This window comes from Periophthalmus magnuspinnatus, chromosome 5 (genome assembly GCF_009829125.3).
Source record: "Periophthalmus magnuspinnatus isolate fPerMag1 chromosome 5, fPerMag1.2.pri, whole genome shotgun sequence".
Lineage (NCBI taxonomy): Eukaryota > Metazoa > Chordata > Actinopteri > Gobiiformes > Gobiidae > Periophthalmus > Periophthalmus magnuspinnatus.
Genome location: NC_047130.1, coordinates 21237370 through 21472439, shown reverse-complemented (window position 1 = coordinate 21472439; position 235070 = coordinate 21237370). Strand labels below are relative to the sequence as shown.

The 235070-nt window shown below is 38.9% G+C and overlaps 1 protein-coding gene across 1 annotated transcript; it reads left to right on the top strand.

Annotated features, from left to right (window-relative positions):
- Positions 1–63241: 63241 nt before the first annotated feature.
- Positions 63242–229577, top strand: col7a1 (collagen, type VII, alpha 1). The gene is made up of 127 exons (XM_055221855.1): positions 63242–63522; positions 78946–79008; positions 79655–79730; positions 79808–79988; positions 81531–81687; positions 83097–83190; positions 84753–84911; positions 85831–85988; positions 88234–88363; positions 89339–89458; positions 91417–91572; positions 92173–92292; positions 92783–92932; positions 99254–99370; positions 99621–99767; positions 100192–100317; positions 100628–100774; positions 101176–101298; positions 101980–102246; positions 103264–103407; positions 104013–104144; positions 104814–104960; positions 105649–105777; positions 105855–106004; positions 106427–106563; positions 107914–108040; positions 108570–108713; positions 109155–109324; positions 109400–109441; positions 109693–109719; positions 109795–109839; positions 110818–110937; positions 111020–111091; positions 112017–112052; positions 112209–112262; positions 112370–112444; positions 112734–112847; positions 114688–114714; positions 116718–116771; positions 117706–117777; positions 117870–117929; positions 119444–119479; positions 119566–119610; positions 122198–122233; positions 122347–122391; positions 122490–122525; positions 123579–123614; positions 123725–123757; positions 123982–124044; positions 124127–124186; positions 125101–125136; positions 125717–125797; positions 126063–126098; positions 126233–126277; positions 128240–128311; positions 128415–128459; positions 128540–128575; positions 129265–129306; positions 129434–129514; positions 129623–129658; positions 129759–129794; positions 129897–129977; positions 130540–130575; positions 132288–132359; positions 132437–132481; positions 132926–132961; positions 135019–135054; positions 137417–137521; positions 138680–138745; positions 139800–139835; positions 140541–140576; positions 140661–140708; positions 140791–140826; positions 142182–142307; positions 143654–143863; positions 144801–144836; positions 144915–144959; positions 147012–147128; positions 147196–147267; positions 147372–147416; positions 147980–148015; positions 152126–152161; positions 152735–152779; positions 152884–152916; positions 154058–154120; positions 156379–156414; positions 157215–157295; positions 157853–157921; positions 169511–169546; positions 169699–169758; positions 169831–169875; positions 171303–171338; positions 173493–173528; positions 173611–173670; positions 174128–174253; positions 174383–174454; positions 175685–175720; positions 175797–175856; positions 175932–175976; positions 176773–176808; positions 176958–176993; positions 179766–179822; positions 180138–180209; positions 180889–180960; positions 181062–181097; positions 182821–182901; positions 185285–185338; positions 186418–186471; positions 186545–186607; positions 187254–187316; positions 187915–188031; positions 190162–190239; positions 191227–191280; positions 192361–192409; positions 193543–193551; positions 196811–196873; positions 199403–199528; positions 200466–200609; positions 203297–203473; positions 225948–226073; positions 226259–226471; positions 226786–226887; positions 227365–227611; positions 227945–227963; positions 228552–228729; positions 228834–229013; positions 229480–229577. The coding sequence occupies exons 3-127, from the start codon at positions 79664–79666 to the stop codon at positions 229575–229577; spliced, it is 10332 nt and encodes a 3443-aa protein (XP_055077830.1). The 5' UTR covers positions 63242–63522; positions 78946–79008; positions 79655–79663.
- Positions 229578–235070: the final 5493 nt, after the last annotated feature.

Genomic DNA, 235070 nt, shown 5'->3' with positions numbered 1-235070 from the left:
AATAAAACTCCATTAAAAACAGCTTTATAAAGGGTTCAGGATACAGAACAGATATACACCTGAAAACCTCTATCTACAAGTACTATGCAAATTTTAAATAGATAATGGAGATAATGGAATAATAATAAAACACAGAATTACGTTATCACATTACTTACATTACTGACTGACTGCATATAGTCTGCGGTTTTTTCAGTTCTTGAGCTCTCATATTGTAAACACATTAAAATGGACACAAGTGCCAGTACAATATGTCCCAGAGGTTCCACAGTTTATGAGAAGTGTGTGATTTGTTAAAAGGGGCCCTCGCTGCCTCTGCACTTAAGGAAATGAATGTGGCTCCATTTGTTTTCATTTGAGAGCTCAAACTCTGCAGACATGATGGAATGTGCAGATGTAATTACGAATAGATAGTTTTGAACTCATGAGATCTCCAATGAGTGTGAATGCACTTAAGTAGACTTATTGTGCGAAACTGACTTTTTAGAGCTTTTATTCATGTTATAGTTGTTTCACTTCAATATTTGCTTACCTGAAGTTGTTTTTGGAGTGATTCATGCATGTTTGAACAATCCTTAATTGCTTATTTTGCTGATCAACCGCGGTTTTCAGCATCACCGGTACACGCCCACTGCTCTGTACTTATGTCATTCTCCAATTTTAGCTTCTTAATCCTTGTTACGTGCAGGATTCGGCAGTGCCGCGTAATCATTTTGGTACAATAAAAAAAAATCTGCGGCTTGTTAGAGTGATCTGCAGCGATCTATCAGAGGTGGCAACTCTTTGTTGTGATGACGTTTGCGGCGACGTCAGCTCCCATTGGGTACCGCAGTTTTCTAACGTGGATGTCAGTGGACTTGTTTCTTTTATTAAATCGTTTTAGATGAATAGTATGACTTAAAATTGGCTAATTATGACATAATTATCCACGGGTGTCATAAATTGCAGACACAAGCACAATAGGTCTTATTTAAGGGCTTTATATTCATATTTTAAATTCTCATCATCTCACCATTACATCAAGATTTTGAACAAACCAACAAGATTTCACACTAAGGCTGCGTTCACCTGGCTTGGTCCTGTTCCAGAGCTGGTTTAGTTCTGTTCTAGCCCAGGTTTAGTGCCAGTTCACTCTCAGATATCTGCTGCTTTCAGTAAACTATATGCTGTAATCAAAATATATCTATTAGGTTAATCTGCTCTATTCCTCATGATTTACACAGCGATGGTTGATTATGCTGCAAACTTGTCCACCAAGATCACAAAATCTGTGTTTCAGCTTCACTTTTCCCTGCTCCTCTCAATAAAGCATCACTGTCAAGCATGTTTTGATAGCATCAGCTCTGAGAAACTACATAGCCGTGGTATAAGAATGGTGCGTACCCCAGGGTTCACCCTGATGAGCTCATTCTGGAGGAAACAGAAGGTGAAGCAGCTGCTGGAGTCTGACTTCAGTTTGACTTTAGTTTGTCTTTAGTTTATGGAGTGTGGACTCGTCTCTGTAATGACCCCTCGCTTTATCTGACTCTCTCTGCTCTGCTCTGGTCTGAACACAGTGGACACATGGAGACGTTAGGTCACTGCAGTGGAACACGGTGATGTCATGATACTGAAATGTCAAACTTGATTTAGGTATTAAAGCCATAGTATGTAACATTTTAACCAACAAAAAACCCAAAACACTAAAATAAAAGCATGTTTTGTCATTTTGGTTGTGTTTATTGAACTGAAAAACATGCGTCCTTACTGTTAGTGAGCTTGCATCTCCACAAACTTGACTCTTATTGGGCTTCCTCCTGCTTACTTATATTAAAATGTTGTTCCTTTTGATATAATCTTCCACAGTATGACATAAAATAATGGAGAATGTTCCGAAGTATTTTTTTATTTTTACTTTCTGTTTCCACGGAATCATGCAGGTGACGTTCTAGAGCAGTGGTGTCAAACTTCACATCAGCAAAATGGTTCGTCTCAAATTTGCAAAGATATACAAAATATACCTGTGTAACTGCGTAACTCCTGATAAACTGACATTTTAAGACATACGCTTAAATTTATCTTGTCACGGGCCACATAAAATGACATGGCGGGCCGCATTTGGCCCCCGGGCCTTGAGTTTGACACATGTGTTCTAGAGTGTTACTAATGCACTTTAAGGAAAAAGCTCTATGTAGTACTTTCCCCAGTACTAACCCCCAGTACACCACACCACAATGACAGTAAAAATGCTCTTTTAGACTGTGATTTCCGACACAGAAAACTTAATATCATGTTGTACTTTTTCTGATTAGGCTCAATATCATATTCTAAAACTGTCCAGGAAAGTTCAGTGTTTTGTTTTGTACATCTATCCCCAGCTGTGGTGCTCACTGATCTTAATTTTAAAGTAAACATTTTATAGACCTACCCTGGTTTAGTCCTTGGCTTAGACCTGCTTTGGTAATAAACTTCAGCCTTTATCATGTCTTTAAAACTACGAGATGGTACTTTTTTTGTTTAATCATTAGTAAAACACACAAGATCCACCATAGCCCAATCATCACCTCTCATTTATTCTGATAAACTGAACCTACATTTGACATTGGAGGAGATAAATGTGTTTTCTACAGCCCCTTCCCATGGTCCTGCCTCACCAATCATGTCCCATACCAAGGACAGACCCTGTTTTTTTTTTATAGAGGGCTGCAGAGAGTTACGGGACGGGACGCTGTTTGTCTTTGCTGTTTATCTGCCCCAGAAGAATGTCACCGCTCAACTTCAGCTGCTAAAATATCACACTGCAGGACCTCATCAAAACGTTTACCCAGCAGCAGTGTGGTCATCAGGCTGAATGTGAAAGGAATGCAGAGAAATACAAAAAATGTAACTTTTAAATGTTTTACTTAAAAAAAAAATGACATGGAGTTCAAATAAGTTCAATAAGTCCAACGTTATGACAGTGATAATTGCAAAAAGTCAAAATTAAAATAATCATTGTGAGAATTTTAGAAGCAAAAATAAATTAGTTCAGTTCAATTTCCCCCTTTTTTTTTTTTTTTTTTTTTTTTTTTTTTTAATCTTGCTGTTTATCTCCAATTCACGTAACATGGTCATTCAGAAAGTTGGATTTTGTAAAGCTGGCCACAGTTAGAAATGATCAGACGATTTGAATTGAAAATGAAATTAAGAGTTTCACTGTTATTTGGTCATATCCATAGACTGTATATATAAATGGACATAGCTAACCCGCTAGCCGCCGCGTTACAAATAGGAATCAATCATGGCTGCGCTTCTGGCTCCATCGACTCTGGCTCCAATTGACTTTCTATTGAAAAACTAAAAACTGCCACCCCTCTCTCTGTAACTGCTGCGTTTAGACTCATCATTTTGGTCTTAAAATGCTCGTATTTACCTGCGCTACATGATCCTGGTGTTTGTATTTCACTATTGTGCCACTAAATCAAGATATGAACATTAACAACAGACAAGCTAAGCGCCCGCTCTCATTAACTTCAACAGCCTTGCTCTGGATTGGCTCTTTGGTTGCTATGATACTCGCAGTTGGAGTTCCAAATATGGCACTCGGGTCCAAATTTGCCCCTGTAACTGCTGACCCCCATGACGTACCTACTTGTTTCAACCCAGGACTGAAATCAGGACTAAACCAGATCTGATGATGATGATTTTTAAGTAGAACATTGCAAAAATATATTAAATAAATGTTGATTTCAAACTATTTTTATGCCTCTAGTGTGGCCAACCTTTGGAGATCTTCTGGGGCGGGGGCCTTATATACACTTTATACATAGATTATTAGATTATTAGATTATAAACTTGATTATCCCCTCAAATCCAACACTTAAACTGCTGATTACATTATGAGTGTATATTAACCCTATTGTCCTGCCTATAGTGATGACACACCTAAGCCTCATACTAACTCATCTACATTGCTAATGCACTCATCACCGCTCAATCCCAGGGCCATAGACGAAACAGTGTTACCGTTAGCTCTGTTGTTATGGTAATGAAAGTCAAACATCCCAGACTGGGCTTTAGACGGACGAGCGCCAGGTACTTTTAAATGTCTTCACTTTTCAAACTCTGCAGAACTAATGCAACCGCCACCCAGGTTCTGCTCAGCCATTATAACTGACATTCAATTGTAGTTATGGTAAACAGTGTAAGTGTTTTGGCACATGTGGTGATCTAGAGCAGATTAGCAGGGGTGAACGTGTGTGGTGGTCCAAGGTCCAAGTTAGGTCTTCATTAAAACGCTCGGGATACTGCTCAGTGAACCGCAAGTCTTCAGCTGTCAGCCATGTTGGAAAGGTTTTTAATGTCGGTAAAGAGAGACTGGCCATGTGCACATATCTGGCAACGTTTGGTGTTATTATTTATAATAGAAACATACCACAATTAGTGAAGCGGAGCGTGGAGCAGCTATGAAACCAAATACAATGAGGAACAGTCGTTAATCATGATTTTAGACGTCTATAAAACATGAAGGGCCCATGTTACGCTGTTTTCTGATCTGTGTTATAATGTTGTTTCCTTGTCACAAACAGACCTGGAGTTGTGTTTTGTTTCATTCACACATGTTTAACACACAAATCCTGCATATTTAGGCTGAGTTCTTCTCTTAAACAGAAAATACTAAGTTCCACCTTGTGATGTCATGCGGTGATACAGGAAGTGTTTTTAAATTCCAATCATTTAGATCATTTCAGCCCTAAAAACAAAAGATGAAAAGTAGATGTTAACTTCAAAACTGCTGCATCGTCACATCACAAGGTGGAACCAAGCATTTTGAGATTTGGAGATAATGTTGGAACAAATGTGAATAAAACAAAACACGACTCCAGGTCTGTTTTTGAGGCTTCTAACATGACGAAAAGCTCTGAAGAGTCAATTTTGTGTAATATAGGACCTTTAAAGTGGGATCATCAGTATTTAGCTATTTGATTTTTATTATTTTCAATTTGACTTTGACTTTTATTATGAATTAGTTTTTATATTTTGTTATTCTTGTAATTTAAATTTAGTCAAGAGATGATATAAGAACATTTAAGCATTTTCAGCTTCTGTAAAGTGTATATCATGGTATGGGCTCATGTGTTGTTTATTCATTCACAAAAACATAATTGTTTTATCAATTCTGAACACCTATAAACCAACCATATCAAACGTCTCAGCAAAGTGTTAAGAGAGCACTTTTCCTGAGAAGAATCTGTTTGTCTTTGCTCGCGTCAGTGTCAGGTTTAAGTCTTGTTTATATATAATTCAAAATCAAAACTGTGAATGTAAAAAACATCTTGTTACATTCCCTTTTTTCAGTTTAAATAAACAATTGGACAGACAAAATAATAATGATGAAATGTTTGTTGTATTGTATGTTTTGTATTTCCATGGTAATAGAACTAATGTGGACACAGAATATGAAAATCTGCACTGGATCAAAGTAAAAATCTGCTCTCAGTCAAACTAAAAACGTCCAATGCCACAATTCAGAATCATCACGTGAGTGAAAGTAAACATGTTCACTTTCTCTGTGTGTGATGTTTACTTTGAGCTTAATGTAAAAAAAATGTTTGAGGATAAACTAGAAGAAAAGCTTGTAAAAAACGGACAAAGGTTTTTCAGTTTGGTTCAAGGTGAGACTTATATCAGCGTGAGAAGAATAGGCTCTAGCTCACTCCAAATGTCAAACTCAAACCTTGTGATTTTAATTTCCTCTGTTTAAACAAAGCCTCCATGTGTTTTGTCTTCTGACTGTCCTTTCATTAGACCTACAATTGATTCTTCACATTCACTTTTGGATAGATCTGATACTGGTTTGTATCTGCTCATGTGGAGAGCATCATGTGACCTCAGCTGGAGTTAAGATCAAATTAATGATTAAAGTGAATTAGAAGAGTCTTTTTGGCTTCATTGGATATTTCTGGAACTAATTTATTGCCTGCAGCAGATTGTTAGATTCATTTGGAGGAGGGAAAGGCAATAACATTACAAGGACAAGCAAAATTGGATACGTTGGTGCCACAAATGCAATTTAATAATCTGCTAATCTGCTGTTTTATATGGACTTATATTCGTATTTGTTTTGTTTGTTTGTATAGTATGTATGTAGAGTCTAAGTGCTCTTATTGGGTTTCCCTGTATAAATTAAATGAGATTAAATAAAAATAAAAGTACAAATAAAAATAAATGAAATCAAATTAGATAAATAAATAAATAAATAAATAAATAAAAAAATAAAAAAATAAAAAAATAAATAAATAAAAAAATAAATAAATAAATAAATAAATAAATAAATAAATAAAATAAAGGAGCTCTATAGTGACCAGCTTCAATGCTTATTAAGACTGGGTTATTATACACATTTTGTCCCCTTTTAAATGATACATTTCTAACTGTCATTTGTTATTTTTTTATTTATATTTTGTTCTTCCTGCTTCTGTAACTGAGATTTTGCAGGGTTAGGTACATTTTTTATGTTTACATATGAGCAAAAACACATTTTCAGATTCCATTTTTCTCTATTAGTGATCAGAACTATCCAGAATAAAGAGAGAACCTTATCATTTCATGTTTTTAGTATTTAAAGGTCCTGTATTACACAAAATGGAATCTTGTGAGCTTTGAGCCATGTTGTTGTGTTGTGTTTTGTTTCATTCACACATATTTGAGTAATCCGTTATTATTAGTCTGTCTACATCTCCTAAGCTCAAAATGCTCTGTTCCACCTTGTGATGTCATGAAGCAATATTTTCCAAGTTAACAGCTACATTTTACCTTTAGTTCAGTAGAGATCAGCAATTCCAGGACAGCAGCTGATTCTAGTGAAGGTGTATGGAGTTTAAAAACACACTGGAGCACTTCCTGTATTACCACATGACATCACAAGGTGGAACTTAGTGTTTTCTGTTTAAGAGAAAAACTCAGCCTAAACATGTGTGAATGAAACAAAACACAACTCCAGGTCTGTTTGTGATGAGGAAACAACATTATAACATGTAATACAGGATCAGAAAAGAGCGTAATATGGGCCTTTTAAAGAAAGTGTCTGTGGGTTTTAACGGGATGAGGAATGTGACCTTCGTTACAGCAGTTCAAATGTAAATATTATAACTTTTTAATATACAAAAGTCTTCAAAACGCCTTGCAAAACAGAAAGAAGTCATGCTAAGAATTTTCAGTCTACAGTCCCTAAGCACTTACCGATCACTATTACCACATATATTACATATTTGTGCTCTAACTACTAAAACCAAAGCCAGAATTCCTTTGACATCACAAACTTGTACAGAGGTTAGTAGAAGTCAGCTGAAATCCGTCTATTTGTTGCAGGTTAAACAACAAATATATGTCCTGACAGTTGCTCTTTCAGTTACTTTTACTTGAGTATATGGATCAGACCTGGACGACTGAGGGATTACACAGACCTCTTACTTGAGCAGTACTTTTCCCAAATACTTTTTTTTTACTCTTAGTTGGGTTAATTTTAATTTCTTGGACAACCACTTTGTACTTCTACAACATTACTCTACCATCTCTAGTTGTGACACTTTGCCCAATCTGCTGCAAATATCCGATCGTTCAGGTTAAACAACACAATATCGTTAAATAAAATGGCAATATACTACAAAAAGTGAAGTTTCCCACACAACAGGGTTTCCATTACGCGCACATGTTAAGAGCTGCAGCCGTGTGAACTTGTTATGTGTTGGATCAGAGCCCAGAGGTAAGTTCCCATATCTGTCACCATCTGTCATTTACCAGACACTTTTTTCTCCAAGTTCTGTTTCATACTTTTATCGTGTTTCAATAAACCAAAACTGTTGTATCCATTAAAAAAAAAGTTCCCTCACTCCTCAGTGCCGACTTCAACCGTTCATTTCGGTTATAATCAAAACAAAAACACACTAACAAACCGTATTTAGAAGTCCCACAGCTGGAGCCCCTAAACAGCTGCTTATGGTCCATGGGAATCATAACAAGACTCTCCAAATATCCCAGAAGCCTTTGCACTTTCTCTCCAAACATGGCCCCTCAGGTCAAAGCCCACTTCCTGTGTCCTGCGTCTCAAACTAACCAGACTCCCATGATCGTAATATCATCAAAATGTTTACATAAGAAATGATTTTTATTTCATTATAGACCAATTCTCCACTGGCTTTTCGCCCGGTGCTGTTTTCCGCCTCATCTTGTGTCTGCGCTCGATGAGACTAATAATGTCACACTGGACGGATTAATTATTTACAACCTCATATGTTTTAAAACTGAATAAAAAACCCAACACAGGTGAAAACTGCACTGCACCTTTACATTTGAGAGATTTCAGCTGGATGTGCATTCGTCCTGTAAAATGAATTCTCGTGATATGTGTCAGTTCACAAACTCACGACACTTCATCTTGTGGCGCCAAACCAAACAAACCTGGCGCCCGATCGTTGGTGGTTTATTTGAGGAGAAATACACACATCTATTTCAGAAAAAGAGCAGAGGGAAGTATTACATTTGTAAATAGGAAACGTATCTGTGTTTTAGAAAGTTTGATTTATCAGCTGAATGGTGGGTAGTACTCAGTTTCATTTACTCAGTTACATTTACTCGAGTAACTTTTTAAAGAAATTGTAGTTTTCAGCAGTGGTGGATGAAGAACGCAGTTTTGTTACTCAAGTACAAGTACAGGTACAGAGGCAAAAAGTTACTCAAGTAAAAGTAAAAGTATCACATGAAAAAATCTACTTAAGTAAAAGGATTAAAGTACCTGTTTAAAAATGTACTTAAACACTAAAAAGTAAAGGTATTTCACACTGATTATAAAGTGTTGTTAATTTGTTAAAATTACAGATTAAATTAAATGATACATATTTTTGGTCAACAGGAAAAACACAAATCAATTTATTAATTTTTCTTGTGAATTTTGTGTATTTTTTTTTTTTTTTTTTTTTTTTGCTCAAAGGTGAAGCTTGAACTCAAAAACTTTAGTCAGGATCTTAACACAAACTTGGTAAAAATAACCACTCAAATCATATGAAAAGGACTTTTTACTTTTAAATCCAGTTAAAAAAAAAAAGTAATATAGTAGAAAGTACAGATACTGCTCTCAAATGTAGTGAAGTAAAAGTATCCGCAGGCAAATTTGCTTAAGTAAAGTACAGAGATCTGAAAATTCTACTTAAGTACAGTACACAGGTTTTCAGAGTGCTTTTCTAGTAGGATACTTTTACTCCTGCCTGAGTAACAGTACTTGAGTAAAAGTTGTGGTTCCTCTTCCCACTGCGAGTCCACAAGTGACAAAAGTTTCATGTCGACAATATGAAATCATGTGAACATTTGTGTTTCCTGCAGCGCTCCTTCAGTTATGAGATCATTTCGTCTCATTTCTGTCTCTATCCTTTGAAAATACCACTTTTGTTTGAGTATTTAATGTTTTGTCCTTCAATTTACATTCACTTCAAATTATAAATCTCACGTTACGTCCTGACAGTTACACTTTAAGTTACTGCAGTAATATTCCCAAATTTACTCTTTTTTACTCTTAGTTGAGGTGATTTGAATTTCTTGGATCACTACTTTGTACTTCCACTTATTTTCAAGTATGGCTACTCTATGGGTACTCTATGGCTACTCTACCACCTCCATTTGTAACACTTTGCCCAATCACCTTCAAATATCCAAGTAATATTCTACCTTTTTCTAGTCACTTTGAGCAAGAACCATCTCAACTTCAAAATGTTTCCAGTCAGTTTAGAATAATACCTGTTACAAGCACTGCTGATTTTTTGTCCTTGAGCAAGACACTTCACACCCACCCTGTCTGACGCCCTGGTATGTGTAATAAGGTCGTATGAAAGAATAGCTTTTGTTTGAAATGACAGATGTGGACCTAAGAGCCTCATATTGTGCTTCGGGGCAGTGTGTGCTGCAGCCTTGACCTGTCGGCTTTGTGCGTTTGGTTCAGTGGTTGTGGCTCTGAGTGGAGTGTGTGCAGTTAAACACAGAGGAAACACTGAGGAAACACAGGGGAAACACAGAGGAGACCGATGCCAGAGGTGCATTCAGGACAGGCTCATGGTCTGTGACGAGAATATAACAAAAATACATCTTTACTTTTGACTTTTTTCAAACAATATCCCGAGGTATTCTTGTTTAAATGTCCTGTATTACATGTTAGAATGTTGTTACCTCCTCGAAAACATACCTGGAGTTGTGTTTTTGTTTCATTCACACATGTTTATCATTAGCCTGTTTATTTCTCCAAAGCTCAAAATGCTCTGTTCCACCTTGTGATGTCATCAAGTGGTAGTTTTGAAGTTGTTATTATAGAAGTTGTTGGTGCAATTGGTCTGTAAGCATTTAAACTTTGCACGGTGGACGGTTTACCACTAGTTTGTCTCCATCGAGATGCCATCGCTTTGCTTGGAATGTTCCACAGTACAGCATTAAACGCATCTATCTGCATGGAGCCAAGCAGGTAACACCAAATAATCAAATCAAATAATCAAATAAATGCATGATAGACTTGTTTAACATTCCCGTAAACAGCTCCATGGAGAACAGACGCTTCCCTCCATATCTGAAAAGTGACACAGTGCACCTTTAAATTGTAAAACATTCTTTATGGAGCTGCATAACGTTGAAAATCCAAACCAACATCCCTTTAAATAGACTGGAGTTTGAGCCAGAGCCACATCTGGTGAAACATTCCTCTGGCTTTTTCTTTTGCGGGACAAAAATGTGCTCTGCGTTCTTTAGGTTTGGATGTGTTCACTGCGTCAGGGTCCAGGGAAAAAGACAGGAGTAGATACAACAGGGAAGTCAGACACACTTAAAACTATCTATGAAACTCACTATAACAACAAATATGCAGACGTCCTCCAGTTTGCCCTGATACAGGGATTGTGGGGGATTGTGTCAGTATGAACCTGTATGAAGCCCTGTGCACCAGCTCAGCAGACGACTGAAACCACAGAGGAATGTAGTGCAGGGTTTACATGTTGATTTGGTTAAGTTAAGGTTATGATAGTTTAGCCCCGACATCACCTTTGCCACCATTCACACTGGATGATAATGATACATATTTATTTTAGACAATCAAGTATACTGTTTCTTTTTTTTTCTTTTTCTTTCTTTCTTTCTTTCTTTCTTTCTTTCTTTCTTTCTTTCTTTCTTTCTTTCTGTCTGTCTGTCTTTTTATCTTTCTTTTAACAATAAAACATGTAATAGAACAATATAGATTAACAATATACAGCAGTGTGGACATTCCAACAGATATATAATTTTTATTTATCTTTATTTATACAGACACCTTAAAATACATAATAATGATAATAATAATAATGATAATAATAATAATAATAATAATGATGATGATAATAATAATAATAATAATAATAATAATAATAATAATAATAATAATAATAATAATAATAATAATAATAATAATAATAATAATAATAATAATAATAATAATAATAATAATAATAATAATAATAAGTCTATTTAAAACATTAAAAACAGGTGGAGGTGTGAGTATAAATGTTTATCACCAGATTATTAAAGTGCATTTGTGGCACCAAAGTATTCAGTTTTGCTTGTCCTTGAAATATATAACATTTTTGGGAAGCAACATAACCAAAAGTCCTTTTTCCCATCTTTTTCCTATTTCAGTTCCAGCGCAGACAGTTTTTAGACTTACACAATCATGAGCTCTTATATTAAAAGTTCCTGTGTCAAAGTTCCACAAACAAATGAGATATTCAGACAGTCTATCGTCGTAGTCCTTATAAATACATTTATACAGTGTAGTTCTCTTTTGACACATTGTGATGGACAAACTTCTTTTTCATAGAGTGACAGTGATGGGTTTTACTTTCACCTGTTATGAAACAAAGGGCTGAGTGAAAGAGTGTATCTAAAGATTCAAAGTATATATATGCAAAAATTATTACTACTTATCAGCAACAGTGGAGTAGTAAAAAGTATATTTAACCCTAATCTTGGCTCTGATTAAAAACACAGAACAATAAAACATATTTAGATTCTTTAAAGGTCTATATAACGCCAGAAAGGTACTCATTTCCATCTGTGAAAAGTACAAGTATTTACAGGATATTGTTAGTGATGTTACCATAAGAAACGTGCTATAATATTCAAATTTCAAACAAACAAACAAAAAATCTTATAATTAAAACAGAAGGAAAAGGACTGACCCCTGATTTAAGCGAACAGGAAGTACTTTAGACGTGAGGGATGTGGGAGAGACTGGACTGAGCACATCCACTGGAACTGCACCAAGACAAGAACAAACATAAATCTATCAAGAGAAGAAGAGGAGGTGGAGGAGGAGAGAGAACGAGAGGGAAGAGGAAGAAAGAAGGAAGAGGGAGAAAGAGGGAAGAGGGAGAGAAAGAGAGAAACTAGAAAACAGAGTAAGGAGGAGAGGGGGTTGAGAGTAAGGAAGAGAAAGAGACAGAGGAAGGAAGAGTGATAGCGAGAAAAAGGGGAGAAAGAAAAAGGGAGATAGAGAAACAGAGAAAGAAACTGAGGAAGGAAGCCTGAGAAAAGGGAGAAAGAAAGAACAAGGAGAAGAGATAGAGAGAAAGAGGAGCGAAAGAGAGGAGAGCAGAAAAGAGGGTAAGCAGGAGAAGGAGGCAAGGAGGAGAGGATAATGACGAGAGAAAGCGAGAGAGAGGACGGTGGAGTGATTGACGGGGGAGAGAGGGAGAAAGAGAGAGAGAAAGACAGGAAGGAGTGATAGAGAAAGAGAGAGGGGAAAGAGAGGGAGATAGAAAGAGAGAGAGAAGAAGGAGGAGTGATAGAGAAAGAGAGGGGAGAAAGAGAGAGAGACAAGACAGAAGAGAGAGAAAGGAGGGAGAAGAGGAAAAGAGAGGAGCAGAAAAGAGAGTAAGGAGGAGGTGGACAGACAGGAGAGAGAGAGCGGGAGAGAGCAGATGAGAGAGAAAGGAGGGAAAAGAGAGAAGACAGAGAGAGGAAGGAAATTGACAGACAGAAGGGAGATAAAGTGAGGAGGAGAAGGAGAGAGAACACAGAGAGGAGCAGAAGAGAGAGAGATGAGAGAGAGGAGGAGAGAGCGGAGGTCTGTGTGGGCGTGGGACGATGCAGTGGGAAAGTGATCAGGACTCTGAATGGACTCATTATAGAGATAGGAAACTGGGGTCAGAGAGTGAGTGATGGACGCTCCTCCTCCTGTGGAGCTCAGCGTGATGTAAAAAAGTGATTAAAAAGTGATATAGACTAACTACATCTGAACTAGTCAAAACACAAGATGATTATAAATAAATCAGGATTCAAGTCAGATCGAGTAGTTTTCAGTCTAATAAACAGTATTTGCAGATTTGAAGTACTGCCAAACTAATCCTAAAAAGTCATCTGAATATCATTTTCAGAAATATTTAGAGTATTTGGTGTGAGCAGGAAACACGGCTGATGACATTACCCTGTTGAACCGTCTTCACGTGATGCCACCACCACTGGCGCCTCATTCACAAATATGATCAGTTTAAACAATACCCGCCTTCATTAGCCTGGGACAGAGAGCAGACACTGTGTGGTCCCAGCGCTCCGACCTCCTCCATCTCCCTGGCATTTCACTTCCTGCCAGTGTCTCCGTTCCCTTGTCCGTCATGTTCACAGACTTTATTTGTATTTTAGAATGATGTCATAGGGTTTCCGGTGGTCAGCTTCAGATGTTTACCACACATTATTCATTCAAATTCACACTTCCTGTTTGGATTTTGATTGCACTCAAAATGGAAACTTTATGCATTAACCAGATCTATCAAAACATTATTACACATTTTTACTTAGTGCTACTTAAAGGGCCCATATTACACTATTCTCTGATCTATGTCATAATGTGTTTTCCTCATAAGAAACAGACCTGGAGTTGTGTTTTGTTTCATTCACACATGTTTCTGTTAGCGTTATGACATCACAAAGTGGAACAGAGCATTTGGAGATGTAGACAGACTAATAATAAAGTTACTCAAACATGTGTGACTGAAACAAAACACAACTCCAGGTATGTTTTTAAAGAGGTGACAACATTATAACATTATTTTATAGCTAACAAGACCATTTCACATTAAAATTACTTGTCTTTTATTAAATTATAGGCTGTTTTTGTTGAAAATACATTGAAAAACATACATTTGTACTGTGAGTGTGCTCCCCTCTCCACAGATCTGACCTGTAACTTGGGCCGGTGGCATCACTTGAGAAAGATCTGTTAAATGCCATAGTGTGGATCTTTCAAGGCAATGCAATAACTGCTCCATGGAGACGAGCAGGAAGCAGTAACCCCACCAGAAATGTTACACAGTTCACCTTTAAATATTATAAATGCTTTGTACTAGTTTGAACATGGCTGTACAATCTAAACTCAAACTCATATACTGAAGCCCTTTTAAGATTATTTCACTGACAGGATCTGGCACCCCACAGTGAGGAGCTATTACTGTAATTATGATAAAACATTATAATTGCTCTGTATAAAATCATTACTTTTAAACATGTTTATTTCATCTGCCTATACTGTAAACTCCAACTCCTAAACAATCATGAAAAACCCTGTGCTATCTTTAAACCATGACTTTCTGCTCTTGTTTGGGTAATCTTAAGTGATATTTGGAGCTTGTAAAATACTTCAAGTCCTGCCTCAGTCTTGATATTTCCCAGATCACTCGTAGTAACTGTCCCCAGACTCTGCAGCAGAGGCACAAATTACTCTTCCAATCACTCTTCACTGTGTTATGTTTATGTAGCAGAGATTTACGCTCAAAATGCTTATGTTAGAAAAGTCAATAAGTCATTAAGATGTAAGATCAGTCAAATGTGGCCACTGCACTAAAAGACAAATTACATTGTTTAACGTGAGACTTTTTTCTGCTAGTGTTGTGTAATCCAAAGACTAATGACATTTATAGGGTGTAGGGTCCTGCTTTGTAAAACTGAATCTAAGTTAAAGGTCCTATATTACACAAAATTGACTCTTGTGAGCTTTAAGCCATGTTAGAATGTTGTTACTTCATCATAAATGTACCTGGACTTGTGCTTTGTTTCTGTCTCCAAAGCTCAAAATGCTCTGTTCCACCTTGTGATGTCATGAAGTGGTAGTTTTCAAGTTAACAGCTATGTTTTACCTTTTACTCAGTAGAGACAGACAATTCCAGGGCTGAAATGATCTAAATGATTCTAGTGAAGGTGTAAAACAAAGGTGTGAAAACAGTTACTGCCCCAATCCGACACAAAAATGGTGTTACCTAAAAGAAATAAGTAAAAATTCTACTTTGAGTGATGCGCTTAATTAGAAAACATCAGTAAGTGATGTGGCTTAACTTCTGACAATCGTAATCCAATTTTCATAATCAAAATCTGGAATATACGCACTCTAAAACTCTAAAACTCAAGACGGTGGGACAAAGACAATATTACAGCCTCTATTAGGTACAACAAACCCTACAACCTCAAGTCTTAAGTCGACTTGTTTTGCTTGGCTCATCTGATCACATGTTACGTCTTTGTACTGAGATATTGGGTCAGTGGCCAGTGTTGCTATCCAGTTGGTTGCTATTCTGTTTTGAGGTGAGAGGGTCTTTGGTTAATGCAGCGTTCAGGAACATTTTGGCTCTGTGTTGTTTGTGCTCCATTAGTGTGAGCTGTGTCCTCAGTGTAAACACAGGGCAGATGTCCAGATCACTGTGTACTGTCTCCTAATGCTCTTTATTCACCCATGGAGTCACATATTAAACCAACAGCACAACTGGTACAACTTTCCTCCATTGACCCAAAACACCACGGTTCAATTCCCAGGTCCCATCAGTGCATATAACTGTTGTGTCCTTGAGCAAGAGACTTAGGGTGTGGTCAACTGAGCTCAACTGATGACTTATTCCCTATTTCCCCCCACATATTTGAGTAAAAGTCTTGCCCCAGTACAGATATATATTATAATATATTGTATAAACTTGAGGTCAAAATAAGTTTGTTGTGTGCTGTCTGCATCTAATTAGAAAGCATTTTATTGTCCGATAATCAGGAAGTGCATGTTAGCGTGATAGTTGCTTCACCGTCACAGTGAAACTCCACTCTGCTCAGCTGTGAAAAGCGCTTACAAACTCATTGTGGTGAATAATTAGGATACTCGTAATGCATAAGGTAAGAGACGGATAACTTTGGACCATCGCAAAAATGAATTAGCTTTGTTTTTCACATTTTTAAGATTGTATAAATTTGATACAGCGCCTTCAAGGACCAAACAATGACATGTGTGAACGTAACCTCCAGTGCATATGAATGATTCTTTGATGTAAAAGTTTGGGGCTTTGTATCCACCTGTGTGCATAGGTTTCAAGGCGATGAAAAATGAGCACTGTTGCCATAGCAATTAACAATTCAAAACAAAATGTTATATCTTTTAAATGGGCAAATGTCCTCGAATTGAAGCATGGTAAAAAAGCATTATGTAAATTGAGATCATTCAGCATTAAACCCAAGTTACATGTAGTTTTCCTTTCTGTTTTGGGGATTTTTTATTATATTTAACTTTCAGGTCAGACATTCAGCAAACTATATGAAATCTAGTGTTTGTTTTTTTTTGTTTCATTCACACGTGTTTAAGTAACCTTTTATTATTAATCTGTCTAAATCTCCAAAACTCAAAATGCTCAGTTCCACCTTGTGATGTCATGAAGTGGTAGTTTTCAAGCTACGTTTTACCTTTAGTTCAATACAGATTGGCAATTCCAGGACTGAAATGATCCAAATGATTCTAGTGAAGGTGTGTGGAGTTTAAATACACAGTGGAGCACTTCCTGTTTCATCACATGACATCACAAGGTGGAACAGATTGTTTTCCATTCGAGGGAAGAACTCAGCCTAAATATGCAGAGCTTGTGTGTTAAACATGTGTGAATGAAACAAAACACGACTTCTGGTATGTTTGTGATGACGAAACAACATTATAACATATATCAGAACGTAGCGTAATACGGGCCCTTTAAAAACTGTTAAAATATCGCAACTCTATTTCTATTTGCGTTAGGTATGTTATGTTATGTTATGTTATTTGGAAGATTTCACTCGTACCTGCATCTTTGTTCTTAGTCACATATTGAAGGCATTGTCCAAACCACCTCCCATGATCATGACAATGCTACATCTTTGAGCGCACAATGCATATTAAGCGGCGTAAACAGACAGATTACATAAGTTGTTCTGTGGTTGTTACAGACATAATACATCCACTTAATAGCAGTGATTAGTGACAGTATTAGACAGTCTTAGACAAAAGTAAACAACACCTTCATTTGACAGTTATAACCTGTATTTCCTGATTGTTTTTTAGCGGGAGTGAGTCAGCGGTGCATTCACGTTATACCAGTCCATCTGCTGCGGCCGTTACACTGTCCGAAAAATACAGCTGTTTACTGTAAATGTAGAAGTGGGTTAACTAATTACACATACACACGTCACTCTAATGGTAGCGGGTAATGGTACTTTTTAATTTGATTTTTAAACCTGTACTTGTACTTGTAAATGGGGACAATAATTCTGACAGTTCCAACATGCAATTCTAATGAGTTACATACTAGTTTGTGAGTACTGTACAAGTCTCACCATTGAGCTCCCTGCTATATGCAACATTTTTAAAGGCTTTCCCCATTCAAAAGATCAAATATTGTGTTTAAATGGTTAATTACTATGACAACGGTCCAAAAGTTGTCACTCTGAAACTCTCATGTAACAGCAATGCAACAATCCTCAGAGAATACAGTATGTGGATTATGATTGTACGAAATGGTTCAAAAATTGTGTTAATATTCATGATGTTTACTCTGCAGTATTGTGACTGAGTACATTATTAGCCATGTAACTATACTTTAACTCGAGTACAAATTTCGGCAATTCCAGCACTGGTCACACGTTGAGTCTGGATAACAGGATACAGTTAATTAGTGTCATCTGATGTTGGGTTGAGAAACTGCACCATCTTTGTGGTATAAATTAAATCACAGACACACACCGCTCCATGTGCTAATGCTCAGGCTAATTGGGTAATGTCATTTTACTGTTACAATGTATTAAGCCAGGTGTTTACAATTGAGCAAAAAGCAGAGTAAAGAGGCAAAGTAAAGAGGACAGTTTGTTCAAGATGTATTAAAATGTTTGTTTGGTATTGTCAGACTAACACAGTATTGCCCTATAGGACAAACAGCAGTCATCAATTCTTAATCAGGCATACATTTAAAGCTAGACTATGTAACTTTGTTAGTAGGAGATCTGTAAATGGTCATTTTTATACAGTGCTTTTCCACCTTCAAGGGACTCAAAGCGCTTTACATCAAGGAACCACTCACCCATTCATACAGCAGTGCACAAAGACACTGCGGGAGAGGTGGGTTAAGTGTCTTGCCCAAGGACACAACAACAGCGTTCATCTGTAGGAGCTGGAATCGCACCGTCAACCTGTGGGCCAGTGGATCTGACAGCTCAACCAATGCTGTTTATGTCAAGAGCGGGATTCGAACCACCAACCTTCGAATCAGTGGACAAACATTACACCAGCTGAGCTATTATCGCCTTCTTGTCTCCATGGAGATGTCATTACTTTCCCAAGATTGCTCCACAGTATTCCATTAAACTATCAATCACACAGACACAAGCAGCTCACACCATAATCCAAGCTACAGGTCAGATCTGTGGAGAGGCGACCCCACTCACAATAAGAACGTATGCAAGGTATATTTATGAACAATAAAAACACCTGTTATTCAACAAATGCTAGATCACAGGCTCCATTAGGCTACATTTTAACGTAGTATTAATTGTATTGTACAGAGCACTGGTGAGTTTTCAGTGTATTTCAGTTTAAATAAGCATCAATATTAGTTTCAGTTCTCGTCGTTTTATAAGGATCATATTGTCACATGCCAGTTTGATTGTAAACTTTCTCGACTTTTCTTAAAATAGCATAGTAGCCCCGCCCCTGTCCCGGAGGAGACTTGGCAGAATAACTGAACTGTAGTAGTGATGATGACTCAGGAAACGCAACCATCAGATGTGACCCAGGGCGCAGCCAGGTGGGAATCGAAAGTCGACTCTGGAGACCGGTCCGACCAGTAACGAGGAATCACGTGGGAAAATCGACCTGGAAACTCATCAAGGGGAAGATTTGCAGGAGAATCCGGTGTAGTATTGTGACAAAATGATTATGTTAATAAGTTCATGTAGAGCTGCAGGTAGAGGCATGTAAGATGTCACATATGGAAGTGTGTGCAAGATTTACATTTGTTGGTTGAATTTATTGACTTAGATGCAAACGTGAGAGTTAGCGATGAGGCTTTTTTGAACGGATCCTTAACGTGAACAGCTGGAACTGGGTCAAATTTGTATGCATTTTTACACAAACACAAAAATTAGCACAGAAGGCAACACGAGTTACAGTTTTCTGGCATCATCATAAGTTTAATTATTATTATTACAGTGCAAACATTTTATTTAAATTCTGCATAATTTGAAAAAGAAAACACACTCCCACTCTCAGTTTGAACCACTTTAAACAAATCTTAGCCTTGGTCATTTCTCTCTGTTATTAGTTTGTTGTTAAATGAGTTCTCACATTGGCTTCTGTCATATAAATACATATTAAAAGAGCCAGTGGTTTGAACGGCTCTTTGAAATGAACAGATCCAAAAGATTCAGGTCTCATAATGGAGCCAAAAGTCCCATCACTAAGAGTAAACAAAAATTGAAGATATGTGTGACTTTAAGCTGCATTCCTAAATCTATGGTAAAGGCAACTTATTTAAAGGAAACAGGGAAAAATGAGACCTACAGAGCATTTTCTCAGGTAATAACTAATACCGAAGCTGCTAATAGGTCGACTTTCTGTCCAATCAGGTACATGGTTACTAAGAATTATGGGAAGCTAATTACCTGTTACTATCCCAGACACTTTATTCTCTGTCATGGTGCATATTCATTTTCTCATAAAACAAATAATAAGGAAACAACGTGACACTATCCCAGACAGTTGGTGCTGTGTCATGGCGCAACATCACAGCGGCAGAAAGGACTAAGTGGGTGGGGCTAAAAGTTCAAACTAAAACAACTTTTCTGACTCAAATCAGGAAATAAGGTACAGGCCCTTTAACCTGTACTGTCCTCTCCCTTTTTGCACTGTACTGATGCAACACTTAAATTTCACATTAAGATAAATCGCTGATATTCGGATGAACGTGGATGAATATTCTATAGGCCAAGAATATTTAATGTACAGATAATATTATATGCAGAAGGAATGCAGCAAGAATTAATATTGTTAAAATGCAGAATTTGGTTGTCATATAGCAAACTCTAATAATAATAGCTTTGTTGCCCCATCTACATCATCAGAGGTATAATACTCCCTACAACACAAGCATAGATAGACATAGCCTGCTGGTTTCTGTACTCATGGTAAATACACTTTTCCTGCTTTAGAATATCAGCCATATGTATCTATTTTCAGCTCTTGGGCTAACTAACTTATACCACTGTGCACCTAAAAGGGAAAACTGGCTCTTTCCCGTTATCTGGGAGTATGACATCATCTTTCAAATAGTTAGCATACCGATATTTATTTTTCACAAAATTTCAAACCAATGTTGAAGCAATTGTCAAAAATCTTGTGTCTAAAAACTTCCTTGTGCTGTTTGTCTGTTTTGTCTCAGCTCTTTCAGGTCCAAACAACCGATTATGAATAAGAACAAATGAACCATTAAGTTAAAAGTTATTTACTCTATTTCATAATTTTACCATTTTTAATGTTTTTATTTTTGGATAGGACAAATACAAGCCTGAAAAGAATGGTGGAGTGAAGGGAGGCATGCACTCTGTCACATATAGAAGTGTGTGTGCAAGATTTACATTTGTTGGTTAAATGTATTGAATTTATTAATAATATAATATAAGAGAGACAGAAATCCATTTCCAATTGTAATTCCTGGCAAATCCCTTCATATATGTTTAAAAAGTTCCATTGGGTTTTTCTATTACAAAAGCAGCTACAAATGTGGGTTCATCGAGATTAAAGAAGGTCAGATAAATAGTCACATTTTTATATCGCGCTTTTCCACCTTTAACGCACTCAAAGCACTTTATATCAAGGAACCACTCACTCATTCACACAGTGTACACAGACACGGAGGTAGAGGTGGATTAAAAGTCTTGCCCAAGGACACAACGGCAGCACTCATCTGTGGGAACTAGAATGACAAGAGCGGGATTTGAACCACCGACCTTCAGCTCAGTGGACAAACACTCAACCAACTGAGCCACTGTCGCCCAAAAATGAATCAAAACTCTTTCTAATTTCCAACATCAAAATCCTTCATTTTTCAGATGTGGCTTTTCTTGTATAAAAGTAGCTACAAAACTGGGTTGCAGTCTCACGATTATAAAATTTCAGATCAAAAAACCCGTCAGAAATCTTTATAATTTCCGACATCAAAGTCCCAAACCACCAAACTGAAATCCGTCTCTCTCTGATTTGTACGTCTGATGTTTGTGACTGGGCTGGTGACCTGACACGGCCTCCTCGGGGTGTGATCTGTGGAGGAGTGACGCACACAGCATTGACACAAAACGGCTCATACACAGTGTAGACATAGATCACTCATAAACAGGAGTTTCTTGTGATGCTTTATGAGTGTGGAGGCCCCTGTGACCTGTGTGTTTGGCCCCGAGGCTCTGGGGCCCTCAGTCCAAATAGAGTGACCAGTGTGCTGCTAATCACCCTCACTGTATGCTCACTGACACCTCCTGCTGAGAGGGGGAGGCACGGGGAGAAGGAAGAAGACAATGAGAAGATGAGAGAAGGGAGAGAGACTTTGGGACATAAGGAGAGAGAAAGACAAAATGAAGAAGGGAGAGAGAGACAGAAAGGGAGAGACACATGGGGATAAAATGAAAGATGGAGGGAAAATGGGGGAAGAAAGAGCGTAACACCCACCCACAACACAACCCCCTGCTGGTGAAGAGAAGGTGATGCTGACACGGTACAATTCCAACAAAACAAAACAAAAACATGTCACTTTATTACCAAATATCAAGAGTCGTGTTTTCAAACTGTGGTTCTGGTACTAGTCGTGGTCATATGGTGCATAATCTACTTCAGATAGATTAGAAAAGAACTTTGTTTTGTTTGCTTCAAGATAAAACTGAAATTTATCAATAAAGCAACAAAACAGTATAGACTCACATGATCAGAATAAAACTACATCTCTGTCCTTGTTGCCTTGGTCTACGTCAACAGAGGTATAATACTCCCTACAATGGAAGCATAGATTGAATTTGACAAGACGGGAAAGGACAATACGATCACAATGTTTTATGTCTCCGGGTGCTGGGTTCTGTGCTGATGATAAATAATATAATAATAATAATAAATTTTATTCTAAAACACTCAAATAGTTAGAATAAAACAGAAAAAAACAATGCTACTTGGTGCTATTTGGGACAGTTATTATCAGAATTTGGATGAGCAGCGAAACATCTTCACACCTACAAATTTTAGTCTAGTTGACAGATTTAATTTTGGATTTTGCTGTGACAGTTATTGCAGTTATTACATTGGGGATGAATGACTTGTTATATATGCAACAGTTTATTAAGTCCATGTCTGGTCTGGGATCCAATTTTAACTGTAGTTGTGGTTTGGGCTTTGCACTTTGCCAACTCCTCTTAGCAATTCAGAGGTGTGAACCCAGGATGCAGTACCAGTGACATAACGCAGTTTATATTCCACGCAGGATGTTTCTTAATTCTATAACTAGCTAACTATAAACTAACTAGCACTAAAATACAACCCTATTACAGAAGAAATGAGAATAATTTAGTTTACCGTGCATGTTATTATTCTGTTCTCTCGTCAAAAACATGCCTGAAGATGTCATCCATGCATGTTTGAGTAATTTAGCGATCTCTCCTAGACACTATTCTAACCCTCCTCACGGTTAGCTGTAAGGTTCTGTCCAATGCTCCGCCCACATGCCTACGTCACCCATGCTCCTGTGCAGCAATTCTCCATCAATATACAAAAGCGTGATACAAAACAATACACTACAACTTCACAAACCTGATGCGATGTGCGGTAATTTATTTGTGGGATGTACGTCAATTGTAATGTGGTAGGACTCTGAAGGGAGAGTGACTTAGCACAGGGAGCAAATGGAGGGCGGACTCAGAGCATTGAAAATGAAAGTGAAAAACATATATTTATAAAAGATAAGGAATATAATACAATGTTTTCCGTGAATGTTGCATTTTCAAAACAGTAAAAGGAAACATGGTGATCTAAATATGTGATGTGTTAGCAGTTAATACCCCATAAAAGTAAAATACCCGCGCTTTAAGTTCAGACCTTGTTTCAGTACATATAGATACTAAAATACTGTATTCACTCAACATCTTACCAGGCCCTGATGACTGTTAGCTTCAGTCATGTGATCACTAATCAATACATGGACCTCCCTTCTTACTTTTCTTACCTTTTTGTTTTTTTTTTTGTTTTTTTTTTACTCTACTTCTCACTTTTTAACTCTTGTATATTGTACTAATGTGATGTATTTGTTGTACTTTTTACCTGCCTGGGGACTGCGGATGTAAATTAGCTCTGTAGCTATAATCCGGCATATTTACATTTGTTTACAACAGATGTTCATTAATGTGCATTGTCCCTATCAAATAAATAAATAAATAAAGCTTAAGCGCTACAACATTGGGATTGGGGAGTCCATTTCTCTTACATTTGTGTAGAGTCTTGTATTTAAGCAGAACCACATGAGTCGTACCTGAGTAAATAAAGCAGATAGAGCCGTGTTGACACAGACCGGTCCATGTCTGCTGCTCATCTGTCACTCTATAAGAACACTACTCTCATTTAGCGAACATCAAATGCACCGCTACAATTAGCATAGCATTCCTCTGAGCGCTAACACCCAGAGACTGTTGTATGTTTGAAGTGTGTACTCCACCTCGACTGAAATACCACAATTAAGGTTCTGGTTCAAGTTCTGCTGGGTGAAAAAATAAATAAATACAGAAAATAAACTAGCAGTTGATATTTAGTCTGCAGTTTTTCTTCTTAGTGGCAGATTATAGGTAGAGTTTATGCATTGGTTAACTGACAAAATCAAGATGGCCGTTCCAATAATGTGACTGTGTGTTTGAACATGTGATGGAAAGAGGGACAAAAGAGGAACATTTTTCACTTTCTTTTTTTTTACAAGAAGTTAAATCTTGTAGTACAGGTATCCAAACAGCAGATCTTCTAAAAATATAATTGATTTCAAGGCTCTGGCTACTGTTAAAGTCACATAAATAGACATGAAATCAGTGATGGAAGAAGTGCTCAATTTTGTTACTAGAGTAAAAGTACAGATACAGGAGCAAAAAAAATTTTAAAAAAATAATAATAATACTCATGTTAAAAAGTAAAAATTTTGAGTCCCAATAAAGCTTCAAATACAGTGATTTGTGCTGAACAGAAACAAATGATCAGCCAATGAATTGTTGTTTTTTTTTCTAGCAGTTTTTATTTGTATATTTTTGTTTGCTCAGATTATGAACATATTCAAAATAAACCCTCAGCCTTTTCTGCAGGTTTCAGACAATAATAAAAAATACTTTTCAGTCCTGTTAAAAAATGTAGTGCAGTAGAAAGTACAGATACCTGCTCACAAATGTAGTGAAGTAAAAGTAAAATGTATCCACTTTAAAATCTACTTAAGTAAAGTACAGATACCTAAAATTTCTACTTAAGTATCTGGGGATTGTTATATTTATCAAGACTGCCAAAGTAAGCATCACAATTACTTACATGTTTACTTCTAGTTCTAGGAAATCTTAAACTTTTCACATCAAATTCATTCAGTTATTCAATACTTGACTCTTTGAATAGGGTGAAATAAACCTAGATCTGGATTAACACTGTCAAACCAGGAAGTCATAAAAATTAACAAAAGGTAAAGAAGACAAGACAGCCTGACTAAACCAGTTCTTAGTCATACAACACTAAACCCAATGAAACCAGGTCTAACACTGGACTAATCGTGCAGTACAAGTAAAATCACAGACTGCAAATCCAATGGTCTAAATGAACAATTCAGACTTAAACTACAAAACTCTCATACACTTAAAGGCTGGCGTACCCCTCTTGGTTCCTACACCACAGTTTGAAAACCATGGCTGTACTTCACAGCATCAGTACAAACTCCATGGTGATGCTCTCATAATGCTTTGTTAATTAAGCTCCAGCTCCATCAGTGACACTCTGCTTGTGTGAAAAGCACTTTACTCAAAGGTGTTAATTGACATTTTCTGCACTATAATCAGCGTTGTATCTTGGGATTTGTCAGCTGTTTTTAAGGTGCAAATCACATGGTTTGTTTTGGGCTAGATCAAGTTTCCAAGTAGCCAAGTTCCTGCCCTGAGCAAACCCTGAGCGAGTGCAGATGTGGTGAAGTGCACACAACAGGTTAGACTACTAATTTAAACTCATAGATATATTAAAGATTGTACTAAAAAAGGCTTAGTTTTGTTTATTTTTTTAAATTGCATACAGTTATCATATACAATACATTGTCAGGGAACAGAGTCAAAAACATTTTTTTTTTCTCTTTTCTTTTAAAAATTGAAATAAGGCAGTACAATAACATAGAAAAGCAAGTTGGCAAATGTTTTTAAAAAGCCGAGGTTCTCTCTTTGGGTCACATGGGCCATGTTGGGCACATGTTTTGTGCACAGAGGCAAACACCCAGTGAATACATATTTAACCCTCACAGCAACTAACAATGTTTAATCAGGTAAAAATGTTACTTGGTTCTGCTTTAAATAACTTTTCAGAGCTTTTAACCACGCTATAGTTGCTTCTCCTTCTCATTTACCCTCTCAAAGTAGTAAGTAGTAGTAAGTCAGACCTGTTCCCGGTGCATGTTGGACTCCGCCAGGGCTGCCCTTTGTCACCGGTTCTGTTCTTTATACTTATGGACAGAATTTCTAGGCGCAGCCAGGGGCTGGAGGGGGTCTGGTTCGGGAACCACAGGATTTCATCTCTGCTGTTTGCAGATGATGTTGTCCTGATGGCTTCTTCGAGCCAGGACCTGCAGCAGGCACTGGGGCAGTTTGCAGTCGAGTGTGAAGCAGCTGGGATGAGAATCAGCTCCTCCAAATCCGAGGCCATGGTTGTCGACCAGAAAAAGGTGGTTTGCTCTCTCCGGGTGGGTGGAGAGTCTCTGCCTCAAGTGGAGGAGTTCAAGTATCTCGGGGTCTTGTTCACGAGTGAGGGAAGGATGGAGCGGGAGATTGACAGGCGGATCGGTGCAGCGTCTGCAGTGATGCGGTTGCTGTATCAGTCCGTTGTGGTAAAGAAGGAGCTGAGCCCAAAGGCAAAGCTCTCGATTTACCGGTCAATCTACGTTCCTACCCTCACCTATGGTCATGAGCTCTGGGTAATGACCGAAATGACAAGGTCACGGATACAAGCGGCTGAAATGGGTTTCCTCCGCAGAGTGGCCGGGCGCACCCTTAGGGATAGGGTGAGGAGCTCAGTCACGCAGGAGGAGCTCGGAGTAGAGCCGCTGCTCCTACACGTCGAGAGGAACCAGTTGAGGTGGCTCGGGCATCTGCTCAGGATGCCTCCTGGATGCCTCCCTAGGGAGGTGTTCTGGGCATGTCCCACCGGGAGGAGGCCTGGGGAAGACCCAGGACACACTGGAGGGACTATGTCTCTCGGCTGGCCTGGGAATGCCTTGCGGTCCCACCGGAGGAGCTGGAGGACGTGTCTGGGGTGAGGGAAGTCTGGGAGTCCCTGCTTAGACTGCTGCCCCCGCGACCCGGCCCCGGATAAACGGAAGAAAATGGATGGATGGATGGACGGATGGTGATACGAGTGAGATTTGGCAGCACTGCATAATCATTTTGGTACAAATGAAAAAAATAATAATTTTCTGCTTGCTAGTGTGATCTGCAGCTATCCATCAGAGGTACCGACTATGATGTTTACGGCGACATCAGCTCCCATTGGCCACTAGAGTTTTCTAACGTGGAAGTCAGCGGGGTTGTTTCTTTTATTAATTATTTTTAGATGAATATTGTGATTTAAAATGTGCAAATTCTAACATAGTGATCCACTGGTGTCATCGATTATAACGACATAGCAGACTTGAGCACAGTGTGTCTTCTTTAAGGTGAAAATCACACAGTTGTTTTAGTTCACATTTCCAAGTCAAACCCTGCCCTGACCAAATCCTGACCTGTTGAGTGTAAAGCTGGTCCTTTAATGTCATTATACAGCTGTGTGGAGTGGTATGTGTATGAGCAGAACAGTGGCTCTTTGTGCTCACTGACTGCACAGACCACATGCACTCTGCTAATCAGCCTGATCACATTAACCCAGTGACTTCCCACCTCTGCAACCCACAACCAAATCTGTGTATTAGATATGAGAAAGGACTGAAATCACAAATGCATCTGAAAATATTTGGATGTAAATATGTGGTTGATCCTGACACCATGACCAAACCAAACCAAACCATGACCAAACTTTCTGAATGATAAAAATGAACAGCCACACCAGCCACATTTATGTTCCATTAGCCAAAAGAAGGACTCAGATCTCCTTTTTATATTCAAAGCTGCACTATGCAACTTTTCTGTTCACCAGCTGCTTGTCTCCATGGAGATGTTAATGCTTTGTCTGGAATTTTCCACAGCCTGTCATTAAACATATCTACCTTTTGTTTATTCAGTTACAGGTGTTTTTAATGCTGTAAAGTATCTTGAAAAGAATGTTTTCTTATTGTGAGCGGACTTGCTTCTTCTCAGATCTGACCTGTAACTTGGCATAATGTGTCATGGCGATAAAGAACTTCAATGCCATAATGTGGAACATGTCAAAAGCAACATCTCAACAACATTAAGCAACATCTCACAACATTAAGACAAGCAGGTGATGAATTGTGAACTTTAAGCCATGATATAATGATGTTACCTCCTCAAAAACATATCTAGAGTTGTGTTTTGTTTCATTCACATGTTTGAGTAACCCTGTATTATTATTCTATCTACATCCCCAAAGCTCAAAATGCTCTGTTCCACCTTGTGATGTCATGCAGTGATTGTTTTCAGTTAACAGTTAACCACTATTTTTTACCTTTAATTCAGTAGCGATAAGAAATTCCAGGGCTGAAATCATTCAAATGATTCTAGTGAAGGTGTATGGAGTTTAAAAACACACTGGAGCACTTCCTGTATTGCCACATGATGACATCACAAGGTGGAACAGAGTGTTTTTTGTTTGAGAGAAGAACTCAGCCTAAATATGCAGGGTTTGTGTGAATGAAACAAAACACAACTCCAGGTCTGTTTGTAATGAGGAAACAACATTAGAACAGGTCAGAAAACAGCATAACATGGGCCCTTTAAGTGTTTCTATGCCTCTTGGATCATTGAAAAGCACCAAACCTGACCCACCAACAAACTCACCTTTCCCATTTGTGTCTTTATATTAAGCTTTACATTTTTGGGAGTATAGATGCTTCTAAATGTTTCAGTCATTTGTGTTAAAAAATAAACTAAAATGTGTGCAACAAAGCTGAAAAATCCCCAGAAAGTATAGCCCATTGTGAAATTCGAACAGAGAACATAGAAAAAACAACCAGCGAACTTGTGTGCTGGGATATTCTAGTCTCACAAAGTCTTGCATACAGATACTGAATTCAGACCAGAAGGATTTCCTCAGACCCCCACAGCCTCCCACCAGAACCACACTGACCTCAAATAACTGCTCCAAACTTCCACAGTGATGTCAGCAGAGCAGTGACGGCTAAATTGTAGGCCAACGCGGTGACACTATATCTGTCCTCTCCTGGGTGTTAGCTTCACGGGCTAACCCAAAAAACATTATCCACTTTGAACATGTTCATTCCAGTTCTCTTGTCTGACGTGTACATATACTGACTATAATAAGGTGGGCTGTATATCAAAATGAGGTAATAACATATCCCGACATTGTTGTTTTGCAGATATGGCAAATTGGAACATCACATTGGAAAAAAATCTGCAAAAGGGGCTGTTTAAGAGTTTAAATAAAACAAAATGTACAATGCAATCATTCATATAAAAGTATAGATAAATAAATTGACTTTTTGTGCCATATTTGTGCCAACTTCAGACATAATTAAAGGCACGTTTTAGAACATTTCTGATGGATAAAAGTAAAAAAGAAGATTGTTGTTACCAAGATAATCCTCCAAAAGTATTAAGATTCATTGTTGCCCATATTGCACACAAACCTTTGAAGAATGCATGTAATTTCACTGTAATTTTGTGAATAAATATTTTGATTGGTTTAATAGGACTGAGAAAATCAGAGGCACAACTCTTACTAAATGTTATTATTAAGCTTTGACAACTTGATCAGGTACTCTGATATTCGCCTGGTACATAAAATCTTGCATGACGCTGCCCCACCCCCACTAAAGACCTATGTACAGCCTCGCTCTCAACTAACAAGCAGAGTGTTAAGGTCCGTGTCTAGGGGTGACTGCAATGTTCCTACAAGAAAGTTCATTTTCTCTCAATCTGCCTTCTCTTTTAAAGCCATCAAGGAATGGAACGGGCTTCCAGAAAATCTTAAAAACATAGCAGATTATCACAGCTTTTCAGGGGCTGTCAAAAACTGGCTTCTTGACCATCAGTCCTGCCCACACTAACTATACCAGACAGGTATTCGGCCATCAGATGGTACCCTTGTGGGTACCATCTGATGGCCACTAGATGACCAAATCATGAGTGTTATTGTACTGTCTTAGTGTCATATGACTGTCTTGTTTATATTTTCTAATACCAATAAGGTACAGAGCTATTAGATGCTACCCTCGTGGGCATCATCTGATAGCGACTATACTGTATTTATTCTGATATCTGTTGCATATGTCTCGCACTTTAATAACTTGTAGTTTGCACTATGTATTGAAAATTTTGCACACTTGTATATTGCACTTTTTACATGTAAATTGTTTTTTAATGTTTGTGACATCAAGGACTACAGATGGAAATTAGCATTTTGCTAAATCTGGTGCAGCCATCTTTTTAATGTATCTGCACACTGTCCTTCAAATAAATAAATTAAATAAATAAAATGTTTTGGAGATTAATTTTCCAGATTGAGATGTATGGGGCGTGTATAAGCTATCAGGACGCCCAAAGATGAGATTTATGTAAGCAGTGAAAGAGGTCAGTTGACAGAAGAAGATGCAGAGGAGATGGGCAGATGGACACAGGTGCTTTTCAACTTCATAAAAAAGAACAATGTTATGTTAATCTACTAATGCACTTCAGTGGACAACAGACTGGAAGAATGCAGCTCTGAGGATTGAGCTGCCAGAGAAGGGACCACACAGATGTGCTCAAGTCCTGGGCTTTGTTCCTTTTCTCTGGGCAGTAGTTGTCACTAATTAAATCAATACCCGTCCAAAGTGGGGTGGACAGCTGAATGTCCCAATGGAGATTACAACAAAACTTCCAAAGGTTGAGGATAAAATATTGGTTTCTAATTCTAGTTCCCTTGCTGATATGAGAACATTAATAACTATGTTTAAGATGTTATTATTGTGTTGTCACTATACTAAAAGTTTAAATTCCAAGCTTGATTTTGAGGCAAATGAAAAAACTTAATATTTCATACCAATTTCAGCACCACAATGCCAAAAAAAAACCCAACAACTTTTTAATACAATGCAAAATAAAGTTCTGTTTCTGTTATAGTTCTATGTGGTCTTATTACACTAATTCAGCTATAGATCAAGACCATCTGGAAAAAGATCTTTTGACAACCTTATTTTAATATATGGTATATATTTTAATACTCTTACTACTGGCTACTCCTTCAAAATGAAAACTTACAAAATTGAACTTTGGGCTAAGTTGAAAAACATAGATACAGGAAAAACTGGACTATTTCAGTTTAGAGAAAATGTTACTAAATGTATTCAGTGAGTGTGATATGGATATTGCGTGAGCTGTTGCAGTATTTATGGTATATTGTATGAGTCTAATTCTGTTTACTCTCATGGATATAACCCCACACATGTCCAGACTCCATATCTGACAGATGTGGTTGAAACATCTGGTCTGGTGTGATGCTCTTTGGTCTTTCATGGCCTCAGCGAGAGTGCGGATGATAAATCTGACCACTGAAGAAGCCACGGGGGTCCGGTCCCAGAACTGCAGGAAGTGTGTCTCCTCTTGACCTCTGACCTCTGAGGTGACATGTTCCTGCACTCGGCTCTTTGTAGTGAGCCTTGGAGCCAGGGCACTTCATCGACCTGTCATAGCATCAAATAGTCTGGGTGTCAGTATTTTTAATCTTTGGGCAAAATGTCTAAACATGACATAAGCACAAATACTTTCAAAATGAATATGAACTAATGGGGGGGCAGCTAAAATTATTATCACTAAAATGCAGAGTTTTGTTGGAATACAGTGAGTTCTTGGGTCCAGTTAAAATATAAATGATCAGGTTCAACATTTGTGTATTTACCTTTTGGATATTTCATGGCAAAATACAATATAATCGATGGAGTAAACTGACTTTTGACCTCCATGTGAGAGTATAACATCATCACATTCTTGTATCCGAACATTTCTATTATCGTCAACATGAGATTTACTGTTATTAAAAGAAATAACCAAACCGATGATCCACAAATACTGAACGGTATCATTGTTTGAGATTCACAAATATGCCAAATTAATCTTATGACTTTAAGGCCAACTGACAACAATCAGGTCTTTGTGACTGAATAATGTCACCACTTTCTGAAACTATTCTGAAACATATCATTGCAGTTTATTTGTGCTGACAGAGACTTTGAACTTTGAGGCAGTTTTTGTTTCATGTGCATAAGGCCAGTAATTAAAGAGATATTAAGCCTGAACCAGGAGAAAACATGGCACCATAGAATTCTGACCAATTTAAATGTCGCAATATCATGTGAACACAACCTATTTTAGTGGCTCTACTTACTACAAAAGAAGAGTTAACTGAAATGTGTCTTATTGGAGAACAGTCACACAAGGTCTCACTGTGTAGACCCATAAAACAAAATTGTAACTTTCAATGGCTGTAGCTGTAGCTAATCAAAACGCTACAGTTATTTTAGTAATGCATGTGATCCTTGCATTAAGCTGCTACTTACTACAGGATGTTTCAGTCTTAAAAGATTTTTAAACATGTGACAAAAAGCGCAGATCACATACACGAGGAGAATCAGACAACATTTTAAATCTTAGTGGCATATGGCAGCGAAGAGACTGCACACCACAAGCTAAAAGTTGTGCTGTATCCGGTCTAGAGTAAAACAAATTACTTTGAGAGATCAGATCATTGCACTTCTAGTTTAGATGCAGGTCAAAACTGTGTTATTATTATTATTTGTGACACTTAGTGCAATAGTTAAATGCTTTTTAATGTATAGAAGGCTGGCGATAAACTACACAGAACTATAGCTAATCTAAATCGGGTGCTAAATCAGGCAAATTATTCTGTAGTGTGTGGCAGACTTTAGTTTATACTCTGTCCTATATTTTTAAAGCCAAAATGTAAGTGAAGAGTGACTGAATAAAGGGCTGAATTCAGGTCTTGTCATTGTTTGAACAGACAGAGAATCCAGCATATGACAAAGGTTGAATGTTCACCTTGCTCCTATGGTCACTGTGCAGTTCCTGGTTGTTTACTCTGACTGCTCTCTCCTTTGTTTCTGTCGTTTCTGTCTCAAACCTCCTTGTTAGCCACACTTAGACAAGTGCTTTTACAGCAGACCCAGTCACACTCCACACACTCCATTAAACAGACCAGATGCCCGCGCCGTTGCTCGGATCAATAAGGGTCATTTGTGGCAGACTGGCCATTAGCTGCATTTTTACAACAACCTCCGACCACAGCCACTGGGAGGAGTCTGCGAGTGACCACAAAACAAACCGTGTGACACTAAATTAGCAGGACATGACCAGAGACTAAAGAGCGTGTTAACATGGGGCGGAGAGCAGAGAGGGCGGGATCGGCAGTGATCAGAACTTGTAAGGAAAGGGTAAAAGGTTCACGTGTTTCGATTGATTTCTTTATGATAGGCCTGAAAAGCTACTATTTTCTTGGACCTGGGAAAACAATACTACTATAAAAGTGAGATTGAGTTATTTATGTCATACACAAGGGAAATAACTTGGATTTAAAGTGCAGTATGCAGTGGTGGAATGTAACAAAGTAAACATTTTAGGTATCTGTACTTTACTTAAGTACATTTTAAAGTGGATACTTTTTACTTTTACTTATGAGAGCCGGTACCTGCACTTTCTACTGTACTACATTGCTGAACTGGATGGAAAAGTAAAAGTATTGAGGCCTGTTGAAAAGGCAGAGGGGTTTATTTTTAACACGTTCATCATTTAAGCCAACAAAAATATACAAATACAATCAGTTTTAGAAAAAAATTGTTTCTGTTGAACAAAATTCAGCGCAAATCTTTATCAAAATCACTACATTTGAAGCTTTATAAGACCTAAAAATAGCTGTGAAATACTATAACTTTAAGTACATTTTTAAACAGGTACTTTAATACTTTTACTTCAAGTTGACTTTTTCATATGATACATTTAATTTTACTTGAGTATTTTTGCTTCAGTATCTGTACTTTTACTAAACTAACAAAATTAAGTACTTCTTCCACCATTGGCACTATGTAACCTTTCTGATGAGAAAAGATCTTATTGCTTTGCCTGGAATGTTTCACAGTATAGCAAATTTAAACATCTATCTCCACGGCAACAAGCAGGAGATGCCAGCAATCCAATTAAGTTACAGGTCAGATCTGTGGAGAGGTGAGCTTGCTGACAATAAGAATGCATGTTTTTCAAGGTATTTGTCAACAATAACAACACACCTGTAATGGAATAAGTGCAAAATAGACATGTTTAATACCATTCTGTGAAACATTCCCAGCAAAGTATAACATCTCCCCACCAGAAAAGTTACACAGTGCGCCTTTAGAGTTCGGTATCACAAAACCACACACCTTTTTTGTTCCAGCACTTCATTATAATTCTCAGTGGGTTTCTTTTGGCACTGACTGACCGACAAACTCCTTTCAGAAATGTATTTGGGGGTGTTTAAGTTACATTTGATCGTTATAATCTAAAAGTCACTATGCCCCTCGTCTTGGTTATTAAAAATCTGAACCAGCAGACCTGAGTAGACTGTTCACTGTCTGCTGCTCTGAGCCAAACACGTCAGGTCAGGCTAAAGTCTATATAAGGACACATGTGGTTAGCTACAGCGCGACTCCCTTTAGCCCAAACTTATCTAAACAAAAGCAGCACCCACGATATGGAGGAGCAGAGATGAATTTTGTGGGTCCCGTGAATTCAAGACCAAATTTGGGAAACCGGGACAGCTGTGGGTTATCACTTTCTGAGTCTGCAGCATCAACAAAAGAGCAAATGTTATTTTTAGCCACACACAGTTTAATTGGACATGGTTTAATAGTTATAATGTTGAATAAATAAGTATAAATCATATCTATTTCTTTTTAAACTGCTGTATGAGTCTAGAATGAAGTTAATAGCAGAGAAACCCAATGGCGGAAGGATCTTTATATGCAAACGAAGTAGCAAAAACAGTTCATCCAAGCAAAGAATTATACAAGTAAGACCTAACTAGAGCTAAAAATAATAATGATACGGTACATTTCCGAAAACATTTGAAAAGCCAGCTGACACTCCCCTGACCTGTGAGTGAAGTCAGGAGGATGAGTGTGTCAAAAGACGTGCTTTTATTGGGCCGTGTGATGCATTTACACTTTGTCATTGCATTTTTTAAACATATAGTCGAGTTACATTAAAGACCCAGTACAAAAAGTTTTAGCCAAGAAATAGACCAATATTAAATCATAATTTTCTTCATTTTGACAATCTTTTCCATCCATTTACAGTGACCAAATCTTGACCAAATCATTAGTTGTATGGTTAATTATTAGTAGCAGGTATATTGCCAATGTAATAACCTTTGGTGAGTATAAAGTCTGAATACTTTAAAAAAAAAAATTTACTATTGAGTCTGGATATACCACTGAAGACATTACAATAACCTTATTTCATGTGGAGCTCCTTCTGTGGTTAACTCCTGTTTTCTCACAGCCTCATTAACCAACATCCTTTTGTAATTAGCCTATTGGCCTATACCATTTTAGTTCATTTACTTTCCACAGGATTGCAGCAGACCTTGAAGACATTTACGTTTCAGCTTCTTTGCCTCTGTGTGGTATTTGCAGACATTTCTAATCATGAACCAACTAACTACAGGAAAGGAGGTATTTGTTATTGGCTGTCCACGTAAAGCCCAGTTTGGCCTCTGCTCTATTATGCTTTCTGTAGGTGAGTGTAACCTGATCTGATTCTGTTAGCGGTTAGCAGTTAGCATATGGTGGCCTGACTGATTGCACTGGAAAAGCTCCCATCTGCTCCACACTTTGGTGCTAATAGGACCAGGACTATAGGAGCGCCCCGGTCGCTCCTGTCTCCAGAGGTTTAGGTGTGAATGCAGACAAGGGGAAGCCAGAATGAACTAAATCAGATGAATGAAGTCAAGATGGGGAAATTGTATAGGATGATATTGGCAAAGAGACATATTTTGGCTAATTTTGAAAGTTAATGGTTGGATACTTGATACTACAACCTTCATTCAGGTTATCACACACCAGGTAAATAACTTTTTGTTGATAAAAATACCTTGAATAACATGCTTTCTTACTCTGAATAAATACACCTCTCCACAGATTTGACTTGAACTTGTCCTGGTAGCGTCCCCTGCTTGTCTCCATGGAGATAGATCAGTTTATTGCTATACTGTGGAACATTCGAGGAAAATAAATAACTTGTCTGTAACACATAACATATTTAGATCACTGTGTTACCTTTTACTGGTTTGAAAATGCTATTTTTGCCGGAAACATGTTTTATAACTTTCTTTTTTGATGCTTTGAGTCCTCCTTCCCTTTGCTCTCCATGTTAAGTCACACCCCCTTCAGAGCACTATCACAACACAATCAGCGTGCATCCTGCTAATGAAACTACTGCACATTACATCAGGTTTGTCAAGTTGCTGTGTACAGTTTTGTATCATGTTTTCTATATATTTATGGAGAGTTGTCGTGTGGGAGCGTGGATGACGTTGGCTTGTGAGCTGAGCACTGGAGAGAATCTGACAACTAACCATGAATAAGGCCCCGGAGAGATCACTAAATTACTCAAACATGCTTGGATGACATCTAAAACCTCTTCAGACATGTTTTTGATGAGGGAACGACATTCTAACATGGTATAGACCTAATAATACTGACTGTTGACTCACTGAAGCAACAGAGATGCTTTTACTGTCCACATTGCAGTGTGAGTAAATAGCTTCATCATGTGCCCACATTGGGGCAAGGAGGAGTTTGAAGTGACTGCAGAGATACAGAGCTGTGGTTTGTGTAATCACTGACTGCACTGGGCCCATTCAGGATACAGGTCTGAACTCTGCTCCCACAGCTCAGATTCTCCCAAGATCAAATATAGAAGCGACACTGGAGCATTCTTTCCCAGGAGCACACACCCTCAGGCCCGGGGCAGAGCTGCAGGCTGCTGCCACTGCTCCTCAATGAAACGAGACAAGGGACTGGAGAAATGCAAATCACACAACAGAAAGTGGCTCACGTGTAAGCTTTTTTTGTCTGATGAAACAAACAGACATACATACAGAATACAGCAGTGATTTTGCCCTCATAAATAAAAGCATCTAATGATTTTAAAGTACAATTTTGGTGGTGTGATGTTTTTATAGTAATGCTAATGGTATCGTTTTGTCCCAAGGCAGTGGCAAATCTGTAATTTTTTTGAGTCTTTAGTTAAAATTGCAGTAACTTTCAGGATGTGGCACGTCACCCGCACGATTCCATGGAAACACAAAGTTAAAACCATACTTTGGAACTTTCTCTATGGAGATTTTATGTCCCTACTGTGGACAATAATAGTCAAAGGAACAGCATTTCCATGGAAACAAGCAGCAGAAGGCTAAATAAAAGCCAGGTTTATAAAAGCCTGCTCAGAGTGGACATGTGTTTTTCCAAAGTTTATCAGTGCAATAAAAATAAGTAAGTAAATAAATAAATAAATAAATAAATAAATAAATACATTCTGACACAAGGGCCAAAAATTCCAAAAGTTTATCTTCATACTTTCTCACATAAAATAGCCTTTTTAAAATTTCAGTTACTTATTGAACTCATGCAACAACAAATGAAGGTCAAAAGCCAAATTCCCAGTTATTCCTCTGCAAATATTGGTGAATGGTATTTGCAAAGAAAATAGTGGTATTTTAGATGTGGAGGATGTACGATACAGGGCACCCACATGTTTGTCTCATCTCTCCACGTTACTATGGAAACCTGTGGCTGGTCCGAGACACCTGGAGGTAAGACGAGACCAGACCACCAGCACCAAACACAAAAGGTGAGTCGCTCCAAAACAGCAGGAGTTAAGAGAATGAGCCCAACAAAAATACCAGGATTTGATAAGGATTAGGCAAGAGGCCAGAAAAGTAACCCAAAACTGCAAAACAGGACTCACCTAAAAAGGCACTGTACAATGGGGGAATTAATTACAATGAAGCTACTGGTACAAGCAAATTGTGTTTACAATAAGTCCTGCAGTATTCTCCCTGTGTATGGGTGGAGTTCCTCTGGGCGCTTCAACCCCAAACATGCACAATAGGTAAAATCCTCCAGCTAAGACAGACCTGACCAAGCCAAGTTAATAAAGTGCACCTTAACCTTAACCTTAACCTTAACCTTAACCTTAACCCCAGTTTAGTGAAACATTAAGTTCATGTCTTATCAATTTTGGATAACTGTATACCAACCCCATCACAAACTAAATAGAATGTACTTTGAACATAAAGCAAGGTGTACATTGTCAAAACTGGGGCAACTAAAGGCAAAAGGGGGAAAAATCAAAAGATGAGAACACTTTCCAACAGTCTATGTTGTCTGCATCTACGTATGAGCACATAAGTCCTGCACTGGCTCCTGTGGCTCAGAGAATAGACTTTAAAGCAGCTCTGTTTGTGAACAAGTCTCTCCATGGACCAGCACCAAAGTACATCTCCCACATGTTAGAGCCACATGAACCATCTCACACTCTGAGGACTTCAGGGACCGGCCTCCTGGTGCTCAGAGCCAGGACTAAACATGGAGAATCAGTGTTTCAGTTTTGTGCAGCTAAAACCTGGAACAGTCTTCCTGAAGATGTGAGACAGGCCTCTACTTTGACAATGTTTAAATCCAGATTTGTTGTGATTTTAATGTCTTTCTTATTCAGTAAAGCACGTTGTGTACGAACTGTGCTGTACAAATAAACTCTCCTCGCCTTTTCTAGTGAGACTTAAATTTAAATACTTGCTTTTTTGTTTCTGTGCACATACAAAATCTGGCAACGTGAAGTTCCTGCTCTACACAGTGAAATAAAGCTGCAGCATACCACATAACAATTTGAAGTTATTGTTTAAAATGTGCAGTTTTTCCATTTGATTTCTGAAGTAAATCTGAGATGAGTAGTTCCCTTGTGAAATATTCCCTGTATATAATGTGTGACATGGTATATGAGCTGTTCTTGCACATCTCTGCCCCTGCATAAAAGACCTGGGGTAAACAAAAGCCCCAGGGTGGTAAAAGTGCCGTCTGCTGGGAGCGTGCTGGTGCACTGTGGGAGGTCCCGCCCCCGGCACACTTCCTCTGACCCAGGGGTTATCACCACGGTAACCTGGAAAACTGCCCCCATGAGGAAAGGGACGGGTGGCAGATCCAGACCTGGACATACTGTGAACAGCACCCAAAGGACCTACATCAATATATACATGAGCTGAAGTGTAGGCGCTGCATTAGAAGAGACATCAGGGAGGGCTCGATCGGACACAAAGAGGTTTTTAGCAGTGTTAAGTTTAAACTGTCAATACTGAGCTTTTTCTACCATCTGTTTGGCGTGGTTTGAATTATATTTTATTTTTTATTCATCTTTATTCATACAGGGTTAGTCCAATGAGAGTACTGGAGTCTCCTTTTCATGAGCGCATAAGTCCATTTAATGTGCTGCTGTGAGTATAAATGTTTATTAAAGTGCATTTGTAGCACCAAAGTGTACAGTTTTGCATGTCCTTGAAATATATTCAATTTTTGTGAATCAAAATAACCAAAAGCCCTTTTTCTCATCTCTGTTCTGGTGCTGCTAATCCTTAGACTTATACAATCATGTGACCTTGTGTTAAATCATGAAAAAACACTGCTTAGATTTTTCTGATTGTCCAGATGGAGTTACTCATTCTTTGCTACTTCAATGCAGGTCATTTCAGTTGAATTCATTCCTCTAAAATAGCAATACAGTGTCGACAATAGGTTTTCAAAGCACTTCAGATATGTATTTCCTCCTCAGTCATCCTCTGTGGGACTTGTATAGTCACAGATGTCCTGAGGCAGATTGATAAGAATGTGGCAGGCGTTTTCCAGCCAGTACTTGTTTAGCTCATCCACCTACGCGAAGGTTGGCGGTTTGAACCTCACTGTTGCTGTGTCTTTGGGCGCCTTGCCTATGAATGTGACATGTGAGAGAGTGGTTAGTGGCGGCCAATGGTACAGGTTGTTAGTTGGTCAGTCTACAAAAGTGCAGCACTGGCTATGTATCTTACCACCACAAACGAGTACGGGGAGTGAGTGTAAAGTTCTTTGAGTGTCTTTGAAAGGCGCTATATAAATCCATGGCCCGGTGGATGAAGTGTCTTGCCAAATAATACAGTTACAGTATGTCAGTAACTGTTGTATCCCATTGAATTACAGAAAAAGAAATTGTTCAAGTAACATTTCTTTTTGTACTGGATTATGGAAATATAATCTACATGCAGACTTCAGCCTCTACTTTGAAACGTTTGGATGCACTTTTTCACTCAGCCCTTCGTTTTGTAACAGGTGATGAATTTAAAACCCATCACTAAAAAAATAAAAAAAGTTAAATCAGTAAAATTATATACTTTGGTGCCACAAATGCACTTTAATAATCTGGTGATAAACACTTATATTCACACCTGCTCCTGTTTTTAATGTTTTAAATGGACTTATACATTTATTTTGTATGTTTTTGTTTGTATTTTTATGTATTTGAATGAAGGAGAAGTGCTCACATTAGGCTCTTCCTATATAAATAAAGATAAATTTAAAAAAATTAACCAATAACCGTGGCTATTTAAAAACTTGAACCGAGACATCTACTTATAAAAAATCCAATGCTTATCTCACTAAAGCAATGCTCCCATTTTCTCTCAGTACTACACCTCTGCTCTGTCTGTCTGCTCACTGTTTGGGTTGAGCTTTGGGTCAGTTAGTTTACTCCTGACACTTTTATTAAACCAGTCCAAGTCTGCCTCTCGCTCCACGACACAACTCAGATGGGACTTCCTGTCTTAAAGTGGGCAGCCCTGTCGCCTCACTTGCACTATTTACTTTCAATCCTAACTTTGCTTTTGGGTTTCTCTTTGGGTGGTTAGAAGCTCCACCCTTCTCCTGAATGTTGACGTTTGAAAGACCCATACCACCACTCAGCAATGAAATCCAAGCTCCCTGGCAAAAACAGCAAAGACAGCGAGTATGTGGTGATGAAAAAAAAGAAAAATAATGAAAAAGCTTCGCCAGATGAGAAGTTTCAAAGACCCCCAAACGGTTTAAGCGGGGCATCTGAAAGTGGTTTGGTTCAAATCATCTGTCACGACCGAAATCTGTTTCCAATATGGGGCTGTTTCCTGTGTCCTGGGACAAAGCAGGACTGTGAGTAAGTGAGGAGGGCTACTGTACACCCCCATGCTCCATCCAGTCTGCAGGGACCAGCGGGACACCGGTCTGGGGATGAAATCTACATTTGAAATGAAATATTTAGGAGTTGATGGGAATTTTCTCAAAGGACATGTTCAGATGATTTTGACATGCGTGTGCAGAAGAGGGATAGGGGGTTAAGGTAGAAGGATGGTAGTTTGGGATGCCTACGAAGGACAAAGAAGAGGCTCTGGACTATGTTTGTGTGTTGATTTTTGTCATTTAAAAAAGAAAATAGAGAAATAGAAAAAATAATAGAGCATGTTTGAAAAGAAAAGTTATAATCTGAGGATATTTATTTACTGGCTAACTCAATACTATCCATTTTGTGTTCTTGATTATAGTATTTTAAAGTCAAGTCATTTACAGATTTATGCTCAACAGTGTTCATAAAAGGCAAAATGTTTGTTTGGACAAAAATGAATGTGTTGTAATATGTATCATTTTGTAGAGCCCAAAATCACCATCAGTCACCTCGCTGGGGTTTACAAAAAAGTTGATTTGACCAACAGAAAGTTAGAAAATCAAACCATGAAACCAGATTCCAACCAGATTAACCAAAATAAAACTATAAACTAGATGGCAGCCTAATATGACCATAACCCAGTGTTCCTGACCACATCCGGTTCCTCTGGTCCACAGATCCTCCTGGTCCTGAGTCTAATGATGAAACCAGAAGAAAGAAAAAAACAGGAGACTTCCACTGGACAAACCACAGGAGGACAGGAGCGGTCAGCCTCAGACAGATGTGAAGGGAATCACAATCATCTCATTCATAAATGTGAATTGCAGAGAATGGCAAAACGAGTTTTAGCGAAAAAAACACTTTCAAGATTGTTTATATTCTTAAAAACCTTCCCGCAGCTCCTCTTTCACCACTAACATCAGCAGGCTTATTTACTTCAACATCAACTTAATGCAACAAAGCATGACTCAGCTTCAAAGTCACTTCACAGAGGCAAATAGACAGACCGTATCATTTCAAAGAAAGTAAGTTCATGATTTATAGTTGTGGTACAATGATGCTCAATGTGCAATGTGCCTTTAAAAAGTCATGTAGTGGTAGTTTTCAAGTTGACAGCTCCTTTTACATTTTGTTAAGTAGATATTGAAAATTCCAGGGCTGAAATTTTTCAGATGATTCTCGTAAAGGTGTACAGAGTTTACAAACACAGTGGAGCACTTCTTACATTACCTCATGACATCACAAGGTGGAACAGAGTGTTTTCCATCTGAGAGAAGAAATCAGCCTAAATATGCAGTTTTGTGTGTTAAAAATGTGTGAATGAAACAAAACACAATTTCAGGCATGTTTTTGATGAGGAAACATTGTAACTCATTAGAAAATAGTGCAATATAGGCACTTTAAGGTGTGGTACAAAGGAATATTAACTGTAAGATAAATTACTTATTGGTTTTGATTCACATTATTGATCAACGTTTTCCTTGATTTTACTTACATGTTATTATATTGCATCAAACAAATCAAACTAAATATTATACTTCAACTTTTTGATTGTGAAATACATAATTAGATGTAGTTGAAGATGCTTAATTAAACAAGAGGAGAACGATAAAAGTCTTTACTATGTTTTTGAAAATGTATAAACTCACCTAACCTGAGCAGAGTGTGTTCTTTTTGACTGTGGCATTCGTGTGGAAACTGGTGTTTTCCTTCTCACACCATTAAACCTCACGGAGACCAGACCTGGACTGGACCAAGCACTAAAAGACCTGCTTTGGAATAACTTTAACTCTGATACCAGGAGCTTAAAGTCCAAGTTTACATTCACATCACTCCCCAGTAAACTGACATGGACATTATACACTGCAAAAAACCAAAAAAAAACAAAAAAAGTTAAAGGGCTAATATTACGGTATTTCCTGATCTATGTTATGATGTTAGAGTTAAAGTTAGGGTTCGTCTCTCAAACAGAAAACACTCTGATCCACCTTGTAATGTCATAAACTCCATACACCTTCACTAGAATTATTTGGATAATTTGAGCCCTGAAATAGCTAATATCTACTGAACTAAAGGTAAAAGGTCACTGTTAACTCAGGTATGTCTTTGGATTTTGCAGTGTAGGACCTGCATAAGTCTCCCATGGAAAAAGTGTTCCCGGGACACTGGCCTGGGTCGTGTTTGTGAACATGTTTGTGGCTAATAAGGATGCACAGGTCCGTTCATGCGTGTTCGGCCCCATCTGGACCCTGTTTGGACACATGCTACAGACTGTGTAACTGAATACACAGACAGATGAGGGCCGTTACATATAGAGCTAAAATAACATGGACCGAAATGGCACGACATCATCTGGATCAGGTTACACAGAGCCAAAGGTAAAAGGGAAAGTTCATGTTTAAAGTTTTCATTTTTAAATCACACTTTAAAGATGCATGTCACTGTTTTTGTGGAGGGTCTGCCACCAACTTGTCTCCAAGGAGATGTCATTATTTTGTATAGCACAGTATAGCATTAAATTTATCTATTCTTTTTATTTTATTTTTGCATACAGACACCTCTATTTGGATATGCAAGATGGGTGTTTACAACCTGAAAAGTTACATAGAGCATAGTGTAATCAGGCACAATTATAAGGTCACTCATGTTCAAAGATGTATATATAAATGAACATAGCTAACCTGTTAACTATTGCAAACAGAAAGTGAGCATGGACGCGCTTCCAACTCCATCGAATCTGGCTCCAATTCACTTTCTATTGAAAAACTGTCGTTCCTCTCTCTGTAACTGCTGCTGTCAGACTCGTCATTTTGGTCTTAAATGTTCGTTTTAATCCACTATACATGATCCTAAGGTTTTTATTTTGTTATTGTGTCCGTAAATCAACATATGAACATTAATAACAGACAAATCAGGTGCCTTATTTCCTCCAGGTTGCTCCTGCTAGTGTTAGCAACAGGTTTGATTGCCAGCATTGCTAAGCTCCCCTGCTAAACCAAATTCTTCCCTATAACTGCTCTAGCCTCGATGAGCTTCATTTGACTGGAGCTGAACACGAGGGATGATGTCACGCTCACTTAGTCCACTTCTTTATACAGTCTAGGGTCCTGTTCAATGAAACTGAAAATAATCTAACATTTTTTTTGTAATTAGTGAGTTTGTACCAGTGCTTGACGGAACTGGAATGAGTGGTATTAGTAGTAGATGACGCCATTGTATTACCTGTAAGTAAAAAGTAATGGTAGCAGACAGTTGTAATTGCAATCAAGAGTCTCTGTCACAATTTTAATTCTAAATTCTTGTACACTGAAAGCTTTACGTCGCCTTTAAGATAAGAACTAAAATAATCTTACCCACACTTTGCTCTCAGTGGTCGAATACACTTGTCACTGTCAGAGCATTAAAAAGAAAAAGTTGTTGCAAATTGGCAAATCAGAATTCATTTTTCTATTATTATATCGCCCATCGCTAATAAACATTGTATGAGCAATGCCAACAGAGTCACTGAGAAGACATTTTCTTTTATTTCTGCATATGTCACTCAACAGCCCGTATGGTTTAACATTACCTGCTGTTATGTCTGAAAAGCATACGTGTCTTCGTGTGTGATTTATAGATTAACGTGACCAAGGTGAGTATCAGTCTGGGCACAGAGGTCACGAAAGATCAAGGGTCAGGGGTCGTCCACCTCAGAGGGTATGCAACTACAGGAGTCCGTTTTCAATTAGGCTGCTGCTCCCTCCACGTATCCCTCCACTTCTTAGACCAATCCATCTTTCCGTTACAGCTCCAAAGACTCAAAGAAAACTCATATCTTTATTGAAAACGAGTGCTGACATCTGAAACACTTTGTCATTGGGAGCCATGTGGTTTGTGTCTATAGTTCTCCCTGTTCAATTTGTCAGTCTGTTGTTTTATATGAGATTTTACAACTATGTGTCAGGAATATATGGACGTCTCACTGACTCGTTCTTGAACTTGGAGGAAAACTGTTGAATGGCATATTTGTATAGGTTATAATTGGAAGCGTCTGTGGAAACAAAATGGCCGCTTCAATGATTTTAAAGAAGTCACGCAAAATGAAGGGCAATATATAAACTGTACGTAGAAGAACAATAAAAAGAAAGACAGTATGATTTTTGTTTGTTTGAGAAAATCAAAAGAAAGATTATTAAATGTGTGTTATGTGACTTTTCTGGTGGGGGGCCTGTCACTTTCTTGTCTCCATGGAAATGTTATTGCTTTACCTAGAATGTTCCATGGCAAGAGGCTTATCCATCTTGTATTCACTGAATTCCAGGTATTTTTACTGCTAAAAAAATACCCTCAAGAATGTTCTGTTCATTTTGTGAGCGGGCTTGCCTCTACAGTGGTCCCTCATGTATTGTGGGGGTTACAATCTAAAAATAACCCGCAATAGGCGAAATCTGCAACGTAGTCAGCTTTATTTTTATTTTTTACAATTATTCTATATGTTTTGCAACTGTAAAACCCCTCACCACACATTTTATACACTTTTCTCACACAGACATGAACATTTTCTCACATTTCTCTCTTGTTTAAACACTCTCAAGGTTCAAACCTTCGTAGATAAAAAAAAAAAAGTACAGTATTATAGAATGAAACCAAAGATCAAGTCCTGTTTTTAGGCCCAAACATTTGTTAGAGAAATAAAAATATAAATGTTTTCCTATACTGTCAATAAAAATAATAGCTTTTAGAAATACTGTCGGAGCAGAACGTTTCATTGACATGTGTGTTTTGTCGGGGAGAAAACTTGCAAACATACAGCACTTCAGAGTCACACTGCGATCCAATATTTATGTAAATTTGTCTGAACACATTCTGTACTGGACAGGAGACACGGCACAGAGGAGACTGATGGACAGTGGTCTACAGTCCAACAGCCAATCAGGACGCAGAACACAATGCACGTTCATACACTGTAAAAAACAAAACAAAAAAAAAAAAAAACATGCAAAATTGCAGTAAAATAATCGGTGAAACAGCGAGGCTGCGAAAGGTGAACTGCGATATAGTGAGAGACAACTCTACACAGATGTCACCTGTAACTTGGCTTGGTGGCATCACCAGCTTGTCTCCAACATCTCTATGTGGAGACATCACGTGGCTGATCTGACCTTGCGATATTTTTCAGATGTTTACTTCCAGATTTTCTCTTCCAGCTTCAATCATTTAAAAAAAAGGTCAAACTAAAGATTTTACTCTTTTACTTACTGGTTTCCCTTCTTGCTCATAAAGCTGGGAAGGCTTTCCCAAGGATGTAGCAGGGTCAGAGTGGGAATCAAACCTTCAACCCTTCTGTTAGTGGGTGACATGCTTAACCTCTTGAGCCACTGTTGCCCCTAAAAGCAGTAGTTCTTATAAACATGATGAAGTGGGATTATCTTGATTTACTGGAGCAGATCTGGTCTTTGCATCTGGACAGAGGCTCTCCCATATGCAGCACACACAGGGGTCCTCGCTGAGGGAGAGGAGGAGTATTTGAGCTCTGTTTCCTGCTCCACGTCCCCTGTGTTTAATGTGGGGCCCGGGGCCAGAGGCTGTTTCCTGTGTGTGATGTGTCCCAGAGCAGAGCAGCCCGACTTGGAGAAAACCAGACCAGAGACTGACCCCTGAAGAAAGGACAACATGAAACAATCAGGCTCAGCATCTGAACACAGGTCGATGTGTCTGTGTTTGCATTTACACACACGCTCGGCTACAACTGATGATTATTACTGTCAATTAGTCTAGTAATTAGTCTATTATTATGATTATTATGATGATGATTATTATTATTATTAATTAATTAATCTTTTATTATATGTCTAGTCACACAGAGCTTTTACATACATTTGGTTAAGAATACAACAAATATGGTGACTCAGTGTTTCTTGATAAAGAATATAAGATGAAAATCTAAAATGATCTCTTCTTTTTTGGCATTTTGATATAATAATGCCACTGTCTTTTTTTATAGAAGCCTTTACCCATATGTTTTAGAATCAAGTTAACACTTTGATTATCAAAGTACAATTACACTATTTTAATAGTCAAATAGTAATGATTATTCTGATTAATTGTTACAACCCTTTTTTCAAAATTTTTATACAGCACTTTTCTACCTTCAAGTCACTCAAAGCGCTTTACATCAAAGAACCACTGACCCAGTCACACACACACTAATACACCAGTGTACACAGACACTGGGGGCGAGGTGGGTTAAGTGTCTTGCCCAAGGACACAATGACAGCGTTCATCTGTGGGAGCTGGAATTGCAACTGACTAGATGTGGTAGATGTGGCTGCTCAGCCAATGATGTTTACGTCGAGAGTGGGATTCGAACTGCCAACCTTCGGATGAGTGAACAAACACAAGTGAGCTATTGTCGCCCTAACAGACACCACATCACCACGAATTTGAACCATACTAGAACTGAGCCAGGAACTAAATCTGGACTTAAATAAACCAGGACTAGAACAGAATCAAACCAAGTCTACATCAGGCCTAAACTGAGCTCAAGATAAATTAAAAAAAAAAATTAAAAAATCAAAAATTGAAAACATTTTTGGTTCATTTTGATTCATTGAAAAAAAAACACAATACATTTTTGTATTGTTTTGCATGTGAATTAGCTGTGAGGTATTCAACACTAGGATTTAACAGTAATAACATTAATCCACAGTTTACAACAGTGCTGGTATTGTCTGATCATATATAAAAGGCAGCCTCTTCACTGTCTGACTATTTTATGTTTCTAAGTTCTAGCTGTGGACCCCCCACAGTGAGGACAGACCCTCAGCTGGAGCCCACATCAGTGCACACTACTCTCCCAAACTGTTTACAACATGTTTGCTCCGGAGAGGAAGAGTCTGTCTGCGCTGTGTATCTGCAGGGACTGGTGTTTCACTTAAAGACACAAAACTACTAGTGTGGAAGCATGAAGTTTGAACCATGTTTTGACATAATAATGTACTATACAGAAAAATGTACTATGTAGAAAATTGAAATCGGACCAACACAACTATTTAATGTTTAATTAGTCGATTAGTCAACAGTCATAGTTCTGTATATTATATTATGGATCCTTCAACTTTTTGCACCAAATACCACCAAAGAAAAGATCTGGCTTTCTGAGTACCACCAGATCTAAACCAAGTCTATAACAGGACTATCCCAGGTCTAATCTAGGGCTGAACCAGGTCTAAAAGTGGACTACATCATTTACACTGTAGTTTTAAACGAGCAGTTTGAGAAACACTGAACTAGGCCAGGCCGTTTGTGAATTAAATGATTAAATTATAATAATAAATACATTTACATTATGGCTCTGGTTTAGTCTGTAGTGTTTTTCCTCATACACAGTTACTTTCCTAACCATCGAAGTGAGTTTTGAAAGTTGTTTTGTAGTAAATGGGCTAGAACAGGCTCAGTCATGTGTGAAGTACAAATTGAACAAATGTAGCACCATCTTGAAGACATGTCAAATTCCTCACAGTGCGGTAAAAGTCCTTGTTTGAGTTTGTATCAAGTGTTTGGACATGTGCCGCTGGTCACAGGGTCAGATCTGAACCTCCTCTGAAAGGCAACAGAGAACTGCACCAAACAACTGCAGACCAGACCAGAGGAGTGTATTTAAACAGAGGAGAGGGGCATGCAAACACACACAGATACTAGATAGATAGATAGAGACGTAGAGCGAGCAGGGTGCACAAGTATAGAGTAAGTCATGGATTATATATGCCCATACAATTACATTTATTTGACCCAGAAAATTTGTCCTCTACATTTGACCAATCCTCCAGATCTTCCTCATTTTGAGCTAGGATTGGTCAGGACTACTTTAGATGGAGGATATTACCTATAATGTGCCAGAGTGCCTGAAAGAAACCCACTCAGACACACAGAAAGGTGCTGGGAGTCGAACCTGGAACCTTTTTGCTATGAGGCGTGAGAGCTTGCCACCCTGTCACTGTACCACCATGTGTAGTTTTGTCACATTATACATTTTAGTGGTACTTCTAGAGTATGGGGGCAGTGATGGTGAACACTCAGTCCTCTTAAATCCAGAGCTTAGATTTGCCTGTGGGAGGGAAGGTGTTTGAGTCTGCTCAGGATTACTTTCTATACTAGTAATTTTGCTTGAGCAATATTATTTTGAAATAATTAATTCTACTATTAGTTGAGTACTATTTTTAGACCCTTTCCATGTCTGCTGTGGAGAAACAGAGGAGCAGGCCTGGATCTGCTGCTGCGATTCAGACAAGTCCAGACACTTACACTGAAACTGTGACACACACAACTCGCACCGACTGAGCATGCTCACACAGGAGCACTGGAATGATAGAGTTTAATAGAAGAAATAAAATGACAATCACACATAGAACGTAGGCTGTGTATATAAAAAGTACTGTTCAAATATTTTTTGAGCATACTTGTAGTGAATATTTCAAGCATTTCAAAAGCATCCTTATATGAATCTCTTGTCTTGTATGAACCTACAATAATGAGAGTTGCACCTGCTTTTTTCCAGAAAAGTTAAATTAAATCCCTTGCTACAGTATCAAAGTTTTATCTTGGTATTAATAATATTTGAATTTATCCATAATACATGCAGTACAATATCCGTGGATCATAATGGTATAATTTGGACAGTTTAAATCGCAATATCCATCTAAAATGACTTAACAGAAGAAATAAGGTCACTGACTTCCATGATAAAAAACTGTGGTGCCCAGTGGGAGCTGACGTCACGGTAAATGTCATCACAATAAAAAGCTGTGAAGTTGTCGTCCCATGGATAGCTGGAGATCACACTAGTGAGCCGTGAATTTTTTTCATTTGTACCAAAATGACAACGTGAATCCTACATGTATCATCGATAAAGTAAATAAAATTGGACAACAAAGTTACTAAGCAGTGGGTGTATGCTGGTGGAGGTGAAAACGGGAGTTGATCTGCAAAATGGTGCCTTCAAAATAAGCGATTAAAGGTTGCTCAAACATGCACGAATCACTCCAAATACAACTTCCAGAGAGTAAATGAGAAAGGGAAACAACTATAACTTGGGTAAAAGCTCTGAAAAGTTGATTTCGCAGAATAGGCGTGCTTTAAACATACTCTCATGTTATGCCTTTTGTTTATATAATAAGTCAGCATGGACCACTTTGATATTCAGTATTGTCACGTCCATTTAAATCTACTGAAAAAATCTCCCTGTATTCATCCAAATACACTCTGAATTAATTTGTATAATAACAGCAGCACATCATCATCAAGATTCTCCTCATCACCTGCAAAGCCCTCCATAACCAGACCCCTCCATGCCTCTTTGACCTCCTCCACCCCCACCCCACGTTCAGCTGACTCAAACCCCACAGTCAAACCAAAGAACCAGACTTTGGGAGACCGAGCCTTTACCATAGCTGCCCCAACCGTCTAGACTCACTACAATCTCTCAAAAAACCCCACCTGTTCCACACCACATATAATCTCCAATAATATCTGTTGTTTTTAGTCTATTTTGTCTAGTATCTTTTTCTTGCCTCTGTAAAGCGTCTTTGAGTTCTCTATATAATGTATGTATGTATTATATGGTGATGATGATGATGATGATTGCTATGTATTCCTTTCTATATTCATTTGTTTTGAAAATGCCTCTTTGCTCGTTATTGGCTACAGCTTTCCTTGAAACAAAACTCCACAGGGCAGAGCAAATGGTCCATTGACAGAGCAGCCAAACAGTGTCGTAGTGTCAAATACGGTCACTCATTCTCCAGCCTCAAGCTCTTCACATGCTCCAACCTACGTCATGAGCTCAGAGCGCAGACACTCTTCCTCTGAATTATATTATAAAACAAAATGGATTACACAGTTGTACAGATCAGGATTCACAAAGTTTTTCATTGATACTTTCCTCATGATGAACTTTAAATCTATGCCACATCTGCCCTGGGGCTTACAGACACAAGTGTGGCGGCACTTCTGTGTCTACGGCCTCTCAGATCACCACCATTCACACGGTCACTTAACATGTCTGCAAGTTAATTTTTTACTCATTCAGGTAGGAAAAAAATATATTATTAAAGCAAATGGATTTCAGGTTAGGTCAGTGACATGTCTCGCCAAGGAACACAACATTCTACTATGAAAACAGGATTCAACTGCCAACCTTTGAGCAAGTGGCTAAACGTCATAATATTAACTGAGCTAATGCTTCTCAAATATTATGCGGAAGGGTTCAGAAGTTGTTGGGAATTTTATCTAACATTTTTGCTTGTCCAGGCCAAAAACACAATGACAACAATTCACATTAAAATAAGACTGATATAAGACTTTTGTTTTGTCTTAAAGGTCCCGGGTTAATAAAAAAAATCTTATAGAACAGAAGGCTTATGGAAGTGGGCAGACCAATATTAATGTGTTTATTAGCCAGACATTTTGTACATGTCTCCAACTTAAAATGTAATAACTAAGGATGCACCGATCCAGCGTTTTCAATTTCAATACCAAAAATAAGTATCTGTCAATACCTGACCTCAACTAATACCACTGCACTGAAAAAGCATTTTTATAAAGACAAAACTGACTCAAATGTGTTCTGTAGCTGTTATATGTCTCTCAAGTAACTACCGAACAGCTTTGTATAGCTAAAAATTTAAACATAATGAGACTTTCAGAGCCAGCTACAACCAGGAAATAGTCTAGTTACTCACATCAATTTATATGTTCAACCAGGATATCAGCTGGACCAATATTTAGAAGCCAATATCCAGTGCAGTATCAGCTTGGTGTATTCCCAACTACTTTTCCTTTACACAAATTGAGTTGAAAAAGCCTTTGCCAATTTCCAATGCCTCAATACACTCACTGTCATAACCCAATAAACCAGCTATAAATATCTTGGTATATTCTAAAAAGACTCCTATACAATAAAATATCACAGACTAATTTCTCTTTTGCCCTCAGTCCATTTTTCTTCCACGCACGAAAAGACGTTCCCTGATAGATAACTGCGTGTGTGCCTATGTCCGAGTGGGCTCCGTCCCTTTAAATAGCAAATCATGTGACTGAAAATAAAGCCCTCACTGGAGTCCATTGAATCTGACAAAAAAGACCTTTCAACTACAACAAGGAATCCCCCAAGCCCTTTTTATTATGTCCGTCTGCTTTTTACTGCAAGAGTCATTTATCACGGCAACATAAAACCTGCTATTGAATGCACGGGTGAAAAACAGCGTATAGTGTTATTATGTGGCCTAACATGTATGAACGTTGAAAGCTCAGCAGTGGCTTAAGTGACCAGCTGGGCCCTATGCATCATATTTGTCAGACATAGGGCTGGGTACCTTTCAAATCTGTACCTGGTGTACAGTTTGTGTACCTGAATTATACTTCTTGTTTTTTGATATAGTGTAAAAACCAAAAGGAGCCATGTTTGCTTTGATACACATGGGCCACCCGTTTCTCCACCTGTCAAGCACAACCATATGAACTTCTATATGAAAATACTAGACCAGCACCCAGACTACATGCTCTTGTGTAGTAGAAAATAATGCATTACATTTAAATAGAGCCTTTTAAAGTGTTTTACTTTGCATTATTAGTTACATTACATACTCAGTACTAGTCACTGATAGCAAAGCAGCCAATCTACGTCAACGGCCTCTCCAAACACCGTGAACGGATCACTCACACACCACATTCAGTGTCTTGCCTAAGGACACAATGACAATATATGTACTACTAGACTAGAGCTAACATGCTAATATGAACCATTATCTCTCTTCAATTACATGCATAGAATACATAATTTCTATAAAACTGTAAATAACTTTGAGCAAACTTTTGTACGCTCAAACTAAAATATACCAACTTTTTTTTTTCTTCTGGTATCGGTAGTATCTGGACCACAGAGAGTCATTATAGACAATATTACAAAACCATTAAGGCGAAGCGTAGACTAATACGCCCTTCGGCCTTGCCTTTCATTACTCCACCTTTGACAGTGTCACCATTCAACAGGTCTCAGCACGAAGTTGGGAAAAACCAAATATCAACACAAGCCAAATAGAAACCAGGCCAAACACGAAGCAAGCTATTTGCATATAGCTGAAAATGCACTGTAAACTGAGATTACAGATTTAAAATAGCAACCCAAATGAATTAAATACTTCAATCATTAATAGATTATTTGTGTAAAAACCGTCAAGTCACTGGAAAGGTCACATATATCGTTATCGGTTGCATCATATCGGTTCAGGAGATATCCTAGTTGGGCCTTTAGTTGGATATTATGACTGTTTCATAATGCACTTTTATTCATACAAAGCTGTTCACTTACACAACACAACCTGATTCATTTTGTAATAAGTTATCTGGGTTTTGAAGAGGGAATAAGGCTATCATCTGTCACAGTTATTAGTTTATTATTATTATTTTTACATACCTGGTCCTAATACCCTTAAAATATCCTAATCTTGCAGTAGTGAGGTAAAGATTAGTTACTAGATAAAAGCATCACCACATTCAGCACTGACAAACTGACAAAAAGAAGAAGTCAGCCATCTTGCGTTATAATTCTGAAACACGCTGACTCACTGACTCACAATTAGGCCCATAACATAAACTGGAAATCTGAGGTGTTAAAACATATCCAAATCTTCCGCACTGCAGGGTTTACTTTCATTTTAAGCCCCAAACTATTTCAGTTATTCATGCAAGCTTGACTTACTGTACTGGACTGCTGCCATGTGCTTATCAGCCCAAATGCACAACAGGTAAAATGCTTCAAGCTGCGAGATGGTCATAAGCAGAAGACAGTCCTACATAGGGCGACAAAAAAAACAATGTAAACTTATACTGAAGCTAGACTAGGCCATGATAATATGATAAAAGTAAAGTATTTAAGGAAATTACTACTCAGGTAAGAGTCACATTTGAAGTGATGCAACGTAAAGCTTTTGTCATGTATAGACTTGGGTGGAACCACAACTTTTACTTAAGTATGAGTACTGTTACAGTGTCAGATATATTACTTAAAGGTCCTATATCAAACTAAAACAGACCTGGAGTTGTGTTTTGTTTCATTCACACATGTTTGACTAGCCCTAACTTATTGCTCTGTCTGCATCTTTAAAATCTCAAAGTGCTCTGCTCCACCTTGTGATATCATGAAGTGGTAGTTTTCAAGTTAACAGCTACATTTTACCTTTACTTTAGTATAGATTGGCAATCTCAGGGCTGAAATTAAGATTCTAGTGAAGGTGTATGGAGTTAAAAAACACAGTGGAGCACTTCCTGTATTAATATGGGCCCTTTAAATCAGACTAAATGATGTTTGATAACTTTTTCAGACGTAACATTTTATTGAAAAGTTGAAAAGTAACTGAGTACTATCTATCTCTGCTGAAGACTACATGTAGTAGTTGTGCACCTGTGTGTGATCTTTATATATTAGTGGTTTACAATGCAGTGCAGCCTATAGATAAAGATATTAAAAGGGCCATATTATACTCAAACATGTGTGAATGGAACAAAACACAACTGCAGATATATTTTTGAACAGGTAACAACATTATAACACGGCTTTAAACTTGCAAGAGTCAATTTCGTGTCACATAGGACCTTTAATCATATGACACACAAACAGTGAACCTCCCCATCTTGACTCAGAGATGACATTAATTCTAAGGCTATGTCCAAATGAAAAGTGTCAGATGAGAAAACACTTGCTCCGCTGGATGGGACACTGAGTTTGTCAAAGGCCTTGCACACTGAAGTCATCGGGATTAAACTGTTTTTGTTTTGCTTTGGGAACAAAAGACTTTAGCTAATCCGCTCTGAGTCAAGTCAACTTTGACATTTCCAGTGACATTTACACACACGCAGGCGTCATACTTAGACTAATGGTAAATATATAGGCTAATATTACATTGATTGACTAAGCCTATACAAGTAAGCTTTTTCATATTGCTTAGAAGTCAATGGTGAATCTCTACCGCCCTCTTGAGGCAGGCTACCCTCCCTGGATGAAGCCTACTATACAGGGAATTGCATTAGGCCTAATATTGAACAGAGGCACCGGCAGAAATAAGCTACATTTACATTTTAATAAACATTTTGCACTTTTCTGAGAGGTTTTATAACACTGTAAGATACTGTTTGACATAATTAGAGCCATACAAGGAGATCAGAAAGTCTGTGGTTGTCCTATGGCTCCCTCTGCTGGTGATTGCAGTGTATAGCCTGAACTGGAATATCTAAATTCAGTGTACTCAAATAAAATGGTCTTTTGTATTTGTTATGCAAAAATATATGAAGGTCTACTACACTAGTGGTTGAAAAATTGTTTAGTCTGGGTTTGGGCATATTTTCAGGTTTAGTTTTTGATTCAGTCACGATTCAACCAAGGTGTAAACAAGATTTTCTAGATTATCTACTCTTCTCAACTCATGTGAACACTCTCACAAAGAAGCACACATTTATAACACACGTATTAAGATAAAAATACTACTTTTTTCTCAACTTTACCCCACTAGTTGGCACTTTAGAGTCAATGAAAAAGTCTACTGGCTGCAAACCAAGTTCAGATCAAACACAAGCTTTAGTGACTCAGCGTGTGATTGTTCTAAAATAAGACACTGAACGTTTCCTGACAATATTACTTTCCTGCATGCAACTGTTTGAAGTTAAATGCCTTAGTTCTGTTCTGTTTAACCTCCCAGAGTGTCTTCAGGAAGAGTTATAAATCAAAAGAGACATTGACTTCAAGTTTTACTCACACCTATGATAAAGTTTGACCTGAAAGCTGTCTTTAAGGTCCACTAAATGTTGTTATTATCAAGGTATTTGCGAGATAAGAGCCACTGAAAATCCCTGTTATTTCAGTAAGTTATGGGGCAGGTTAAATTGTAAATAGCATATCCCATTACTTAACTAAAAAAGCCACCATGACAGCTCCCCCCCACCATAAACATGCTTTACTTACTTATTTCAGGGCATATTTTATATAAACTGAGTACTTTAAATGCATCACTTGATTTTTTTTTTTTAACTACAACTTTTTACTCCATTGGGATCAGCCTTAAATGCCCTATATTACACAGAACTGACTCTCGCTTTAAACCATGTTATAATGTTTAATGATATTAATAAAAAAACACCATAATACTAATTTCAAACTAAATTTTGATACTAAGGAATAGGCTTGATATTCAATAGCGATTCCAATACCATGATGATAATAAAACAACAGTCTTTATTTAGACAAGAAAATGTTTCTTTTATATTCCCATGTGGTGTTTTCTCTGTGTAATTCCTCAGTCGTCCTGTTACGTTCCATAGTGGTCCAGGGGTGTCCTCTAGTCTACGTGTCTTATACTTGTTCTGACACAGCTCAAGATTATTCTAAAGATATTCAGGAAAGGTTCATTTTTGCCCTGTGAATGTGACCTTTTTTGTATCAATACTTGCTGAAATGAGTATCTAGTTTTAATACTTGATTAGTATCTGATTTTCATTACTTTTGACAGCCCCAATACAACCAAATAAATCCTTTTTGTGTGTGCATTTGGTTCCACCTTTTCTGCAGACACACCTCATATGTTTCTCTCAGATCTTTGAAGTCTTCAGATGTCTGAGCCAAAATGGCCACACAGATGAGCAGTTATACCTCCACCCTGCACCACCTGAGTCATCAGAGACACTGGGTTAGTACTGTTGGGTTGGTTTGGACTTGTTTCTATGTCTTTGTTAATAACTCTGTATTAACATCAGCTGTTTCTCCTCCTATTTTGTGCCTGTATTTACGGCATGAATGGAAATACATGAGTCAGATGAGCCTGGTGGATTCTGGTGGGGCCTAAACATAGACTGTGGTTGGTTATTGAGTTAAAGAGTATAATATACAGGATTGTTGTGGGATTAATCCAAAGGGGAAATCCTTTTTAATTCCACACAAGACACAACAGAGTGGATATGAGAGGAATAATGGACAAAAAGAAAAGAAGACGTGTCGGTTCAAATCTGTGAATCTAGGAATGAACTTTGGTCACAAAACTCCCTAATTTACATACACTGTTAATGATTTAGTTATTTATTTATTTTTGCATGCCCCTAGTGGTAGGAGTTATATTTTTTAGCAAGAATATACAGTAACTACAACAAAAAGATGTCTTTGGTTTATCCAAGAGGAACTAGGTGCTTGTCAAACTGTGGTACAGACACTACTGGTGGTGAGCGAGGTCCTTCTGGTGGTATGCAGACCTTTTAATTTTTTCAGTTTGCCTAATCTAGTCTATTTCATCTGTATTTAAACACTGAGACAGAGCATCAACACTCAACACATTCTGGTATTGTCCACTCTTGTCGGACCATGCTTGAATTGTAGGGAGTATTACTGGTATAACCTTTGATGGCCTGTGTCAAATAGAGCAAAGAAATATCCACAAGGACTGAGATGGAGATGTCCCCGGTACAGTAGTGTACAGATTGGTAAAAATTCAATGTACTAGAATTCTTTACCAATACTACTACTACTAAGCTACTACAAGACTATCAATGTAAAAATACCTCATAGGTCCAGAATGAACAGTGAAGGCATCATAATGCACTAGTTTTTAATTCAGAAATTATATTTGCATAAACTCAAATGTAGTACAAAGTTCAAAACACAGAATCCTGCGTTACATCATGTCTGTTTTATCTCACTGACCATCACATTCAGCTGCACACAGCAGTTGAACAGGGAGGTCACGGTGCAGTTTATCACTTGGACAGGTAGTATTTAAGGCTGTGCTCACACTTGCACTCTCTCACACCACATCACCACCATCCAAGTCGAGACTAAAACCATAACTGAACCTGGACTTGACCAAGACTAAACCAGGACTAGAACAGGACCAAACCAAGTCTACAACAGGACTAAACCGGTGTGAAACCAGAACCAAACCTGGACAAGTGTGAACTGAACCAGAGTGCTTTAGGCTGTTGGTATTTAAATGTGGAATCCTGTGGAGCATCCTGGACTCAAACCAGCTAATACTTTTCCAAGGACATAATGTTTGACACACTTCTGTCAGTGAGAGCACTTATGGATCTGTGGCAACTAGTCAAACAAAAACAGGTCCTTTTAAGGGAGAAGAAAAATGTTAATCTTTGGTAATCCTCACTTCAGGAAAGAGTCCTTGGTTAGTCTACTGCCAAAATAACTAGGGCGGCGTTCACACTTGTCCTGGTTTGATCCCAGTTTAGTCCTGTTCAAGTTATGGTTCATTTCTGATCTAGTCCAGGTTTAGCGGTGGTTTAATCCAAATTTTGATGTATAGTGTAGGCATGGGATGACACACACATTTTCTATCATTCTCATGGCCAAAATAATTACGATTAACGGTAATATTACTGATCTAGAAGAAACAAGTAGCTTTTTCGGCACATTCTGGTGGTATAAAGGCGATTATCAGGATTATACAAAATGTACCACAAACGATTATTGTCTATCTTTTTATATTGAGATAAACTATATTACTGTTTACTGTCCCATCCCTCTGTAGTTGTATAAAGCTGCTAACTACTGTCTGTTTAAACCTTTTCTAACATGTTCTGAAATGCATGGGATTTTTTGTGTAGCAGTATCAGCCTTCTCTCAAATTTTCAACTTCCTGGATTCGCTTTAAATATAAACTTGAATAGAAATTTACAACTGAAACAAACTCTAAATCTAACTGCAATGCTTCTCGGAAAAAACAATTACATATTTTACAGCCCCATGTGCGAGTGTGAACGCAGCCGAAATGACACCCATAAATCAGGTCCTCCCTCATCATTCACAATTCTAACTGACAAGAGCAAAGAGTTCACTTCATGTTACACAAAGCATTTCATATCCACGCATCATATTTGCTTTGTCTAAAATAAAAGCTTTAATAACCTTCGCAAAAATGCTGTTAATGCTACGGTCCAGAGCCTAAAACTCTCCTTCATAAAGACGTGCCCACACCTGAGGATTGGCATTAGTTTGGTTCAAGTATTTTTTCTCTTCTGGGTAACTATTCTGCGTGAAGTAAGTAAGTAAAAGTACAAAAACAAGACTTAGGGTTAAAAATGCCAAATATCTGATCATTATTACTTTGAAGCGTTCCAGTTCTGAGTTATGATGGAGTTTTGAAATACAAAGAAACAAGCTGTCCTTTTTAAATCTCTGTGGGAACAATAAATATGAAAAAGGCAATTGGAAAAGGAGAGATTCAAGGACAGGCTGCAGATGGAGGTTTAGTCCTAACCATTCAGTAATCCAATTTAAGTGGAGCAGCTCTCTTATCCTGGTGATTATAATATAGTGTTATCTTTTATAACAATATTTATCATCTCTTCAACAGCACCGCATAGTCATTGAAAAAAATAATGGGTGAGTAATAACATGTCCAGCTGAAACAGGTGAAGAGAAAAAAGTGATAGAAAAGCAAACTGAATGGACCTGTTGACTGCAGTGCTGCTCTTTGGACAAGATATCTAGCCTTAAAGAAGATGTATTACCGTATGTGATTTTATATTAATTGACCAAGTTATAACCATGTTTCTTCCTTATGAGTTGACTAAAATTTGCATTTCAAATGACTCATGTCTGTCTGAGTAATCCTCTATTGTCCTGCATTTGAGGCTTGAATGCTCGGAAAATTCCTGTCTGTGTGTAATTGTAAAACTTTTTACGACTCAGCGACAGACTCAGCGCCCAAAATATCGTGCATTTGAATACTAACTATAAGACAAAGGGTTTGTGAAAACTAGGAACAAGTTAGATATTTATAAAGACCTACTTCCTCCTTGCGCTGTTTGAAAGTGAACTATCCCACCACTGTTAATTCTATGCACTTAAACCAATATCCATGTTTCTTGTTTTGTTAAGCCGCTTGTCTGGGTCTGAGAAGGCTCTATTGTGGAAATGTGTTTTTGATCACTGAGTTTGGTCATGGTTTCATTTGCATTGGCCCCTGCCTAACACATCTGCTGCACACTGCTCCTCTCAGTACACTGTTGGCCCATGTTTGACTTTAGACAAAAGACAAAATAAAGGTGAACAGTATCTACAAAGTACCTGTACATGCTCCAACCAGTGAGGGAAATTTGTTGTGAGGATACAGTTGAGTTTTAGTTTTTGAATCAGATAAACCAATGCCCGTAAGGGAGATTTCTACGAGATCTGAAGGAATTTTAGCCAAAGCATTCTGTCATTATTATAGATCGATCATTGAAACAGGAATGTGTCTATAGGTCCTGAGCAATGAAGGGACTGCTTTATCTCATGAGTAATATTACTTTAGCAACTCCAACTTCATTTTAAAAAGAAATTTGTAGAAATTTGTAGATTGAACTCAGGGGTCTGTGACATGCACCTGGTGCCTAATTCAACCTCTGTGTGCCCGTGTTTCATTCCCAGTGTGTTATCAGAGCAATAAATCTCAAAGTCTTTTTAAAGGGCCCATATTACGCTTATTTCTGATCTATGTTATAATGTTGTTGCTGCATCAAAAACATACCCGGAAATGTGTTTTGTTTCATTCATACCTGTTGAGTACACATACATATTTAGGCTGTGTTCCTCCCTTAAAGAGAAAACACTCTGTTCCAGCTTGTGATGACATGAGGTAATACAGGAAGTGCCCCACTGTGTTTTTAAACTCCATACACTTTCACTAGAATCATTTGGATGATTTCAGCCCTGGAATTGACAGTCTCTACAAAATGCAAAAGGTAGCTGTTAACATGAGTACCACTTCATCACGTCACAAGGTGGAACAGAGCGTTTGGAGCCAGGTATGTTTTTGATACAGTAACAGCAGTATAACATGGCTTAAAGAAAAGAAGAATATTATCCATAATATAGGACCTTTAAACTGACCCATGAAGCTAAAGAGGTGGCTGTAATTGCATTACATTATACCTTACCATACCATTTATATATATATATATATATATATATATATATATATATATATATATATATATATATATATATATATATATATATATATATATATATATATATATATATATATATATATTTAAAACTTACTTGCATGTTCCATTTGAATATTTGAATATTAAACACATTTACGTTAAGAAACTGTAGTTATTCTGTATATATTATACTTCTATTATGTGCCTTGTTGGGATGCAATTATAAATGTGAAGTTATTAAGTCTTGTCTAAAGTTTAATGTGATAAAGAAAGAAAACACCTTCACGCAAAATCCTCAATTTCAATTCATCATGCATTGTTAAAAGGGAAAGGGTTGTGTTGAATGTAATGTGCTTGATTCTCACCTGCTGCGCAGTCCACACCACTCATGGGCCCCATCTGACAAACTGGGGCTGACAGCTTTATGTGCCTGACCTGGCCGAAGGGCAACAATAAAGAGCGACAAAGAATGTGCACATCATTCATATTCAATACAATTCATAAAAAACTACATTCCAAAAATAAAAGTACAAAATCGCAAATTAGTTTAATATATTTATAGTAGAAATGTGTACTATATAACTTGTAGTAGGCTATGTCACCTGCTTGCATTGCCTGTGATGTTCCACAAATTTAAAATTAAACACATCTATCTTCATAGAGACATGCAGGGGAGCCATCAGGCCAAGTTACATATCACTGCATTTGTCTCCAGTAGGTTAGACTACTGTAACGTCTTGCTCACTGGCCTCTCCAAACGAGCTTTAAAACAGCTGCAGTACATCCAGAACACTGCTGTTCGGGTCCTGACTAGAACCAGGAAGTACAAGCACATGCGTCCTGTGCTCAGGTCTCTGGCTCCTGTAGCTCAGAGAATAGACTTTAAAGCAGCTCTGTGTGAACAAGTCTCTCCATGGACCAGCACCAAAGAACATCTCCCACATGTTAAAGCCACATGAACCATCTCACACTCTGAGAACTTCAGGGACCGACCTCCTGCTGGTGCCCAGAGTCAGAACTAAACATGGAGAATGAGCGTTTCAGTTTTATGCAGCTAAAATCTGAAACAGTCTTCCTGAAGATGTGAGACAGGCCTCTACTTTGACAATGTTTAAATCCAGGCTCAAAACGGTTCTGTTTATCTGTGCATACGACTGAAAGGTTTTTATTCAGCACTCTTCTCTTTAATGTTAATTTTATGATGATTTTTATGTCTGGATTTGTTTGCATTGTGATTTCTCTCTTATTCCGCAAAAGCACTTTGAATTACTTTGTGTACAAATAGTGCTATACACATAAACTTGCCTTACATGTCACATCTGTGGAGAGGTGACCCCACTTACACTAAGAATGTTTTTCAGTGTATTTTTGAGCAATAAAAACACCACAACTGAATACAAGGCTGCCATATGCTGTGACAAAGCAATAAGGTCTCCAAGTAGACAGAATAAGCATCAGAAATGTTACATAATGTGGCTTTAAACCATTGGTTGGTTAGACATGGATTAGAAAATGCAAAATCTACCAGCATTTAACAAGTGGAATCTAGTATCAATATCAAATCCTGATCATTCTCATAGAGGGACAATTGCTTTAGATTTCCAGCAATTAGCCTATACCAAAGGTGCCCAAACTTTTTTTTTATCGAGGGCCACATCTCAAAATATATTTGAAGCGGAGGGCCACAGACCAGTGATCAATGCAGCACGGTGCTTTAAACGCAGCTTTGATGGAGCCACTGTGTGTTAATAAGGCTTGAAACACATTCATTTTAGGTTTCTATCACAATGCAATGTGATGTTTGAGGTTATAGTGGTAGAAATAGTTTAATTTGCGGTTAAAAGTACTGCTTATGATCAATTGGGCCAGTTCAGCAGGAGGCTTGAGGGCCGATAAAAATTGGTCTGAGGGCCGCATTTGGCCCCCGGGCCTTAGTTTGGACACCCCTGGCCTATACCAACATAAGACACAGTGCGCCTTTAAGTCCTATGGTTAGCTAAGGCTTAGTAACAGACAAAATATGGCAACATTTAGCTAATTGTCTAAAGGTTAACAACTTGATATCATGCCCTGATCACTCTCATAAACTTAATCTCTTTTCTTAACACTTAACTAGACCAATTTAACCCAGTTTTTGTGCCTGTACACGCCCACATGAAGTATTATTAGCCTAAAGCTAGCATGAACCTGATGCTACCTGAGGACGTTTACGCGCCGCACACATGTCTTCTTGCAGCGGGCAGGGCAGGAGCGGTGCACAGGGAGGGACAAGGCGAAAGAGAAGGAAAAAAATGAGAGAGGGAAAGTTTAGGACTCCCCTTTAGGCATCCGAGCAAGTCTGGACTGCTCACAGCTTGTGCCAAACCAACGCGCAACGCAGCCACGGGTAGAAAGTTTCATTTGTCTGCAGCTCTCCGAGGACTCAACTTGACGCACGGGGATTTTAGCTGAACAACGCGGCTGTTTAGGGAACTTTGGACACCTGCGAGTTGGGGATTTGGGGTGGGAAACAGGCAAAAGAAACACATCTACAACCTGCAGGTGGAGAGCGGAATGGATACGTTAGTTTAGGACCCCGGCCGTGCCAAGACAAGTGCCCAGGTAAGAGCGCACATCCTCGGACACAAGAGACACCGGGAGGTCGGTCTGGATTAGCTGATTTAGGATGAATTTAAAATGAACCGAGAATGTACCCACTGGATGCAAGCTGCGTGCATGAAACAAGACTGGACATAATGGTTGTAAAGTTTTATTGCAGCATGGTAACGCATAGGGGTTATTGCATATGGATCGATTATAAAAATGCGTAAAATCTAAAGTTTAGAGCCAAATATGAAACCGCTCCTAACACTATGCCTGCAGCCTTTGAGCAAGACTAAACATAACCACTAAAACCACTTAATTTTCTCACTTAGGGCAATGACTTCTTTCTGCACAAGATCAGACATTCCTTGCAGCTATTAAAAATCATATAAAGATGCTATAAGGGCTGCATCTTGTTCTCAGAATCTACCTTTTTGGAAAACATGGGGTGCAAAGGATGATTAGGGAAGGGTGACCTTAAATTAACTCCTTGTAAGCACTTATTACGCCTGTATCATGATGCTGCACGCCTCCGCTTTGTGTCTGCACTGTTTTCAATTGTCTGTTCTGTAGGCATCTGGGAGTCTGCTGCTGTGGTTTTTGAACCCCACTAAATCAAAAAGGCCTTCATGAATATGTGCATTCTTCTCTAAAAGGTTGGTTTTAAGTCACGATAACACAGTTTGAAGTGCGATATATTGTTGTTGTAAATGTGCATTGTCAAAAATATGAGCTGCAATAAATACATAACAGACTGCAACATTTAAGTAGTTAGTTTGTGTCTATAATGAGTCTTAGAAGTTATTTATTCAGCCTTCTACAGCTCAAATCGTATTATAGTACAGAAAAATATTACAATTTTTCCCACTAGTAGAAAGAAAAAGTACCCACGATAAATATTGACCCCCGAAAATGATTGTTCCATCTCACATGTATTGAAAGATAAGTCGATATAATAATTTTTGTGACAGGCCTTGGTTGGTTCATTATTGTTTTTCCCATTGGATTTCGCCCATTCATTTTTGTCTATGGAATATAACTGTTGCAATCAGGAAATTAATGGGATATTTAGCACATTGACTGCTGTTAACCATGTGTTTTTTTCATTCACTGGATATTTCACATAGTTAGGAAAAACAAAAAACAAATCTGACACTATTTCATCTTGATTCATTTGAGTATGATCTGAAGGTCTGAAATCACCACCTGGACAGTAACTAAAGTAAATCAATTATTTCTAAATTAAACATGCACTATAAAGCTTTTGTGGTGAAGGGTCCGCCACCTTATTTTTGCCTAGAATGTTTCACAGTATGCCATTAAACTAATCTATCTCCATCGAGACAAGCAAATGACACCAGTCCGAGTTACATTTCCGCTCAAAGTAAGAATGTGTGTGTTTCAAGGTATTTTTTAGCAATTAAAACATCTATAGGATAAATGTGAAATGTATGAGTTTAATGCATACTGTGGAACATTCCAGGTAAAGCAGTAACATCTACATGGAGACAATCCCTTATAAGAAAAGGTATAGTGCATCTTTAAGTCACATTTTTCTTTGAACTCAGCACAACACAATTGGGATTTGGCTTGTCTCCCATGTCTGTCTCACCGTCTAAAAGTGCTGCACACAGACTCACTATATGCATTTAACTACAGATAGACTGATATATCGAATGGCCAATATATGAGGCAGATATTTGGACTTTTTAGCATATCAGCACAGGCTAACATTTTGTTTTGGTCAATCTAGTGCCTAAAAAAACACACAAAACTTTATATTAACACTTTAATACGAAGCAATAACTGCACAAAATGTGACTACACAGCTCTGTTAAAGGTTAGAGGTAAAAAAAAGGACTTGGGGGGAGTTTGTTGTTAATTAAATGTATATAATTTGGTGGTTCAAATGTGAACTTCGAACCAAATCCTATTATTAAAACAATAATCGCAAATCTAATTGCAATGCTTTTCAGAAAAATTGCAATTAGATGTTTTTCCTGCAGCCCTAAATACTGAAATGGTATCGTACTGAAAAAGTCACATAAAAATGACAGAACTGAATCTCCTCTGAATTGGGCTGAAACAAGTTAATCAATTAATCACAGCTAATCAATTAGTCAGCTCATTTAGTAATCAATGACTCATTTTCTGAGGTGTTCACAGATTATAAAAATGCCATGAGCTTAGAGAAGAGGTTTTATATCTCACACAGAGCAGTATACTTACCCCAGAATTAGGCCTGTCACTATAATTACTATATCGACTTATCTCTCAATACATGAAAGCTGGAACAATATTTTTTTGGGCTCAATGTTTAAAGTGTGTATTTTATTTTTTATTTTTTGCACTACTGGGGAGTTTTTGGTTATTTTCTGGCTATATGATAAGATTTAAGCCCTAAAAGATTGAATGAATAACTTCTATGACTCATTACAAATGCAAACTAAAGTATGAAAGTGTTTCATTTTGCTGTTTATTTATTGCAGATCATGATTTTGTAACAATATTGTACATTTAGAATAGTTTTTGTGGTTTAAATTAGCTCTGGGGTTATTATGTCAGAAGCATAAATTAGTTTCAATATTATTGTTTAGTGTCTATATTGACTTCAGGGATATGTTGAACTTCAAAACTTGTTATCATGACAGGCCTGCCCAAAATGACACAGTTATGTGTATAATCTGTGTAAACCACATTGTCAACGTACTTTAGGTCCAGGAAGATGTTTTCTAGCGGCATCACTTTATCTTCATCTTGATAAAATGTATTAAAGCTAGCATATTAACAGGCCTTTTTTGCCAAATTAATCAACTGCCAAAATAATCGTTAGTTGCAACTTCTGCATAGTTCAAGACTTAAGGTTTTGACTTGATAAGGCCTATGATGCTAAAGGAACTAATGTTATTTGTGTTGAAAATTACAGTCCATTGTATAAAAATAGTGCTTTTTTAATATGGTTGCGGTATCAAATATATATTAAGACATTTCCTCATTGAAATCAAGTTTGAATTTTAGACTTAATAATTATAAATTAACAAAAAATTCAATAAGAAGTTAGAATAAGTTACAACAAAGGCTTATCCATTTCTTAGGAAAAAACTATAGATTGTATATATAAATGTATATAGCTAACATGCTAGCCGCTGCGTTCCAAATAGGAAGTCTGTGTAATCCCTCAGTCGTCCAGGTCTGATCCATAGTAAAAGCTAAAAGTTATATCTGTCAACTGGACGAGAGTGAAGACTGCTCATCTGCTGCTTCTTCAGTTCCCTTACAACTTTTTGTTTGGTTGACAGATTTAACTTTTAGCTGATCATTGGCACACTTCTGGCTTCATCAAGTCTGGCTCCAATTCACTTTGCATTGAAAAATTGTTACCTGTCCATCTGTAATTGCTGCATTGAGCCTCATCATTTTGGTCTTAAAATGTTTGTGTTAATATGATCCTTGTGTTTTTATTTAGCTATTTTATCTGTGATTTAAGACATGAACATTAATAACAGACAAATCAGGCACCTTCTTTCCCGGTGGTTGCTCCCGCTTGTCTTAGCAGGTTTGATTGACAGCGTTGTTAAGTGCCCGTGCTTCAAATTCACCCTATAACTGTTAGCCTCGATAAGCTTCATTTGACTGGAGCTGAACAGGTCACACTCACTTAGTCCACTTCTTTATAGTCTATAGATAAAACCTAAACTCAAAGTGGACATGCAGACTGCAGATACTCCAGGTTGGCTTTAGCACAGAAAAACTAAACTGCGCATTTGCAGGTATAGCTCTTCCCATACTGTGTTCTTATCTAAATCTGATACACTGTTAAAAATAGCTCCTGCATTGTGTAGACATCCCATCTTTTTCTAATACTCGTTTTTTTATTGTGTTTCACTTGCATATCCTCCTCATTCATGTATTTGATTAAACCCTGACTCATAAAGCTGTACTTTCCTGTTACTGTAAATGGGAAGATGAGTTTGAACTGGTTCAACTCAAACCAAAGCACTCAAGTTTGAAACTGTTTGTGTTTGTTGTCCTATTAAGTATCAGCACAGATGGGAGATGTTAGGACTTGACCTTAGGCTGGAATTCAAAGGTCACAGCATCACTCTTGTCTTGTTTTGACTGAAGTTATTTTGAAAGCCAACATTTATAATACCTCAACATCTGACTGATTAAGTTAGGTCTTGCAGTATATTTTTCTGTCCTCTGTTATACTTACTTGAGAAATTCTGTCTTGTGGAGTAGTGTGTAAGTGTTCAGGACCACTAGTGTATCCTCCAGATCCTGAACCAGGTCAAGTGTAGCTGTAGGATTGAACTCCAGACAGTCCAGAGTCATGGATTTTTAAGAGAGGTCAAGGTTGTTTTTGCAAAGGCATCATCTGGATCCAACAAATTTTACATAGTTCAGCACATTTGTGAAATCGCTGCAACTTGACCTGTCATAACAACACATTTTGAGGGGTGATATATTGCTCTAAAATATCACAATAAATTATAATATTGAAGCTACTTCATGCCATGTTGTCACAATTATAAAATACAAATATTTAAAGCTCAATTTTGACTCCAAAGAATAGGCTTAGTACTTGATGTGTATACCAATATGACAACACAAGCTGTTTTTTTAGACAATAGAATGTGATTTTCCATGTGCTTCAGATAAAGATTATATTAAAGATCATTTAAAACTATATATTGTACTGTTTATGCAATTCTTTTTCAGTATCAATACTCGCAAATGAGTGTCTAGTTTTATTTATAGTTTAAATGTCCTATGTTACACACAATTGAGTCTTGTGAACTTTAAGCCATGTTATAATGTTGTTCGCTTATCAGAATGTAGTCTGTCTACATCTCCTTCCACCTTGTGATGTCATGTAGTGGTAGCTTTCAAGTTAACAGCTATCTTTTACTATTTCCTCATCAAAAACATACCTGGAGTTGTGTTTTGTTTCATTCACACACACAAACCCTGCATATTTAGACTGAGTTCTTCTCTCAAACGGAAAACACTCTGTTCCACCTTGTGATGTCATTTGGTAATACAGGAAGTGTTCCACTGTGTTTTTAAACTCCATACACCTTCACTAGAATCATGTGGATAATTTCAGTCCTAGAATTGCTCTTTACTGGTTAAAGTTAACTTGAAAACTACCCCTTCATGACATCACAAAGTGGAACAGAGCATTTTGAACTTTGGAGATGTAGACAGACTAATAATATCGGGTTACTGAAACATGTGTAAATGAAACAAAACACAACTTCAGGTATGTTTTTGAGGAGGTACTACATTCTAACATGACTTAAATCTCACAAGAGCCCATTTTATGTAATATAGGATCTTTAAGGTTTCACCACTTTCCCACAGTGCGGCTTTAGACCATGATCCAGTGTGTGAGAATCATTAGCTGACGCTGCTCTTCTGACCTGCAGTTGTCCTCAGATTTGTCCCATTACAGTGGCCCAGCTCCCGTTGCCCCCCTGGGAGAAAGGCATTTGAACACAGCAAAACAGCCCTCACCATCCTCTTTCTGTCAACTTTTATTTTGCACCAAAGAACTGTTTTTATTGTTGTTTTAGTGATGTACTTTCCATTTCTTTCACTCTTATTGTCCAGTGGATTGGCTGCAGTTTTGTAAGGATACTCTGGTTGTCATAGTTACACTGTTTAAGTAGTTTAGCCTCTCTGGTGATTAGGATTAGACTGTACACACTGTATATTCATGGGATCCAGCTTCTTGTTATATCTTGACATTTTAGGGCAGATGAACATTCAAAAGATATAATATAGTATAGTTTTGAATTGTATTGGAGTAGTGTATATTCTCAATCTCAGGCAATAGTGCATTTGTAAGCTGGTGTAATATTGTGATGAAAATATAAGTCTATCATATGTTATTATACCTTATTCGGCCCCGCCCACTTTTTCCTCTAAATACTTCTCTCTGGTGGCTCTTCCAGTTAATAGGGAATCCCATTCTTTTCAATGGCAAATTCGGGAAAAGATCGGACTCAAAAATATTATATAAAATTGTGCTGATTTTTGTAAAATGCTTTATGTTCATTTGCACCAACAAGTCAACACCTCACTGATTCTCTGGCTCGGTAGTCCGAATTGAACTTATTTGCTGTCATATTTGCAGCCCCATACAAAATAATACAACCTAAATGACAATGGCGTCGCTCACGGCAACCTCCAGAATAAGATGAATAAAGCTTTGTCCTTAGTAACGAGGTTGAAATTGAGGTTGAAATTTTTGTACGGACAGAACGGGAACACACCTCTGGGAGTCGAGCCCAACTTTCTTGCTGTGGTTTGCAACTCTGTATCTCCAAAGCCATCACAACCCCCAGGCTGATCAACAGTCAATATTTATGTATCTATTGGGGAAATCCTACTGTACTTAAGATAAGGTAACTGGAACGGTTCAATTACAGCGTTGTGCCTTGCGTAAATGCAAAAAATCCCTGTTACCATTTCAAATATTTAAGCCCTACATGTGTAACTAATTAGTCTGTTCTCAGGAGCTTCTAGTTTTAGCTTCAGCTGGCTTTTTAAATGTCTCTAATCAGCAGTTACTCTAATTATCATGTGTGAAATTAGTTTAACGAGTGTGGCTGCAGGCTGAGGCTGTACACCTGCCCAAACCGGGAATATACAACTCGAGTACAGTGCAAAACAAAAATATCTTCAACAGTTGTGTGCTAATGCGGCTCTTTGGGAGTTAAAATGCACGTCACGTCCTTATATGGTGGTGGAAGTCTTAAAGGGAAAGTCTTTTTACATTTGGGACGCATTAAAAGTTGGAGTTGCCTGTTTTGTGGTTTCTTTTCATGTGGGGTTAAAATATGATCCATTTTAATCACTTATTACCAAACAGCAGTGTGAAAAGAGGGCTACATGTTAAGAAACCAAAACTCAACTCAAACACGGACGACTATTTTTAATTGTACTGCTATTATTATTACTGTTGCTGTTTCTATTACAGTGCAGTTCAAGAGATTCTTTAAAACATGGATTGAAGCATATGAGTAGTTGTATTTAATTATTAAACTTGTGTGGTGGCTCTTCAGTATAAATCTCATATCATGTGTCCTATGCTTATATATTGAAAACATATTTCTTTATTTTCTTTCTAAGTTGCCGTAAAGTTGTCTCTATCCAGGTAAAGTGGAGCTCTTTGATGATAGATATCTTTCATGTCTTGACCAATTAGGCGTAACGACTTCCTTGATGGTTTCTGCGTTCTTTTACAGACCAATGAAAATCACTTCCAACTTCCTCTAATCATTCCAAACAGTTTGTCCTGACTTTCCCAGTTTTCCTTTTGCTCTACATCTGTGAGTTGTTTGCAAGAGGAGCTTCTGTGTGCACTCCTGTCCACAGTAATATGAATACATGTGGATCAACATGGTGTAATCAAGGTAAGCGCACATGTTCATAGTGATTTTGAAAAACATTTTCCAGTAGTTGGAAATTCTGCATTACTTGGTACAACAGTCCATGGCACAGTAAACATGTCCTGACTTCCTCAGGATGTTCTCAAGTGGCATTACTTTAGCGTCATCTGAGTCAAATATAGCAAAAATCTTTTATTCTTAATGTTGTGGACAATATACAGATGTAATACATTACGTACTTTCTTACAAAGGGGTAAAATGTTCTGTTTTTCATGCAGTAGTGTCCATACATCACACTAAGGAACGATAACAGCTATGTTCTGGTCATTTTGGTTAAGTCCACATTTCTTATCTGTTGCCCCTCTGGTCTCAGGGATGTGTGACCCTCACTCTGGGAGTGTTATAAAACACTCATCTTGTTCGACTTTTCTTTAAATTTCTTATAATGTGTAACCCCCATTCTTTGAGGGGTATATAACACTGGTGCAATCTCACCCTGTTAGACTCTGCTTCAGACAACGCTTTAGACACTACTCACTTGACCCTGCTTTGAATTTCCCTGGACACTGCTTTTAAACCGACTGTATTGCTGTAGCCGAATAAAGATCCACAGAATGATTCCCATTCCTCTGCAACTGTTCTTGATGCAGCAAAACAGAAACTGACAATGTCGTTCTTATTCTGTAAGGCACTTCGAATTGTGCTATACGAATATACTTGCCTGGCATTGCCTTCATGGGTCTTTTGCAACCAAAACAACCAATCGATTAAGAAAATAATCTCTGGTATGAGCCCTATGTTGGTCTATGTTAACTTGGTAGTCAACGCAATTTAGGATCTTTCAGACTTATGAGGGGCAGGTATATTTATTTCAAAAAAGCTCAAATTCACAAAGAAATGACTCTTTGGTGCAGTACTATTGCCATATGCAGAATGTTTCATTGAGTTATTGTCGTAACGGTGCGGATAGGACCAAAGGATGCAGACCAGAGCAGTTTTAACAGTGTTTATTTACAGCGGTGAAAATGCAGTCTTTAAACAGGTCACAAGAGCAGGTACAGGAACCGGGGAGCGGGAGACGGGTCAGGCGGGTGCGGTGCAGGTAGAGGCGGGCAGGACAGGACCAGGACGGGGATAGAAGCAGGTGCGGTACCAGGGCGGGCGGAGCAGACGAAGACCAGAGCGGGGAGCGGGCGACAAACCAGAGACCAGGACCGGACAGGAGACGAGACGAGCAGGAGACGAGACGAGCAGGAGACGAGACGAGCAGGAGACGAGACGAGCCGGAGACGAGACGAGCAGGAGGCGATACCGGGACTGGAACGTGACGGCAGGAGCTGGGCGAGTGGAGGCAGGAATCTGGAGGGTGCATAAATCCAAATGAGCATTTGCAGGAAAGTACCAGATAACAAAGCTTAGCTAGAAACATTCACGTTTTACACGCGGACGGTCTGGCACCGAGTGTAGACTGCCAAGCCTTCTTGTACTCAGCAGCAGGTGGTGGTGATTAGGCTGATGCACCCCAGGTGTGCACGGGAGGAGTCAGGCACTCCACCCAGCTCCAGACACACAGGTAGGGGAGGGGGAGAGAGCACGGGAGGACAGGGAAAACTGACATCATGACAGTACCCCCCCCCTAAGGTCCACCTCCTGGTGGACCCCCAGGCTTGTCAGGATGAGCGCGGTGGAAGTCTCTCACCATGTCGGGGTCCAGAATGCGTGCCCTGGGCACCCAGGATCGCTCCTCCGGACCGTAACCCTCCCAATCGACGAGGTACTGGAGGCCCCTACCACGGCGACGAACGTCAATCAGGCGGCGGACGGTGAACGCCGGGTGGCCGTCAATGACTCGGGCGGGCGGTGGGGGATCGGCCGGAGGGCACAGGTCGCTGGTCCGGACTGGTTTAACCTGGGAGACGTGAAAGGTCGGATGAATCCGGAGAGACGGGGGTAACTGGAGGCGCACCGCCGATGGATTTATGATCCTCATGATCTTAAACGGTCCCAGGAATCGGGGGGACAGCTTACGGGAGTCCGTCTTCAGCGGGACCGTCTTGGCGGAGAGCCAAACCATCTGGCCAGGTTGGTATACGGGCGCCGGGACACGGTGGCGATCGGCCGTCGCCTTAGTGCGCGCTCCAGCCCGAAGAAGGGCCGCCCTGGCCTTCTTCCAGATCCGGCGACAGCGCTGGAGATGGCGCTGAACAGACGGGACGGCGAGGTCCCTCTCCTCCGTGGGAAAGAGAGGGGGTTGATATCCTAGCGATGCCTCGAAGGGAGACATACCAGTGGCGGAACTCACGAGGGAGTTGTGAGCGTACTCTATCCAGGGTAGGTGAGTACTCCAGGTCGCGGGGTTGGCGGAGGCTGTGCACCGTAGGGCCGACTCCAGGTCTTGGTTGGCCCGCTCCGTCTGCCCATTAGATTGTGGATGGAACCCGGACGTGAGGCTAACCGTGGCCCCCAAACTGTCGCAGAAAGACCGCCATACCTGAGAGGTGAATTGGGTCCCTCTGTCGGACACGATGTCCACCGGGATGCCGTGGAGTCGGAAGACATGACTGGTCAGCTGGTCGGCAGTTTCTTTGGCTGTGGGGAGCTTAGGCAGGGCAACGAAATGGGCGGCCTTGGAGAAGCGGTCCACAATGGTGAGAACCACCGTGTTCCCCTGGGAAGGGGGAAGGCCCGTCACGAAGTCCAAGGCGATGTGGGACCAAGGGCGACGAGGAACTGGGAGAGGATGCAAGAGACCAGAAGGGGGTGAGTGGGAGGCCTTGGCCCGAGCACATACCTGGCAGGCGGCGACATAAGCCCGGGTGTCTGTGTCCATCGTGGGCCACCAGAAGCGTCTCCTGAGGAGGGAGAGAGAGCGACCGGCACCAGGATGGCAGGCGAAACGGGAGGCATGGACCCACTGGAGCACCTGAGACCGGACAGAATCGGGAACAAACAGTTTATCTGGAGGGCCGTTACCTGGGTCGGGGTCGTTGGTCTGGGCCTCTCGGACGGTGTCCTCGATATCCCAATGGACCGCGGCCACCACACACGAGGAGGGGATAATTGTTTCTGCGGTGACCGGGCTATCCTCCAGGGCGAACTGGCGGGAGAGGGCATCTGGTTTGACGTTCCGAGATCCGGGGCGGTAGGTGAGGAGAAAGTTGAAGCGGCTGAAGAAGAGGGACCAACGAGCTTGACGGGGATTGAGGCGCCTGGCGGACTGGATGTACTCCAAGTTTTTATGGTCGGTCCAGACGATGAATGGTTGCTCCGCCCCTTCGAGCCAGTGGCGCCACTCCTCCAAGGCCAGCTTTACGGCAAGGAGCTCCCGATCCCCCACATCATAATTGACCTCGGCCGAGGACAATCGCCGGGAAAAGAAGGCGCAGGGACAGAGGCGGTTGTGGGGGTCGAACCTCTGCGAAAGCACGGCCCCCACTCCCGAGTCGGAGGCGTCGACCTCCACGATGAATTGCCGTGAAGGGTCGGGCTGGTGCAGGATGGGAGCGGAGGTAAATAGTCTCTTAAGCTTCTCGAAGGCTGTCTGCGCCTCAGGAGACCAGGCAAACGGCAAAGCAGGAGAGGTGAGTTTAGTTAAGGGCGAGATAACCCTACTAAAATCCCGGATGAAACGTCTATAAAAATTGGCAAAGCCGATAAATCTCTGGAGCTGTCTCCGGCTGGTAGGAACGGGCCACTCAGTGACAGCCTGGATCTTTTCAGGGTCAGCTCTTACTTGGCCCCGCCCCACAATGAAGCCCAAAAAGCTGACCTCCTCTGCGTGAAACTCGCATTTCTCAGCTTTCACGAACAGTTTATTCTCGAGGAGGCGCTGGAGAACCTGGCGAACGTGCTGATGATGCTCCTGGGGGGACCGCGAGAAAATCAAGATGTCATCCAAGTAAACAAAGACGAATCGGTTAAGGAAATCACGGAGCACATCGTTGATGAGGGCTTGGAATACGGCAGGGGCGTTGGTGAGACCGAAGGGCATAACCAAGTATTCGAAATGTCCCAGGGGTGTCTTGAAGGCCGTCTTCCATTCGTCTCCCTCCCTGATGCGCACCAGGTGGTACGCATTCCGCAAATCCAACTTTGAGAAGATGGTCGCACCGTGGAGGGGCGTAAATGCCGAGTCCAGTAAGGGAAGCGGGTATTTATTCTTTACGGTTATATTGTTCAGACCCCGGTAATCAATGCAAGGCCGCAGGGATTTGTCCTTCTTAGCCACAAAGAAGAACCCCGCTCCCACGGGTGAAGTGGACGGGCGGATGATTCCGGCAGCCAGGGACCCACGGATATAGTCCTCCATTGACTCGCGTTCAGGTTTAGACAGGTTATATAGCCTGCTAGATGGTAGTGGGGCACCCGGCAGGAGGTCAATGGCGCAGTCATATGGACGGTGGGGCGGTAAAGAGAGGGCCTTGCTCTTGCTAAAAACCTCCCCCAGGTCGTGATATTCAGCAGGCACCGAGGACAGATTGGGGGTGTCTGGGGACGGATCAGCGACAGGAACGGACCTCCCGGCCGGAGGGAGGGCGGACCGAAGGCACTTGGCGTGGCAATCGGGACTCCAGCCCGAAACTCCGCCCCTGGCCCAATCGAAAACAGGGTTGTGGGCGCGTAGCCAGGGGTAACCAAGGACCAGAGGAGAAGCGGAGGAGGACAGGACATGAAACTGACGGTTCTCTTGGTGGTTGCCGGACAGAATCACGGTGACAGGTTCTGTGATGTGAGTGATGTGCCCCAGAAAACGTCCATTGAGCCCCTGGGCATTTAAGGGGCGTTCGAGGGGCTCCAGGTAGACCCCGAGCTGCTCCGCGACTTGGGCATCAATAAAGTCCCTCTCAGCCCCGGAGTCGATAAGGGCGGAAACGCATAAGGTCTCTGTGCGAACGCACAGGGTGGCGCTGAGCCGCAGTCTATTAGAAGAGTCCAGGATGTGTTGCTCGCCCACCAGTACTCCCAGTGCTACTGGTGGGCCCCCCCTTTTGGCCGAACTGGGCAAGTGACCACATAATGTCCGCGCTCACCGCAGTAGAGGCAAGCCCCGGCCAGACGACGCCTCCGTTGACGCTCCTCGGCCGACACAAGGGTCCTGTCGAGTTGCATGGGCTCATCCGGCGGGGGCGGGGCAGCGCGTGGCTCCGGCGGGACCGGTGACCGGCGTCTCTCTCGGCGACGAGCCCGTAGGCGGTTGTCTATACGGTGAGTGAGGGAGATGAGGGTCCGCAGGTCGGGGGGTTCGTCCCGGGAAACCAATTCATCTTTCAAAGTCTCGTTCAGGCCCCGCACAAACACAGCCCGCAGCGCGCTGTCCGTCCAGTCCAGCTCCGCCGCATGTGTCCAGAATTCAATGGAATAATCCGCTACCGTCCTGGAGCCCTGGCTGAGAGTCAATAACCGGGAGGCAGCATTGTCCTGGTAGTGCGGGTGGTCAAACACCAGCTTAAACGTGGACACAAATTCATTAAAATCCAGGCTATCCACAGACGTCTTCATTAGGCGCGCCTCTGCCCACTGGAGAGCTCTGCCCCGGAGTAATCCACATATATATCGGATCTTGGTGGCCCCCGAGCTGAAACGAGAAGGGCATTGCTGGAACATGAACTCGCACTGGAACAGGAATCCGCGACAGAGGTGAGGTTGTCCAGCATACGGCTCCGGATCCGTGCCTCTCGGCTCCGGGAGGCGTGGCGGCGCTCCAGCTGCAGCAGGCGGGGTGACGAGGAGCGCGGCCACCTGGTGGTTAAGCTGTGCCACCTGCTGGGACAATGTCTGATTTAGCTCCAATAGAGTTCGAATGGATTGTTCATGCTGACCCAGCACCGCCTCGGGGTGAGAGTGCGTCAGGCGGCGCGTCTGGTCCGGATCTGAGCCTGCTTGGTCCATAGTGGCCAGACCGTTCTGTCGTAACGGTGCGGATAGGACCAAAGGATGCAGACCAGAGCAGTTTTAACAGTGTTTATTTACAGCGGTGAAAATGCAGTCTTTAAACAGGTCACAAGAGCAGGTACAGGAACCGGGGAGCGGGAGACGGGTCAGGCGGGTGCGGTGCAGGTAGAGGCGGGCAGGACAGGACCAGGACGGGGATAGAAGCAGGTGCGGTACCAGGGCGGGCGGAGCAGACGAAGACCAGAGCGGGGAGCGGGCGACAAACCAGAGACCAGGACCGGACAGGAGACGAGACGAGCAGGAGACGAGACGAGCAGGAGACGAGACGAGCAGGAGACGAGACGAGCCGGAGACGAGACGAGCAGGAGGCGATACCGGGACTGGAACGTGACGGCAGGAGCTGGGCGAGTGGAGGCAGGAATCTGGAGGGTGCATAAATCCAAATGAGCATTTGCAGGAAAGTACCAGATAACAAAGCTTAGCTAGAAACATTCACGTTTTACACGCGGACGGTCTGGCACCGAGTGTAGACTGCCAAGCCTTCTTGTACTCAGCAGCAGGTGGTGGTGATTAGGCTGATGCACCCCAGGTGTGCACGGGAGGAGTCAGGCACTCCACCCAGCTCCAGACACACAGGTAGGGGAGGGGGAGAGAGCACGGGAGGACAGGGAAAACTGACATCATGACAGTTATACACTGTTTAAGTTGCTAGTAAGATTTTTTTAAAGAGCATTATGCTGTAAGTTTACTATATTATGTTATATTATGCTGTTTTCTGATCTATGTTATAATATTTTATCCTCCTCACAAACAGACCTGGACTTGTGTTTTGTTTCATTCACACATGTTTAATACACACTGAAAACACTGTCTGACCTTGTGATGTCATGTGGTGATACAGGAAGTGCTTCACTGTGTTTTTAAAGTCCACACACCTTCTCTACAATCATTTGGATAATTTCCCTGGAATCACCCATCTCTGCTGAACTAAAGGTAAAAACAGCTGTTAACTTGGAAACAACCACCAGACAACATCACAAGGTGGAACAGAGCATTTTGAGCTTTTGAGATGTAGACAGACTAATAATAAAGGTTTACTGAAACATGTGAATGAAACGAAACACAACTCCAGGTCTGTTTATGAGGAGGTAACAGCATTATAACATGGTTTAAAGTTAAAAAAGTTAATTTTGTGTAATATAGGAGGTTTATTGTTTTAGATGAATGTGTTAACATTTTTGTGATTGGTAAAGTAGTTCAGAGATCAGGGTATATTCTTTAAAGGTCCTATATTATACAAAACTGACTCTTGTGAGGTTTAAGCCATGTTATAATGCTGTTACCTCATCAACAAAATACCTGGAGTTGTGTTTTATTTAATTGATGCATGTTTGAGTAATCCTTATACATTATTATTATTATTATTATTATTATTATTATTATTATTATTATTATTTATTTCACCTTGTGATGTCATGAAGTGGTAGTTAGCAACTCTTTTTACCTTTAGTTCACCAGTGATTAGCAATTCCAGGGCTGAAATTATCCAAATGATTCAAATGAAAATACAGTGAAGCACTTCCTGTATTACCACATGACATCACAAGGTGGAACAGAGTGTTTTCTGTTTGACAAAAAACCTCAGCCTACATGTGAAGGGTCTGTGTGTTAAACATGTGTGAATGAAACAAAACACAACTCAGTTATGTTTGTGATGAGGAAACAATATTATTACATAGATCCGAAAATCGTGTAATATGTGCTCTGTAATCAATTTATGGTAAAATAAATTGATCGTGCTTTCTGACATTTGTGAGTTTTGATCTTTAAATGCAAACGCCAAAGGCACATTTTATTAAAGATGAGAACATGCAGTTTTGCCCATAAGGTTTCCATACGAGCGTCGCATACCTCTCATAAGCAGAGACAGGCTCACACTACACAAGTCATGTTCAAGGGTTTCTACACAGTCTGCTTGTTGTTATGAAAAGTGTGAGCCAAACATTGATAAAATAAACGTGTGAGTATTCTCGAAATATCTTTGAAAATATTGGAGCATTGTGAAAATGTGATAACCTTGCTTGACATCGGTTGATTTCCCTTTACTCGCTTCAGCTGATCGTTTTTTTGTTTTTTTTTCCTGCTGCAGAATGAAGTAATGAGGCATCGGTCGTTTCAATAGAAGACATCGGGACTGTAGGACCATAAACACGTAAGTATTTTATCAGCTAAATTTTAAAAGGTTTATTCTCATATGGATCGTGGTAAAACTACACAACGAAATCAAAGTGAAGACTCCAGATGGGAAGTGATCATCTCAATAAATATTCCCATACCACAGACAGTTTAATGTATTGCTTTAAAGGTTCACTATCTGACATTTTTAGTGAGGGCTCTACCATCTGTTTGTCTCCATGGAGATGCCTGGAACATTCCATAGTATACAATTTAACTTATCTAACAAACATTTATTCAGTTAAACGTGTGAGTAGTGAATGTGTAATGTGACGGGGCTTATTTCTCCACAGATTGTACTGCCATCTGCTTTTCTCTGTGAGATATATAAGTTTAATGCCATACAAGGGAACATTCCAGGCAAAGAAATAACATCTCCATGGAAACAAGTGTAATGGTTATAAGAAAAGCTCTGCTAATGGTTAAAATATTAAGAATTGATAAGACAATAGTACTGTGATATTTTCTGGTATCATGAAAGGACAGTAGGGGGAGCTTTGGTTGAACTACTGACAAAATTTCATCAAGTTATTCCCATTTTCAGGGTCCGTGGTCGTAACGCAAACACGTAAAGAAACACGAAAAGTTACGTATTGCACTTTTAACTATTGTTTTTCTTTTAGATTGCAAAGATGTGGGGCTGCCTCGTCACAGTCGTACTTCTGCTCCTGTTTGGTGTGGAGCATTCTGAAGCTCAGGGTAAAAACTAAATCTTAAATGATTCTTACCATTGTATTCTATATTTTTCTGTCTTTAATCTTAATTTTCGATTACAGGAAGGTGCAATAATGTCCAAGCTGCAGATATAGTATTTTTAGTGGATGGCTCGTCGAGTATCGGTCGAGCAAACTTTCTTCAAGTGAAAAGTTTTATGGCTGGGATTGTGAAACCCTTCGTCAGTTCAGTGGGTGCTTCTGGGATACGGTTTGGAGCAGTGCAATACAGTGACACTTCAAGGTGAATGTCCACGTAATATGGAGGTCTGAGGATCAAAAGAGTTTTTTTTTTATTCAATTAAAGCCTAAAATGTGAAAAATCTAGTTTTATGAGCTTACAACAGTGTTCAACCGTCATAAACTCACTCAAAGCTGCATTTTGATTGATTCATGTATGTTTGAATAATTCTGTATTGTCCTCAGAAAATGTCTGTTTCACTTACCCCTTATCTCTGCCCACTTTTCTGTACTTAATTCTGACTCCGGTTCCGGTTCTCTTTTTAACAGGAAGTCAGTGGACCCATTTCTAAAGCCAAGCCATTTTAGGTCAATGTAGCGATTTATAACTAACAAAAATCTAAATAAATGATCTGCATATGTAAGTCTAATTCTAAATACGCAGAAAAAACATTGTATAACTATTTTAATGCTTCTGTTCTATTATATATGTTATTTATTTAAAACATATTCTGTTTAAATTCATGTCAAAAAGTACTATAGATCTACTATGGATTGTTTTGTTAAACTCCAACAGATTCCCAGTTGTCCTAATAGTAAACCAGTACATTTTTCATATTGCCTCATGTAGGTTACTGTGCTTCTGATGGTAATAATCAGACCCTATGTTTGGTTTATCAGAAAGGTGCCAAAACATGCCTGTAAATATCTTGGCTGGTGTTCAGGCTTTGCACAAATTTAAATGAAAAATTATATTCAAACAAAAAAGAGCAAAAATATAAATGTATGTCCTTTTTGAAAGATTGAACTATTGATTTTACTTTAGCATATCTTCAAATTAACTTAGGACCACCTCTATTTCTGATACTACTAGTGTTATAAATGCCTCTACCGTTAGTGACTGAGACATTATTTGGGTTTGTTTTAGAGATGTGTTTTTTGTCATGGTCGATGCCGATTGTTTAGGATCCAAAGTAACCGATGGCAGATCAGCTCTACCGATATTTTTGGGCCGATATGTAGGGCCGATTTTGGTCATTTTACCCAAATAATCTCATTTGAATTTAGTACAAAACCATCCCTGTCTCTCTTATCCAGTTACTACAAACTGGGTAAGAGCGCAGTGTGGTCACATTTTTGCTGCACCCTCTCTTTACCATAAAATTTATAAATAAAGCTTTATGTATATACTCTTTATGCATAGTGGGACAGCGGGTTGGCCAAACTAAATATCGGCATCTGTTGGAGATTTAAGGCCGATAACCGATACGCTACAAAGTATAAATATCGGCCTATTTCTACCTTGTTCCATGGCTCTTGTTTTCATTTTTTATGGTGTAATAATATTTTATCACTACGTTGCTCGCTTGATTTTTGATTTATTAGATGTTAGTGCATGATCCTGCTGTGTAAGAATTCAAGTAGTTGTGAAATCGCGAATTGGCTTGCAAAGTTTGAAGCGGTAACAGAACCAAGATAAACACCAAATATTTAAAGGAGTTGAATTGTGGGATTTATAAAGGAGTCTTTTGGATTGCCAGCCTCCGGTATCACATTATATTGGCTCATTACATTCATAAATCTAATCCTTTTCCCTCTCCCTCAGGGTTGAGTTCACCTTTACCTCATACCTGAACGGCACAGAGCTGGTCAACGCTGTGGAGAATCTGAATTATAAAGGAGGAAATACTCGAACAGGGGCGGGGCTAAAGTTTGTGTCTGATAACTTCTTTAACCCTGCCTCCAGCCGGGACGTCCCAAAGGTAAAAGACTTTGTAAATACATATGGTTGTTATCACAGTAGGGATGTCACAATATCAAAAGTTATTCACCATTATTGACACCACGACCAAAACATGGAGGAATCTGTCTTTCATCCCCAAAGTAAAAAAGAACTTAAAATCAGTCAGCTGGACAAAAAGAAGCGGCTTGGATGAGCTGCCAAACGTCCTCACTCCACCCACTTTTTGTCCAGTTAACAGATTTGCATTTCTCTTTTACTCTGGATCATACCTGGACGACTGAGGGATTACACAGACATCTTTTCATTCCCATTGTCTAAAAGTAAGTAAGATTAATATGACATAAACAGCTATTTAAAAGGCACATGTTTTTTTGTACATTGAAATTAAATTATTTTATTTTGCTTCTAAAAGTCTAGTTGGACCTGGACTTTGATCTGGACACCTTCTCACCCTTGGTATCAGATTATATAATGACACTTAAGTTGGAAAGGAGACATTATTTCAGTTGTTTTTATTATGTAGTATTTCTAGAATCCAAATGAAAAATCCACCAATGTTGAACGTTTATTTATTTATTTATTTGAATCCCAATCAGCTGGAAGCAGTGCAGTTAGCTAGTCTTCCTGGCTCTACAGAAATATAATTGTATTCTTTGATTTAAAGTGAACCATGACAGAGTGGAATACATATGTTCTCTGCTGGTTTTAATTGAGCAGCCGAGTACAAGTCTTGCTGCTTTATTTTGAGCAACTTGTATTCTTGCTAGATCTTTTTGAGACACAGAGGACCACACTCCAGAACAACATGACAAGATCCATAATATTGATAATATAAGACTTTGACAATACATGTTGCAACCACAATAACATTGGTCTTAATATAATGGTGGAGGGTGCTTGTCTCCATGGAGTTGTTATTGTTTTGACAATAATGTTCCACAGTATGACAAACAGGTATGGCCACCAGTAAGGATGTGATAAAAAGGGTAGACGGTAATCTGTGGGACATTTTTTATAATCATGAGGATTAGCAACAAAGATTATTGCCATTATATCACCAGAATGTGCAGAATAAAGCTACTTCTCCATAATGTTCTCTACTAGGTCTTAGTTGTTTTGATAAAGTACAATTCTACAACAGCTGTTTATATATAGAACTTATTTGTAATATTAAAACTATAATTATTCATACTCTAACATTTTAATTGTTAATCACATTTATTTTGGCCTGGATAATCATGACACCAAATTTCAACATGTCTTTCTGCCAGTACCAACTTACAGTTCTGTGCAGAAGTGGATCTCATTGTAAGAATTCATGTTTTTCAAAGTTTTTAAATCCACCTCTGATTCAAAAATGCAAGTTATATATGTTTAATGCCATAGTGTGTAATAATGTAATAAGTGGTTGTTTGTCTAAATACACAGATCACCATCCTGATCACTGATGGGAAGTCCCAGGACAATGTACAGGACCCGGCGCAGAGGCTGAGGAGTCAAGGAGTGCACGTCTTTGCAGTTGGTACGATTTACATTATTTATGCACATATGGCACGACTGTTTAGACGGAATACGAGAGAGAAAAAAGGGCCTGTGTTTCCATGTTTGCCCCATGTCCTGAAATCTCTGTAGTGGTGAAAGAGGGCATGTCAAATATGTTTAAACTGAAATCATCCTGAGGGGTAATTCCACTTTGACTTTTTGGTGTTCTTGTCCACATGTTTATCTCTAATGCACAAGTCAATGATGGTAACAGACAACAGAATGTATTGTGTGTTATCATGTGGTCTTAGTAGGTAGTTAGTAGTCACGCATAGTTATGATAAAGACCAAGACCATTCTAAACTATTTAGGAAATGTCCAGCGTTTCTCCAGTATTGATACAAATGACTATCTAGTTTTGATACTAATTTAGTATCTGGCTATGGGTATGAGCTCTAGTCGACATTCATCCATCCATTGTCTTCTGTTTATCCGGGGCTGGGTCACAGGGGCACGCTCCATCCGTCATCCACTCGTGAACAAGAAATTATGTCCACTAGAACACGGGTCTAGTTCTTGTTCTAGCTGACATAGTAAAAGCCGATATTAAATCTGCATTAGACTTGGACGACTGAGGGATTACAAAGACATCTAGTAGACATAATTTATTTTTCTATCTTGTATATGCTCATTAACTTACTAAAACAACATGCATTAAAACTGTCAGCAACTTTAATAATTATCCTGATTTGATTTAACCATCTTACTAAAAAAAAAAACATGTATTATCTTTAAATAGGAAAAAACACAATTGTGAAATTATGGTGAAAAGAGATGGGGAGGCTGAGGAGGCTGAGGAGGCTGAGGAGGCTGAGGAGGCTGAGGAGGCTGATAGTTCTGCTGCTGCAGTGGGTATGGGGAAGAAAAGAGTTAAAACTGAAATGGCAGAATGATGATTATTTAGAGCAGACTTAAATATGAAAACTGACAATCTTGTACAAGAGGCACATGCATTTCAGAACATGTTTGTAGATGTTTAATCTACAGGGAGATCAGGTTTTTGCATAATATGATGGATATTTGATGCACAGAGAGGTTATTGCTTTAAACAATTCCAGACTTGGGCAAGTCATGCAGATGATATCTTATGATTGTACTTTAAACTATAACTAAAGCAATCTGCTGCTTCTGAGAGGCCACACTTCACTGTGATTGGTTAAATTCTCCTGTCACTCACCCAGAGCATGACAGATGCTGACCATAGACTGTATAAAGAAGTGGACTAAGGGAGAAACTCATTGAGGCTAGCAGGTTTGCCATGTCTATTTACATATACAATCTATGAGTCTGACCATTAAGAGGAGAAGGGGGGCTGTCTTTTTTTTTACAAAAAGCTACATCCAACAAAAAAATAAGTGAATTATGATGTGACGATATCATCAAAATAGCATATTAGGGATTAGATCACAATTTGATTTTTACTGCCATATCGCCCAGCCCCACTGTGACCATTCAAATTGTGGTTTTGGTTTGATTGTGTTGAATCTTTCAGTCCTCCTAGAGCTAGTGACATACTAAATAAATGACTGTGTTTTATTCCAGGTATCAAGAGCGCTGACAGAAATGAATTGGCTCTGGTTTCGTCCGAGCCCAGTGCAGACTTCACCTCTTTTGTGGGAGAGTTTAAATTACTGAGCACCCTCCTTCCCATCGTCAGCCCCAGAGTCTGTTCAAGAGCAGGAGGAGTCTATGCCAGTGATGGTATGTGTGGGAAATAAACACCCACAACCTGACAGGACTGTACCAAAGTCACAAAAACATGTCAACTATTAAATCTATCTCTGCATTTGCCTGAGGAGGGGGACGTAGTGCAGTGACAGCATTGCCACTTTGTATTATCACGAGCTATAAAGTAAAGGTAGAAAATTGTCATCCATATACATACTCAAGTAAAAGTTTGTGAAAAATATTATACCAAAGCACAAAGTATATTTTTGGACATAGCATTTTATTCCAATGTTTGTTAAGTGGACTGAACATGAATAAATATACTAGCCATTCAAACATCTATATTGAAGATATAGGATGTATAGGACATAGAAATGAATGGATTGGAGGGGTTAAATATATCAGTAACAATTATTTCCAAAATAACTCCATTATACACCAACTGAATGTACAGGTATACCATTGCTCAGCTTGAAACACAATGTACAAACAATGTAAATGGTAAAATAGTTTCTATATAGGACTTTTCCACCTTCAAGGCACTCAAAACGCTTTACATCAAGGAACCACTCACCCATTCACACACTCATTCATACACCAGTGTACACAGACACTGGGGGTGAGGTAGGTTAAGTGTCCTGCCTCAGGACCCAATGACAGCATTCATCTGGAATCACACCGCCAACCTGTGCCTCTGCCAGTGATGTTTATGTCAAGAGTGGAATTTGAACCACCAACCTTTGGATCACTGGATCTGACTATTGTCATGAGCTACTGTAAGATTTGTATTCCAATGCTGATTAGCATAACATAATATTCCTTCAAAGTTTAAACTTGCTTTTACTGTCATGGAAAGTGGTATTAATGTTCTGCTTAAACTAGTTTATGCACTGGTCCTTTAAATGTTTTACAGTATGTGGATAACAAAACTTTTTTCTGTTTGTTTCCTCAGAGGCCTTTTCAGGCCCATCCAACCTGCAGTTCACAGGACAGAGCTCGGACTCACTCAGGTTCAGGTGGAACGCTGCCTCTGGTCCGGTCAGTGGGTACCTGGTCCAGTACGCCCCTCTGTCAGGACTGGGACAGCCCATCAACTCTGAACTCAGACAGGTAATACAAAAAAATGCTGTGAATTTTTGCTTTCCCAGTATATCTCTCTAAAGTCACAAATCTGGCTAAATTCTTATTAGATAAGGCAAAATCTTTGGACAGATTATTTTCTCCAATTTATATAATTTACTGCCTGGCCAAAAAAAAAATCGCCACCAAAAAAAAAAGGTCACACTAATATTTGGTTGTTCCGCCTTTAGCTTTGATTACAGCACACATTTGCTGTGGCATTGTTTTGATTTGGCTTCTGCAATGTCACAAGATTTATTTCCATCCAGTGTTGCATACATTTTTCACCAAGATGTTGCATTGATGATGGTAGATTCTGACTGCTGCACAAAGCCTTCTCCAGCACATCCCAAAGATTCTCAATGGGGTTAAGGTCTGGACTCTGTGGTGGACAATCCATGTGTGAAAATGATGTCTCATGCTCCTGAACCACTCTTTAACAATTTGAGCCCGATGAATCCCGGCATTGTTATCTTGGAATATGCCCGTACCATCAGAGAAGAAAAAATCCATTGATGGAATAACCTGGTCATTCAGTATATTCAGGTGTCAGCTGACCTCATTCTTTGAGCACAGACTGTTGCTGAACCTAGACCTGACCAACTGCAGGAGAAGAGGACCTATTTGCTTAGTTAAATCCAGGTGGAGACTTTTTTTTTGGCCAGGCAGTGTAGTAAAGTGTTGACATAAAGCTCCATGTATATTCTTTAGGCCGCTGGTTGGTCCAAACAAAATATTGGACTATGCTGGATATTTAAAGCTGATTCTCTAAAACGTGTAAATATCGGCCCTATATATCAGTCAACTGTCTCTAATTGTTATTTAACGTTGGGTATTATTTCTTAAAATAGCTCAGGCGAGTGACCAATTTGGCTCAAATATAGATGATGTCAACTCACTTTTGATTAATGCATAAGCCTTGCCTCACCTGTGGCCATGTATTTAAAAACATACCTACTTATTGCATTGGGGAAATATCGTTCTGCTTGAATGAGATGAAAGTGCAAATTGGTTTTGCTGGGACATGTTTTATGTTTCAGTGGGTTCATATACCAGCATGATGCTGATGAATATAGAGAAGCGTGAACCTTGGCAGACATATTTCAGTTTTACTGTTTTCAGAAAAGTTTACATTTAAATTTCAAATTTAACTGTCATACCAAGAATTGATACCTGATCCAGTTTAGATACCACAATGAAAAAACCCAAAACACTTAATTTAACCTCCTAGGACACATTTTGGGTTGTCTAGGCCACAATGCAAACTTTTAGAAGAAGAATAACAACATACAAGAACAGCAACAATGTAAATATATTTAATTTAGAAAAAAATTAAGAGTTTAGAATGTTTAGAATATTTAAAAAAATGTTTTTCTGTAAAGGCACATGTCTTCCTGCTTCTGTCAGCAGCACTTCACACGAGACACATTGTTCCAAGAGGCACAATTGTTTCTCATTTTGTTTTTACATTCAGGACAAATGTTGCTGTGTCTCAGGCACTTAGTAAATTGTTTTTGCAAATCATTATTCAAATGTTTTATCAAAATGATTAAAATGTCCACATATGAGGACGTTCATTTTACATCACTTTTCTCAGAAACTACATAATGTAAAAAGATAATTATTTGTATTTACACTCATCAGGTCCCAATCAGCCTAAATAACAAAGAGAATTTAACAAAACATGTCATGCAAGAGCTCGGGTCTTAGGAGGTTAATGACTTCATAAAATATAGTGAACTCCTCACTTTTATAATCTCCATTTTATAATCCATATTCTTTACAAAGTATTTTAATCAACACAGAATAATAAAAGTGTCTTTTATTATACTTTGTTCTTTATTTTAATAGCGCAAATGAGTATCTAGTTATATATCATTTGTAGTATTAAATTAATTATATTCTAGGCATTTTTTTTTTACTTTTCCCAATTATGGTGTTGTGTGTTTACGTGTTTTTAATATTGTTATTGACCTTCACGTGAAACACTGTGGTCAGCCTGTTGTAAATGTGCTATATAAATAAACTTTTAGAATTTTGACAACCCTATTTGTAATGCATCTTTACCATATCACCAGTGAGTTCAGTTGTCCTTAAATTTGTCCAAACCTATTGTTGGTGACTTGTTGTTTGTCCTATCTCTGTTGTGAATCTGCATCTGTGTGTACCAGTTATGTGTTGGTTATTAACAGTAAAATGTTGTCTTGGTTTGTATCTTTTGTATCTATCTCTACAGGAGACAGTGTCGGCCTCTCAGCGCTCCTTCACAGCCCGAGAGCTGCGGTCGGGCACAGATTACCTGGTCACTGTCATCGCTCAGTACCCCAACAATGTGGGAGAGTCCACCTCGGCTAAACAGAGGACCCGTGAGTGACAAAGTGTTAATACTAGACATGCACCAATACCAACACCTGGATCACCTGTAGCATTGTAGTATTTGTAGAAAAGGGAGGTGTAGGGTCAGAGAGTGTTGGGCCAGTATCTTGTCTGGATGAGAGTGTGAATGTTTTGTTGTGTTCGTTGTGTTTATTGATTTGTTGGAGTGTTGTTCTGTGATGAGCGGGAAGGGTCTGGAAATGTCAACCATCCCCTTTTTAAACCATGCATGTGTGTATTTACGTCTGTACTGTTATTATGTGAATTATGTAAATTATATGTGGTTTGAAATAAATATTCTAACTAACTACCTAACTATGTATAAATTAGAGTTGAATATACAAATATGTTTTTTTCTGTCAAGCATTGCAGTTGTTATCAGGGTTAACTTTTTTACATTTTAAATATTTATTCAAATTTTCCACTTTATTAAAACCCAAACAGAATAGAAACAAATACATAAAAATAGTCAGGGGTAAAATGTATAGATAACACATAAAAACACTTAAACTATTTAGAGAGTTGTAGACATGACAAAGATACAAAAACTATCCACTGCTCCAATCGCTGTTTCCATTCACTCGTCCCAACTGTTTTTCAAAGTTCAAATTTTAAATGCGTCCAGGAGCATTAGCATTTGAGAAAAACATGTACTGCATTTTTTAACATGCTTGTAGGGATCCAAACTTCAGGGTTAGGTCAGGTTATTTTGTTGATTACATAGGAGGATTTCTTACTTAAATAGTTGCAGCTTGTTGCTAATTGTGACCATTCAAATTGCAGTTAAGATTATAACCTTGTAACTTTTCTAACTGTGACATAACATATTTCGATCAGATTAAGAACACATTTTGTTTTGAAATCAGTAGTTATTACAACAATAATAATCTTCGCACTGATCTTTTGGCTAATGCTGGTATTAAGTATCTGATCCTCTGTAACAATCTGGGCCTCTCTCTCCTTAGGGTCCATACCAGGAGTGTCCAACCTGCGTCTGATCCAGGCCGGCTTCTTCTCTCTGTCTGTGGGCTGGGACCAACCCTCCACTCCAGTGCAGGGATACAGACTCACCTATGGACCCAGAGGTAGGTCTCCTGATAAAAATATCTTCTTATGTTTTACATAAAAGGGACATGTCATGCAGAGTTGACTTTTTGACCATTTAACACAATACATTTACTCTGTTGTTCTCTCATCTAAAACATACTTAGAGGGAGAAGAGCACAGGGTTACTGAAATAAGGAAAAAAGCAACTCCGAGTGCTCAGAAATCACTTCAATTTTCTCACATAGTTGCATAAGATAAAATAAATATAATATATCTCCTGCGCAGTTTATAGATTTACCAAATTTAACTGGACTCTCTCTGAGTATTTCTGTGTTAGTATGTTGATCACATTGCTAAGTGGTTACTTTGGTTTTCTTTTGTTATGCCTTTTGCTGTCAGCAGAGGGAGCTAACATAAATCTGGTAACTTGAATATAGTCCTCTTGCATTTTAAAGCTACCATCTGTAAGTTTATTAGATGTTTTTGTTACCAGTAGATGGCAGATGTGAAAATTGCCCCCCGCTCTTCCCTCACCTCACCTGGGTTCAGACTCCCCTGTGCTCTTCTCTCCTGTTGGGTCAAAGCTGGCACACTGTCACAGCTGGAATGTAGAAAGCATCTAGTGTTGATATGTACAGTATAACAGTAGCTTTATGTGTACTTTTCCAGTATATTCTGTACATGCAGTATATTATGTTTTGAAACTTAAAATACAAATGCCAATGAGACCAAAATATTTTTATTTTACAATATATTGTGTAGATGCTACATTATACTTATTTTTCTTTACTTTGTGTTTGGAATCATAGATTTGTTTTGCTCTGCATGATTAGGACTACACAAAATACTGAAGAAACACTCCACTCAAACGTTCTCCCAGTAAAAACGGTTAACCTTTCAGTCTCAGGTCTCAGACATGTCGAGAATGGAAAGCAGCCATGGTTTGGTGAGATTTTGTCCCTCGGGCACAAAGTATCAGTGAGAAGTTTTATTACCAACCATTAACTAAAAAAATCAAAAACATTTAGTCATCACCAGAGTTAAATCAACATCTCACTTATAGATGTGGATTTAAAGTGCTGTTTTTACAGTTTTAGAGACGCTTGGGTGTGTCTCTGATCATAGCTGTGTGTCTGTGAGTGTCTGATTCAGAAAATGGCCCCTGGGGGTCTCAATAAACTGCTTCTGTATAGAGGCGTGTGGCTGGAGTGCCAGGGCTGCATGGGACTGCTTTGGTTCTATTTTTACTCTAGTTCACGTACAGTTTTAGTGGCATTGATCATGTGAGTCTTATTGGGTGTACATTGTATTTCATTTGTTTATTGTCTCATCATTCATAATAGCTTGCCTTAAATAAAAATAACTATCCAAATGTCCTAGTATATTAATTCTGTAGCTTGATGAGCCAGCCGCTCCTACTTCCTGTTTGAATGCAGGAGGTCTTGGATCAGGTTCACAGCAAATGTCGATCCAATCAGTGCTGCTTATTTGTAGTGTGTGTTCGATTGCAGTTTGATTTGTGGTATATGTTTAAATAGAAGGATTCTGTTCCAAGGACACAAAGCAAACAACATTAGAGAGAAGACTGATATATGAACTGATAAACTAACACAAGAATTCCATGCATTTCAGAACATGTTTGTAGAGGTCGAAACTACAGATTTTTCATTCTAGTTCATTCTATTATCTAAATAACTGCAGTCTTTGACATTGATACTGCAGAAATCCATGCTGTGTTTAGTTCTCTGTGTAATTTATTTTATTCCTAATTACTTGTAAGCCGTTAATCATGCCCATTGGAAGTAAGTGAGAGAAAACCTGGTTCCAAACTCCTCGTCTTTCTATAGTACTGGCTCTTGTAGACTTGGGTGGCTATGAAAATAATAGTGTGGATATAGAATTGGGATCTTGTAAGAAAAAAATAATCTATTCATTCTTAAAATTCAGATCTATTTCCTCATTTCTGTTTTATTTAATTTTTTCATTCTTTTTCCAGGCCAGCCGGCTACAGAGCTCCTGGAGCAGTCCTTGTCTGCAGACAGCACCTCCATCACACTAGAGTCTCTTCAGCCTGGGACGGAGTATGTAATCAGCCTATACCCTCTGGTCCCACGAAGCTCCGCCTCCCCCTCCGTGCTCAACGCCAACACATGTGAGAACAGCCATATTCAATTCAACTTGTTTTTGTGTAGCCCCAAATCACAACAGCAGTCGCCTCATAGGGCTTAACAGAACTAACAAAAATCAGGCAGTGAAACATTGTAATTGGGCAAACAAAAACAAGCTGATTAACTATCGTGATATACATTGGTTTACATTAACTGAGATCTAAAATTTGGCTATAAACACAGTTATGTGTGCATTATACATTTAATTTGAGTTTAGTCCTATTTTATGCTCCAGCTGATGTTTTGAATGCGTAGTGACTCATTGTTATAGACAAATGTTATTGATCCACAAGGGAAAATACTTTGACACAGTAGCTCACACATTACAATATAATATCAAAGATCAGGTACATATGGTAAGAAAATTCAAATTACAAAATAATGAAAGTAGCAAAAATAGCAAAAGACTTATGTCGATTAATATAAACATACAGATTTGTTTATGAATCAAATGCAACAAAATAACTAAAGCAGGAAAAGATGACTTACAAAGTGAACCTCGAATGTAAAAGGCAGTGAAATAAACGCCTCCATGGCACTTTTTGCAAATATGAATGTTTACGTATATGTTTTTGTTCCCTCAGTGTCTCTGGAGGCGGTGCAGCAGCTGTCTGTGGAGACTGAGTCGGAGGGCAGTGTGAGGGTGCAGTGGGGAGCAGTGAGTGGAGCTCAGGGTTATCGACTGGTCTGGGGCCCGTTCACAGGTCACACACGGCTCTCTCTCTTCTGTTGTATTATGTGGAGTTTGTTTAAACTTTTCTAGAGTTTGATTTCTAGATAGTTTTACATTTTGTGCTTATGATCAAAACACTTAGTAACTTTTATATAGAAATAACTAATCAGTTGTTTTATTTCAGCCAGTTCTTACTTGAAAATGTACTATGTCACTTTTCTGGTGAGGACCCGCAACCTGCTTGTCTCCATGGAGATATATGTAATGTTATTGCTTTTGGAATGCTCCACAGTATGACATTAAGTGGCAGCCCAAGTTACAGGTCCTTTCTATTTAGAAGTGTAATTGAATAAATGCATACTGTGGAACATTTCTGGCAAAGCAATAACATCTCCATAGTGGCTTGCTCCCTACCAGAAAAGTTACATAGTGTATTTATTATAATGATTATAAATGTGATTATGACTATAATTATGGTTATGGTTATGATTATGATTACATTGCATTGTTTTTTTTTTCAGGTCAGTCAGTGGAGACAGCAGAGGTGGTGGCCGACACAACCTACTACGTTTTGTCTCGACTGGAGCCGGACACAGAGTACATCATCACCATCATCCCTCTGTACCAGGGCGGCACCGAGGGACCCGTGGCCACTGCACGCTTTAAACTAGGTCTGTCACAAACTTCAGTGATATTATTCCTCTGTTAAAGGCGATGTACCTGACTCTTGAAAACATGAAAAACACAACTAGTTCATTGTAAACAGCTTGCAATGGTCCAATTGTTCACCATGTTGAGCTTCTAAGGGTGTTTCTCAACTTTCAGAGGTCAGAGGTGAGTTTTGGTATCACCTGCATGGTAACGGTGTATTCCCTGATTCACTGACACTTTATAATCAGATGCAGACAGCACAAAGCGGTCTTATTTTGACCCTAGGAGCTGCTTTTACTATATATCTGTACTGAGACAAGGCAAATTTTACGTTATTACATGAAAAATTAGGTACTGTCCCTTTAACTCCATTGACTGTAATACAGATCCTCCAGTTCTAGCTTGTTATTGCACTGACACTGAAGGAGGGATCAAAAGTAGATAATTATAAACTGTCCAAGCTTCACCCTAACTTTTGACACCTAAATGAAGTATTGGGTTGGTGACATCTGCTTATGGTAAGTATAGTAATTAGTCAGTGTGATTTGTCAGTTTAAATTGCCATTTCCTACAGCTTGGTTTGGTGATGAGTCATGATCCAACCAAGTCAATTTCATTTTCAACACTTTACTCTTTCTGTCAGTGAACTGAATTGAAACAACATGGAAAACATTCATTATTAACTGCATAGTAAAGGGTTGTCTTTTGCTATAGTTCTAATAATCTGAAAAATATGTGAGAAATAAAGTTGGAGATGATTACCATGTGGAAACTGGTGCACAAAGAGCATTAAAAATAACATCTGCTGTAACAGTGAGAGGTGTCCAGGTCCAGCTCGTTATCTTAGGACATGTATTTGATTGTATGGTTCACTACCATTCTTTGATTTGGACTTGGGTCTTGACTATAATCTTTTTAGGGCCCTGGTTTGATCCTGGTTTGTGTCCAGTTTAGCCTGATATAGACTTGGTTTGGTTCTGTTCTAGTCCAGGTTTAGTCCCAAGTAATGTGTGTGAAGTGTGACCTAAGGATGTCAAGATTGTTTGATTAATCAATAATCCTGAAAAGTCAGTTCACATAACTGCGAAAATAATAATTGTAAGAATTTTAGAAGCAAAAATCAGCTATTTCAATCTTTCTCAATCTTTCTTCAAAAAAAAGTAAACCCATTTTTTTCAGTTTTATATATTTTTATTGATGTGTTAAGAAATATAAGACTGTCATTTAGACAACAAATGTGTACATACCTTTTTATTTTTATGCAACAATAAACAAAAAACAAACAAACACACAAACCTTAAGAATAAACGAATATGAAGAGCATCATATAATACAAATGCATAAATAACTCAAAGAAATATGTAAAAACAAAACAAAATAATTTAAAAATGTATATATATATATAAATAAAATAAAATCAATCAGGCAATAAATAGTTACCTAGTCTTCTCTACTTTGAAAACGAGATAACCTCATTAATCCCCTGAGTGCTCCATGGGGCATTTGTTGATTTCCATTGTAAGAGGGGATTAGAATCTTGCAACAAGAGAAAACCTAAACCTAAACAAAAGAAAGCTAAAACCTGTGTCTGTAAGTTGAATATTAAGAGAAGTCTTCTGGAAGACCAAAGATAGGCACATACAAAGAAATATCAATCATTTTTGAAAGCACTTTAGACATGGCATCAAAATGAACCCGCCAGTAGCTCTTAAGGGATGGGCAGGAAAAAAATATGTGTGAGATTAGAAGGTGATTCACCACACCTGTCCCAAACATCCCCCACAGAGGGGAAAAAACTGTGCTCGTCTTGTTTTTGAGCAATAACACCTACACAGAACTTTAAAGGGCCCATACTACGTTATTTTCTGATCTATGTTATAATGTTGTTTCCTCATCTCAAACAGACCTGGAGTTGTGTTTTGTTTCATTCACACATGTTTAACACACAAATCCTGCATATTTAGGTTAGGTTAGGTTAGGAGTTCTTCAGAACAGAAAACACTCTGTTTCACCTTGTGGTGTCATGTGTTAATACAGGAAGTGCTCCAGTGTGTTTTTAAACTTCACACACCTTCACTAGAATAAGTTGGATAATTTCACCCCTGGAATTGCCAATCTCTTCTGACCTAAATGTAAAAGGAGCTGTTAACTTGAAAACTACCATTGCATGACATCACAAGGTGGAACAGAGCATTTTGAGTTTTGGAAATGTAGACAAACTAATAATAAAGTGATACTCAAACATGTGTGAATGAAACACAACACAACTCTAGTCATGTTTTTGAGGAGGTAACAACATTATGACATTGCTTAAAGCTCACAAGAGTCAATTTTGCATAATATAGGACCTTTAAACTGTATCAAAGTCAAACGGGCACAAATGGTACTCTTATGAATAAGTTGCGATGCAGAGTCTCACCAGCATTTGCCAAAAACTACTCCCAACTCACACTCCCAGGCCCCTTCTGTTTTAGGGGTCAAATAACCATCATATAATTGAATAGTGTCATATTTTTTTAAATAAGTGACTTTTGTGAGGAGTTCAATTGGAAAAGCTCAGGAAAACTAGGAAATAAGGATTTAGCACAGTTCCTCACCTCGAAGTATTTAAAAAGATGGGAAGGTGGGAGGTTGAACTCATAAGCCAAACCTGTAAATTGATAGATAAACCCCATCTTTATAGATATGCTTAAAGGTTCTATGTTACACAAAATGGACTCTTATGAGCTTTTAGCCATGTTATGTGTGAATGAAACAAAACAAAACTCCACAACATGTATGTTTTTGATGAAGAAACAACATTACAACATAGATCAGATATAGGCAATATAGACCTTTTAAAACACTTCAGTCCTTTATCATTGCAAATGGTAATAGACAGGATTTCAGATATGAATTTCACAGTTGTTTGGTCATGAGTCAATAATCATGAAGTATTGTAAAATTCAATTGTAATCACACAATTATGCTAACACTAAAATTTGATCTGGTGACATCCCTAGCTTGAATGCACCCTTTGTGTAGTGTTTTTGTGTTTATACGATATCAAATGAACATCCTTTAGTTTATTTCTGTTTAGTCTCATCCTGGTGGGAAAACGTGAGTTGATCCTCAGAGCCACAGACAGTCCCTGTAGTGTCTGGAGTCTGGAAATGTTCCGGTTTGTTGTAGGAACATTTCCAATCTTCCTCCTCCTCCACGTTTTTACACACTTGTCTTTTTAGCATCTGCTGTGAGTCAGATCCACTGCTGCTATTTAAACCTGAGTCAGACGAACACACACGAACAGCATGTGATTTCAAAGCCTTTTCACATACACATCTGTCCATATAATACACCACAACCAGTCTGCTCCATAATCTGTTTATTCCTGTTTAAACCAGTTCCACGTCACTTGTTTCGTCTGGACGGAGGTTGTCACGATATGAAATTTTAGTGTGATTATTGTGAAAAAAAAAAGTATTATATGATTATTTACAATTATTGACACCAAGGACACTGCAAGCTTAGTGTAGGGATGAATGCTTTGTGAACATTTATGTCACAAGATTTGCAATTTTTGTTTTAAAGGCCTCATATTACACTATTTTTTGATCTATGTTAGAATGTTTTCTTATCACAAACATACTTGGAGTTGTGTTTTGTTTTTATTCATATTTAAAATATGCATATTTAGAAGTTCTTTTTTCAAACAGACACTGCGATTATTATTAAATAATTAAGTTTTTTTTATTTTTTTATTTTATCCTTATTTGAACTTTACATATTGTTGTAACAGCTGATTGAACCATTTGATACTGAAAAAATAAAATATAACGAAATTGAATTAAATATTTAATAAAAAAAATTAAAACTAAATAAACATCAAATGAATACATTAAAATTTAATAAATATCAAATTAAAACAAGCAATTTAGCAATTTGGTACGCCACCTTATATGATGCTAACAGTGCTTGCTGATTTAAGTGACATTCACAAAGCGGGATGATTGTTGGTAATATTTGGCACGTTTACGCTGAAAAAACTCCAGCGTCTTATCAGCGTGACTGAGGTGTAATGAGGTGGCGCCTTAACTTATTTGGCTTCATGCTGTCCGCTGCCACAGCAGACACCGGTCTGTCCATGTGTCCCACCGGAGTCACGGTGAAGCCAAGTGCTAAATGCGCTTCATCAGACTTCCTCGTCTTACTTTTCAGGTGACTTTCGTGCGTCTCATTACCTCCGTCTATCTCTGCCTTTGTTTTCATCCCTGTTAAAATGTTTTCCATAGTGACTCTTTAGCAAAAGTGTCTCTTGTTCACTGTCCTGTGTCACGATCTGTTCGCTCTCTCCTGTTCTTTGCTGTGTGCGACCTGCGTACGCCCTGTCTACAGCATCTACAGTGTCATACGCGGAGTCATACGCCCCCCAGGGGAGCACGCCCCACTATTTGAGAAGCACTGGTTTAGTGTAATATAGGACTTGTGTCCAAAAGAATTGACAAAAAGACTGACATATGAACTGACAAACTAATGCAAGAATCACATTTCAGAACAATATTTGTACAGATCTAAACTACAGGGTTAATGCAGAACAAAATGAAATATGTAGTTGTTTGGAAGTTGTGGTACTCCCTACAATTAATATTAATAAAGTATTTAATAAGGGGACCCAGAATAAGGAATAATGAATAGTCAGATTTGAATGGAAAATCAGTATCAAGTCTCCGGGCCTCATACTGATTGTAAATAAACTCCAGCATTAGACCTCCAGTTTCATGCCTGTTTTTATGTGTTTTTTTCCATTCACATTATCAAATCGATCACCATTCCCCTCGTATTTGACTTTATCAAATGAAACTACATGGAGTATAGATTTCACTGACCTGACTAAATTTTACTTCTTAAACGTACACTCTCTGGTGTAGGGTCCAGCACACTCTTGTCTCATACAGATGGTATTGCTTTGCCAGGAATGTTCCACAGTATGGCATTAACCTGATCTTGCTTTTTTTTCAATTGCGGGTGTTTATAATATCTTGAAAATAAGCTTTATTTATGTATGTATGTAGTATGTATCATCATATCTTCGTAGATCTGATTTGTAATGTGCCATGCCGGTATCATAACTAAATAACAGATTAATCACTAATGTTATCGGGGTCAAAGTGTACGCTGGTGAAATGTACGTTCAAGCACCATATCAACATAGTGTCTACATGTCTCATGTAGTCTGCTGATTTACACACAGGCCCCTCCATATATGTCCTTCAATATGGGACACTACAGAACTACAACTATTACTTTTTCTCCTTTCAATATTTTGTACCCTGGATAAACATGATTCTCAATTGACCTAAAAATCTTGACATGCCTAGTCTGCACTGTAGGCTATTTATTTGTTACACGAAAAAATGTTGGCTTCATTAACTAGAACCACATTAGAGGAATTAGTTATTTAGTTTAATCAGTTTAAATGATGCAAAGGGATATTTTGAGTGTGGCTGTACAAAGATGTGAACATGTTGCAAGGATTAGCCGGTGCTTATTTCTATGCATCCGTTTGTTTGGACAGGATCAGAGTCTGAGAAAACGAGTCATCTTTCATGTGGTAATTTGTGACATCTGAGCTGCTCTTGATTCAAAAGGGGCTTTTGAGTTTGACTTGTCCCCCCTGCGAGGCTCAAATAAAGGCGAACAGACTGGACTAAGATGAATGTGTTTGTATCCAACTGCACTGAATAGAAGAGAGGAGGAACATAAATATTAAAGGGTTATAGAGCAGACTTTACTGTTTCTGTCTTTATTCCGCGACATTATTTTCAAGTAACAAATTGTTATGAAAGTCCTTAACTAAAGTATTGTCTATTATTACTATACACTACTGCACATGATTTTAATAGTTTGATAATTGTATTTGTTTGGTTCTCACAATCTTTTATGTTTTACGACATTCGAGGTATGTCATTTAACAGGTCAAGTCAAATGTATTTATAAAACACACTTAAAAACAACCGCAGCTGCCCAAAGTTCTGTACAAAGGCAATCTTATAAAACAAAACATGCAAAAACAAGCTAAAACAATACAAATACAATTCAATACAAGAGTCCCGCTCAGCTTGTGTTAAAAGCCAGTGCCAACAAATGAGTTTTCAATAAAGATGTAAAAATATTTAAAGATCCGGCTATTCTAATACATTTAACAGCTGAAAGAAACATATTTTGTCATGTTCTAGTCCAAGGGTCAGTTCTGGTCTAATCTGTTCTAGTTCCAGTTTTGTGTGCTTAGTGAAAAAAAACCCAAACAACAAAAACGTAAACAACAACATTGCATTGACTGAATAAATACTTTTTCTGTCCAGAGCGTCAGGAGCAGCAGCAGCTCCGAGCGCTCACCACAGGCCCCTCCACCATCAGACTCATCTGGAGGTTCATCCAGTCGTCCAGAGGGTATCGACTCGAGTGGAGGGCTGGCGAGGGTGAGATGTTCTGCTAGAAGTTGTGTATTTCATTGTCCATTACATCAATAAAAAGGGCACAGTATATAAAAAAAACAGGTGCAGGAAGAGGCAAAAAACCCAAGAGGGCTTATAATAAAGCTTCCACCAATTAATTTTTTGTATCCATTTTAAAAAAGGCTACTGATTTACTCCTGCTAAATGCCCACATAAAATGTAACCAGCTGTTTGTGTTATTAGAATTAATTAAAGTGTTCATTTGACTCTGCAGGAGGCCGTGTGCAGAGCCTGTCCTTTCCCAGAGGCACCACAAACTTTGACCTGACAGGACTCCAGCCGAACACAGAGTACATCATCACTCTGTACACTCTGTATGAGGGACGAGAGGAGGCTACACCCGTGTCCACTGCAGGCAGAGGTCAGACAGTTATTTGAAATATACAAGGTATCCATGTAGCCTCAGCAAAGTCTTCTTGCCATGTAGCATCCCCTCATCAGTGTTTGCAATCACATCTTATCTTTTGCTTTAGTTCAGTGATGTCCCGTATCATTGTTCGATACACGATATCTATAACGTAGCCCCATAGAAACTAATAAAGTGTGCCTTCTCTTGATAATAGATCAACTTTGGCACACATCATCCTGTTTAAATAAAGGCCTAAGTGAAAAAATATACACTCTATACAAGGATATACTGTATATAATCAATATATCCATTCACTAAACCTATAAATAAAATGTGAGACTTGTTTGGTGTTGCAATAATACAATATACAAAACTGAGCATAATAATCCAGCCACAATAAAATCAGAAGAGTATTTACCATCTGTTCTTGTTGCAGAGGAGCAGCCGGTGGGCAGAGTGTCAAACCTGCGTGTGGTGGAGTCTCTGGGCAGCACCGTGAGACTGGGCTGGACTGGGGTCGCCGGGGCAACGCAGTACAGGATCATCATTCAAAACACAGAGGGTACGGGAATTTAGACTGATTTATTAGTGTCATAGTCATGTTTGCAGTACATTCTTCACACTTACATGTTCAAAGCACACTTAAAAAAGCTTCTTGTATTTTCTTAATCAGGTGGGTAATATCTGAAAAAAATGTAATATCAGTCCAATAAATATGCCAACCAAAATATCAATCTATCTCTAGTTCTCAGCTATTAGTGGTACTCAGAGTAGTTGCCAGTTTGGTATATTATTAATATCAGTTTTGCATTTTTGGTTCTATTCATATCCCTATTTTTGCGGATTAATATGTTTTTAAAAATTTTTATTAGATGGCAGTGATGAAGTTCGCACTATCCCTGGAAACCAGACGACCTTTGACCTGCGTGACCTCATAGTGGGCGTGTCTTATGCGGTCAGTGTCACGGCGATGGTGGGAGGCAACGAAGGAGATCCAGTGACTGTGTACATCAAACCAGGTGAGATCAGCTTTTGAACATTCAGAAAAGCAATTAAACAAAGGAATTTTGTTTGTCCCAAACACTAAACACTTAAATGAGAAGTAACACATCTTTATGTTGTTTTTGTTTTCATGTTTTCTCTTTTAATGACCATCTAACAGCATGCTTTATAGATCACATCTGCACTAAGTTTGAGGACATGTAGATTTTATTATGAAACTTTATTAGATGTTTGTTAAAGGCAAGCTTTGAATGATTTTTTTATTTCACTGATAAAGAGTTCAAATGCAGCCAATGCTCAAAGGCTTGTTCACAGATAATCAATCTAGAACATTAAAAATGAACTTATGAAATCATTCTACATTTCAACAATTGGATATAAAAATGAATTTGAAAGTTTGGTGGTTTCTTTGTTTCAGAACAAGTGGTGGGCCGAGTTGGCAACCTGAGAGTGACCAACTCCAACAGCAGGAGGATACGGATCAGCTGGATCGGAGTCAGTGGAGCCACAGGCTACAGAGTCACCTGGAGACAGGGCAACGGTGAGGGGTGGGGGTCAGGAAACAAAACAGACATTATAGGTAAAATCCTCCAGCTCAGGTTGTCCTCACCAAGCCTAGTTCATGATCTAGGAATGAATTGCGTGATTTGCACTCACCTCTCCTGACAGGTTGTGCAGTGGCATTGAAGGATGGGTGAAATGCAGAGCACAAATTTCCCTATGGGGACAATAAATACATTTTAACCTTATGTTTTGATGTACCAATCAAGACTATAGAGAACCACTTTAGGACCACATCCATTGAAATAACAGTAAATTGGTATAAAGATACAGTGAACTATATACTAAACTACTTCCTAAGAAGGCCTCAGTAACCAACTAGAGAGACCTACCTGGATGACTGAGGGATAACATAGACATGAGAGAAAAAGAAGAAACTCTCTGAACATAAACATTTTCAGTGGGCTAAGTGTTGCAACTGCCATAGAGGCTACAGTATAAGTGCACTTAATTAATTTCAATTTTAAATGTTTTAGAAAATGTTTTTTTTTGCCTCTGCTGTAAAATTATAATAATGCAATATTGGGAAAAATAATAATCTCACTCAGACACATCTGCGTCCAAGAGATTCAAGAATTGTCCCTAAAACATTACAGGTCTCTCTTCCAGGCCGTATATTACTAGTTTATAGTTTGTAAATTGCATCCTTCTTGTGCCCCAGGTCCAGAGCAGTCCCGCACAGTGGGCTTAGAGAGCACCTCCTTCACCATAGACGGGCTGTCCCCTGACGTTGCCGTGGTGATAGGTGTGTCCGCTCTGATTGGTGACCGGGCTGGGGAGGTGGTCACCCTTTCAACCCGGACAACCCCAAATGCGGGCTCAGTGTCCGGGCTGCGCATCGTCGACGTAACCACACAGAGGATCAGGATCAGCTGGGCCCCCTCGTCCAGAGCCACGGGATACAAGATCACATGGAGGAGGGATGATGGTCAGATGTTTTGAATGATTTACTATTATTATAAAAGTTCATTGCATTTATTGCAACTTTATAACGCTTCAAACCACTTTACAGTAGTTTACAATAGTGCACATGGATGGTTTTCAGAATCTAGAAACTAGATGTTTCCCTCATTGATTAGATAACATTTTATTAAGAAATATCCTAAGGGAAAAAAATCACACAATCTTATCATGAATATGGAAACCAGGCCCCAGAGCTGTTTATAATAAAAAAATGTAAATAATATTAACAATATTAATTTTATCTGTTCCATATCTCCATTAAATTACATTTGTAGACCACTGTCATGTGAAACAAGCAATTCTCCAAATAAATCAGATTTTCAGAGTTATGTACTATCTTGGAACAGTTCTCCAAGACATGTCTGTTTATGTATCTTTTGTAAGATTTATAGATTCACAAACTTTCAATGTAAAATAAAATACAATGTTATTTTTTGAGAGTCTTTTTTAAATTAAATTGAAATAAGTTTCACAATTTTCTCTTATCTAAAACCTCTGCCAAATGCTCAAATAAATTTTGTTATAGAAATAGTGTTTTAGTTGTGCAAAACTCTGCTGCCAGGCTTTTAACAGAAGCCCCCAGAGAGTCCCACATCACTCCAGTTTTATCATCCCTCCACAGTAAAGTTCAAGATTGGTTTTAAAATTTGATTTGTTACTTTTAGAGCACCCCACAGTACATCCTGGACCTTTTAACCCCTTACCCCTCTGGACGCACCCTCCTGTTCTCCAGTTAAAACCTGCTTGTGCTCCCTAAAAAACAAATTTAGAACTCGGGGGGACCTGTTCTTTCAGGCTACAGCCCCAATATTTCTCTCCAAGAAAACAACTCTGTATTCTTTTAAAAAGCAGCTGAAAACACTCACATTATTGTTGTGCTATTATTGTTGCTTATTTGGTGTACCTACTCTCTGTAAACCATTTAGCAATTTTATCTGTGAAAAGCTCTATACAAATAAAATGTACTTACTTTTATTTCTAGGTTTTGAGGCATCTCGTACAGTGGCAACTAATGTCTCCTCCTTCACCATCGATGGGCTGCAGGCGGACTCGGCCTACAGTGTGTTAGTGTCTGCTCTGAGCGGGTCCAGAGAGGGGAATCCTGCCACTATCACTGTCAGGACAGGTACGGTCCAGTCAAACGCATAGGACTGGTTTATAGATCATTTTTAAATTGAAATTGGAGATATGGGAAATAAGAGTATGTTGTATGATAGGACAATTTAAAGACTGTCAATAGATCTGATAAAAAGAAACATAAACTCAGTGTGTAATCTTCTCAAAAGGGGTAAGCCGACCATTTTGTATCACATTTTACTTTTTTTCACTTTGATGTTTTGTGCAATACTTGAACTTCATTCAAGACATTTTCAGGCATGTTTTAGCACAGTGCTTCTCAAACTTTTCACACCAACTACCATGTAAGATTATAAGAGTACTGCCAGATCTAAACACACACTATATCAGGTCTAATTTAGTTTTTGATTTAGGTATTTAAATTAAACTAAACTATGTCTAAAATGAGAATAAATCATAAACTGATAAGGTAGTTCTAAATGAAGATTCACATAAACACATTCATAGATTTGTCTTGAAGTAAAACAAATACTCAGTGGATCACCAGTCGAACACGCACCACAGTTTGAGAAACTACTGTTTTTGCACATTTGAAAAATTTATAAAATAACATTATAATGATGGTCCAAACACTTTTCCTAATCTTGATTCCAGAGTCGGATCAGTCCGTGGTGGGAACAGTGACTTCTCTCCAGGTTCAGGAGGCCCGAGGACAGGTGGTCCGGGTCACGTGGGTAGGAGTCCAGGGGGCAACGTCCTACAGAGTGTCCTGGAGGAGAACAGATGGTTTGTTAGTCGTGTTATTATTATTTCTGGCTTATTGTTCTTAGAGCACGTTCACTCTTGGGACTTTACTGGGGCTAAACTTGTAACTAAACCTGGAACTACACGAGACTAAACCGGACTAGAACTGCACCAAAACAAGGGAACATCAGGACTAAATATCACTCAAACCAGGACCAAACCAGGACAGTGTTACACTATTAAAATTGATACTCTACCTAGGTTTATTATGTGTTTTGATAGTATTGAACGTACCTCAATCAGCAGACACGACACATCATAGCAAGGATTTCTGAAATTAAAGCTGCATTCTATATTTTTTCTGGTGGAGAATCGGTATGGCAATCTATCTCGCACGTGTCACCACCAGGCCAAGTTACAGTTCAGATTTGAATCTAATAAATGCATGATTTAATCCCATACGATGAAACATCTCCATGGAAACAAGCAGGTGACAGACTCTCCATCAGAAAAGTTACATATTGCACCTTTAATATGGGGGGTTCTTAGTGTGGCATTTCTGGTCAGCTGAATAAGGGATGCCACAAACATAATCTATATTAAAGATTGAATTATGATACGTATGATATTATTATTATGATATTGTACACAACTTAAGTTGCACTCAAAATGTTGTTTATTTTGATGCCTGTTGCTTCCTCTGGCCTGTAGGGGGAGAGGTGCGCAGTCGTGAGGTGAGTGGGGACCAGACTGCAGTGGACTTGGATCAGCTGGACCCCGGGGCTCAGTACGAGGTCCAAGTCATGGCTCTGGTCCAGAACAGAGAGGGGACCCCAGTGTCTGTGAGAGTCACCACACGTGAGTCTAAACTTTACCAATGTTAACATGGGGATATTAGCATAGAAAGATGACATATTATGCTTTATTTCTGGTATTTTCTTCTACATTATTACATAAGTCAATTATTATTAGACCTTTCCTTTTAAATTGTACTGTATTGAGCCAAAGTTCAAGCATTGTTTCACATATTACATATTTTAAACTTGAGGTGTCCCCAGTGTCTATTGATCTGTCATATGTTTGTACTGGTCTTTCCTCCTAATTGGTTTGATCTGCATACATCCAGTTGCTTGTCACTAAAACAAATTTTGAAACACAATATATTGCTACACGATAAACGATAATGTTGAAACTACTTTATGCCACTGATACAATAAAAATAAAGCAGGCTAATCCCAGTAAACCACTTTTAAAGAGACAATATCATTAAAAGGCATGAGCGACTGAAAAAATAATTAGCTATGTAAGTTATTTATTCAAATGTCTACAGCTCAAATCGCATCATAGTACAACTAAAATAACAAAAAACTCCCCATTATTGCAAAGAAAATGTACACACAATTAAAATGACCCCAAAAATATATTGTTCCAACCATCATATACATACCACAAACTTTACTTGGGTTGCTTCTGGCCAATATTGTTAATCTCAGTGTGTCTTCTGTGTTTTAATCATCACATATAAAGCATACTTCACATGTTTCAGCTGGCACCTCCACCCCTCTGCCCACCACCAGGCTCCAGGTCTCAGAAGTGACCCAGAACTCTGTGCGTTTGGCCTGGGCTCCTGTCTCTGGGGTCACTGGGTATATTCTACGTTGGAGAGATGAGACAGGTGAAAACAACTGTAATGGGAATTTTAAGGGATTTATTATTACCATTCTAGTTAACATGTTTTTGTAACTCCATTAGACTCAGAGGCAGGTCTCACCATCACGCTCCCCTCTTCCTCAAACTCTTATCTCGTGACTGGACTGCGTTTGGGACGGAGGTATCGCTTCAGTCTTCAGCCTACTTTTGAGAGTGGACTGGGCTCTGAGACCTATGTAGATGAACACCCAGGTACCTTCACTAGTAGTTCTTTCATTCACTAGTACTACTACTACTATTACTACTACAATTGCTACTTCTGCTCATCATACTACTACTGTTACTACAATACATACAGCTACATCATAGTGTTTATTTAGCTTTCTTCATACAGTCGAAAACTCAATGAAAGAGTAACCCCTTCTTTTATTACTGCTCTGTCCTCTATAAAAGTATACAAAAAAGTTTACAAAACACACACACATGCACACACTGATATTTATAAAAACATGACTGGTGATAATGACATGCTATTTCACAAAAACTTTAAAATGTTTACTGTACTTTAAAAACTTTAGTTCTAAATGAGTCTTGTACTGAATATGTAATTATAGGCTTTCTTATGTAGTTTATTTTCCATAATCACATAATCCTCATATTCTCATCTCCTTCAGTGTGTGCGGGCGGTCGGTTGGATGTGGTGTTCCTGGTGCCTGCGTCCACAGACAGACTGAACCTGGCAAGACCCATGAGAGCTCTGCTGACCAGTGCAGCTCGTTCTCTCAACACCTTTGGGGAGAGAGATTCACAGGTCAATTTCCGTCTTCTCGTCCTTTTATTATGAATTAAAGCTGTTCACCTAATTTTCAAGCCATGAAAGTAGTAGATATTTATATCTAACTAGTTTATACTTCTCACAAACTGTATTTCCGGGCACATGCACATCTTTAGAACAGCTTTTTTAGATGAGGAAGTTAAGCAGGGTAAGGGAAGGGAAGGCAAGGCAAGGCAAGTTTATTTGTATAGCACCATTTGTACACAAAGGAATTCAAAGTGCTTTACAGAATAAGAAAGACATTAAAATCACAATACAACAAATCAAAACATAAATAATCATCATAAAAAAGAGCACAGAATACAAACCTTTCAGTCATATGCACAGCTTGATCCTGGATTTAAACATTGTCAAAGTAGAGGCCTGTCTCACATCTTCAGGAAGACTGTAGACCAGAGTGTCATACTGCATAGCACACACTGATTTTGTCTTTGCTGTTTTAACAATATACTTGGTAATGTAGCTTAACTCAGATCTATTCTATCAGACCTATTCAGAGTGATTTTTGCATGTTTGAACAGTCTTTAATCGCTTATTTTCAAGACGCTGTACTGCTGATCAATCCCCATTTTCACCACCACCGGTACACGCCCACTGCTCTGGACTAACTTTATTCTCCAATGTTATTTTTTTAATCAGTGATACGTGTAGGATTCGGCTACGCTGTATAGTGACTTTGATACAAAAAAAAATGAAATGAATGCTTACTAGCATCATCTGCAGTTATTCATAGGAGGGGACAACAGCTCCACGACTCTTTGTTGTAAGGACATTTTGGTTGTTTATTAAGTAATTTTAGATGAGTATTTCAATTTAAAATATCCACATTATAACATAATGATACATGGGTGTCACAGATTATATTCAGCAGACACAAACACAATAGGTCTTCTTTAAATGAATGTGGTTGTTCATATTGGGAAAAAAACAACAACCGTAAGACAATGATTGCAACCATAAAGGACTGGGCTGAAGCTTGGCCTAAACTAAACCTCATATCACATTATGTCAGGTTTTAAGATTGTTAATGCAAACACGTAACTGAAGTAATCTAACCAAGATTTAGGATTTGCAGACATTTATTTTGATACGTAAACAAAACAATACACATATCCTATTAGTAAGTATTAATTTGAGGGAATGAATATCCAAAAGCAGATTTAAAGTGCCAACAGTTTCACTTACCGTAGAGTGACACAAAATGTGTTCCCACCTTGCTCCAAACACTGGTCTTAAGTTGTTCTTATTTCTTTACGTGTGCCACTGATGAGTTGGACTTAGGAGTTGGACATGTAACATTGTGTGGATGTTTTCTCTGTGTTTCAGATGGGAGTTGTAGTTTACGGGTACAGACCTAAAATCTGGTTTCTGCTAAACCGCCACAGCCGATCTGACTCTCTGCTCCAGGAGATCCAGTCCACGCCCTTCGATGAGGGCCCGGGAAATAACATAGGTCTGTAAAACTCTATAGACACTTAGCAAAGCACACAGATCGTTGTGCTACAATACTAATTAATCTGTGTGATCCCTCAGTCGTCAAGGTAGGTTATATCGTAAAAGAAAATTTAATTCCGTCAACTTGACAAGTTCACACCTCAGAGTAGTTCAGTGGACTTAACTGATAACAGATACTCTTCACTGTAAACAACTAAGGTATGTGAGTTTCAGTGTAGCTAACTCCTGCCTTCTGACTATATAAGACACTGACTTACCAGAACCTTGTAAGAACTAAACCAAGGATGTGTGGCGAAACATATTAATTGATTTAAAAACTGTTGTCCAGAAGTCAATCTTCTCGTGAATACAATGTGATGAATTCAGTTTTTAAACCAACCAACAAAATAGTGAGAGTATTGTCCATCAGAACTTTGTTAAGGCAGTTGACCCTTTTTTATTGTTTTTTTGTGCACATAAGGAAATGGTATTTGATATTTTCTCTGTATGCATGTTGGTCAGTAGTATGTGTTTGTCTCTCTCTGCAGGCCAGGCAGTGAACTTCACCACTCAGTACCTCCTGACACCATCGGCTGGTCGCAGGCCTCGGGTTCCTGGGACAGTGGTGATCATCGCAGACCGCCGATCCCAAGACAATCTCACCCTGGCCGCCAACTACCTCAGAGCTACAGGTACAATAGACATACACATTAAATATATGTATGTGTTAAATGACATGTGTAATTACATAATAACATGGCACGCTATTGAGTCTGGACAAAATAGTCAAAACCTTTTGAAGCTCTGACGGAGGACCTTTAGGATAACTAATGTAGTATTGTGTAAAATAAATAAAATATCAGTATAATCATCCATCCATTTTCGGATTATGGAGACAGCAGGCACCAGCTGGTTTTGGGAGACTGTGAGGTCAGCAGAGAAACATAGTCCCTCTAGCTTGTCCTGGGTCTTCCCTGGGCTCCTTTCAACATGGAGGAGCAGTGGCTCTACTCTGAGCTCCTCTCTTGTGACTAAGCTCCTCACCTTATTTCTACAGGGATCCACCTTACAAGGGAAACAAATTTTGAAATGAAATAAGTTTAATATCAACTGTTTAAATATAATGTTTTCAGGGGTGACTGTGCTGGGCGTGGGAGTGGGCCAGGCAGACACAGAGGAGCTGCGCAGAGCTGTGACCGACAGCAGCCCTCAGAACATCCTGTACGCCACAGACGCTTCACAGCTCGACTCCCTTCACACCGAACTGTCCGACCTGCTCTGTGGCATCGCTCGCATACCTGAAGTAAGATCACAAAATGTCTCACATGATCAGTATAATGTACAATGATAGAGTTTTCATTTATACTTTTGTTCCTAGGTGTTTCCAGGCACCGATCAGTGTGCTATCCACTGTCCAAGGGTGAGACACTAACAAATAGAGTAATAAGTATGAAGTTGTATACTACTATCTATTCAACGCCATCCCCAATATTTTAATTTATAAAATTAATAGATACATTTTGTTGTTGCTGTTTCATGCTGATGTTTAAATCTGTTAATGGTACAAATTACAATGCTTAAAAAAACCCCAAAAAAACAAGTGTCTAAAAGTACTTTGATAATACTTGAATATTACTTCTATATGTAATAAATGTTTGTAACTACCCTTAGGGAGACAAGGGAGACCGTGGAGAGAAGGTACAGTATTTTAATTTACTATATTTAAAAAAAATAAATAAATAAATTTAAAATGTATTTATTTGGTCTTTTTAGGGTGAAAGAGGCAGAGATGGTGTGGATGGACGCAAGGGGGAGCCGGTGAGTCACTCTGCATCACCAAGTATCTCTTCAACAGTGACCACACAGACTAGAACAAATGTATAGTGGTTCTCAAACTTTTCACACCAAGCACTACCCAAGAAAATTTTGGCTCTCTGAGTTCTAAAAGACCTAAACTAGTTTTAAAACAGAACTTTACAAGGTTTTAACTAGGTTTAACCCAGAAGGACAGAAGCACAATTTTAATAGTTCTAAACTAAAAACTAAAAAAGACCTATCACAGTTTGAGAAACACTGACAGTCTATTGGTGTAGAGGTGTGATTTTGCCACTAGAGGGCAGAACAATCATTTGCTGTACCTTTTTGAACTGCATAGAACATATTTCATACTAAACTACATACGGCAAAGATGGTACAGCTGCAGTTACATTTGATATTGCTAATCCTGCTCATGTACAAAATAAATGAGAAATTATAAGGATGATAATCACACCACAAAACTGTAAATTATATATTGTAGCGTTCTGGTGCAAAAAAAACCACACCAAACTTCTTCTGGTTTAACACAAGGGCTACTGTAGAACATAGCCCTCGCCAAAACTCACTAGAGCCAGTCTCTAAAAAAGACCAGTAACTGACCAATAGAAACTTCATATCAACTTGTCGGCATAGCAACCAAGTGTCACACACAAAAGCATTTACATGAACAACAACAACAACACAAAAACAGTTACACAACAGTACACAACAAAAGCTGTCAACTCTGAACTAAACACAAAATATCAGATCATTACAATATACTAAATAAATTAAAAAATCGCACAAACAACAACACAGTTCAAAGCCATAGATTAAAGGTGGGTCTTAAGACGAGACTTAAAACCCAAACCCAAACTCCACTGTGGGGACTTTTCTAACAACATAACAAACAAGTTAATTAGAAGTTAATGATTTCTTGTAGTTGTTATTGACTGAACAACATGATAATTAAATTGAAGTGTGTGTTTTATGTTTCAGGGTCGCGATGGTCTCCCCGGGAGAGATGGGATAAGGGGTCCTGAGGGTCGCCCTGGTCCGCCTGGTCCCAGCGTGCCCATTGACCCCTCGGCTGGACTCAAAGGGGAGAAGGGGGAGAGGGTGAGTGTGCACGTAATGATGATGGTGGTTTAATTTGAACATATGTACAAAGGATTAAAAGTCAACGTGTTTGTCCTTTTAGGGATTTCCTGGAATCGATGGAAGCTCAGGGTTACCAGGGCGACCAGGTTCTCCAGGAAATGCAGGCATTCCAGTGAGCTATAAAAATATATATATATGGGGCTATTGAACCATTATATCAACACATTTGTCATTATTGCTTTATTTGTACTATATATACACAATTATATATAATACTACTATAAGACGTGAGTACAGTATCCAAAAATTTTACTTGTACAATGTCGTGAAACAAGAAAACGCAAGAAATAATTAAAAAAAAAACTTGAATCTACAACTCAAGCAAAGATTTGCAGAAGCTACTTGTATTAGTGGCAAAATGTATTCACTCTTTCAAGCTTTTGTCCAGTTGTCAGAGCTCAATTTTCTTTACTCATGTATAACTTTGATAAATATTTGCCACTTCCAGGTACTATAAAACCAAATGAGTAATTATTATAAAAGCTTCAAACCTGTTATGTATGTTTTAAGTTTAATGCTCATCATATAGTTTGAATGAAACACTATTGCAATCAAATACAAAATCAAATAACTAGAACAATCTCATAACCAATAGTTAGATCTGCTTTTTGGCCTCTGTTTACATGCAGAAATGAAATCGGGTTCATCAACTGGGGACTGGATTTTAGAGTAACAGTATTTGGAAAACAAAGATGGCCGACAATGAATTTTAAATAACTCTTTCAACCTGATTAGTTGCAAATTTCTTTTTCAAAGTTGTGCAGGTGTGAATGCTCAGAAAGAACATCAGATCTGTCTAACTCTACAGATCACATCCAATTTAATATACATGTAAATATAGTATATATATAAAAAACAACAAAAACGTAACATAAGGTGATCTATCTGCATGGGAATATGTAGCAAACTAGCAAAGGTCAGAAGAGGTACAATTTGGATTTTCAAGTTGTGGCATTTAAAACGTGCTTTGGAAAATGTGCCTCTAGAAATGTATATCATTATGTCAGTCAAATATCAAAGTGTTGTTTTTGTTTCAGGGTTCACAGGGTCTTCCAGGCATCAGAGGGACTCCAGTGAGTATAACTTAATACTTATGACAAAGAAAAATGGGTTGACACCACTATGTTAGCTCCCAATGCTTATTTATTTGCATACACCAAGCTATTGTATTTTTTGAGATTCAGGAATGTGCGTGAATATACATAGATTGTGATTTTCTTGTTGTTTAGGGTGAATCTGGTTTGCCTGGAGCTGTCGGGCCAAAGGGAGACAAGGGAGAAAGGGTAATACAGTATTTATGTAATGTGTTGTGAATATTTGGTTTATGTACTTTCTAAACATTTGACTTTTTTGACTTATTTACATTTGATATTGTTCATTGTTGTTTTAGGGTGAACCAGGGTCTGCAGTGTCTGGAGGAGGTTTGCCTGGAAGAAAAGGTGAACCAGGCCTCCCAGGAATACCAGTAAGGAAGGACTAATATTTAAATTAATATTTCACAATTAAATGTTGTATTATAATTCTATTCACTTTAGATATTGCACATTTAATAATCATGACCGTTTCTAACATGGGTAACGGTGAGGTAGTAAAGGGGTGACAGTGGCTCAGTGGTTATTCAAAAAAATGTAAGTGCAAACTATTAATATGTCAGAACTGAATTACCAAAAAGCACAGAAATTCTAAACATAAATGTGGGGCATGATTACTTTAGTTAATTTTGTCTGTATAATTAAACTGTGTCCTGTATAAAGGGAACTCCAGGACGTCCAGGGACTGATGGGGCCAAAGGAACGTCTGGATCCCAAGGGTCTCCAGGACAGGATGGTCGCCCCGGGTTACCAGGCACACCCGGACTCTCCATTAAGGTAGGGCATCATCGTCACATTTACACAATATTAGAAAATTACAAGAGGCATTATTCAGATCGATGTAATAAGATTTTAGCCATGTTAATGGTATTTTGATTACCGTATTTTGTGGACTTTACGTCACTCCGGAGTATTAAGTCGCACAAGCGAAAAGATCTGTAATAATGAAGAAAAAAACATATATAAGTTGCACTGGACTATAAGCCTTTTTGGGGAAATTTATTTTACAAAATCCGAGACCAAGAACAGACATTTTATTTTTAAAGGCAAGTTGTAATAATAACAATATCTATTTTATTGTTATTATTACATCTTGAACAACAGGCTGAATAGCAGTACAGCACGCTAACAGACAACAAACTGAATACGTGCCTGTTGTGTTAACATAAGATATTAACAGTTTATCAGATAACTAAAGCATAAAAAACAAGCTAACAAGTTTACTCTCGATCTCACTCCAAATCACTAAATCCATTGAATTCTTCATCCTCGGTTTCGCTTCTGAACGACTCCACCAACTCCGGAGGAAGATTAAGTGCCACTTACTGCCTTACTGGTAAACAAGCCTAGAGTGCCCTCGCACAGTGTGACAATAACAAAATTATGTATTTTAATAATTTCTCATATAAGTCCCATCTGAGTATAAGTTGCACCTCCGGACAAACTATGAAAAAAGTGTGACTTACAGTCCCAAAAATACGGTAATTCATAAATGTTTGAGTAATCCTGTTTTACCTGCCTCCTTATCTCCACACACTTGTCAGTACTTACTTGTGATCAGTTAAAAAATTCTGATTCTTGGTCATACATAGATGGTAAAAAATGTCACTTGGCAACTTTTCAACAAAAACATGTAAATTAAAATCTGTTGTTTTTTCATGATGAAATGAAGTTTATCAGTTGTGCAGTTTTGAACAGGAGTCAGTGAACATGTTTCTATTAAGACATTTTAAATCAATATTGCAGTTTACAATGAACACAATGTAAAATAAGGATCTATCTGTGTTATATGTATTTTTTAAGTACATTTCTTTATACCTGGGTTATTACATCTATAAATGCTTAAATAGTCTTGAATCTGTTACTACATTAATTTAGATGAATACATCGTCTGCCTTAATCATGTAATTAAGCCACTTTGATTTGATTAAGTTGAGGAGTGAAAACTATTATGATTATTTTATGTTCATGCATTTTATATTGGAATGACCTTGGCATTGATGGCTGACTACATTTTGGAGTAGACTGTAATTCATAGCACCATTTGTGTTTTCCACCGTGAAACACAAGGTGGCAGTATTCCACCATTTAGATTCTAGCATAGTTGCTCCGTACAGCTAAACCTGTCCCAAGACATTTCCGTAATCATTTCACAATATATTACTGAGATGATATCATTATCCAGTAATATTATTCCAGTTTTATTAGTTTTTAGCTGAAAGAAAATTCGTTTTTATTTTTTATTTTTCTGGGACATGTCTTTGAAGTTGGTTTCTATGGTTACTCCTGAATCACTCTTGATGTTGGGTAATTATTAATCAGCATCAGTTGTTCTTCTCTGGAGATTAGCATCTGCCTGCCATTTCTAATCACACACACAAGCTATCATATCCTTCCTGGAGACGTATTTATTGTTATTTATAGTCATATACTTTGCCTTTGAAGCACCAGTCCATTTATATTTATATGATGGACAGGGAAGAGACAGGAAGTGAGCTATTTGCATATAGATACAGAGCAGATCGGACACAATAGGAGGCAATCATGAATCATTTTGTGTGAGGTATCAACACTTAACTTTTTTTCCCCATCTTTTCATGTATTTCTGTCTGTGCAGGGGGACAAGGGCAGCCCCGGAGAAAGGGTGAGTCACACATCTCTTCAGAAAAGCCCTGACAGCATGTGGGAATAATGATACTAAGCTCTTATCTCTCTCCATCAATCTCTCTTTCTCTCTCTACCCCTCTCTTTCTATTTACTCTGTGTGCCCCCCTCTCTCCTTCACTCTCCCCTCTCTCTCTGTTTCTTTGTTTCTCTCCTTTCCCTCGCTCTCCTTTCTCTCTCATGTCCTTTCTCTATCTCATCTCCCCACTCCTTCTGCCCCCCTCCACCTTCAATCACTCTACATCTCTCCTTATCTTTCTCTATGTATATCCTCCTCTCTCCCCCTCTCTCTCTTTTCCTCGACCTTGGTCTCTCCCTCCATCTCTCTCCCCATCTCCTTAATCCCCCTCTTCTTTCAATCCCAACTCTCTACCCCCCTCCTCTGTCTCTCTCTACCCCCTCTTCCTCTCATGCTCCCACCATCTCTTTCTCCCCCGCTCTCTATTCTCCCTCCCTGTCTCTTTCTCTCTCTATCACCCCTCTTTCTCACCATCTCCTTTCTCTCTCTTGTCCTCCCTATATATCTCATCTCCTCCCAGTTTCTCCTCACTCCGTCTTCTCTCCTTCTTCCTTTCTTCACTCTCCATCTCTCTCTCCCAACTCTCTACCCCACTCTCTCCTCTGTCTTTTTCTTCCCCTTCTTCCTCTCTCTCCCCTCCATATCTTTTCTCTCTCTCTTTCCTCTGCTTTCTCTGCCTAACTCTGCCACTCTCTCTTCCTCCCCTTGTGCTCTCCCTCCATCTTTTTCCCCCTCTCTCTATTCTCCCTCCCTTACCTTCTCTCTCTCCTTTCTCTCTCTCAATCACCCCTCTCTCCTCACCCCTCTCCTCTTTCAGCCCCTCCGCCCTCTCACCCACCTCTTTCTCACCTTCTCCTTTCTCTTTCATGTCTTCCCTTTATATCTCATCTCCTCCCTGTTTCTCTCCATTCCCTCTACCCTCCTATCGCTTTAACTCACTCTACACCTCTATTTTTCTGGCTAGATCCTCCTCCCTTTCTCTCCTCATCTCCCTCTCTCCTTCCTCCTCTATCCATCTCTCTCTCTCCCAACTCTTTACCCCCATCTCTCCTCTGTCTTTCTTCTTCCCCTCTCTCACCTTCCATATCTGTCTCTCTTTCCTCTGCTTTCTCTGCCCAACCTGTCTCCTCCTCCCACTCTCTCTCTTCCTCACTTTGCTCTCTCCCTCCATTTCTCTCCCCTTCTCTCTCTCTATTCTCCCTCACGCTCCCCTCTCTCTCTATCACCCCCCGTTTCATCCCGTCCCCTCTCTCACCCTCCTCTTACTCACTTTCCTTCTTTCTCTCCTTTCTCTCTCATGCCCTCCCTATATATCTCATCTCCTCCCTGTTGCTCCCCATTCCCTCTACCCCCCTTCTTCCTTCCCTCACTCTACATCTCTCTCTGTCTCTCTCTGTCTATATCCTCCGCTCTCTCTCCCCCCTCTCTCTCATCTCCCTTCTCTCTCCATCTCTCTCTGTCCTCTGCTTTCTCTGCCCAACCTGTCTCCCCCTCCCACTCTCTCGCTCTTCCTCACTTTGCTCTCTCCCTCCATTTCTCTCCCCTTCTCTCTATTCTCCCTCCCTCACCCTCCCCCCTCTCTCTCTATCACCCCCCTCCTGTTTCACCCCCCTCCCCTCTCTCACTCTCCTCTTACTCACTTTCCTTCTTTCTCTTTCTCTCCTTTCTCTGTCATGTCCTCCCTCTATATCTCATCTCCTCCCTGTTTCTCCCCATTCCCTCTATCCCCCTTCTGCCTTCCCTTACTCTCTATCTCTCTCTCTGTTTATATCTTCCGCGCTCTCTCCCCCTTTCTCTCATCTCCCTTCTTTCTCCATCTCTCTCTGTCGTCTGCTTTCTCTGCCTAACCTGTCTCCCCCTCCCACTGTCTCTCTCCTCTCTCTTCTCTCTCTCCGTCACCCCCCTCATCCCCCTCCCCCCGCTCACACCCCTCTTTCTCACCATCTTTTCTCTCTTTCTGACAGGGACCTCCAGGAGTGGGCAGCGGTTCGGCCATCAAGGGCGACAAGGGCTCCCCAGTAAGAGCTCTGTCAATCAGGGACAATGTGCTGACACCTCGGCTCTGTGCTTCAGCAGAGAGAGGAGAGTGGACGGGGGAGATAGCACCAAGGGCACATTTAGAATAATGAACCGAAACCATGACATTATGTTAGAACAATACACACACACACAGATTCTTGCCAGTTTAGACAACATAAACTATGAAATTAAGATCGTTAGCATAGCAATTAACAATTTAAAACCAAATATCCTTCGTGAAATCGTGAAAAGTCCTCAAAACGGTGTACGTTACAGGATGATAAAACCCATAAATTGCATTCAAAAACACTCTTTGTTTTAATATAATCAGACAGAATTACGTACACATCTGTGATTATTACTGGATTTTATTTGTGTCATCTTCTTCAGTTGTGTTTTGTTGTTGAAAAGGAAATGTTTGGATTTTACATTAATCTTAAAATGCACAAAAATACGCATACAATATTTATTTAAAGGTTCACTATGTAACTTCTCTGGTCACTGATCCATCACCTGCTACCCTCCATTGGGATTGCTTTGTCTGGAATGTTCCCCTGTATGGCATTAAACTTATCTCCATGCTAGTGATGCCAACAGGTCAGGTCTACGGAGAGGCGGCTCGCTCACAGTAAAAATGCATAGCCACTTTTCCTCTTTTCCATGATATGAAGCAGATTGTTAAGGTCTAAAAGTGTTTCAGTTATTCAAAGTGACTCGTAATGGGCTGTTTGACAAAAGTTACATAGTGCAGCTTTAAAGTTGACGGATTTTTCCTAGAGCGATTAACCGTGAAATATTACGCCTTTTACTTGAGCGGTGCCAAAACTTTGTCCTTCGTTGTCCATTTATTTTATTTTATTTACCTCCCTAAATTATATGTTCACTGCATGTCAGCTTTATGTTTCATTTCCCTAATTACACTTTTATTATCAGGGCAGTGCAGGACTCCCAGGGGCCCCAGGTGCCAAGGGGCAGGCGGGATCACCAGGCTCCAAGGGTGACAAGGTATGGATAGATTTGTCATAGCACTTAGTGGCAGCAGCATATACACCATTTCTTATCTCTGTAAAACTGCTGTGTATATGTTTTTTTTTTAGGGGGAGGGGGGACCGGGACTGCCAGGACCTCCAGGCAGACAAGGAGAGCCAGGGGACAGAGTAAGTGTCATATATGCACAGAAATACTTCCATCATGTTATAGGGACCAGAAACAGATATAAGCTGCTTTAGTGTAATGTACTGTGGGAAATATATGGTCCAAATTGAAAGCATTTAAAGGTCATATATTACACAAAATGGACTCTTGTGAGGTTTAAACCATGTTATAATGTTGTTACCTCCTCTAAAACAGACCTAGAGTTGTGTTTTGTTTTATTCACACCCTTTATTATTAGTCTGTAACATCTCCACAGCTCAAAATGCTCTGTTCCACCTTGTGATGTCACGTAGTGGTAGTTTTCTGGTAAACAGCTACCTTTTACCTTTTGTTCAGTAGAGATGGGCAGTTTCAGAGCTGAAATGATCCAAATGATTCTACTGTAAGTGTATGGAGTTTACCACCACCTATATTACCACATGACATCACAAGGTGGACCGTGTGTGAGTGAAACAAAACACAACTCCGGGTCTGTTTGTAATGAGGAAAAAACATTATAACATAGATCTGAAAATATAGTATGGGACCTTTAACCTTGATCAGGAATTAGTAACAGACAGCCCTGCTAATAGTTTTTTCCAGACACTTTACATACAAGCAGAGTCTGTTTTCTCTCTTATAGTGTCTTGAAAAAATGGAAATGTTTTATATTGAGAGGTAGCAGTCACAACTAGGTTTAACTATAAATATTGTTCATACTGTAGTTTTAGTATGTGCCACCAGAAATATTTTGGGTCTAACTCATCTCAAAACTGTCTATGCTCTGGCATTGCTTTTGAAGTGAATATTTAAGTAGGCTCTTGAATATTCAGGCCTATTCAAGAGCCTAGTGTTTAATAGTAGCAAATCTGATATAACCTGTCCCAAACACATTGTAGTGTTTTGATGAAAGGAAACATGCCAAATTTCTTCTGGTTGTTGTTTGTTTATTACCGTAGGCTATAACCCACGCTAAAACAAGAGCAAAACAACAGCAGGCTCCACTCACTAGTGCCAGTCTCCAAAACTGTAACTGACCAATAGAAACTACTCATCAGCTCATTGACATAGCAACCGAGTGTCACAAACAAAAGCATTTACATAAACAACACATAAACACTTACACGAACAACAAAAAGTGTCAACTCTTGAGTAAACACAAAATGCAGTGTTTCCTTCTCTGTATATGTCAATGTTTGGTTTTTTTTACTAAATGATTTCAATAAGTTCAATTTGCATAGTACTTCTCTTGGATATTTTAAGATTAAATGGCATAATTCCTTTATTATTATCTCAATTGAATTTAGACTAAACCAGGTTTGCGGCTATTTTTTGTGTGAGTTTAGTACCGAGACTTAAGCCTGTTATCCTTCCTGGACAAGTAGTTTTGTTGTATTTTATTGTTCTTGAATTGTGAGGTAAATTATAGATACACAGGTCAACACAAACTCATATATCTTATTTTTGTCCAAACACTGACAAACAGAAACTTTGAAGTAGAAGGGCTATAAATTTTGATGTTTCTTTTATCTTCCAGGGTCCCCGCGGTCCACCAGGGGAGATTGGCAGCAAGGTAAAAATGATTGGCTATGCTCAGAGTACGCACTTGTTGTAGATGTATTTTGATGGAAGTCTGACCCATGTGTCCTCTGATCATAGGGAGACCGTGGACAGCCTGGAGAGCCTGGTTCAGAGGGGGACAGGGTGAGTGATTTGCAGGGGACGAAAGACAATCAACAAATACCGATCGGTTTTGGAAAGACATTTTTGTTGTTTTTCAAAAGGCATCGGAACATTCTGTAACGCTAACTCTATAATCTACTTCACATGAGGGCTCATAAAAGGATTATTCGATTTTTTGAGGTTTAAAGAGCACTAATGGACAGAACTAGTATATATGATCAGGCCATTTGTAGATTTCCTTATGATAATACTCCCTAATGCATTATAAGACAGAAATCAGGTCATTCTATCTATGTATTTTTAGAATGATGGAAAATTTGGACCGTTGCCATAGCGAGTAACAAACCCAGGAATGATTTGAAGACATACATTTCCTCCAACAGATGCTGCATTTGTGAGAATTCAAACTGGGGTACACATATGCATTTAGAGCACCGGTATATTTTTAAAACGGCTCTTTGTGGCAAAATGATACACCTGTGTGTAAAACATTTCATGGATCCCAAACCTGGAAGTAAAAGCCGTAAGAGTTGTGCCGCAATATTACTCTTTGGGAAGAGAGCATTGACCTCTGTCTAATTTTCTGTCTGGAAAAGCTGTTTTAAAAGCACATGCCAGAAAATACATGCACGTGAATACTAGCAATGTTACAAAGTGTTTTCATGAGTGAAGAACGAGTTAGATAGATTTATATACCTACCTTCTCCAGGCACAGTTTGAAAATTGAGAAAGTTACACTCGAGAGAAAGTTAAGTTCAGTTTTATTAATAACTAAACCAACAGAAGATGGTTTTGAATTGCATTTTGAATCTTTAGGTCTAAACTAGAGAGATTGTATGGTTTTTTTTTATCAAGACCCTATAGCGACAGTGTACTTCATTGACTGCAGGGGCCACATCTTTAGTAATATATTGATTTGGTTCAGCCCTGCACTGGACCAAAATATCAGGGAACATATTGTCCATAGATTCAGGGTCACAGCAGCAGATGCATTGAGCTATAATAGACGTCTTTAAATATGAATGTAAGACTCCTGAGCAATACTCCACCTATTCAAGCCCCTGGATTAGAAATGATGGTTTGTTAGACACTAGTAAGCAAGTGAATGAGTTTATACTGTCATTGTCTTGTATGTTGCACAAATAATTCAAGTAACCAGAGCATTGTCTAAGTGCAGGACTCAGGAGACACTGTAGTATTGTCCATAGTCTAAATATGATTCTATGGATTATTATGGTGTTGGATAGAGAGAGAGAGAGCAAGAGAAATAGATGGATAGTTAGATAGCAAGAGAGAGGAGGATAAAGAGAAAGACATAGATAGATGAGAGCAAGAGAGCAAGAAAGAGAGATAGATAGCTAGAAAGCGTGAGAGAGAAATAGATAGAGAGAGCTAGAGAGTGAGCAAGAGATAGATAGCTAGACAGAGAGATAAAAAGCAAGAGAGAGAAATAGAGATAGATAGATAGAGAACGAGAGATAGAGAGAGTGAGAGAGATAGATTGATAAATAGATCGAGAGCGAGATGCTAGATAGAGGGGGAGTGAGAGATAGAGAGGGATAGATAGAGAGAGAATGAGAGAGAGAGAGAGATAGCTAGAAACGGCACGCATGAGAGAGAAAGAAATAGAGGGAGATAGATAGAAATTGAGGGAGAGAAATAGACAGAGAGAGCTAGAGAGTGAGATAGATAGATAGCTAGACAGAGAGCTAAAGAGCAAGAGAGAGAAATAGAGATAGATAGATAGACAGACAGACATGTGGCTATGTTCTTAGTTCCTACATCCACGTTGTCTTTCATTGTTTCACACATGTGGTTTGTTCATTGTAGTACATGTTGTATATTGCCTGGATAGAGAGAATTGTGTCAGGTAGGGCATCTGGCTTAAATATTGACTGATAAAGTGGATGCGGTGGAGGGTACATAAGGGTCTTTCAAGGCCGACTTTAATCCAGCCTCACATTTAGTTTGATCATATATTAATCTTAGTTTAATCAATTTTTGTGTGTCCTTGTTTGTTACAGTTTGGCCAGGGTATAGCACTGTTCCAGCTAAACACATTATCTTTGTCTTAAACGTCCTATGTTACACAAATGGCCATGTTATAATAATGTTACCTATGTTATAATGTTAATAATAATAGTAATACAATTTATCTTGGCTAGTTTGTGTTTGCTAAAACTGTGAAAAATATAGATTTTTTTCCCAGTAATCTGCAGTGACCTTTCCTGACCTCTATGTATGTGACATTCTCCGGCTCCATGGCATAACTTCCCAAAATGTTTACTTTCCAAATGCTGAGAAATACACTATTACTGCAGCTTTTCAGAGGGCCATCACGTATTACTGTTATTAAACTAACTTCAATAATTTTAAATCAAACGTTACCTTCATTTGTCTTTCGCACAATATTTTAATGTAATAATCAGACAGTACTATTTACAGCCTGAAAACATCTGTACACAATCCAATTAACACAATAAAAACAAAATGAAATAAATGAAAATACACCACATTAATGTTTTATACTTAGTCACATCTAACTGCATTCCAATACAAGTTAAACCGTTTTTATTTCCTCTTTCAACCATTTCTTTTGCTCTTTCAGGGTGAGCGAGGACCAGCTGGAGAGACCGGTGAGAGAGTGAGTACAGCCATTTTTCTCCCACACAGCGGAATATGTATATAATATGTGCAGAAATATATTGCTTTTCCTATGGCTTTTGTGGACATGTTTTAACAATGCTGCAATTCTAGGGGCCCCCAGGGAAACCAGGGCCAGCTGGAGCTCAGGGGTTAAGAGTGAGTGAATAATATAAATTGAATAATACATTTCCTACTGTTGTATTTGATTCAGAACATCATATGACTTATAAAGGAATCTACCTGTTTGTCACCAGGGTTTACCAGGACCCGGCGGACCACCTGGGGAAAAGGTAAGACGCGGTAAAGGAATTGTACCTGAGTTCTAGGGATGGGACAAGATAGCGTGAGTTAAAATTGCTTCAAGAATGTGCACACCTGTGGGAAATAATCACGTATCATTATATTCTCCATGTGGTTACATTTGGTTTGGACAGAAAAGGGTTGACAACATAGACTGGATATAGAACGGACTGAGGGAGTGTGACGTCACCCTTAGCTACCAAAATAATGAGCCTGACAGCAGCAGTTACAGAGAGAGGGATGGTTTTACAGTAGAAAGTGAATTGGAGTTGATGGAGCTAGTTTAAAAAAAGCTGTGCTACTATTCATTTATAATAATGTATCGTAAAATATTCTCTTTCTTGTGTTGTGTTTTGTCTTGTCTGGTGGAAATTGCATGTTGTTCCATCCCTACTGACATCCCTCTTCTAATTCAGGAAAAAAAATAAACCCCTATAATGATGCTAAAGAAAAGGCTTGTCACTCAATACAGTGATAATAATGAGAGAAAAAAAACAAACAAAACACACAGCAGAATGTAAATTTCAATTAAAAAAAAAGGGGGGGGGGATTTAATATTACATTAAATTGAACAACTATTTAGGAAATGCCCAGTTCTGTGTATTTATGTCATTTCTTTCTGCATTGATACTCTTGGTACTAGTTTAAGTATAGATCAATATCTTAGTATAACCCTACTCCGTATAGTGTATTATGGAAACTAGCTATTTGTGAAACAAGATGAGACTGAATGATATTGTCTCATAAGTATTTTAGTACCATAAGGAAGCAACTACCAGGGACAGACAATGTTATCCAGCCAGAGACGTTATTGGATAAGCCCCATGTAGATGCTACATGTGACTATACTAGACAGTTGTTTCTCTGTTATTGTTCAATTGAGAGGAGAGACTAAATGGGCGGAGCTAACAGTTTATTCTCAAACATGCTCATCACTCATGATTCAAAATTGGTTACTTAAAGTCCGTTAATTTTACATAAGCTTTGTAACCAGTCTTTGAGCTAAAATAAAAAACAAAAAACACGTGTCTTTGTGCTTTTAGGGAAATGATGGTACGCCGGGGGAGCCAGGCCGAAGCGTAAGTCAATAAAAGCAGGAAATAGATTTTAAATGTTTCACATGCGCTGCCTTCATTTTTTATAATTGAGTGTTCCTGTGATCTTTTGCTTTTTTATTTCAAATTTGTAGATTCCAGGTTTGCCAGGAAAGAAAGGAGAACAGGTAAGCTCAAGCAATAAGGTGGAAATTTACTCAACTTATAGTAGTAGTAGAGTTTATTTTTGGACATGTACATTAACCTCACAGGCTTAGTCACACTGGTAGTTGGAAATAGTAACAGTTGCAAGTTATTTGTAGTAGCAATATGTTAATAATAACTGTATGGTTTGGAGGGTTTTTTCCTTTAATATTATACATTTCTTAACAAATTTCTCATTTTATCACAGGGGACTCGGGGGCTTCCTGGTGTGGACGGGATAAAGGGAGAGCAAGGAGAACCAGGACAGAAAGTGTGTATTGCTGTTTTATAAATACATGATGACAGTATTTTTTATTGAATTTTAAAACTACTAAAATGGCTGCCTCTTTTAGGGTGAGCCTGGCTCAGGAGGAGCAGGAGGAGGAGGAACTAAAGGAGAACCAGGAGCTCGGGTAAGTTCAATAAATAATGCACTTCACAAAGATAAGTTGACTTGGGTGCTAGAGTTTGCAGCAGATTTGATTGACAGCCATCGCTCCTTGTTCATAAGCCCAGAGCCCGCCCCACCACACCGACAATGCCAGGCGTCAACAATCTTGCTCCTGATTTGCTCTTTGGTTTTGCGCTTGGATTTCCAAATATATAAATTAGCTCCAAATTAGTTACTATAGCTGTTAGCCTTGAGTGACTCCATCTGGCTGCAACCGAACACCGTGAATGACATCACACTCGCTCAGTTCACCTTGATATACAGTCTATGTGGGGATCCATGTAAATAAACAAATGGGACTCACCTCTTAAAACTAGTGTCTAAAAACATGCAGCCTGAAGTTGCTATTCATTATTTAATACCTTGTTTACTTCCACTGTAGTTCTGGTTTGTATCTCATAATTAGATCCAGTTTCAGTGATTTAAATAAAGACATACTTTTTTATTCCTTCTGCAAAATAAGAGACAAATGAATGAATTAAGTTTATCGGGCATGTACAATTTTATTCTCCATCATTATACCTGTATTTTTAACCAATGTTCCCAGTTTCTAAATAATTATATAATTCATTTATTGCATATTACTTCTGTTTCTACATCAACATGACTGTTTTAATAGCCTGAAGGACAATGTGTGATATTGCTTAAGGTCATTATTTATCAGTCCATATGTAGAAATAAACTTGACTTTTTACTATTTTTGTCGTGTCATCTCCACTTTTTAAACAGTAGTCTCTCAGCTGCAGAATCATCCAACTGACAGTAGCAACACTATCTTTTATTCATGCAACATTTTCTTGTGCCACCTGTCTGCAAAACCCAGTCCAAGCCTAAGAACCTGCTATGCACATACATTAAACATTACTGTGTTTTTAGGGCCCTCCTGGACTCAGTGGAAAACCAGGAGAAAAGGTAAGCATATCTTTATACACTATGGGCTTTGGTTTTCTGAATAACCAAGAATGGGTCATTGATAATTGCATACAATATAAGTGAGCCTATAGTCTGCAAGCAAGATGACATCTTAAAAGTCACTGTAACTTATTGCTGATTATTTGAAACGATTGGATCTCGATTCAGTTAATAGCACAACTCTTCTAACCTGGCTAATGCACTCTGAATTGAGTGCTACACATCAGTCTGGAACGGTTCTCGCTGAAATTGATCGGGAAGTGCAGAACAAGCCGACAAATCAAACTTTTGCTAGATACACTCGAGAGAAAAGCAGACATGTTTCCCATCCACAAAAAGCGTTTTTTCTGTGTACATTTTACAAAACAAAATAGTTCCTAAATCATTCTGCTAAAAAAGGCTGAAGTACATCCATTGAGGTCACCAATGCTGCGCTGTGATTGGTCCAGTCTCCGGCCCCCTAGTGGCCAGGTTCAATCACAACAGAGAACGCAAAGTATTATGACAATTCATCTTGCAGTGCAGTGTTACATCCCAGAGAAAAAATATAAAAAGTTTGTTAATGATGATTTATTTTCAGGGTGAACCAGGGGACGCTGGAGAAAAGGGTGATGGCGGCAAACCTGGAATCCCAGGAAAACCAGGACTTCCAGGAAAACCAGTTAGTCAAATACGGGGAATACTTTTCTTGTTAAAACATATATTGTTCCTATAACATAATTTCTATAGACTTTCCCCCTGCTTCTCTACATGCTTCTCATTCTAGAGGCTAGTGAAAGGTAAAATAGGGTCTTCTGTCTTCTGCCTTTGTCCTGCTTGTATTCTTGTCTTGGCTGCTGGGTTGATGTAGTAATGTTGACATTTCATACACCTCTATGATTGTCTCCATTGGACCGAGTAAATCATTTATATTGTGTGTGTTTCAGGGGGAAAAAGGAGAAAAAGGCGACGACGGCATCCCTGTTAGTATAATGCGCTTTCTTATATTGTTCCTCGATGTGGCCGATTGGATTTTTGTTGAAACACTGATTGCTGTTCTTTGTTGACATTGAAAAATACATACAATGATGAATCTGACTTGATTTGTCTGGAACAGGGGGAGTCTGGGCTGCCGGGGAAAAATGGAGAGAGAGGACTGAGGGTAAGTGCATTATACAAATTTCTGTTGATTTTAGACATGTCCAGAAAGTATCCAAAATGCAGTAGTTGTAGCAGTGATGATACAGTTGAAACTAGAAGTTTACATACACTATATAAAAAGGCACTTATGCTTTTTTTTTTTCTCACTGTCTGACATGAAATCAGACTAAACTTTGGCTAATTAGGATTACCAGAATTATTTGCTAAATGCTAGAATAATGAGAAATTTTTTAGACAATTTTTCATTACTTTCTTCAAAGTCAGATGTTTCCATACATTTCATTAGTATTTGGTATCATTGCCTTTAAACTGTGTGACTTGGGTCAAACATTTTGGATTTCCTACCGCAAGTTTCTCACAATATTTGGCAGGAATTTTGGCCCAATCCTCCTGACAAAACTGGTGTGAGAACTGAGCCAAGTTTGTGTGCCGTCTTGCTCACACATGCCTTTTCAGGTCTGCCCATAAATTTTCAATGGGACTGATATCCGTGCTTTGTGATGTCCACTTCAAAACATTGACGTTATCCTTAAGCCACTGTGTAACCAGTTTTGCAGTATGCTTTGGGTCATTGTCCGTTTGGAAGACCCATTTGTGCCCAAACTTTAACTTCCTGGCTGATGTCTTGAGATGTTGCTTCAGTATTTCCACATAATGTTCTTTCCTCATGATGCCATCTATTTTGTGAAGTGCACCAGTCCCTCCTGCAGCAAAACAACCCCACAACATGATGCACCGCTGGGATGATGTTCTCAGACTTGCAAGCTTCCCCCTTTTTTCCTTCAAATGTAATGATGCCCATTATGGCCAAACAGTTCAATTTTAGTTTCGTCAGACCACAGAACATGTCTACAAAAATGAAGGTCTTTGTCCGTGTGTGCATTTGAAAACTGTAATCTGATAATGACACACTCTTACTTTTTCATGTTTCTTTTGGAGTAATGGCTTCTTCCTGCAGTGTCCTTTCAGCCCATGTCGATACAGTACTCGTTTCACTGTGGATAATGACACACTCTCACCAGCTTCAGCAGCATCTTCAGAAGGTCTTTTACTTTTGTTCTTGGGTTGATATGCACATATTGGACCAATGCACATTCATCTCTGGGACACAGAACCTGTCTTCTTCCTGAGCAATATGATGGCTGGACATTCCCATATTGTTTATACTTTCGTATTTAAACAGATGAACATGGCACTTTCAGGCATCTGGAAATTGCACCAAGGATGTTGTCGCAAGTCCATAATTCTGTTCCTGATATTTTGGCTGATTTCGTTTGACTTTCCCATGATGTTACACAAAGAAGCATTGTGTGTTTCAAATACATTAGCCAAAGAATAGAGATGATTTGAGAGGGGAGTTGAAATTTTCTTTTGCTATAGATCATACCTAGACGACTGAGGGATTACACAGACAACTCAAGTATCAAGTATTAAATGCAATTTTTAAAACAATTTTGCTATAAGCTTATAAATCAATATTTTATATTATCAAAGGAGAACTAAAGAAGTTTTAGCCATCACTGTAGCCTTAGGGTCCCCCCTGTATCGACACTCTTGAAAGAAATCTAATTTGAACAGTCTACATTAAAATTAATTGTGAGCTTCACATTTAAAATGTTTAGACCAGCCTGGGAAATCAAACTTTTAAAAATAAAATTGTATAAAAAATAATACAGCAATTTTCTATAAGTCATTCTCCATACCCCCCTGGGTACCTGTACCACACTGTATAATATACCTACTAACTTGTGAAGTAAAACGTAAAAACAAGTAAATGTACCCTACACTTGACCTTAATAAAGGTAATTATAACACTGGTACAACAAAATAAAGGGTTGATCCAAACATTTTCATGTAAACATCGAACTTGTGAAGAAGACGTTACATACTATAAAGTACTGTAAAGACATTTTAAAACATTTATTATCATTTCACTTACTTGTTCCATACTGTTGGTCTTTAGGGTCTCGCTGGACAGCCAGGACGTCCAGGAGAGAAGGGCGATGCTGGGGAGCCAGGGGAGCAGGGTCGAAATGTAATACACTTTCATGTTTCATCGCTCAGACAGAATTTCAATATTGTGGTGCAGTTTTTCACTGAAGCGGCTGAGCATCTTATTGATCTGTGTTCGATCTCAGGGCAGTCCTGGATCCGCGGGGCCCAGAGGAGAGAAGGGAGAGCAGGTCAGTGCCTCTGCAACGTCCCCCTTTGTAGATATTGGTGGTCTAAAATGATTTACAGTATTTATGTTTTATCCTTCAAGGGACCTATAGGACCTGCCGGACCACCAGGAAAAGTGGTATGTTTCAATTTACAGGGTTGCATTGGTGAATATAAGCAATACATACCATGTACTGCTGCTATGAATGGAAAAAGGTGAATAGGCAAACTGGGGTGTAGTGGGTTAAACATTCACCCACCAACCGGAGGACCAGGACTATCTCATTGGACCATATTTTGTAGCTGTCCCTCGGCAAGACATTACATCCACAGTAAAACTAAAAAAAAACAAGAGGCAAAGGTTTCATAGGTAGTTATCTAGACATGGTTTCAAGTTCCTCCCATTAAGGCGGTATACAACCAGCTCTGGAGACCGGTGGCTCCAGTCCACTAATAAATCATATGCAATTGTGACTAGCCAGGCTAAGGGATAAACACAATGAAAAAAAAATCTATATTATTACATTCTATTACATCAAATAATATGATGAAATATTGCAAAAAAATATAAATATCAAGTTTAATTCTACAAAAAATATATCATATGTATTTGTAAAAATCTGTATTTATCTAAACCCTAGTGGTCACTTCTTTGTTAAAATAATAGTGGTTCTACGGGTTATTCATCTAAAGGCAAGACTATATAGGCAGTGGATTGTTTCTCTCAGTTCCAGGTCTGGAATTATTATTGATGACAGAGCAAAAATTACATAATGTTTTGTTAAAAATCTCTATAAGTTATAGAAAAGTTCATTTTTTTCATTACAGGCTGATATCCAGGGCACTCTAAAAGGAGAAAGAGGAGAGAAGGTACTTATGCTACTCCAATAGATATCAAATTACAGTGCTCAATATTGTATCTAAATATGTTTTGTATATGAGTATTAAAAATGTACATATTTATTTGACAGAAATTGTTTTTGTTTTTATTGATTAGGGTGATGCAGGAGACCCAGGGGAGCATGGAGGTAAAGGCCAGAAAGGAGAGGTTGGTGCTCCGGGTCCTGCTGGTCTGAGAGTGAGTGGAGTTTAATTATAAAATACATTCAACTATAAAATAGATATAATACAAGTCAAATATTATACTATAATATCAGATTTTAAATGTGAATGTTTCTGCGTAAAGGGGCCTGAGGGACAGCGGGGGCTGCCTGGAGCAAGAGTGAGTCTGCGTTGTCACTTTCACGTTTATAATTTCTCAAAGATTTTGATTCTTTTTAAGTTTTTTTTTTTATTTTAATTTGCATTTATAATATTTCTAGGGTGATGCCGGAGAAAGGGGGTCCCCGGGAGACAAGGTTTGGAATAAAGTCACACTCCCCTTTCAAAATAACTATATTTTTAAACATTTTAAACATTTATAACTTAACAATCTTACTTTGTTTATTCTTGATCCTCAGGGAGACAGGGGTGCATCTGGGTTGGATGGTCGGCCTGGTCTGGATGGTAAACCAGGAGCTCCAGGAGCTCCAGGGCTTAGGGTAAGTTTTAAATTTTAATTAATTTATATACATATATGTGTTGTATCAAATATACTAAGCACACAGGAACACCCAGGCACTCACATGTTTGGTTTTCCTTTTTGGGGATATTATATTGACTTGCATTCATTTCCTGGAGTCTGATCATCAGTTCGGGCTCTGGGACCTGGAGACATGAACCCTCAAGACATTGTGATAATATTTTCCATTCCAGTCTAGTGCAGTCCAGCCTGGCTATGCTTCTGTTGTAAGGAGTATTATACTGATAATGACATAGGCCAAGATAACAAAGACCGAGCTGGCAGTGACTGCCCTTAGTACAGCACAGAAATGCAATTTCACTAATATTAACAATATTTACTATTTACCTAACCTTAACTTAAACCCCAGTCTTAACTTATTTCAGTCCATCTCTGAACTTTAAATCATGTGGAGCTAATAATAAAGGAGTTATGTGCGGGGCCATAAGGTACACAGGTCCTGGTGATGCTAGCCTGTTCAAAATATGTATAAAATGTTACAGAAGATATTGTTCGCTTCAGCAGTACTTTTTGTCTTTCAGGGAGATCCGGGGAAACAAGGAGATCCTGGCAGAGACGTGAGATTTCATTAATATTTTATGTTCTCCTTTTAGAGTTTGACAATGTCTTAAAGGGACATTGTGTAACTTTTCTTGTAGTATGCCCTTCCCCTTGCTTTTCCACATTATGGCAACTCATCTATCCTACATTTGTTCAGTTTTATTTTGTTTATTGCTAAAAACATAGAACAAACCTATGACTATGAACGGACTTACCACTCCACAGATATAACCTGTAACTCATGTCAATCAATTAATATGTTTAATGTCATACAGGAAAACAGGAAAACCAATAACATCCATATTGAGGCAAGCAGGAAGCGAACCTGCAACCTACACCAGAAAAGTTACATAGTGTACCTTTAAATACCTTAATTCTTACAGGGATTGGGCCAAAATAAATTCCACCAGGTTAAGATCCTACACTTTGTGCTAATATAATATTTTTTTCCATAGCGATTCAATTAGTGAATGGCGATGTGTGTTATTCAGCATTATTATACAGCGACACTCTACCGTAAATGTGTTTGCTTCTCCCCATTTCAATCTGTCGCCTTAAGCCTTTTAGTCATAGCATCATCTTTAACATTTTATATAGAAATACTCTCCTCACTTTGTAGCTGGCGTTGCGTGAGTCACCATGACGCGTTTTTAGCTCTGAGCAGCAGGGGGCAGTGTGGAAGTGTTAGAGGTGTGAATGATTGGAGACATAGACTTACTTTATTATGTGTAGTAATAATAGCACACCACACTGGTCAGAGCAGTGGAGACGGTGAGCAAACTGCATCTTCCTACTGAAGGTCAGATGCGTCATAAAAGACTTGGTTCATATTTAACATCCAACTCCTACCTCTGTATGTCTAATCTATGTACGTATGTATATGCACCGTTTAAGAAGAAATCGCTATATAGGACTGTAGTGTTACGCTGAGATGGGGGAGTATGCAAAAAGATGCTAAAAACAATAGAGGACGACCAAGTTAGCAAGAAGTTAGTTTGTGTTAAGAAAATTAATACAGGACTGAGATGGGGGTATGTAAAAATATCACTGTTACTTTGAAGGTCATTACGCAAAAACTGACAAAACGTTTTCTCATTTTGTGTTTACTGTCAGTGGAACTAAGTTGGATTTGATTAAGAAGCTCTGAGCTAATATCTTTACAGTTTTTGATCGAAAACATGCAACGAAAAGATGAAATGACCAGTCTCATCTGATAAACTTTTAAATAGCAGTTGGTAGTAAAGTTTAACATTTGTGAATATTCCTTTTGGATATTCTCTTCATCTGATAGGACATGAGCGCACGACTAATAGGTTTAAAACAGTTCATGTGTGTGTGTGTGTGTGTGTGTGTGTATATGTTAGAGACAGGCCGCTTTTTGCGCTTTTTAGCAAATCAACTATCAGCCCTAAATTTCCAGCAGTGGCCGATATTTTGTTTTGACCCACCTGCTGCCTGAAGAATCCACATAAAGCTTTATTTGAACACTTTAGTGCAAAGATATAACTGTTCAAAATGTGATTACACCGCTTTTTTAAAGGCTTATGGTGAAACAGGGCTGTGGGCGAGTTTGTAGTACATTTAAATCACAGAATTTGGGGAAAATAATCAAAATTGGCCTTACATATCAGCCCAAAAATATCAGCAGATCTTATTGGTTCCTATGGATTCTAAACAACTGTGAAAAACACATATTGGTCGATGTGTAGTATTTGTGTTTGTATTACAGGGTTTATCAGGACTGCGAGGAGAGCAGGGACCCTCAGGCCCCGCTGGTCCACCTGGTGTGGCTGGGACACCTGTAAGCACTCATTTATATTTATTTATTCTGAGTTTTAAAAATGTTATGGGCTTCATTTGTGTCCTTGTTTATTTCAGGGTAAAGCAGGTGAAGATGGTAAACCAGGCCTTCCAGGAAAAGCGGTACGTTTATTAATAGAGCACTTTTTAGACCGTGGAGCTAAGAGTCTAAGGTTATTTGCAAAATCTTTGTTAGTTATCTGGTTTAGAGTTAATATAGGCCAAAACAATTTTAAAATTAAATAAAAGACTGTGTGAACTCCAGTACTTTGCATTTATTTATGAGTAAAATCTTCCTGTTTATATGCAACATTTTGAGGACTTTTCACCATTCCAAAGATATATGATTTTGTTTTGAATAGTTAATTGTTACGGCAACATTCCTAATTTCACATCACTCTGAAACCCATGGATACCAACATAAGTACAAGCCCTACATTCGCTGAGGTGTGACAACCCAATTCTAAACTCTATTTTCAAAGTATTACCATCTGAATACATGCAATATAAAATGTACGATGTGCCTGCCCTGATGTTAGTCTGTAATGCTTTAATCTCTACTTTCAGGGTGAAGACGGTGAGCCTGGGGAAGATGGAAGAAAGGTATGTATCAAACTAATTAAAATCATGATTATTTTTAGTAGGTTTGAAGGGACTGAGGTACAAATAGGGGACAGATATGGTAGAGCCAGAGCTTCAAGTATTGAGATTCCTCTTTTTAATTACGAGTGTATATTAAAAAAAAAAAAAGAAAATAAATGAACTAAAGATAGGTCAAATTGAGATGGTTTGGGCGTGTGCAGAGGAGAGATCATGAATATATGGATATGTTAAGGTTAGAGATGCCAGGAGGGTTAGTGGTCGATGAAAAAGTACATTTATAGTTAAAATTTATCCAGCTCTTGAGTTTGGTTTAGGTTTGGTCAGGCCAACCTTAAAGAAGACCTATTATGTTTGTGTCTGCTGTATAGTTGTAATTTATGACACCCGTGGATCATTATGTTATAATTAGCACATTTTAAATCACAGTTCATCCAAAACGAAACAAGTCCGCTGTCTTCCACGTTAGAAAACTGTGGCGCCCAATGGGAGCTAACGTCGTAAATGTCATCGTAACAAAGAGCCATGGAGCTGTCGCCCATACTTTGGATAGCTGTAGATCACACTAGCGAGTCGCGAATTGTTTTTTCATTTGCACCAAAATGACAACACAATGCTGCCAAATTCTACGCGTATCATTGAAGAGGAAATGACTATAACATGGTTAAAAGCTCTGAAAAGTCGATTTTGCATAATAGGTCTGGAAGATTTGACCTATTGTGCATGTTTTCAGATTGTTGGATGTAGTCAAAGTACATGAAGTTAGTTTTGTGTTAAAGAAAAAAAGTATGGGGTTGAAGAAAGAGCCTGTTTTTATTTGTATTATTTAGCTATTCATACATTTCTGAAAAAAAAAATATTCCAAGTGGAGCAATTAAAGTTTAAGGTAACATTTTATTTATTATTTAAAAAAAAATACATATTACATTTTTTTTTTTTTTTTATCACTGTTATAATGTTGTTTCCTCATCAAAAACAGACCTAGAGTTGTGTTTTGTTTAATTTACACACATTAAACTCACAAACCCTGCATATTTAGAATTCTTCTCTTTCTTCTTCTTCTTCTTCTCAAATGAAAAATGCTCTGTTCCACCTTGTGATGTCATGTGGTAATACAGGAAGTACTCCAGTGTCTTTTTAAACTCCATACACCTTCACTAGAATCATTTGACTAATTTCAACCCTAGAATCGCCAATATTAACTGAACTAAAGGTAAAAGCGTTAGCGTAAAAACTACCACGTCATGACATCACAAGGTGGAACAGAGCATTTTGAGCTTTGGAGATGTAGACAGACTAATAATAAAGTGTTACTCAAACATGTGTGAATGAAACAAAACACAACTCCAGGTCTGTTTTGGATGAGGTAACAACATTTTAGCATTGTTTAAAACAAGGACCTTTAATTATCCGTAATAAAGCATGAGCAAAGACTTAAATCATACTGAACAAATAGTTTATTAAGACTGATTGAGGCTCAGTACAACTTAATGAATACCCTAACTTCTAACCCCTTGATTACATATGTTACTAAGCCTGAATCATTCTTAATTCCTCATGACATTTTATTTTTATTAAGTCTTTGTCAAAATGGAGAATGTTAAGCCCATAAGATGACAAAGGACTACAGATGGAAATGAGCATTTTGCTAAATCTGGTGCAGCCATCTTTTTAATGCATCTGCACACTGTCCTTCAAATAAATAAATAAATAAATAAATAAACAAGATCTGACTTTACTTAAGGTTCAGTTCTATAAGCAAATGTAGAAAATGATTTTAAGTGAGTGTAGCAAGCTTCCCTCTTATGTTTTATTGTAACTGAAAATTATAATATGCTTCATTAAGTGTAATTAAAGTGCAGTTATTATAAATTGGTACCAAATATCCATAGCCAACATAGCTAGCTTTCCACACAGTTTTGCCAATATCCAGCTGCTGTCCTAAAATGAAAGTGCTATCCAAATATTGATAGTATTATTGCCTTGTCCTCCTATCCCATGTATTATTCTGACTCATTGTTTACTCACTCACCTTGTTTTTGTGTGTGTTTTTTTTACAGGGTGACAAAGGAGACTCAGGAGCGGCTGGCCGAGATGTTAGTTCTTTCATTTTTTCGTAATATCTTTGAGCTGCTGCTGTCAGTGTCTGTGTCCTGGGCTCATCCAAGTTTAACCTCCTGTTCCTGCATCGATCCTGTGTTCATTGCTTCATTTTAATTACACGTCAGTTTGGTGTCTGTTTCTCCTGTCCAATTCTATCTCCTCTCAAGTGAGTGTTTTAAGGTGTAGTCACAATTGTCCTGGTTTAGTTCTGTCTTAAGACTCCTGGTATAGACTTGCTTTGGTCCTTTTCTAGTCCTGGTTTAATCCTACGTTAGTCCAGATTTAATCACAATTTTGATGTGGTGTGTGCGTGAGTGAGTGCAGTGTTCAATACAGGTAAGTAGATGCCAAAAAATATACTCATGTCAGAATTTCTTCAAGTGATTAACAAATTAGATGTTAGTAGTAATAATTAAATTGGTTAGTAGTTTTTTTGAATGTTCACCAGTTCAATGTAATGCCAACGCTGTGTTTCGCCGTCAATATAATGAAATAGACAAGAGAAGTTTGGTGTAGCAGCCGAAAACTTTATTGCAGAGTTGTCATTACTCATCAGAATTGTCGTCCAAACAGCAGGGGTGGGATGAGACATTAGTTCCAGGAGATGATACAAGACTGAATCTAGACATAATACATCTACATTTTGTTCATATTTTTTGCTATGAATTGCACTTTTTGCATAATGTACTTGTTTTGCATTATTTCAGTAGCACATCGCTTCCATGGCAAATTGTTATTGTTAAGGATGCACTGATCCGATACTTATATCAGGTATCAGCGACGATACTATGAGCTTCTAAATATAGGTTCAGCTGATATCCAAGTTGGACATAAAATTGTTGTAACAAGTAGTCATAGTTGGCCTAGAAATTCTGAAAATGTTAAACATTTTTGTTATACGAAGCTGTTCAGTTACTTAACAACAGCTACATAACACATTTGTATCAGTTTCTCATTTTATTTTCAGTCTCCATACTGGTATCTGTTTATATCTGGTATTGGCAGATAAAGCTTTAGTGTCAGAAACGGTATCGGAACTGAAAAAGATGGATCCCTACTTATTATCATTATTGAATTCTTCAGTTGTCTGTGTGTAACTTTAACCTACAATAACTGCAGATTGGTGATACATTTTAAAAAAAGAGTTCTTCATTCTCCAGAGAGATGATAATCTTGTGGTATTTGTGATAAGTAGTCAAGTATTAGGCATGAATACTACTAACTAATGTAATTTCTGTTCTAATTGGATAATGTAATAATGATTGTACTTCCTGAGATAAGGCACAAGAAAAACTGACTTTCAAATCACATCTTTTTCTCAACAACATAAAATCAGTAGTTGGTACAGTTTTTACGCCTAATGTTATTAAAGGTCCTATATTACGCAGCATTGACTCTTGTGAAGTTTTATCCATGGTATAATACATACAGAACTACATATAGAAGTGGAATACAAGTCTGTGTAGTTGTTTAAATTCTTGGCGTTACTACACACCTCTGGCGGTGGGGGTTTACGCTTGCGCATTGACAATACACTCATTCACTGCAGATCAATAGCCTCCTCGACAAGACGCCATATAAATTTCGTAGGCGCTAATGAGGTAGCTTAGACTTTAAAGGCAGAGGCACTTCTGAAGGGAATCCAGAGGTGCACCAAATGTCACCGAGCTGTTTTCATGTGGAAATTCATATTAATTATCAGTGAGGAGGAGTCACCACCTGCTTTCATCTGCAGTGTTCAGACTCTGCATAGCCCTCAGTGCAGGAGGAGGTCACCTTATGCAGAGGAAGGGGCGCCCACATAATGTACGCATTTATTTGGACTTACAGTTAAAGACCCGGAACTTTTTTTTTTTTTTTTATGTATTTGAGCAAAATGTATCTTGCCCCAGTATGGTATGTAAATTGGTATGTAAATTGTAAATAATTGGTTAGTAATGTTTGGAAAGAATTGTCATAGTGGCCAGTGAACAAACACGTTATTGTATTGCTCTGGTTGTATGGTGTTAAAAAAAAAGAAGAAAAAAAACATCTTTACTAGAATCTGGAATCTTACTTTATCTGTAAATAATAAAAGCCAAAAGTAAAATCTGTCAACCTTTACTATGAATCAGACCTGGACGACTGAGGGATTACACAGACATCTTCTCAAGTGAATCTGGACATTTATTATATCACTGGTTATAAGGTTTAGCATCTGCATTTGATGAAAAAATTTAGCCATGTTTTGAATACAATATATGTAGATACTGTACCAATCACACTAAATACTGTTTTTTTAAAAAGAGAAAATCAAGTTAGTTACTCAAGTTGTTATTTCTGCTGTAGTGTTCATTCATCTGTGTTTTTGTCCAGGGGAGAGATGGACTGAAGGGAGATCGAGGCCTGCCTGGACCCGCAGGCCCTGCAGGACCCCCGGGACCAGCAGGACCCTCTGGAGCTGTGGGTCCTCCAGGACAGGTACGACTGAAGAGCACTGCTGTGACATTTTATTTACAAACGTGGAGCCGAAGTTAGTGCTTTGAGTGCACTGTTTAATAATGATAAATCACACATTTTGGACTAAACTAGTGAGCATTATTTTTGTTTAACTTTTTAAATAGTCCAGAGTAGTTTTTTTTATACTTTCCTTTGTATTCAAGTACTTTTACAACAGTAGGACAAGTAAATGTGTCAAATAAACAAAAACAAAAGCAAACATTATATTAAATACAGGGTCATTTGTTGCCTCTTATCAAAATGGAAAGAGGAAAGATAATAATTGATTATGCTGGTATTGCTTTTTGCAAGACATCAAATAAATTGTATTTCATAAAAAATGGTCGTTTAAAAATATAAAAAAGATAAATACTTCTCCTTCATCCAGTCTGCTAATATGTACCCTTTACGTGATTCCAACTGAGTAACAAGGACACAGTGCATCATAAGGACTTGTATAACTGACCCATCTGCATTCTTTAATGTGACTACAACTCTACGCTCTATAAGTGCATTAAGGATTATATATAAATTGTGCTTTTGTGCATGTCTGTCTCTCTCTCTCTTACTCACTCTCTCTCTTTGTCTCTCACTGTTGTTCTCTGTCCCTCTCTCTCCCTCTCTCTCCCTGTTGCTCTCTTTCTCCCACTGTTGCTCTCTGTTTCTCTCTGTCTCTCTGTCCCTCTTTCTGCCTCTCACTGTTTTTCTCTGTCTCTCTCTCTCTGTTGCTCTCTTTCTCCCACTGTTGCTCTCTGTTTCTCTCTGTCTCTCACTGTTTTTCTGTCTCTCTCTCTGTTTCTCTCTGTCCCTCTTTCTGTCTCTCACTGTTTTTCTCTGTCTCTCTCTCTCTCTCTGTTTCTCTGTCTCTCACTGTTGGTCTTTGTCTTTCACTGTTGCTCTCTGTCTCTCTCTATCACTGTCTCTCTATGTTTTTGTCTGTCTCTCTCTCTCTGCCTGTCTCTCTCTGTTTCTCTGTCTCTTTCTTTCCTTCTCTCTGTCTGTCTCTCACTCTCCATCTCTCTCTTTCCCTCTCTCTGTCTCTTTCTTTTTTCTGTCTCTATCTTTCTCTTTCCCTCTATCTCCCTGGCTCTCTTTCCCTCTCTCTGTCTCCGTCTCTCTCTCTCTCTCTATCTGTCTTAGGTGGTCTATGTCAAAGGAGTTGAAGCTGCTCCCATACCAGGTCCTCAGGGGCCTCCAGGAACTCCAGTAAGTGACACCTCATTTATGTACAGTATGGTTGTCCTTATACCTTCAACGTGACTCTCATTTCATTTTTTTTAAAGTAATTACGGTAATTACCTGAACTTTCCTTATGGAGAGTCTGCCACCTGCTCGTCTCCATGGAGATGTTGACCCAGATTATTTCCCAGTATGGCATTAAACATAACTATTTATACCAGGCCAAGATGCAGGTCAGATTTGTAAAAAGGTCCAGGATAAAAACATTTTGCAGCCACTTTTCCATAGGATTACCAAGAAAATGCTATTGATGTTTTCTGGGAATAACAGTGTTCATACTGGGATACGGCCTTGGCTCAGGATCAGTCATAGTTCCTTGGCGACAGTGGTGCAGTGGTTGGAGCCCATTTTCATAAACCCCGCTAGGATCAGTGCATACATTGTTGTGTCCTTGGGCAAGACACCCTTACCTCCACTGTTGAAGTACATGTAGAAGAATGAGAGTGTGTTTGAGAGTGAAAGATAATGAATAACAGATGGATGCATACGTCTGTATGTTCATTAAAGGTTCTATATTAAATAAATAAAATAAAATAAATATGAATTAAACGTGTTCTTTTTTCATGAGTAATAACCATGAAATGTCTATAATTAAACATTTAGTTACTATGCTACTTATGTCCATTTATTACTGTGCTATAAAGTAAAGCTCTGCCCAAGAATGATAATATCTATGGTCATGTCTCAGAATAGAAAATCTCTCCCGTCTCATGAGGAGAAAAAGCTCTTAATCTGATTAATCTTTGATAATGATATTCCAGTGTCACCTTCAAGTTCATTTTAACATGACAAAAACACAGTTTGTTCCACTGTCACAAACCACTATCCTGCCTCATGTTTCCCTGTGTATAATATAGATGTAATGTTAGTCTATAGTCTGTTGTGTCTCTTGTTATCTGGAAGAGCTCCTGTGCATCAGCAGTGACATGTGTTTTATCTACCTCTCTCGGGCCGTCCCGCTGGGCCCCTCCCCTCTCTGTTATCGCTCACGTTTTATCACTGTCCTTGTTCTGTCCTTCAGGGGGTACCAGGGATCCCAGGAGCAGCGGGGCAGCGTGTGAGTCCGCCTCTTCTTTTCATCGATCCAACTCGGCTTTAAAAGATCAGGAACCGGTCTATCTATAGACTGGATGTTCAGGCCCATCTACTTCATGGACAAATGGGTCTCATATCACCTCCTCCTATTAGTTTATCTGCAGTGAATCTAATGTAAAATAAGTTGCGCTGTTTTTCTATGATTGTTGATCAATCAAAAAAATAATAATCCACCAAACCTACCTCTAATCTAATAATCTTCATTCTGTTTACAAATACCGGAATTTTGATCAATGATCAATATTCATGATTGATGAAACAACCAATTAGCCTTTGGATCGTCAGTGTCAGGGTGAAACATGCTGCATGTAGAGCATGCTTTTTCTTGTAAAAAAACAAGGGATTCAGATTGTTGAGCTGAACAAGTTTTCAAGTAGTCAGACACAATCAGTGTGTGCTTAAATTTAATGAGTTAATTACCACAAAGCTTATGCAAAAATTCATATCATCCATAGTAGCATGTGTGTGTTTTTGTTCCTCATAATTGTTACAATGAGACAAGAAAAACTGTATTTGTCTCATACAAATGCCATAGGGAATGGCAGCAATAGAATAACATATATTAGAATGTAAATGCGTAAAATGACTTTAAAAATACAATGTTGCTAGAACAGAAAAATATACAGCCACAAAGACAACTGTGTTCTGACGAGTGTGTTTCTAACAGGGGGAGAGAGGAGCCCCTGGCCCAAAAGGTGACGCTGTAAGTCCGCTTCATTTACAGGAGATTCATTCTGATTTGAATTCTGATTTGAATTCTGACAAACTGACTGTTTTTGATGGACAGGGAGACCCGGGAGAGGACGGAGCACCAGGGAAACCGGGGACTGCAGTGGTATGATGTCACTACATCACATTATGAACTACAGAGTCTCATCTGCATATTAATATTTGCATGTTGATGTTTCTTCCAACAGGATTTACAGAAGGCTCTGGCTGGCTTTGGGATCCTGGTATGTAATGTACTATAAAAACATTTATTCAGTGTATAACTTCAGTTTGTCTTTAACCAGCCAATATTCTTTCTCTACTGAGTTACTTACAAGGTTATATTTGACATAAATTACTATACTTAAATTGTAACTAAACACTAAATCCACTTTTTTCGGTACTAAATACATTTACAGCTTTCTGGTAAAAAAAAAAAAAAAAAAGTGTGTGCTGCCTTCAGTAGCCTCTGCAATTTCTAGTAGTTGGTGAGATCACGATGTTTGTGATTACAAACGGGTGAGGTTTGAAGCATGCGTTAGACCAATCACACTGTCCCTTATGCCCCCAGACCTCGCCCCTCCTCCTCCTCACTCTTTTCTTTATTCCTCCCAGTACTGCCCAGTTTAGCAGCTCTATTTGAAATGTGGTTGTGGGTGGAGTTTAAGTATTTAATCCTACTTTATAGAAAGAACGTAGCAACCTTTCATATGACTTTGGAGAAGTTCCTGTTGGCTGGTGGTCGACTTTACTCAACTTAAAACGGCTGACAGTAGCTCAGTTGGTAGAGTGTTTGTCCACTGATCCAGAGGTTGACAATTCAAATCCTGCTGTTGACATAAGCATCATTGGTTGAGCGAGTCAGATCCACTCACCTACAGGCGGTGTGATTCCTGCTCCTACAGATGAATACTGTCATTGTATCCTTGGGCAAGACACCCCACCTCGCTCTCAGTGTCTGTGTACACTATTGTATGAATGGGTGAGTGGTTCCTTGATGTAAAGTGCTTTGACTGCCTTGAAGGTGGAAAAGCGTTATATAAAATGTGACCATTTACGATATAAAACTTAAAGTAATGTCTCGACAGTTCAGCAGTAGCCACTTAATAGACAAAGGCAAAGTAAAATGCAATAACAGACTTTATGACCAGAATAATGCTCTATTATTCATGAACTTTAAAACTCCATAGGTAAACTACAAAGTTGTCTGCCTCTATATTTTATTCACTGTTTATTATTAACTAATGAGCATTGGCCTTTTGTGGGATTTATACAATAGTCTGTGCGTCACTCATGCCTTTTTTAAATGCTGTGTAATTCAGCTAATGTCAAGCTGTCCTCTCTGTGCGTACATTATGTTTTTGGCTGACTTATTTGCCGTAATTAATGAGAATACCAATGTTATGGGAGCCATTAGAAGTGATTGTCCAGCCTAAATGACAAGCAAACATGTTTATTTAAAAAAAAAAAAAAAAGTATTTTTATGCAGATTTTTAAGGTCTGTCCATTTTTTTCACACAGTATAACTCTATTTATTTTCCAAGTCAATTGTTTTGATAAACCATGTAAATTCTGTAAAATGTTTTCACTATTTTTGCAGGTATCTGATCTGAAAGTTGTGGTGGACAAGAAGGATATCCAAGCTGCTCGTCCTGAAGTGAAGCCCCAGAAAGGAGACAAAGGAGACAGAGGAGACCCAGGACTGAGGGGGCCAGGCGGGGAAGACGTAAGAGACACAAGCTGTAACTAAAAAGGCCCACAGAGCAGTGAATATATAACGACTGTATCGACTGGTGGATCAAAAAAAGTGCAAGTGCAACAAGTGAACTCCAAAATTAGGCAACGCAAGTTTATTTGTATACCGGTAATACAATTTGTATACAGTGTCATTCAAGTGCTTTACAGAATAAGAAATACATTAAAATTTACAATAAAACAAATCAAAACGTAAATAATCATAAATAATCGTCATAAAATTTACATAAAACTGAAACGGTGATTCTCCATGTTTACTCCTGAGTCTGGGCACCAGCAGGAGGCCAGTCCTCAAAATGCGAGATGGTTCATATGGCTCTAACATGTGGGAGGTATTGGGATAATTGCCAGGTCATGGACAGATTTGGACACAAGCAGAGCTGCTTTAAAGTCTATTCTTTTATGTGCTTGTACTTCCTAGTTCTAGGCAGGACCAGTGCAGCAGCGTTCTGGATGTACTGCAGCTGTTGAAACAGCTGGGGTCATTAACAGGGTTTATTAACAATAAGAACGGTGCTGGGAGCTGGGTCGGAGGCTGAGGTGGTTTGCGGGTGTGGGTCTAGTTCAAAACCAGGGTCACGATGGATAAACTGACCATCTGGAAGCATGTGGAAGAATGAGCCGTGTCTTTGTACTGCAGAGGTTGTAGCGTGATTGGCGATGGGCTGCAAGTGAGTACTAGGGGTAAACCATTGGTGAGGGTGGTGCAGGCCCTCAGACACAGAAGGGAGAAAGGCGACAGAACACAAGGGAAAAACAGTCTGACAGTCTTTATAGGTTATGTGCTAACTGGTATATTCTTTTATCTGTAAACTTTTCACCCACCAATGTTGTTGAGGGTTTCTGCATATTTAGGCTTTCATCCTCTCTGGAGCCTGAAATGCTCTGATCTAATTGTTGACATCATCAGGTGGTAAGAGCTCCATAGCCACAAAAGACTCATTATGATCAGTTCTTCACACATATTTGTGTCACTTACATTGAGGCTAGTAGCAATTATTTTTAGCCCTATTTAAACCACTTAAACCACTCCTCAGTGCACCAGCAGAGGGCAGTAGTGCTTACATCCTCAGTAGCAATTCAGATGTTTTGTTTGCTTTCACTTCAAATTGATTATTTGAAGCATTACAGTACAGTATTTCAAAATGTCTGAATAACGTTGTCTAGACTTTATTAGTTTTAACTATAGTTTGTATACGAAGAAAGAAGAAGAGTAGGTATTGCGGTAATTATAAATGTTATAGAATGAAGAAATGCCATAAAAATAGTAGACAAACATGGTGAGATGTCGTCATATGTTCCTGTTTTGTGTACCAGGGTGCTCGAGGTTCCCCTGGAGACAGAGGACCTAAAGGAGAGCAGGGTGAGCGAGGACCAGCCGGAGCCACGGGACCCCCAGGTAGAGCCATCGGAGAGAGGGGACCAGAGGGACCCGCGGGACCTGCTGGAGAGCCTGGAAAACCCGGTATTCCTGGGGTCCCGGGACGAGCAGGAGAACTGGGAGAGGCTGGGAGACCTGGAGAAAAGGTGAGCACAAAATATTCCAATTTTATTCAACAATTTGCTGTTTGCTGTCAGCCTGGTGGAGATGTTAGTGCACTGGCTTCCAATCAAGACAGCTGTGGGTTTGCTATCCTTGAAAACTTTTTTCCTTGACCTTTTTGCGCTTGATTTTAGATATTTTTTACTACTTGGAGTCTTGCTGCATCCAATCAGTCAGAAAGTTCAGACCAGTAGAAATGACTTGCTTCCTGTTGTCCTATTTGAAGTTTTGCCAAGAGATGTAGTCCATATAGTTTTCCTTATCGGTAATGGTTAAGAAATACAAGACTAAATCTAGCTTACATTGATGATGGCTGCGCTTATTTCCCACCTTTTAACTGATCAGTGTCCAGAATGAACTTCATCTAACTGAGGTAAACACTATCACCATGATGAGTCCATAAATTGGATAGATTTTTAACCAAGATTTCTGTGATAAAATTTGAATTAATTAATAGTCAGCATATAGAGCTAACTGAATATGATAACTTGCTGTCTATGGTTTTCAGACTGATGAAATACTAGCACTGTTGCCGTGGGGATATTCTATCTATTGGATGGTGAAACTCAAAATGGCATCTGTTAATGGGCTTCAGATTCCTGTTATATGCAAAATTTTGAGAGCTTTTCCCCCATTTAAAATATATAATAATTAGTTTTGAATTGTAAATGGTTATGGGAATGGTCCTAATTTTTCATCATTTTGTCACCCTTGGATACTCAGCTGAAATGTACAAATGCTGACTTCAAATGCTGGTTAATAAGAGCAATCGTTTATTTATAGTATTGTTTTAATCCTTTGTCATCAACATCTGATTCAAATGCAAATTTAATGTCTTAAACCATCTTAAACCAATTGTTGTGAGCTATTTTGTATGCTCGTGTCATGTTTTTATTTACCCACTGGCTGTTTTCTATGCAGGGAGACAGAGGCGAGAAAGGGGACAAAGGTGAAATGGTAAGTGCCTCATGAACTACATCCATAAATTCATCGTCTTTAATTAAGTGTGGAGTGAACCTTTCTTGTGTTAAACAGGGCAAAGTCGGGGTAACAGGACCAGCTGGCCCTCCAGGTCAGAAGGTGAGGCTCTCTCCTCCATAGTAATAACACAGAGAATCCATAATAAGAGGCTTAACACTGGACACACAACCACTGAAGTCTGTGGATATGGTTTGGGTAGTAGAGAGGTTTGTGTACTCAAGCAATTACTGTAAATTTCAGACTATTGAACGCATTTGAATATAGACTGCACCAGCTAAATTTGAAAAGAAAATAGATTTTGTACATATAGGCCGCACTTGAATATAAGCCGCTTGTTACAAATATGTTGTAACATGAGATATTTACACAGAAAGACGGAGTTTTTTTAAATTTTTTATTTAAGACACGCTTTTTTCAAACTGTGCCTTAAAATCGGCAGTACGGCACCAACATGCCATCAACACGGGATGAACATAGCTGCATATTTAGAAAATAAAACTGCACCAACATGGGTCATCTGCTTTTATTTCCTCTGAAAGCTTTTTACTTTGACTAACCTCTTCCTGCTGTCTGAATAATGTTGTCCAGACTTTATTTATTCACACCATTGGTTCATTAATGCCAAACTTACGTGCAGTGGCTCTATTTCCTTCTGTGATGCCAGATCCATTGCCTTTATATTAAAAGCTGCATCATTTGCATTTCTTTGTGTTTTTCATGTATAGGGCGTGTGCATGAGGTGCAAAATGACAGTTCAAAATCAAAACTAGTGTATTCTTCAGTGCATAATCTTTCCCCACGTCTGTCTCACTTTTGCGTTTACGGCTAGAGAGTGCACCCCAGTGGCCATAAACCAGTAAAAATCTATAAAATAGCCACACCGTTGTATAGGCCTCAGGGTTCAAAGCGTCAGAAAAAAGTAGAGGCTTATAGTCCGAAATTTACAATAAAATGTGTTTTGGTTGGAATGTCCCTAACCTTTATATTTATTTATTTACGGGTGTTTTTAGTTCCCAAAATTACCTTAAAAAACATGCATTCTTACAGTGAGCAGGGTAGTCTCTCCATAGATGTGACCTGTAACTTAGCAAGGTGGCATTGTCTAAATAGAGATACATAAATATATTGAGTGCCAAACTGTGGAACACTCCAAGCCAAGTAATAACAAAGCCATAGGGACAAGCAGGTGGTGTGCCCTCCATGCAAAAAGTTGCGTAGTGTATTTTTAAGTACTGAATACATTTACTTGTACTTGAGTAAATGTTCAGTACTGTCCAGTTCAGATTGCACCATTAAAGGGACTGATGCTTCTACTTATACACACTTACTGTTAGACCTGCAATTAATTATTTATGCCTTTATTTATACAGGGAGACCCAATGAGCACTTAAGACTCTTTTTAATGCCCTGTTCAAAATACAGTACAAGCAAAAGCAGACAAAACAATGTATATAGGTCCATATAAAACAGGTGCAGGTGTGTGTAGAAAAGTTTGTTACGAGATTATTACACTGCGATTATGTCCATCTATTTTGCTTAACCTTGAAATATATTCCATTTTTGTGACGCAAAACACCCAAAAGCCTCTTCTCTCATCTCAGCTAATCCTTGTTCTCATATCAATTGAATCTCAATCTGGATAAAAATTTGATTAGACATTTCAAATCATCAATGATCAACTTGGGACTTTTTAATGGAAAGATCAATAGCCAATCGTGTAAAGTAAAAGCATGTGGTTTGGAGTAGAGTTCCAACTTTGGAAGGAAAAAAAGCCCTACTTGTATCATGTCAACACTTAAAAAAAAAAAGTGTTTTAATAAAAAAAATTTAATCAGGATTAATCAATATGATGAAAAAATAAATGTGATACTTTTGTTATCATATAGCCCAGCATATGTACTATTTTTAGTTAAGTACAGCTTCTAATACTCCGTTTGAAACTACTTTATGTGACTGACCCAAAACCCTATTTCAGGACATTTCCATTGATTTTAAACTAATAATATGAAAAAAGCAAAAAGTAGTTAGTGTCATAAATGAGTCCCAGATGTAATTATCCAAATATTGTCTAACCATTTTATTTAAGTTAGTGGTTTTAGTCTGGACACTGCATATTCTAAACATTAAAGTCCTTGTATGTGTATCTTGCAGGGAGCTTCTGCTGATTCAGTGGTGGCTGGGACTCCAGGTGTCAGAGGCCCTCCCGGAGTCATGGGACAGAAAGGAGAGCCAGGTGCCGCAGGAGTCCCAGGACCTAAAGGAGACAGGGTACAGGGACTTTGTCATATTTTTGTCAGGTTTTCAGCTGTAACCATCTGGCGTTATAAATCTTCAGGGTTTTGCGGGACCTCAAGGTAACAAAGGGGACAGAGGAGAAGCAGGAGAGAGAGGACGGGATGGTTCACAGGTGAGTCCACACACAGACATAATGACATACTGTATGTCTGAATGGGTGGTTTATAATGTACCATATGTAGGTTACATTGAAGAGGTTATTTTTGGCTTTTTTAGGGTATTCCCGGGGAGCCAGGTAAACCCGGTCAGGATGGGAAACCGGTAAGTCTGCCTGGAGTATTTTTATAACGATACAGTTTTAGATTTTGAGATTTTGCTTTAATTCATTTGCGTTGTCAGATACTTTCTTAAGCACTAATGAATGCTAATAACATTACATTTTTAATTATGTTTGAGACTATGAAATGGCTTGTGAAACTTTGAAATAATCTTAGTTACAGTTATCCTATGTCTAACTAAATGTTTTGGCTTCACAGTAAGTCCTAGTATATATTTTAACTTCAGTAAATGATATAAAAGAGGGAGGATAACTGTTTATTTGTGTTTTTTTGTCCCTGTGTCTACTCTGGAGCAGGGCCTCAAAGGGCCCCCGGGTCCTCAAGGCCAAATAGTGAGTAACCTGTAGCAAAGGTCACACAGAGGTCACTCAGAGGTCACACTGTACCTGCCCTCTACCTGTGGAGCTCTGTCCTTCACCTCTGCGGCCAAAGCTTCATTCATCGTGAACTACAGCTAACTCTGTCTCTTATGTCCATTTCCTTTTCTATGTTGTTCCTCACTTCTCCTCTGTCCCTTCCTCTGTCCTCCTCTCTCCTTTTCTGTAGGGGCTGCCTGGGTTCCCTGGAGTGCTGGGCAGACCGGTAGGTTGGCTGGGGCTTCTGCTGTGGAGGGATGGGCGGGTGCCAGGGAGATGTTGTGATATGGTTTGGGACAGAATAAAAACTGGATGTTTAGGGAGGCTTTTATTCAACAAAGACATGCTGTTCTAATGATAAATGTCAGTTGGCCCAGCTTGTAAGTGATTGTCATGAGATGAATGGACCACACAGAAAACCCATAGCTGCCGCGTAACCTTTCTAGTGCAGCGTACATTTCCTGCTTATCTCCATGAACATGTATTTTTTTTGCTTACATTGCTCCGCAGTATGGCATTTATCTTCGTGGAGACAAGCAGGCCAAGTTAAGATCAGATCTGTGTAGAGGCATCACCGCTCAGTAAGGCACTTTTTTCAAGATATTACTAAGCTATAAAAACACCTACAATTAAACAAATCCGACACAGATTCATGTAATTCCATACTGTGGAACATGAAGGCGAAGCAATATCATCTTCTTACCAGTCGTTACATAGTGCACCTTTAACTCATTCATAAAAACTATAACAGCTTCTACTACAGCAGCCATAACTGTCACTACTATTACGTTTGCACAGTGGCAGAGTTGTTAGCCCTCTTTCCTCACAGCAAAAATATACAAAGGTTTGATTCCCAGTGTGTGCTTGGTCTTTCCTTGAGGAGTTGTTCTCCCAGTAGCTGCTGGGTAGAAATTAGAGACTTGGGCTGACTCCAGTGAACCACAACAGACAATTCGTCATATGGATTTGCACAGTGTCATGTAGCTTCAGTCCCGCTCTCCTCTTTAATCTTAATTCATTTGTATTGGGAACATTCTCACAGGCTTCTCAGATTTACGCCAGATCATCTCCCCCTCATGAAATATTAATGAAGACCACCTGTCCTCCAACCGTCAAACTCGGAAACTTGAATAAATAAAATAAAATCCTGGTTCTGGGGCAAGAGTAGCCCAGCTGGTGGAGTGTGTATCCACTGATTGGAAGGTTGGCGGTTTGAATCTCGCTTTCGACACAAATTGGTTGAGCGGGCAGATCCACTCACCCACAGGTTGGGAGTGCAATTCCAGCTCCCACAAATTAATACTGTCATTGTGTCCTTGGGCAAGACACTTAACCTGCGTACACTGGTGTATGAATGTGTGTGTGAATGGGTGAGTAGTTCCTTGATGTAAAGTGCTTTGAGTGTCTTGAGGGTGTGACCATGTGACCTGGTTAAAAAGTTCACCATGTAATTTTTGTAAAGGGACCCGCTACCTACTTATTCATGAAGATGTTATTTCCTTGCCTTGAATGTTCCACTGTGAATGTATTAATCTCCAAGGAAACAAGCTGTTGTAGGTCAGATGTATTCATGGGTTTATATGTGACATTTTGAGGACCTCACCATTCAAGAGATATTATTGATTGCTATGGCAACAGTCCAAATTTTTCATCATTCTGAAATCCATGGATAGAGCAACCACTCTCACAGTAAGAATACATGTATTTAAGGTATTTTTGAGTAATAATACCTGTTGTAATGAATTAAATGCAAGAATTCATGTAAGATTACTGCCATAGTATGGGAAATTCCAAGCAAAGTGATAACATCCCATGGAGCCAAGTAGGTGGCACCAGAAAAGTTACACAGTGCCCCTTTAAATGTGTAAAAATAAATCTGCAGTTATCAGATCAGAGAAATGTCATGTAAACAGTTCTATCTGATCTGATGTGTCCAAATACAACAGTTACTCTAAAAATTCACCGATTGACTGACACCAAAAGGCAAGGAAGCATCTAGAATTTTCAGATGGAGTTATGACTATCCAGCTAACTTACTCAATTTATTTATTTTTTATTTATTTTATCATTATTTAGGGAGAGCCCAATGAGAGCGCTTCCTTATGATGAGCCCCCTGTTCAAATAGAGACAAGTACAAACTAAAATAAGTCCATTTAAAACATTAAAAACAGGTGTGAGTGGAGCAGGTGTGAGTGTGAACGTTTGTCACCAGATTATTAAAGTGCATTTGTGGCACCAGTGTACGCAGCTGTGCATGTCCTTGAAATATGTTTTATTTTTGTGAAGCAAAATAACCAATTTATTTTTATTTTTTTCATTTGTGGTGCGGTTAATCCTTAGACTTACACAGTTATGAGATCTCGTATTAAATGTTCCTGTATCAAAGTTCAACATGTGACATATTGAGGCAGTCTATCGTCGTAGTCCCTATAAATACATTTCATACAGTGTTGTTCTCTTCTGACACATAGCGATGACCAACCTTTTTTCATAGTGACAGTGATGGGCTTTGAATTCATCACCTGTTATGAAACGAAGGGCAGTGTGAAAGAGTGTATCTGAAGGTGTCAAAGTAAAGGCTGAAATCTGCATGTAGATTATATCTCCATAATCCAGTACAGAAAGAAAGATTGCTTGAACAATTTCTTTTATGTAATTCAATGGGATACAAGATTTGTTTTTGTAATAAACTGATCATTTTAACTTTAAACTGTCACATCATTCTGAGATATGTATTATAATGCACTCTCCTTTCTGCTGTGGTCCATATAAACCTGTATAGTAAAAATTTGGTAGACTAACACCATCGACTGATTAATTCACTAAAGTTGATGTACCAAGCCCTATCTGTTGGTGTGTTTTAGTGTAAAACAGTTGGAGAATAGCCTAATACTTTGGGTTTAGTTGTAGCGAGTAGTTGCGTCTCTTATCACGCATGCAGCTGCCTCCTGTCGTGTGTTTACTGTGTCGCTCCCACATCGATTCTGCAGCTTAACTGTGTGAGCCTGTCTGTGCTGTGTCATTATTTACATGTGTTGTGCGTCTGTGTGGAGTATGTTATGTTGTGTCTGTGTTTTTATGGGTAAACTTGTCCTTCTACTATGAAGCTGGTTAAATCTACCCCATACTCCTCCGTTTATCTATACTTTATTCAAAACTTTGGACTGACCAAAGCAGCTTGTTAAAACCACAGCTGTTGTGGAGAGATGACATTATATTTTCAACACTTTTCAGTTAATCACTATTTAGAACTATCAATCATTATTAAGTCTTGGTTAGGCCTGATAAAGTCTGAGTTTAGATCAGACTGTATATATTAAAGGACAAAGCAAATCTGCTAGCCGTCACCTTTCAAATATGAAGTGAGCATGGGCACACTTCAGGCTCCATCGACTCCACTTCACTTTACATTGAAAAACTGTTGCTCCGCTCTCTGTAACTGCTGTTGTCAGCCTCGTCATTTTGGTCTTAAAATGTTGGTATTAGTCTGCACTACATGATCCTGGTGTTTTTAGTTGGCTATTGGCTAAAACAAGATATAAACATTAATAACAGACCAATGAGGCGCTGCCTTTCCTCGAGGTCGCTCCCGCTAGTGTTGGCAACAGATTTGATTGATAGCGTTGCTAAGTGCACGCCCCCTTCTAAACTAGCGGGCTGGAATGGACATTACCTTCAACAGCCTTGCTCCAGATTGGCTCTTTCTGTGATACTCATTGTCTGAATTCCAAATATGGAAATTGGCTCCAAGTTCGCCCCGTAGCTACTAGCATCAATGAGCTTCATTTGACTGGAGCTGAACGCTGTGGGTGACGTCACGCTCCCTCAGTCCACTTCCTTATACAGGCTATGGCTTAGATATAGTGATACTTGGAAAGCCAAATATTATCCTCGGTGATACTTGACATAAAAAGTTTCAAAAACCGTTCAACTAGATACATGACTTAATATAATGTGATTTTTCATTTCCTGAAATATAATTTTACAAAAGCTCAGTTGCACAATTAAACATTGTAGAAATGGGAAAAGGTAATGGGAAAAATTATCTATATTAATTTTTTAAAACACATCCACAGAATAAAAATGTGAATTTGAGTACAATATATTATACACTAAATACAAAGAACTTCAGAACAAAAATATAATATGGGGGATTTGAAGTAAACTGATCCTGCTTCTTAGTACAGGGCCTTTTATATGTTGCCTCTGTCTGCATTCATGTGTTTACATGTTTTACACATATGTACACATATGTTAAATAAATATTTTATATATATATATTTTTACACCATGTATTAAGTGTAAGTTTTTTTCTAATTTTTGTCTGTATTGTAGGGAAACCCCGGAGAACCAGGCATCAGAGGACCAACTGTAAGTGCTTAAAGGAGACACATTATGATATTTATAGGATATTTATTAAACCATAACATATGTAATAATCATTTTACATTTTGCTCATTTTAAACTGTAAAATAATGCTAAAGCAGCTGAAAACAGGTGCATTGAGTTTCCTTACAAAACTGTAGAACTGACAGGTCCAGATTTCATAATGACATTTCACTGTAGCAACCAGTAGATTCTTATTTATATGTTTTTTATTGTTAAGTTGTACATATTGTTATTGTACATGTAAGACACACATCTGAATTTTTGAAATAATCCCAGGTTAATACAAAGCACTGGGTGACGATAAGGAGCAGGTGAAACAGATTTTTTATTAGCAGTCGAATGCAGGACAATACAAGATCACTCAAACCTGCATGTACCAATTGAAATACAACTCTGAGTAAGTTAACGATGAGGAAACACTGTTATAACATCTGTATCATGGCTAACAGCTCATAAAAGTTAATTTCATACGCAAGATGTTCCCCTTACAAACAGTGAATCATGTAGTTATTGCTCTGCTCATTAAACAGTTTATGGTTTGTGTGTTTAAACCAGGGTCCTATGGGTCCCAACGGCCCCCCCGGAGCTCCAGGTGTGAAGGTGAGCTCTTCTGATGGGGGATGATAATGATGATAATGTTGATTTTCTATTTTTATTGAACTAAATTATCTGTTGTTGATTCATGAAATGTTTTGTTTTTTCAGGGAACTCAGGGAGAGCCAGGCGTTGGAGTACCGGTAAAACAACTATACCTCAAAATAAAAACAACATCATACAAATTCTCATTACTATATCCACAGTTGCTACTAGTACTACTATGACTGCTTCTGCTGCTACCAGTGCTATAATATTTGCAATTCTATATTTGCTCTTGCTATTAACTATTACAAAAAAAAACTACACAGGTGTGGGTAGAGTCGCCAAGTAAGTGTACCATTATTTTACTTTATATTACTCAAGTACCAAGCTGTTACTACAGTACTACCACCACTAACAAAGACACTAACTAACACTCCCTTAGTCCTTTTTACACAGTCTATGTTTTTACGTATATATTGTTTGTTTTTGTTTTTTAACTCAATGGCGAGGCTTCCTACTGTAAGAAAGAAAGAATTTTAGTAATACTATGCTACAAAGCCGGTTAAATCTAATGCATAATATACGACTCCTTGTTTAAACTTTTGATTGACCAAAACAGATTGTCAATACCATGGCCTTTTTCTGCACAGATGATGATACATTTTTATAATAAGCTTGTACAAAAATAAAGCTTTATATAAAAGATAAATGAGTTAATATAATGTAATTTTATAACAGCTCAATTTGGAAATGGAATGAAAAAAGAAATGGTAAAATGGTAAAAATGTGATTTATTAAAAAAATAAATAGATACAAGTAAGATGTTGGATTTTACCAAGAATGTTTTATTTGAAGTTCAATCCCGATCTCTATTGCTGCTATTTCTTATAATGATTTTCTTGCAAAACTGCTGCTACCCCCTCTGCTAGGGGTGGGGCAAGAGACAGTTTCCACGACAACAAGACAAGATTTTTACATAATTTATAATAAAGAAATTGTGCGGTTAGTCCACAATTTTGGCCTTATTTTATGTTTCTGTCATTGTACAACTGCTTTTTGGAACTGTGACTTTGTAAGAGATATATCACACTCGTAATCTTAAAACTTTCCTCGTGTGTGCAGGATCTTGGGGCAGTTTTATTTTGTGAGATCTTGTGGCATGAGACCTTGTCCCATCCATAGCTGCCACTATCGGTGCTTGGGGTGGACCATTGTTATTCCAGCTGTGTTGTCGGTTGATGTGTGTACAGACATGTAATAGACCTAATGTTCCTCTTTTTTTCATTCCTCTTTGTGCAGGGTCCCCCAGGTGCCCAAGGGAGCACAGGTCTGCCGGGACCCCCAGGACCTCCCGGGGCTGTGGTAAATGTCCTCATAAATCACTGCTTTTCTCTCTGCTCAAACATTTCTTTTCATGGAATTCATTATGATTCTCTTCCTCCCTCTCTCTCGCTCTCTCTCACTCACTCACTCACTCTCTGTCTCTCCCTCTCTCTATCCCTATCTCGTTTCCTTACTTCTCCTCTGTCTATCTCTTTCTCTGTCTCTCTCTGCCTTTCTGCCTCTACCAACTTTCTTGTCTTTCACTCTTTCTCGCTCTTCCTCTCACTACCTGTCTCTTTCCCCTCTCTTTGTCTTTCTATCTTTCTTGCATCTTAACATTTCTCTTTTTATCTCTCTTCCTGTCTCTCTCTGTCTTTCTATCTATCAACCCCCTTCTTTCTATTTCTTTCACATTCTGTCTTTTCACTTCCTCCCTCACTTTCTCTCCCTCCTCCTCTTTCACTCCCCTCTTCCTTCTCATTCTCTCTATCTGCTTCTCCGTATTTCACTCTTTATGACTGTCTTGTATTTTTTTATATTTTTTCTCTCTCTCGCCCTCACTCTGTCTTTCAATACCTTTCTTTCTTGCTTCTTTTTATCTTCATCTGTCCCTCTCTCTCTCTTTCTATCTATCCCCTTTCATTCATGCACTTCTTTCACATTCTTTCTGTCTTTCTCTTCCTCTCACTTTCTCAATCTTCCCTTCTTTCACCCCCCACTCTCTCCATCTCTGTCCCTCTCTCTCTCTTTCTATCTATCCCCTTTCATTCATGCACTTCTTTCACATTCTTTCTGTCTTTCTCTTCCTCTCACTTTCTCAATCTTCCCTTCTTTCACCCCCCACTCTCTCCATCTCTGTCCCTCTTTATCTCTTTCTGACTCTCTCTTCCCCCCTTCTCTTTCTCGCTCTTGCGCTTTCACTCCGCCTCTCTCCCTCTCTCATCTTTCCCTTTCTCTCTCTGTATGTCCCCCTTCATTCTATTTCTTTCATCCCCTTCTTCCAATTGTCTGTCTTTCTCTTCCTCTCTCACTTTCTCTCTCTCCTCTTCTTCCACCCCCACTCTCTGTCCATCTCCCTCTTTATCTCTCTCTCTTTCACTCTTTCTCTCTCTGTCCCTCCCTCCCCTTCTCTTTCCCTCTCTCTCTTGCTTTTTCACCCCCCACCTTCTATCCCCCTCACCCTTCTCTCTCCCTCTCTTTCACTCTCTCTTTCTCCTCCTCTCCCTTTTCACTCCCTCTACCTCTATTTCCCTCTCTCACTTCCCCCTCTCTCCCCCCTTCTCTCCCTTCTCACTCCCTGTCCCTTGCTCTTTCACCCCCCCATCTCCTCTACCTCTTTTTCCTCCCTCACTTCCCCTTCCCCCTATCTTTCACTCCCTCTCTCCCTCCCCCTTCCTCTCTCCCTTCTCACTCCCTCTCTCTTGCTCTTTCACTCCCTGTCTCTCTCTCTCTCTCTCCCTCTATTTCTCTCTCACTTCTGCTCTCTCTCCCTATCTTTCACTCCCTCTCTCTCTCCCCCCTTCTCTCCCTTCTCACTCCCTCTGTCTCTTGCTCTTTCCCTCTTCGCCCCCCCCCTCTCACTCTCTATTTCCCTCTTCCACTCCCGCTCTCTTTCTCTCTCTTTTACTCACCCCCTCCCTTTCCCTTCTCACTCCCCCTCTCTTGGTCTTTCGCTCCCTCTTTGCTCCCATCTCTCTCCCTCTATTTAACTCTTTCTCTCCCCCCTCTCTCTCTCCCACTCTGTCCCTCTTTCTCTCTCTTCCTCCCCCTCTCTCCCACTCTGTCCCTGTTTCTCTCTCTTCCTCCCCCTCTCTCCCACTCTGTCCCTCTTTCTCCCTCTTCCTCCCCCTCTCTCCCACTCTGTCCCTCTTTCTCTCTCTTCCTCCCCCTCTCTCCCACCCTGTCCCTGTTTCTCTCTTCCTCCCCCTCTCCCCCACTCTGTCCCTCTTTCTCCCTCTTCCTCCCCCTCTCTCCCACTCTGTCCCTCTTTCTCCCTCTTCCTCCCACTCTGTCCCTGTTTCTCTCTTCCTCCCCCTCTCTCCCACTCTGTCCCTGTTTCTCTCTTCCTCCTCCTCTCTCCCACTCTGTCCCTCTTCCTCCCTCTTCCTCCCCCTCTCTCCCACTCTGTCCCTGTTTCTCTCTCTTCCTCCTCTCTCCCACCCTGTCCCTGTTTCTCTCTTCCTCCTCTCTCCCACTCTGTCCCTGTTTCTCTCTTCCTCCCCCTCTCTCCCACTCTGTACCTGTTTCTCTCTCTTCCTCCTCTCTCCCACTCTGTCCCTGTTTCTCTGTCTGTGTAGGGTCCACAAGGCCCTCCAGGACTCTCCGGGCAGGTGGTGAGTACTGCACAAACCAAACACCAAATCGGAAAAATAAAATGATTTGGAGCTCGGCCATTTTTGAAACAAAGTAATTAAGGGTCTGAAAATGTGTTTAGAGAAATGAGTGGTGCTTTTATCGCCTCGTAATGCGGAAAATTATGAGGCTGGTTGGTGATTGGTCAAGCCTTTTTCTAGTGAGTGGTTACCCATTAGAATGAATAAATGTCATTTCTATTTTCCTGCACTGCCTCTGGCCTCGAGCAAACCCTGTATTGAAAATCAAAATCAGTTCGTTTGAGTAACATGTATTTGATATACGCTGTGACTAATGCACTGTATTATGTTATTACTTGGTATATGATGACATGTAATCAACGGGATTATAGAAAAGAAAAAAAATCTAACCATAAGCCCACAGTAATGGTGTAGCTGCATACTGAGCACTGTTTGTATGGTTTAAGCTAATTTACAACGTCAGCTGACCAAGATGCTTCGCAAAAAAAGTAAAAAAAAACAAAAAAACAAACATAAACGAATATACAGATAACACAGTACATAAGAAAATACAATAAAACACCAAGATATTCTGTCTAGTATTAAATGCCAGGGAGAAGAGGTGGGTTTTCAGTCTACTCTTAAACTGCAATAAAAACTGAGGATCTGACAGGCAGAGGGCGCTGTTCTATAATCTGGGTGCTGGGTCTACTGAACATACATGTTAAATGCTACAAAACAATAGAAATACATGAAAAGGATGTTTTTTTGCAACCCATGAACTATAATCTCTGGTTTATATTGTAATGCGTCTGTTACAGGGTGAAGCAGGTAAACCAGGGGTCCCAGGTCGAGATGGGGTCCCAGGTAAAGAGGGCATCCCAGGACTCCCCGGAAAACAGGTACATTTACATTTAAAAACATAAATTATGCATTCTCGTGGCTTTAATTCACTTTTACCACCTTGGGATAACTATTTCACATTTTCTGTCTTAAATTAATGTCTTAAAATAATGTCTGCATATGTTAAATGTACTTTACCTCCGTTTCCCATGAGGCATTTAGGCACTGGAGTTATGTTACTACAGCCGTACATTTGTTGTGAACACAGTTTGACCACAGAATGAGTCCGATGATGATTTATGGGCTTAAAAAGTGCGTAGGAGAACTTTCATCTACGGCAGAATTACAGACCATATGCCAGTGGATCATTTTGAGCGCTCAGACTGTTTTGGAGTAGTAGATCAATTAAACAAGAGTGAATGAAACAAAATACAACTGCAGCTATGTTTTTGACAGGAGGGCACAATAACATGATTAAAAGTTCAAAAAAGTTTATTTTGCTTCGTATGCACACTTTAAAAAATAAATGAGTGTCAGAATAAACCTGCTTTTGTCCACTGTGAGTTTGCTTCTACGTACAGTCTTTGTGTGTCCTTACTTTGTTATTCCTCTCCAGGGCATCGCAGGCCCCCCGGGACTGGCTGGTCTGAAGGGAGAGCAGGGAGACAGTGGTCCTCCTGGGAAGGTGAGGGCAGCAACACTCTATGGACAGTGAAATTACTTTGTGACATTGACATTTTATCAGTAAATACATGCAACTTGCTTTATTTCACCTTCCTTATTAGTTTCAAGGGCTTTTCTGGGCCTATAGCAGTGGTATGATGAGTTGGCCGTGTAAATCTATCATTAAAATATTACAATTTGCTTTTATTAGAGGACAATTTTGGTGAAATGATGCCATAAAATAGCAAAATAGTCCATGTTTATAGCCATGTCATGAAGGATTTTTAATAGAATTCCTTATTGCCATTAATTTGGTTGGGTTTGTTTTTCCATGTGATAAAGTAAAATTTGCATAGATATACTGTATAAAAGCAGCTCTTAGGGTCAAAATGAGACTGCTGTGTGCTGTCTACATCTAATTAAATTTTACACTCACACCTGCATCTGTTTTTAATGTTTTGACTTACTTATTTGATTTATTAGTTTTTTGTTTGTATTTTTTCTGTATTTTGATCAGGGCACCCATGAAAAAAGAGTCTAAGGGCTTTGATCGGGTCTTCCTGTATAAAAAGCGATGAAAAAATAAATAAAATTACAAGCATTTTTATCGCCAGTGAACCAGGAAGTACAGCCAGTGAAGCAGGGGAGTAGACGGGACAGAATTGGACCTTCGTCCTGTTAATTTATATTAGAGGGGGCCCATGTGAGGCTTCTTGCCCCAAACTTTGTCGATGGGCCTGGCTGCAGGGCTGTTAGCATGCTAGTTGTTGTTAGCAATGGCGTGACAGAAAAACTCTGCTCTGGCTTTTTAAAGTTGTGAAGCGCACTTATAAATTGAATTAAATAAATGAATCACTGTGAATAATTATTATCGTTGGAATACATTTGGAAAGTGAGGATTAATTATGAACTACTGCAAATAATCTAGTTCTGTTTTCAAATTTTAAGAAAGTAAAAATTAAGTATTAATCATCTGGTCTTTCTTTAATTTATTTGAATAGATTCTTTTTTCAGAGCAAGGATTAGTTTATTTTCATACCTGATAGAGTGGTCATGTGATGTTTCTGTGTCGGTCCGTTCAGCTGATTAAAACAGATTTTGACACTATCTTACTACTGGTGGAGGCAGACGACAGCGCCATCTACAGTCCTACTTCTTCAGGACAGTATCCCAGGTGTGTGAGAATTTAAAAAACAGCATTTTTACTCATGTGGCCACTCTGAGGAAGACCCCTAGTGAGCAGTCGAAACTGTCAGGTATGAAAACAAACTAAACCTTGGTTTGAAAAAAAGAAACTATGAAAATAACACCATAGAAATTTGACATTTAAACTCTACATTTTATACTGCTGTCAAAAAACATGAGTTACAAAGTCATTTCAGTGAGTCTTGTAAATCTCAGTTGGATTGAAGTCACATGAAAAAGCATAGTCAGGGTTTAAAGAAAAGAAAGAGTCACTTTTCAAAGTCAGTAAGGACATTTTTGTGATGTGAATTTGATGGTTTGTCTTTCAGCCGACTTGTGTGAGATGAGGCTCTGAGGCCTTTGTAGCCGCTGCCAGCTTAGTTTTGCTATTGTAATGCCTCATGTCTCACCAAATGTTGTTTCTATGGTTCTGCCAGTTCAAAAGCTTCACCAACTATTCTGGCTTGAGATTTTGGCCACTCCAGACTCGAGCAGGACAAAACGAGGAAAATATTAACAGTCACTTTACTAATTATTGGAAATTGTTGAAATCCTCAGCCACTAATTGGATATAATTTTAGCCAAAGTAGTGTTTGTTTACTAATTAGACTATTGGTGGGTTCACACTAGACTATATCAAAACTGAAACTAAACTGTGAGCAAACCCAGAACTAAACATGGACTAGACCAAGACTAAACCAAGACTAAACCAAGACTAGAAAAGGACCAAACCAAGTCTACATCAGGACTAAACTGGGCTCAAATGCAGATCAAGATCCTTTTGTGAACGCTGATTCACGATCTAAACTAAAAAAGAGCAGAAATGACCTTTATCTGGACATTTCTATTGTTTACATGTTACAGAACTTTAAGGATATATATAACAGGGTCAGTCCTACACACTAATTCGGGCCTTCTCTGTATAAATGCTGATAAAATGAAAATGCAATTAAAGTACTAATACAAAATGACTAGAGCAACGTAGGTTCATATTAAATGTATCATACCGTTACACTAAATATTACGCTTTGCATATAAAGTATAAGATTGGAACATTTTGCCACTAGGTAATTCCAATTTTAATCCCAGTTGCAAAAGCTTTGTAGAAATGTCAACTAATCTCAAGGTTTATGGTTCAATTCCTGTTATTAGCTTTCCATACCGCTGCGTCCTTAGGAAAAACACTCCCCCACCCTGCTTGTATTGCTGCATTAGTGTGTCAGTGTGAGGATTGGATAATTAGTACGTGGGCATGTTGACTGGTATTACTGTTATGTCAGGTTTACTCAACATTGCAAAACCACAGACGCACATTAAATATCTCTCTCACCGTACGTATATTACACAGGGCTGTTGTATTTAGCCAGAGCCCAGGGGCAGAGCTTCATTCTCAAACTCATCACTGGACTAAACGAGGGCCTGATGTGAAGCGTCCCACAGGGTCCTGGTCATTCAAATGGACCTCGGGCAGTTTTATGTCCGAATGCTGCGGTTGGATATTGCTCTGTGACTATGTGCCCAAAGCTATATATTTGTAAGGCATTCTGGTAACACTGATGGAAAAGTATTCTGAAGGGAGTGGAATAGTAATGACAAGTAGAGATTGATATACTAAAAATGACTGCTATGGCAACAACATAAATAATCTTGTTTTCCCTCTTATATTGATCGATCTCAATCTCAATTGTGTTTATTCTTTTCAAAACCAAAATAACATTGGCTTTAAATATTGATTGGTAGAATATAAAAAAGACAGATCGGTGCCATGAAACAGAACATAAATAAAACACACACTCATAGGAAAATTGCATGTCTATTTTGTTTTATTTCAAACCCTCAAACATTTCAAATGCTCCGTTCAGGACGGCAGCGGCTTCAGTTCTGTTGTGTCGTTAATATTATTTAGTAACTTTGTTGTGACCTTCTCCTGTAGAAGAACAAAGACGAGACGTATGGATGTGGTGGAGAAGTACATGAAGTTAACTGTTACGAGGTGCAGAGGATGCAGAGGCTCGACTTAGAAAAGGTGCAGAGGATAGATTTAGAGGAGGTGCAGAGGACAGCCTTGGAGGAGGGGCAGACGATGGACTTTGAGGAGGTGCAGAGGATGAACTTAGAGAAGGTGCAGAGGATAGATTTAGAGGAGGAAGGTGCAGAGGATAGATTTAGAGGAGGTGCAGAGGATAGCCTTAGAGGAGGTGCAGAGGATAGACTAACAGAGGATAGACTTTGAGGAGGTACAGAGGATAAACTGAGAGGAGGTGCAGAGGATAAACTTAAAGGAGGTGCAGAGGATAAACTGAGAGGAGGTGCAGAAGATAAACTGAGAGGAGGTGCAGAGGATTAACTTAAAGGAGGTGCAGAGGATAAACTGAGGAGGTCCAGAGGATAAACTGAGAGGAGGTGCAGAGGATAAACTGACAGGACAGAGGATAAACCGAGAGGAGGTGCAGAGGATAAACCAAGAGGAGGTGCAGAGGATAAACCGAGGAGGTGCAGAGGATAAACCGAGAGGAGGTGCAGAGGAGGTGCAGAGGATAAACCGAGAGGAGGCGCAGAGGATTAACCGAGAGGAGGTGCAGAGGATGTCCTGTGGCGTGTCTTGGAGGAAACAGTCGAGAGGAAAAGGAGGCTTTGCTAAATGAGTGTTGAACGTCGCGGTGCTGATTATGAAAACATCCTCTAGTGTTTTGTGAATATTTGGAGGAGGGATTAGGCAGTTATTTAAAAACTTCAGCTGTCTCAAGTGTTTATCGCAGTTTATTAAGAACTGACTGCTCCAAACGCTCCAGGGAATGAGAGTTTTTTTTATAGTTTGCTACTAGTTATTTTTGTCCAGCCAACCATTTTGTGTGTACAATATCTGGTGCAGTTCAGATTTAGTCTTACATAAAACCTTAATAGTTGTGTATTAAGGTTTGAGTCTTCCGTGAATTGATTTAAACAGGTTTTGGCGCTGTCTTTCTCACAGTGGAGGCAGAACGACAGCGCCATCTGTAGCCCGACTTCTTCAGGACAGTATCCCAGGTGTGCGAGAGTAAAAAGGCCCCCTCGTCCCGATTTAAAGTCCCGTGGGCGCGTTTCTGTATTTCCACTGCGTCTTTAATCCAGAGACGATGTTTGTTGTCCTCTGTCCCCATGATCTTTGCTCCGTCCCAGTCCATAAAGTGTTTTTTTTCTTTTGCAGTGATCCAAAATGGCTGATTTGAGTTGTTCCTGTGTTGTTTTTTTGTGTGTTCTGTTGCTCGTGTGCGCACCTTCACTGTTTCCTTCTCACATTCTGTCCTATATTCCTTTTTCCGTGCACTGAAAGCCCTCCCTGTTTCCTCCATGCATGTTTTACTGCGAGACATGCAAGGTATTTCGTACATGACTTTACATTTGTGCTCCGGTTCTATTTTATCATAGAAAAAAAAATGCTTCCAAATATGTTACAGGTTTGTCTCTACAATCCCATATGAAACAGTTTTCTCAGATTCTTGCATTTAGGACAAAGCATTTGTGCATTTAATTTAGTAAAGCTGCAACAATATGCATTTACAACCACAATGAAAAAGCCATTTGAATGAGAGCAATCAGCGATTTGTGAAGGTAACAATAATATGGGTAAATTAATGTTGAAATATCTGGAAACGCATCTGATTTTTGTATCGGTTTTGCAGTTATACTTCAGTCTGCGTACATTGTTTCCAAAAATACGTGTTATTAAGTACAGAAAACATAAGCTGTTTCTTAATGAGCTCATTGTTAACACTGGAGAAGAAAGATTGTTCCACTAGTTCAAATAGAGCATAACTGATAGAAACCGAGCCCCAGAATATTACATTCCTTCATTATTATTTACTGAAGGATGAGTCAGTGTATCATTTTGACAGGCCTAACTGCAATACTTTGAAAAAGAGTTTAATGAAACATAAATCTTTCCAACTTCAATAGTGTCATGATACTGAAATTTCAAGCTCAATTTCAGTACTAAGGATTACCCTCGATACCTGTTTCAATACCACAGAGATCATAAAACATGCAGGACATTTTCAACACAGAATAATAGTACTTTCTTTTTTATACCATGATGTCTAATAAAGTTTAAGATCTTTCTGAAAATATTAAGGGAAGTTGATATTATGTCCTGCTCAACTTATCAACTTACAGCTCGACTTATCATTTTATTACTTTTGTGGTATTTATTTATATATAAAAAGGTAGATTAAACAAGTCTGTCTTTAGATACGTACCTTGTTACCTAGTTTTTTTTTTCTGCATAAATACTTGTTTTTGCATGAATCCCAGCGCGTTTAGTCTCATGAATGCCGTTTGGGTCAGAGATATAGAGATACATAGAGATGCGTAATATCTTTTAGAGCTTTTGCCACGCCCCCTTTCGAGTTGATTAACAATTTCTTCCGTCGACTACAGCCCTAGATTTCATCCCCTTGACGACCCCAGTGTTGATTGTCTCTTCCCACGCCTCACATCAGACGTTATAACCCCAGCCCCTTAAGTCTAACCTCCGCCCTCCCCTCATTCCCACGGACCACCTTGTTTTTGACACCCAAAGGTGACCGCATGCTGACAACATGTGTTAATAGACACTGGCTTGGATTGACGACGCTCGTGCCAATTTCTGTCAATGAGAATCGTATTTTAGTCTAATTTTAGAGAGGTGAAGGTAAAGTGACAGACGAGGTCATACATATTTATAGCTATATCAATGGAGACAAATTACTGCTGTGTTTTGAACCAGGGTTAATGTAGGGAACTATAAAAAGAGCTCTGTTTGTGTTTGATTTGAAAGGTTTAGAAGGTTACTATTTCTTATCATTTTAATTCGTTTAGAGGTCCTGTATTACACAAAATGGGATTCTTTTGAGCTTTAAGTCATGTTATAATGTTGTTACCTCCTCAAAAACAGACCTGGAGTTGTGTTTTGTTTCATTCACACATGTTTGAGTAATCCTGGTTTATCACTCTGTCTGCATTTCCAAAGCTTTGCAGGGTTTGTGTGTTAAACAGCGTGAATGAAACAAAAACACAACTCCAGGTCTGTTTATGATGAGGAAACAACATAACGTAGATCAGAAAACAGTGTAATATGTGTAATGTTTAAAAATGTATGTATCAGTCACTCTTCAGATGTGCTGTCTAACCTTTGTTTAAATGTTACTTCATTGAGGCCTCATTATAAGACAAAACAAAATGCAATTCAAAAATAAACAATACAAGGTGATAAAACGTGTCATAAACCGCTTCATTAAAATCACCAGTGTATCTGCTTTCACTCCTTATTTCATAACCTTATAATCTTAAATGTTTTTAGCTGGAATAACCCTTTCAAATAAGAGGAACAATGAGTAAAATGGTTGTGTTGTCTTCAAAGTACAATGTGCCCCCAGTGCCTCCAGTCTAACAAAGCCTTTTTCAAACAATGTATTAAACTGTTTCACTTTTGCGTTCACGAGTGGCACTTTGGGGCTACTTCAGCGTGTTTACTTTACACGTTTCAAATACTGAATTGTACAGGACAACACAGCGCTTTTCCTGCTGAGAACATATAAAATAACTAATACTATTTTATCTGTGTAATCCCTCAGGTGTGATCCATAGTAAAAAGAAAAAAATCAGACCTGTTTGTTTACAGTTTCTGTTTGTTGGCGAGGTCTGCTGAGCTACATTAAGTGTGAACTGTGCCTGAGTCATATTTCACATAATCATTCAGGCCCTTAATGGATGCTCTCACACCTTTTAGCATACTGGCTAGCACTATTGTTTTCCTTGTTTAGGTTTAGGTCTCACGTCAGTTTTGGTACTTTCTCTTATGGAGTGGCTGCTTTGTTTCTCCACTATAACGCGCACTGCAATCCTCACGACACTGAATGGAGCAAACCACACTGCTTTGTTTGTGGCTCGGGGTTTTGTCCTTTGGGTGAACCAGTTTCTGTCTGAAAGTTTAAGACAGAAACAGGTTGAAGATACCAACATACAACTCTTAGCCAAAGAAAAGAAATAGTTTGAGAGGAGAGTTAAAGAAGCTTTTTTTTTTTTTAGGAGAGACAATCCTTCTTTGAACAGGAACAGGGGCCTTAGACATCATCTATCTCCTATTTATAACTCCATCCTCAGACCTAAATCTAAACAAGGAAAACAATAGGACTAGCCTTAGTGTAGATCATCAAACCTAGCCAACAAACAGAAACAAACAGGTGTGTAAGTTTCAGAGTAGTTAGCTCCTCTGTTCAGACAGAGTCCCGCAGGAATCTGACCAGAACTGAAGAAGTGGCTTTTTTTTTACTATTACTACTATTATCAAAGTCATAACCTGCCCCTCCTTGTTTCTGTTTGATTCATTCATTTATTTCTCTCACATATATATTTAATCTTCCATAACAGTAACATTTGTCATGCAGGAGACTGAAGAGGCTTAGGCTAAAGCTTATTATCAGGCCTGACCTTTTGTACCTTGCTGTGATAGTAGAAATAATGAAAAAAACAGGAAAAAGGAAACTTTATAATAACAGTTTCAAAGTCTAATGTAGCAGATAATGGTCAGAATTCATGTATGTACACATTCATAATTCCAGTTCATTTGTCTCTCTCGTAGATTGATATGAGTAGCTCTCTGAATAGAAAGCACAGATGTGTTACCCATCCCCAAAAGCTCTTCCCTCTGCACGTTTTTCACAAACAAAATAGTCTTTCCACTAGATAGACTGAAGTTCGTCGGTATTACCGTGTTAGTTTTGGTTTGTTCATCACTGGCTTTTCCCTAAACCACAATACTGCCCTGTGATTGGTCAGTCTCACTGGTACAGGACCTATCACGTGCAAAAGGCGTATTCTGGAGTTTGTGAATAATAATAATAATAATACACACAATAATCACAGTAATTCATTGTACTATCAAAGCTATAACTGTTCCTGAAATCTACCCTTTAAATTTCATGTTTGTTCTGATTTTCTTACATATTTATTACAGGCAAAGTTAATAATTCAGGCGTCTGTATTGACTGGCCAGACTAGAACATTTCCTTTCATTTTTATTTTATTACAGAACGCGATTAGCAACCTGCTCATGCGTAACCCATGCAACCGTCCTTGTCTTTTAAAATATCCTGTATGTAATGTGTCGAGCGTGTTTCGTCGTGGCTTAAAACATCAAATCATTGTCGTCTTGCGTGTATTGCATTCTACACCTGTACCTCCAGCTAATACCACGGGGACAAAACACTGCTTTGAGGTCTGATTATTATGGGCTGCCTACCTACCTCACAGCGTTGAATTGAAATAACAGCAGCCTTTGTTTGTTGATAGTACCAGCCATGAATTATGTATTGTGGGCTTGCAGTTATAAAAAAACATTGACACAAATTGCGATGCGTGTTGGACAGGATGCCTTGGACGGGGTAACACTGTCAGGGGGTGGAGGGGGGTGATTCATAACAGGGTCTGGGTTTTCTCTCACACACACATACACACACACACACACACATTAATAGGTGACAGCAGCAGTTGATAGGTCCACAACTGTTGTAATATTTCACACGGAGGAGCAGGAAAAGAGGGTGTTTGTCACAAAAACGGAAAAGAAATGGCTGAAATGTGAATGTGGCGTTGTACAGTGGAGGAGACAGAGACAGATAGCGTCTTCTACTACAGTTGGGTGTATATATATATATGAGGAGACAGTAGCTCAGTTGGTAGAGTGTTCGTCTGGCGTTTGGCGGTGTGAATCCCACTCCCGACGTCAATTTCCCACAGGTGAATGCTGCCGTGTCCTTGGGCAAGACACTTAACCCACCTCACCCACTACACTGGTGTGTGAGTGAATGTGTGTGTGAATGGATAAATGGGTGAGTGGTTCCTTGATGTAAAGTGCTTTGAGTGCTTTTGAAGGTGGAAAAGTGCTATATAAAAGTGTGACCATTTACCATTTGAACTAGTGGCCTGCAGTGTTGGGAGGAGTACTGTAAAACACTGTATTAATTATAGAATACTGAATACCTCATGGACCAATTAAAGTACTGTAGAATATTTTCACATTGAGTTGCATTAATTAATAATACTTGTAAAAGTGTATAAACATGGCAAAATGTTTTAAAGGATAAAACTGTACTGTCTGTTATGTATTTAGATGACTTTATGTGGGTACTTTTTCTTCGTGTAATATTTGGTTATTTTTCTGTACTACAATGAGATTTGAGCTGTAGATGGTTGAATCGTTAACTTCTATGGCTCATTATAGAAACAAACAAACTACTTAAGTGTTGTATTTTGCAGCTCATGTTTTTTTTTTTTAACTATATCATATATTTAGAATACTTTTTGGGGGATAATTCTGCTTTGTGGTTTGGTTTTATTATGGTTGGTTTCAGTGTGGGCGACAGTGGCTCAGTGGTTAGAGCAGTGGTTCCCCAACCCGAAGGTCGGAGAATCACTTCCCGCTCAGATCAAGTTCTGTCGTTGTGTCCATAGGCAAGACACTTCATCCATATTGCCGAGTATGAAGGTGGTTGCACAGATTGGCAGTCTCGTTTCTGTCAGGGCAAGTGTAAGGCATTATTATCTTATCTTTTATCATATATATTTACTTCAGCAATATATCATACTTCAAATTTTGCTGCAGGCCTATGTTTATCAAAAATATAAGAAGTTTTTTCTCAATATCATGCAGTTTGATGACAAAATTTTGTGAATAAGTATCACAACGCTTTGAATATTACTAAATGAAAGAGGAACTGTATTGGAATACTCAAAAAAAAGTGTATTCTGAACATAGACTGTATAAATGGGCTGCGCTTCTGGCTCCATCCACCCAATTCACTTTACATTAGGAAACTGTGGCTCCTCTCTCTGTAACTGCTGGCTCATCATTCTGGTTGTAAAATGTTCGTATTAACCAACTCTACATGATCCTGGTCCACATGATTGACAGCGCTGCTAAGCCGTACCAAACCAGTGGTGCGGGCAACATCTTCGCTCCAGATTGGTTCTTTGGTTGCTATGATACTCGCAGGCGAAATTCCAAATGTGTAACTCTGCTGCACATTCACCCGTATAACTGTCGGCCTTGTATTGACTGGAGCCAAACGCTGTGGGTGACATCACACTCGCTTAGTCCACTTCTTTATACAGTCTGTGAATCTGAATAGTGTTATTTCCCATCTTTGTGACCCTGGGGAATGAATAAGGCAGTAAAAGTCTGTGTATATTTAACAGTTAACTCATGATCTACTGCAGCTAAATGCTCTTCTAGCTCTTTATAGTAACTGGATTGTCTCAATTAACCTTGTTCGGGAACTTGGCTGGAGATAAAAATCTAATCTTGTTATCCTCCTATGACGACATACCATTTAATTAATTTTCTCTTGAATATAAAAAGACACTTCTTCATGCTCTGAGTGAGTCAGGTGGATGTAATCAGTTTCAATGAAGTGTGAACTTTCAGAAGAAGCAGATGATGATCCTAATGACGTTAATGAATGAACCATGAAAAAATAGGAGAAATAGACAATTTAGCTCCAAGAAAATTGAGATATTTATTAAGGATACATTTTTTATATATATATTTTTTCTATTTTTGAGTCAATAACAATATCAGATATTTGGCCTACTGCTGTGGACGGTAACTGATATTTGCAGATGCCGATATAGCAAGACACAGAAATGTATCTTAAGTTGAGGCAAAGATCACATTCACTTTTCACGTTTCTAAAAATAATAACAAAATGTATTTATCTGACATATAAACAATTTGCTAGGTGTTTGTGTAAACCTACAGCCATATCTCTCCATTATGACGATATTCAATATTGAATATATATATATATATATATATATATATATATATATATATATATATATTCAATATCTATCCATCCATCCATCTATTTAATCTCATCTTTGGCCGTTTCCCAGTTTTAAGACATTTACAGTAGTATTCTCACATATGTGTCCTTTTTAATATGAAGCATCTGTGGTAGAAGTGGAAATACTGAATTCAGTTTAAGTAAAAATACAGATGCCAGAGTAATTAAATACACAAGAAAAAATGACTTATTAAAGTACTAAAAGACAAAAAAGTAAGTGTTTTGCAAACTCCTCAGACTTTTCAGCACGTCTCATTTCAAAAATGTAGTGGAACAGAAAGTACAGATACCTGCTCTCACATGTAGTAAAGTAAAAGTAAAAAGTATCCACTTTAAAATGTACTTAAGTAAAGTACAGATGCCTAAAATGTTTACTTAAATACAGTATTTTATTACTTTTACATTGTTATTTTCCACCACTGTGAAGCCTACATGTGCCACAAATATATATAGATTTTTAGCACTTTGGTCTGACTTGTTGTAATACTTCATCGTAGTAGAAACTCAATAGACCTCCATTTATAGATCGAGCAGCTAATTTTCATTTCATTTCTGTTTCACAGGCTGTAGCCGGACCCCCGGGACCCAAGGGAGAGCGGGTGAGTCACTCCGAAATACATTAACATTCAGCCAGAAACTTCCTCCTCAGCTTCAATTAAACACTATTTAAACCCATTTACCTCTCTGCTAATCTGATAGAGCAGGTTATTTAAAAATGACTGCACTTTATATGGGATTTATTTTAATTCAGGGTCCCGCTGGTCAGACTCTGGCTGGACCAAGAGGGGACGCAGGTCCACCTGGAGAAAAGGTGAGTCGATTTGAACATAAGCAAAATGTATGGTAACGTAATGATTTAACGTGATAGTTGATGTTGTTTTAGGGGGACAGAGGAGACAGAGGATCTCCTGGTGCTAAAGGAGAACGAGTAAGTTCATAATGTGACTGATTAAAGATAAGGTCAAGGTTTACTGTCTCATTTTATTCAACAAGAATTCATTTCACAATATGATATCTACTTTAAAAAATTGGAAGCTTGAAGGCGTTGTTACACTTTAGTTAGAGGTGGGAGATACTTTATAAAATAGATCATTGCAGTTGTCGTTTTGGAGACATGCAAAATTTGAATTGGAATTAGTATAAAGTACAGTCTTTGCAGTATCGTGCAGTACTCGAACTTCCACAAAGACATTTACAGACACGTTTTATCCCATTTCTGATTGATATATAATATAATATATAACCCAAAAATATTATATTTGTCAATATGCCTTACTCCTACTTTGGGTTGTGTGTTACATTCTGTTTCTCAAACTATGGCACGGGTTGACAGGTTACCTCTTGTGTTTTTTTTTGTCTTAGTGTAGGTGTAGTTAGTCTAGTTATAGACATAGTTTAGATCTGGGGTATGCAAAGAGCCAAGCATTTTGTAAATGTCTCTTGATGTGAAAAGTTTAAGAACCACTTTTAGTGCGCCAATATAATTCCAAACTCCACAAATGTAGTTAAGGAATCACTCCCATTTTAATCTTGTGGATAAAGGTATATAAGTACCTTAAGTATATAAGTGAATATAGAGAAAAAATAATAATTTCACTTTATATGTGCTGACTGAGAAGATGTTGAGCTTTGTAGATTTTGATGAGCATAGGCGACAGTAGCTCAGTTTTTAGAGTGTTTGTCCACTGATCCGAACGTTGGCAATTTGAAACCCTCTCTCAACATAAACACCACTGGTCAAGCAGTGAGATCTACTGACCCACAGCTTGGTGGTGCGATTCCAGCTCCCACAAATGAACGCTGCCGTTGTGTCCTTGGGCAAGACATTTAACCCTCCTTGCCCCCAGTGTCTGTGTACACTGGTGTGTGAATATGTGCATGAATGGCTGCCTTGAAGATGGAAAAGCTCCAGTTTCCACCCGGTATTAACTATAATCTACCTATTTATGAATTTTCCACAGACCCATTATAATTCTACTATGTCATTCCAATATGGCATTCCCATAATTCTAATATGGTATTCCCATTCCCTCAGATATGAAATAATACATTTATTCATGCTTTGTTTTCTTGATTTGAGAAAACTTTGCACATTCCTGTGTTATGTTCCATTGAAATAGGATTTAATAATGCAGGGCACTTCGGCGCGTGTTATCTTTGAGTAGTCGTGCTCCCCCAATATCTCTTGTAATAATAAATAACCCCAGATAGATATAGGGTGGAATGGCTCCTATAGAGGATCATGCAAATGAAGGGAAAATCTAATATTAATATGTCTTTTAAAATGGCACATGTATGCTTTGAATGGACCTTATTTTGTGAATGTCTTTTTGCTCTCATGATTATTATTCTTAGGGTTTGGTGGGAGAACCTGGAGAGGCTGGAGAAGATGTAAGTCATTTATCTTATACAATAATAATAGTAATAATAGTAATAATAATATATAATAATATGTTTTTCAATTATTCATAAGAAATGTTATGTGATTAACTCCTTGGCATTTTCCTTGTATTATCCCCAAATGAACTTTGATTTTCCAACAGCTTAATTTGCTTCACTGTATTTATTCAAGCTATAGTGATACGTGTGACATCAAATCAGCTATCAAGTTTAGCACTGGCTCACTGGTAGTTCATGCATTAACAATGATTTTTAGACTGAGGCTGTGTTCAAATGTCCACTCCAGCCCCTAACACCTCATTCACTACACAGCCCTGCACTCTTTAGCAGACTATATAGTGCAAAAAGTCTGCTAAATTCTGATAAAACTTGATTTCTGTAATAAATAATGATCAGATCCTACTGGCACTGTCATAGTTTTACTTAGGAGCCATAAGTAGTTCAACTGTTTATTGTCCAGGCTGGTCCAGAGGTGCAGATAGGTATTGGGCTGGCTAGCAAGCAGACCGGTAGGGGACAGGAATGCAGGTAGACAGGCAAGCAGCTTCCAAAAATAATAACCGAGGCACCTGGACACGGGACAAAGCATTGTAGTACAACTTGTCTTTTGTTGGCAAAGGCATCTACTAACTGGAGTAGTAGCAACGACGAACTGACTTCTTATACTGCAGGTAGTAGCTGATGTCCAGGTGGGAGGAGAGACAGACAACACAGAAAGAAGGGAGAGACAACAGGGAAAACAGTAGAAGCGAGGATCCCGACGGGCACACAAATATTTATGGACTAATATTAACCATACAAATGTTTGACAAGCTGGAGCTAAAGTTAATGAATTTTTTATCTGACGTGTGGAGATTATCACTCCGTTAACAGATCAAGCTAAGACTAGCACCTTTACACCATAACGATTTATTTAAGTGTGTTTTATTCATAATCTTTGATCAATCGTGCGATAAACCAGCACTTCTGTCTGTTCACATTCAGTCGTGTTGTGTCCAGTTAAAGACATGTCGCCATGCTGTGTTTTTTTCCTTTTGTATTGCATTGTGGTCTACATTGACCGGTTTAGTGACCACTGATGCCCACTACTTTTCAAGGTGCATTGTGGGAAATTTCAAGTGCACTCATTTCTCACCAACTGGATATTCGGACACTGCCGCCTCTAAATATCACCCTAACAAGGGAATAGTGTGGACATTCGGACACAGTTAGAGACAAATATGAAGTTGTGTATTTGTTTGTATTAAAAATAAATACATTTAAAAAGAAGAAGAAACCTAAATATATAGCTTATCATTTCTGCTGTGGTCTGAATATGTATAGCCTAAATTTTATCACATTGTCTGACTATTAATAATTTATGTTGATATTGACCAATTAGCCAAACTTTATAATAGCATCATAATAGTCTAAATTACAATATAAATTCACCTTTGACTTTGGATATAATTTGTAGTTAGACATATTAATAGTATTATATAGAAAAATTAACATGTTTTTTCCAAGTAAAATAATCATAGTCATAATTTAAACTACCATTTTGTATTCTCTTTTCATTTTTATCATACAGCCTTGAAATGCAATAAGCTTACAATCTGGTCAATAAACCACACGATAGCAAATATATTCTATCCAGTAAATTAAACATGCTGTGTCTAATAACCTGCCTTTACTTTGATTACATTAAAAAAAATAAATAAATAAATCACTCCCCTAATTACCTGCACTTAACAATGCGTTTTTACTCAATCAATCAAACTTCATCTGTACAGCTCTTTACAACAGCAGCAGCTGAACCAAAGTCTCGTGCAATTAAGATGTTAAAACATGATCAGCTTGTCGTTATGTGATTAATGTGTTTGTTGTGTCTAAAGCCATCCATCTATATTCAAATTGTCAGCTCCAGTTAGACAGTTTTTTTCATTGTATTTGAGGCCAATCTTGAGAGATAATGGGGCTCTGATTGTGTGTTATACTGAAGGTTAATGACAGATTTACATGTAATGACAACAACACTAGGACGCTAAGCAGGACGGATGAGAGAGGCTCCAGCTGAATTATGATGATAGTGCCGTTGTCCTTTTGCAAATCTGAAGAACCAAATCATTTCGTCTGATTTTGTGATGATTTTGTTGGGTCTTACAGGGAGCACAAGGATCTCCAGGGCCCAAAGGAGATAAGGTACAATGTCATATTAAAATGATGAAAGTTATTAAACTGTATATTTGTGATTTGTAATGCATATATTTGTTATTTTATACAGGGAGAGAAAGGCATAGGACTAGCCGGTCCAGCTGGACGCATTGGACCTCCAGGTTTAAAAGTGAGTATTAAAAAAAATGTATGGGATTAATTTTCCATATTTGTTTTTCTACAGTTAACAGTATTGACCTTATTTCGCTCTGTTCGCTTTTTTCGTAAATGCAACTAAACCGCATTTTCTTTGTAGTAGCACTTCCGGTTAAGTGGAAATTCCAGTCCTTTCGATGGAGAATTTGGGAAAGTTTCAGCATTAAAATATTATATAAAGTAGGTTGATTTGAGTCTAATGTTCAGCGGTTAAATGCAACAACAAGTCAACACTGCACCAACTATAAGGACACACTGTCAAAAATGTCTTATCTCATTCATTCTTGTCTTGGTTGGGTTTGGTTTGGCCCCAGTTTAGTCATGATGTGAACCTAATTTGGCCCTTTTCAAGTCCTGTTTTAGTGCTTGTTTAGTTCTAATGATGCACTCTGGTGTAGATTGGCCTTTATTCATCTTTCCTTCATTTTTAGGGAGATCCAGGTCTTCCAGGCCCAGCTGGTCCTCCAGGTCTTCAGGGAAAGTCCGGAGACAACGGCGTCCCAGGAGTCAGAGGAGAGAACGGAGCCCCGGGACCCCCAGGACCCCCAGGAGAACGGGTCTGTCAGCATGATTTTACCCACAATGGTTCATTACACTATTAAAGTAACGATTGTATTGCATAAAGATGTAAATATATACGTAAAATGTGATATGAGTTTTAATGTGTGAAATTATACTTTTTAAAGGGTCTTCAAGGTTTTCCTGGTCGAGCAGGAAACCCAGGAGGTCCAGGTCCCGCTGGTCCTGCCGGAGAAGCAGTGAGTCCTCTACATTTAATATGTATTTATTTATTGAATATGGACATAGTAGTTGCATTTATAAACCAGACATATTTGAAGTGTAGAAGTACAGAAAAGTGTAAAATAAATCTCAAACAAGGGCTTCCTAGGGCTGGGAAAATTAACTCATTAACTAACTATTTGTGCCATTTTTTTCGTTTAATCTTGTTTAAATTAATTGACACACCGATTAATTTGACCCTCCCCTCTGTGTGCGCACCATGAAGACAGTCGTATTATGTGCGCCCGAGCTTTGGTGTCTGTCTGCTCCCATTCCTCCGTACGCCTCCTCTTCTCCCGTGTGTGTGTGTGTGTGCGCGGGTGTGTGTGCATGTATGCGAGGGGGTGTGCATGTGTGTGTGATGAGCGCACACGGCATTGTAAAACTTTGACAGTCCGCTCCGCTGTTTGGATTTTGACTCGTGCTTTGTTTTTTATGACAAACGATCTCCCGTTCTCATTAAACGGGTCGTTCTGAGTCCATCAAATGCAACATGGAGGTTAGACGAGCATCTCTATTAAAGGCAGAGCTCCACTGGGATTTTTATGATTGACAGGCTGAACACCACCTGCTCCTGGACATGAAGAACAGGCCTAAATGTTAAATGGACTACAGTGTATTCCAGTAACATATGTGTTGGCCTTTCTGTTAATCATGTGGTATAGTATAAAATAACAGGCTAGTATTGTTCATTCATAGGCCCATGGCAAGCGATGGACAAAACACACAGGCTGTTTATAGCTTTGTCAAAACATTAACTTGCAAGGACCACGCCACAACCATGATATACGATAGAGATATTTATTGATGATGTGAATAGATGTGGCGGTTTCAGGACCGATTCAGGACCCTCGCTAGATGGTGAGGTCCTTAGGCTGAAAGTTTAACAAGAGACACATGGTGGGAGGGCGGGGTCGAGGGAGCGTAGACAGACGGTGTTGCCGGGTTGTGGTTCACCGGAGAGGAGCAGGAGGAAGTTGGTGGAGGTGTGGTTCTGCTCCTGAATCTCTTTAATTTTATCAACTCCATGTTAATCAATCGTGGTTAACTATAATGAATTTGAGCGTGTTTTTAATCACAATTTATCAATCAATAAATCAATTTATTACCAAATAATTCTTTTTTTTTTTTAATTGATTCCCACCTTATGACCTAATAATGGACCTGTACATAACAAACAAATCTGAGTTGTTTCTTGTTTCTTGAAGGGCGCGCCTGGTACAAATGGGTCGAAAGGAGACAAGGTAAGAAGAGAAACATTTGTTGATCTATTTTTACATATAAACAATATCATTTTCATATATTTTCTTCTGCATCCAGGGAGAGGTGGGGGTGGGTACACCAGGCGCCAGAGGAGAGAGAGGCGACACAGGACCAAGGGTAAGACTTGCCCTTCATCTGCTAATGATTACCAATTAGTGTAATATTATGACTTTTTTTCTGAAATGTTCTTAGGGTGAAGACGGTCGTCCCGGTGCAGATGGAGAGAGAGGAGCAACAGTAAGTGTATTAAAAATTGGATTTTGTTAACTTATTTTTCTTTTAAAACCCTCAAAATTGTAACTAATGATTTGATGAACTGAAAATGTAATATTTTGACATGTTCTGTAAAAGTATACTTGTATTAGTTTAACAGTTTATATCAGACACATTTGAAATAGAGCTACTAAACTGTTCTGTGCCTGAGGAGCAATGAAGAGAGAGAGGGGAAGGGGGTATAAAGATGTTTGTAATCAGAAACACCTGGTTGTAATCATGGCAGCCATGTGTAATGTCACCAACTTGAAGTTGCATTGGCCACTGAAGGCTAATGCTGTTAAAACACCATATACACAGTTTAGTAGCAAAAAAATGTGGATTTAATCAGTGTTTAGTTCCCCTTTATGAACACGACAAATTTATTGATCCAAGAGGGAAATTACTTGGCCGCAGTAGCTCAAAAGTACAATAAAAATGTCAAACTAGTTATAACTTATTATATCTCTTTAAAAAATATGAATTATATAAGTAGAATAAATCACAAAAATATATTCAGTTCATCCAGTTCTGATAAACCAATTTGTCATTTCCCCATAAACAACAGTGACACATCCTGTTCTTGTGCTCAAAACATGGCCATTTCTGAGTCACCCTACTCTCTCTGTTTAATCAACACTACAGCCCCGGGAGAAATCTTTGAATTATTATTTATTTCTGTTGTGGCTGACCAAGCACAAAGCCCCTCAGGGATTTCAAAACTGAATGGTCATTTTTCCTACCGCTCCTAAACATAACACTGCTTTTATTCATCCAACAGGGTGCTCCGGGTCTCCGTGGTACTCGAGGTGACAAGGTGAACCGCCCAAAGCATTTTTCTGTTCATATTTTAATACTGTCATGTTATCTGCATGGCCCAAAGCGGTTTGCCCATGTAAATTACTGAATTAAATTGACACGCCTGAATGAGGAGTTGAAGTGCGCTGGTATTTTTTCTTTCCTCAGGGTGACATCGGGCCACAAGGTGACAAAGGAGAAAAGGTTTGTGCATCTTAATATCCAATCAGCCTTCTTCAGCTCAGGGTTACACAGACTGTTCTGTGGTCAGCTTTAAAACTGCACTGTAAAACAAATACTGCAGAAATACACTAATGTTCAACAGTACTTAAGCGATATATTTGAATTTACGGTATAGTACAATATTTATTCTCTTGGAGCGCTGGGTCTTTGCTTCATGACAGAGAAGTCTGAGTTCAGCTCAGATTTCACCAAACCTGCATCTTCACTGGATTTATGTTGAGAAAAACAAGGAAGGAGGTCACTGAGTCATCAAATGTACTCATGGCTCGGGCTTTGTTTCTCCATTTGTAAAGAGGTAAGTGTAATCCTTTATATTAGGGGCAAATGTTTTATTTTTAGTCAGTGTGCAGCGAGCTTAGGATGGGTCTGCAAATATATTAGTAACAGGCTGGTAAAACTAGAGCTAATAATCTACTTACCCAATATCTGTGTCCACCAGTAATCTGACCAGAACTGAAGAAGCAGCTAGAATGAGCAGCCAAACGTCTCACAATGTTTTGTCCAGTTGACAGATTTTATATTTTTCTTTCGCTACCTACCCAATATAACTTGTCAGACATGTTTTCTCAGAGGAAACACCTGCATGTTGTATTAGTACTGATTTGTTGCAAACCTGTCATCATATTTATTCAAAGGTGCAAATTATTGATTGCGTGGTGGATTTGCAGATATCTGTGTCTGTGGCCTGAAGTGTAGTGGCCAGATGGATTTAACCCTCCACTGCACCCTGAGACGTTCTGGTAAGTAGCACCTTAAAACATAACTACATTACATTTGTTTGTGCTTCAAACTAAAGACACATGTCCTCTTTATCCTCTTAGCCATTTTAACCCATGATTATATTTAACATCACTGGTCACACATGACTGAGAAACAGGCAGTATAACCTGTGTTTGCAGGTTGCACATGTGGGAGAGGAAGGAGGAGCCTGGGGTTTATGTAAAAGGTAAATATTTGAAATGAAATACATCTGACATTTTTGGTAATGTGTATTTTTAAATTAGAAACAATTGGATTTGATGTTGATGTTTGTGCTTTTTGTTTTCAGGTGTCGAGAGGCTCTTAGGTGCTCCACAGAGGTAAAATATTGCCCATTTCTCTTGTTAACTCTTGCACTGTGCTGAGTTTGGAGTGATTAGAACATTTTAGATGTAGGTCCATAGTCTATAATGCATTGTTTCAAATCTACGATGAACATAACAATACTAAATCTGTAAATGCCATAGTTGAGATTTACACAAGTGAAACAATACACTGTATGTGACCTGTACAATAAGATGCCAGAGGATTAGATTTACACATATTTTAAACATATTCCAGTGTGTGTTCAAATATGCACATGTTCCTGCAATTAAATGGATTCATTATGGTGAAATGTGTGATAACTGTTGCATGGATTCATGTTTTAATAAAAAGTAATTGTTTCTAAGTTTCTGTGTGTAAAGGAGTTTTATTTTGAAAAGCCTTTAACTGTAAAGAAGCTGTAAAATAACCAACAGTAGCAGGTTGTAAAAATAAAAATATGAATGATAAAATACTCTACACCTGTATAGGTGAGGCAAGTTTATTTGTATAGCACAGTTTGTACAGAAAGTAATTCGCAGTGCTTTACAGAATAAGAAATACCTTAAAATCACAATACAGACAAATCACAACATACATAATCATAAATAATCATCATAAAATGAACATTAAAACAGAGGAGTGCAGAATAAATAATATTATATATATATATATATATATTATATAATATTATAAATACACAGCTTTGTACAGGCACATTTTGCTGTCCGCTCTGTACGACTCATTAATGCTCACTTTTCTCACAGTGTGGGATTCATTTGTAAGTATAGAGCTGGATGATATAACAAAAAACAGGATTCCTTTTCCCTGTATGGATTGATTCAGATTTTAGATTTGAGTGTATTTTGTCTCATTAAAAGCAAGCAAAATATAAAATTACTTTCAGTATTAATTTCCTGAACATAAACGAGACATTTTAATCAGAGCCATTTATCACTGAAAATAGTCAAATTTATTCCAAAGTCTGAACTCTGCTCCAAACCACTTGCTTTTACTGATAGAGGACTGGCTGTGGACCTCTCCATTAAAAAGATCCAAGCTATTGATAATTTGACATGACTGAATCTCAGTATCAGTTAAAATTTGATTAACTACACCGTCCTATGTAGTTTTTTTCAATGGGCAAAGAAATAATAAATTCAACATTAGCCTGAACAACTGACCACTTTTTCATAATTCCTGGTGACGTAAGTTAAACCTAATTAAATGTGTTGGGAACGCGTGGCTAACACTGTACTGGGAATTGTGACATATTTCTATTTGAACCAGCTAATCAGGGGTGAAGAACTGCACATGTCTCATCTGTCCCCCCACTGTTCTCTCCTGGAGCGCAACACGAGAGCTGAAAGTTAGGAGATATTAGCCATTTAGTCATCACAAAATCAATGTGTAATACTGCGCAATTTGAAGAGATGTTTTAGATTTAAAGGTCCTATATTACGCAAAATTTAGCTTTTAGCCATGTTATAATGTTGTTACTTCCTCAAAAACAGACCTGGAGTTTTTGTTTTGTAACTCCAGGTTTGTTTGTGATGAGGAAAAACCATTATAAGATAGATCAGAGAATAGTGTAATATGGGCTATTTAAGAGATATTTATTTACTTAGACTGCAGTAAACTGACTGTTTAAAATGTATGTTGCTTTCACAGGGCGACACTGTGCTGGTGGGAGGACCTCAGGGAGAAAAGGGAAACAAAGGAGAACAAGTGAGTTGATCTCTCCTAAACATTTTGTATTGTCTGTTTCATAACTGTGTTTTATGTGAAGTGTTTTGTCCATGGGTGATGCTGTTGATGCCTTTTGGCCAGAACTCAGAGATCTCAGAATCTCACTGGCACTTTCCTGGTTAAGTAAAGATTTAATTATAAAAAGATTATCTAATTCAATAAAACTGAAATCACCTACTGAAACAAGACTGTGGAACAATGCCATTTTTCCAGTGTACTGGGTAACATCCTGTAGTTTTTTAAAATATATATTTTGGAAAAGTTACATGCATTATGTATGTCTCTGTGTTTTAGGGTGACCGAGGACCGAAAGGGATCCAGGGAGAAAAGGGTCTGAAAGGCCAAGATGGTCCTGCAGGAGAACAGGTATTTTAAAATAAACAATGAAATATTGATTTTATTTTACTGCGGCTCGACTCATTCCCCATAGAAAATGAATGTGACGGTAAGTGAAGATCTGCACTTTTACACTTTTACACACTGGACACAACTTGTACTGCGCGAGGAAAACATGGGTTAATAATAGACTTGTGCTTTAAATACATTTTTATTTACAGTGCTTTTCTCATTTTGTATTTCTAAATGAAAAAAATACTTGCACACTTACAGTCTATCAGTCTCTCATACCACAACTTTTTAAAATATAATCTTTTTTTTTTTTATTATTATTATACTGATTTGAGGATAAAATTAGAGCCTGATTATTATTTGCAGCATGAAACATGTCTCTGCTCCATATAAAAAAAAAAAAAATCAGCATTAGCAGCATGAATGTTGCAGTGACAAGTGGCAGAGTACAAGTGTGTACTGCAAATTAGCAAATGCTCAAGCTTACTACAGCTGTTTTAACGCTCGTTTGGAGAGGCCAGTGAGCAGACTGTTACTGTAGTCTAACCTACTAGAGACAAATGCATGGATAAGTCTCTCCCAGTCTGGAGTCATATTAATTTAAATTTATTTCATTTTAGATTTGTTTTATTTGATTTTTCCTCTGCAATAAGTTGTTATAGTTATTGTACAATGCTTCCCCCTTGTTGTGCCATAGGGCCTGAGAGGGGAGCCAGGAGAGGGAGGCTCACCTGGTTTCCCCGGAGCTCGAGGCCCAGGCGGTCAGAAGGTAAGTGCTGAGATGTCTATCATTAAACCCAAAGAGAGTCTAGAGCAGAAAAGAGCCATTTTTACCATTATAATTACTGTCATTGTGTGTTCTCACTACAGGGAGAAGCAGGCCAGCCGGGAGTACCTGGAGAATCGGTCAGTCTGTATCATTACTTCTTATATATTTGATTGGCTTGAATGTTGATGGGAGAATGTCAAGAATATGAATTTCAAATATTCCCTTAGGGAGGTAATTATTTGAAGAAGGCTGAAATATCTTTTAATAAGAGGAGGTAAATAAATGGGTAATTGTCAGTGGTGGAAGAAGAGCTCAATTTTGTTACTTAAGTAAAAGTACAGATACAGAGGTAAAAAGTTACTCAAGTAAAATAAAAGTATCACATGAAAAAATCAACAAAAGTAAAAATGTACTTCAAGAGTAAAAAGTAGTATTTCACACAAGTCTTGTTAATTTGTTAGTCTTAAATGTAGTGATATTGATTTAAAATAATACATATTTTGATCAATACAAATCAATTTCTTAACTTTTCTTATGAATTTTGTGTATTTATTTTTGTTTGCTCAAAGCAGAAGCTCAAAATCAAAATCTTCTTACTGTGAACATGATAAAAATAAACCCTGAAAATGATATGAAAAGTACTTTTTACTTTTCAGTCCAGTTAAAAAATGCAGTGGAGTAGAAAGTACTGAAAGTGCAGATGCTCTTAAATGTAATGAAGTAAAAGTAAAAAGTAAAATGTACTTATGTAAAGTACAGATACTTAAAAATTCTACTTAAGTACAGTACCAGTACTTTACTATTTGTACTTAGTTACCTTCCACCACTGGTAATTGTCTATTGACTATCGTCCTTGTTTTTAGCTTACTCCAAATCTGATCATTATCTGATTTCTGGAGTTGTCAGATTAATGAAAGGTCATGTAAACAGTAAACCTGTGCAGGTTTAGAAAACACAGTTTGAACACAGACAACAGCATAAAGCTCCACTGATTAAAGGGCCCATATTACACTATTTTTTTATTCATGTTATGATGTTGTTTTCTCTATCAAAAAGGACTTGTGTTTTGTTTCATTCACACATGTTTAACACATTAATGCAGCATTTTTCGACTGAGTTCTTCTCTCAAACTGAAAACACTCTGTTCCACCTTGTGATGTCATGTGGTAACACAGGAAGTGCTCCAATCCACACACCTTCAACACTCATGCCTCACAGCAAGAGGGTTTGGTTCGATCCCGGGTCGCCAGGCCTTTCTGTGTGGAGTTTTTCATGTTTCTCCCCGTGTCTGGATGGGTTTCCTCCGGTTACTCCGGTTTCCCCCATCAACCAAAACATGAACGCCCTTCGAGACAACCGTTGTTGTGATTTTGGGCGTTACAAAAATAAATGAATTGAATTGAAATTGAACCTTCACTAGAATCATTTGGATAATTTTAGCCCTGGATTTGCCAAACTTTACTGAACTAAAGGTAAAATGTAGCCATTGACTTGAAAATTACCTTTACCTTCATGACATCACAAGGGGGAAACAGACCATTTTGAATTTTGGAGATGTAGACAGACTAATAATAAAGGATTACTTAATGTGTAAATGAAACAAAAAACAATTATGGTTTTGATGAAAGAACAACATTATAACATGGCTTACAGCTCAAAAGAGTCCATTTTGTGTAATACAAGGACCTTTAACTGTCACTTGGTGTGTTTGATTATCAGATTTCTCTTATATTTCTCATATAAACACACACCAAAACTCAAATCTAATTACTGAGTTTTTGATGATTTTATCTGATTTTTACTGGCTATGTAAAAGCACCCACCGATTAGCATATGACCTATTTCTAATATCTATTTTAGGGTTTACCAGGAAAAGACGGACTTCCCGGACGTAAAGGCGACAAGGGCGAGCTTGGCATCACTGGGCTACGAGGCATCAAGGTATTTTCATTTTACTGTGTGTTTTTCCATCTATAGATTTAGTGCCCAGACCAACCTTGACACATCTTTCAAGCATGAGTGATGGCGCCCACAGCTCAATAATGCCATGAATTTGATATGATTTTCAAAGGATTAAAAAGCAAAACAAAGGAGAGGAGGAGGAGAGGGCCTTCTGCAGCCCTGTAATGTTTAGCTTAAAGGCAAGTGTAGGTGTTTTTGGATAGCAGTCGTTCATTTATTTGAATTGCTGAACAAAATTGAGTGGTGGTTTGGCTAGTGGAGGTGTGGCGCGATATGATGGATGCAGTGGAGGAACAGACAGGCTGTAATTCACTTCAAACATAGCCCCCGGGTCCAGTTGGGTCTTACAGCTATGATACGATACTAGCAATTTTGCCAAACATGTCCAAAATGTATTTGAAGTTACAGGCTTGTAGAAAAATAATAAGAGTGTATTGTAGGTCATTATCAAATACATGGACTTTATATTGAGATTTTTCTTGCAATATAAACACAAAGCCTGTAGGAGTATAAAGTCCTTTCTTACTGCTTCATCCTCATCCTTCAAATTTTAGCCTTTAAAGTAGGGCTGGGTGAGATGGTGAAAAAAAATCCAATTGTGATCTCGTTCTTAGATGTGAGCACTGCCGCTGTTGATGTCTGCGGCTAATGCTACCGCCAACGCTCAGAGCAGCTTAAATGCAGGCTGTGGAGGCTCTGCAAACACTTAAAACACGCAAATAATGACAGAAAAGACATTTGTGTTACCTCTTTGATACGCTCATTTAGCGTTTGATGTGGACACTGAACTTGGTAAAATAATGACATAAAGTGAAGCTGTTAATGAATTAGCTATGTTCTCCGAGGATGAGCGTCTTTTTACAAGTCCTGATGGCTGTTTTTATCCATGATCAGTGCTAAAAAGTAGAAAAATAGAAGGGCTTACATTAGTACTACTCATGATGAAGACCATTATACATTTGACCCAAACCCTTTAGTCCTCAAAATATCATTTATTCTTGTAGATTTTAATTAGAGTTACTTTTTGCACTTGTACTGTAACAAAACCGAACAGCCTTAATCACTTCTTCACATAATCGGACTGGTATCGGCGAGTACATTCAGGCCAAGTATCGGTATTGGATTAGATTTTTTTTTTAAAAACAATAACAACAATTGGAATCAGAACAACACTAGTCGCTACCCCCTCTGCCATCCCACGGGTCTGGCTCAAACATGATCGTCCAATCAAATTTGTTTATTTTAGTTACACATGTGAAAAAATAGCCTCATTGGTCACCTCAGATTAAAAGTTTAGTGCTTCGCTCATTGATTCGGCAGAAATCTGGAGTGTTTTTCAGTCCCCTGTGATATTTTTTTCCTGTCTTTATTTCTCGTAAGCAGTCATATTTGATTTGATATGGACATGTCCCTGATTGGCTGATCCACCTGTCAGTCACACTCATCTGAACTCGAGGAGATTCACCGGTGACCAGCCTCACATTTCCACCTCACGTTTCCCACCCACTCCTCCTATTGGTCAGCCTCTGTCATGCTCCGTGTGAGTGACAGGTGATTTGTCTAATTGCAATGAAGTGTGAACAGTCAGAAGAAGCAGATGATACTTTTTATATTTACTTTAGTTATTATTTGGGTCACTCTCAAGCAGCTCTGTCCTTGTTATCTTTGCCTATGTCATCTGAAGTATAATACTCCCTACAACAGAAGCGTAGCCTGACTGGACTGTGACGAAACTAAAATGGACAATACTATTACAGTGTCTTAAGGGTCCATGTCTCTGGGTCCTGTACTGATGGTAAACCCAACTCTTCTTCCAGCTCTCGGACTATTTCAGTTTATTCTACTAAGTAATACTATTTTTAAGTAAAGTTACTCGTACTAAACTACAAATTTTGGCTATTCAACCCAACTCTGCTCATTATTTTAAACTAACACATTATCCACCGCTTCACCAAATACACATACTGTTCTCTGTCAAACATTTATTCACAAAGCCTCTGTCTGTGATTATCGTGAAGCACATGTACAGTCCTCTTTACATAGACCTCTTCAAATGAACTTTTATGGATGAGCTATCAAACTCTTAGCTGGAAAAACTACTTCAGACTTTCTTATTTGCGTCATTTGCCATTATATATCACAAAGAAAGGATAAATGTGCTCAACCCCCTTCTGCGTGTCCTTTTCAGACTGTATTTGGTCCTACTTCTTCATTATACTAAGAACCTATAATCAGAACAGTACTTCCTCTCTCCTGCGTCATTGCCACTTGTGCCACTATGTATCTGTCCCATGTGACCTGCTGCGCACATGTTTGTTTGTTTTTTTATTTTAGATTTTTATTTTTTTATTTCTTTTTCCAGGGAGACAGAGGACCTAAAGGTGTCTGTGGAGGGGAGGGACCCAAAGGAGACAAGGTATGAATTCAAAATTTAAAAAAAGAAAAAAAGACTTGATTTATCCCCAAGGTGAAATTCAGAATTCAGAATTCATTAGGGGATGCAATATAAAATTTTTGTGTGTGAAGAAATATCGCAGTTTCACATTTATTCATGTTTATTAGCTCCATGGCCAAACAACAGTGACCAATCTTAATTTTGTATGATGAAGTGAGGGCTACACATTTATCAATCTGGAACGGCTCTCACTGAAAGCGATCAGGAAACGCAGCACGTCATGAAGAATATTTGAATCTGATTGGTCAAAGCATCCCAACAGCAGAACAAGATGAAAAAATCTAACTTTTGTTGAGAGAAAAGCACAGATATCTTCCCTGTCCACTAATGTACAAAACACTTATCTCCTGCACATTTTCACAAACAAAATAGTCCATATTTTTGCTAAAATAGGCTGAAGAAAGTCTGTCGGTGTGACCATGTTTGTTTTGGTTCACTTGGACTCTTGTGACTCCTTTGGCTTCTACACACATCAGTGCTGCTCTGTGATTGGTCCGCCCACTCGCTGAACCTTCCAGCGGGAGTCTCTCAAGATGAATTTTTGATTTTTTCCACTATAAATTGTAGTGTACCTTTCAATATATCTATCTAGAAAGTTGTTCATTGTTGGAGTTTTTATTGGTAGAAGGAAATTACTAGAAAAAACATGAATTTTGTGGGAGTGGAGTTACCTCTCTTGTCCTAGTGCAGAGGTGTCAAACTCAATTTTACCAAGGGCCACATCAGCAAAATGGTTTGTCTCAAATTTGCAAAGATATAAAAAATATGTTTGTGTAACTGCATAACTTCTGATAAACTGACATTTTAAGACAGTCATACATTTAAATTTACCTTGTCACTGGCCACATAAAATGACATGGCGGGCCGCGTTTGGTCCCTGGGCCTTGAGTTTGACACATGTGACCTAGTGGCACTGACTTGTCTCCACTGAGATAGATAAGTTTAATGCCATACTGTGCAACATTCTGGATAAAGCAACAGCATCTCCATAGAAACAAGCAAGCACATGGTTGATTTTTTTTTTTTTTTTTTTTCTTCAGGGAGATGGTGGTATCCCAGGCCGCTCGGGACTACCAGGGAGAAAGGGAGAACAGGTTTGATAAAAGCTGTTTCTACTTTATATGTTTCATGTCTTATTTTTGGTTTAACTCTCGTGTTTTCTTCCAGGGTGATGTTGGTCCTGCCGGTGCTCTCGGTAGTCCAGGGAAAGAGGGAATTGTCGGACCAAAGGTTTGTGCGATAATACAAACAAAACATCAACATGAGCGTCTGAAAAGGTCATGAATGAAGAGATGTGTGTGTGTGTGTGTGTGTGTGCCCTGGTTCCTTTATGAGGACAAAAACCAGGTCCTCATGAGTAAATGATTAAATCCACAACATTTTTTTTTTTTTTTGTATTTTTCCATAAAAGTTGTCTTGCCCTAATACAGATCTATTGTATAATCATCTCTTGAGATAAAAAATATGTCCGCTGCATGCTGTCTGCATCCAATTATAAAGCGTTTTATTGTTTGATAATCAGGAAGTGTGCATCAGCGTGCTAGTTGTTTTTGGGTTTACCGTCAGCAGTGAATTGGTCTCTGAAAGTTGTGAAAAGATAAACTCATCATGGTGAATAATTAGTATGCTCAGAATGCATAACGTAAAATGAAAAATAAATGTGGACCACTGCAAAAAGTTTAGAAATAACTAGTTCTGTTTTTCATGTTTTTAAGTCACTAACAATGTGGCACAGTGTGTTTAAGGTTAGAGTTTACGTTCAGGTTAGGCAAGTAGCGATTATGGTTAAGGTTTGGATCTGTCTCCAGAAAAAGAATGTAAGTCAATGGAATGTTGCCAATAATCATGGTGAACCGACGTATGTGTGTGTGTGCAGGGAGATCGAGGCTTTGACGGAGTGTCTGGATCCAAAGGAGCTCAAGGAGAGAAAGGTGAACGGGTAGGTGCCTTTTTGATCTTACAACATTAGTTACTGTAATTAGTCTGTGAATTAAACCAGGAAGAAGTATTTCCCATATCTCCCATTACTTTCTGTCAGCCAATCACAGCCTGTCGCATTTGTCTGTCAACAATCACTGCTCACACCTTTCAAATTAAGACATTTTATCTGTTCCTCAATGATCCTGCTTTATTCTCCAACTACAGTAATCTTGAAATGGGCCCTTGGGCCCTGGAGTCACCTGCTGTACCTCACTGACTGCCCTGAGGTACTGGTTTAAAGGGGACATATTATCTAAAATCCACTTTTATGAGGCTTGAGTCATGTTATAACGGTGTTCGCTGTTCATTTGATGGATTCGTGGATGTTTGAGTAGTCCTGTATTATTCAGAAAATCTGCTGCTTGCTCCAAATAGGAAGTCAGTGAACATAAGTAGCTTTAATATCAAGGTTGCGTAAAATCATAATCTACGTATATTATGGTTTACAAAATACCCCAAGAAAGCATAGTATAATTCTTCTTGAACGATGGGTCAAATGCAGAGAATGATGTTTCTTGGATGATGATGATGGTGATGATGATGGTTGTTTTACACAGGGCCCACCAGGCATCCCTGGCCCCCCAGGTCCCAGAGGAGCAGACGGGCCTCCAGGTCTGACTGGACCCCAGGGACCAGCTGGAACCTCTGGACCAGAGGGACTTCAGGGACAGAAGGTACAGATACAAATATATGTATTACATAGAGTCTCATTTACCAGATGAAAACAGAGCCTTATTTACAGTGTTTGTGTTACAGAGCACGTTAAAGAAATGGGAAAATTAGACTGTCTTTGCCAACAGATGTGTTGTATTGTTCATCACTGCTACTTCATTTCCAGCTTTAAACCCTAATTCCACGAGCTTGCTCTTAGCAATACTTATCAGGGCTTTGCAATAATCAAATTTAATCATGATTACAAGCGTTGCTCCAATCAATTACAGAAATTGTTTCATAAAAAAACAACAGCCACCACAACAAAAACGAACAATTTAATTCTAAATGGTATGAATGTGGTGTGTGTGTGCGTGTGTGTGTGTGTGTGGGTGGGTGTGTGGAGGGGGTGAGTGGTGATCAGAGGAGCCGATAGCACAGATTGGCAGCCACACTACCATCAGTCTACCCCAGGGCAGCTGTGTGAATTCTGATTTTTCTAACAAGCACTGTGATTTATGTTTTAATAATAGGGTTCTGTTTAAAAGTTTACATTTTAAATACATCCAGAGGATATGACAAATAGACTGAAATATGAACTGACAAAGTAATACAAGGAACACATTTCAGTTTTCATTTTTGCACAAGATAAGATTTTTTGTTTGCGTTTTTGGATTTAATTTTGGGACCTGAAAAATTGCGATTTGATAGTTGCTTCCTTTCAAATTACAATTTCGTTTTGATTGTGATTCATCTTGCAGTCCTAGTAAAGCACTTTGAGTGTCTTGAAAGGCGCTATATAAATCCAATGGTCCAAATGCTTCTTCTGCCGTATAATCTTGCAGCAAAGCCACTTGTTGAATAGAGATCTCAAAAAACAACAAAAAACAACTTTCACTTATCCTGACCTGATTGCATGAGCAGCCGTCTCGCCCAAACTTTCCTCCATCAGTTCCCCAAGGACGTCCTCCCAATGGACTAGAAAATCATTACTGAACTAGAGTTCTGCCCTGCCTTTTCTCTTCAAATCGCAGTAAACTTTTATACTGTAAATAATTCCTTTAGTTACCACAGAAATTACTGTTCTTTTTACACAAACTTGCGTCACTTTTACCTTTTGAATGCACCAACAGAACTGCCAAACTCCAAAATCGATGCATCTTCTCACTAGCCGAGGTCGTGAGGAGCCGCTTGAGGAATGACTCAGTGTGAGAACCAAAATGCATTCTGGGATCAAAGCATTTCCATTCATTTGTATTCCTGCTCTGTTTAAGTCCAACCTCACTTTCACCTGACTGATCCTTATTTGATTTTACAGCTCTTTTGAGGAGCTTGACGGTCTGATGGACCTTCACTGAGACTTGTCCTGTCTTCTGCCAAATGTAATTGAATAAATAAAACTGTAGACAGGAAGAAGATATACGATATTAAAATGTAGTTTTTGTTGTTTTAGACGGAGGTGCTTTCTTGATCCAGCCTACTTGCATAATGTTCCAAATCTAATGTTTTGATGTAGCCAGAAAGGAGGCCAGAGCTGTAGTGACGTAAAACAACCAAAAATAGGCCAGAGACGCAAGCACCACATTTTACATGAATATACAGTACAGAAGAGACCGTCATTTCAGCAGTCATGTATGCAAATGGTACAAATGAAGATGTTCATCACACAGAGAGTATGATGTTGTATTACTGCTTTTTTTTGTTAATTTAAAGATGCACTTGGTAGCTTTTCTGGTGAGGGGATCCATCACATAGAAATCTAGATGTTATTGCTTTGCCTGTTATGTTCAACGGCATGGCTAATTTCTCCATGGAGACAAGCAGGTGACAGCACCATGCTAAGGTACAGATCTGTATTTTGAAGAAATGCAGATTGAAGAAATGTGGAACATTCAGGAACATGTGGAACATTCCAGGCAAAACAATAACATCATGGAGACAAGTAGGTGGCAGAAAAGATACACAGTGTACTTTTAACCTTTGTTACTATTCTGCTTATTTGCATTCCCTCATTTAGTGTTGTGCTGTATCTTTTTTAATCTTTCTACTATTTATTTTAATCAAAGACAACATGTTTTGGTAAGAACAGGAGATTTGGCATGTCTTCAAATCCCAAAATAACTCATTCTGTTCTTTGTCTGTGTTCCTTTCAGGGGGAGAGAGGGCCCTTAGGTCCAGCCATGGTCGGTCCACGAGGTATCCCAGGAATCCCAGGAGAGCGCGGAGAGCCAGTGAGTAGGAATTAACAATAACAGTGTATTTTGTTCTGTTTTTTAATGTGATATTTTTAAATCTTCCTCAATAAGTAAACAAAAAACTCTGTTGGCTTTTCACTTACTTAACTAGCCAGCAGAATGATGCCTTGCTAAAGGACACAGAACAACAGTATACATTTAAGCAAGGTTCAAACCAGCTATTCTCTGGTTTATGGGTGCAAGCTCAACCCACTGCACCAGTGTAAAAAAGAATCATAGAAAAAGTTGGATATCGAGTACATAATTTATAATTAAAAACTATTAAAATTACTGCAAAAGGACAAGGACTGATTTAAAATACATTTAAAAAAACAAATAAAAGTAGTCTACAAAGTAATATCTCTGCACTCCTGTTGTTACTTTTACAGTCCATTCATGTTTTGTGCAATACTTCAGTTTCAACTATTACATTTACAGACACCTTTTAGCATATTTCTCATTAAAGATGCACTTTTTAGCAAATCGACCTAAAGAATGCTGCCTAAAGGATCCATATGAAGCTCTGTTCAACACTTATGTGCAAAGAGATAACTATTCAAAACATGACAACAGTGAGTTTGTAGTAAAGTTAAATTACAAAATTCAAAATCAGCCTTACATATTGGCCCAAAATATCAGCTTATCAGCCACCGGTTTCTCTGGATTCTAAACAATCGGCATCACCATGAAAGAAATGGCATATCAGTCTATTTCTGACAGATTACCATAATATCGCGTGATTAATGTCATTGGGATGGTAAAAAATATATTATATAAAGGTAATATTTTTTGTGATTATTGCCCAGCCCTTTTGAAAGTCTATTTACTGTGAAGCCGCGTGCACTTAACTCCATGTTCTTATTTGACATCCTTTTTATCTTTTGAGGTCAAACGCTGCATTGCCCCAGGTTTAATAAATTAGTCCTCAGTGGGAGAGTCTCAGTGGGTTGTATGTAAACTCAAAACTGTCCATGTTTTTTTCAGGGGGAGCTGGGGCCAGATGGAGCCAAGGGAGACAGAGGAGAGCCAGGCATGACGGTCAGTACCGCCTCCTCACCTCCGGGCGCACTGTGGACTGACCAGCCGTACACTTTATAATGACTTAATACACTCTGTCATTAATGCTGGTACACAGGATAAACAGTTACTTTGTGCAGTAGTTTTCGAGAGTTACCATTATTTGATAAATCACTTTATTTTCAAAAACGGCATCTTAACCACCTACATCATGTACAGGGTCTTTAACTAACTACATATAAAGAAGCCTTATTAAAGCATAAACATAGACTTAATTCACCATGAACACATAGTTAATTAAAAAGGATTTAGGCTTTGTAACTACTTAATTAAGAGGTTTGGGTTAGAAGTCAGGGCTATGGTATTAATTAAGTTCTTATGTCTTGATAAAATGCACTCAACTTTTGTTCCACTGATGCAACCTGTATAAATCATCAAAAAATGTAACCCACATATGAGGTATTCTTTAAAAAATATAGTCTCTTACTGAAAAAGCCTTATTTGGAATATTTACACATATTTATTTAACAGAATAAAAACATGTTAGTTGATGTAAATTCAAAAAGGTGTTTATTATTATTATTATTATTATTATTATTATTATTATTAAATTTATTTATTTAGTCTTAATTTTTTTTATTCATTTATTCATTCTAACAACCATAATTCCCAAAAATTGAATACATTTCAAGGACATGTAAAACTGATGCATTGGTGCCACTAATGCACTTTAATAATTCAGTGTTAGACATTTATAACCACACCTGCTCCTGTTTTTAATGTTTTAAATGGATCTATGCAGTCAATTTTTTGTTTGTATTTCTTCTGTTCTGTATTTTAAAAGTGCGCTCATAAAAAAGAGCCCGGGCCTCTCATCGGGCTTTTTCTGTATTAATAAAGATAAATCTGTGCCAGTATGTGGGTGGGCACTGTATTCTTAGGTCTCAGCTATCTGTTATCTACAACATCTGAAGGACTTTTCCCATTCAAAATATATAACATTTAGTTTTACGTTTTTAATATCCATGGCACCAGTCCTAATTTTTCCTCATTCTGAAAGCGAGCTGTATATTTTTGACTCAAGTGTGACGCTGTTTTCAGGAGGATGAGATCCGCGAGTACGTCCGCACAGAGATGAACCAGCACTGTGGTGAGTCTAAGATTTACTTTTTCATTTTTGACTAAAATGCTCCAAAATGAACTCCAGATAAAATCCAAACATATTAAAGTGAAGAAACAGGCCCAGTCTCAAAGCCATGCTCCATCACTACCATCAGCATAGATAAGTTTTCATTTAGAGCGAGTGCTTCTGCAGACACGGCCTGCATGTCATTTACTATATCTGATCCACGAACAGTTGGATTTATTTATTCTCACTTTCCTTCCAGAAAACATTTGTAGTTTTAGTTTCATTATGATCCTGCTCTCTGCTCAGTCGGTAAATAGAAGAGTCTGAAATTGCTCTTTTTTGCTTTGCTGATAATTGACAAACTACTGCAGGCTGATTTCTTTTTTCCTGGGCAAATCAGTATATTCATTTAACAACTTCATTTATTTAATTTGTTGAGATGAACATGCTCTCTTCTTGACAGAGTGTTTTTGAAGATTAACAAGCTTGTGATACCGCTCGCTTTTTTCCATTTTATGACAATATTGTGGTTTACAATGAACAGATGTAAAATAATGATCTATGTTCAATATTATAGTTGCATGGATTAATTAATTAACTAATTACAAATACTTCTTACATTACTAGGGGTGTAATTAGCTCCGATATAAGGCAGTGATTTACCAGAACCATGTCAGAACTAAAGAAGCTGTTTGGATGAATGGCAAAATCTGTTCCCTCTTAAAAACTTGTGTGCAATTGACAGAATTTAACTTTAATAATACTAATACTCCAGAAAAAAATCATACTTTGGAACATTTTATATGGAGATAGATAAGTATTATGTGATACTGTGCAAGATTATAGCCAAAGGAACAACATTTCCATGGAAACAAGCAGGAGGTAATGCTCCTACAGGACAAATAAGAGTCAGGTCTGTGGAGATACAAGCCCACTCACAGTAAAGACTCTTAGTTTGTCAGTCCAATAAACTGAAACAAAATGAAAAAACAAAAACATGCTTTTATTTTAGTCTGTTTTTCAGCTTTAAGTCTTTTGCATATTCAGTATATACATTGAATAATCTGTGCTTTACATTCTACCCTCCGCACTCTGCTTTAAATGACTGACGTTTTCCTCTTTGTGTCTCTTCCGGTCCATCTGGCGTCTGGCAGCGTGCGGAGGTGAGTTCGTCTCCGGCACATTGCACTGGGACATACGGAGATATTGCATGACTCACATACTTCACATATGCTTCCACGAGCCAGAGGAGCAATCAGGCTAACATTTGAACATTTGAAAAAGAACCGCTGATTGCATACCATCAGCATATGTGTTCAAGTGAAGTACAACATTAACCCAACGCATGGCTAAACGTCCCAATCCACACTCAAGACATCATATAACGGTTCTTAGGGAGAATTCATTCTTCAGAATATTTTTTTTATTTACCTGGAGTGTATCAAATCAAAGTACTTACAAAAACCAGTCCGTGAATAGACCATGTTGGGAGTAGCATTTAATAGCAGCCTTGCTACCACACACTTTCAATTTCAAAGTTAATTGAATAATGAGCGTTTCAAACTAGTGGCCAAATGTTCCAGTAATTGTATTATAAATATTAGACTGATTTAATATAGTTTTAATGATAATGGCTTGGCGCTTCACAAGGTTTTCAGAGCTACAATAGGCCATTATTCATTCACTTCCCACACTCCCATGTCGCCATAGCTGCTCTGGGGCTGACTGCCAAAAACCTGTGTGATAATCTGCTTGGACGGACTCTTCATTCACGTTTTAAGATTAGAAAGTCTGTATATGTTGATATTACCGTCTGAATTCTCATTGATTGATTAGATACCACTTTATAATAACTACAATTTAATTAGCTTTAGTAAAACATGAATTAAGACTTTATTTCATAATGAACAAATTGTTTAAGAATTATTTAGATTCAGTCATTTCTTAGTTAAGTGTTAGGAGTTAGGATTATAGACTGTATAAAGAAGTGGACTAAGTGAGTACGACATCACCCATAGCGCCATCGAGGCTAGCCGTTTTAAAGGCGAATTTGGAGCCGACCGCGAGTATCATAGCAACCGGAGAGCCAATCCGGAGCCAGGTTGTTGAAGGTAACGCCCCATCTCTATCAAACCTGTGGCTAACGCTAGTGGGTAGATTATAAATGTTCATATCTTGATTTACAATAGCGAAATAAAAATACCAGGATTGTAGAGCGGGTTAATATGGACGTTTTAAGACCAAAATGACGAGTCTGACAGCAGCAGTTACAGAGAAAGAGCTGACAGCTTTTCAATGCAAAGTGAATTGTAGCCAGTGTTGAAATAGCAGAAGCGCGTTCATTAGCTATGTCCATTTATACATACAGTCTATATGGTTAGGGTTTATTATCAGTTATGTCTTTGTTCATGCTACTAAAGGTGTAGTTATTATTACATTTTACCTTAGATTTTTTTTTTTTTTTTTTGTCATAATTAATTTGAACTATTCTTATGAGAAGATATATATATATATATATATAGTTGGAGACATAATGGGATTTTTATAATAGTTTTTCATGTATCCAGCCTTTGGGGTTCTCAATCCAACTGCACGACTGAAAGCAGTTGATTTATCTGGAAATGTTTTCGCTAAATGAAATAACATGTGTCTTATAATAATCAAATGATCTGCAATTTGTACTACGTGTCATAACAGAATCTGGTAGAATCCAAAACACAGTGATGAGACAGCGTGTAGATAAATATGCAGAGACACACACAGGAGAAGCCTCATGTTTCATAAATGCATCACACCTCAAAAGTTAATGAAGGATGAGTCAGTCTTGCCTCTGATTGGTCAAAACTGAGGGCTTCTTATTGGAAAGATTATTACTGACCTGTATTGCAAAAACATATGAATAAAAAAGCTCAATCATAGCAGCATTGGTGATGGCAGACAATGGCTCATAACAGGTATATCAATCTTATCAACTACAGTACTGCAGTAGCTTAAAGGGCCCGTATTACACTATTTTCTGATATATGTTATAATTTCCTCATTAAAACAGACGTGGAGTTGTGTTTTGTTTTATTTACACATATTTAACACACAGACCCTCCATATTTAAGCTGAGTTCATCTCTCAAACTCAAAACACTGTTCCACCTCGTGATGTCATGTGGTAATACAGGAAGTGCTCTGTTGTGTTTTTAAACTCCGTACACCTTCACTAGAATCATTTGGATCATTTCAGCCCTGGAATTTGCAATCTGTTCTGAACTAAAGGTAAAAGGAGCTGTTAACTTGAAACTTACCACTTCATGACATCACAAGGTGGAACTGAGCATTTTGAGCTTTTGAGATAAATGATTACCGGTACTCAAACTTGCATGAATGAAACAAAGCACAACTCCAGGTCTGTTTTTGAGGAGGTAACAGCATTATAACATGGCTTAAAGCTCACAAGACTCAATTTTGCTTAATATGGGACCTTTAACTTACTGAACAAGTTAGTGGTGGTTTTGAAATCAGGAGTCAACTGGGACTAAATCCAGATCTAAACCTTATGTATGAATGTGGCGTGTGAGTGATTAGTCGGAGGTGGTCGGAGGGGTTGACGGCGTAGCTTGACCGCCTCACTTCCAACAGTCTACCCCAGGGCAGCTGTGACTTACCATCATCCATCAAGTGTAAAGTGAATGAATAATGCACCGTAAAACTTCTTTGAGTGTCCAAAAAGTGCTATATAAATGGCATTATTATTATATTAAGACACATCCATTACCTTAAAATACTACCCGTGCTAAGGTATAGTACTTCAAAAGCTTGAATGTGGCATAATATAGTGTTACATATTATGCAGGTGCTCATAACCAATAACATTATGACGACCAGGTTTCCGTGGTTCATAATGTTTTGCCTGATCGGTGTATACTGCATTGAGATACACTGATAAACTTCTGTACGACACTTTGGGAATGACTTTACTAACTGAACAGCGGAGGTGGGTAGAGTAGCCAAAAAATAGAGCAACATTACTTCAAAGTAATACTACTCAAGTGTAAGTACAAAGTAGTGGTACAGAAAAATGACCATTCTAGTAAAAATAACTTAAAGAGTAACATCTGATCTATAATTTGAAGTTAATGCGATTTGGTCAAAATATTAAATGATGCACAAAATTATACAAAAATATTTTCAAAGGAGCGACGCAATAATGAAATAAAAGTTTCCATTACTCTTCCCACAAGTGATTTAGTTTTTCTCAAGTAAGAGTACTGTTATTTCAATACAAATATTACTTAAGTTGGAGTAAAAGTAGAAACGTACTCAGTGCTGCCCACCTCTGCTGAACAGTAATTTGCCTAGTATTTTCCCCTCTCTCTTCTCTCATTCTCTGCTTTTCTCTTGGCTCCTGTCTTGTCCAAACCGGTTGTTCCAGGTTCCGGCTCGGTCCGATCTCGGCCTGTCCTGGAGCAGCAGTCGTCCCATCCGGGGCAGGAGGGTGAGTGGTTTGAATCCTCCAGGGGTCTGTTTGGTTTGTATGGCTGCTTACATGGGAACGGGAGGGAATATATTTGGAGTCTTTTATTGGAAATTTGGTGGTTTTCCAGCGAGGAAAACAAAGGGCTCCAGTTTTGTTTTTTTCATATCCACAGTTCATAATGACCCAAATGCTGCTTTGTGAATCCTGTGTTATTCAGAGAGTTAATATTCAGAGACAAGTAATCAAAACTGTGCAGCTGAAAAAACTACAACTTTTTTATTTATTTATTTAAAAAGTGAAATTGCACACTAATTAAAACCATGTCAAATGGTGCTGTTAGCTGATTTGAGCTCGTTTCATTAGTCCCTTTGCCAGATGTTTCAGTCTAAAAGTGAAGCGATGTAAAAATCACATATCCAAACTTACAAGAATTCCAGATAATTACAGTTATGTAGAATCAGCACGCACAAATCATTTCTTATTCTTTATTTATTTGTAAGTGGTCAGCGCATGAGTGAATATTTAGATGTAAATGTGTAAAAATTATAGCCGTCTAGGTTCATTTCTTCAGTCCCTCGGCAGGTTAATGTCAAATAATATCTTTCTTTCTTTTTATTTATACGGGGGAAACCAATGAGTGCACTTGGGCTCTCTTTTTAATGGGTGCCCTGTTTAAAATACAATACAAACAGAAAAACAAACAAGTCCATATTAAAACTTTAAAAACAGGAGTAGGTGTGTGTATAAAACTTCATTACCAAGGCAAGTTTATTTGTATAGGACAATTCATACACAAAGTAATTCAAAGTGCTTTACAGAATAAGAAAGACATTAAAATCACAATACAACAAATCAAAACATAAATAATCATAATAAAATTAACATTAAAAGAGAAGAGGCAGAGTAAAAACCTGCACAGCTAAACAGAACTGTTATAGCCTGGATTTAAACATTGTCAAAGTAGAGGCCTGTCTCACATCTTCAGGAAAACTGTTCCAGGTTTTAGCTGCATAAAACTGAAACACTGATTCTCCCTGTTTAGTCCTGATTCTGGGGACCAACAGGAGGCCGGTCCCTGAAGTCCTCAGAGTGTGAGATGGTTCATATGGCTCTAATAACCAGATTATTAAATTGCGTTTGTGTCGCCAACGTATCCAGTTTTGCTTTTCCAACAGCTAAAAGCCTCTTTCTCGTCTCATTTTTGGTGCGACTAGTCCTTCGCTTTATGCAGTTGTGTGATCTGGTATTAAATGTTCCGGTATCAGTGATTAAAAGCTGAGGTATTCTGGCTTTTGAAGTAGTCCTTTATAGACACATTTCATACAGTGCTGTTGTGTTCTAATAGACAGTGATGGCCAACCCACTGTTTCATAGAGAATACAGAGATGTGTTTCAATCCATCACCTGTAATGAAACAAAGGGCAGACTGAAAGAGTAGATTCAACTGTTTCAAAGCAGAGGTCTGCGTGTACACCACATCCCCATAATCCAATACAGAATGAAAGGCTGCTTATAATATTTCTATTTCTTTTCTGCAATTTTGTGGGATATAATATTTGTTTTATCTAAAGGACAAGGAAAAAAGCAGCAACCATCACACACAGGAAAATATAAAACACCAGCACACTTATTTCAATATAAAGTTTTGTTTTGTTCCACTTGGACATATTTGACCCCTTGTTTTAAAGCTTTAGAAAACGCTGTGCTGACAGTTCTCTCATTCGCCGTGGGCACTGCCATCGTCATTTCGTTTGGGGCTGAACAGCAAATGCGTTCTATAGGGACTACAGAGCCATTTTAAGGCCTCCCACAGAATTGGTGCAGTGTTGACACGTTGGTCACATCAAAATAGAACATTTTAGACAATCAGCACTACTTTATATCAGATTTAGTGGCAAAACTTTTCTCCGTTCTCCATTGAAATGAATGGGATTCTCACTTAACTGGAAGTGCCACCACAAAGAAAGTGTTATTTGGAGCGTTTAGATGGAAGAAAAGTGTCCAGATAAGGTAAATATTGGCAAGTATAAGCCACTTTTTCACATTTTTTAAAGAAAAGAACAAATAAACAGTGATAGTGATTTGAAATGAAAGAGGTGCGGCTAATGGTCTTCTGTTTTAATGTTCAGAGAGCTGTGTAGAGTAGCCAGAACGTCTACTGGAGTAAGAGTACAGTTACTTCAAAATAATATTAGAAGAAAAAAGTAGTGATTAAAGAAATTACTAAAAGTATTTGGGAAAATCATATCCAAAGGAGCGATGCAAGAAACACAAATGTGAGTAAGTAAATGGCTAACGCTAGGCTTCCCATAGAACAGAAAAATTATTCCAAAAAATAAAATAAAAATGATTCAAATTCATTCAAAATGTTATATAGCTCACTAAACATCCATATATTCAGGAATAACTTACTGCAGCACCTAATATTTTGTCTTATATCTATTGACACCAGACAGCTGAGGCACAATATGTTTGACCTTGTGAGAATCTTCTAAAATAAAAGGTAAACTTAATCTAACTTCATATTTGATGATTCTGTCCTGAAAGGCCGTGAGCTGCGAGTGGTGGTGAACACAAACGATCCAGACTACGAGCACATTTACTCCATCGAGGCGTACGACGACCCTATGGACGAGATGCTCTACTTCGGTCCATCTGCCAACGGGACGGAGGGTACGACTCCCGCTGGGGCAACGCACTTTTAGACAGTCAGGGCCCTGTTCAGCAAGTGACACCTTCCCACACACCAGGCACTCACCCACCAACCGCCTACCAGCAATGTCCTAACGTTTCACTGTAAAAAAAGACTTCCGCAAAGTTAAAGGGGTGTATTTAGTGGAGTAAATACTTCTATTATACATCGAGATTATGGTTAAAACAAAAGTATTGGAATCGGTAGGATTGGTTTATCCATGCGGGACCACTGACGTAGCAATTAAAGCTCGGGTACCTGACTTTTACGTTTTCTTGCATAGATAATATTGTAAAAGCAGCAGTTTTTTGACAAAATCAGACTGTCTGCATCTACCCTCATTTTAAAATTTGAATACCAGCGATGGGCCAAAAGGTTTGAGAGAGCTAGAATCAACTTATAGATATAGTTTTGATACCTATTTTTACGTTTGAAAATCAAGTGCCATAGCGTTAATGTTTTAAAAAATTTTAATCATGAAAAGTCATCATGGCTCTCACAATTCTCTTTTCTTTTTTCATCAAGTCTAAACCAGGACTAAATCTGGTCTAAACCTGGTCCAAAGACAAAACCGGGATTAAATGTGGCGAAGTAAGGTCCTGGGCTGTGTTAATACCTAATTTGGTCCTGATATGGACTTGGTTTGGTCCCAGTTATAGTCCTGGTTTAGTCTCAGTTTAGTTCAAGTTTTAATCTGTGCAAAAGTAAAGTGAATACAACTCCAAAGTATGAATAGAACTTCATGAAATCTACTGAAACTCAAAACTTGCTTTGAAATCCACTTATTATATTAGTTCCATTAGATAAGAAAATGATTATTTATACCTCATCAGAGTCACCAATCCAGACATTTTCCATTGACTGCGGTCTGTTGTATTGGCCTGCGATGTGTGTGTCTAATATTTGTGTGATTGACAGATGCTGTTGTCAAAGAGGTGTCAGAGAATAAGATGGACAAAGCGCCCAAAGCGAGCGTGGCTGTGATTCACAAGGACGTGAAGGGGTCAGGCGGTCCAGTGAAAGCAGCCAAGCCCAGGCTCCAGCGAATGGCCAAAGGGAAAGGTACAATATTGTTTTAATGAAAGCTTTCAGAGGAGCTGTCCACTCCACCTGTCTCTGCCATGTCTGTGTCAGGAGGCACAGACAAAATCACTCAATGTCGCTGTGCTGGTAGAGACATGCACGGTTCAATCTGCAATACTGACAATCACAAATTCTAACAAGCCTATAGTTTCAAATGGAGGCGGAAGGCTCTGAATATATGATGGAATTTGCCTTTAAACATCCTATATCACACAAAATGGATTCTTACGACACTTAAGCCACGTTAAAATGATGTTCCCTCATCATAAACTTACCTGGAGTGGTGTTTTGTTTCATTCACACATGTTTGAGTAACATTTTATCATTAGTGTGTCTAAATCTCCAAAGCTCAAAATGCTCCGTTCCACCTTGTGATGTCATGCAGTGGTAGTTTTCAAGTTAACAGCTACTTTTTACCTTTAGTTCAGAAGAGATTGGCAGTTCCACAGCTGAAATCATCCAAATGATTCTAGGGAAGATGTATGGTTTAAATACACAGTGGAGCACTTCCTGTATTACCGTATGACATCACAAGGTGTTTTTTCAGTCTAAATATTACTAAACTAAATATGCAGGGTTTGTGTGAATGAAACAAAACAAAACTCTGTGTATGTTTTTGATGAGGAAATAGGAAATATGTTTTAGATCAGAAAATAGCGCGATATGGGCCCTTTAAGATGGAAGGGCAGCTGAAGATGGTGGATTTTGCCTTTAAACTGCAGATGGTTTGACCTGGTTTATGATTAATATCCCCGCACAAACAAAAACTAGCACATGCGCAATCTTTGTCAGTTTAAAGGTGCACTATGTAGCTTTTCTGGTGTACAGTCCATCACCTGGTTGTCTCCATGCAGATGTTCCACAGCATGATTACATTAAACACAACTATCTTATATTTATTCAATTACAGGTGGATTTAATGCTGACAAATACCTTGAAAAATATTATTCTTACTGTGAGTGATCTTCAAGGAGATAAGTTAATGCCATACTGTGGAACATCTAGGCAACGCATTAACAGTCAAGTGGAGACAAGCAAGTAGAAACCATACCAAGGTACATTTGCACCTTTGAAGGATTTACGGTAAAGCCACAAGATTGATATGGAAAATTTTGAACTCTTCTTTGAGAATGATCAAAACTTGTGAATTGTATTTTTTTCTTCATAATAATGTTATGCCCTGGAGCAAGACACTTATTTAACCTTGGTTCTTTAACCTGGTCCACTGAGGTATTGCTTCTTTTACCTTGGCTTTTTGAATGCTTTGGTGTGACCTTATGATTGATAGAGGCTGGAGAGGCTGTTGACTCAGAATGTCAGCCTTGTTTCAAGTTTGATTGAGGAGTGAATGAATAATGTAACAACTTTGTGTGTGGGAAAAGCACTTTATATGCACTGCTTGAATGTCGTAGTATTACTATGGCTGCACAGTATAAGGCCAAATGAAAGATTAAAGGATTAAAGCTGGACTGTGGATCTTTGGGAAACCTTGAAAAACATGTGTTCTTACTGCGAGTGGAGTTAGTGAAAGCATGATTTTACTTTTAAACCTTGTGTTGATTATTTTGTGTCTTAGCATAAAGGTGAACTTGTTTCTCTGTAGGAATGTGACACAAAACTTATTTAAGGATGTCTCCACTAGAACCAGTCGCTTCAGTCACTGGATACTGGTATTCCTCTTCAGGTTGACAAGAGGTCTAGCAATACATCTTTTTAGTGACTGCAGGCGTCTCTTAGTGACGCATTCTACCTCTCTGTAAACAGCTAACCATACATTTCTTTGTGACCTTGTACGGATAGTATGTAAAATTAGTTAAGTCCTTATAAGACCTGCCTTCTATAGATAGTACCTTGAAAAGGCTTTAAGTACTGGAAAACTCCTCTGAAACACAACGCATGTGCCTGCTGTCTGTAACTTCATTCATCTGATCAGATAAACTTCTTTCAACTCTCTACCTGGTCTACAATCTCTTCCTTCACGATTACAGTTAGTCTCTCTAAATTGTAACTTGGGTTGGTGGCATTGCCTGTTTGTTCTTATGGAGACTGATTGATTTAATTCTACGTAAAGCAATAGCATTTCCATGGAGACAAGCAAGTGGTGTGAGTTCCATAATGTACCTTCACTTTGACAAATTGACGTACTGGAAACATTGCAATCAAACAGTGATTTTTGTGCAGTCTGTGCTGTCTGTGCAGGACTTAAACCAAAAAGAGCATTTCAAACTTTTGGGATTTTATCTTGAACATTTAAGAGAAAATATTATATTTTTTGAATCATAAAAAGTCCTCAAAATCGCACCCACAGCAAAAAAGTTATGTGTCTGAATACCATGAATAGCTTTTTTCCAATTACCACCTAGACTAGGACTAAATCTGTCATAAACCTGATCTAAACCTGATCCACAGACAAAACTAGGTCATGATTAAACATAACCGAGCAAGGTCTTAGGGTCTGTTTGTACCTAGTTTGGTCCTGGTTTGATCCTGGTTTAGTCCATACTTCGATGTGATGTATTCTTGGCCAGTTTTGTTCATTTTTTTTCTATTCTCTTGCACTGTCAGTTCCCTTCTCTGCAGTGTTTTCTTGTATTCCTCTGAGCCTGTCATTAAGCACAGTCAATGCGCTACCCTCCAAGTCAGTGTTCTGCCCTCTCTCTGCCTAGACCCAGAGGAGCGCTGCCTGTTGCCCATGGAGGAGGGCAGTTGTGGCCGTTACACTCTCCGCTGGTACTTTAACAATGTGGTACAGTCCTGCAGACCCTTCATCTACAGCGGTTGTCAGGGCAACGACAACCGCTTCCTGCACCTGGAGGACTGTGAAGAGGCCTGTCTCGGAAAAGGTACTGGAGAAAACACAAATCTGCACTGTGAGCTCAATCAAGTTTGATCTAATTTTAGATTTAAAGGTTCACTGTGTAACTTTTCTGTTATCGCTGACAAGTTATTGCATTAATATGTTCCACAGTATGACATTAAACGTAAACACATGAAGGTAATACACGATCTCTTATTTGTCAGATATAGTTGAACAAATCTAAGACAAGATGAATATTCTTAAACTAATAAAAGCAGCTGTAACAGAATAAATGCAGGTGTGTGTGTCATACTGTGGAACATTCCAGGGAAAGCAATCTCTATGGAGACAATCAAGTAGCAGACCCTCCACAGAAAAGTTACAAAGTGCACAGCCAAACCAAAACACAGCAAAACAAGAATCTACAATAGTTAAAATTATGTGAATTCATCTTGTTAAAGTCGCCTTGAAAATGTATGACTGGAGCTTTATGGAGTTTCATGGAGCAGAAATCGAAGTTTAGAGTTAAAAGCAAAAATATCAAAACAAAGAATAATATGTTCCTTGCTGTAGATGTTGTAAATAATTTAAATGAGTGAGCCAAAGTCAATCAAGATGTTACAAAAGAAAGATTCTGTGATACACAACAGCATCACAATCGGTCTTGAGAACAGAACGTGCTTTGTCTGTATTTGTAAAACAGGAACCCACTGAAAACAAAGGCCAAAAGTCATAGTTAGATCAGTTAGGGTCAGACTTACTGACTTGTTTTAAAATATGTTACTGATTCAATATATTTTCATACTTTTGCTGGTCTATTTATGTAACATCTGATCAATTATTGCTCATTTTGATATTATATAGACTAATGTGTATTTTGTTACACAGGTCCGAATCCTTTTAGAAGAACAAGATGATCCAGAACAAGCGCTTGGCCATCCTGAATGTTGAAAATAGGAATATGTCAAAAGTCAATGGTATTTTTATTATTTATTGTTACTTTAAAACAAACTAAAGAGTGTTATAGCTTTGATGAAATTGCACATGTGGATTTTTTAAACTTACATTCCTACAAGCTTCATAAACTGACACTGGCTCACACGCAACATGAACTTAATCAAATTCAAGGCCGAACTTTCTCTCCTTCCTTTGGGCTTTTATATGAAATTGTTTGACTGTGTAGCAAGCAGCCCCCTGGTGTTTCAGTGCAAATGTAGGGTAGAAGTTAGATCTTTTAAACTTTTCATTCAGTCTGTATTGTACTTCATCTGCAGTAAATGTGTTGTGTACTGCAGATTAAGTACAGTACAGCCCATTTGTATACATATCAATGTACAGCTTAAGATTCCAACACTTCCACTGTGGTATAGACTCTTTACAGAGCTGCGTTGCTAGTTCTCATTCTTTGAAAAACTGCAGAGTCGCACTTCCTGCTTCTTTCATTGTGTATTGGAAATTAGCCAAATCATACTCAAATAAATCAATATTTAAATAGCAGGCAGCAAGTCACAGATGGATAATGAAACAAACAGCATGTCAAGGTCTTTACTACGACGTAAATACTTCACTGGAGGAAGCTTCTGTGTTCAGAAAAGTAGGTATTTGTATCTTCAAGCTAACAGAAAATAAAATTAATTAATAATGTTAAACTGGAATATTTTAGACAGAAACAATCAACTTGTTATTAGATGTATTTTCATAAAGTTGTTTAGTGTTCTATTTTGAGATTTAGATTAGGTTAGCATTAGCATTAGCTTTGAGACACAAATAGCTACTTTTATAAACGCACAGGTTTCCTCGGGTTAAGTGCTTACATCGTCGTAAAGTTCTTAACATGCCGTCTGTGATCATCCATCTGTAACTTGCTGTCAGCTGTCTGATATTTAAATATTGATTTATTTTAGCAAGACTCTGCTAACTCCTCATAGAGATGAATGATGCAGGAAGTGCAGCTCCGCACTTTTTGAGAGAAATGGAACTAACCAGAAGGTTCTGTGAAAAGGGTTTATTGAAATCAGTTTATATTTTTAAATGTTATTGGCACTGTTTTTGGTGTGTTAATAAATGTAATCATACACTGTTATATGAAAGTGGACCAAACAATTATGAAAGTGTCGTGCCAACTGATACAATGGCAGTATTCAGTGCTAACAGGGACCGGCAACCCCGACGTTAAGAGACATATTATACTAAATCAACTCTTTAGATCTTTTAATCATGCTATAATGGTTTTCCTTCATTATTAGCGGAGTTAGTTTAGATATTTCAGTTGATTCATGCATGTTTGAGTAATCCTTCATCATCCTTCATTCAAAGCTTCAGTGCTTAGAAGATTCCTGTTTTCACTTCCCCCTTCTCTCCACCCACATCTTTATAATAATTACTTGTTATTCTTCTGTTACTGCAGATCATATACAAAATATTTCCTTGCCAAAATGTAAATGTAAATCAACTGTTTGTCATAGTGAAATCCTACTTTGAAGAGAGTGGGGACTGTCATTTTAACATCTTTGAACAGGGACTCTATGAATGTGCTGCACAGTAGCACACTAGCTAGCTCCCTGTGTCTCAAAACTAACCGTCCCTTTTTATTAAAATTGGAAAACATAAAATTAACAGCCTATTTAAATTCAAATTAATTGAAATAAAGACCAGCCAATAATTTTGATATGTAGAATACTTCAGTTTGTGGTGTTGTTATAATATTTATTATGCTTCAAAATTAGCATTAGCGTTAGCATTGAGACATAAACATGTCTCTTTCTAAACACTGAAGAGTCCTCTGCTGAAGTATTCATTTTATTTGTGTAGTTTTTAACATGTTGTCAGTGACATCCACCCTCAGCTCTCTGTCCACTGCTTCATCTTTAAATATTTATTCATTTTAGCGTGACTCTGCAAAACCCACAGATTGGACAGGAAGTAGTCATACTAACAGTGAGGTTGCCGGGCGCTGTTGTGCAGAGCCTATTATCAAGTTGTTTTAAATCCATATTGAGGTTTACAATGAACAAAATGATCTACGCGTGAGATAGTTTATCACCTAATATCAAAACCAAAAGTATAATATGTCTTCTTTAATGGGTGAAAACACTGCGAATTACCTGACTAGTTTGATGCTTGGTGACTGTATATTTTTCTAAATATAGTTGAATTTTATCATGAAATTTCCACTTGGTGCTAAACAATGAGTCCCATTCTGTCTATTTCTGGCTTGTCTCTGTCACTGCTCCGGGACACGTTATAATTACAAACACCCCATTATCATGACGGATACAGTTCTATCTCTTCTGTTGTATATGAAGAATCCACACTGATATTTCTGAATATTTTGTACATATTGTTGTATTTTTAAGGGGAGTTTTTGTTTCCTAACCACTGCTGCATGTTTACCTGCAAGATGATGGTGCTAATTTTATATTGTCAATAGAAAACGGAAGCCTTAAAATTTGTTTGTAATATGTTGCATTTATAAGCATTTTTAATAAATCACATGTTTGAGTACATGAACTTCATCTGTCTTTTACCGAGCCAATGTATCAATGGGTTTAGATTGTGGAATGTGATGTCATTTTCCCAGATGAGGGACAAGAGGACACTTTTTCTTTCTTTTTTCTTTTCTTTTTTGTACTTACCTGTTTATTTCCATTGGTGACAAGACCCAAAAACTTGATATAATAACAAAATATGACTGGCCTATAGACCTGGTGTTTGGCCGGTTGGATTTTTTATGATTTTGTTTTTGCTCAAAGAGGTTCACTGAAACCTTGCTATGTTAGAAAAACATCTTTAAAGGTGCACGGTGTAACTTTTCCAGTGGACAGTCTGCCACCTGCTTGTCTATGGAGGTAGCCAAGGTTATTCCATTTTGTGGACCATACCAAGCCAAAAATCTCAATGCGTGTTTCTACTTTGCTTAGAATGCTGGATAGTAAGGCTTTATTTCTCTTGCATTTGTTCAGCTAAATGGTCACATTTTTATGTAACACTTTTCCACCTTCAAGGGACTTAAAGCACTTTACATCACGGAACCATTCACCCATTCACACGCACATTCATACACCAGTGTACACAGACACTGGAGGAGAGGTGGGTTAAGTGTCTTCTCCCAAGGACAGAATGACAGTATTCATCTGTGGGAGCTGGAATCGCAACGCCAAGTTATGGGTCAGTGGATCTGACTGCTCTACCCATGATGTTTATGTAGAGAGCGGGACCCTTAGGATCGCTGGGTAAACACTCTACCAACTGAGCTCTTGTCATCCTATTTCCATATTTTCACTTTGCTTGGAATGCTGCGTAGTAAGGCATTATTTCTTGTTTATTTGTCTAATTTCATATTCTTTTATAGTTAGTGTGAAAAACATGCATTTCCACTGTGCATAGACTCACCTCTCCACATACCTGACCAGTAACTTGGCCTGGTGACGCTAACTACATTTTGTCATAAATACAGACAGACGTTGAATGCCATACTTTAAAACATTCCAGACAAAGCAAGAACATATCCTTGGAGACGAGCAGGTGGCAGACCCCCACAGAAAAGTTACACAGTGCAGATTTCATGACATGTTCCCGGGTGTATTGAGCAGGCTTGTAATCCGACAGACTGGATGTGAGTGAGGTAGTTGTAGTGACACAGTAAAAGTCTATTCTCTGGGCTATGGCAGTGTTTGTTTAGGATTTTGGCACCATTATGTTTTTCCATTTCCATCTCAGAGGAGCTCCAAAACTAATTTCCATATCAGGGTGAAGTGCCCCTGTACCAGAGCTGAATCCACTCAAACGTTTGTAACTGCTGCAGTGAAGTCTACATATGTTTTGTGCCTGTAATAGTGTTTATGAATGCTTTGAATTGCTTTTGGCCAGTTGCTTCCATATGGTTCTCGTTCAACATAATGCCTTTGATTAATGCTTAGGTGAAGTTTCATTTCTCACTATACGGTTGCGTTCACAAACTACATCAAAATTAGGTGTAAACTGGGATGAAACCCTGAACAGAACCAGGATTGGACGAAGACTAAAGCAGGTCTGTATCAGGATTAAACTGGTCCCAAACCAAGACCAAACCAGTACAAGTGCAAACGCAGTCTATAATGAATAAAAAGTGGTTTATAGTAACAAAGAAGATACAATATGCTTATAGACGGTATAAAGAAGTGGCCTAAGTGAGTGTGACATCATCCATAGTGTTCATAGACTGGGTTAATATGTACATTTTTAGACCAAAATGAGGAGCCTCACTGCAGCAGTTACAGAGAGAGGGGAGACATTTTTTCAATGTAAAGTGAATTGAAGCCAGAGTCGATGGAGCTGGAAGCGCGCCCATGATCACTTCCTATTTGGAACACAGCGGCTACCACGTTAGCTCCGTCCATTCATATATACAGTCCATGGATATTGTGCAGGGTCTTTTAATCAAACTAATTCACCATTTGCTTGAGGTTCTAAATGTTCAATAGAAATATTTGCATCTCAAACATGCAGAGCGACCTCACATAACGTCCTTATCAAAGGGGTTAATCCAGTGGACCGGGACGAATCGAGTGTAGCAGTGTAAACGCCTGATCGTTAGACTTCATACTTCAGCAGATTTTATTAACGACAGGATTTTCTGCTCATTGGTCATAGCTCGGCCTCCTGTTGCTCTGGCTCCTTCCATGATTTCCCCAGACAAATCTACAGTCACCGCTTGGCTCCCTGCACCTGCTCTGAGGGTCTGAAAAGTTATCTCGTCTGAAATATGTAAACAAGACAGATGTGAGGGCATGCAGTGATGTGAATGTAAAAACAGACAAGAGGAGGAGGTTAGGTTTCATGTCGTGGTCAAAGTTGGACTGCTGCGCCGACAGATAAGGACACTATCGCTAATGCATTTGAATGAGACATGTGAATTTTGGCTTATTGGTGGGTTTTCAGATGACATTTAATACAGACCGGAGCAGCTAAAATGAGTTTAAAATGCAGATTTCTGTTGTGATACAATGAGCACTTGGGTCTTGTCACTAATAAAAATGATCAGGTTTATCCATAGACTGTATGAAGAAGTGGACTAAGTGAGTGTGATGTCAACCATATTGTTTGGCCCGAGCCGAATGAAGAATTTGGAGCCAGGTTCTGCCCACGAGTATCATAGCAACCAAAGAGCCAATCCAGTGCCAGGCTGTTGAAGGTAATGCCCCTTCCCATCCGCAACTCTGTTTCTAACGCTAGCAGGAGCGACCTCAGGGAAAGAAGACGCCTGATTTGTCTGTTATTAATGTTCATATCTTGAGTTATGGACAAAATAGCAAAATAAGAGTTGTGCAGCCGGAAGTGTGCCCATGCTCACTTCCTATTTGGAACACAGTGCCTAGCAGGTTAGCTATGTCCATAAAATATAATGTCAGTCAATGAGGGGCCTCGATAAAGCTGTTTGGATGAGCAGTGAAACATCTTCACTCCTGCAACTTTCTGTCCAGTTGACAGATTTAACTTTGTTTTTTTTAACATAGATCAGACCTGGACAACTGAGGGATTGCACAGATACAATGTTATAAATAGTAAAAACTGGGTCCTGTCCCTCATCTGGGATTATGACGTCACATTCTAGACTCTGAAAAACCACTAACACAGTACTGTATATTGAATCCCTTATGTTATGACGTTCTATAGACTTCAATACAGTTAGTTAGATGATAGACAACGTATCCTGTCTTGTTTTATTTGTATACTGTATTACAAACGTGTTCTGAAATTCTTTTAATCCTGTCATGATTTATTTCACTCCCACTGTTTTCTCAACCCAGTCAATTAGGAGTCAAAAGCTTAGTGAGACAAAACTGAAAAGTGTAATATAAATTGTTTAGCATGTGACAAAACTGTGTGTGTGTGTGTGTGGGTGTGTGTGTGTGTGTGGGTGTGTGTGTGTGTGTGTAGTAAATGACTAAAAACACACATATTTCCAGGCCCAGTGCCCATGTATTTGAGCAAAATGTGTCTTACCCCACGACAGATATATTGTATAAGCAGCTCTTGAGGTCAGAATAAGTCTGCTGTGTGCTGTTTGCATCTAATTATGAAGTACCTCACTGTCCCATAATCAGGAAGTGCACGTTAGCATGCTAGTTGTAAAATATACCGTCTTAGCAAAACTCCACTCTGGTCTCTGAGAGTTGTGAAAAGTACTTTTAAACTCATCATGGTGAATAATTAGGATGCTCTGAATGCATAAGGTGAGTGAGGAATAACTTCACCACTTCAAACTGTTGAGAATGAAGTAGTCCTGTAGTTAAAAATCAGATACAGCGCCTTTAAAGGTCCTTTGAGGTGAGATCAGGAATGTGAACACTCTCTAGTGATGTTTTGCTCAGTATTTTATTTTGTTTTTTGGACAGATTTGCAGTTGTCTAAAATATATCACGAGTGTCTCAGAAACACCAAAATGGCCTCGTAAATCCTTGATATGAGCCGCTTTGACATTTTAAGGTCTGTTTTTTCACAGATCGTTCTCACACCTCTCCTCGACACGAACGATGACTTATTCAGTGCACTGTTTGGGACTATAGTTAGACTCTCCGTAACACAAGTGTCTGTAAAAGAATAAAAAACAGACAAAGTTTAAAATAGAAAAGTGCTGTTTGACCGTCTGCTGTCTGAAGAGGAGGAGGATGACGAGGAAGAAGAGGAGGAGGAGGAGAAGGAGCAGGAGGAGGAGGACATCTTAACTCTAAACTGTCTGCAGCCGTAACACATGCTGATTTCCAGACGCATTTGTCATGAGAAGCGAAAAACAGACCTACTCAACGTCTGCTACTATAAAACGGTTATGGTCAAGTAGAAGTAAACTCAAATGTAATACTGATACATAGTTATAACTGCAGCCTCGATGAGCCAAACACTGTGGGTGACGTCACATTCACTTCGTCCACTTCTAAAATATAGTGTAATATAGTGATATAAAGAGTCTTCGGGTGTATTCACAAAAAGGAATGATCAGGTTTGACATCAGTGAATTCACCTTTTGTCTATTTCATTGCAAAATATAATTTAATCAAGAGGAAAAAGCTCGTCTTTTACTCATCATCACATTCTCCAGTCTTAAAACCACCGATTTATCTTTTACCTCAGATACATTCTCTTACTAATTTGTATTTATTGTGCAGAAATCTCTATTACCTCTCTGCTTTTTTCCCTTTTCTTATTTTTCCTCTCCCTCTCTCATCATCTTCCTTTCTGTCTTATTTTTTGCATCCTCTTGTCACTTCTCCTCTCCTCTTTCTCTCTCCATTCCCCTCTCCCATCTCCTTTCCTCTCTCTCTCTCTCTCTCTCCTCTTGTCTCCCCTCTCCTGCTTTCCTCCTTTCTCTCTCTTAATCTTTCTCCTCTCTACAATCTTCTTTCCTCTTCTCTCTCTATATCTCCTATCTCTGTCTCCCCTCTCTGACTCTCTCATCTCTTCTCCCCTCTTTCTCTCCTATCGTCTCCCCTCTCATTCTCTCCTCTGTCTCTCTTTTCCTCTCCTATCGTCTCCCCTCTCATTCTCTCCCCTCTCTCTCTTTTCCTCTCCTATCGTCTCCCCTCTCTCTCTTTTTCTCTCCTATCGTCTCCCCTCTCATTCTCTCCCCTCTCTCTCTTTTCCTCTCCTATCGTCTCCCCTCTCTCTCTTTTCCTCTCCTATCGTCTCCCCTCTCATACTCGTCTCTCTTCTCCCCTCTTTCTCTCTCCTTTCCCCTCTCCAATCTTCTTTCCTCTCCTCTCGCATACTCCCCTCTCTTTTCTCTCCTCTCTCTTCTCTCCTCCTCTCCTCTTTCTCTCTCCTTTCCCCTCTCCAATCTCCTTTCCTCTCCCCTCTCTCTCTTCCTCCCCCCTCTGACACCACCCTGTCTTTTCTCCCCTCTCTCTTCTGCCCCTTCTTTCCCCCCTCCAGTCTCCTTTCCTCTCCTCTCTCTCTCTTTTCCTCCCCCCTCTGACACCACCCTCTCTTTTCTCTCCTCTCTCTTCTCCCCTCCTTTCCCCTCTCCAATCTCCTTTCCTCTCCTCTTTCTCTCTCTTCCTCTCCCCTCTGACACCACCCTCTCTCTTCTCTCCTCTCTCTTCTCCCCTCCTTTCCCCTCCTCTTTCCCTCTCTTCCTCTCCCCTCTGACACCCGCCTCTCTTTTCTCTCCTCTCTTCCCCCATCCCCTCTCCTCATCCCTCTCCCCTCTTTCCCCTCTTTCTCCTCTCCCATGTGCTCTGTCCATCCGTCCTGGCTGCAGTGTATTTGTCCACATCTCCGTGCGTGCGTATCGCTCTCGGTCGCTCGCTCTCACTGCTATTTCATCATGATATGTTTCGCTCGTCCTAAAAATAGCTACGCCACCAATTCCTCCACTCTCAGCTTTTGCTCAGAGCACCAAAGCTTTTAACGCCACTCTATTTTTTCACTGGAGGAATCCCATAGCACTCGTTTTTCCCTCTCCTCTCTTTCGCTCACTGTCTATAAGCTGAGCCCGCTACGTTTTTAACATGGCCGCCGCGTAACAAGCCTAACTAATATGCTATTCAGATGGTGTTACACCGACAGGGCTGTGGTAAGCCTCTCAAGGTTATCCTTCACTGACCTCTGATAATGTGGACAGTTATAATTTAATATGTATGGCCCGCTGCTTTTGGTTAGACTCATTTCTGTCCTCACTGGAGTAAAGACGAGGACAGGTTCTCAAACTGAGGGACAGGCACCAGAAATGATAGATTCAGATAAAATCAATAAAAATCACAATTGACTTTTCTCCGCTCTCTCCCATCCTGTCTCATATCTCTCGTCTCTTTCCTCTCTCTCCTCTCTTTCTCCACTCGTCGCTCCTCCTCTCCCCTCCCCTCTCGCTCCTTCTCTCCTCTTTTCTCTCCTCCTTTCTCATCTCCTTCCAGTCAAACCAAAAACAACAGACAAATAACGTTAACCATTTGATTCTGTTCTATTCAGTTGGTTTTCAGAGATGTCTGGCCATTAATCCAAAGGTTGAGGGTCCAATTCCAGCTGCATTAGGCCTGCTGTCACTGTGTCCTTGTAGAGGTGTGATTTGTCCACTGATCCGTCTGTGTACAGTGTGTGTGTGTGGGTGTGTGTGGGTGTGTGTGGGTGTGTGTGAATGTGAGTGTCTTAAAGGTGGAAAAGTGTTATATAAAAATGTGACTGTTTACCGTGGGCATGTCTCTTCAGTGTGGTTATGATTGGAGATTTTGTATGTGCAGAACAGCAGTCACATCGTCATCAGTCTGTCCCAGGGCAGCTCTGGCTAAAAAGGTCCTGTTACGACCCAGATTGACTAGGGTCAGGGAGGTAACAAAAAATAAAATCGAAAAAAAAAAGGTAAAATAAAGAAGTAATTTAATGTAAAGGGTTGTAAAAGGTAAAGTAATGAATGTGGACAAAATATTTATGTAAATGTATAAAACAAAAGAACATTTAAAAAAAAGAAACCAAAAATAATTAAAGTCGCAAGCGGCATCAAACAACCCTCGTGGGCCACACTTCACACTGGGACTGGGACTGCACAAAAATGGAATAATATGCCCCTTGGACTTTTTTGCCGGGGACGACCTGAAGAGTCACTGTGCCAAATTTCACGTTCTTCAATTAAGGTAATAAGTTTCCAAATTTTTGTACGTTTCTATGTTATATACTTTGAAATGGACGAAAATTTGGAAATTTTCCCATTAGGATAACATGGACGCTTTCGCCCATTGCCATGGCAACCCATTGAAAGATATGACACAGGTTCAATTGACTTTTTTGATTGGGATGACATGAAGAGTCATTGTGCCAAATTTCACTTTATTCCATGATACTAATATTTTTTCCTCATGAATGGGACATTTTAGGATCACTCCCATTAGGACAACATGGGCACATTGACTCATCGCCATGGCAACACGGTGAAAAAAAACGGCATGGGTCTCATTGACTTTTGTGATTGTGATGACCAAATGGAACTTTGTGTGAAATTTCTTAACATTTGGGAAAACTACATTTTCAGCCCTCCATACAGATTTTTGCTATTCTGTATCACAGCAATTTTTTTTTTTTTCACAGTGAGAAGGTTTATGCAATAACGTTTTACAACTGATTAGAATCTGAGCCCAATTGGACTTTGTATGCACAAACAGGAGCAAATTTTGAAATTGGAAAATTGTAAATATTCTGATGGAAATTTGCAGCTTCGCCACATGTAAACTGTGATAAGTATCGACAGAAATTCACTTTTGATGCCCCACTTCTCCAGATGATGTACAGTGATCTTCAGCCCTGTCGGTGAAACCCCCTCAGAGGAGTTGGGGGTCTACAAGTGATGTTTATGTTGAGAGCAGGATTCAAACTGCCAGTCTTCAGATCAGTGGACAAATGCTCTACCAGCTGAGCTACTGTTTAAGTACTTCAGCCAGCACAGTCCTAGCAAAAAATCAAAAAATAGATTAGCCCTGGCCATGTCCAAGATTAGAACAGATTTGGGGATTTTAGTCCTGGTTTAGCTCCACTTTCCAGTCTGGACCTGGCTCTTTTTCTCTGCAGCTCACACAGCCCTGACTCATTATTATTCTTCACATATCCACATTACAAATAACACAGCTTATATTCAAATCCATTTGTGTATGCATGACCTTTCAAGGGTGTTTGAATGCTCCATGAAGTGAGTGTTGAGTGTTTGGTATAAAGAGGACAATACTGGATCCCTGTAATGGCGCCCCCTGTCTTTAAACTGCAGTATTTGAGATTCAAATGATGCAGGGAGTAGTTAGTTTTTCCTCTTGGGTGACCTTGAATGTTTGATGCCTGTGGGGATCAGTGTTTGGCACAGAGTGGAGGGTTGTATAGGAACAAGCCAAAGTCTGCTCCTCTATTTCTTTTCTCTTTTTTGTCCGTCCCTCCCTCCCTCTCTTGCTCTCCCCTTTCTCTCCTATCTCCTTCTCACTCTCTCATTTATCTCCCCTGTTCCTCTCTCTGTCCTGCCCCTGTTTTTCTCACACACTTTTTTTCACATCCATAGCTCTGCCCTCTCTTTCTCTCCATGTCTCTCCTCACTCCTACAACTCTCTCTCTTCGCTTTTCTCTTTCCTGCCCTCCCTCTCTCTCTGTCCTCCGACTTTGTCTCTTCCATCTCTGCTCCCTCTTTCTCTCTTATCTCCCTCTCTTTTCTCTTTCTCTCGCCTCATCCACTCTCTTCTTTCCTCTTCTCTCCCTTGTCTCCTCTCTCTTTCCCTCTCTCTATATATCTCTTCCTCTCCTTCCCCTCTCTTTCTGTTTCTCTCTCCTCCCCTCTCCCCTTCCTGTCTCTCTTTATCTCTCTCTCCCCACTCCCCTGCACTCCCTCTTGCCCTCCCTCTCCTGCCCCACTCCATCTTTTCTCTCTCTCCTTTTCCTTCCCTCTCCTGCCCCACTCTCTCTTCCCACCCTCCACCTCCCCTCTCTCTCCTCCTCTCTTCCTCCTCTCTCCTCCCTCCATCACCTCCCTCACTGTATGCAACTCTAGCTCTTTGCTCTTTTTTCATAATTTTCTTTTTTTTCCTTGTGCCACCCACTTCCCTCCTCTCAGAGTACAAAGGCTGTTGCTATAGCGATGAAACATGGCGGAGATATGCTCAAACTTACAGTGGAGATAATCACCGCTGTCTTGGAGGGATGTGAAATAAAAACATGTTGTTTATATTTGAGAAAATGTGTTTTTCACCATTTTGTGATGATTTGAGTAGCACAAGAGGGAGAGCTGTGGTTCAACTCCAGACCTGACCAGAGCATAGTGTTGTTGTGTCTTTGGGCAAGACACTTAAAGTCTGCTCAAAGTAAATCTCCCATTCACTTTTCCTATAGACCTTTCAAAATAATCTAATAAGAGTTTAAAGTTCAAATTTCTAATAAGAATGGCTTGTTGTATTCCCACATGTCACCACTAGGTGCTGTCTGTGTTACTGCTCTCTGACAGAAGAAGACCAGAGAGGACAGAGTCTGGACAAAGGCCAGAGGAGGGAGGACTTTTACTTATGAACCCATGAGGTGGGTGGAACTATAAAGCTCTTAATATCATGGATTCCTGTATCTCCACAGCCTCTTCAAAATGCTTAAACTCTCTCAGTTAACACTGATCACCCTTTCTCATCTCTCTCTCCTCCTCTCTCTTTCCTCTTTCTCCTCCTCTCTCTTTCCTCTTTCTCCTCCTCTCTCTTCTCTCTCTTTCCTCTCTCTCTTCTCTCTCTTTCCTCTCATAGTGCCGGTGCCCCTGTGTTGTGCCCCCTCTTGTCCTCTGTACTCCTGTCCTCTCTCTCTTTCTCTCTCTTCTCTTTCTCTCTCCTCTCTCTTCTCTTTCTCTCTTTCCTCTCATAGTGTCTGTTGCCAGTGCGCTCCTGTTGCGCCCCCTCCTGTCCTCTCTCCTCTTGTCCTCTGTACTCCTGTCCTCTTGTCCTCTTGTCCTCTGTCCTCTGTCCTCTGCCCTCTGTCCTCTGTCCTCTGTCCTCTGCCCTCTGTCCTCTGCCCTCCTGCCCTCTGTCCTCTGCCCTCTGTCCTCTATCCTCTGTCCTCTGCCCTCCTGCCCTCTGTCCTCTTGTCCTCTATCCTCTGTCCTCTGCCCTCCTGCCCTCTGTCCTCTGTCCTCTGCCCTCCTGCCCTCTGTCCTCTGCCCTCTGTCCTCTGTCCTCTGCACTCCTGCCCTCTGTCCTCTGTCCTCTGCCCTCCTGTCCTCTGTCCTCTGCCCTCCTGCCCTCTGTCCTCTGCCCTCTGTCCTCTATCATCTGTCCTCTGCCCTCCTGCCCTCTGTCCTCTTGTCCTCTATCCTCTGTCCTCTGCCCTCCTGCCCTCTGTCCTCTGTCCTCTGCCCTCTGTCCTCTGTCCTCTGCCCTCCTGCCCTCTGTCCTCTGTCCTCTGCCCTCCTGCCCTCTGTCCTCTGTCCTCTGCCCTCCTGCCCTCTGTCCTCTGCCCTCTGTCCTCTGCACTCCTGCCCTCTGTCCTCTGTCCTCTGCACTCCTGCCCTCTGCCCTCTGTCCTCTATCCTCTGTCCTCTGTCCTCCTGTCCTCTGTCCTCTGTCCTCCTGTCCTCTGTCCTCTGCCCTCCTGCCCTCTGTCCTCTGCCCTCCTGCCCTCTGTCCTCTGCCCTCCTGCCCTCTGTCCTCTGTCCTCTGTCCTCTGCCCTCCTGCCCTCTGTCCTCTGTCCTCTGTCCTCTTGTCCTCTGCCCTCCTGCCCTCTGTCCTCTGTCCTCTTGTCCTCTGTCCTCTGCCCTCCTGCCCTCCTGCCCTCTGTCCTCTGCCCTCTGTCCTTTGCCCTCCTGCCCTCTGCCCTCTGTCCTCTGTCCTCCTGCCCTCTGTCCTCTGCCCTCTGTCCTCTGTCCTCTGTCCTCCTGTCCTCTGTCCTCTGCACTCTGCACACCTCTGGATGTGCCAGTCTAAGCGTTTATTCAGCTCATCGATCGCGCTCGTTTGGGTTAAGCTCCGCGGGCTCTGGCAGCTCCCAGAGTTTTCACACAAAGACCCTGTGATCACCGTTTTACCCAGCATGCACCTCTCCTCTGCTCCTGTTATCAGGGCAGGGGCACCTGGAACCAGAACACTGAGCTAAGCACTACTTTAACACAATAATACAATCATTTTGGTCAAGGTCCGACTCAATCCGGAGGTCGGAGGATCGATTCCCACTCGGACCAAGTTCTGGTGTTGTGTCTTTGGGCAAGACACTTCACCCACATCACCGACTGTGAAAGTGATGGGTGCGAGAGTGAACGGTGGTGGTCTGGCGTTAGTGTGTGAGTCTTCTTTCAGGGTTAAACATATAGCTCCGCCCTCTCTTTCTCTCCATATATCTCCTCCCTTTTTCTCTCTCCTACAACTCTCTGTCTCTCTTTTCTGCCCTCCCTCTCTCTCTCTCTCTGTCCTCTCACTTTCTCTCTTCTATCTCTCCTTCCTCTTTCTCTCTCCTACAGCTCTCCTACAGCTCTCTCCCTTTCCTCTTTCCTGCCCTCCCTCTCTCTCTCTCTGTCTGTCCTCTCACTTTCTCTCTCCCATCTCTACTCCCTCTTTCACTCTCATCTCCCCTTCTTTTTCTCTCTCTCTCTCGTCTCCTCCACTCTCTTCTCTCCCCTTCTCTTCCCTTCTCTCTCCTGCCTCATCCCTATTTCTCTCTTTCATTCTTTTTTTCTCTTTTCTATATATCTCTCTCTTCTTCCCCTCCCTCTGTCAGTCTCTCTGTTTCAAGTTTCCACTTCATTAACAAAAGTATTTGAGTTGAGTAAGATTCCCTCTGCGTTCGGACCGTCCTGTCTCCTCCTCCTCCTCCTCCTCCTGTCCCTCGTCCCGTCTCTGCTCCTCCTCTCCCTCCTCCAGTTTACTCTGTTTGATTCCTCGCTTTGCCGATGACTCAGCGATTAGCATATCCTCTTCATTATCGCCACGGTGATGAGCGCGGGCCACCTGAGCGGCTGGGTGCCCTGGCATTATTAAAGCTCTCCCCCGGGACATCTGCGCTCCTCCTGCTCCTCACATTTGCATATGCCATTTCTCATTGTGCCCTTATGTCGTTCAAGAGTGCCCGCATTGACTTTTTTCCCTAGTTTTCCGTAGCTGTGCCTATCTATTACTACCTCCTTCACCATCTCGCTCTGCAGCCTCTTCTCACTCTCTTCTGAGCAAATGTGTAATTTCGCAGATGTCAAGGAAACAGAGTGCGGGAAATTATAAGTTCTGGGAAGATGTGGAGATGCTGTCCAGAAATGCTCTTCCTGCTGGTTTTGTTTTGAAAATCAACCTGACTTTGACCTGTGACTTTCTGAAAAAAACAAAAAAAACAATCAGAAAATAATGAGAGAGAGATCCAGTTGTCCAGTTCAAACTTAAAGACTTGAATTTTTCATGTTTTTGAGCAAAATGTGTCCCACTCCAGTACAGATATATTACATAAGCAGCTCTGGAGGTTAAAATAAGTCTGCTGCGTGCTGTCTGCATGTCATTAGAAAGCGTTTTATTGTCCAAAAATCAGGAAGTGGTGTTAGCATGCTAGTTGTTTTAGCTTTACCGTCATGACAAAACTCTGTAATGGTTAGTGAGTTTTTGAAAAGTACTTATAAACTCATTGTGGTGACTAATTACGATGTTTGGAATGTACAGAGTAAATGAGGAATAACTTTGGATGCAAACATTTTAAAATTAACTAGCTGTATTTTTCACGTTTTTATGACAGTATCAAGTACAGCCAGGGCCGGTTCAGCCTATAAACAGATTAAGCAGCTGCTCAGGGCCCCGAGACTAGCAGAGGGCCCCCAAGAGCCGAACATTTACTCTGAAAATAATATAATACACAACGTTTTATTGGACACAGGGCTTGTGAGTTTACAGCATTTTAAATATCCCTCTAAAACAATTACATTTGTTTTATATCTATATTAGCAAAAAATATCTGCTGCTGCTACATGTGTTTTTGAGTCGGGCAGAGGTGAGGGCAGCTATGTGTTTATACCGGTGCAAGGACCCGACATAATAATGTAAGAACACTGTCGCCAACTGGAACACATTAAAATCCACCACACTTGTCTAGAATTTATGTGGTAGTTGTGACTTTCTGGATGTTTTCAGTCTGATGTTGGTCGTATAAACACAAATACAACTGGTCAAAGTGATGAGAGCAGAGTCATAATGTGTCAAATGTGAATCACCAATAGCTGAACCAGGGAGATATCCGCTGTCGGGGGCCCCAGAGACTAATTCAGCTTAGGGCCCCTTGAAAACTAGAGCCGGCCCTGAGTACAGCACTTTTAATAGCACATAAACAGGATAAGCAGCAGCAACAGGGATGGACAAAACATCTGTGCTGGTATTAGTGATTTTTTCAAACCTTGTCAGATGATCATAGGTTATATCTTCCTGTACTATACTGTAGCGCCATTTTGAAGTCAGTTGATCATTCAGACGATATAATACTTTGTCGTCGTTTGCAAATTGCTATGGAAACTGTCATAACCTTTCCAAATTCATTCCAAAACTCGTGGATAGAACAATTTCCTAATATAGTACATATATTTTTCCCAAGCTGTCCTATCCTAATGATTCAAGTGAAGGTGGAGCACTTCCTGTATTACCACATGACATCACAAGGTGGAACAGAGTGTTTTCTGTTTGAGAGAAGATTTCAGCTAAATGTGTTAAACATGTGTGAATGAAACAAAACACACAACACAACTCCAGGTCTGTTTGTGCTGAGGAACCAACATTATAACATAGATCAGAAAATAGTGTAATATGGGCCCTAAAATAACGTTATTTTATTTACAAATGCGAAAAGTTCATTTGTAAACTTCAATTTGTGGGCCTTGCTGTAGACTTAAACATATGTATATATAAGTACAGTGTGATAAATGTGGGTTTTAATCTCGTCTGTAGTAAAATCCATACCAGACCATCCCTTAAAACACTACAAAGGAAATGTATCAATTGGACCCAAAATAAGACAAAAGATAAACACATCTGACTCTCAATTCCCAGGTTAATTTCCAGATTTGTGCTTCTATGTACTTTAAACATCTTAAGACTCCTTCATTTGTCTAATGTGTGGACTGAGCTGTTTGGACCCCTGGGATCTTTACCTGAATTACTTGGTATGTCTCTGCTCCGGCCTCGTCTGACGCCAGAGCATTCTCAGTAATTAACTATTGATTCATTAAAAACAGTGGAGTGAAGCCAGTGAAGCGCAGGGCTTAAGTTTATCACATAACAGGTTCACCCCCGCCACCTGTGAGCAGTACACAAAATAATCTATACCTTTAATAAAAACAATAACAACAATATATGAAACTTATATAATGTGAGTTTAAATTGCATTAGTCATCCACGCCTCGTTTGCGATGAGCTGTTTTGCGTTGCCAGATCTGCCCCGGGGTTGACTGATGGAAATGTGGTTGACAATGTGCAGCTACGCCCTACGTACTCCAACCGCCATCGCCCACGTAGTCACTCACGTATATCGTAAAAGCAAATATCTGTGACAAAAATGAGGATGTGCAGTATCAGTTTGGTGGATGAAACACATAGAAGCAGCTGGTCTAAGTACTTTTATTTGTCAAGTACAAGACAGAAGATGTATTACGCTTCATTTCTGCTTTTTAGTAATGAATTATAACACATTTTCTCTGTAATAAACCACAATGCTGATCTGAAATAGGTTGATTTACAGTGTTTTTATACATGCTTATATATGAAACACGGCTAATGAACATTTCCCAGTCTTATTTTTAAGATCTGAACAGGGCAGAAGTAGATAGTAGGTGAAAAAAAAAGACATTTTCTGAGCAGAACAGTGGAGCTCAGCGCTTTGAAGTTGACTCCGGTTTTGGGAGTACATTTTCCATTCATTTTCCCCATAGACTTTTCAAGAAATTAAAATATTAAGAGTTCAAAGACACTGTGGAGGCTAACTAACGTGCTAACTAATCCATAATGTGGCTGTTTTAAGTCCAAAAAGCACATTTAAAACTCAAGATTCAGCTAAATGTTTTAATAACTATGTGGTTTATTACGTTTTAGATGTAGATTTTAAATAACTCATGATCACGAGATTACATTTTATCACATAGCCCTGAGCTTTCAAACTTTTAATATGAACTTCTTTTGGAAATTCAATGGGAAAAATTAATGGGAAATTTGCTTCCGGTAGTGAGTGCGGGTGAATCATGGACGTATAAAATAAGATCTGAAAACTGAATGAAGATGGCGTCACTTTGTTTTCAATGGCTTGTGCTCATTTACGTGAAAATTACTTCCTGAATACTGGCCCACGACCGTGTGACGACAGAAACGTGCGTCATGTGATCAGTTTTGACCAATTAGACCTAGAGCGGAACGAGTGTGGGCTCAAAACGGTTAGGCTAAATGTTACACAGCTAACTTTTCGGTGCTTTGAGGATTTAGACGACAAAAAAACAGATGAATCTCGACAAAACCCGACCTTTATGGAAGCTGTGGACGCCCTGTCAGTCAAATACGAGCTGCAGTACCTATGAAGCGGCCACTAGTTGACCTCACACGCGGAGGGAGTGTCCTGTCCTGTCCAGTTCTTATTATAGATCCATGGGGCGGTCACTGTTCCACACGGGATTACTCTAACACGCATGAATCAACTATCAGCAAGTAATAAGGGAAAATCATTACAGTCTGGTTTGCACGATGTGTCCCCTTTAAACAGCACAAAGCTCCGACGTCACGGTTACGTAAATCCTGTGAATCCCAAACCTTTTCATGTGTTACCTGAAGAAACCCACGTCACTCCGGCTCATCGTGAAAACAAAACAGGAAACAAACAGGAAACGGTCTGACGTGGCTCAAAAATCCTTTCAACAAACTCAGGATGTATTCCAATCTTTTCCTTCCTGTCCATCCGTTGTGGAAATTATGTAAAAGGCGTTTTATTTGAGATTACAAACCTCTGGGGGCTGTGTGCGTTTGTTGTATTCTGCTCTTTATCTACGGCGGTCTTCAAATCTCTCTGCTCCAGATGTGATGTTGCCCTGGGCTCTTTTGAGGGGACAGAGCGCTCGGACTTGGCCGTGCTGTGGCGGGTTTGAAATGATGACCATGAGCTGCTGACGCTTTTAGAGCTGAGCTGAGATGGACCGTTGTAAATAAACCAGCAGTAAAAAAAAGGTTTCGTAAATATACTGCAAAAGATGTGATCGGGGCAGCCTCACCTGAACAAACAGACTTATAGTATAAACACCATAGCGACATAAAGTTTAAAGGAGCAATATGTAACCTGGGCGCTTAGTGTTTTACAAATATACTGTCAACTGAGCCTGTGTTGCCAGTGCTGAACCTGCATAAAACACATGTGCCTGTTTTTCTCAGTCTCAGTATACGGACAGGCCATACTGAGGGGGTAAGTGGGTGCTAAATCTTCAATTTTTTAAAATAATATAGAGCCTTTTATCGATGGAGAGCACCCCCTACCATGTTTGTTTTGTTGTTTAAATGTACTTAGTCCCTGTAGTGATTTATAAAAGCTAATATGGAACTGTTATTTTTTACTGGAGTCTCATTTTGAACAATGTTTTTAGTCAGGATTGGATGGTGTATATTCTAGAGGAGACTAGGGCCCCCCTCAAGCCCCCTTCCTGGCGCTGCCCCTGCATATATCATGTGAAAAATCAGAAGCTCCAGTATTCGCTCGAGCTGCAGAGGTTGCACTAGCACTGATTAATGATTGGCTGCAGGAGCTGGGGTTTAGAAAGTGAGGAGTCAGATCAGATACAATCCTTTTAAATTTAAACCAACTGGATTTCAGAGACTAATTCAAAACGAAACATCAATTATCCTATTATTTTACATTTTGGCCAAAGGGTTTATGTCTTAATAATATAAAACAAATATATTTTCTGGGGATTTGTTGGGCAAAATGTGTTAGGGCATTCACCTGGAGTAAAATTGGTCCAGACATTTGTAATCTTTAATCTGAGCTTTATCTGATTTCTGGAGTACTCAGATTATTGAAATGTCTTGTAAACAGTTGATGTGAGTAATCTGGTTTCTTTCTTCTTCTGCTTGTTCACACCCATGCCGAATTTGACAAGAAAAAATACGCACAAAAAGACAAATTAATGTAGCAAAATGAGAAAAAAGACTGGAGTTTGAAGATTGGAGTTATTTTAAAACGTATCGTACTTTGTTTTCCAAATAAAAATGACTCTAAAAATCAAAAGACTAACTGGCACATGTGTTTTGGATGATCATATTGTGAATGCAAATCCAAAAATCAAATCTAATTATGGGATTATCTTTGTACTCTCTCTTTTCTCTCTCTTTCTGCTTATAAATGTATCATCGCTCATTAGGTAAAGGTAAATCCAGCCCCTTGTCCTCCTTGAACCTAATATCACGGCGGTGGTCTGTGGAGTGGAGACACGTGTCTTTGTAAGTGATGTATGTGGGGGCACTCGGGGTGTGACTTTGACAGACGCACACACCCACAACATGCAAATGTGTGTCAGGAGTTATGGCTTCAACATGGACTGTCAAGAGTCTACTGCGTAATATTCAAGCGGATTCGGCGACATTTTGTGGACTTTTTTCCTTTTAAAACCATATAATATTAGGTTTTAAATTGGTCGTCGCTATGGTAACAGTCCTACTTTTTCATCATTCTGAAACACAAGGACATAAGCACAACGCAAAGTTAACGAAAGGCAAGGAGGTAGATCTGTCGTCTTCATTCTGATTTACTTTTAACATATTTTCATTACTATGAAAATGAAGAAACATTTGGTACTTTATTTTTCCTTTACAATATTCATGGGTTTCAACTTCGTGTGACATTTTGAAGACTTTAATCCATTTGAACGATGTAATATTTGGTTTTAAACTGTTAACCGCCATAGCAACAGTCCTACTTTGTCAACTCACATTTTTACTTTTACTACTTTTCACCCTTTAGTTAAGTAACATTACTATGAAATATACGTTTAAGCAGTACTGGCTGGTTATTGGTGGTAATGAAAGTTGCCATAGTTACAGACTGGCAGCCATATTTTATCAGTCAACCCCAGGGCAGCTGTGGCTACTCCGGTGACGTTTGCGGTGGTTTTCATTTTAATAAAAATACTGACACCTAGAGATGAGCAATTTATTAAAAAATGATAATATTGCATTTTTAGATTTGTTTATTCTGTTAAATGTTCTTAAAGTTGTGTTAATGTTGTTTTTACTGTGTTTATGCCCTGTTAAGTGAACTTTGGTGTAAAAAAGGGTGAATAAAATATGTAAAATTTGAATCTTGAGCATGTCTATAAATGAAACACTTCAAACAATATCACCTGAATACTGTGAAAGTATTAAACCTGTTCCTTTTTGAAAATGGACTAAAAGAGTAAAAAGTACAAGTAATTTAAGGATTGCACTGAAAAGAAAGACCTGTGAAATTTTTATTCATGCAAAAACAACAAACAAAAGAACTAAATAATACATAATAAATAATAAAATAATGCATAAATTTGTAGAATCATCTCTCTCGATGACATCATAATTCCGTGTGCTCCCATTGGCTGTTGCCGTGGTAGCACAAAGTTCCATTTGACACATGTTATAACTGGTCCATATTTTCCCGCGATCCTCACAACTTCTCAGACAGCGCAGAGTACACACGTGTTTCTCACTGCTCCACACACTTTTCTCCTCATCATTGCCTTTTTGCACATTTAAAGCAATGGCAGCACTGCAAAAGTCCACTTTAGACGACCAGCGAGTAATCTCACAAGGTTTGTGGAAGAAAGTCTAGAAGAAGGTCCAACAGTCCCAACTTGTACAGATGGGTCAAGTAGTTGCCAAAGTTGTGCTATGTTCAAGATTAGTATTGTCACTTTAAAATATTGCCACAAAAAATCAAGTAGAAAGTACTGATCCTGAAAGTAACAGTAAAAAAGTCAAAGTAACTGAGTACACGAAACTACCCATCTCTGGTTGTGATTGTGCTCACATGAGTGTACTTTTGATAACTGCATATAAACATGTAGTAACAAAGTAATAACAATGACATAATGTATTTACAGGGTCCAGCCGGAAAAGAAAGTCCAGCGACTGTGAGATTTACTCTGAATTTGAGCCTAAGAAGTCGGCTCTTTGTTCAGGAGTCGACACACTGCAGACGGCTCCCAGCACAGAGCACAAAGTACAAGGTACTGGATTAAAATACAAGCAGAACTAAACCAGGACCAAACCAGGACCAAACCAGGACCAAACCAGGACCAAACCAGGACTAAACCAGGACTAAATCAGGGCTTGACCACTAATTATGTTGATAAATATTGTGTACTCTTTAGGATCATTGTGTAACATAAGATATATTTGATTTCATTTTTAGGCTCCAATGGTTTGGTCTCCAGCATTTTTGAGACGAAACCGAGCGATTTCCAAAGTCGCAAAAGAAAAGCCAGCGATGAAGCCATTTGGGATGGATTTAAGACCAAAAAATCTCGTCCCGAGGAAGCTGCAAAATCAGAGAACGCTGTGAAGAAGAAGAGGAGAGAGAGAAGAAGGCTGAAAAAAGCCCTGAGGAGAATGGCTAAAGTCAGAGGTACAACACAGGATAAATATACAGATGTGTATTTAGATGTATACACTAAACTAGCACTAGACCAGGACTACACCAGGACCAAAATAAGGATACGTAGGACTAAAGTTGGACTAAAGTTGGACTAAATCAGGGCTAAACCTAGGTGAAAACTAAACCAGGACTACAACAGGACCAAAATATAAATCTAGGTCCAAACCAGGACTAAAACCACTAAACCAGCCCGTGTACACACATACAACTAAACCAAATACTGCTGTTGTGTTCTCTACCTTGTGCGTGTGTCATACTAATAATATATGTATTTTTTCTGTCAGATGCGTCTGACTTTGAGCTGAAATACGAGCAGTATGAGGAGCTCGGAGAGGGTGGATTTGGCTCTGTGTTTGCTGGTGTCCGGAAATCAGACCAACAAACCTGTAAGATATATGTTTATCGTCATTTATAAAACTTTGAATAATTAAGATAGGACACAATTATTTTAAAGTGGAGTAAATCATTTTTCAGGGTTCACAGGAGACCACATTTCAGAATATTTCACATTGACAAAGAAAAATACTGTGAATTTACCTGTAATTTCACATTTTAAGTTCAGTATTTAATGATGTTCTAATTTGTGATTTTCAGGTGGCCATTAAACACATCCAGAGAGAGACCGTGCACTTTACTACTTTGGTAAGTGAAATATATGATTTGTCTTTTATATTTGTATTGTTATTTTAATTGTTATTTATAGTGTCTTTAATGGATTGTTAAATTGTACTAGTATAAAACTCATAGGATTTAGATATTGCGATACTTGCCACAGTTTTCTTCAGTGTCGGGTTGAACAAAAATCACTGCCCCCATCAGTTTGTTACTCTGCATTTACTTGTGTTTGATTGTGTAATATTCAGTTTTGTTCCATTTTCACTTTCAGCTCATTAAAAACAAGGTGTACGACGTCCCCTCTGAGGTGGCCCTGATGACCAAAGCCGCTCCAGACCTCCACTCGGTCGGACTCAATCCCTCCGTCAGTCTGCTGAATTGGTACAGTCTGGACCAAGAGGAGAAGGTCGTGCTGGTCATGGAGAGACCGACCCCGTCCCAGGACCTGTTTGACTACTGTGTGGAAATTCACCCCTGCCAGAAGACCAGGCCAAGGTACGCAAAAAGGCAATTATGTAAAAAACAAAGATAACAAAAGTACATATGCTTAAATATTTAGCAATAACTGTCTGCTCAGTCAGTGAGTACATTCACACGACTGGTCAACTACATAACTAGAATAATCAGTTATTGTGTTTGCAACACAAGCTACACTCAATTTTAAAGTAACTCTTTGGGTCTTTTGTTTCATTGTTGTCTTTGTCACATTTGGACTTTTGTGCTTAAATTCTTTTTTCTGCACATCTTCAGTGTTGAAGATGTGGCTTGAAGAATAATGGCCCCACACCAAAAAGGTATTTGTTTATTTCATTTTGCCTTTATTTGTAGCTACGTTATCTTGGAAAAGGTGAGAAATGACAAAGACTTTTTAAAACCTAAGTCACTGTTTCACAAACTGTGGTACGCGAGATTCAGGTGGTACATAAGATCCTCTGCAGTTGTTTGAATTTGTTTTCATTTTATTCTTGTCCTCCTTTGGGTTAGTCCTATGATTGAACTTTAGAATAACTCAAGTCCTGCTTTAACCCTATGGTCACTGTTAGACCTACAGTTTAGACCTCATTTTGTCCCTTTCGGCTGGTGGTACTCAGGCAAATACTTTTTAGGTGGTATTTTGTGTGAAAGGTTTGAGACCCGCTCTAGCTGTGAAAAGCAGTTTCCTTGTTGTGTTTTCCTTCTGATTTACCCAGTAAAAGTTGTATTTCCAGTGATCCATGTGTGTTTAAGTCATCTCTGTTCTCATAATTTGATATGTAGCTGTCCGTAGACAGGGACGTCAGCACGGCCCAGTCGTTTTGGATCAATATTGTGATTTCAAATGTCCAAAATAGATCATAGTAGTTTAGATTATAAGTAGGCCTATTTAGCAGACAAAAGCATCATATGGCTTCTTCAGTCTTACATATTTAACTCGTAATGTTACTTGATCTCACAGGTGCTGATGAAGCAGGTTGTGGACGCCCTGCAGGACCTTCACGCCAAAGGGGTTTTCCATAGAGACATCAAACTGGAAAACCTCCTGGTCCAAGACACAGAGTCCGGTCCCAGGATCCGTATCATCGACTTTGGCTGTGGCTGCCTGACCCGATCAGAGCCCTTCTACAGTTACAGAGGTAATACCTCCCAATAGTAGTAGTAATAGTAGTAGTAGTAGCAGTAGTATTTGAAATCTATCAACCTACCGACTTATTTCTCTGTGTTTCTCCTTTTATTTCAGGGACTAGAGAACTGGCACCTCCAGAGAGCTTCATGGGTAAAGGTTACCACTCTGGCCCCACCTCAGTGTGGCAAACTGGGGCCCTACTGTACGAATTAGTGCGCTCTGTTGGTGACTATCCGTTCACCACCGAGAACTACGTGGACGGAAAACTTAGTGATCTGAGCGGCCTGTCGCAAGGTGAGCAAACAATGTTATTATCTGATTTAGGCTTTAGTGTTAATGTAAATAGACACACAAAACATTAAAGCTGCACTATGTTCCTTTATGTTCCTCTGTATTGCATAAGGGGACACCATCAGATTAAGTTACAAGTCAAATCTGTGGAGTGGTGACACAGTAACAGTGCATGTGTTTCACCATATTTTAGAGCGACAAATCCACATGTAATTGAATAAATAAAAGTTCTATGCCATACTGTGGAACATTCCAGGCAAAGTCATAACATTTCTATGGAGACAAGCAGGTGACCCTCCATGTGAAAAGACAGATTACATAGTTCACCTTTAAACAATGCACAAATGATAGGATTTGTAAAGAAGAAGAATTTTAAAGGAACAGATTTCATGTCTTTAATGTTGTAACATAAGTTTTTTCCACTTAAGAACATAACTCACTCTAAAACGTCTCTTGTTTGTTTTTGCAGAGGGCCGTGACTTCCTCCAGGCCTGCCTTACACTGGACCCAAACCAAAGATTAAGTCTTGACCAGCTGAGCCACCATCCTTGGTTCAGCGCGGTTTAAAAGACGTTAGTGCGGGCGGGACCAGGGGAGGCTCCAGAGACTGTACGGAGCGAGATGATTTCCTTTATCTGGGCAAAAAAAACAAACAAAAAAAAAACACAACTTTGTCTGGATAAAGCGTCACAAGTTTCTCCACTTTATTTCTGCAGCTGCATTGAAAACTGTGCCCTGCACGACTGAGTGGACACTTTGACCTTTGACCTGGTGCTTCTCTAGTGCCATGATCAGGTGCCACACTGCAGCACCAACCCCCCACACCTGCCCCTCTGAGGCAACCTCTGCAACTGTTAATGATTTTTTTTTGTTTTTGTGTGTAGGCAGCGCGGTGGCTGAGTGGCAACACTCATACCTCACAGCAAGAAGGTTTGGTTCGATCCCCGGGTCGCCAGGCCTTTCTGTGTGGAGTTTTGCATGTTTCGCCCCGTGTCTGGATGGGTTTCCTTCGGGTACTCCGGTTTCCCCCATCAACCAAAACATGAACGCCCTTCGAGACAACTGTTGTTGTGATTTTGGGCGTTACAAAAATTAAATGAATTGAATTGAATTAATGCCCCTCATTAAGAAGTGAATAAGCCTCAACTTAACTTGTGCAATCATTTTGTTCTACGCACAATGTTCTTGTTTTAAAGGGGCCAACAAGACTGGGCATTGTAAATAAACATTATTTTAATAAACATTTATTATCGCAAATGTGTTGTTCTGTCCAATTTCATGAAATAGACTGAAATATAAAAAGGAAATATGCACAATCATATGATGTATATCACCTATGAAGCACTGGGCATTAAGTATAAGATTATGTCATATAAAATAATAATCCACATCATAATAATAATCCCATAGATTATAACTACAAGACACACATATGTTTTATTTATAGTGGCCTCTGTGTGATGCCACGGTCATGAAGAGCAGGTGAGATGTTAAAGGTAAAGGCAGGTCTGAGGATCTTCTCTAAAGAGACTTTTTTGAAAAAGATGAAATTTGCTGCATTTTGGTGAGTTTTGGGTTTAAAAAAAAAAATCCAACAGCTCTTTTTACTGTGATGACGCCACTGACAGTCTATTAGATATTCAATAATAACATATTTAATAATCCAGCAAAGCAAAGGGTGGAGACATTTGTCTTTTTGATGTGTCTGTTTATCCGGGGCTGGGTCACGGGGGCTGCTGTATAAGCAGGGACTCCCAGACTTCCCTCACCCCAGACACGTCCTCCAGCTTCCCTGGTGGGACCCAAGGTGTTCCCAGGCCAGCCGAGAGACATAGTCCCTCCAGCATGTCCTGGGTCTTCCCCGGGGCCTCCTGCCGGTGGAACATGCCCGGATAACCTCCCTAGGGAGGCGTCCAGGAGGCATCCTGAGCAGATGCCCGAGCCACCAGGCTTTTGTATTGCCTTTAAAATTTACTTTAGTACAGATACCTAAAATGTTTACTCAAGTATTCTTTACAGTCAACCCCAGGGCAGCTGTGGCTACTCCGGTGACGTTTGCGGTGGTTTTCATTTTAATAAAAATACTGACACCTAGAGATGAGCAATTTATTAAAAAATGATAATATTGCATTTTTAGATTTGTTTTATTCTGTTAATGTTCTTAAAGTTGTGTTAATGTTGTTTTTACTGTGTTTATGCCCTGTTAAGTGAACTTTGGTGTAAAAAAGGGTGAATAAAATATGTAAATTTGAATCTTGAGCATGTCTATAAATGAAACACTTCAAACAATATCACCTGAATACTGTGAAAGTATTAAACCTGTTCCTTTTTGAAAATGGACTAAAAGAGTAAAAAGTACAAGTAATTTAAGGATTGCACTGAAAAGAAAGACCTGTGAAATTTTTATTCATTCAAAAAAACAACAACAAAAGAACTAAATAATACATAATAAATAATAAAATAATGCATAAATTTGTAGAATCATCTCTCTCGATGACATCATAATTCCGTGTGCTCCCATTGGCTGTTGCCGTGGTAGCACAAAGTTCCATTTGACACATGTTATAACTGGTCCATATTTTCCCGCGATCCTCACAACTTCTCAGACAGCGCAGAGTACACACGTGTTTCTCACTGCTCCACACACTTTTCTCCTCATCATTGCCTTTTTGCACATTTAAAGCAATGGCAGCACTGCAAAAGTCCACTTTAGACGACCAGCGAGTAATCTCACAAGGTTTGTGGAAGAAAGTCTAGAAGAAGGTCCAACAGTCCCAACTTGTACAGATGGGTCAAGTAGTTGCCAAAGTTGTGCTATGTTCAAGATTAGTATTGTCACTTTAAAATATTGCCACAAAAAATCAAGTAGAAAGTACTGATCCTGAAAGTAACAGTAAAAAAGTCAAAGTAACTGAGTACACGAAACTACCCATCTCTGGTTGTGATTGTGCTCACATGAGTGTACTTTTGATAACTGCATATAAACATGTAGTAACAAAGTAATAACAATGACATAATGTATTTACAGGGTCCAGCCGGAAAAGAAAGTCCAGCGACTCAGAGATTTACTCTGAATTTGAGCCTAAGAAGTCGGCTCTTTGTTCAGGAGTCGACACACTGCAGACGGCTCCCAGCACAGAGCACAAAGTACAAGGTACTGGATTAAAATACAAGCAGAACTAAACCAGGACCAAACCAGGACCAAACCAGGACCAAACCAGGACCAAACCAGGACCAAACCAGGACCAAACCAGGACTAAACCAGGACTAAATCAGGACTTGACCACTAATTATGTTGATAAATATTGTGTACTCTTTAGGATCATTGTGTAACATAAGATATATTTGATTTCATTTTTAGGCTCCAGTGGTTTGGTCTCCAGCATTTTTGAGACGAAACCGAGCGATTTCCAAAGTCGCAAAAGAAAAGCCAGCGATGAAGCCATTTGGGATGGATTTAAGACCAAAAAATCTCGTCCCGAGGAAGCTGCAAAATCAGAGAACGCTGTGAAGAAGAAGAGGAGAGAGAGAAGAAGGCTGAAAAAAGCCCTGAGGAGAATGGCTAAAGTCAGAGGTACAACACAGGATAAATATACAGATGTGTATTTAGATGTATACACTAAACTAGCACTAGACCAGGACTACACCAGGACCAAAATAAGGATACGTAGGACTAAAGTTGGACTAAAGTTGGACTAAATCAGGGCTAAACCTAGGTGAAAACTAAACCAGGACTACAACAGGACCAAAATATAAATCTAGGTCCAAACCAGGACTAAAACCACTAAACCAGCCCGTGTACACACATACAACTAAACCAAATACTGCTGTTGTGTTCTCTACCTTGTGCGTGTGTCATACTAATAATATATGTATTTTTTCTGTCAGATGCGTCTGACTTTGAGCTGAAATACGAGCAGTATGAGGAGCTCGGAGAGGGTGGATTTGGCTCTGTGTTTGCTGGTGTCCGGAAATCAGACCAACAACCTGTAAGATATATGTTTATCGTCATTTATAAAACTTTGAATAATTAAGATAGGACACAATTATTTTAAAGTGGAGTAAATCATTTTTCAGGGTTCACAGGAGACCACATTTCAGAATATTTCACATTGACAAAGAAAAATACTGTGAATTTACCTGTAATTTCACATTTTAAGTTCAGTATTTAATGATGTTCTAATTTGTGATTTTCAGGTGGCCATTAAACACATCCAGAGAGAGACCGTGCACTTTACTACTTTGGTAAGTGAAATATATGATTTGTCTTTTATATTTGTATTGTTATTTTAATTGTTATTTATAGTGTCTTTAATGGATTGTTAAATTGTACTAGTATAAAACTCATAGGATTTAGATATTGCGATACTTGCCACAGTTTTCTTCAGTGTCGGGTTGAACAAAAATCACTGCCCCCATCAGTTTGTTACTCTGCATTTACTTGTGTTTGATTGTGTAATATTCAGTTTTGTTCCATTTTCACTTTCAGCTCATTAAAAACAAGGTGTACGACGTCCCCTCTGAGGTGGCCCTGATGACCAAAGCCGCTCCAGACCTCCACTCGGTCGGACTCAATCCCTCCGTCAGTCTGCTGAATTGGTACAGTCTGGACCAAGAGGAGAAGGTCGTGCTGGTCATGGAGAGACCGACCCCGTCCCAGGACCTGTTTGACTACTGTGTGGAAAATTCACCCCTGCCAGAAGACCAGGCCAAGGTACGCAAAAAGGCAATTATGTAAAAAACAAAGATAACAAAAGTACATATGCTTAAATATTTAGCAATAACTGTCTGCTCAGTCAGTGAGTACATTCACACGACTGGTCAACTACATAACTAGAATAATCAGTTATTGTGTTTGCAACACAAGCTACACTCAATTTTAAAGTAACTCTTTGGGTCTTTTGTTTCATTGTTGTCTTTGTCACATTTGGACTTTTGTGCTTAAATTCTTTTTTCTGCACATCTTCAGTGTTGAAGATGTGGCTTGAAGAATAATGGCCCCACACCAAAAAGGTATTTGTTTATTTCATTTTGCCTTTATTTGTAGCTACGTTATCTTGGAAAAGGTGAGAAATGACAAAGACTTTTTAAAACCTAAGTCACTGTTTCACAAACTGTGGTACGCGAGATTCAGGTGGTACATAAGATCCTCTGCAGTTGTTTGAATTTGTTTTCATTTTATTCTTGTCCTCCTTTGGGTTAGTCCTATGATTGAACTTTAGAATAACTCAAGTCCTGCTTTAACCCTATGGTCACTGTTAGACCTACAGTTTAGACCTCATTTTGTCCCTTTCGGCTGGTGGTACTCAGGCAAATACTTTTTAGGTGGTATTTTGTGTGAAAGGTTTGAGACCCGCTCTAGCTGTGAAAAGCAGTTTCCTTGTTGTGTTTTCCTTCTGATTTACCCAGTAAAAGTTGTATTTCCAGTGATCCATGTGTGTTTAAGTCATCTCTGTTCTCATAATTTGATATGTAGCTGTCCGTAGACAGGGACGTCAGCACGGCCCAGTCGTTTTGGATCAATATTGTGATTTCAAATGTCCAAAATAGATCATAGTAGTTTAGATTATAAGTAGGCCTATTTAGCAGACAAAAGCATCATATGGCTTCTTCAGTCTTACATATTTAACTCGTAATGTTACTTGATCTCACAGGTGCTGATGAAGCAGGTTGTGGACGCCCTGCAGGACCTTCACGCCAAAGGGGTTTTCCATAGAGACATCAAACTGGAAAACCTCCTGGTCCAAGACACAGAGTCCGGTCCCAGGATCCGTATCATCGACTTTGGCTGTGGCTGCCTGACCCGATCAGAGCCCTTCTACAGTTACAGAGGTAATACCTCCCAATAGTAGTAGTAATAGTAGTAGTAGTAGCAGTAGTATTTGAAATCTATCAACCTACCGACTTATTTCTCTGTGTTTCTCCTTTTATTTCAGGGACTAGAGAACTGGCACCTCCAGAGAGCTTCATGGGTAAAGGTTACCACTCTGGCCCCACCTCAGTGTGGCAAACTGGGGCCCTACTGTACGAATTAGTGCGCTCTGTTGGTGACTATCCGTT

What these genes read in the sequence shown, in the direction of transcription:
- col7a1 (XM_055221855.1), top strand. Translation starts at nt 79,664, where the DNA reads ATGTGGGGCTGCCTCGTCACAGTCGTACTTCTGCTCCTGTTTGGTGTG. An exon ending in CAGGCATCAGAGGGACTCCA is followed by an intron (nt 112,053 to 112,208) that starts GTGAGTATAACT and finishes CTTGTTGTTTAG; the next exon opens with GGTGAATCTGGTTTGCCTGG. An exon ending in GAGGAGAGAAGGGAGAGCAG is followed by an intron (nt 128,460 to 128,539) that starts GTCAGTGCCTCT and finishes TTATCCTTCAAG; the next exon opens with GGACCTATAGGACCTGCCGG.